This window comes from Neovison vison, chromosome 3, assembly GCF_020171115.1.
Source record: "Neovison vison isolate M4711 chromosome 3, ASM_NN_V1, whole genome shotgun sequence".
Lineage (NCBI taxonomy): Eukaryota > Metazoa > Chordata > Mammalia > Carnivora > Mustelidae > Neogale > Neogale vison.
In genome coordinates, this window is record NC_058093.1 from 104,174,276 (window position 1) to 104,406,699 (window position 232,424).

General features: G+C 36.5%; 2 protein-coding genes and 3 pseudogenes across 4 annotated transcripts; 3 read left to right on the forward strand and 2 right to left on the reverse strand.

The window, feature by feature from the left end:
• Window positions 1-5,378: 5,378 nt before the first annotated feature.
• Window positions 5,379-214,789, forward strand: PTPN4 (protein tyrosine phosphatase non-receptor type 4). 3 transcript variants are annotated; one of them, XM_044242627.1, is made up of 28 exons: window positions 5,379-5,925; window positions 49,058-49,212; window positions 98,345-98,452; window positions 103,278-103,316; window positions 113,396-113,438; window positions 113,537-113,615; window positions 118,195-118,239; window positions 118,499-118,551; window positions 118,921-119,041; window positions 123,811-123,898; window positions 140,484-140,572; window positions 150,596-150,659; window positions 154,238-154,410; window positions 163,158-163,226; window positions 170,974-171,099; window positions 173,960-174,118; window positions 184,601-184,760; window positions 188,200-188,283; window positions 188,375-188,431; window positions 192,428-192,584; window positions 196,280-196,446; window positions 197,492-197,582; window positions 197,666-197,727; window positions 200,494-200,640; window positions 202,677-202,805; window positions 205,140-205,288; window positions 207,635-207,770; window positions 214,696-214,789. In XM_044242627.1, exons 2-28 carry the CDS (start codon window positions 49,075-49,077, stop codon window positions 214,777-214,779), a joined length of 2,817 nt encoding a protein of 938 aa, XP_044098562.1. In that variant the 5' UTR covers window positions 5,379-5,925; window positions 49,058-49,074; the 3' UTR covers window positions 214,780-214,789. The 3 variants fall into 3 exon arrangements, with proteins under 3 accessions (XP_044098562.1, XP_044098561.1, XP_044098563.1); XM_044242626.1 differs by lacking the exon at window positions 5,379-5,925 and adding an exon at window positions 44,938-44,951; XM_044242628.1 differs by lacking the exons at window positions 5,379-5,925; window positions 103,278-103,316 and adding an exon at window positions 44,938-44,951.
• Window positions 63,403-63,858, reverse strand: LOC122902738 (annotated as a pseudogene).
• Window positions 121,527-122,349, reverse strand: LOC122902737 (nascent polypeptide-associated complex subunit alpha). Its single transcript, XM_044242629.1, has one exon. The coding sequence runs from the start codon at window positions 122,299-122,301 to the stop codon at window positions 121,654-121,656; it is 648 nt and encodes a 215-aa protein (XP_044098564.1). The 5' UTR covers window positions 122,302-122,349; the 3' UTR covers window positions 121,527-121,653.
• On the forward strand, window positions 166,353-166,479 carry LOC122903670 (annotated as a pseudogene).
• On the forward strand, window positions 207,450-207,606 carry LOC122903751 (annotated as a pseudogene).
• Window positions 214,790-232,424: the final 17,635 nt, after the last annotated feature.

Sequence of the window (232,424 nt, forward strand, 5' to 3'; positions counted from 1 at the left end):
TGAAATGAGGAGATTATACTGGACTGTCTGGGTGTTCCAATGTCATCACAAGGGTCTTTATCTGAGGGTCGTGGAACATCCAGAAGTGATGAGGCAGAGATGTGAAGACACAGGCTCCTGTGTTTGAAGATGGAGGAAGGGACCACAAACCAAGGAACACCGCGGGCCTGAGGAGCCTGAAAAGCCAAGAGCTTCTCCTCCAGAAAGAACGTAGCCTAGCAGCCCCTTTTGGACTTCATATGTCCTATTCATATGTCCTATTACCTTTCACCAGAATTATTTCCAGATGGTGATCGATTTAAGTATTCAAAAAAGGAAAAACAACTGAAAGTATTAGAAGAAAATGTTTTCATTTTTGATTGAGGAAAATACCAAACCTAGAAACAATAAGAGGTGGATAGTAGTAACTCACACAAAGTTGGTGGGTGCAACTTGGCAACATTTATCAAAATTAAACATGCCTATATACTTCAACCCAGCAATTTCATATCCAGAAATTCATCTTAAAGAAACACTTTGTTAAAGTGTTTTTTAAAGAAACACAAAGTTTTACGGTGAAAAATCTTAAAAAAAAAAAGATTTTATTTATTTATTTGACAGAGAGAGAGATCACAAGTAGACAGAGACGCAGGCAGAGAGAGAGGAGGAAGCAGGCTCCCTGAGGAGCAGAGACCCCAATGCGGGGCTTAATCTCAAGACCCTGAGATCACGACCCGAGCCGAATGCAGAGGTTCAACCCACTGAGCCACCCAGGCACCCTGGTGAAATGTTCTTTACAGCATTGTATCTAATAGCAAAAAACTGGAATGACCTAAGTGCCAATTTATTAGACAAGATTAAATATATTATGGCACAGCCCTTAGAAAGATTGACATGTATCTATCTGTTCTATTAGGGACATTTGTAAGTGAAATATGATATGTATAGTATAATCTTTTTTGCGTAATTACCTACACATCTGTAAGCTACATTTAGCTTACAGATGCAGAGAAAATTCTAGAAGTATACACAAGAAACTGTTAATAGTGTTTATTTCTGGGCTGCCTGGGTGGTTCAGGCATTGAGCAGCTGCCTTCAGCTCAGGTCATAATCCCAGTGTTGTGGGATTGAGCTGGCATCTGGCTCCTTGCTCAGAGGGAGGACTGCTTCTTCCTCTCTCGCTCCCCCTGGTTGTGTTCCCTCTCTCTCTCGCTGTGTCTCTCTCTGTCAAATAAATAAAATTTTTTTTAAAAAATAGTTTTATGGGGCGCCTGGGTGGCTCAGTGGGTTGAGCCGCTGCCTTCGGCTCAGGTCATGATCTCAGGGTCCTGGGATCGAGTCCCGCGTCGGGCTCTCTGCTCGGCAGGGAGCCTGCTTCCCTCTCTCTCTCTCTCTCTGCCTGCCTCTCTGTCTACTTGTGATCTCTGTCAAATAAACAAATAAAATCTTTAAAAAAATAGTTTTATTTCTAGAGAGTGGGACTGGGAGTAGGAAGTCTTTGATTTTTAAAGTTTCACGTTTTTCTATAGAGTTCTTGCTCCCAGGGATTGCTAATTTGGGCCTTCTGCTGCTTTAGAAAGGAAGGAAGAAAAGATGGAAGAATTGCTGGCAAGTGAAGAGGAAAGGGCCATGCTGACAGAGTGACCAAAACTGGGCGAACTGCTTCAGAGATACGTGCTATCTAATTAAAAAAAAAATAAGGAATTATGGGGCGCCTGGGTGGCTCAGTGGGTTAAGCCTCTGCCTTCAGCTCAGGTCATGATCCCAGGGTCCTGGGATTGAGCCCCACATTGGGCTCTCCACTCTGCGGGGAGCCTGCTTCCCTTCCTCTCTCTCTGCCTGCCTCTCTGCCTACTTGTGATCTCTGTCTGTCAAATAAATAAAACCTTTAAAAAATAATTTTAAAAAAAGATATTTAAAGCAGCTCCATGATTAAAAGAAGCCCAAGCCACAGAATTCTGAACTTGGAAAAAAGCGTAAGACTTCCTTGAAGGTTTAAACTCTATAAATTGTTTTGTTTTGCTTAAAGTTATTCCGGAAGATTTCAGATAGGTAAAAAGATGAAATTCTCCCTTTGCCCCTTTGTTGTCAATCTAACACAGATTGATACTCAATTAAGGTCCCATGTCAGAGATCAGGTATTTGAAAACCTGTATGACTTGTATGTTCCACCTCATCAGCTTAGGCGACAAAATCAAGTTACTTTTTTTTTTTTTTAAAGGTTTTATTTGTTTATCAGAGAGAGAGAGAGAGAGAGCATGAGCAGGGGAGGGGCAGAGTGAGAAGCAGGCTCCTCACTGAGTAAGGAGCCTGATGTGAGACTTGATCCCATGACCCTAGCATCACAACCCAAGCCCAAGGCAGAGGCTTAACCGACTGAGCCACCCAGGCACCCCCAAGTCACATGTTTTTTAAAATTAAAAATTCACAGTAGTCTGAGTTCTACCTAGCAAGTTGAGTCCAGATTTCCATTGGGGTTCTCTTCCCTAGGTATCTCCATTGACATAAGCGTCATTTGTTTCTTCCCAAAGGATCCTCCCAAGTTGCTGATGGCAGGGCCACTCAGTCTCAGTGCCTGGTCAAACCTCATTCTCTGTTGCCTTGTGGCTGCCAAAGTTCACTGTCAAGGCCCAAGCAGCGTCCTTGGCTGCACAGGCTAGAACAAATGCCTATTCCTTCTTGGCGGTGGCTACCGAGGGTTAGAAGAGGTCCAAATGTTAACCACACAGTGCAAAAAGACAAGTCCTCTCTTGCCAACAACCTCCAAGCATGGACACAATCTTTGCTCTTAGTTTCCCTAAGTACAGCCAAGGGCAGGATGTAGACAAAGGGAAAAAAAAAATCACAGTCAATAGCAGTGTCTACCAAATCTAGCAATGTTTGGGGCCATTTTTTAATTTTTATTTTTTGGAGGGGCCACTTTTAAATGAAAAATCTTGCTAACCCTCAAATGTAAAATTAAATTATTTAAATTATGTCTCTTAATCATGTGTAAACATAAGACTAGGCATAAAGTCCTTACTCTCCCAGCTTTTCTACACTTATAAATTAGAAAAATGTTGCAAATTAGCAAAATTAAAAATTCAATTAATACTATTTATGTAATATAGTAGATGATGTTGGTTTGCTGAAATTAAAATGTCCCTTGTGATGAGAATATGGAACTCATTTCTACAGTATGGGTTTTTAAGGGCATGCTTATAATCAACTTAATTATCCGACATTCTTCTCTGTTTGAACTTCTGTGAAACTTTGGTTCAGTGTGCCATGGGGATGCTTGATCTTCACTTAGCCAGAATGTTGTTATTGCCACAAAAAGTATTCGATTTTTTTCTCATTTGCCCAAGAAAATTAAAGTTACAGTTCTTGGTGCCAAATGCAAAATCAAGTGGCAGTGTTTCATTACAAGGTGGTCATCAAAATGATCTAGAATAGGCATTTTTAGTTTTGAAAGATATTAATTTAAAGAAGAGCAAAAATTTACACATTTTTATAGTGAATTTGCAGTATATATGATTCCATTTATATGAATCCAGAGAAGGCAAATCTTTAAGGATAGAAAGTAAATTAGTGGTTGTCAGGCTGAGGGAGGAGGGAGTGGAGAGTGACTGCTAATGGTTAAGAGTTTCTTCTGGTAGTGATGTTCTGGAAGCTGCACACCTTCGCAAATATACTAAAAAGCATTGAACGTATGCTTTAAAAGGATGAATTTTATGGTATGTGAATTAGATATCAATTTTTTTGGGTGGTTGGGAGGGTTTATTTCCCCTCCCCCCAGATGAATGATGGCTGTGAGATATTTTTATATCAGTTTTTAAAAAGTGACTTCATAGTTTTCCTAAAGAACTGTAGATGGATATGAGGCTTACATGTATTTAAAGGGCTCATCCTGTGGAGTTTCCCAAAACAAAGTGTGTCCCCTCCAGCCTCTCTAATGTTGAGACTCCAGCTGTATTTATGTTACAAGTCAGATACGAAGATGATTGCCCTCAACCTTTACCAGGTAGTAGTGGTGATAAGACCCACACAGGTCTAAGTATCAGGTATAAAAAAAAAAAGGAAAGAAAGAAAGAAAGAAAGGGAGGTATATAAACCAAGAACTATAAATGTCAAAGGAGGAAGGAGTTCTTACTTCTGGTGAAGTCCCACATGATCTTTGGTTGGAGGATCCTGGGTGTTAATAGGTGGAGATCCTGGATGTTGATAGGTGGAGATGGAGTGAAGAGCATTTTAGCAGGGAAAATAGTATGAACAAAGATATGAGAAATGGAGAGCTAGAGCCAGAAAGCATTTATGGAAGGATGAATGAGCACTCGCTGGAACTAAGTTCTGGGAAGGAAAGTAAATTGAAGAGGTAAAGCAAGAAGAATATGGACTGACAAGTTGTCTTTTTAAGACGGAAAAATTGAGAGGGCATGCGAAGGAGAAGATAGTCAGTAGAAATCTCTGTCTCTCACAGATTTGTATAAATTTGCAAGATTTTATCTTGTAAAAACCAGCCCCGATTAACTAGGCATTTTGTTGACTTGGAGCAAAAGTGGTACTTGAAAGAACGCTTATATGAATTCGGCGCTGGTGGGGTACTAACGCTAAAAGCAAGGAAGAGCAAGAAAGGACCAGGCTACAGGAGTGGGCACTGGCAAAAATGATTGCAAAAAGAGGTGTGCTGGTACCCAAATCCCTCCTCCCATCTTTGCAGCTGGCATCACCCAGCCCGTAGGCATCAGTTTTATCACAATGAGTTTATAGCATCAGCAAAATACGAATGCACCTGACGTGGCAACACCAAATTCATATGCGTTATTCGAATGAATTAATTCAATTTTTAAAGCACACCATTCTTGGCACACAAAAAGCACCTAGACCATTCGTTTTATAAAAGAACATTGTTCTTTGTTTTAGTGTCTATATTTAGGAGAGGAAATGATTCAAAACTGCATCCTAAAACCTGTATCCTCTATTAGCACTGAAGTTGGAACGACCTGGGGCCAAGAGGTCTGGTTTTCCCCTTTAAAACTTGGGTTTCTGCCCCTCCGTCGAGTTCCTTAGGTCAGTAGGTCCAGCAGGGGTCGCAGTTCAAGTAACGAATCGCTGCTGGGCCATGGGGCGGGGCCACAGCGCTCCGCCCCTCCTCCAGCCCTTCCTTCCCAACCTACCCAGGTCCGGCCTCCATCGCACCTGCGTGTCCCCCCGGCGCCCGCTGTGGTGCAACCTCTTCTGCGGGCGCTAGCTGGGAGGATTTCGGCCTCGCCTCTCGCGAGATCGCCTCCAGTTGCGGCCGGCGCCGCTCCTGGCCGCTGAGTGGCGGCGTCTGCGCAGCCGCCATGTTCCGTTGCTATGCTGTGGCCTGGGAGACGGGGTGTGCTTGAGGGAGGAGGAGGAGACGGAGGAGGAGGAGGAGGAAGAGGAGGAGGACAAGGAGTGGATAGACTGAGCTCCTCTTGCACTCTCACACACAAAACGCTGGCCAGGATTGCCCGCCTGCTCACGCTGCGCTGCGCGCTTTTCCGCTCCTCGCGGCCCCCCCACATTGTTCTCTCAGGACTCCTGAGTCCCCAGGGGCTGAATTCGGGGGCCTGAGCCGGGGATAGGAGAGACTTGGCTTTGGTCGGAGGTTTGGGGCCAGCCCCCACCCCTGGCGCCCCGGGGCTCCCCTCCCCCACGGCACTTTGGGGGGTGTGGATTATCTCATCCCCGCAGGGAGGTGGGAGAGCGCGCCGGCAGCCAGCCTCCCGCCCGCCTCCCCAGCGGCGCCGGTCCGCGGCAGCCCCGCAGTATGAGGTGGTGCTGGCCGCTCGGGGCCGTGGCGCGGCCGCTGCGGCGGCGGCTGCTAGGGGGGCGCTGAGGGAGCCCCCGGGAGCGGCGCGGCGGACGCGCTTCTCCCCGGCGCGCCCGGGCCTCGAGGCTTTTCTTCTCCAGCCGAGGGGACGCGGCTGTGCTACGAAGGTAAGAGGCTCTGGGGTCCCGACTGGCCTCTCGGCCCTGCGCTCTGCGCGGAGCTGTTACCTGGCTGTGGGAGGCGAGCCAGGTAGGGATAGCCGGAGGCAACAAGATTGATTTAAGAGAAGGAGAAAAATGATGCTTGTTCCCCCCGCCCCCCTTTCTTTCCGGGACCTCAGCTCTCGCAGCTCCTGGGGGTTATAGTTGGAACATGGGTGAGCTAAGGGAGAGGGGATGGAATCGGTGCGGAGATGGAATGTTCCATAGGACTTAAAGTCTAGGTACGATTTTAGAATCTTGTGAGTTTTCCATTGTGGTAGGATTCCTTTTTTTTTTTTTTTTTTTTTTTTTTTTTTCAAATTGGGTTGTATGAGTGCTTCTTACATATGCTGCCTGGGCAGATTGTCCGTACTATTGAAGTTTTAAGGCTCTTGTGATTCTACCGGTATATACTTGTATTTAGGAATCTGTAGTTGGGCCAAAAAAAGTTGAGATGTAGCTAAGTAGATGTACTGATGCATTTCCCAGGGTTTCCTTAAAATGGAACAGTTTACATCCTCCATATATTGTTGTGATACATATATTGGTGTGTCTGCGAAATTTGGAAGGGGAGGCTTTTATGTCTAGGGTTGCCTCTTACAGTGACACCACTATGGACAAGAACGATTTTGTAGGATTTTTCAAGCGCTTGTTCCAGGGGAACCTGTATATCTCCAATATACCAACTGCTTTTAAATCAGAGTTGGAGTAATATTAGGTTTATGTGACCAAATCTTGGGTCTGGTTGAAAACTACAGCTTAACACATGTTTATGGAGAGGGAGAAAAAAATCACCCAAAAACCAATATATCCGACTTGTAAAAGATGGTTTGAGTAAAAAGACTATGGAACAGTAAAAGCCCGGACATTTTTTTATACTGATTTTGGAACCTTAACTTGCCAGAGAGAACGATTTTTCGTTTTTGTTTTTTTTTTAGGGGAGTAGGAACTGACCTTAAATAAATGATTGTTCAGAGTCCAGAGTGTGCTTATTGAAATAGAGCTAGATATTGAATTTGATGAATATAAATTCAGCGAATTTTTACGAAAGAGATTTTTCATAAGCCTAAGTTTGTATAGAATTTTACTGACTCAAAATAAGAGTGCAATCTTTTGTGGACCCCACCATTTTTTTACAGAATAAGTTTATGCTCCAGTTAACACAGAATTTATTTTTATGTCTCTTTCTGTTTTTTGTTTTGTTTTACTTTAATGACACACGTATCTTTGTTAACTGTTTTTCACTGAAACATGAGCATGGTCCAATATTGTGTTCCTGAGTGGTTTGGTTTAATAAAAACAAACAAACAAACATGGTCTTTCAGGCCATGGAATATTTATGATTTAGCTAATCTGGTTTAAATATTTGGCAAGAGATTAAAAAAAAAAGCCATCACTATTTTGTAGTTTTTATTAATAGTAAGTTAAAGTTTATTAAGCTAGGAAATCACATGTTAACTGAAAAGTAGTAATGAAGAGGATAAGACTTTCTTATTGCATGTTTCCTAATCTGTTTAGCTTTGGGGCTGTGGGTATCGAATTGTTTCAAACTTGTGGTTTTTTCTTATGTTCTGAGTATCTTTTAGGTTTTTAAAATGTCCCTACTAACTTGGTTACTTTAAATTTGTGACACCCAATTTCTAATTTAGGCTAGGCATAAAACCAGCATTGATTGAACACACTTGCTAAAAATACTTTCTGGGTCAGATGTACTTAGAGTGCAGCCTCAGGAAAATTCATTTGACCTATTCTAATGCAACCAATGTACACTTCATTATTACTGAAGGACTTTAAAAAATTATAGACTCTTACAAATTAGATTTCATCAGTCCAGGCATAGAAGCCTGACCTTTTTTAATGTATAAAGTACTTTATGTAGGATAGTGATGAAGACTTTTTTTTTAAACTTCTTTCATTAAAAAAAAAATTATGTGACCCACGCCGTAGAATATTGTTACACTCTATTTGTATATTCAAAATATTTTAGTTTTATCTAATAAAATTAATTAGAGTTGTAAAGTAACAGTGTAATATGCAGTGTTTCTCTTTAGCATTTATGTCAGTTGTTCTGACCTTTTTAAGGGGGATTGTTGGTCATGTTTTGAGTGAATTATCTTTAAGGACCAAGGTAAGAGAATGTCAGACATATTTCAAGGAGACATTGAGGGGTCCTCCTCCCCTGCCCTTTGGGAGTTAATATGGTCAGTTTTAAGGAACAAGAAAGCTTTAAAAATATATGTAGAGGTCTTGTTTGGTGGATGTCTAAACATGAACCTATAAAAGTTCTTTAATTCTTTATTAGTTTTAGGAGTGTAAAATTGATGATCTCATGAGAAATGGCAAGTGTCTAACTTGATGCGGCTGAATATGAGTTGTTGCTCCTACATAAAATTTAGTGTTGGCAGAAAATCACTGGCTACAAACTGAGTTGAATTTTGTTGTTTTTCTGTGTAATAGCATGCATAGTGTGAAGTTTTTTATGTGTTATAGTCTAGATTTGTTAAATTTGTCCAATTACTAGATTAAGCTGTGAAACCTGGAAGGTTGGTTTAACATTCTGGAAATCTTTTTTATTCCTGTTTACTGGGAAAGTATTGTAAGAGGAAAGTGTTATTTCTTCATCTAATATTCAATTAGTAGTACAGGTGGCGAGAAGGAATGTAATGTATAAGTACTGTGGAATCTTTACTGGTGTGGAAGTGCAGTATCTAGACACAGTGTAATTTCTTTCTTTTCCTTTGCATGATCAGTCAGTATAGTCATATTTAAAATAGGATGGGAAATAAGCAAGAAATTTATTACATTCTCTTCTACTTCACTCAAGGCATTTCCCTTTATCTTTGTTCTTCATTTCATTATTCCTGAGTAGCAACCCTGGAATAAATGTGCAAGTATTTGAAAAAGTTGATAGGAACAGATTGAAAATTAGATGCTGTGAATTATCTTGAAGGGAAGATATTAATTGGGGTGTTCTTGTGTTTGTATCTTTTAATAAAGATGTTATTTGGGGATTAGAAAGAAAAAAGTATCCAAAGGGGAAGTGTTAATTGTCTGTTGTGCCTGACAGAGTAAAGGGGCTTTTCATGTTATCACACATAATCATCAAGTACACTTTGTGAGAGAAGTATTAATCCCTTGCTTCCTCCCCCCACCCCAGTGGGGTCAAAGGGAAATTAAATAACTAGTCTAGGATCACACTACTAGTAAGTAGAATTAAAATGAGGTCTGTCTGACTCAAGCTTATTTTGTAGATTATACTGTCCAATTAAACTTTCTACAGTGATGGAAATACTCTTTCTGCACTGTCAGGTATGGTAGCCGTTAATCATGTGTGGCACAGATCACTTGAATGTGACTATCATGCCTGAGGAACTGTAAATTGTATTTAATTTTAACCAGTTTAAATTTAAATAACCAGATATTGCTAGAAGCTATTAATATTGGTTAGCACAGCTTTAGATCTTGCTGCCTAGAAAATCTGAGTTTAAGTAGTGAATCTTCCACTAGTTTGTATATGACATTTAGACACCTTATTTAGTTCTTTTTTTTTTTTTTAAAGATTTTATTTCTTTATTTGACAGAGATCACAAGTAGGTGGAGAGGCAGGCAGAGAAAGAGGAAGGGAAGCAGGCTCCCCACTGAGCAGAGAGCCTGATGTGGGGCTTGATCCCAGGACCCCATGAACATGACCTGAGCTGAAGGCAGAGGCTTTAACCTACTGAGCCACCCAGGTGCCCCTATTTAGTTCTTGAGCCTCAATTTAATCCGTTGTGAAAATTAAGAGGTTGTCACTATAAGATTATGTCCACTGTCCCTTCTTGCTCTAGAGTTCTGGGATTCTTATTAAAATGTACAGTAGTATTAAATATATCTGAAAGGACCCCTCTTCCCAAAATACTCATCCCTTATGTAAACAATTTTGTTTGTTTAGTCAGTTTCCTTTGTAGAAGAGAATGTATAAAGCACAGGTAAAGAATGGTGGAATATTCCCCCCGCCCCCGTTATAAAACATTGTTTAACGAAAGACTGTCCTTCTCCTTGGAACAAAGTTTGAATGCTTAAAGACCATATTTCAGGGGCACCTGGGTGACTCAGTGGGTTAAGCCTCTGCCTTCGGCCCAGGTCATGAACCCAGGGTCCTGGGATGGAGCTCCGCGTTGGGCTCTCTGCTCAGCAGGGAGCCTGCTTCCCTTCCTCTCTCTGCCTGCCTCTCTGCCTACTGTCTGTCAAATAAATAAATAAAATCTTTAAAAAAAAAATTTTTTTTTTAAAGACCATATTTCAGCATGCTGCCTTCCCATTTAAGAATATATCTGTTACAATTCCTTGTTACTTATCAAATTCATTTCAAATTTATTGGCTTGGCCTTGAAGGCTTTCCAGCTTCATCTCACTAATCTTGTTTCTCATTCTTGCTTAAAAAGAAAATATTCTTGTTTTTTCCTCACCCTTGTTTCCTCAGTTTAAACATTCCTGTCTTCAGTCCATGTGTCTCCTTAAGTCTTCCTCAAAATTCACCTTTTTTCCTGGAAAATGCTGCTTAATCCAGTTTATAGTCATCAGTTTTGAATCCTAGTAGTAAGCACCCTGGTGTTAATATCTGATTGTTTACATGTTTGTTGAGTACATCCTTCTCAAGTTTTTACATGTTAACCTATTCTATGTCCTTAATAACATATTAAAAAATTTAAAATGGGAGTTGTTTTTTATCGTCACAGGAGTTCAGATCATTGCTCAGCAATTCTCCTTTAAAGAGTGGCTAATTTAAAGGAATCATAATGTTACAACATTCACCCTTTATCACCAGTCTAATATTTTTGTTTCTTTCCAGGCAGTTGTCCATATTTTTACAAATACAGTTGTACAGTAGAGATACACTTTTGAGTTTAATGTATTGGAGACATTGTATAGTAGAAGCATTGTAGTGTAGGAAAAAGATGATAGATTTTGAAGTCATGTTGATGTAGTTGGAATCTGGTCTCAAAAACTTTGGGCACATTATATAGTCTTAAAGCCTACTTTCTTGTTTATGAAATTAGGATAATAATACTTGACCTTGAATTTACATGAGTATTAGGATAATATGTGAAAAGTATCTGGTACTTTTTAAATAGAAGAGATGATCAGTAAATGGTAGCTGACATTTTTCTCATTTTTCCATTTCTGTCACAATGAATATAAACAACTGCTTAGCAATTCAGGTGATTTATCAATCAGGTGATTGCTTAAGTTTCCATTCTTAAAATCTGCAGTGAATCTCTCTGTGCTTAAAGTTTGTTTCCTCAGTTTAAAATCCCAAACTGTTTGGATAATGGTCCAGTGGTATGAATATTTCTATGCTAGATTTTCTTTTATTTATTTATTTAAGATTTTATTTATTCATTTGACAGAAAGGAAGAGTACAAGTTGGGAGAGTAGCAGGCATAGTGGGAGGGAGAACCAGCTCTCTGCTGAGCCAGGAGTGGTTGTGGGACTTGATCCTAGGACCCCAGGGATCAGGACTTGAGCCGAAGGCAGCCGTTTAATGAACTGAGCCACCCAGGCGTCCCTAGGTTTTCTTTTAAAGAGAAATTTTAAAGAAGAGTGAGCATTTTTGTTTTGGGGGGAAATCTAATTTTAGATTATAAAATTTTAATTTAATTTTACCTAAATGGTTTTAATTAATTTATTTTGGAAAATTTGGCTTATTGGGAAATAATGTAGTAAACACTCATTTACCAACCTATTTCTGGGATGGTAACACATGTCAACAAACGATTACTATTCAGAGTGACAAGTGTAATAAGAACTGGGGGGAAATGAGAAGTGGCATTTGAGTAGTGTCTTGGAGGATGGATTGGAATTGATCTGGGTAGAGAGAACAGCATGTACAAAATGTCAGAAGTATGAAAGGATGCCTAGTGTGTTTGGAGAAATTCAAGTTGTCTTGTATATGTCGACTCTGTCTGTGGAATGAGTCTTTATGTCTGTGTTCCTGCATGTGGATGTTGATTACTTAGGAGATGAGACCTTCTGAGGTCCTTATTTGGGCTATGTGTGGAATTGCAGTAAGAACTTTAGAACTTCCCAACTGGTGTGTCAGGAGTGCCGTGCCTATGCGCCAGAGAGCAAGGTACCTATCAACCTGTTGGACCTGGGCATATTGGAACCCCCAGATGGTTTCCTTTGACATTAATTAAACAGTCTTGGCTTATCCCACTGTGCTAAAAAATATTTTCTTTGGTGCCAAGGTGAGAAAAGGAATGAGAAAAGCACTGTTTTACAGGCTTTAAGTATTGGAAAATTTATAGTACCCACTCAGCCTTGGCATTCCCACATGTGATAAAAATATATATATATATATATATATATATATATATATATAACCAATACCAGACCCTAAAATAAACACAAAGGTGGTCAGATTAAAGTCCCTCTTTTAACCTGCCTTTCTTCTCTTCCCCTTACTCCCAGTAATTACTTTATTGTTTTGTGCATATATGTGAAATACATTTTTGGTGCTTCTGCATTGCTCTTCCCGGACACAAGTGTTTAGTCTGCCTCTAGGGAAATCAGAATTTACATTTGGAAGCAATTGTAGGTATTTAAATAATGGAATAAGATTAGATACGAGTTTTGAAAGGTAACTCTTAACTTCTAGATAATGATTTCATTGGAAGGAGATAAGGACATGCAAAGATGAAGTTAGAAATGGCATAGAGAGACCGGTTAGGATGCTCTTGCAGTGGTCCAGGTGAGAGATTATGGTTGGAAATGGGGAAATCAAAATAAGGATGTGGGGCTAGAAGTGAAAACTAATTAGGCAGTTTCATTAGAATGGTTATAAGAGAAAGAGGAAAAGAGGAAAAGATTTCTTCTTTGGGCAGCTGGAAAGGGAAAGCCAAATAATTTTTATTGAGTACATGTAGTGAGCCAGGTATTTTGCTAGGCACCAAGGGTATCATGAGTTCTTACTGAATTTTAAAAATTAATTTATTTTGAAATAATTTCAAGCCTACAGAAAAGTTGCAAATCCAGCACAAAGAGCTCTGGAATTTCCTTCAACCAATTTTTTTCCCTTGAATTATTTCAATTAAAAATCTTTTCCTTGGGGTCTCCTGGGTGGCTTTGTGGGTTAAAGCCTCTGCCTTCAGCTCAGGTCACGATGATTGGGATCGAGCCCTGCATCAGGCTCTTTGCTCAACAGGGAGCCTGCTTCCCGGTGGAGGGCCCCCCCCCCCGTCCCCCGCCTACTTGTTGATCTCTGTCAAATAAATAAATAAAATCTTAAAAAAAACCTTTTCCTTAAATAATTTTTCTTATATATATATATATATATTGCATATATATATTGTGTGTACACAAGATAAGTGTGCAGCATTCTTGTGTGTGACTCACTGTAGTAGGCTCAGTGAGGACTTTTCTTCCAGATGCCTTAGAAAGAACTTTAACATCATCATTGACCCTTTCTCTCTTTCTGCTACATCTTATTAGATTCTCAAATTTTAGTGAAAGTACCTAGTCATCTCATTTCTGGTCTCTCATTTTTATCCCTACTTCCAGTCATTTCAGAGAAATGTACCATTTTTTTATCTCAATAGGCTGTTTGAGAACCATTTGAGAGCAAGTAGCACACATGATGCCCTTCACTCCTAAGTAATACAGTGTATCTTTACCTGAACACGGATGGTCTTTTACATAATCACCAAATCAGAGAATCAACACTGCTGCAACACTACCTCCAAATCCCCAGATGCCATTCAGTATTCTCCTTTTATCCCAACAGTTTCTCTCTTTTCTTTTTGGTCTAAGGTCCAGTTCAGGATCACACATTACATTTAATTATAATGTCTCTTCAGTCTCCTCAGTTTGAAACAGTTCCTCAGTATTTCTGTCTTTTATGACCTTGACTTTTTTTATTCTGTAAGATATCCCTTAACTTCGGTTCATCCAGTGGTTTGCTCCTGTGCAGACTAACTGCGTTGTTGGCAGGTATACCATAGAAATGATGTGCTGGGGGCGCCTGGGTGGCTCAGTGGGTTAACCCTCTGCCTTCAGCTCCGGATCATGATCTCAGGGTCCTGGGATTGAGCCCTGCGTCAGACTCTGCTTGGCAGGGAGTCTGCTTCCCTCCACCCCCACCCCCGCCACCTGCCTTTCTGCCTACTTGTTATCTCTTTCTGTCAAATAAATTAATTAAAATCTTAAAAAAAAAAAAAAAGAAATGATGTGCTGATCTTAGCGTATCATTAGGATGCATACAGTATTGTCCCATCACTGTGATGTTTACCCTGAACACGTTATGTTCCTCTCTACTAGGTTTCTACACTGTAAAGTCATCCTTTTTACTTTTGTAATTGGTAACTTTTGTGGGAAGAGCTCTAACGCTATAAGAAGGCTTTTCTTCATCAAACCTCCATTCACCAGTCTTTGGGGCCACTGATGATGACTTCTGCCTGAATCAGCCATTACTATAAAGGTTGCCATCTGTATTTACTGGTTAATTTTCAACTGAAAACACATGTCTTCCTTCTTCCCCATGCATTTATTTACCCATTCATTTAATTATATCAGTATGTACTCGTGGATTTCTATTCCTTTTCAGTGTGTTTTATTGTTATTTTTGACTTTTTTTAATGTTTAAATTGTCCTAGATTTGGCTAGTGGGACCCCCTTCAGGAGGGCTCCTGAATCTTTTTGATATGTCCCCATCCTTTGAATCATTTCTTACTTTCTGGCATGGGATGTTCCAAACTCATTTTGTACTTTTTCTGTTCCAGCTCCGGAATCATGCATCTTCCCAAGGAATTCTGATTTCTTCTAGTAGAGGTGGTATCTGGAAACTGAGATTTTTATGCTTAATGTGCTCATTAATGTGTTGGAGTATAATCACTTCTAGAGTGGACATAGTTAGGAAATAGATGCACACACAAACACCTGAATTTGTTTCTATATTTAATTATATATATTTACATTTTACATTTATATTTGTATTGTACATTGATATATCAATTCCAATCTAACACCCCAGGGTTCTTTCTAGTCTTCCCCTTTCTGTATTTGTAAATCCTTTTACACAGTAAGAAATTGGCTACCATTATCCTTAGTATATTTACTTATATGCTCAGTCACCTTGTATCTGCCAGTTTCCCAACCTTAGGCTAGTTATCCCTTGCTTGCCACCTCTGAGGCCCATGGCATGGGGTCTTCTGGGCATGTGAGGAAGGGAAAGGAACTTCTCTCATTTAATCTCTCTCTGTTTTTTTTTTTATCTGAACAAAACTTTGTTAGGTGTTTTCAGTTTTAAAGGAGGACAAAGTGGAAATTCAGAAAAGTGTGTGACTTTAAGCATGTTACCATGTAAATAGCAGAGCAAATATTTTGAATTCAGATTCGTGTGATGCTAAAGCATTCCCCCCCCCCCATACTTTATAACCTCTGGAATTTAAAGTGTCGGGATTTAGGGTTGTATTAGTGATAGTTGAAGATGTGGGTATGACTGTTACTACTTAACCAAGTGTGTATAAAAGTAAGGAATTGGGTCACTGACAGAAGAACCCTGAAGCATTATCATTTTAAGGGTTAGGGGCTTTTAGAAGTAAAGAAACTTAAGTGGTGGTGAGAGAGGAGACTCTGTGTGGTAGAGGGCGATGAAGGAAGGAGTTTTAGGCAGGTTTCCAGTGCTGAGAGATAGGAACAAAAGTTGAATTTGGCTATTGGAAAGTTATTGATGACCTTAGCCGATTGGTTTTCAGATATGTTTAGGCAGGCTACCTATATCAGAATTAAATGAGATACTGATTTAAAATACCATTTCTGGGGCACCTGGGTGACTCAGTCCGTTGAGCATCTGACTCTTGATTTTGGCTCAGGTCATGATCCTGGAGCCCTAAGATCAAGCTCTGCATTGGGCCCTGAGCTCAGTGGGGAGCTCTGCTTGAGATTCTTTCTCTCCCTCTGACACCCCCCCCCCCGCCCCGCTCTCTCTCATAAATACATAAATCTTTAAAAAAAAAAAAATTCCCCATGTTTCATTTCAGACCTTATAGATTGTTACGGGTTTTTGTTTTTTCTTTTTTAAGATTTTATTTGAGGGGAGCAGCAGAGGGAGAGGGAGCCTGATGCAGGGCTGGATCTCAGGACCCAGGATCATGACCTGAGCCGAAAGCAGACACTTAACTAAGCCACCCAGTTTTCCCTCGACCTTATAGATTATTAAAAGGCCAAGTAAGGAATGGGAAAGTGGCTACATAGGAAATCGCTTAAATCCTGCTCTGATTATTCTGAGATATATAAAGTTTGAGATTCATTGTCTTAGCAGAAGAGTTATAATAGAGGGGTTAGTGAAAAACTAAATTGAGGAAGATAGACATAGAATGAGTGTAGACTAGATAACTCCTAGAAATTTGGTCGTAAAGGGAAGAAGGAATATCTCTTGGGTCATGGTGGAATAGGGGACAGAATCAAGAACCCCCCCCCCTTTTTTTTAAAGGTTCACATCCACCTTAACATTTGGGGGATTAAGAGTAAGAAACTGTATAGTGGTTATTGAACTACTGTGCATCAGGCGCTGTGCTCGGCAGTGAGGTTATAGAATGAATAAGACATGATCTTTATATTCAAGGAGATTAAGCTTCTTTCTTCTGGGGAATTTAAAATCTGTTATACTGCTAGGAATGTATACAGGTAAGTCATCATTAACTATGTCAGTATATAGTAAAATATGTACAGATAAGTTCTAATTAATAAGTGTAGCAGAATATATTACAAAACTCAGGCTTCTCAAGTATTTAAAAATTTGTGTAAAAAATTTTTAATTGGTAATACGGTTTCTTGGTTCAAATTTCAAAATAACATAAAAAGGTATATATTGAGAGTCCTTTTTTCCCCATTTAAAAAAAATTAACATATAATATATTAGCCCCAGGGTACAGGTCTGTGAATCACCAGGTTTGCAAACTTCATAGCACTCACCATAGCACATACCTTCTCCAGTGTCTGTGTTGCGAGTCTTATTACTACTCTGTCCCTGCCTTCTCTGCTCTCTATAGGTAACCACTTTTATTATTTGTGTATTTGACCAGTAGTTTTGCAAATAGAAACAAAATATATAGAAACTGTTTCCCCTAGTTTTTATGTAAAAGGCAGCATATTAATGTTTTATATTATAGCCTTTTCATTTGAACTGTATATTGGCGGTCCTTTGACTTCAAAATATAGGGAGTTCTCCCCTTTTCTCTTCTTTTATGTAATGACGTATTCTCTTTTATGGATATGCTATTAGGCTAAGTGATTATAATTACTTACTGGTTTTTTAAGATTTATTTATTTATTTGTCAGAGAGCACAAGCAGGGGGAATGGCAAGCAGAGGGAAAAGCAGGCTCCCCACTAAGCATGGAGCCTGATATGGAACTTCATCCAAGGACCCTGGATCACAACCTGAGCCAAAGACAGACACTTAACCAATTGAGCCACTGGGCATCCCTGATTCTAATTATTTAAACTTTTACTCTACTTCAGTTTTTTAGGCCCCTTTACTTGTGCAACTCATTTTCTTTCACCTTTTCTATATGAATTAGTGCTCCCATGAGGCATCTTGCTTCAGGGATGTTATTTTCTGTACCTGAAGTCCTTTAATGCCTAGTCAGAGAAGCCTTTCTGACTTTGTGGCCACGCAGAAGACTTACTTATTATAGTAGCTTAGATGTAAGGGAAATAAAAAGGATGAAACTAGTATTTGTTGAACTCTACTGGGTGTTTTAAAATATAATACCTCATTTATTTAATTCCCTCACCAACCCTGTAAATAGGTAGTGCTATCCCCTATCTATAGATGAAGTTGAGGCTCAAAAGGCTTAGTTGTTTAGACTTTCACAGCTAGAAAATGGCAGATTTAGGTTTTGAAAGTAGGTTAATTTGAGTCCAGAATCTGTATCTTTTCTGCTGCTGTCCTATTTTCTGTCTCCTATTTTTGAATTCTTGAATTCTAGTCTTATAGCTGGGGCTCTTTGCTATATGCTTTGTGCCTTTCATCAAGAACCTTGAAATTTGGCATGTTGCCTTATTACGTTTTTCCTGATTGCTGGGATAGCACCTCCTTACCAGACCTCTACCACACAGGCTGTGCTTGCCCAGATCGCTGCCTATTGCTTGCTACTATTGCTGTGGATACTATTTTTTAGCTGTCTAGATTGCCTTTTGTTATTGCTGAGTTTCCCTTTCTCTAATTTTTCCTGCTGTATGCCTGTTACCACTTGAGCTTCAGTTGGCAATAAGCTTGGGCAAAACTCCTGAAATTTTGGGCTATGATTTTTTTTTTTTAAAGATTTTATTTATTTATTTGACAGACAGAGATCACAATTAGGCAGAGAGGCAGGTAGAGAGAGAGAGAGAGAAGCAGGCTCCCTGCTGAGCAGAGAGCCCGATGCAGGACTCGATCCCAGGACCCTGAGATCATGACCTGAGCTGAAGGCAGCAGCTTAATCCACTTAGCTACCCAGGCACCTGGGGGATGATTTTTTAAATAGCTCATCGTGTCTGTTTGAACTTTTAAAATAAGTCTCCTTAAAGTGCATTCTGCCATTGGTTTTGCCCTTTTTAATCCTCCTCTGCACTGTAGCCAGAGTGATGACATTCACATCCAATCACATTACATACACCCTGCTCAGAATTTTTTCTTGCCTTTCCATCTGCCTCTAAGATAAAATCTAAACTCATGGTCAGCCCCTGGCTTCCATTCCAAGCCTCACTCCCATACTGCATGGTATTCACAGTGCCTTGCATATAATAAATGCCAATTTAATACAGAGTATTCTTTGAGTAGAATGAATGAGTTTTCCAAAGAGATGAAAATTATTTAGGAAATATTTTTAAAGTAATGTTGATGTTCTTTTTCTTTTTTAGTTATTTTAGTTATTTAGTTATTTCTTAGTGCATGGAAGTAAAATATTTTTACAAACTCCAAGAATTTCCAGATTGTTTTATTTACTTTGGAATTTTAAAAATCTCTGTACTTGGTTTTTTTACATTTCCAGCTTACCTTTTCCAACCTGATACATACTGTGATCAGTTACTGTGCTTACTACAGAAACAACTATTTCTAAGGTTTTGTGATTTGGAAAAATTTTTAGGTGATTGTGATATTGTAACCCACCTTGCATGAAACTATTTTTATGGGTTTTTATCTGTGTTCACATAATTATTTACAAAGCAATTATTTAGGTCAACAGTTATATGCAATTCTGAGATCCCTAAGGCCCTGAAAAATAAAACTTTTTATAACTAATTTGATAGCCAAACTTGACCTAAACCGGTGTGAGGCTACTAAGACTTTATATTCCACTTATATCAAACTAAGGTACTCCTAAGGACACTTTAAATAGTGTTATGGTTAATACACGGTGTTACTCACCTAACCATGAATCTTACTTAATTTGAGGCGTTCATATAGTACCACCTCTCTATAATCCAAGTATTCTGAAATTCAGAACTGTTTTCAAACCAGTGATTTCAGATACAGAGTTAAAGACCTGAACCAGTTTGTGCTACTACCAATGTCCTTTTCTAGCAATGGGTGATAAATGGTCCTTTTTTTTTTTTTGCAAAGATTTTATTTATTTTATTTGACAGACAGAGATCACAAGTAGGCAGAGAGGCAGGCAGAGAGGAAGGGAAGCAGGCTCCCTGCTGAGCAGAGAGCCCAATGCAGAGCTGGATCCCAGGACCCTGAGATCATGACCTGAGCTGAAGGCAGAGGCTTAACCCACTGAGCCACCTAGGCACCCTGTGGTACTTTGTTTTATTTGAATTTCTTTTTAGTGATAATGTAGTTGAATGTTTTTTCATGTGTATTTACTAATTTCATTTCTTGTTGCATACATTCTTCAAGTTTTTTGCTCATTAATCTGGTAGGATCTTAATGTTTTTTTCTTACCAGTTTATAGTATTATAGACACTAACTGGTTCTTTTAGCACAGTAGCCACTTATGACATATTCTAAGATTTTTATATCTAATAATCAGTAGGAAATGCTGTGAGTTGAAAGCTCATCTCTTAATAATGTAAAGGAGATGACCGTTCTCCTATGCCCAAAGTGCATTGATGGTTTCCGGTTTTACTTCAAAGGCTGAAGTCTTTACCATGGCTATTAAGGCCCTACGTGATCTGTGGGTGTTGCTGTCTATGACCTCATCTCTGACCACTCTTGTTCAGTTTTCTAAAGGTGGCGCTGGCCTCTGGTATTTCTGGAACACCCCAGTTGTGCTGACACTTCAGTCTTTTCTGCTTGTTCTTCCCTCTGCCTAGAATACCTTTCCCCCAAGTGTTCCAAGCAGAGTATCCCCATGGCTCACTCTTACTTCCTTTCAAGTCTTCCCCAAAATGAAATTCTCAGTCATGCTTTTCCTGAATACCCTATTTAAAATCGCATCACTATTTCCACATTCCCTGCTTATCACCTTACTATATAATATTCTTCTTTATTTATTAGAATGGAAGCTTCATAAGGACAGGGGCTTTTGTCTTGTTTAAATTGTCCAGATATTTGTGTTTCTTCTCCTTATCTGTTACATTTTGAGACATTTGGTAGATAATGTTGAACAAGTAGAGGGTTAGAGGAAGATAAGGAGAACATTTATCTAATTGTCTGACAACGACGAATTGAGGCTTTTAAAAAGTTTTTCACAGATGTTTATTAGTGAAATAAAAATATAACAGTAATGATAGATTTTTTTTTTGGCATATTGGTTTACTAGTGAGAAGAGTAAAATTCTTTTTTATGGGGTAACATTTCACTTAAGTAGAGTAATCTCTACACTCAACATGGGGCTCGAATTCATGACCCTGAGATCAAGAGTCACATTCTCTACTGACTGAGCCAGCCAGGTGCCTCTGTAAAAACCATTCTTTATTCATGGCCCAAAGGCAAACAGTGAACAGATTTGGCTGTGAGCCATAGTTTGCTGATCTCTGTCTGGTCTATGCCACTATTGCCCAAATTCGTGTAAACTCCTCCATGTTAGAGTCCCAGATATCTTTCCAGGTTTAATTGCTATTGTCATTCTGATGAATTGTCTTCCATCCAACCGCATTACTGTTGTTCCTTGGACATTTTCTGGTTTCCGAGGCTTTTAATAATCAGTACTCTGTTTTAATTCTGGTGTAACTAGAATATTTTGATAAAAGCAAAGAAGTATTTCCAGATTTTTCCTAAAGTCAGTTTTGAATATTTAGAGAGGTAGGACCCAGTGATGATGATTAATGATAATGGCCAACATTATAAGGTGCTTTTAAGTGTCAGGCACTGTGCTGAGGACTTCTCATGTATTATCTCATTTAATGTTCTTAGCAACTCCTATGAGGAAACTGAGGCACAGAGTCGTTGAGTAACTATCCAGGGTCATAAAGGTAATGAGGATTTGAACCTCGAAACAGTCTGATTACTGAGCCTATATTCTTCTATTAGAAGTATTATTTCCATGTATGCTAATAGCTCATATTATTATAGTATTGGCACCTTTGCAGAATCCTCTCTCTCTCTTTTTTTTTTTTTTTAAGATTTTATTTATTTATTTGACAGAGAAATCACAAATAGGTGGAGCAGCAGGCAGAGAGAGATGGGGAAGCAGGCTCCCTGCCGAGCAGAGAGCCCGATTCGGGGTTTGATCCCAGAACCCTGGGATCATGACTTGAGCCGAAGGCAGAGGCTTAACCCACTGAGCCACCCAGGCCCCGAATCCTCTCCCTCTTGCTCTCTCTCTCTCTTTTTTTTTTTTTTAAATATTTTATTTATTTATTTGACAGACAGAGATCACAAGTAGGACAGAGAGGCAGGTAGAGAGAGAGGAGGAAGCAGGCTCCCTGCTGAGCAGAGAGCCCAATGTGGGGCTTGATCCCAGGACCCTGGGATCATGACCTGAGCTGAAGGCAGAGGCTTTAACCCACTGAGCCACCCAGGTGCCCCATTTCTCTTTTTTTTAAAAAAGCTTTTTAAAAGAACTTTTAAAAATAGATTTTATTTATTTTATTTGACACAGAGATCACAAGTAGGCAGAGAGACAGGCAGAGAGGGAGAGGGGGAAAGCAAGCTCCCTGCTGAGCAGAGAGCCTGATGCAGGGCTTGATCCCAGGACCCTGAGATCATGACCTGAGCTGAAGGCAGAGGCTTAACCCACTGAGTCACCCAGGCGCCCCAAATCCTCTCTTTTTTAACCTGACTTTATTTGTGAAAGACTGACCCTCAGTTATTTTCCACAGCCATAAGGACTCATGAGGTAATAAGATAGTATTATGAGCAGATAATAAAGTTAGTGGCTTTCCCACTATTTAGACTTTACCCAACATTAAGAGTTACCTTTATGTCATTCTCTTGATAGCTTCTATTTATTTTTATTTTATTTTTTTGCTTCTATTTATTTTTAAGATTTTATTCATTTGAGAGAGAGAGAGCGAGCACAAGCAGGGGGAACAGGAGGCAGAGGGAGAGGGAGAAGCAGGCTCCCTGCTCAGCAGGGAGCCTGATATGGGGACTGATCCCAGGGCCCTGGGATCATGATCTGAGCCGAAGGCAAACACTTAACTGAATTCCCATTCTGCAGTTGACCCTTGAACAACATGGGGATTAGGAAGTGCTGATCCCCCACTTGTCATAATCCATGTATAGCTTTGACTCCCTAAAAACTTCACTGCTTTTAGCCCATTGACCAGAAACTTTACCGATAAAGTCTCAACACATATTTTGTATGTTCTATGTCTTATATACCATATTCCTACAATAAAGTAAGCTAGAGAAAAGAAGTTATTAACAAAATCGTAAGGAAGAGGAAATACATTTACAGCATTGTACTGTGTTTTTTGAAAAAAATCTGCATGAGATTGAACCTACACAGTCCAACCTGTGTTGTTCAAGAGTCATCTGTATTCTCTTTTGTTGAAAAAAATTATTGCTTTTGACTCACTAAGTCAATTTCATATCCAGTGAGTCTCAACCAACAGTTTGAAGCATTTCATTAAACATTTAGGTGCTATAAGCTCTGTTGTTTGTGTTCAGTTACAGAGAAAACTCTGCTTATATGAAATAGTTGCTTTCTAAAGGAAGGGTGAAAATCCTAGAGGCTAGCATTCTTTTTTGATTTTTCTGCCTAAAAAATGCTCTACACTAAACCCCTAACTAATTTAGTTATTTGTCAAAGAGAGAGAGCGAGCATAAGCAGGGGGAGCAGCAGGCAGAGGGAGAAGAAGGCTCCCCACTGACCAAGCACCCTGATGTGGGGCTTGATCCCAGAACTCTGGGATTATGACCTGAGCTAAAGGCAGACACTCAACTGACTGAACCATCCAGACATCCCAAATAGATAAAATGTTTTTTTTTTTTTTAAAAAAAAGGAAAAAAAAATTGTCAACCCTAGTCAAGGATATTGTGTTTGGTAGTTACTAGGACCCCCGCCTGCCCACCTTGTGTGGTTGTGTTATTGACTTGACTTACAGTTTACTTACTCCATTTTAAAGAGAAAGGCAATTTTTAAAAGTAATTTTTAAAAAATTTTTTATAAACATGCAATGTATTACTAGCCCCAGGGGTACAGGTCTGTGAATCGCCAGGTTTACACACTTCACAGCACTCACCATAGCACATACCCTCCCCAATGTCCATAACCCCACCACCCTTCCCCTACACCCCTCCCCCAGCCACCCTCAGTTTGTTTTGTGACATTAAGAGTCTCTTTTGGTTTGTCTCCCTCCCGATCCCATCTTGTTTCATTTATTCTTTTCCTGCACCCCTAATGCCCCCCCACCTTTACATCTCCACTTCTTCATATCAGGAAGATCATATGATAGTTGTCTTTCTCCGATTGACTTATTTCTCTAAGCATAATACCCTCTAGTTCCATCCACATCTTTGCAAATGGCAAGATTTCATTTCTTTTGATGGCTGCATAGTATTCCATATATATTCCATATGTATATCACATCTTCTTTATCCATTCATCTTTTGATGGACATCTAGGTTCTTTTCATAGTTTGGCTATTGTGGACATTGCTGCTATAAACACTCGGGGCATGTGCCCCTTGGATCACTATGTTTGTATCTTTAGGGTAAATGCCCAGTAGTGCAATTGCTGGTCTTAAGGTAGTTCTGTTTTCAGCATTTTGAGGAACCTCCATGCTGTAGAAAGGCAATTTTTAAAAATGGTTGAATTTTAGAACTAGAAGGGAACTTAAATATCATTTAGTCCTGCCCTGCCCAGTATGTAGGCCACTAGCTAAATGTGTGGCCATTTAAATTTTAACTTAATTTTTTTTAAAGATTTTATTTATTTATTTGACAGATCACAAGTAGGCAGAGAGGCAGGTAGAGAGAGAAGGGGAAGCAGGCTCCCTGCTGAGCAGAGAGCCCAATGTGGGGCTCAATCTCAGGACCCTGAGATCATGACCTGAGCCAAAGGCAGAGGTTTAACCCACTGAGCCACCCAGGCGCCCCTAAATTTTAACTTAATTTTAAAAATTGTTAGATGAGCCACATTTCAAGTGTTTAGTTGATCTATGTAGTGTGGCTGTTTATAGAACTGTGCAGATTATAGATCACACAAGGTTTTTATCTTTTCATAGATGAAGAAATTAGAGCTCAGAAAGAGGTAGTGACTGTTCCAAGGGAAATCAGAGCTAAAAAGTAACAGAATTAGAATAAGTTTAGTGAAACTGTGGTTTATCAGGTTCACTAATGTAACAGTAGTTGTTGAGAAGAATGAGACCTTTGCCTTACTTAGGCTGTGAAGCCTTTCCTTGCAAAATTCCATGAGTGTAGCAGAGTAACAGAAATATTTGCATTTTGAGAGCTTAATAATTGGCTAAATGGGTGTTTGATTTTTGCTGCTTGCCCATTCATTTGCACTCATTTCCATTCATTCATTTTTTGCAGTAGGATCCCATTTGAATATTGATTTATAAACTTAGGAAGCTGTTGGGAGAGGTTAGAAAGAATAGCCTATACTAAACCAAATAAAGCAATAAAATTCTGCTATTGATTTTCAGTCTACTTCTGATTCAAGATATAAAGTCAACATGCAACAATTAGTTGATTTCTCTACACTTAAAATATCCGAAGAAGAAATAAACTTTCCTATTTATAATAGGATCAAAACCAGGAATAAATAAAATATTTACAAATAAATTTAATCAAGGAGGCGAAGGATCTATGCACTGGAAACTTGAAGACATTGATGAAAAAAATCGAAGAGGACACAGATAAATGGAAAAATATTTTGTATTCATGGATCAGAAGAATTAATGTTGGTAAAATGTTCATGTTGTCAAGCCATCTATGGATTTAGTGTAATCCATATCAAAATTCTAATGTGATTTTTCACAGAAATGCAAAAATAATCTTAAAATTTTTATGAAATCACAAAAGGCCTCAAGTAGCCTAAATAGTCTTGAGAAAGAACAAAGTTGGAGACGTTATACTTCCTGACTTCAAACTATACTGCAAAGCTATAGTGATCGAAACAGTATGGTACTGGCATAGAAACAAACACATAGACCAATAGAATAGAATTGAGAGTCCAGAAGTAAACCCATGCATATACAGTTATCTGGTATTTGACAAGCAAGTCAAGAATACTCAGTGGGGAAAGGATAGTTTTTTCAATAAATGGTATTGGGAAAACTGGATATGCAGGTGCAAAAGAATGAATTTGAACCCTGTTTTATACCACCCACAAAAATTAACTTTAAATAGATTAAAGTTTTAATTGTAAGGATTGAAACCATAACTCCTAGAAGAAAACCTTTGATGTTTGTCTTGGTGATAATTCTTTGGTTTTTAACACCAAAAGGTCAAGCAGTTAAAGCAAAAATAAACAAGAGAGACTACATCAAACTAAAAAGCTTCTACACAGTAAAAGAAACAACAGAATGAAGAATTAACCTACAGCATGGGAGAAAATATTTACAAACAACCAGGTAAGGGCTCATATTCAAAATCTCTAAGGAACTCAGTAGGAAAAAAACTTTCTAATTTAAAAATGGACAGAAGACCTGAATAGATATTTTTCCCAAGGAGACATACAAATGAGCATGTATATGAAAAGATGCTTAACACCACCAATCATCAGAGAAATAGAAATGAAAGCCACAATGAGGTATCACCTTACATGTGTTAGAATGGCTGTTTCTGCAAAGAGGAGAGATAACAAGTATTGGCAGGAATCTGGAGAAAAGGGAACCCTAGTACACTATCGGGAATGTGCAGAATAGAGGTTTTTCAAAAAGTTAAAAATAGAGCTATCATATGAGCCCCCAGTCCCACTTCTGGTTATCTATCTAAAGGAGATAAAATTACTATTTCAAAGAGATAACCTGTACTACCGTGTACATTGTAGCATTATTCACAATATGCAAGACATGGAGACAACTTAACTGTCTATGAATGGATAAATGGATCAAGAAGATGTGTATAGGGGCGCCTGGGTGGCTCAGTGGGTTAAGCCGCTGCCTTCGGCTCAGGTCATGATCTCAGGGTCCTGGGATCGAGTCCCGCATCGGGCTCTCTGCTCAGCAGGGAGCCTGCTTCCCTCTCTCTCTCTGCCTGCCTCTCCGTCTACTTGTGATTTCTCTCTGTCAAATAAATAAGTAAAATCTTTAAAAGAAAAAAAAAAAAAAAGAAGATGTGTATATGTGTGTGTCATTTCCGTCCACACACAATGGAATATTATTCAGCCATCAGAAAGAAAGGAATCTTGCTGTTTGTGATAACCTAGATGGACCTTAGGGCGCATGGGTGGTTCAGTTTGTTAAGTGTCTCCCTTTGGTCAGGTCAGGGTCCTGGGATCGAGCCCTACATCGGACTCCCTTCTCTGGGGAGTCTGCTTCTTCCTCCTCTGCCTCTTCCCCTGCTTGTGCTCTCTCTCTTGCTGTCTCTCTCTCTCTTCAATAAATAAATGAATAAAATCTTTTAAAAAGATTTAAAAGATGGCATTTAAGGACATTATACTAAGAGAAATAAGTGAGACAAGATAAACACAATGTTTTATTTTTCTTACGTGCAGAATCTTCAAAAAGCCAAAGTCAAAGAAACAGAAAGTAGGGTTGTGGTTGCCAGGGGCTGGAAGTGGGTGGGGGAAATGGGGAGAGGTTGGTCAAAGGGTATAAACTTCAGTTACAGGGTGAATAAGTTTGGGTGTTCTTTTTTTTTTTTATTATTTTTCTTTTTATTTTTTAAAGATTTTATTTATTTATTTGACAGAGAGAGCGAGAGAGCACGTACAAGTAGTCAGAGAGGCAGGCAGAGAGAGAGGAAGGGAAGCAGGCTCCCTGCTGAGCAGAGAGCCCAACACGGGCCTTGATCCCAGGACCCTGATATCATGACCTGAGCCGAAGGCAGATGCTTAACCCATTGAGCCACCCAGGTGCCCTAAGTTTGGGTGTTCTAATACTCAATATGATGAGTATAGTTAATACTACAGTATTATATACTTGAAAGTTGCTAAGACAGTAGATCTTACATCTTCATATCACATACAAAATATTTTAATTATGTAAAGTAATGCATGTATTAAATAAGTTAACCTTATTATGGTAATCATTTCACAAAATATACATGTATAAAGCCTTAAACTTACAGAGTCTTCTATGTTAATTATATTTCAATAAAGCTGGGGACAAAGTTGTTACAGTTTTGTCATATTTGTTTAGTGTGCACATGTATAAGAAGACAGAGGTATGGGGGAGGAGAGAGAAAATGAGAGATCAGAAGCTTTCATGTGAGTATGATATCAAAGTAAGGGAGGGCTAGATGTAGTATTCTGAAGTATAATGATTCCCATTTTGATAGTGATCCATCTACCTCCCATGGTATTTAATCAGGACACCTTTACTCTTAGGGAAGTTAATGTAGTATAATGGATTGCAAAGCTTTTGAAATAATTAATTGAGCACTTTCTTTCCTTGCTGTATTACCTATTTTACTATCACTCTAGTTAAATTATGCTTCTTTTCTCTTAACATAATTTGGAGTTGTGCTACTTAAGTGACTGTGGATTGGTCCAGGCCTTGGAGGAGATAAGTACAGTAACTTGAGAGTAAGTGTTTAGACACTTCATAATAATTGACAGAGAATTTGATTTCTGTTAAATCTAATAAGAAAACTTTGGAGCTTGTATATTGTGTGTCTTTAAAAATTCTATTTTCTAGTTACTTTTATTGGATTTACAAACGACTGTATTGGTCTACATTCTAGTGGTACCTACTGCTGAGAAACATGCCATCTCAAAACTTAGTATTCTTTTTAAAATATTTTATTTATTTATTTGACAGGTAGAGAGGCAGGCAAAGAGAGAGGGGGAAGCAGGCTCCCTGCTGAGCTGTGGGATTCCAGGACCCTGAGATCATGACCTGAGCCGAAGGCAAAGGCTTTAACCCACTGAGCCACCCAGCTGCCCCTCAAAACTTTGTATTTTAAAACAGTAGTCATTTATTTCGTTCACAAATCTAATTTGGTCAGGTCTTGGCAGGGAAGACTTGTCTGCTCTATGCAGAGGCAACTGCGGTGGCTTGCCTGAGGTTGGTTCACTTGCTTAGCTGGCGAGTTGGGGCTATCCGTTGAGACCTGCACTAGGGCTGAGGTTGGGGGCCTGAGTCCCTTTCCATATGTGGCCTGGGCTTCCTCAGATATTGGTGGCTAGGTTTACAGTGTACATGTCCTTAGACAAAGTCAGGTAAAAGCTCTGTCTCTTCTTATGACCTGGGCTCAGTAGCCAGTGTATCTTTTCAGCGGTACGGTTATTCATTAAGGTAGCCACAGTGATGTTTCCAGACTTGTGTGGTAGGGGGCATAGACTCCACCTCTTGATGGAGTGGTAAAATTCCAGAAGTATTGTTTCTGCTGTTTTTGGAAAATACAATCTGCCACAATCCATGATGGACTGGAAATTGAAAAAAACTGGCTCTTTACCAAGCTGTCTACAAAGATGGCTTTGATTGAGAAGCCTCACTGACCTAGTCCTAGATGATAATTTACTTTTTTTGGCACTTTTATCAGTATACTAGTTTAATGTAAACATATTATAACTTAATGTGTTTGACTTAGTATGGTACATTGGTGGGTTAGTTTGACCTTATCCTCCATAATGACCCCAGCTAGGTGTTGATGCTCATTAAAATATGTCTTTCTCCAAAGTTTAAATCACCCTTTTCATGTTTAAGAGAAAAAAAGCCTGGTAGGAAACTCTTAGTGCATGAGTTTGTGAGTACTTGGTGGTTTTGTTGGCCCGTAGACTCTAGGATTTATGTCTTTTTCCTGACTTGGTAGATGGTTTTCTGAAAGGGATTCCCAGTGTCATGCCTGGGCAAAAAATCTGTCTACTAGTGTTCAAGAATCTAGTGTGAAAACAGCAAGGGAAAGAGGCCCAAGTGACATTGGTGCTTCTATATAATTAACACATACTTTTTGAATACTACAGAGTACAAAGTTAAGTCTTAGGTGCTAAGAGAAATACAAAGTAAACAGGACTTCTGCCTTTAGGAACCTGTAATATTATAAAGGAAAATATACCTTTGGTAGACTTGAATGCTTAAGTAGTAGTGTTGTTAATATTCAAGATCTTTTTATTACTACTAATAGTAATACTACTACTAGAAGTAGTATCATCTGACATTTATATAGCACTTTAAAAATTACAAATTACTTTTCAAGTAATTTCTACTTTCTTAGCTAATATTTGAGCTCTAATCCTCAGTTCTTAGCATGGTGCCTGGAACATAGTGGATGCTTAATATTTGATTAAGTAAACAAATAGATTTTTGAGGTATAATAGAATGATTGTAGTCGCTAGCATCTGGCACAGTAGGTCTTGTACTTTATTGCAGTGTAACACTGAGATTATATAATCTCGATAAGTTTGTTTCTTCATCTGTGGAAGCAAAGTTAATATCTCTTTTTGTACTCTGTAAAAATAGGTTGAGAGCTTTGGGTATGAGCTCCAGGGATAGTGTATGTTTTCTACATGTCGTTTTAAAGTCCAGTGTATGTGATGATAAGTAGGAAAAATTACTGGTGCTGCAAACTATTAGAAGAAATTTTAGATACTAAAATTAAAAAAAAAAAAGCATATCCCTAGAGGCAGTACAATATTAGATTAACCTGTTGAATTTTTTCAGTATTTCTTCATGCAACATAAATTTATATTTGGAATGAATCTGATATAGTAAGCATAATATTGGTTTAGTTCAGGTTGTTTTAATTTTCACTCTTTTGTTATTGTACTTTTATTTACATGAACTCATGAGAAAATTTAGGATCTCCTTTTTTTCCTCCAAATTAACTCATTGGGCCTTACGTTATTTTTCACTTTCCTTTTCAGAGTTTGTCAGGGCTCTTAAAAATATAAGCATATTCCTTTTTTTTTTTTTTTTTAAACGGTGGAGTGAGAATGCTAATTGAATGTATTTATTTAGAATAAGAAAAGAGGGCCACCTGGGTGGCTTAGTTCGTTAAGCAATTGCCTTCAGCTCCGATCACGATTCCAGGGTCCTGGGATCAAGCCTCAAACGGAGCCCTGCATTGAGCCTTGCAGAGCCTCATGTCTTCTCCTCTGGTTTGCAGAGGAGAAGAGAACCTCTCCTTCTCCCTCTTCTTCTGCCGTTCCCCCTGCTTGTGCTCTCGTGCTCTCTCTCGTCAAACAAATGAATAAAATCTTTAAAAAAAAAAAAAGGGTTAGAATAAGAAGACATCATAGATGATGAAAGCTGATGTAAGTTTCCTGAAATTCAAAAATATGACTATTTTCACTAATTAATAGCCTATCACACCTCTAAAATAACATTTGTTAACTACAGAAACAGAACAGATCTCTTCATATAAATGTAAGTTCGTAAAACATTATTTTTAATTGTGTAAAATATGCATCACAAAATTTACCATCTTAACTATCTTTAAGTATATAGTCCAGTGGTGGTAAGTATATTTATATTGTTGTGGAGTCATCATTATGGATATCCCAAAATGCTTTTCAGCTTTAAAAACTGAAAGGCTGTACACATTAAACAACTCCTCATTCCCTCCTGCTATTCCTTGGAAACCGCCGTTCTACTTTCTGTCTATAAATTTGACTACTGTAGATACCTTGTTAAGTGGACTCAACCAGTATTTGCTATTTTGTGACTGGCTTATTTCACTTTGCCTGAAGTCTTCAAGGTTCATCCCCAAGGTAACCTGTGTCAGAATTTCCTTTTTAAGGCTAAATAATATTCTGTTATATGAATATATCATATTTGTTTACCCATTTATCCACTGATGGGCACTAGTCTTGCTTCCTTCCACCTTCTAGCTATTGTGAATAAAGCTGCTGTAAACTTGGGGGTATAAATATCTCAAGACCTGGTTTTCGGTTCTTTTGGTTATATACCCAGAAGTGGAATTATCAGATCATGTGATCATTCTGTTTTTAGTTTTGTGAGGAACCACATACTGTTTTTCATAGCAGCACACCATTTTACTCTCCACCAACAGTACATTGTTTTGATTATTGTAGCTTTTTAGCGAGTTTTGAATTGAGGAAGTGTGACCCTCTGAGTTTGTTTTCTTTTCAAGGCTTCCAGGATCTCCCCATCCTTGTTATTTTCTGTTTTTTGTTTTGTTTTGTTTTGTTTTTGTTTTTGTTTTTGACAGTAGCCATCCTATTGGATGTGACGTGGTATCTCACTGTGAATTTAATAGGCAATTACCTAAACATTGATACTGAGCAACTTTTCCTGTGCTGATTGGCCCAGTTTCCTGTGGATATCCATTTTTCCCCTCCACTGTTTGGGAAGAGACTGTCATTTCCACATTGAAGGTCTTGACACCCTTGTAGAAAATCATGAACATATATGCAAGCATTTATTTTGGGCTCCATTCTATTCCCTTAGTCTTTATGCCAGTAGTTCTACATTGTTTGATTACTATAGCTTTATAAGTTTTGAATTGAGGAAATATGACATCTCTAACTTTGTTCTTCTTTCCAAGATTTGTTTTGGCTATTCAGAATCCTTTGAGATTCCATATGAGTTTTAGGATGAATTTTTCTGTTCCTGTAAAAAATGCCAATGGCGTCTTGATAATTTTACATTAAATCTCTAGATTGCTTTGGGTACTTTCAACATCTTAGTAATATTGTCTTCCAGTCTATGAACAGAGGATTTCCATCTGTATCACCTTTAATTTCTTTGTGTTAGTGTTTTGTCATTTTCAGTATATAAGTCTTTTGCCTCTTTAATCTAAGTATTTTAATTAATTTTGATGTTACTGTACTAAGATTTGTTTTCTTCATTTCCTTTTTGGATCATTCATTGTCAAGGTATAGAAACCCAGTTGATTTTTGCAGGTAGAGTTCATATCCTGCAACTTTGTTAAAATTGGTTTTTAGTTTCAACCAGTCTTACATTAGTAAGACTTATGTGAGCTCTGTTGTGTGTACTGTTTTTTGGCACATCTTGTTTTACATGCTTTTACATTTAGTTTGGTATTTGAATCTGAGCTGTGTCCTTTGTAGAGAGCATATAATTGGAGCAGGGCTTAACAAAATATCTGTTGTGTGAATCTTTGCCTTTTGATTTGAGTGTTTATTTTATTTACATTTAATGCTGTTATTGATAAGGTAGTGCTGTTTTACTAGTTTTCTTAATCTTTTGTCCCTTTCTTCCTCTATTCTTTATTAATAGCCTTCTTTCCAACAGGTATTTTCTAAGCTGTCATTTTAATTTTGTTTTTTGTTTTACTGTAGTATTTTGAGTTTCTTTCTTAGTGGTTTCCCTGGGGATTTACTTATAACGTTTTAGTTGGGGATAATAGTGTTTAATTTAAATAGCATATAGGAATTTTGCTCACCTTTCCTTCTCTTTTTGTAGTATTGTCATTTAGATCACATCTTTAGGATATAATCCTGTCAACACATTTTAAGTATTGCCTTATGCAGTTGTTTATTTACAAATTTACAAATAAAAATTGTATTTACAAATAAAAAATTACAAAGTTTACAAATACAAAATACATTTATTGTGTTGTTTATGATTAGCCATGTAGTTACCCTTATTGCTGGTTTTCATTTCTTCCTGTGGATTTTAGTTACTCTCTAAATGTTCTTTTATTTCATCTTTTAGTTTTTTTGTCTAGGACAGATGTGCTAGTTACAAATTTTTTTAGTTTCTGTTTCTTTGGAATGATCATTAATTCTTTATTTTTGAAGTTTTGTTTTGCTACATATTGAAATCTTGTTGATAAGTCTTTTTCTATTAGTACTTTGAATGTGTCATTTACTGCCCTCTGACCTGCCTGTTTCCTGATTAGATATTGTCTGTTAATGTTACTGAAGATCACTTGTAGGTGATGAATCACTTTTCTCCTATTTTCAAGATTTTCTTTTTCTTTGTGCTGTAATAGTTCAACTGTGAAGTGTCTAGGATCTGGTTGAGTTTATCTATTTTGGAAGTTATTTAGGTTTTTTTTTTTTTTTTTTTGATGTGTAGATTAAATTTTAAACATGAAATTTGGGGATTTATCTGCCACTGTTTCTTTTTTCTTTTCTTTTTTTTTTTTTTTAGTACAAATATCCCAGCAACAGCACATGGCGAGCTGCTGCTGAGGGCATAGGTCTTTATTGGAGGGGTATGGGCAGGGCATGAGGAAGGTTCCCCTATTCTAGGAAGATGGGGATAGTCCTGGCTGGCCCTATAGTGGGATGTGTGTGGGGAGGTCTCTGGCCAGGCCACAGTCCAAATGGGAAGACACCAGTCAGTCACAAAATTATGGGAGCGCCACATAAGCCTGGCTGTAAGTCCAGGAACCACCTAGAAGCCTGGGGCAGGTTCCCTGCACATTCATTGTTAAACTCTACAGGATGAGGCTGTGCATGAGTTAATTACAAAAGAGTCATATTTACAAATATCTGTACACACATTTGAAAAACTCACAAAATTGTCATCTATGTATCATAAGTTGCTAGACCAAAATATTAAAAATGAGATAAAATTATACATTTCTCTTCTCAATTCTTTTCAAAAGGATTATTTTTAAAGCACATATGCTACTTTCCTTAGCAAGACCCATGAAAAGACCGAGCAGCTCAGCCTTCCTTGAGCCCCCAGAGGCCTTGACCCATGAATGGGCCTGGCCAGGGGACACTGCCCAGGGTTGGGGCAAGAGAGCCAGTCCACAGTGCAGAACAGAATGCTGAAACAATAAAAGGAGGAAGATGTCTTTGGCTAAAACTTTGGCATCTGCCATTGTTTCTTAAAATATTTTCTCTGCCCCTTTCTAGTTGACTGTTTCTGAGACTTCCATTATGAGTATGTTGGTATACTTGATGGTGTCTCTCAGGTCTCAGACTATTTTTCTTCATTCTTTATTCCTTCTATTCCTCAAATTGAATATTCTCAACTGACTGACTTTCGAGTTCACTAATTCTTTTCTGTATTAACTCAACTTTCTGTTGGGCTCTTTTATTGAATTTTTTATATCAATTATTTTACCTTCAGCTACAGAATTCTTTTTTTAAAAAGATTTATCCTTTTATTTATTTGTTTGAGAGAGAGAGTGTGAGAGCGGGGAGGGACAGAGGGAGAGAGAGTCTTAACTAGACTCCTTGCTGAGTGCGGAGCAGGTCCCACATGGGGCTCCATCTCACGACCTTAGCCAAAATCAAGAGTTTACCAGTATTCTTTCTGCTTTTATGAAGGAGTGGATTTTCAGAGGTCTTTACTCTGCTGGAAGTGCTTCCTCCATTTTTCCCCCTTTTTTTAAAATTAGAAAGTTACTTTTAATAGATAACTACTTTGAAAACATCAGGTGGGTAGAAATACAGAAATTTGAATACAACCAAAGGTAGTTAAATTTAATTACTTTCAATTAATTGATACCCCCAATTTTTCCATGCTCTGGTTTATACTTAATGTGAGTCTGAACTCAATTCACTGCTTTCTTAATTGGATGAACATTTTATGTAGCAAATAGTGTAACCAGGGCCAATATAAGTAAAGTTTATGAAATATTAACATGAAACATGTTCATCTTTTCTAGAAACTGATACTTTAAGAACCATTGGACTAGTTTCCAAGTTAATTTTTTTTTTTTAAAGATTTTATTTATTTATCAGAGTGAGAGAGAGGGAGAGAGCGAGCACAGGCAGACAGAATGGCAGACAGAGGCAGAGGGAGAAGCAGGCTCCCTGCTGAGCAAGGAGCCCGATGTGGGACTCGATCCCAGGACGCTGAGATCATGACCCGAGCCGAAGGCAGCTGCTCAACCAACTGAGCCACCCAGGCGTCCCTCCAAGTTAATTTTTCTTCCCTATTTGTTTCCTCCTTTTGTTGCTTTGATCATATAAATATATTTTATTTTCAGTGACATTTTGTTCCTGCAAGCATGAATTATGACATTAATAGAAGGTTTGATTTATGATTATGGAAATTATGATCTAGTTTTAAGCTGTGCCCTTTTATTTCACAAAATTTCTAAATTGAAAACAAAAAGTTCTTTCCTTTATATTTGGGTTATTCTGTGTAGGACCATTTAATATAATTCTATAAATTATTCTTTGGGAGTAAATTAACCACTTGAAGATTAATCAGTTTGTATTTCTGCTTCGAGTGTAGTACCTGTGTTATATCATGGTCCCTTAAATAACCCTTTGTGGTGAATGCTATTACTTTGACATTTCTGTAGATGAAGGAAATGAGGCAGAAATGAGTTAAAGAGAATAAACATCTAGTCGTTTTCTTTCTTCCTTTCTCTTTCTTTTTAAGATTTAATTTATTTATTTGACAGAGAGAGACAGCAAGGGAATGCATACAATCAGGAGGAGTGGGAGGAGGAAGAAGCAGGCTTCCTGCCGAGCAGGGAGCCTGACCTGGGGCTCCATCCCAGGACCCTGGGATCGTGACCTGAGCTGAAGGCAGATGCTTAAGACTGAGGCACTTTATTTGAGAGAGAGCGAGCACAAGTTGGGGAGTGGCAGAGGGAGAGGGAGAAGCAGGCTCCCCACTGAGCAGAGAGCCCAGTGCCAGACTTGATCCCACAACCGTGGGATCATGACCTGTGCTAAAGGCAGACATTTAACCAACTGAGCCACACAGGTGCTCCGTCATCTTTTATTTTCTTAATAACAGGTCTTAATGTTGTTATGTATAGAACAATCTCTGTATCCAATCCTGTGACATCTGAAGTTCAAAGTGAATAAAAATTTTAATTTGCATCATCAGCATTTGCCACTGTTAGAAGAAATCAGTCATGTTAACATGATGAAGAACCTGGCCCAAATATGCATTGTTAAATTAAATTTAATTTTGTTATATACCAGATTATGAATCAGAATGTGAAAATTCTCTACATATTTTGTCTCTTAAGTGGTTTGACTGTATGTTTTTAACAGTTTTATTGAAGTATAATAGTGTATAGTAAACTGTGTATATATTTAAAATATAGTGTTTGATATATTTATACATATTTTGACATATTTATACATCCATAAACCATCACCACACTCAGTATAATGAACATATTCATTACTCCCAAAAGTTTCCTTTTGCCCCTAGTGTAATCTCTCTCACCATATTGCTGGACCCTAGGCAACCGCTGTTCTGCTGTCACCAAAGATTACTTTGTGATTTTTAGAATTTTATACGGATGGAATTGTATAGTATGTACTCTCTCTCTTTCTTTTTTTTTTTCCTCCCAAGATTTTTATTTATTTATTTCACAGACAGAGATCACAAGTAGGCAGAGAAAGAGGAGGAAGCAGTCTCCCTGCTGAGCAGAGAGCCCAATGTGGGACTCGATCCCAGGACCACAGGATCATGACCTGAGGCAGAAGCTTTAACCCACTGAGCTACCCAGGCGCCCTATGTACTCTTGTTTTGATCTAGCTTCTTTGAGCAAGTATTTTGAGACCTGTCCATATTGTTGTGAATATCAATACTTCTGTTTTATTGTGTACTAGTATTCTATTTTATTAATATACCACAGGTGAATAAACATGTACCACATGTGAATAAATCCATTTACCTATTAATGGACATTTATTTTGTTTCCAGTGGTTAGCTATAACAAATATAAGTCTTTATACGGACATTTGTATTTGTTACCTGGATAGCTCATAGAGTTGAAGTAGGTTCAAATTTGTAATAAAGTGCCAAACTATTTTCTAGTGTTGTTGTAACACTTTATTTTCCTACCAGCAGTGAATGAGAGACCCACTTTTTCCTTGTCTTTCGCAGCAGTTGGTGTTCTGTTATTTATCTGTCTTGATGAGTATGTAGGAAAATTGTTTTATGGTTTTAATTTGCGCATACCTAATGTCTAATGATGAACATCTTTTTGTGTGGTTATTTGCAATCTGTATATCTTCTTTGATGAAATATCCCTTTAAGTCTTTTGTCTGTCTTTAAATGAGGTTGTTTTGTTTTCTTAATACTGAGTTCCGAGAGTTCTTTATATATTCTGGGTACAACTCCTTTATCTGATAATATGCTTCCACTCTCTGGCTAGTCTTTTCATTCTTTTAGCAGTGTCTTTTGAAAAGCAGATGTTTTAATTTTGATGAATTAGAAAATATCAATTTATTCTTTTAAGTGTCATGCTTATGGTGGTTTTTCTAAGAAATAATTTGCCCAATCTAAGGTCACCAAGGATTTATCCTATTTCTTTAAGAAATTTTATTGTGTTAGATTCTGGAGAGATCTTTGATCCATTTTGTGTTAATTTTTGCATACAGTACAAGGTATGGATTGAAGTACACTTATTTTTTTTTTTTTGCATATTTTCAGCCATCTTTCGACATTATTAGCCTTTTTCTACTGAATTTTTGTAGGCATACCCCAGATACACTGTGGGTTCCATCCCAGACAACCACAATAAAGCAAATATTGCAATAAAGCCAATCAAATGAATTTTTTGGTTTCCTAGTTCATATTAGAATTATGTTTACACTAGGCTGTGGTCTGTTAAGTGTGCAGTAATATTATTTCTAAAAAAAAAAAAAAAGTACATATCTTGGGGTGCCTGGATAACTTAGTTGGTTTAGTTACCAACTTAGTTGGTCTGCCTTCAGCTCAGGTTATGATCCCCGACTCCTGGGGTTGAGCCCCATGTCGGGCTCTCTGTTCATCAGGGAGTCTACTTCTCAGTCTTTCTCTCTGCCCCTCCCTCTGCTTATACTCTCTTTCTCTCTAGTAAATAATAACATTTTAAAAATACATAGTTAAAAAATTCTTCAGTGCTAAAAAATTCTGTGAGTTACAATTACTGAGCTTTCAGTGAGTTGTACTTACTGCTCACAGATCATTACAACAAATATAGTAATAAAGAAAAATGTGAAATATTGAGAGAGTTAATGGAAATGTGATAGAAAGACATGAAGTGAGCAAATGCTGTTAGAAGAGTGGTACTGTAAACTTGCTGGATGCAGGATTACCACAAACCTTCAATTTGTAAAAACTCAGTATCTGCCAAGCACAATAAAATGATGTGTGCCTGTATATCTTTGTCAAAATTGAGTTGTCTGTATATGTGTGGGCCTTATTCTGGACTCTGTTTTGTTTCATTCCTCTGTCTGTTAAGATGATCTTGGTGACAGTGTAGTGTCTTGGTTTCTGTAGTTTATAATGAGTCTTAAAATCAGTAGATTGAGGCTCCCATTTTGTGTTTCTTTTTCAAAGTTGTTTTCAACTTTTTTTTTTTAAAGATTTATTTATTTAGAGAGTATGTGTTTATGCGAGTAGGGGGAGGGGCAGAAGGAGAACGAGAGGGAATCTCAAGCAGGCTCCTCACTGAGTGTGGATCCTGATCCTGGACTTGATCTCATGACCCTGAGATCATGACCCGAGTTGAAACTGAGAGTCAGACACTTATCCGACTAAGGCACCCAGGTGCCCCTCAACTATTTTCAATTCAAATCTTTTCAATTTCTATTCAAGTCTCTCATTTTCTTTTGAATTTTAGAATTGGTTTGTCAGGTTCTACAAGCAAGCCTGCTGTGATTTTTATTGAGATTGCCTTGAATCTATAGATTATCTAAACTGTGAACACAGCATATCTCTTTACATATTTTCTTCAATTTCTCTCAGTAGTGTTTTGAAGTTTTCAGTTTCATTGCTATTGTAAATTATATTGTTTTTAAGTTACAATTTTTGTTGTTGCTAATTTGTAGAAATACAATTCTTTTTTTACATTTTGATGTTACATTTTGCTTTGGTAATCCCACTTATTAGTTCTAGAAGCTTTTTTTTGTAGATATCTTCAGATTCTCTATGTAGTAGGTTATGTCATCTGCAAATATTGGTAGTTTTCCTTCTTCTAACTCGTATTTCCTTTTTTTGCCAAATTGCTCTGGCTCACTTCTCCAGTACAATTCTGAATAGCAGTGATGAGAGCTGATAGATATCCTTGTTTTTGCTTTTAAATTTAAAAAAGTGTTTTATTTATTTGCGTGTGTGTGTGGAGATAATGCAGGAGCAGGGGGAGGGGCAGAGGTAGAGAGAGAAGCAGACTGCCTGCCGAGTAGGTAGCCTGATGTGGGATTCAGTCCCAGGACCCTGAAATGAGGACCTGAGCTGAAGGCAGCCGCTTAACCAACTGAGTCACCCAGGGACCGTGATACTCTTGTTTTGTTCCGATTTTTACTCATAAAGCATTCCATTTTTTAGTGTTCAGTATAATGTTAGCTGTGTTTTCCATGTTGGCCTTTATCAGGTCAAGGAAGATTTATTTGTCCTTGCTTTGATTCTCTACCACCCATTTCATCTCTCTTACTCCTTTCTAGCTACTGTTGAGCCATGTCATTTGTCTCTCTGTGACAGCCAAACCCTTTAATCTATATTTATGATGATTGAAAAATAAACTGTTTGCCACTTTGTCCTTTGAAGTTAAAGTCAGAAAGAATGTGCTTTCGTTGAACAGAAAACATTGTATTAACATTAAATAGAATTCTAAATAGAAAACAATTTTATCTCACAGTTTTAATTCACTAATCATTATGTGAATAGCCCAAGTGCTTTTTCTGTCTCTTAACTATATGTGTCCATATTTTTTTAGTTCGAGTATCACCGTATATGTTCAGCTCTTTTTACTTAATATGTACAGATTTTTAATGCATATAGACATAAAAAGATTTATCATAATTTTAGGTCTTTTAGAATGTTTAAATTTATATTATTACATTGAGTATAAAGGACTGAATATTTTTGTAGACCACAATTCTTAAATGTTTTCTTAAAAAAGATGGTCTCGTTTCCACTGAAAGCAGTTGTGTACCTGTATATCAATTTCACTGAAACACTTTCCAGATGAAAAAAGAAAGCTGTAATGGAGAATTTTATTTGAACTTCTTCTAAAACATCATGGAAGGTTTAGCATATTTTTTTTCACAGATTTAGAATTTTCAAGTAATAAACTTCTTCAGAAATCAAGTAGAATTATTGCTTTATGAAATGAAAGTAAATGGGGCAAGAAGTGTGATAATCTATTGGTAACTAAATCTTGTAAGTGAAGATACCATTTTATGGAGAAGTCTTAAGAACTGATTAGACAGTTCATTTATGCTTCAGATCTGAAGTGTTTAAGTGTAAGTTTCCCAAGAAAGTAACTCAGTACTAAAGAATCTGAGTAGTGGGAACAATGCTGAGATTCTTTCTTAATTTTTTAAATTTATTTTTATTTTTATTTTTAAATTTTTTTCAATGCTGAGATTCTAAGTTAAGTACTTCAGACTGAAGATTCTAATATATACAAGATGAGAATAGCCCAGAATATATACTTAGTTTCTTATAATTTTCATTTGGTCACTTCAAGGAATACTTATTTCCTGCCCAGCATCCTATAAGGTATGGATGGGGTAGGAGGTTATGGAGGGAAATATAATGTTAATTATAAGGACTACAAAAGTGAAATATTTTATGCTAGAATGTTAAGTTCCATAAGAATAGGGATTTGTGTCCTCCCACCCCCAACTGATGTATGCCAAGGGCCTAGATCTGTGCCTGGCGCGATGTAACGAATATTTGCTGAACAAACATATGACTGAATCTACTGGTAGTATACTTAGAAATTATTTCTGGGGTGCCTGGGTGGCACATGCAGTTGGTAGAGCATTCAGCTCTTGATCTTAGGATTGGGAGTTTGAGCCTCACATTGGCAAAGAGATTACTTTTAAAAAATAAAGTAGTTTAAAAAAATTTATTCCTAATTTTTTTTTTTTAAAGATTTCATTTATTTATTTGGCAGACAGAGACCACAAGTAGGCAGAGAGGCAGAGAGAGAGGGGGAAGCAGGTACCCTGCTGAGCACAGAGCCTGATGCAGGGCTTGATCCTAGGACCCTGAGATCATGACCTGAGCCAAAGGCAGAGGCTTAACCCACTGAGCCACCCAGGCGCCCCTATTCCTAATGTTTTTTAATGGGAAGGATGCTTTTTAGGTATGTGAATATAAAACTCAGTCTATTCTTTTAAAGTTTTTTTTTTCTTTAATATTTTTTTTGTGTTTTTATTTTAATTTCACTTAGTTAACATACAGTGTATATTAGTTTCAGGTGTACAATATAGTGATTCAACACTTCCATACTCCATCCAGTGCTCATCACAGCAAGTGCCCTCCTTAATCCCCATCACTTATTTCCCCCATCTCCTACCCTAACTTGGATAATCATCAATTTGTTCTCTATAAGTGAAAGTCTGTTTCTTGGTTTGCTCATTTGTTTTATTGCTCAAGTTCCACATATGAGTGAAATCATACAGCATCTGCCTTTTCTCTGACTTATTTTGCTTAGCATTATACTCTTCCAGCTCCATCCATGTTGTTGCAGATGACAAGATTTCACTCCTTTTTTATGGCTGAATAATATTCCTGTGTGTGTGTGTGTGTGTGTGTGTGTGTGTGTGTGTCCTCCATCCATTTGTCAGTCTATGGACACCTGAGCTACTTCTATAATTTGGCTAGTGTGAATAATGCTCCTGTAAACATAGGGGTGCATGTATTCCTTTGAATTAGTGTTATTTTGTTTTTTTGGGTAAATACCCAATAGTGTGATTGCTAGATTGTAGGCCAGTTCTGTTTTTAACTTTTTGAAGAACCTCCATACTGTTTTCCACAATGGCTACACCAGTTTGCATACCTACTAACGGTGTATGAGTGTTCCTTTTTCTCCACATTCTTACCGATACCTTTTGTTTCTTGTGTTGTTGATTTTAGCCACACTGACAAATGTGCAGTGATATCACATTGTAGCTTTGATTTGCATTTCTTTTATGGTAAGTGATGATGAGCATCTTTTCATGTGTCTGTTGGCCATCTCTATGTCTTCTTTGAAGAAATATCTGTTCTTTTCAAAAAATTTTTTAGAAACTTAAAGATTACTATTAATGAATTTTTTTCTCATCAAATAATCAAAATAAAGTTATTTAAAGCTCTCAGTTAGCAGGGTGTAAACTAGTAAGGTTTTATTATATGTTAATGGGAAGCCAGCATCTTGTGACAATCCACATTTTAGACTATTGAATATTTAGAATAGTCCATTTTTGTAGTTGGCCTTAGCAATGTAAATTTATCCTTTTAAAGTTAGTTAATTTTATCTTAAATACTTTCTGACCATTATTGTTCTCGATTTGAGGTTGAGAAGAATCTTTTGGCATTAATAGCTACTTGAGATTGTATATAAAGCTTTATTGTGTAATTTTAAAAAATATGTAAGTCTGGGGGCACCTGAGTGGCTCAGTCCGTTAAACATCCGACTCTTGATTTCCACTCAGATCATGTTCTCAGCGTTTTGAGATTGAGCCCCAAGTTGGGCTGTGTGCTCTGTGGGGAGTCTTTTTGAGATTCTCTCCCTTTTTCTCTGTCCCTCCCCCTACTTTCCTGCTTGCTTGCTCTCTCTCTAAAATAAATAAAAAATAAATCTTTAAAAATTAAAAGATACAAGTCTGAAAAACATTTTTCTTCATGAACATAATAAGTACAAGAAACATGAGATTTTGAGGAGGGTAGGTACATTTTGTTCTATTATAAGAACATTTATATATGCTAATTGTAATTTTCTACTGTCCTATTATGAGTGCTTTTTGTTTGAATGTTTCCTACTTAGGGTAGCCAAGTTTAGGTTTCTCTGGTCTGTAAAGAACAGTGGCTTTTAACCTTACGTATAATCTACTAAACCTGTTTAAACATGGAACCAATAGATGGGTTACTTTCAGGATATGTTTATGTAAGTATGTTGTCCAAGAGTAGATTTGGGTTGTCTCTAAAAACATGTGACTCAGTTTTCTAAATAACTACATATTTGTAGAAAGGCTACTCAGTGTTCTGTTTGTTTTTGCTAAAAATGGAAGCAATACCCAATAAAGTATTTGCTTAATGTTAATTGGTTTTCAAAATATTGAAAAGTGCTGTTTGCCCTTCACTTTGTAAATAGTATTCACAATAAAATTATAATATTTATTTGTTTTTAAAAAGATTTTATTTATTTATTTGACAGAGAGATCACAAGTAGGCAGAGAGGCAGGTAGAGAGAGAGGAAGGGAAGCAGTCTCCCTGCTGAGCAGAGAGCCGGATGCAGGGCTCAATCCCAGGACCCTGGGATCATGACCTGAGCCAAAGGCAGAGGCTTTAACCCACTGAGCCACCAAGGCACCCCTAAAATTATAATATTTAAAGCATAAAGGGCACCTGGCTGTCTTAGTCAGAAGAGCATGTGACTCTTAATCTTGAAATTGTGAGTGACTCTTAATCTTGAAATTATGAGTTCGAGTCCCATGTTGACTGTAAAGATTACTTACATAAGTAAATAAACTAAAAAAAAAAAAAGCATGATATTAGCATTCCCTCACACAATTAGAAAGTTGTGTGAGATAACATAAACTAGACTATGGTGAGTAGTCATTAAGGAGAAAAGTAATAAAGAGTTTTGAAAAACGGATAGTCTGTGTTTGTTCATATAGTCTCCTTCAGTGACTTTTTGAAAGTTTTTATGTAGCATAGAGGATGATCAGAAGAGCCCACTAGAAACATTTGATATTTTGCTCAACTGGGACTTTAAGGAGTTATGTTCTCTTAGCATCTCTAAAAGAACGTTTTGCTCTCATAAGTGAATAAAAAAAGTTGGAAGTGCTCTAGAAAAGGTGTCTCTTCTGAGAAAGGCAGATACTTACCTGCAAGCCAAATGTCCTATATTAAGGCTCTCGTAACCTTTCGGGAGTGTGTTTTCAAGATGTAATGAAAATTCTGACTAGACTTATTTGGCTTATTGTTATATTTCTTATCACTTATGGGCAGTTAGGTTGTCACTGGCATAATTGTGCCATTTGTAAAGTAGTATGTATCTTAAAGGTAGGTACTTTTCAAGACTGGAAGATTCTCATATGGTATCTGGGGTGAGTTACATAGACATTTCATTGAAACAAACAAAAAAGAAATTTCATTGAAACCATTAATCTAAGTTCTAGTGCAAATGTCAAAAGTAGATGTGCCAGTAAATGGGGAAGACTGGTTTTGGCAGAATACATTGAAATCTTTTGATCTTGTCATTCCTGTACCATTCTTTGACATTGTGATACCTTTGTGACATCAACCAGTGTTCTTTTTTTGGTAGCTCCTCCTACTGTTAAACCTGATTTGCTGATTCTGCTGTTACTTATGAATTTCTAAGGTCTTTGCCCACTTTGTTTGTCTGGACCACTCACCCCAGGTGAAGGGAAGGCAGGATTGGGGAGAAGAGAAATACATATATCCATTACAGGCAAGAGTGGAACATGCACAAAGAGGTGATTGTGTGTGTTGCTTCATATTTTCTTTTTAGCTTTACAATAAGTCTTTGTATGAGAGAAAATCCATTAAATTTTTAATGCTTTTGATCAGTAAGTGTATAGTCTTTTCTATTTGAAGATTCTTTTTGTTTTTTTTAAGTAAGCTCCACGCCCAGTGTGGAATTCAGTGTGGGGCTTGAACTCACCACCCTGAGATCACGACCTGAGCTGAGATCAAGAGTCAGATGCTTAACCCAGGTGCCTCATTGTTTCATATTTTCTATCTTTGGTGAATATTTGTTGATTGAGTAGTACCATCGTGAAACGTGTATTAGTTTTCTATTGATATATAATGAATTACCCAAATTTGACGGTTTAAAACAACACATTGATTTTCCTCCAGTTTCATGGGTCACGAGGATGGGTGCAGCTTGGTTGTATTTCACATAGTTGCAGTCTAGATGTTGACTGAACTTTGGGAGCCTGGGTTCTTTTCCAGGCTCATGTGATTGTTGATGAATACAATGAAATGTAGGGCTGAGGTCTTTAGTTTCTTGCTGTCTGTCTGCTCCTAGAGGCCCTTTCACTGTTGTCTCACAACATGGCATACCATGTCTTTAAAGCCAGCAGTAGAATTTCTTTTACTTCAGGAAGTTCCTGGTTTTTTAAGGGCTTCCATCTAAGTCAGGCCCACCAAGGGTGCTCTTGATTTACTCAGTTGACTTGGGACTTTAATCACATCTGCAGAATCATCACCCTTCTAATTGTGGAAGGAAAAAAATCTCATCAAATTTCTTAAGTCTTTGCCACACTCATGTAGAGGGTATTGTACTGTTATCTGTTTGATTAATTAAGAATAAGAAAAAAGTTTTAAAATAACATTCACGTAACTTTTAAAAAATTTTTTTAAGTTCAGTTAGCCAACATATAGTACATTATTAGTTTTTGATGTAGTGTTCAGTGATTCATTAGTTACATATAACACCCAGTGCTCATCACATCAGGTCTATTCCCTTCTTTGATGCTTTTCTTTATGTAGATCTGAATTTTGACCTCTATTATTTTACTTCCCTCTAAATAACTTCTTTTAAAATATTGTGCAAGGCTGGTCTACTGGCAACAAATCCTCCCCCCTCCTTCTTCTTTTTTTTTTTTTTTTGTCTGAGAAGCTATTTATTTCTCTTTCTTTTTTGAAGGATGATTTTGCAGGATATAGAATTCTACGTCTGTAAGGTTTTTTCCCCTCAATATTTTAAATATTTCACCCTACTTTCTGTTTGCATGCTTAAGCAGTCAGATATATTCTTACATTTTCTCCTCAATAAGTAAGCTGTTTTTTCCCTCTGACTTCTTCGAGGATTTTTAAATTTAAATTTTTAGTTTTGAAACTATTTGCTTAGGTATAGGCAGGGTTGTTTGTTTGTTTGTTTGAACATTTTTCCTTGTTGGTGTTCTCAGAGTTTTTTGTATCTATGGTTTGATGTCTGACATTAATTTGGGGAATTCATTATTGTTCATGTAAGTTCATTATTCTTTCAAATATGTTTTTTTTTCTGCCCCTCTCTTCTCTTCATGTATCCATGTTACACCTGTTTTTGTCCCACAGAGTTCAGGTGTTGGTTTTTTTGTTTTCTGTTTTTTTTTAGTCTTTGTTCCTTTTGCTTTCTGCTTCTTGAGGATTCTCTTGATATATCCTCTAGCTCAGAAATTCTTTCCTCTGTTGTGCCTAATACATGTCTGTCAGTAAGCATTCTTCATATGTGTTAGTATTCTTTACCTGTAACATTTCTTTTTGGTTCTTTCTTAAGATTTCCATTTCTGTGCTCACATTGCCCATCTGTTCTGCATGCTGTCTACAATATCCATTAGAGCCTTTAACGTATTAGTTATAGTTTTAAATTGTCTGTATGATAATTCCAAAATCCCTTTCATGTCTAGTTCTGATGTTTGCTTTGTCCTTTCAAGTAGTGTTTTTTTTTTTTGCCTTTTAGTATGCCTTCTAAATATATATATATTTTTTTAAATAAAGATTTTATTTTTAGTGGTGCCTAGGTGCCTCAGTTGTTAAGTGTCTGCCTTCGGCTGAGGTCATGATCCCAACATCCTGGGATTGAGTATCATATCAGGCTCCCCGTCTCCAGCTCCCCTGTGCTTCTGTTCCCTCTCGTGCTATCATTCTCTGTCATAAATAAAATCTTAAAAAAAAATTTTTTTTTAAAGTAATCTCTACACCCAACATGGGGCTCGAACTTAAAACACTGAGATCAAGAGTCACATGCTCAACTGACAGCCAGCCAGGCACCCCTGTAAATTTTTCTCGATAGACAGGCATGATGTCATGGTAAGAGGAACTAATGTAAATAGGCCTTTAATAGGTAGGGAGGAAAAACACTCTGTAATCCTCTGGTTAAGTCTCAGTATTTTAGTGAGCCTGTGTCTCTGGACTATGAATGTCACTGGGTTTCTCGGGTTTTTTTTTCTCCTTTCAAATGGGACAAAATGGCTAAAGTGGGCTGGAGTTGATTATTTCCATTCTCCCACTGGAAGACTAGAGTGTGTGTGTGTGTGTGTTCATCCCCGGCAGAAAGCTTAAGGCTATTTTTCTCCATATTTACTGTGGCAGTCTAGTTGGATTCCTGGAAGTAAATTTCACCGTATTGTGGGAGTCCTCCTGTGACTGGGCCCCCTGGACTATTTAACTTTCAGAATTGACCACATCAAGCCTCCTACAATTTGCCGGTTACAGTTCAGATTTTCTTACCCATGTACTGGCTCCTTGGTGGTTTCTGCTTGTGAGTCTCTACTTGAGATCCTTTGTATTTGCCTATCTCTTTTGTCTTGGGGGCAGTTGTTTGCCCTGTGTCTTCTCTCTCTTGTGAATCCAAGCAGCCTTGGTGATTTTCCAGTCTGTTCAACTTTTTACTTGTGAAAGTGGAATAGAGAGACTTGCAGACTCTTAACATGTGGAACCAGAAACCACCAATCCCTGTCTTTTAATTGGTGAATCTTACTTGGCTAGCCTTTCTTTGTTAACTGCTAAAGCTGTTTTCCTTATACATATCTCATACTTGTATAACACTGACTTTTTTTTTTTTAGCTTTAATCTTTTTGACATGAACAGTCAGTGATGTCAGCTGCAGTTACTGAATATCACTGATTTGAATTGGTGTTTCTTTGATTATTTTTTGCTTACTCATTGTTCAAATATCTTACTTATTTCTTAGCCATATTTAAAAATTCTGTATACTTGTGTTTCTAATACATCCTATTTCCTTTCTCTAATCGTCTTTAAAAGGGAAGTTTTGTGGATTTTAAACTTTGAATTCTTTTTTTTTTTTTTAAAGATTTTATTTATTTATCAAAGAGAGAGGTGAGAGAGCGAGCACAGGCAGACAGAATGGCAGGCAGAGGCAGAGGGAGAAGCAGGCTCCCCGCCGAGCAAGGAGCCCGATGTGGGACTCGATCCCAGGACGCTGGGATCATGACCTGAGCCGAAGGCAGCTGCCCAACCAACTGAGCCACTCAGGCGTCCCTAAACTTTGAATTCTTGAATGTCTGAAAATATCTTTAGCTTTATTCCCCACATGAATGCTAATGTTTTTGGTATATAATTCTGTGTTTCATATAATTTTCAAAACTTCAAAGCTACATCTTCATTGCCTCCTCCGCATCTTCATTGCCTTTTAACATCAAGTACTGCAGATATCAGTGTGTTATCTGTTCTTTTATAGGCAGTGTCTTTTTTTTCCCCTTTTAGGTTAAAATTTGAGAAGCAAAGATCTGTAGCCTTATGTTTTCTATTTTAGTTTTCTTGAGAATAATAAGAATAATCCTTTTAGAATTAGTTTAAATTTGAGTATAGTTAAAATCAAGAGTTTATTGTATTTTAAAAAATTGAACAAACTCCCATTCTTCCCCCAGATCTTAATTTTACTAAAGGTAAAGGTCCTTTAGAGGTAAACAGTCTTCCCTCCTGCTTCCATTCTACAGTGTTTTTAAATATTTGTATCAGTGAGTAATGTCCAACTTCACAAGGTGGCATATTCTCCTACCCGATTTTTGGCTACTCCCAAATTTATATATTTTGAATTGGATTATGACTTCCTGAATAATTTGTGTATTGTCTTCTCAATGGAACAGTTTAAAATAAAGCTCTTCCAAGCATTTTGAATATGTAGTTCAAATGATGAATTATATACAGTACCTTTTTTTATACATAGGATTTTTATTAGTGTTTCAAAAGTTATAATTGCTTTTTACTTAAGTGTTAGTTGCAAATTTTATATAATAACCTTGGTGTTTTACACTACTTCATATCTTCAGCTATTCTTTTATTTAGTGAATTTTTTTTTTTTCCAACTTAGACCGAGTGTGGACAGTAATGACCTCACGTTTCCGATTGCCTGCTGGCAGAACCTACAATGTACGAGCATCAGAGTTGGCCCGAGACAGACAGCATACTGAGGTGGTTTGCAACGTCCTTCTTCTGGATAACACTGTACAAGCTTTCAAAGTTAATGTAAGTATTTTATGTCTTTTTTTTTCCTAATAATTTCTGGTTATAGATCTGAGTTTAGATGGTATTTTAAAACTAAAACTTTAATTGTAGTACAGTTTGAAAGCCTTATTCAGTGAAGAAAGTCTGTTTAGTATGGCTTTGTAAGCTTCTAGTATAAGTTCTGATTTAAACTGGGTCTTTCAAGAAGTTGACAGACAACAGTGCATTCTGGTTAGTGGAGCAGATCAATAGTATATGGGAGATTTTTTATAAATGTGCTTGCAGGGTGTTCTCCTAAATAATTTATACATCTTGTTTATAATCTTCCTTGTATTTTCTGTGAATAAAACTTGCTAAACAAAGATAAAGGACAGTCCAGATCTTACCTGAGTCTTCTCTGAAATATTTGCTTAACAAATATTTGTTCATCCTATTTGTATCTGTCTTCATTTGCTTAACATTGTGACTTTTGCCCATGTGGCATGCTAACAGTTGTTGGTTCATTTTCATTGCTGTGTAGTACTCGAGTGTATGAGTGTACCACAGTTTATTTACTCATTTTTTTGGTCACCATTTTCTTGTCCAGTTTACTGTTGGTTTATATTCGGATTTTTTTCTGCTTTGGGCCCTTGTGAGTAACATTACTGCCAACATTCTTGTGTCTGTCTCATTATACAAGAGTGTGTTCCTTTTTTTTTATTAAAAAAGTTTTCAACCTGCAAAAGAGTTGGGAGAATAGTACAATAAATACCCACAGGGGCTCCTGGGTGGCTCGGTCTGCTGAGTGTCTGCCTCCACCTCAGGTCATGAGTCAGAAGTTCTGGGATCAAGCCCTGTGCCAGTCTCCCTGCTCAGTGGGGAACCTTCTTCTCCCTCTTCTTCCAATCCCCCTGTGTGTGCTCTCTGTTAAATAAATAAATAAAATCTTAAAAAAAAAATGAATACCAACATCCTTTTAGCTAGACTATTCTGTTGTTAACATTTTGCACATTTGCTTTATTTTCCTTTTTCTGTGTGTTTTCTCTGAACCTTCTGAAAGTTTAGTACTTCAGCAGCTTAGGAATCTTATAAATTACCACAGAACTACTGTCACCCTCAAAAATCAAACATTATGGGACACCTGGGTGGCTCACTTGTTGAGTGTCTGCCTTTGGCTCGGATCGTGGTCCCAGGGTCCTGTGATCGAGCCCCATATTGGGCTCTCTGCTCAGTGGAAGGTCTGCTTCTCCCTCTTTCATACTCCCCTGTTTGTTTCCCCTCTCTCCCTGTGTCTCTCTGTGTCAAATAAATGAATAAAATCTTAAAAAAAAAATCAAATATTATGAAAATAATAGTAGCTGGTATATAGTCCATGTTTAAACTGGATTCCTCATTTCTCATTTTTGTATCTCCAAAATAACACCTTCCATCTGTTTCCTACTGTGTTACCTGGCTAGTGATATAAAATACTAATCTGCTGATATCTTGCCATTTATAGCAGCCTGAATGGATATGGGCTTATACCTAGTGAAATAAGTCAGAGAGAAAGAAATACTGTCTGACTTTACTCCTGAATGGAAGCTAAAAAAGCTGACCTCTTAGAAACAGGGAGTAAAATGTTTCCAGGGGTTGGGATGTAGGGGAAATGGAGATGTTGGTAATAAGTGGTACAAACTTCCAGTTATGAATAAGTTCTGAGGATCTAATATATGGACAGCATGGTGACTGTAGTCAGTAGTACTGTACTGTATACTTGAAAATTGCTAAGGGAATAAATCTTAAATGTTTTCAGAACACACAGTAAAAGGTAGTATGTGAGGTGATGAAGGTATTAACTTTATCATGGTAATTGTTTCACTGTGTGTGTGTATCAGATCATCTTGTCCTATCTTAAACTTACACAATGTCATATCTCAATTATATGTCAGTAAAGTTGGGGAAAATAAAATATTAATCTTATTTTCTTACCAGTTTCTTAAGCTTAAATTTTTCTGTATTACCATATAACATGGTTGCGGATTTATCTTTTTTTACTGAAACTTCAGGCTGTTTCACACTGGAAAAGGGACTGCAGAGCAGTACGTTTAAGGATATTATCTAACTTACCCAACTAATGTGCTTTTCCAAATGTTAAGCTTTAATTTTTTTTTGTATTCTGTCATCTGTTAATAGATAGGTGGTATAGGTTGCCAACAAGGGATAATATTCAATGAAGGAAGTTCTTCATAAAAAGTTTTAATTAATGGAAACTCGTGTTTTAGGAATTGATACAAGAAAAGAAGTCCCAGGGTGCCAGGGTGGCTCAGTGGGTTACAGGGTCCTGGGATTGAGCCTTGCGTGGGGCTCTCTGCTCAGCAGGAGCGTACTTCCTCCTCTCTCTCTGCCTGCCTCTCTGCCTACTTGTGATCTCTGTCAAATAAATAAATAAATAAATCTTAAAAAGAAAAAAAAAAAAAAAGAAAATGAGTCCCTTTTCCTGTTACTGATTCACTAAAATTCTTTTGGGAGGTTTTAAATAATAATTCTTAATATTAATATTTATTTTACATTTTAACTTACAGTTTTATATTTGTTTCAAAATATTGCAGGTGGATTTACTGTGTTTCCCATCTAGCAAAATATTTTCTTTTGGGCACTTTGGTTAATAATGGAATGTTGTATTTTTCAATATAGTAAACAGTGTACTAATTGCTCTTTTAGAGAAACATATATTTAATATATTTATGGGTTTTTATTATATATATTTAAATATCAGCTCTAATATAATTGAGTGCATTACTACTAGAATGATAAATATTATATGGTACTGAAACTTTTTCTACCATTACTTCAGGTCATCAACAGTTTAAGAGGAACAATGTGAGAAATTGACTCTTGGATATGTAGTATATTTATTCCTCTGTGTATTTGGACCCAAGTCATTCAGAATGTCTGAGTTGCTTTGTACTTTTGTGTAGATGCTGCATATTTTAATCTATGTGAATTGCTCTTTAGTTATGCTGTGTACATTAAGAGGGAAGTTCAAATCTCTGGTATTTGATCTCTGTGTCCATCAAGTACCATTAAGTCTCAGAGATAGACACTGTGAGCAGCTGCTAGTTTCACCAGCATCTCTCTATTCACTGGGAAGGAGAACTGCTCAGTTTCCTTTAGAGATTAACCAAGCAATAATTTGTAACATCTTAACTTTTGGAGTCATTCCCTTCCCTGCAAGATTTCTGTACCACAAATGAAATGTTCATTGTTGCCAAAGTGTGTTTTTTTTTCCATCTGGTATTCATCTCATCAAAACCTTTTCTGTATATTCCCCCCCCCCCAAAATGATGTAATGAAGGAGTTGATATAACTTCATTAGTTCCTTTTTTCTTTCTCTTACATATACAGGATTGAGATAAGCCTGTTAGCATTGCTTCAGTTTGAAGTTCCATTTTCACTGTGGTTTTGGCACAATCATTTATTTTACTGTAGCCAGCCTGTGGAGTGTGTTTTCTCTCTCATGTCCTTGAATTCATTGTCAGTCACAAAGTATTTAATGGAAACATATTAAATGCTTTAAAATATGTAGTACTCTCCGTGTATGGGTCCTCAGCTAGAAGCCTGAAAGACTGGAGGCTAGCAACATTTGAAGGTTTATTCACTCATATGACTATTATCTGAGACCTTAGCTGAGGCTTAAACACCTTATGATCTATCTGTGTGCCCTGGGCTTCTTCATAGCACAGTGGCTGTATTCCAAAGGTGAGCATCCATAGAGAGAGTCGGAGCCAGGTTGTAGCCATATTGCCTTTTGTGATCTGGCTTTGGAAGTCACATAATATCACTTCCACCATATTCTATTTGTCAGTGCTATCACAGGGTCACACTCAGGATCAATGGAAGGGAAATTTATTCAGTGTATAGTTCTAAGGTGCTTCATAGATAGCACTGTTCGAAGACAGAGAACAAAGCTTTTGCATTCAGGGATTTTCTTTTCTTTTTCTTTTTCTTTCCTTTCCTTTTTTTTTTTCCCCCCACATTGAATTTTCCCTCAGTTTACTTTTTGACTCTTTAAAAAATTTTTATGTTGGGGCGCCTGGGTGGCTCAGTGAGTTAAGCCGCTGCCTTCGGTTCAGGTCATGATCTCAGGGTCCTGGGATCGTGTCCCGCATCGGGCTGTCTGCTCAGCAGGGAGCCTGCTTCATCCTCTCTCTCTCTGCCTGCCTCTCTGCCTGAGTATGAGTATGAGTAAGGTGGTAGAGTAAGAGAGAGGAGGAGAGAGAATCCCAAGCAGGCTTCATGTCGAGGGCAGAGCCCAGCACAGGCCTGATGTTATGACCCCAAGATGTGTATCTTCTTGTTATGACCCCAAGATGAGCCACCCAGGTTCCTTGAGAGAGTATCTTAAGCAGCCTCCACACCCAGCACAGGATCTGATGACCCTGAGATCATGACCTGAGCTGAAATAAGAATGCCCAACCGACTGAGCCACCCAGGTGCCCTGACTTACTTATAATCACTCTCTAGTCCTATATCTGTAAAAAAGGATAGAATTTTAAGGATATTTTTTCCCGATTATTGTTCCATTGACTTTACATATTGCATATGTGAGAAAATAAGTTTAGAGTCATTAGGTTACTTGCCAAAGCAATTGCAGAGCCAGGAGAATGTGTGTGTGTGTGTGTGTGTGTGTGTGTGTGAGAGAGAGAGAGAGAGAGAGAAGGTCTGTTAGCACCTCTTGTCAACATTTTAACTATTATGTTATTAAGTGTCATTTTCTAGCCCTATTTAAATTTGATGTTAGTTCTTTAAAAATACTGTCATTTATGTGTCACCCAGATTCCCTCAGAAGTGTTTTGTTTTACATATATTCGTTTATTCATGTATACAATTTAAGATTTTTTTCTTTTTTAAAGATTTTATTTATTTATCAGAGAGAAAGCGTGCACACAAGCAGGCAGAGTGGCAGGCAGAGGCGTAGAGAGAAGCAGGCTCCCTGCTGAGCAATCCCAGCACCCTGGGATCATGACCTGAGCCAAAGGCAGCAGCTTAGCCGACTGAGCTACCCAAGCGTCCCTATAATTTAGATTTTTTTAAAGATTTATTTGCTTTTGAGAGAAATAGCACACAAGCAAGGTGGGGCAGAGGGAGAGTGAGAGGATCTCAAATAGACTCCATGCTGAACCTGACTTGGGCTCAATCTCACGACTTGAGATCATGGCCCCAGTTGAAACCAAGAGTTGGAGGCTTAACCAGCTGTACCACTTGGAACCCCAAGATTTTTAAAAAATTTATTTATTTTAGAGGGAAGAGAGAGTGAGTGAGTGGGGAGAGGGGCAGAGGAAGAGAATCTTTCAAGCTGACTCCCTGCTAAGCACAGAGCCCAATGCAGGGCTTGATTCCATGACCCATGAGTTCGTGACCCAAAACCAAGTGTTGGGTACTCAACTGACTGAGCCACTCAGGCGTCCCTCAAACATACAATTTTATTTATTTATTTAAAAAGATATAATTAATTAATTAAATTGACAGCAAGAGAGAGGGAACACGAGCAAGGGGATTGGGAGAGGGAGAAGTAGGCTTCCTGGCAAGCAGGGAGCCCGATGCAGGGCTCTATCCCAAGGCTCTGGGGTCATGACCGTAGCGGAAGGCATATGCTTAACAACTGAGACACCCAGGTGCCCTTCATGTATATAATTTAAAAAACCAAATAGTTCTAAGAATGTTATAGCAAACTTAGCAGATTCCTGCCTTAGAAAAAAATCACTTTCAGCACATTTAGCTTTTCTCTCATATTTATTACTCAGGTTGTAAGAAATGTCCTTATATTATTTCTGTTTTTTCCTGACTCTTTTGTTCATATTCTTTACTGACTTTGAAGGATGAGACTTTAGATCTCTTATACTTCTGGGGCACCTGGGTGACTCAGTGGGTTAAGCTCTGCTTTCAGCTCAGGTCATGGTCTCAGGGTCCTGGGATCTAGCCCTGCATCGGGCTCTCTGCTCAGCAGGGAGCCTGCTTCCCTCTCTCTGCCTGCTTGTGCTCTCTGTCTGTCAAATCAATAAATAAATCTTAAAAAAAAAAAAATCTCTTACACTTCTTTTCCCTGCTCCATACACAGATACTTCCTCCAAACAAAATAATTATGTAATAATATTTGGTTAGTTCAATATTTCTTTTCCCTGGAGAGGAATCCTCTGATCATCTGCCTGGAGTTGTAGCCTTATTTGTCTTCTTAGAACTGAGTGAGAGAAAGGGACTGGAGAGCTCTCAGCTGAGTATGTAGACTTGCACTTACGTAGATTTCCCTGTTTTCAGCTCAGTAAACATGAATCAGCAGCTGTCTCTGAGTCCAGAGCCTTACTGGGTTATTTTCTTTAAAAATCTGGTTCTTACAGTGATGGGTAGTTCTAAGAAGGGTGTGAGAGATGGTCATGGAGGAGACTGTTACTTATACAGACTCACTTTGATTACTGCCTTTTCTGTTACTTTAGTGTGTCTTAAGCAAACATTGTGTCCAGTCTCCCTTGTTTAACCTTGATATGGCTCAGATTGATTTTTGACAGTGTCTACCCTGAAGGAAAATTTACTGTTTACCACGATTTTTTTTTTTTTAAGTAAAATCGCATGTTAAAATGCAGCCGGGCATCTTTAGTGCAAAAATATGTGATAATTTGCCAGTTACCATAGTGTTTGAAAATGCAAACGTTGTAGTATGTCATTGATCTTTAAAGATTTTGTTAAAAATTTTTTTCCCTAAATTATATTATATTAAGCACTAGGAAACTCTTTATTAATCAGGTTTATAATTATGCACAGTTAAGATTATCTTATTTCTTGTTTTTTTTCCCCTTAATCCCACTGTGTTTCATGAGGTGTATATATATGGTTCTTAGGTCTTGTAGCACATTTGTCATACATAAGTTTGTTACTGATAATGACATTTACTTCTGCTGAGAGATTTCCTGGACAGTTATCCAGTAATGAATTTGTAAGTCTTTAGTGTGAAGACTTACTACCTTAGTGATTATACACAAGTTGCTCTACCTTTTTGTGTTTTAGATTCTTCATTTGTTAAGAGAGAATAATATTTGCCTTGCATAGAATGCTTAGAATAAAATGAGAATATTTGTGAAGTACCTATTTATGTGTCTGACTCATACATTTATTTATTTATTTATTTATTTAAGAATTTATTATTTGACAGAGAGAGAGAGAGAGACAATGAGAGCAGGAATGCTAGCAGGGGTAGTGGGAGAGGGAAAGGAAGATGTGTGGCTCCATCCCAGGACCCTGGGATCATGACCTGAGGCACGTGCTTAACAACTGAGCCACTCAGGTGCCCCTGACTCCTACATTTAAAATGGTTGATTCTTCTCTTCTGTTGCTTGTGATTTAATAGACTTAATCTGTTCTGTAGTTCCAGATGTTTTCTTAGAAGAATATTATAATTAAAATTCCATAAAAGAGCAGTATGCTAATTGCTTTATATGTATATTTTCACCTATGTACTGTTTCCAACACCTAGTGTATTTCCTGGCAGTATTGATTAAAAATACATATACACAGAAATTATAAAAATGCCAGTTTATTCTTAAAAAGTAAAGAAGAAAATAATTGTTAAGTTTATAGTTTTGAGAATTAGGTATTTATTATCTTGGCAGATGTACAGTAAATTGTGGGTTGTTCATTTACCCATTTAATGATGGTAATTACTGAGTGCCCAGTATAATGGGAAAAAATAATTGCGAAAGTAGCTATAAACTAGTTTTGGGGATTCTGTGTAGAAAGTAACTGCAGATCAGTCTCCCTATGCCCTGGAAGTTATATACAGATTTTATTTGTTATAATATACATGCTATAGCATAGATCTTCAGTATAAAACTGATATGTATACATCTGTGGAGGTACAATAAGATTCCCTTACCAAAAAAGAAAAAGATTCTCTTGTGCCCTTCTAAGTATTTCCTACTCTATTTTATTTCCTCTCTTAGCTTTTTTGGGATAACCTCTTAATGTCTGACAGTTAGTGTTTACCATAGAAATTACAAAATGTGTCTTTACTTATCAGTCTTCCTTTAATACTTTTAACATGTTCACCCGCCCAATACAAAAAGCTTAAAAACAGTTAAATACGTTTACCTGCCTCCTACTTTTTTGCTATTATTATGTATTTTAACATCCCCCTCATATGTTATAAACCCTGTAAGACATTGTTATTATTGCTTTAAACAATAATCTGTATTGTTTGCCTTTATATCTGTACTCTGCACTTACGCATTTCTTATATATCCATGCTTCCATCTAGAATCATCGTCCTTCATCCTAAAGAACTACTTTTATTACTTTTTAAATAAGGTTTGATAGATTCTTTCAACTTTTTGTCTTTTATTCCTCATGTTCTGGGGGATATTTTTGCGGACAATAGAATTTTGTGTTGATAGGTTTTTCCTTCAGTAGTTTAATGATGCCACTTCATTAGCTTTCATATTTCTCTTAAGAAGTCATCTTTAACTTTTACTGTATTCTCCTGAAGAACAGGACAGAGGTCCTTTCCTTCTTTGTTTTTAAGATTTTTCTCTTTCTTTGATTTTTAGTCAGTTGTCTGTAATATAGGTATATGTGGTTTTTTATGTGTGTGTTGTTCCTGATTGGTATTTACTGACGTTCTTCAATCTGTAGGTTGATGTCTATAACATTTGAAAAGTTCTCATCTTTCACTGATTCAGATATTGCTTCTGACCCATTTTCTCTTCTTTCCTTCTGTACTTCAGTTACATATATATTAGATTGTTTGACTACATATCACATCTAACATATGTTCTACTTATAATTTTTTTCTGTCCTTTGAGTGACTGTTAATCTGTCTTTGCATGTGCTGATTCTGTGGGGTTTTTTCCCTGTGCTTATTCTGCTTTTAAACCTATTCAAGGAGTTCCTCTATTTCACATGTTTTGCAGTTCTAGAATATCTCTGTGATCATTTTCATAGATTCTAATTCTCTAGTGAAATGTATCCTGTTTTAATCTATTTTCTGTTTTTTAATTCTGTTGTCTTTATATTTTGTCATTTATTTTTAAAGTGCTTACATAAGACCAATATATAGATCATTCCTAAGTCTTCTTTTGATTGTTTTGTTTCTTGATTATCAAACAGTTTTCCTGCTTCACATATCTACTAATTTTGCATTGTATGATGGATACTGTGAGTATAATGTGGAGTAGTGGACAGCAGATTGGCCCACGGGCCAAATCCAGCCTGGTGGCTGTTGTGTGGCCCAGGAGCTAAGAATGGTTTTTACTTTTTTAAAGGTCTTGTTCTTGTTTTAAGAGAATGTGCAGTGGAGACTGTGACCCTCAAAACCTAAAAATACTTACTTCCTGGCTGTTTACTCGAAAGGTTTGCTGACCCCTATTATAGAAGCTTTGGGTTGTTATCTTCCTTTAAGGAAAATTGCATTTTATTCGGGCGGGCAGTTAAATTGCCAGTTGATCACTTTGATTCTGTGAAGTTCAGTTTTAGGCTTTGTTAAGGAATGTCTATTTCAATTTTGTTTTTATTCTAAGGCTTGGATTACTAGGGTCTCACCTAAACACCTGTGGCATTCATCAAGGTCTCTCTCCTCTGATTAGTCTATACTTCATTTATTCAGAACTGTGCAAGCTCTGAACTCTTTGTTTAGCTAAAAGCCTCCCATAGGAGGCTTTTAGGCTCCTAGGCTTCTAGGAGTCACCCTGTTTAACAAAGTACTGTTAAGTATTTTAACCCACACTGTTCATCTCTGCCTAGGAGGCAGATGAGAACCCAGAAGGAATTTTTTTTTAAAGATTTATTTATTTATTTGCAAGAGAGGGAGAGAGAATCTAAGCAGACCCCATTTCAGAGCAGAGCCCAACATGGGGCTCCATCTCACAACCCTGAGATCATGTCCTGAGCTGAAACCAGGAGTCTGACACTTGAACTGATTGTACCACTGAGGTCCCGTGTGTCCCCCCACCAGAGGGAAATTTTTATATAGTTTTGTAACCTTTTCTTTTTGGCTCTTTTCTCTCTAATAATCTGCCCCCCAACTCCCCCATTCAGCTACCTTAGCAGCCCCAAACATTAATTGTAGTCTTTGCTTCCAGCAGGACTGCCACACTGCTTGGGCTCTGTTTCTCTACACCATGATTTGGAAAATGCCCTTAAGGAGAAAGCCATTGTGAATATGAGATTTGATTTATCTGATTTTCTTCTATCAAGGATCATAGTGCTGTGTTGGTTATTGTCTAAGGCCTACAAATGGGCTTTTTTTTTTGTTTGTTTTTTGGTATATTTGGTCTAGCTTTTATAGATGTTTATAGCAGAATGGTATCCCAACATTAGGTATTCCATCATGACAAGAACTGAAAATCCTGATTGTTTTAATATGTGAGAATATAGCCCATTATATAATAGTGGATTTTGATTTGAAATATTTAACATGTTGCGGGCTGTGTTTTTTGTCCAATATTCAGTTAAGCCAAATAGAAAAACTCAGGTTTCAGTTAATAATGGTAAATAATAATAGTGAATGTATGCACCCTATAAATCAAGTTAGTCTGAAATCTATTGATTTGGTGACGGGGATAAAATAGCATTTGATTTCCAAAGATGAAGCCCTATGTACATGGACCATTGGGTTTGTTATTTTAGAAGATTTCAGCTCAAGTCATCTGCCACATTTGAGATGCACCTTAATCCTAGTTGGTCTGGGCTCACCTGTTATCAGAGAAACTTTGTTTGGCTCTTAATTGTTTAACTATCTTGTGTTTGTGTTTACATATCCAGCATCTTCAAAATCATTGTTAAATATTTTAGCCCACACTGTTCCTCTCTTAACTACCATACTAACAGTGTATATGAAGTACAGACCTGGTAACACACTATTTTATTACCTTATCTCATATTCCTTGAGGGAATAATCATTTAAATGCTTTTGCTCTCATAATGTTTTTTTTTGTATTGTACTGAATGTAAAGGCTGTTTGTCTAGGCCACAGGTTACCATGACTAATTTGATGAAACTAGGTAGTTAGCTTGGGGTCTACTTTCTTGCTTTTGCTCCGTGTGTCTTTCTTTCTTTCTTTCTTTTTTTTTTTAAAGATTTTATTTATTTATTTGACAGAGAGAGATCACAAGTAGGCAGAGAGGCAGGCAGAAAGAGAGAGGAGGAAGCAGGCTCCCTGCTGGGCAGAGAGCCCGATGCGGGACTCGATCCCAGGACCCTGAGATCATGACCTGAGCCGAAGGCAGCGGCTTAACCCACTGAGCCACCCAGGCGCCCCTCCGTGTGTCTTTCTTGAAGTTGAATATAGCATGCCCTTCTCAGCTACTTGAATCCTGTTCTTTGAGAAAGAATATATGCCACAGCTCTGTTTCTGTGCTAAAACTTGCAAACATGCTTTCAGTATTCGTTGAAATGGTGTTGGTGACCGTAGAGATGTAGTTGTTACCATACAGGTAAGCTACATGACTCCTTTTCTGATGCACCACTGCCTCTCCCATTCTCCCAAGTAATTCTTTGTTCTGAGTCTCCTGTGGAACCAAGAATGCCCTGGAGGAATCCTTGGTGCCCAGTATGACCCTCTGCCCAGGGGCTGGTGTGGTTGGTGTCGGTGGGTGGACTTTGATGATCACAATAGTGTAGAAAAGAACCTGCTTCTCATCTTTGTACCCATTTTGAATGTTACTCCTACTCAAAATTAGATAGTTTGGTATCTATATATTAGAAATTTGGTTATATATTAAAGGTAGCATCCATTTAGTCTTACTTGAGTCTTTGTCCTTATTTAATATTCTTTTCTAAAATAAGACTTAAAATAATTATGCTTCCAAAATAAAACAACCCATATATTCATGCATTGCATGTACAGTATAGCAGATTGCTCACTTTCAGAAATCTTCACTTATCCTGAAACTCTTTTCTCCTCCTCCTTGTGAATTCAGTATGGTAGTATGTCTTCCTCTTAAATATTTTCCCTAGTAACTGTTTTTTTTTTCTTTTTTCATTCACCTTCTGAATTCTACACATAATTTTTAATGTAACTTGTTTGTTTTCCACAAAGAAAAGCAACAGCTGTAATATGTGATGAATCAGTAATACTGTTATGACAAACATTTTTCTGAATGTGCAGACACTTCTTTTTCATGCTTCCTTTGGTTTGTTTATAGTAAACTTCAGTGCTGATAGTGGTTTTCACTGTTTCTTTTGCATTTAATTTTTTTCTGCGTGTTAAATCTGGAAGTGAATAGGCACTTGAGTTTAGTAGTAGGTTAATTTACAGTGATGAATTCACTGCATATTTTTTTGATATCATTTAACTTTGACTTACTGTGAAGTGACTTTCATTTTTCCTCATCAAGAATAACTTGGGGGGGGGGCGCCTGGGTGGCTCAGTGGTTTAAGCCTCTGCCTTCAGCTCGGGTCATGATCTCAGGGTTCTGGGATCAAGCCCCACATTGGGCTCTCTGCCCAGCGGGGAGCCTGCTTCCCCCTCTCTCTCTCTGCCTGCCTCTCTGCCTACTTGTGATCTCTCGCTATCAAATAAATAAATAAAAATCTTTAAAAAAAAAAAAAGAATAACTTGAGGGGCACTTGGGTTGTCCTGTTGGTTGAGCATCCAACTCTTAATTTTGGCTCAGGTCATGATTTCAGGGTCTCGAGATTGAGCCCTGTGTCAGGTTCTGCACTCCTTGTGGAGTCTGCTTGAGATTTTTTTCTCTCTTCCTCTCCTTCCCTGTTTCTGCTTCTCCCCCTGCTCATGCTCCCTCTCTCTCGCTCAAATAATAAAATGTTTTAAAGAAAAAGAATAGCTTGAATGGAACTGTGCTAGTTTTACAAAGAACTACATAGATCTGGTCATGGATTGTAGCTATTAGATTACTCCACACAGATTATTTAAACATATAGTGATGTCAAAATTAAGATTAAGCACCATGAATAATTGATAAACGAAGTTGTGGTGTAGGGATGTGGCATAGTATAATGAGAAGTGCATGGGCCTTGGAATTCAAAAGGCTGGATTTGTATCCTGGACCTATCATATGCTTGCTCTGTGGCATTGTCCCACTTACTTGACCTTCATATATATATAATTTCCTTTTATATAGGTGGAAATAATATCATCTATTAAGGTTATCAGGATTAAATGAATATATATGAAACAGTCAATAAGGATTCTATTAAGTCATTTTAGAAATGTAATATCCCTTCCTGCCCTTTGTCTTTTCTCTCCTTCCTCTTTAGTAACCCAGAGTCAGCCAAACACAGCATCCACCCAGTTGCCCTGACTTCTGACATCAGTTGCACACTTGGGAGATTTCTTTGTTTCTTTCTTTCTTTATTCTTTCCTTTCTTTCTAAAGATTTTATTTACTCGTCAGAGAAAGAGAGAGAGAGAGAGAGAGTGTGTGTGTGTGTGTGTGTGTGTGTGTGCAAGCAGACAGAGTGGCAGGCAGAGTCAGAGAGAGAAGCAGGCTCTCCGCTGAGCAAGGAGCCTGATGTGGGACTCGATCCCAGGTCCCAGGGATCATGGCCTGAGCTGAAGGCAGCCACTTAACTGACTGAGCCACCCAGGTGTCCCCATTTGGGAGATTTCTATAACCACCCTGAGTTTCAGCAATTTGTTAGGATTCACAGAACTCATCGAGAGCTGTTACACTCATGATTATAGGAATACAGATTATGCTGGGAAAGGATACAGATTAAGATCATCCAAGGGAAGAGATGGATTGCGCAGAGTCTAGGAGGAGTCAAAACCAAGGACTTCAAGTCCTCTTCAAGGAGTCATAGAAGATGTTACCTTCTCCTGGCCACCATATGTGGCAATACACACAGACTGTTTCCAAGGGTCTAGAGATCACCTCCCATTAGTGAAGAGCAAAGACCAAGCTTCTCTTTGGAAAAGGTCGTTTCTTCATGTTAGTGCTATAGTTTGTAGTAGCTGATTAAATTATTCAGTAGTTAATATTGCAGTTATTAATTTTTATCTACGTAGTAACATACAATTTTAAGTAGTTTTTCAAAGCCAAACAGGACAAAGCATATAATGAAAGCTTAATGACATGCTCCCACCTTCTTATTTATTTATTTATTTTTCCAGTTGCCAAAGGCTATATTGGTATGTATGTTTTAGAAAATAAAGATTGATTCTGTTACTTTCAAGTCACTGGACTGAAGAGCTATTTCTAGGGACACATCAAATAGTGAAAAAGGGGACTGATGCTTTGGTCACGTTTTATTCATAGATACAGTCAAAAGCACAAGACTTGTAGTCAACCAGTTCTTCAGGTTTAAACCACAGGCTTATTTCTTTCTCTGTACTTTCTATTGAATTGCTGCTATGAATGTTGTTCTTGCCAACTTGAATCCAAAAGTCCCAGTTGGTGCCTGGCTTAGAATCTGCTGAGTTGGTCTCCCTAAGCATCACTTGCTTTGTTTTCTCCACAGTCAGTCCCACCCAGACCATAACCACAACTGGCCTGCAGCTCATGGGCTTCAGCAGCCCTGGGAAGAATGGGTGGTCCTTCAGGTCAATGGAGTGCTGCTTCAGGAGTTCCTCAGAGGCTTGTAGGAGCTTCGTGGCCATGAGATGGAACCCCTGCTGCTCCAAGTGCCTGATGATCTCACCCACCAGGGCACACTATATACTGTCCAGCTTGATAGCAATAACCCTATGCTCCAGATTGGCCATGGCCAGGATGCTGGCTGTGCACTCCTGCTTGATGGGACTGGAATCAACTCTCGCTCTTTTAGTGCTAGTTTCCAAATACCTTTGGAGTTATATTTTAGGCATTTACTCCATTTTTCTGTGCTGGTTTATGGTTTTTTTTTTTAATTTTGGTCATAATTATTATTTTTTACCACTCTTTCCCCAGTCTCTTTTGGACATTATATTGACTTCCTGTTATGCAAGATGAGGATTTAATTTTTAGTCCATTTTACATCTTCACACCCCCCCAAATTCTTTTGTCATAATTTTTATTTAAATCTGTGTATCTATTTATCTATCCCTCTATCTAGTATTTATGTATCTTATATTTGTCAGAATTACATTTCTAATAAAAGAAACTGGAAATAACCATAACTTAAAGAAGCTTAAAGTTCATTTTTCTTTCACATAAAAGAATTCTGGAGATTGACCTTCCAGGAAAGGGATAGCAACTTCATAGTTAGCAAGGCTCCCTCTTTGTCCTTTGCTTCAGGAAAGTTTTTAGAGTTCTACCATGCTTTCAGCTTTTCGGTAGGTGGCAGTGTTACCCAAAACTGGGTTTGCCTGTTGGTGGTTATTGAACCAAAAGACACAACTAAGCCAAAGAACAGGAAAAGAAAGGGTTTTACTTGCAGTAAGTAGAGGAGAACACTGGGGATCTTTCCCAAAGCAGTTTTTCCTGAACAACAAAATTGAGGAAGTTTTAAACTAAGAGTGTGCACATATTCATGTAGGGGCTTGCACAATGGGGAGTATAGTGTGGAAGGGGGGAAGAAGTCATCTGAGGGTGACTGAGTCCAGGTCAAAGTCATGAGGGCCAGCAGTCATCAATTCTTTGGTTCCATTTGGTCCGTGTCTGAGTGCTCAGAGAGGTTAGATCCTACATAGATAACTCAAGGATGTATATATCAGGTCAGTCTTAACTTTTGAGTTGGCACTGGGAGTCTTACCATTGATTTATTATCCCTGATATGCATAGGTTATATCCTGTCCTGATAGTGGCTCTTTGCTCTTCAGTCCTTTCACAAGATGGCTGGGAGCCTAAAATGACTTTTCTTATGTCAAGAAAGTTCTGTCTTTCTTCATTTTTCCAGGAACCTCTAATTCTTTCTGCTTATAAGTAGGGGAAAATGGAGAAGCAGAAAGGGCACATGCCAGTTTTGTTCCCGAGTCTTAAGGAGCATTGCTTATAAATTCTACCCTATAGCTTCTAGTTACGTCTTAATAGCCAAAATTTAGTCACATGCTCTCATTGGGGCTACAAGGGCTGGGTACTTTATTTTATTTTTATATTTTTTTAAAGTAGGCTTGACGCCAACGTGGGGCTTGAACTCACAATGACCTTGAGCTCAAGAGTCACATCCTCTACTGACTGAGCCAGCCTGCCACCCCAGTGCTGAGTATTTTAGATATTATTGCTACCCCAAACAATACTGGAGTTTTATTTTATTTTATTTTATTTTATTTTGAAAGATTTTATTTATTTATTTGACAGAGAGAAATCACAGGTAGGCAGAGACGCAGGCAGAGACAGAGAGGAGGATGCAGGCTCCCTGCTGAGTAGAGAGCCCGATGTGGAGATCATGACCTGAGCCGAAGGCAGAGGCTTTAACTCACTGAGCCACCCAGGCGCCCCTGGATTTTTATTTTAAAGAAGGGAGAGAAAATGGGTATGATGTGGGCAGCTGGCAGTTTTTGCCTTAATTGGTGTCCTTGTTTACTTTTTTTGTGATTATGTAAATTAATTTACTGGAAAGTCAAGAAGTATATTTTGATGATATTTTATTTTTCCTAGAATAATTCATTTCCTCTTTTTAAAAATATGCTTAGTTTTCTCCCCTTAGCCTTTATTTTTTGTGTTTTCAAATTATAGGCATACCTCATTTTATTGCACTTCAATTTGTTGCACTTTGCTGAGACTGTACTTTTTTTTTTTACAAAGAGAAGGTTTGTTGTAACTGTATTGAGCAAGTCTGTTGGCTCCATTTTTCCAACAGCATTTGCTCACTTTGTGTCACATTTTGGTAATTCTTGAAATATTTCAAACCTTTTCATTATTATACTTGTTATGGTGGTCTTTGATGTTACTATTGTAATTGTTTTGCAGTGGCATGAACTACATCTCTACAGTTAATCTATAACTGATAAAATGTGTGTGTTCTAACTGTTCCACTGACTAGTTGCCCCTTACCTTTTCTCTTTCTCCCTCTCCTTGGGCCTCACTATTCCCTGAAACATAAGAATATTGAAATTAGGGGACGCCTGGGTGGCTCAGTTGGTTGGACGACTGCCTTCGGCTCAGGGCGTGATCCTGGAGTCCCGGGATCGAGTCCCACATCAGGCTCCCAGCTCCATGGGGAGTCTGCTTCGCTCTCTGACCTTCTCCTCGCTCATGCTCTCTCTCACTCTCTCTCTCAAATAAATAAATAAAATCTTTAAAAAAAAAGATTTAAAAAAAAAAAAAAGAATATTGAAATTAGGACAGTTAATTACCCTACAGTGGCGTCTTCATGTTCAAGTGAAAGGGAGAGTCGCATGTTTCTCATGTTACTTATTTTTTTAGAGCGAGATTGTACATGCGTATGTGTGGGAGTGGTGTGAGGGGCAGAGGGAGAGGGAGAGACTCTTAATTAGGCTCCACACTACCATAGGGCTCGATCTCATTACCCTGAGATCATGACCTGAGTTGAAATCAAGATTGGATGCTTAAACCAATCCACACACCTCCTTGTTTCTCACTTTCAATCAAAAGTCAGAACTGATTAAGCTTAGTGAGGAAGGCATGTCAGAAGTTGAGAAAGGCTGAGAGCTGGGTCTTCTGCACCAGTTATTCAGGTTGTGAATGCAAAGGAAAATTCTTCTTCTTCTTCTTTTTTAAAGATTTTATTTATTTATTTGACAGACAGAGATCACAAGTAGGCAGAGAGGCAGGCAGAGACAGAGAGAGAGGAGGAAGCAGACTCCCTGCTGAGCAGAGAGCCCGATGTGGGGCTCGATCTCGATGCGGGGCTCGATCCCAGGACTCTGGGACCGTGACCCAAGCCAAAGGCAGGGGCTTTAACCCACTGAGCCGCCCAGGCACCCCAGGAAAATTCTTTAAGAAGATTAAAAATGCTACTCCAGTGAACACACAAATGATAAGAGAATAAAATATCCTTATTGCTGATAAGGAGAAAGTTTGGTCTGAATAGAAGATCAAACTGGGCACAGTATTCCCTTAAACCGAAGCCTAATCAGAGCAAAACCCTAACTCTCTTCAATTCTTTGAAGGCCAAGAGAGGTGAGGAAGCTGTAGGAGAAGAGTTTGAAGCTAGCAGAGGTAGTTTCTTGAGATTTAAGGAAGGAGGCCATTTTGCTAATGTAATGTAAAGGCCATTTGCTACAAGGTAAAGCAGCCAGTTATTCCAGAAGATCTAGCTACTTGAAAGTGTAGCTACACTAAACAACAGATTTTCAAAGTAGACAAAACAGCCTTCTTTTGGAAGAAGATCCCATCTAGGACTTTGACAGCTAGAGAGAAGTCAGTTCTTGGCTTCAAAGCTTCAGTGGACAGGCTGACTCTCTTGCTAGGGGCTAATGCAGCTCATGACTTTAATTTGAAGCCTGTGCTCATTGATTATTCAGAAAATCCTCAGGTCCTTGGGTGGCTTAGTCGTTAAGCATCTGCCTTTGGCTCAGGTCATAATCCTGGGGTCCTGGGATTGAGCCCCATATTGGGCTCCCTGCTCAGTGGGAAGCCTGCTTCTCCGTCTCCTACTCCCCCTGCTTGTAGTCTCTCTCTCCCTGTGTCTCTGTCAAATAAATAAATAAAATCTTTGTAAAAAATCCTCTGGTCCTTAAGAATTATGCTAAATCAACTCTCCCTGTGATCCATAAATAGGAAAACAAAGCCTGGATATGGCACATTTGTTTACAACATGGTTTAGTGAATATTTTAAACCCATTATTGAGACCTGCTCAGAAAAAAAGATTTCTTTCAGAATTACTGCTCACTGACAATGTGCCTGGTCATGTAGAGCTCTGATGGAGATGTAATGCTGGCTTCACAGAGTGAGTTTAGAAGTAATCATTCTGCTTCTACCCTCTGAAAGGAATCGGAGAGAATTGTACACTTTTTTCTAACATGTTTGGTATAATTCACCAGTGAACAGGGCTGATTCTGATGCTCTCTGCTTTGGAAGTTTACTTAATTTGCCTTAACATTTTAAGCAGTAAGTTGCTTATTCTTTCTCCTGAATAAGTAGAACAAAAATGGATGATTGTTTACAATGAAATTTGAAACTACCTCCTTGTATTTGCATTCAAATCAGGTGTTTATTTTTTCAGTTTACCTCCCCTTCCCAATTCTGTATTATGTGTGTTTTGGCAGACTATAACAACAGTCATCTTACTTACTTGGTAAGTAGTAATTTTGTAGTCTAGTTATTCCATAATGTGTACGTATATCAAAGCATCTCATTGTACTTGTTAAATATATACAATTTTATTTGTCAACTGTAGTTTAATAAAGGTTGAAAAATAGATACTACAACCTTGCCTCAGCCCTCATTCTTCTACTTAAATTGCTTACTCAGAGTTTATCATGTAGTTGAGAAATTAGCTTCTCAAAGCTTACTGTGTTTCACTTCTAACAGTTAGAACTGCTACCTTCTTTAAAGGAAAGCTCTTATATTTCTGATCACATTCTGTATCTTAATCAGTTTTGTACATATTGATGTTCCTTTAGGATTTACTATTGTTTTTGTGTCTTTCATTCTTTCATGGTTTATTTACATTTATGTTGGATTACAGATATTTGAGGATTTTTCAATCCCCTTTTTACTAATTTTGATTTTAATTTCATTATGTTTATTTAGTGAGTGTGCTTTGTATAATTTCTGTTCTTTTAAATTTGATAAGGTTTGCTTTAATAAGGATTATTTTAAATTTGATAAGATTTATGGCATATTTTAGTGAATGGTATAGCCCTTGGAAAAAAATGTACATTCTGCTTTTTTTGCATGGAGAGGTCTTAAATGTCAGTTAGGTTATTGACTCATAGTATTTTTATAACCTTGCTGATTTCTCTCTTTGCTTTGCTCTGTCAGTTTTTTGAGGAGGAATGTTAAGTCTTCAACTATAATTGTGTAATTGAACATTTGTGTATCAATTATGTTAGTTTCACCTCTTGTATTTGTATTACCTCTGTTGTATTACCTATTTATGGTTGTTACTTCTTGGTGAGTTAACTCGTTTATCATTATGTAATGTCTGTCTTTATCCCTGGTCATTTTCTTTCTTCTTCTGGTTCTTTCTTTCTTCTGTCAGTACTCTTCATCTTCCATTTGAGTAGTGTTTGCATATTGTGTCTCTTTATTTTATTAATATTATATTAATAATATGTATTGCTGTGTACATATTATTACATACCTACATATACATACATAGATGTACAATATTAATATGTACATTTTTATATTAAAGTGGAAATTTAGTAGGCAGTGTATAATTGGGTCGTCTTTAAAAATACAGTCTGACAGTTAATGTCTTTTAATTTAAATGTAATGAAATTATTGAATTCATTTAATTTAGTCCTTCCATTTTTAAGTTCTTTTGTTTATCCCTTCTGTTTTTTGTTTCTTCTTCTTTTCTTGCCATCATTTGGATTATTTGAATATTTTTAGTATTCAGTTTTGGTGTATCTTTTTTCTTTATTGTTTTTTCGAGGTTGCTATATCGATTATAATATATATACCTACTTCTTACAGTGTACTTATATTTCCCGTTTTACGAGACGCCTGGGTTGCTCAGTCAGTTAAGCTTCTGCTTTCGGCTCAGGTCACGATTCCAGGGTCTTGGGATCAAGTCCCAAATCGGGCTTCTTCCTCAGCTGGGAGCCTACTTCTCCCCCTGCTTGTGTGCTCCATCTCTCTCTTTCTTTCTCTCTTTCTCTGTCTGAGACAAATAAATAAATAAAATATTTTTAAAAAATGAAGAATAAATGGGATGTGTGGGAGGCTCAGTCGGTTAGGATTTCATGTTTTACCACTTCAAATAAAACTATACAGTTCCATCCGTACAGTTCCCTATTCCCTCTCCCTTTTGGGGTATGTTTGTCATATGTTTTAATTTTACATGGAATAAAATCTCCCCAAACATGCATAAGTTTTACTTTCAATAGTAATGCATATTTTATATAATTTATTTTATTTTACTTTTAATTTGAGAGAGAAAGAGGAAGAGCACAAGCAGGGGAAGTGGCAGAGGAGGAGGAAGAAACCAATCTCCTGCTCTGCCGGGAGCCAGATACAGGGCTCATCCCAGGACTTGAGATCATGACCTGAGCTGAAGGCAGACGCTTAACCGACTGAGCCACCCAGGTGCCCCTATAATTTAGTAGGAGAAAATAGTTTTTTATATTTACCCAGATACTTCGTTCCTTTTGCTTGAAGTTTCCAATTTCCCTGTGGTTTCATTTCAATTAAGTGAAGAATTTCTTAAGTTCTTTTAATTTTCCTTTGTGTGGCAGTGTTTTGAGTTGTCTTATAATTGAAGAATATTTTCAATGGATATAGATTTCTAGGTTGATAGCTCTTTTTTCTCTGTACTTTAAATATGTAGTTTGGCTGTTTTGTGACTTCCATAGGTTTTGTTTGTTTGTTTTTGTTTTAAGATTTTATTTACTTGACAGAGAGAGCACAAGCAGGGGGAGTGACAGAGGAAGAGGGAGAAATAGGCTTCCCTCTGAGCAGGGAGACTGATGGGCACTTTGATCCTAGGACCCCAGGATCATGAACTGAGCTGAAGGCAGACACTTAACCATCTGAGCCGCCCAGGTGCTCTACTTCATAGTTTTGATCCAAACTGTGCAGTCATTCATATTAACTGTTTCCCTATGTGAATTGTATATTTTAAAAATATTCCTGGTCTTTAAGTTTTTTAAAAAATTGAGTTTATCTTTCAGCAGGTTGATTTTGATGGATCTGGTCTTGGTTTTATTTAACTGAGATTTTCTTATCATTAAATCCATTCCTTGGAACAAATTAAGATACTCTTCAGTTGTTACTTTTTCAAATATATTTCTTGTCTTCTTCAGGAACTCTAGTAATGTGAATTTTAAATTTAGCCCTGAGTCTCTGTTCATTTTTTATAAAAACTTTGGCTTTCTTTTAGATTAGATACATTGCTCATGACCTTTAAATTGACTTTCCAGGTATATATGTGGGTGTGTATGTATATATTTTTTCTTGAATTTCTGTATATTATTTCATTTTAAGAGTATACACTTTCCTTATTCATGATGGATGGTTATACTATGTAAAAGTCTTTGCCTGATAATTGAAACATCTCAAGGTATCTTTTATCTTGAAAATTGTTTAGGTTTTTCTGATTCTAGTGTACCAAGTAATTTTTTTATTGTATCCTGAACATTTTGGAATCTTATGAGACCCTGTGTCTTTTTAAAATCCATTCTATAATAGTAATTTTGTTGTTATTTGTTATTTGTGATTAACCCAGTACTCAAATGCTTCTCATTTTGGGGGGCATTGGTTCCAACCTGAATTTAGTTCCAAAGCCTGTGATCTTTGGATCTGACTTGGCATGCAGCATTGAAGGGCTAGTTTGAGGCTGATGCTGGAGCAACTTCAGTTCTCAGTCACTGCTGTGGTTCTTTAGGTGTATCCAGCACACGCATAGCTTTGGCAGGAGCCTAGGACTTATGTTGATTTATAGTCTCCTATACTTTGCAGGCTTTTCTCCACATTTTCTGGATTCGGTGGCCACTTTTCATAATTACTTTGCTCAGAGGGTTGAGATTCTTTTCTGTGTAGTGCAGTCTTTCTTTGTGTGGCAGTGCTGTAGGATTGCCTTAGGGTGTAGTGCTGAGAGAAAAGTGAAGTATAAAAAATAAACAAGAAGACATTGCTCCCTACTCTTCAAAAAACCCTTTTTTCCTGTTCCTCTGTACAGAGATGGGTGTTCTCTTGGGTGTTTTAGTTCTACAGTATCATCACCATGACCATGCCATTACATAACTGGGGTTGTCCCTGGGGCAAAGCTGGTAGAGAGGAAAATGTGTCCCCCCCCCCAACACACTCTTCAGTTCACAGGGCTCCTTCTCTTCCTTTCTCTTCTTTTGCTGCCATGCCTACTGTGTAGTTCCCTAATTCGACCCATCTTTGAGTCAAAGATTTAAGTAAAGAAAATTAAAGAAAGGGGAACAAAAGAACACCTGGGAAGTTCACCATATCTCAGATTGCAATTTTGCCTCTCCACTCTGCCTGCTGTAATTTACTTTTTTGTAATTTTACTTTTTTGGATTGCTTATATAATTGCTTTATATATTTTTATCTCAAGTCTTTAGTTGTAATCAGTGAAAAAAGTAGCTTCTACTGTGCTTATTTCATGTTGGTCTGCACCAGAAATTGAATATAAATCTTTTCTTAGCTACGTTATACTAGAACAAGTTTTTCTTTGGTAGTAGTGTAGGATCTTTCCTACTTTGATACTTGTTTCTATAAAGTGACACTTGACTGACTCTTAGCTTCTCATCTGTAGAAATTTTCCTGCTTGTCAGTATGTTCTCTTGCTTAACCTAGATATCACATGACTATGCTTTTATTTTTTATTGTTTGAATAATATTTAGAATATGTTTCTCTAGAAACAGGTTTCTTCTGTATATCCAAATTAGTATTTTGTTGGATAATTTTACTGAGTATGCTCTCTTCTTAGTTGTAGCTTTGTATCTGTCAGATAATAGTAATCATTCAGAATCGTGCTGTTTTTCCTTAGAGCTTTCACATCTGTTTTTGATTCTTTTTGTCAGTAACAATGTGGCATGACAATTACCTCTTTTTCACAGAGAATTGAAACCTAGGGAGTTTGTGCCCTGCTTATAGCTACAGGCCAAGTAAGTGGTAGACGAAGACCAAAATCCTGGCCCTCTGACTCTTCAAACTGATGCTTTTATCTTCCTCACCATCTGCTGTTGGTTGACTGGTGTGTTCCTTCTCTGTATCTTCTTCTGATCAGTGACATAGATTACAGATATGTTAAAAGTTGTGGTCACGAAAGATTGGAGATAAGTACTCCCTGGTGCTGTTTTTCTTATAATTTTGTATGTATAGGAATTTAATCGTGGGCTCTTAAGGAAGGCTTATTAGAAGTTCACATTGCTATCTCCAAATCTCAATTTCATAGGTCTGTTTTGGGGCTCAGAAATCTATATTTTACAAGAGTACACAAGATAATTTGGAATCCAGTTTGTAGTTTTTGTCCTTACAGAAAAACACAGTTGGGAGGGATTGAAGACTGCCTTGGCCTTATTAATATTCTGCAATTAGCCATTACTTATAGAGCACATTTTCCTGTTTATTCATTACATGTACTAAATGGAACATAATGAAAATCCATGTTCACAGCTATATTATATTTAATGTTCTCACTCATAGAGTAGGTTTTCTGTTCAGTATTTTTCTAAAAAATGTGAAACTAATGTATAGTTTTACAGCTGTTGTCTTTAGCAAGAGTTTTGAGCCCGTGTACATCTGTAGTGATAATTCTCAAATGGGACTGATTTTGTACCTGCTCTCCCGGCCCCAAGGGACATTTGGCAATGTCAAAACATTCTGGTTGTCACAGTTGGTAGGAGCTACTGGCATCTGGTGGGTAGAAGAAACCAGGAATGCAGCTAAACATTCTGTAATACACAGGATAGCCTTCTGCTCCCAGAATTATCTGACATGAAATGTCCTAAGTGCCAAAGTTGGTTGAGAAACTGTGCTCCAAAATTAGTGTTAAATGAAGATTTTTTGATTAATACATTTATTTGTTGAAAGAATCTTCTTTTAGTTGCAGTTTCTACCAATTGGGTGTTCTTACTTTTGAAAGTTAGGAGTCAAGAGATTTTGTTTTGCCCCTTAGCACACTCCTATACACAAACATTTCTTCTTCAGTTGATAGTTTACATTGTGCATTTGCGTATTAATAACATTGGGTAAATGAGAATGACTACATTAAGACAGACCAGTGCTCTCATTTCCCTGTGAAAAAATCTATTTTAGTTCACCTTTAAAGGAAGGCAAAGAAGGAAAGTAGGATGTTTTAGGGACTAATTTTGGATTGGGGGGTTTCTACTATTTCCAAGTTTTGTGTGCATCAGCAAGAAATACATTAGATGGGACACCTGGGTAGCTCAGTCAGTTAAATATCTTCCTTCAGCTCAGGTCGTGATCCCAGGGTCCCAGGATCGAGTTCTGCATCAGGCTCTTTGCTCAGCGGGGAGCCGCCTTCTCCCTCTGCCTGCTGTTCTCTCTGCTGGTGCGCGCGCGCTCTTTCTCTCTCTGACAGATAAATAAAACTCTAAAAGAATAAAGAAAATACATTAGAGTCCCCATTGGGCCACTTACTTGCTAATTTTCCTTGGTAAAACAGAAAATTTTCCCAGTCTAAATGATTATGAATCGTGTTTCATTGAGGGTTTTGGTAGTCACGAAGAGCAGAATGAACTTTTTATTTGAAGTATAACATACATAAAATAAAAGTCAAATCTTAGGGGCGCCTACCTGGCTCAATCAGTAGTGCATGCAGCTCTTGATCTTGGGGTCATGAGTTCAAGCCCCATATTGAGCATGGAGTCTACTTAAAAGAAATCCTAAAGGTAAGATTGACAAGAATTATGAAGTTAAATCTTCTGTGAAACCACCATTGAATCGAGATATAGAATATTACCAATATGTTAGAAGCATCCTTTGTACTTCCTTCTTGTTACTTTTCACTACTAGCCCAGAGCAGTCACCATACTGACATAGATTAGTTTTGTCTGTTTTTTACTGTTATTAGAATAAATCATTTGAAATTGCTGTTTTTGTGTGTTGGTGTCCACAATTTCATATATAGTTCTGCCTAAATATTACCCCCCCTTCTGTATAATACTCCATTTCTGGTAGCCAGTTTCCAAAAATGGCCCCTCAATGAACTATACCTCTTAGTATTCACACTGTTGCAGAATTCCTCACTCCTGAATTTTGTTTGGTCTTTGTGATTCGTTTTGTCCATGGCAGTAAAGAAGACTCTGTGACATGAAGCCTTCCACATTCTAGCTGGGTCTCTTAGAACTTACACTCTTGGAACAGTCTCAGAATCCAGCTGTCGTGCTGTGCGAAGTCTGTACGGTATGGAGAGGCCATATATATAGGCTTTCTCGTTAACAGCCCCAGGTGATATTTTAGCCAGCAGTTGGTTACAGTTGCCAACCATGTGAGTGAGCCATCTTGTACATGATGGTACTTTCAAACTTCAGATGAATTTATTAGCTGCCATCTGACTGGAACCACAAGTAAGAACCAAAGCTGGGCCCGTCAACCCACAGAAGCATGAGATATTAATACTATTTAAAAAATATTTTGGTGTGTTTGCCATAAAACAATAGTGAGATATCATTGCACGAGTATACCAGAATTTATCCAATCCATTGTTTGTGGACCCTTGATTTGTTTGCGCTGTGGGGCTACTATGAATACTGCAGCTCTATGCATTTCTTACACATATATGTATATTCATATATATTCATATATATATATTCATATATATATACATACATACTTCTGTTGGGCAGATATCTAAGAGTAGAAAGGCTGGGTCAGATATTGCGAAACGGTTTTGCATGTACACTTCCGCCAGTAGTTTACGAGAGTTACATGTGTTCTGCATCCTCACCAACATTTGATATTTTTATTTTTTACGATTTTTTTACATTTGAATTCAATTAATTAACATGTAGTGTATTATAAGCTTCTCAAAGGTAGAGTTCAGTGATTCATCAGTCTTATAGAACACCCAGTGCTCATTACATCACAACACTTGGTATTTTTACATTTTAGCCATTTTGATGCTTGTGTTGTAGTATTGCAGTTTTACCTTCTACTAATTAATTTTTCAGCATTTAAAAAAATAACACCAATCTCACTCTTCCAGTGAAGAAAAAGTAGCAGTTTACAATTCATTTTGCAAAGCAGCATAACTTCCATATTAACAGCTAGTCAGATCATAAAGGTATATTATAGACTAATCTGAGCAAAGTTTGCAAAGTTTCCACACCAGTTATTAACAAATTAAAACTATATATGCATGTACAAAAATACTGTTACGTGTTTATACCAAGTTAGGTTAATTTTGAGAATATAAAGTATAAAGGAAAAAATCCATATGATCAATTACCCAGCATATTAAAAAACAAAAACGTAGTACACTAGAAAGAGGAAAGAATTTCCATAAACTGCTAAAAGATATTTACAGATACCTAAGGCATACATCATACCTAGAAATGAAATACTGAAAGTTGGTGGTGGTGTTTCCCATTTAATTATTGACCACTTGTGTTTCCAGTTTTTAATCTCACTCTGCGGTTTGCCAGTAGTTTTGTTGACTTTTTTTTTTTTTTAAGATTTTATTTATTTATTTGATGCAGAAAGAGAGAGAGAGAGAGCAGAAGTAGAGAGGCAGGCAGAGGGAGAGGGAGAACCAGGCTTCCTGCTGAGCAGGGACTCGATCCCAGGACCCTGGGGTGATGACCTGAACCGAAGGCAGCAGCTTAACCACCTGAGCTACCCAGGTGCCCCAATTTTGTTGACTTTTGCTAAAATCTCCTGCGTAGGAACTATTTGTCAGTTCCTCTTTGTAGGATCTGTCAACTTTGTTCTTGTATGCTTAAACAGCTTTACTGAGATATACTTCATTTTTTAAGTGTATGGTTCATCCTTGTCATTGTACAATTCAGTGGTTTTTGGTATATTGCAATATTAAATTTTGAATATTGTAATATATATAACATAAAATTTACCACTTTAACCATTTCTGAGGGTACAGTTCATTTGCATTGATTACATCACACTGTTTTGCAGCCATTACCACTGTTTCTAAAACTTTTTCATCACTCCAAACAGAAACTGTGTAACCATTAAATAGTAATGTCCCATTTTCCCCTGACACCAAATCTGTGGATTTGTGTATTCTGGATATCTAAGTGAAATCATACAATATTTGTTCTTTTATATATGGCTTGTATCATTTAGCATAATGTTTTGAGATTCCATGTAGTATGTATCAGAACTTTATTCCTTCTTGTTCTTGAAACCGTTGTATAGATATATCACATTTTGTCTGTCTGTTCAACTGTTGATGGACACTTGGGTTGTTTTTACATTCCACCTCTTGTGAATAATGTTGCAATGAATAGTAACATACAAGTATCTAAATAAGTCCCTGTTTTCAATTCCATGGGGTATATACCCAGGAGTGTAAATGCTGGATCATGCTTTTAGCTTTTAAGGAACTACAAAAATATTTTCCATAATGGCTACACCATTTCACATTCCAACCAGCATTGTTTAAGAGCTCCAATTTCTCCATATATTTGCCAACACTTGTTATTTTCCACTTCTTTTTTTTTTTTAAAGATTTTATTTTTTTATTTGACAGACAGAGATCACAAGTAGTCAGAGAGGCAGGCAGAGAGAGAGAGAGAGAGAGAGAGGGGAAGCAGGCTCCCTGCTGAGCAGAGAACCCGATATAGGGCTCAATCCCAGGACCCTGGGATCATGACCTGAGCCGAAAGCAGAGGCTTTAACCCACTGAGCCACCCAGGCGCCCTATTTTCCACTTTAAAAAAATCGTAGCCATCTTAGTAGGTATGAGGTAATTTTTTAAAATTGTGGCTTACATTGTATTTTTGGAATTACACTGGTGCGTAAAAGTTAAGAATTGGTATATTGTTTTGGCAAATTGCACCTTTCATCATTATGTAGTGTAACGATTTTCTTGATGCTTAGCAGTGTTTTTAAAAATCTGTTTTATTTGATGTAAGAATTTCTACCAGGTTTCTTTGATAGGTATGATTGGTATTTGCTTTCTTAACGATTTCCTGTCTTTTAACTTTTAATCTTTTCATGAGATTACTGGCCTTTTGTATTTCTTCTTTGTAGAAATGTCTATTCAAATTCCATGCTCATTTTATAATTATTTGCCTTTTTATAATGAGTTTTAAGAATTCTTCATATCTTCTGGATTCATGTCACTCATCAGATAAGTAATTAACAAATATTTTCTTGCATGCCATAGGTTGTCTTTTCATTTTCTTAACGGTATCCTTTTTTGAAACACAAAAACTTTTTTTTATCTTTAATGAATTACAGTTTATTTTTTTCTTTTGTCATATGCTTTTGGTGTCCTATCTGAAATACCATTTCCTTGGCCATGGTCACAAAGATTTAGTCCTGTTTTCTTCAAAGGGTTTTATGGTGGTAACTATTAATTTTGTGCTGGTGGTCCATTTGGAGTTCACTTTTTATATGGTGAGTGGTGGGGATCCAGTTTCATTCTTTAGCCTGTAGATATCCAGTTGTCCCAACACCATTTTTAAAATTAAGTTTTTAATTTTAATTTCAGTCTAGTTAATGTACAGTGTTATATTAGTGTCAGGGTTACAGCATCGTGATTCACCAGTTCTGTACATTACCCGATGCTCATCACAGTAAATGTACTCTTAATCTCCATCACCTGTTTCACCTCCCACCTGCCTCCCTTCTGGTAACCATCAGTTTGTTCTCTGTAGTTAAGAGTCTGCTTCTTTTTTTTTTTTTTTAAAGATTTTATTTATTTATTTGAGAGAGAGACAGTGAGAGAGAACATGAGCGAGGAGAAGGTCAGAGAGAGAAGCAGACTCCCCGTGGAGCTGGGAGTCCGATGCGGGACTCGATCCGGGGACTCCGGGATCATGACCCGAGCCGAAGGCAGTCGTCCAACCAACTGAGCCACACCCAGGCGTCTTGATTGGTCTCTCTCTCCTTCTCTTTCTTTCCCCCTTGCTCATTTGTTTTGTTTCTTAAAATCTGCATATGAGTGAAATAATACAATATTTCTGTTTTCCTGACTAACTTATTTCACTTAGTATTATACACTCTGGCTCCACTCATGTTGTTGCACATGACAAGATTTAATTCCTTTTTCTGGCCGAATAATATGTGTGTGTGTTTATCACCTCTTCTTTATCCATTCATTTATCAGTGGACACTTGGACTGCTTCCATAATTTGACTATGTAAATAATGGTGCAATAAATACAGGGTTGTGTATATCCTTTTTTCTTTTTTTGAGAGAGAGCGAGCAAGAGTTTTTTAATTTTAGCCATGATTTGCATTCAAATGGTAATGAGTGATGTTGACAGTCTTTTCATATATTGTTGGCCATCTGTATGCCTTCTTTGAGAAATGCCTATTCACATCTTTTGCTCATATTTTAATTGGATTATTTTGGCTCTTGAGTTGTATCATTTTTTAAAAATACTTTGGATACTAAGCCTTCATCGGATACGTCATTGCAAATACAGCCTCCCATTCAGTAGGTTGCCTTTTAGTTTTGTTGGTTGTTTCCTTTGCTGTGCAGAAGCTTTTTATTTTGATGTAGTCCTAATAGTTTATTTTAACTTTTATTTTCCTTGTCCCAGAAAACATATCTAGAAAAATGTTACTACGGCTGATATCAGAGAAATTACTGCCTATCCTCTCTCTTAGGATTTTTATGGTTTCAGGTCACACATTTAGATCTTTAATCCATTTTTTTAAAAGATTTTATTTCTTTTTATTTGAGACAGAGTAAGCAGGAGCAGGGAGTAGTGGGGCACAGTGAGAGGGAGAAGCAGGCTCCAGGCCCTGGGATCATGATCTGAGTCAAAGGCAGACACACTTAGCCTACTAAGCCACCCAAGCATTCCTCTTTAATCCATTTTGAGTTTATTTTTATGTGCAGTGTAAGAGCATGGTCCCAACACCATTTTTTGAATGGACAAAATCATTCCCATTTGAGTTCTCTTGACACCCTTGTTAACAAACCAATCTGTGGTGAATATAAGAGTTATTTTTCTGGGGACGCCTGGGTGGTTCAGTTGGTTAAGCAGGGCCTTCGGCTCAGGTCATGATCTCAGCGTCCTGGGATTGAGTCCCACATCGGGCTCCTTGCTCGGCAGGGAGCCTGCTTCTCCCTCTGCCTCTGCCTGCCTCTCTGTCTGCCTGTACTCTCTCTCCCTCTCTCTCTGACAAATAAATAAAATCTTTTTAAAAAAAAAAAAGAGTTATTTTTCTGGACTCTCAATTTTATATTCTTTCTTCAGTATCTCCTCTTATATGAACACAACATTGTTTTAATTCCCTAGTTTCATAATAAGTTTTGAAATTGAGAAATATATTTCAACATTTGTTTTTCTCTTTCAAGATTGTTTTAGTTGCAGACACATTTAGGACTTTTGTGTCCTGGTAGTGGATTTACTCTTTTCATTCTAAAATGTCTGCTTTGTCTCTGGTAAGTTTTATTTTCTCATTTCAGTTTATTTTATCTGATAGTAATACATTCACTCATCTTTTCTTTTGATTAATGTTTACATTGAATATCTTTTCCATCATTTACTTTCAACGTACCAAATGTTTATATTTGGAATTTCTTGGAGACAACATACAGTTAGGTCATGTATTTTATGTCTTATCTGCCTGCCAGTCTCTGTTTGAGTCCTGGTTGAAAATTGCTTTTTTCCAGAGAAGACTTTTATGTGCCTTTGCCAGTGAGTTGAGGGCACCATCATCCCAGGATCTCTTGTATTTTTCACTTGGGGTTCTCAGACCACATTGTAGCATGAATTCTGACCAGGTAGGCAAGTTATACTTTTACTTTTAAATTTCTTATATTTTTCTGTGCCATTCTACATGGTATGATTTTTGTTGTTGTTGTTTACTTTTACCAATATAAAGTTTGTGGGTCTCTTGTATTTCCAACCTGAATGGACCCTGGTATATCACTTTTGATTCCCATATGTATCCTTCGGTGAAAGTAGAAGCTAGAAACATAAGGGCTAGAAATTGACTTTAGCATTTTTGAATAGCTAGGCTTCCTGATTTCACTTTGTTTTGGATTGTTGTTTCTACCTTTTTTTTTTTTTTTTTAATATCTCAGTAACAGATTAGAGTAACAGATCAGAGTGGTTATCCTTGTCTTCATCTTAGAGGAGGAGCTTTCAGCTTTTCAGCATCGAGTACGACGTTCATCATGGTACATTTTCATATGTAGTCTTTATTATGTATGTTTCTTCTATGCTCACTTAATGTTGAGACTTTTTATCATAAGTAGATGTTGAATTTTGTCAAGTGCTTTGTCTGCATCTACTAAGATGCCCATATGATTTTCATCCTTTGTTGATGTGGTGTATCACTTAGATTGATTTACAGATGTTGAATTATTCTTGTTTCCCTGTAATAAATCCCACTTTGTCCTGGTTATAATCCTTTCAGTATATTGTTGAATATCTGCTGTTGAGGATTTTTGTATCTGTGTTCATCAAGGATTACCGGCATGTTTGTTTTGTTGTTTTGTCTTTGTCTCATTTTGATATTAGGAAATCTGGCTCCATAAAATGATTTTGGAAGCATTCCTTCCTCTTCATTTATTTATTTATTTTTTTAATAATTTGAGAAGGCTCAGTACTGAGTTTTCAACGTTTGGTAGAATTCACCTGTGAAACCCTCTGGTCCTGGGCGTTAGGGTTTTAGGAGTTTTTAAATTACAGATTTAATTTCAATACTTGCAGTTAGTCTATTCAGATCTTTTATTTCTTTGTGATTCTGTCTTTGTAAGTCATTGTTTTTAGGAATTTATCCATTTCTTCTAGGTTTTACAATTTGTTGGCATATACTTGTTTGTAGTAGTCTGTTACCATCCTTTGTATTTCTGCAGGGTCAATTGTAATGTCATCATTTCTGATTTTATTTGCCCCCCCCCTTTTTTGCATGGTTCCTGTTAGAGATTTATTATTATTTTTTAAAGAACCTATTAGTTTCATTGGTCTTTTCTGTTTTTTTTTTTTTTTTTGAAGTCTGTTTCATTTCTTTCTTTAAGATTTTATTTATTTGAGAAAGAAAGAGCGAGAGAATGTGCACAAGTGGGGGTAGGGGCAGAGGGAGAGGGAGAAGCAGACTTTCCGCTGAGCAGGTAGCCCAATGCCAGACTTGATGCCAGGATGCTGGGATTATGACCTGAGTGGAAGGCAGACTCTGAATGACTGAGCCACCCAGGAGATTTATTTCTGCTCTGATCTTTACTATTTCCTTCCTTCTGCTAACCTTGAGCTTTGTTTGTTCTTCTTTTTCTGGTTCATTTAGGAGTAAGATTAAATTGTGTATCTGGGACTTTTTTTCTTTCTTTAGGTAGGCCTTTATCACTGTCAACTTTCCTCTTAGAAATGGTTTTGCGACATCCCATGGATTTTTGAAGGTTGTGTTTCCATTTTCATTTGTCTCAAGGTATTTTTTTGTTTCTTTGTTCACCCACGGTTTGTTTAGTAGTGTGTTGTTTAGTCTACACGTATTTGTATTTTTTCTTGTTTTCTTCTTGTAATTGATTTCTAGTTTTATACTGTTGTGGCTAGAAAAGATGCTTGATATGATTTTAGTCTTCTTGAATTTATTGAGACTTGTTTTGTGGGCCAACATACTATTTATCGTAGAGAATGTTCCATGTGCACTTGAAAAGAACGTGTGTCAAAGTGCTCTATATATCTACTCAGTTAATCTGGTCTAATGTGTTGTTTAAGGCCACTCTTTCCTTATTGATTTTCTGTCTGGTTGATCAGTCTTTTCCATGTAAGTGGGGATAGTAAAGTTCCTACTATTACTGTGTTATTGTCATTTTCTCCCTTTTTGTCTGTTAGTATTTGCTTTATACATCTAGGTGCTCCTAGGTTGGGTGAGTTAATATTTACTAATGGTGTATTTTCTTTTTGAATTATCCCCTTTTATCAAATGCCCTTCTTTGTGTTTTGTTACAGCAAACTTTGTTTATGTGGTTTCATTTTATTTTCTCCCCCTTTGAGTAAGGAGGTATTTGTATGCTTTTTCTCCTTCATTCTGTTAATGTTACATGATTAATTATGTGTTTAGTTTTTGTGGTACTAAACCCACCCCCGAATCTTTGAATCTTTTTATATTGTGATGCCAAATTCAGTTTGCTAGTATTTTATTTGAGATTTTTGCATCTCTATTCATTAATGTGATTTGCCTTTATATGTTATTTTACTGTTTTATTCCCTTTTGAAGTAGAATCATGAGAGTAATTGGGTAACATTTCCTGTTTTTCTGTTCTTTGGAATGGTTTAGGTAAATGAAGATTGTGTATTCTTTGAAGGTTAGAACTTCACAGATGTCATAATGCTTTATGTGCCCTTTAGGTGTGAGATTTTAAACAGCTTACTGATTTCCTTTCATTGTTTTAGGTCCTTGTGCTCCATGTGGTTCTATTTTGCATTTTTGTTCTTGTTAATTTATTGCTGTTATTATTCAGTCTTGTTAGAGGCCTGTGTCTCCTTAATTTTTTCAAACCATGTATAAGTAATTTGGGAGTATGGTGAAGTGTTGATTTGTGTTAAATTTTATTCTTTCCATATGAAAGTCTGGTTGGTTCACTGGCATCCTATTGAAAAGAACTTCCTTTTCCCAGTGCCCTTTAGTATAGTCTGTTGAAAATAAAGTTTGTGTGGGTCTGTTTTCTGGCCTCTTTCCCCTACACAATGGATCTCTTCATCTGTTTTTGCCAATCAACACTGTCTTAATTATTTTAGCTTTATAATAAGTCTTTGTATTAGAAAGAGAAAATCCTTTTATATTTTTAATGATTTTACTCATTAAGTTTATAGTTTTTATAGTTCTTCTTTTTGAAATTTTAAAAGAAATGTAATTCAGCTTTTCTGACTTCTGCTCTTCATTCCATTAGTGTTTTATAATTTTGGATTCTGACCTTGTCTTCTGATAAGCATTATCTCTGGGAATCGTCTATATTCTGGGTTAAGGATATGTTCCTTAAGGGATGTTTTATTTTCACCCAGGACTAGTATTCTATCATAATTATTCACCTTTGGGAATCCACAAGCAATAAATGATATAAACTCAAACTTTAGACCCATGTGAGGGCAGCCTTGTGTTTGTGAATTTTCAGGGTAGATGTTTCCTCTTCAGGGGGATCCCAGGTAGAGGCAGAAACACTTCTTTAATTTCATCCTGGGCTGGTGGGAGGATTTTTTTCTCCCTTAGTGTGTCTTTCATTAATAATGCCACCGTCCAAGTTTGGAGTTTCAGTGGGAAAGTCTTAGTCCTGTATCTTAACCCTGTTTGAGCCCATGGCCTACTCATTGTTTCACCTGTGTGTGATAAACTTAAATTGCTTATTCTTTTTTTAAAAATACTTACTTTCCAGAAAGAATGTGCACGTGTGTATGAATGGGGAAGGGTAGAGGGAGGGGGAGTGAATCTCCGTCACTGCTGAGCAAGGAGCCCGACATGGGACTCAATCCTACGACCCCAAAATCACAACCCAAGCAGAACTGAAGAGGCAGGTGCTCAACCAGCTGGGCCATCCAGGCGCCATGACTCCTCATTCTTTTTTTTTTTTTTAAGATTTATTTGACATAGAGAGATCACAGGTAGGCAGAGAGGCAGGCACAGAGAGAGGGGGAAGCAGGCTCCCCGCTGAGCAGAGAGCCCGACATGGGGCTCGATCCCAGGACCCTGAGATCATGACCTGAGCCGGAGGCAGAGGCTTAACTCACTGAGCCACCCAGGTGCCCCCTCCTCATTCTTTAACAAGCCTTTCCATGGCAGTCCTAGCACAGCTTTTAAGTGTTCTATTTCCTCCTTTCTTTATGCTGTAGGCTTCTTTTCAGCCCAGCTATACAATTAAAGGAATGTTTATTTCATTTTATCCAGCATCTCTAGGGATTTTGTTGTAAAGAGTTCTTAGATTATCTACTCTGCCATATTGCTGGAAAGGAAAGTTGGTATTTTTAAATGGGTTATACAAAGCAATTGTATATTTTCAGCTTTAAAAATTTTCCTTTCAGAAAGGAAAAGTATAAATAGTCTTCCATTGTTGATAATGGCAAAATAATTCCATAAAACAGTATTTTTATGGTGGCTATAAGCATAGCTCTTGGGCTGGATAATTTGGGTAGAATGTATGTTTTGCTACTACTTGTGTGATCTTTAGAAATCTGTGTTTATTTTCTGTGTCTCAGTTTCTTTATCTTTAAAGAGTCTTAACAGGACCTACCTCATAGAGTTGTCATGATAAATGAATCAGTACATGTTCACTTACAATAGTGTCTGACACATCAAGTGTTCACTATCTCTATTGTTAATTATTACTCACTCTGCTAGCCATAATTCTTACATCTTGAGGTTCTTTCTCTTTATGCAGAACCTTTTCTCTGACTTCTGTATAGGAAAAGAAAGCAGTTTTTTAACTGTAGAAGGTATAGTTTACATTTGGAGTACCGTAATATTTGTTTCCTTCCTCTTGTTTTATAAATTCATTCCAGGCCAAAAAAAGAAGTTCTTGAGATGCCTGGGTGGCTCATTTGATTAAGCGTCTGCCTTCAGCTCAGGTCATAATCCCAGGGTCCCGGGATTGAGTCCCACATTGGGTTCCTTGCTCAGCAGGGAGACTGCTTCTCCCTCTGTCTGCTGCTCCACCTGCTTGTGTGCATGCTCTCTCTCTGTCTCTTTCTCTCTCGAAATAGATAAATAAAATCTTAAAAGAAAAAACAAGAAACCTTAAGGCCCTACTAAATTTTAATTTTAAATTCAGTAAGTTATCTCCATTTCTTGTCAACATTGTTGTATTTGTTATCTCTTAAAGTTGATGTTGTTTGTTAAGAATCTCTCCTCACTTTAGACTCCTAATGAAAATCCTTTCCCATTGTGTATACTTCATCCAGGGATATAACCAAAGTCCATCCTCTAAGAGCAATATGCCTTTAACCTAAACATTATGGAAATAACTTTCCTGCAGCCCTTCAGTGTTCCAACCTGCTAGCCTCGTATGCAGTTGTTTTTCTTATGTGAAAATATTCCTCTTTTTCACCTTCAGGAGAACATCTTTAGAAACAAGGGGCCTCAGAAATCATCAAATTTTGTTGTTTTCAGATATTTTAAAGTGTGGAATCCTTTCTTTTTCTGCCGTGAAGATACACATACACTCGTATGTGGGTGGGTGGGTGGGTGATAGATCAGTTATACTTACTATGGTTGAAGCAGGAAGCCTAAATTTGGCCTTTCCTCCCTCAATACACAGATGAATTAGACTATTCCCATAGGTTAGAGTTGGCCTAGGTAGAAACAGAATTTACCCAAGGCTACATATTAATTGCCCAAATAAGGACGTGACCTATTTATTATTTCCATTTTACTACCTACCCTCCACAGGATTTTTCTCTGCCGTAGGTTTTGTAGTGCTGCAGCTTGGTGTTTTCTTACAAACTTGTCTAACACATTTGTCTTTGTGCGTGGCCTGCCAACAGGAATCTCAGTTTTGCCTGGCAGTTGTTATTGACTTAAAGTTCTAGTGATAAACCTAGATAAATTCTGTTAGGAGCAATTTCTTCATCTTTAAGGGAACTGTTTATAGTAAGTTAGCTTCTGTGCAGATGCACTACTATCCTGTAGAGATTTTCTCAAATGCCTTGTTGTTCAACTGGTCCTCTTATGAAGTCAGAGAAACTGAAGAACCAGGAATGCTTGCAAAGGGACTTAAAAGCTATATAAACTTAATTTTTTTTCTGTAGGCCATTTTGTCATTTATTCAATTACCAAATACATTTTTATTGCCTTCTTTGGCAGTCACTGTCTGCCTACTGGGGATTTTGGTACATGTCAAGGTTCTCCATCAGCTGTTTACTTACTCTTTCTTCTGATCCTGGGCAAAGACATGGCTTCGGTATTTTTTGCTCTCTGTGTTTGAGTATAGTTTCCACTCTACAGGTGAGGGCTGTGTTGAGGCCTCCAACTTTTGGCCACACCACCTTCCATTTTAAAATGTGTAACACAGAGTCGAGATGTATAAAAAATGCTGGTGGCCTGCCACTTCTGTGGAGATTCTGTATCCCTTGACTGGATCTAGAATCTAGTATCTAAACATAGAGGGATTTCCATCTTCTTGGCCACACTGAAATGGAACTTACATAGTATTGGCCTGGAAGGAAGAGAGAGAAAGTGGATCATGGCTCAAGTGCCAAAGACTCCCTATTCTTACCAAGATTTAGTACAGTACATTTTTTTGAATAAATGCTATTTCATTTGTTTTACGCTCTTACCACAATTCCTTTAAGACGTTAAATTGTTGAGGTTTGTGTGTGGGTTTTGTTTGTTTGTTTGGTTGGTTTGTTTTGTGTGTGTGTGTGTTTGTTTTTGTTTTGTTTTGTTTTGTTTTAGTTATTTTCCGTAGCAGTAGTTGTTTTGCTGGGGACTAGGTCAGTGGAACTGCTTTCAGGGCATCTTTACCTAGTTGATTTTGAACACTGAACCAGCCTTGCATCTCTGGAAAACCTCACTTAGTCATTTTGTATAATCCTTTAAGGATTGCTCAATTCTTTCTATTAATATTTTGTTGAGGAATTTTGCATTTATGTTTATGAGAAATATTTGGTTATAGTTTTCTTTTTTTTATAGTTTTCTTTTTTTGTACTTTGGTTTTGATGTCTGCTTATACTGGTTTCATAGAGCAAGTTGATTCTCTGGTGGTAGGTTGAGTAGAATTCTTCCTTTTTTAATATAATTTTTAAAAAACGATTTTACTTATTTATTTGAGAGAGGAGAGTGTGCGCAGGCAGGGGGAGGGAGAAAGACAAGCGGACTCTACACTGAATGTGGAGCCAGATGTGGGGCTCAGTCCCACGACCCTGAGACCATGACCTGAGCTGAAATCAAGAGTGGGACACTCAACCCACTGAGCCACCCAGGCACTCCAAGTGGAATTGTTCTTAATTCTTATTTAAATGTTTCTTAGAATTCTCCAGTGAAATCATTAGGCCCAGGAGACTTCAGTTTTGGGGAGGTGTTTTTGTTTGTTTGTTTGTTTGTTTGTTTTAAGAGTTTTGTTTTGTCTTGTTTTGTTTAGGTATACTTTCATTAAAACATAATTATGCAGGGCACCTGCGTGGCTCAGTCGGTTAAATGTCTGCCTGCGGTTTAGTAGTTTTTGCTTTTTTAAGATTTTCTTTATTTATTTATCAGAGAGGGAGAGAGAGCGAGCACAGGCAGACAGAGAGGCAGGCAGAGGCAGAGGGAGAAGCAGGCTCCCTGCCGAGCAAGGAGCCCGATGTGGGACTCGATCCCAGGACGCTGGGATCATGACCTGAGCCGAAGGCAGCTGCTTAACCAACTGAGCCACCCAGGTGTCCCAGTAGTTTTTGCTTTTTGAGGCTTTAGTTTATTTCATCCGAATTGTCAGATGTATGTGTATAGATATGTTTCTTCTATTTACTTACCTTGTAAATGTTTTTGGAGTGTGTAGTGACATCCTTACTTTTAATTCTGTACTTGGTGATTCTCGTATTCTTATTTTTCCTTTACCACTCTTGCTAGAATTTTCTCAATTTTATTGATCTTTTCAAGAACCAGATTTCCATAGATTTCTCTCTCTCTCTCTTTTTTAAGATTTTATTTATTTATTGGCGGGGGAGAGAGAGCATGCACAAGCGAGGTAGGGGGGTGACAGGGAGGGGGATATGCAGACTCTCCACTGAACAGGGAGACTGACTAGGGGCTCAATCACAGGACCCCTAGGAATTATGACTGAGCCAAAGGCAGACACTTAATTGACTGAACCACCCAGGTGCCCCTCCATAGATTTCTGCTTTTAACTTGTATTTTACTCCCTTTCTTCTTTTATTCTGCTCTTTTTTTAGTTTTCTTTAGGAGGGAGTTAAGGCTATTATTGACTTGAGACCTTTTCTAATGTAAACATTTAGATCATAAATTCTCTTTTCAGCACACTTTAGTCAAATTTTGACACATCATTTTCTTTTTTCCAGGTTATTGTACTTTCCTATTTCCCTGAGTCCTCTTTATCCTCTGGAGTATTAAAAAATGTTTTCTTTAATTTCCAGGAGTTTACTTTTTAATTTTTTCTTAACTTTCTGTTACTGTTTACTGTTTTTATTGATTTCACTGAGATTATAGAGGACTGATTTTAGTTTTCAGTTTGGTAAGGTTTATTTATTGACCCAGGATATGGCCTGTCCTATGAATGTTCCGTAGACAATTGAAAAGAATGAGCATTCTGATTGTTGACCAGATAGTGTCCTATACATGTCAGTTGGATCTTGTTAGTTGATGTATTGTTGAATTCTTCTGTATTCTTGCTAATTTTCTATTTAATAATGCTAGCAACTGCTAAATATTTGACATAGCCAATTTGTGCTTTTTCTATTTCCTAATTTTCTTTCCACTCTTTTTATTTCATTTCCAACTATGTTCTTTTGTGCATAAATATTTTAATGTCTTTTTTTCTAGTAAAATTATTTGCTCTTAAGTGTACTTTTTAAAATTAATGTTTGCATGATGTATCTTTTCCTATCCCTTTGCTTTCTATTTACATATATTCTCTTTGAAGTTTTAATTTTTTTTAAATAGTAGGTAGTTAGATCATGTTTTTTTCCTACATGGTAATCTCTGCCTTTACATTCATCTGTTTAGACCATGTACTTTCATGTAGTTACTTACATGTTAGAGCTTAGGTATGCTATTTTATTACTTTCTGTCTGTCAAATTTTTTAATGTTTTTTTCTTCCCTTTCTAATAGATTATGTGAACATTTTTTAGAATCTCACTTTTACTTGAGTGTTTCTGAGAGTATATTTTTGCATAGCTTTTTTTGGTGGTTGCTCTTATGGTTTTATATATACAAACTACAGTAGTGTAGTTGACATTGAACAACATGGGTTTGAACTGCATGGGTCAATTTTTTTTTTTTTTAAGATTTTATTTATTTATTTGACAGACAAAGATCACAAGTAGGCAGAGAGGCAGGCGGAGAGAGGAGGAAGCAGGCTCCCCGCTGAGCAGAGAGCCTGATGCGGGGCCTGAGTCAAAGGCAGACACTTAACTGGCTGAACCACCCAGGCACCCCTGCATGGGTCAATTTGTATGCAGAATTTTTTAGATAAATACAGTACAGGACCATACATGTATTTTTAAAAAATGATTTTCTTAACAACTTAATATTTTTTTCTCAGCTTACTTTATTGTAAGAATACAGTATATAATCATATAACATATAAAATATGTGTTAATTGACCATTTTTGTTATCAGTAAGGCTAGTCCCCAGGAAGCTATTTAGTTAAGATTTGGGGGAATTAAGAGTTATATGCAGGTTTTCAACTGTGGGGCAGGGTGTAGAAGTTGGCACCCCTAATCTCTGTGTTGTTCAAGAGTCAACTATATGTTGGTAACAATATTTTACTGCCTTAAGTGAAGTAAGAAATTCTTACCTGCCTTTAGGGACCTTTACCTCCCTCCTGCTTTTATAATTGTCTTAATATTTTTCTCTTACCTACATTGGGCAGCATGTGAGATAAAAGTTAAAATGTTTGCTTTTAATCATCAAATATAATTTAATCCTACAGAGAAGCATAGGCCTTTATATTTTTCCTAGTTTTTCCCACTCTTGCTCTTTCTTTTTTGTTTTTCTAAGTTTCTCCATGTTATTGTTTCCTTTCTGGCTTGGAGAACTTTTTTTAGCTATTCCTTTAGTGATGGTCTGTTAGTGATAAATTCTCTTGAATTTCTCTTTTTCTGAGAATGTCATTATTTACCTGTCATTCCTATATCATATTTTCTCTTAATAGAGAATTCTGTGTTGATAGTTCTTTTAGCACCTGGAAAATATTATGTACAACTTCCTTCTATCTATTCTAATTCGAATTGTCAGTCCCTATAGGTAAATGTCTAATTCTTTTTCTAGTTGCTTTCAAGATTTTTTCCTTTTTCTGTTTTTTTTATTTTTTAAGATGTTATATATTTATTTGAGAGAGAGAGCGCGCGCACACACAAGTTGGGGGAGAAGCAAAGGGAGAGGGATAGACAGACTCCACTGAGCACAGAACCCCAGGCAGGGCTCGATCCCATGACCCCAAGTTAATAACCAGAGCAGAAACCAAGAGATGGATGTCCATCTGACTGAGCCACCTAGGCACCTCTTTTTTTTGTTTTGTTTTTAGTAGTTTGTTCATGATGTGTTGCAGTATATTTGTTTGGATTCATTTTCTTTGGGATTCAGTTGGATTCTTGAATTTGCGCTTTTACTTCTTGGCAAATTTGTGACAATTTTATCTAATATTTCCTTAAATATTTTATTATCTAGGAACTCTAGGGACAAGACTGTTATATCTTTTTTTTTTTTTTAAAGGTTTTATTTATTTATTTGACAGAGACCACAAGTAGGCAGAGAGGCAGGCAGAGAGAGGGGAGGAAGCAGGCTCCCTATAGAGGAGCCTGATCCCATGACCGTGGGATCATGACCTGAGCTGAAGGCAGAGGCTTTAACCCACTGAGCCACATAGGCACCCCAAGACTGTTATATCTTTTTTCATTATCTCTTTCAGTGTCTCTGAAGGTCTGGTTATTTTCTTTTTTTTTTTTTCAGTCTAATTTCTTTTTCTTATTTAGATTGGGTAATTTCTATTCATCTGTCTTGAAATTCATTGATTGTTTTCTTCTCATATTCATGCTGTTGAGCACATCAAGTTAGTTTTTATTCCTATACTATATTTTTCAGTTACATAATTTCCTTTTGGTTCTTTTTTCTTTAAGATTTTACATATATATATATATATATATATATATTTTTTTTTTTTAGATAGAGTGAGCACATAAGCAGGGTGGGGGAAAGGGGTGGAGAAGTAGGCTCTCTGCTGAGCAGGGAGCCTAATATGGGGCTCGATCCCAGGACCCTGAGATCATGACGTAAACCAAAGGCAGACATTTAACCGACTGAGCCACCTAGGCGCCCCTCCTTTTGGTTCCTTTATATTTATTCGCAGAAATATTCTGATTAATTTTTTTCTTTTTTTAAAACAGCATTCATTAGTGACTCATTGAAATGTTCTTAGGATGGCTGCTTCAGTGTTAGCATCTTTTGATTGCTTTTTCTCACTCTGGTTGAGATTTCCCGGGTTCTTTGTATATAAATGATCTTAGGTCATATTCTAGACATTTTGGGGCAATGTTTTGTGAGACTCTGGATCATATTCAGTCTTATTTTTGCAGGGAGTCCCCTTTGTAGCATACAACCCCTGGCCTTCTTTTGTTGATTGTGGTTGTAATGATAATTTGGTTTCCAGAACCTTTGTATTATTATTTTGTTCTGCTTTGTGTATATGTTGTCCAGAGACTTGACTGAAGGCCATGCATATAATACACACTGTAATTGAGTCTTAAAATCTTTTGCTCTTTTAATTTTGGTTAGTTTTACATGAAATCCAACATGGGTGTCTATTACTGCAAGATTTAACCATTCCTTTTCATAGTTATCTCCTCTCCCAAGTAGCTCTCTTTTTTTCTGTTTGATAGATGCCATGTGCTCTAGCATAACGGTGGTGTTAGTGGAAGTCTAGGCTTCCCTCTTATGTTCTGATGTCTCCACTAGTGAGGAAAGCCAAACACGGCCTGTTACCATGAAGATGAAGTGAAAGTTCAACAGTATACTCAGTTTCTGCTGATACTACCACTAAGGAGTAACTATGTCTTGTAGCTTGCCTTTTGTTGGCAGAAAGTAAACCAGGCTTCCCACTGTCCCCCAGCTAGTACCAGGAGGCATGTGGAACTCTAGGCTTTCTACTTGATTTCCATGACACTACTGGAGATGGGCTCAGTTTTTCCATTGGGTTTGGCAGGAGTAGGGTCAGTACCTGGGTGGCTCAGTTGGTTAAACATCTGACTCTTGGTTTCAGCTCAGGTCATGGTCTCGGTTGTTGAATTCAGCCTTGCATTGCAGAGTCTGCTTGAGAGTAAATCCCTCTTCCTTTTTCCTCCCTGCCATGTGGGTGTGTGTGATCTCTCTTCTCTCCCTCTCTCTCTCAAATAAATAAATAAAATCTTAAGAAAAGAAAAGAAACCCTTGTTTTCCTGGTCATTTGTCTAGGCAAAACAGGTTTGTTGGTTGGTTTGTTTTATAGGTTCCGTGTCCAGCATGGAGCCCGTTATGGGACTTGAACTCAAAACCCTCAGATTAAGAGTTGGATGCTTAACTGATTGAGCCACCCAAGCAACCCATGAGAGCAGACTCTTTTTTTTTTTTTTTTGGCCTGTTTTTACTAGTTCCTATTGACATTTCTGGGTTGTAGAAATCTCTAGAACCAAATCTATGATGTATGGGAGATGAAAGCGAAACTGATGACTCAGAAAAAAATAATTCATACATTTGGAAATAAATCCATATATTTGTGGCCAGCAGGTTTTTGACAAAGTTACCAAGATGTATTCAGTAAGGAAAGAGTAGTTTCTTCAACAAATGGTGCTTGGATTAGTAGATACCCACATCAAAAGAATGAAGTTGCACCTCTGTCTAGGTATATACCTATCATATATGAAAATGAGCTTTAAAAGGTGAAAGAACTACATGTTAAGAGCAAAAACCGTAACAGTTTCAGAAGCAAATACATAGGTAATTTTTCATGACCTTGGATTTGGAAGTTAATTCATAAATATGACCTCAAAAGAAATAAAATTGGCTTCACAAAAATTTAAAACTTTTGTGTATCCAGGTATATGATCAAGATACCTACAAATGGGAGAAAATATTTGCATCCAGAATATAAAAAGAACTTTTAGAACTGAACAACAAAATGATCATCAACCCAGTTTTTAAAATGAGCAGAAAGGTACCTGGGTGGCTCAGTCAGTTAAGTGTCTGACTCTTGATTTTAGTTCAGGTCATGATCTCAGGGTTGTGAGATGAGACCTCCACATTGGGCTCCATGGTGGGCATGGAGCCTGCTTAACAGTCTCTCTTTCCCTCTGCACCGCCCCCTCCCCCAATAAAATAGGCAAAGAACTTGATTAGATATTTTCCCAGAGATGTACAAATGACCAATAAGCACATGAAAAAAAATCCTCAATATCATTAGTTTTTATGGAAATGGAAATCAAGACCACATTGAGGTATACTACTTCATACCTACTGGGATGGCTTTAATCAAAAGAATAGAAAATAACAAATGTTGGCAAGGATTTAGAGAAACTGGAATTTCACACATTGCTGGTGGGAATATAAATTGCTAAAGCTGCTGCAGTCAGGAGTTTTTAGTACCTCAAAAAGTTAAACATAATTTCCATATGCTCCAGCAGTTCCACTTTGTACCTACCCAAAAGAATTGAAAGCAGTGTTCTTGGTAGCATGATTCAAAGTACCCAAAAGTGGAAACAACCGAGATGCCATCAACTGAAAAATTCTGATATATCCATATACTAGAATATTACTTAACCATTACAAAAAGGAAATTAAGGGTGGATACATGATACAACATGGATAAACCTTGAAAACAGTATGCTAAGTGAAAAAAGCTAGACACAAAAGGTTATATATGTTTGGTTCCATTTATATGAAATGTCCATAATAGATAAATCCATAAAGCCAGGAAGCACATGAGTGGTTGCCAGGAGATGGGGAGGGATACTGTTTAATGTTTACAGTACTTTTTTTGGCATGATGAAAATGTTTTGGAACTAGATAGAAGTGATGATCACACAATATTGTCAGTATATTAAATGCCACTAATTTGTACAAAATGTTTGGTTTTAGATTAATGCGCATTTTACCTCAATGAAAAGAAATGGAAAAGAAAAAAGGAGTTCCCTTGCCCAGCTGCCACTATCTTTTCACCTTACAGAGTTTTCTTATTTTTAATCTGTTTTTTGTTTCTTTGTTCCACTTAGCTGAAGGTATAGGGAGGAATACGTCTACTCCATCTTGTCTGTAAAAGAGTACATTAGACTCCCCTTAGTGGCTTTTCTTTTTTTAAAGACTTTTACTTATTTATTTGACAGACAGAGATCACAAGTAGGCAGAGAGGCAGGCGGGGGGGCAGGGGAGGGGGAGAAGCAGGCTCCCTGCTGAGCAGAGAGCTCCAGGCTGGGCTGATCCCAAGACCCTGAGATCATGACCTGAGCTGAAGGCACAGGCTTAACCCACTGAGCCACCCAGGCGCCCCCTCTTAATAGCTTTTTAAAAGACTAATGCTTGATTTCCATCCTGGATTTTTTCTCTTTTTTTCTTTTTATTAATATAATTTATTATTTGTTTCAGGGGGTATAGGTGTGTGAGTCATCAGTCTTACACAATTTACAGTGCTCACGATAGCATATACCCTGCCCAGTGTCCATCACTCAGCCACCCCTCCCTCCTATATACTCCTCCATGCCAGCATCCCTCAGTTTGTTTCCTGAGATTGAGTGTCTCTCATGGTTTGCCTCACTCTCTGGGTACATCTTGTTTCATTTTTTCCTCTCTTCCCCTATGATCCTCTGCCTTGTTTCTCAGATTCCATGTATCAATAAGATCATATGATAATTGTCCTTCTCTGATTGACTTATTTCACTTAGCATAATACCCTCTAGTTCCATCCACAGTGTTGCAAATAGTGAGGTTTCTTTTTTGATGGCTGCATAATATTCCACTGTGTGTGTGTGTGTGTGTGTGTGTGTGGCCTCTCATTTATCCATGTGTCAGTTGGTGGACATCTAGGCTCTTTCCATGTTTGGCTATTGTGGACATTGCTGCTATAGACATTGGGGTGCATATGGCCCTTCTTCTTCTTCTTCTTTTTTTTTTAATTAAAGATTTTATTTATTTGACAGACAGAAATCACAAGTAGGCAGAGAGGCAGGCAGAGAGAGAGAGGAAGGCAGGCTCCCCGCTGAGCCCAGAGCCCTATGTGAGGCTCTATCCCAGGACCCTTGGATCATGACCTGAGCCAAAAGCAGAGGCTTCAACCCACTGAGCCACCCAGGTGCCCTGCATATGGCCCTTCTTTTCACTATATTTGTATCTGGGGCAAATACCCAGTACTGCAATTGCTGGGTCATAAGGTAGCTCTATTTTCAACTTTTTGAGGAACCTCCATACTGTTTTCCAGAGTGGCTGTACCAGCTTGCATTCCCACTAACAGTGTAGAGGGTTCTCCTTACTCTGCATCCTTGCCAACACCTGTAGTTTCCTGACTTGTTAATTTTAGCCATTCTGACTGGAGTGAGGTGGTATCTCATTGTGGTTTTGATTTGTATTTCCCTGACGCTGAGTGATACTAAGCACTTTTCCATGTGTCTATTGGCCATTTGGACGTCTTCTTTGGAGAAATGTCTGTTCATGTCTTCTGCCCATTTCTTGAATGGACTGTTTGTTCTTTGGGTGTTGTGGAGTTTGATTTCTTTACAGATTTTGGATACTAGTCCTTTATCTGATATGTCATTTGCAAGTATCTCCTCCCATTCTGTCAGTTATCTTTTGGTTTTGTTGACTGTTTCCTTTGCTCTGCAAAAGCTTTTTATCTTGATGAAGTCCCAGTAGTTCATTTTTACCCTTGCTTCCCTTGCCTTTGGCAGTGTTTCTAAGAAGTTGCTGTGTCTGAGATCAAAGAGGTGGCTGCCTCTGTTCTCGAGGACTTTGATGGATTCCTGTCTCACATTGAGGTCTCTCATCCATTTTGAGTCTTTTTTTGTGTGTAGTGTAAGGAAATGATCCAGTTTCATTCTTCTGCATGTGGCTGTCCAAGTTTCCCAACACCATTTGTTGAAGAGACTGTCTTTTTTTACCATGGGACATTCTTTCCTGCTTTGTCAAAGATTATTTGACCATAGAGTTGAGGGTCCATTTTTGGTTTCTCTATTCTGTTCCATTGATCTATGTGTCTGTTTTTGTGCCAATACCATACTATCTTGATGATGACAGCTTTGTAATAAAGCTTGAAGTCCGGAATTGTGATGCCACCAGTTTTGCTTTTCTTTTTCAATATTCCTCTAGCTATTCTGTGTCTTTCTAATTCCATACAAATTTTAGGATTATTTGTTCTGTTTCTGTGAAAAACGTTGATGGTATTTTGATAGGGATTGCATTAAATATATAGATTGCTCTAGGTAGCATAGATGTTTTAACAACATTTGTTCTTCCAATCAATGAGCATGGCATGTTTTTCCATTTTTTTGTGTCTTCTTCAATTTCTTTCATCAGAATTCTATAGGTTTCTGAGTAGAGATTCTTTGCCTCTTTGATTAGATTCAGTCTTAGATATCTTACGGCTTTGGGTGCCTTTGTAAATGGGATCGACTCCTTAATTTCTTTCTTCTGTCTTGTTGGTGTATAGAAATGCAGCTGATTTCTGGGCATTAATTTTCTATCCTGACACTTTACTGAATTTCTGTATGAGTTCTAGCAGTTTTGGGGTGGAGTGTTTTGGGTTTTCCACATAAAGTATCATATCATCTGCAAAGAATGAGAGTTTGACTTCTTCTTTGACAAAGTGGATGCCTTTTCTTTCTTCTTGTTGTCTGATTGCTGAGGCTAGGCCTTCTAGTCCTATGTTTAATAGCAGTGGTGATAGTCATCCTGGACTAAATTAATGAGAATGAGAGAGGGATGGGAGAGGTAAATTGTGTCCATATGAAAAATTCTTACATGTTATTCGAATGACAGTCGCCATTGTGAAGCACTGTTTGAAGCACATGTTTTCTGCCACTAGTGAATTTTGCAAGTAGCTTTTTGACCCAGTCTGGCCAGTAAGACATGAAGGAAAGTTCTTTGTAAGATAACCTTACAAAGAAGGTTGTTTTTTTTTGTATATTTTCATGTATTGTTATGAATTTTGAAATTGCTATGACCATCTTGTTAACAGCCTACAAAGACAGTTAATACCAGGAATGCATCACTTTCCAGTCACAATTTAAATGGAAGAATAAAAACAATAAGACAAATGATGAAGATATATGCGTGAGTTAATGTGGCAATAATATACAATTACAAAAATACCCTGATAATAGCCTGAAAGCAGAAGCCATTTCAATCAAAGGTTTTCCTTAATGGCATCTTATTTTATTTATTTAATTTATTCATCATTATTATTTTAGAGAATAGGGGGAGAGAGAGGAAGAGAGAGGGAGAGAGAGAATCTTAAGCAGACTCCACACCAGCACAGAGCCTGAAGCGGCACTCAGTCTCACGACCCTGCGATCATGACCTGAGTCAAAGTCAAGAGTCAGATGCTTAACTGACTAAGCCAACTAGGCAGGCACCCCAATGTCATTATACTTATTATATTTCTCTTTGAGCCATCTGAACTAAAGTTAGACTTTTTTCTTAAAGTTTGTTTTTTTAGTAATCTCTACACTGAATGTGGGGCTCAGATTTATGGCCCAGGGATCAGAGTTGCATACTCTACGGACTTAGCCAGCCAGGCTCCCCAAATCAGACTGATTTTTAAGTAGTATGTTAACACATAAACTCTTTATCCTGAATCAAGTCATTGTTTTAGAAATAGTTGCCAATTTAATAGAAGAGAACAAAAGTTTAGGAACTCGAAAATCTGAAAGTGTATTGCCTACCAGTATTGATTTCCTTTTATTTTTCTTCTAGAAACATGATCAGGGGCAAGTTCTGTTGGATATAGTCTTCAAGCATCTTGATTTGACTGAGCGTGACTATTTTGGTTTACAGTTGGCTGACGATACCACAGACAACCCAGTAAGTTTAAATTGTTGTGTTTTGTTTCATTTCACTTTTTCTCTCTGTTCATAATATAAAATCCTTTCTGATTTATGATGTTTACTAATCTGATTAGTAAGGTTTTTTTAAAGGATTTAATTAGAATGATTAGAGGTTATTCTTTTTTTTCTTTGTTCCTCATTTTCTTGATGTTTTAATTTGTAAAGTTTTTCCTTAAGGTTTTTGTAATTATGTCAGTTTATAAATCTAGTGTCAGTTTCTTTATTTATGTGTCTCAGACAACTGAAATGTAAAGCTAACTCATGGTACTTGACTGAAAGAGAAAACTGGGCATAAAGGTTAAAATATTAAGGTATCTTATTCTTACATAAATTAGCCTCCATTAAAATACAATCAGTTTTTTGTGGCATTCATATCAATCTGTTTGTAACTAAAATTCTTAATTTGTTAAATGTAAATTTTCCAAGTAGGAAGACTCAAAGGATACCCTCCCAAATGAGACAGAGATTAAATTTCACAGCTCTACATTTCTTAGGCATTAAGTTACTTAGATTGTTACTGATTCTTTAATAGTTCCAATCACGTTTCTTTTTGTTGGAAAAAAATCACATTGTAGAAATAGAAGATAGTGTGTGATGAATAAGAGAAATGTTAAATTCTTTGAAAATGTATATGCTTATACAGATAGGGTCTTTTACAAAAGAATATGGTATTCTTTTGATTAATACAGGAGAGTGACTATTTTGTTTTTTTGTTTTTTTTTTAAATTTTTTTTTTTAAGATTTTATTTATATATTTGACAGAGAAATCACAAGTAGGCAGAGAGGCAGGCAGAGAGAGAGAGAGGGAAGCAGGCTCCCTGCTGAGCAGAGAGCCCGATGCGGGACTCGATCCCAGGACCCTGAGATCATGACCTGAGCCGAAGGCAGCGGCTTAACCCACTGAGCCACCCAGGCGCCCGAGAGTGACTATTTTGAAGGAGACCTTTTGTATATGTAGTTTAGAAGATTGAGATCAGAAATTTAGAAATGACTTTATAAAAGTATATTAATAAAATGGCTATAGAAAATAAAATAACTCTTATGTGAAAAGTAGAGTTTCTCTCTCTTGTTCTGTCTCTCTCATAGTCAAAATCTTAGGTTCCTGAATGGTTAATGGGAAGTAAATATGAGATGTTATATATTACTTTTTCTTGACATCATTTACTGGTATTGTATGAAAAACTGAGGGATGATGTGGATAAAAGAGAGCAAGAGCCAGCTAGTCTCAGTGCAAGGAAGTCCTTTTGTACTGAACTCAAATGAAAACAAACTTTTCCTCTAAGTTGATACCTTCACCAGAGACTGGAACTTCTAGAGGAGCCTAGAGGAGGAGTATTATTTCTAGATAAAAAATACACGTGAAAATGGAAGTGAGTAGAAATGTCAGTAATGCAACCTTTCCCAGAAAGATAAATTGTGAGCTGGGCAAATTCCTTAGAGGTGTCTGCTATCCCTCCCTTTGTGGAATGTTGAGCTAAAAAATAAATAAATAATTCTTAGATTGTCTTGCTGACAGTTCTAGGTCCAACCCTTTAGATGGAAGTCTGTCTGTAGATTGATCAGAGAAGTGATAAGACAACAAAGGAGAAAGAGTGGCTCCTTATCACCATTGTCTGCCGTGAGTGTGAAAAAACCATCACTTGTGACACAATATTCTAGAAGAGCTAATACTGACATCACATATATTGTAAGAGATAAGAAATCCTGTTATGTACATTTGTATACAGTAAGACATTTTTATTCTAAGGCAATTACAGCAGGATGAATATGGGGAAGCATAGGTATTTTTAGCTGGGTTGACCTTTTTCCAGTACCCTGCTTTTACTTATTTTGTCTTACATTTCTATCTTGAGCTTTCTTTCCCAAATGAGATATATTCCTAGGTCCAAGAGTCCAATTGTTAATGATCTAAAATAATTCTTTGCCAAAATTTAGAATTAAAATTTCGAAGACCCAGAAGAATCCTTAGAAATTATCTTGTCTAACACACTAGTTTTCATAAGAAATTATCCCAATCCAGTGGGATAAAGCCCAAGTTACTTGCTGCCATTAATGAAACTAGTTATGGGTCTCACAGCTCCCCATATAGGTCTTTTTCATGGTACTACAGTTTCAGCATTTAAATATTCAGAAGAATCTGTGAAATGCCAAAATGCCATGGAAGGGCCTGTAGATAGCACAGATTTTGTAAGTAATGTCCTGTTTCTGATTGTCAGTATGAAAATACACCATCAAGACTGAGGATAATTAATGGACTGACAGAGGGATGCCATTCTGAAAAAGGAAAGGAAGTGAGGGGCTAACATTTATAAAACATCTATTGTGGACTTGTTTGTAAGCCAAATTCTCAATTTTATAAATTTGTCATTAAAATATTTTTAGGATGAAAAATTGAGGCTTACAAAACCTGTCTAATGACATAGGTAATTAAGTAGCTGAGAAAGGATTTGAACTTGTATCTGGCTCCAAAGCGACTCTCCTTACTACACAAAATATTGCTTTTCAATAGATGACAATATATAGATGCACAGGACTTACAAGAATGAACATGTTGAGGAGAGGAGGTATCTGTGCAATAAAATTGCCAGCATAGGGGTGCCTGGGTGGCCCAGTGGGTTAAAGCTTCTGCCTTTGGCTCAGAACATGATCCCAGGGTCCTGGGATTGAGCCCCGCATCAGGCTCTCTGCTCAGCAGGGAGCCTGCTTTGCCCTGTCTCTCTGCCTGCCTCTCTGCCTACCTGTGATCTATGTCTGTCAAATAAATAAAATTTTTTTTAAAAATTGCTGGCATAGATCTAAAGGAATTTGGTTATGTTCTATAAGAATTAATCCTTGTCAGTCCTTAGTTGAGATTTTTTTCATTTCATGGTTTGTTTAGTTGATATATACCTGTATATATGTATGTAGTTTTAAAAGATTTTATTTATTTGGGAGAGAGGAAGAGAAGGGGAGAGAAAGAGATAGAGGGAGAGTCAGACTTTCCACTGAGCAGAGAGCCTGGTGTGGGGCTTAATTTCAGGACCCTGAGATCATGACCTGAGCGGAAGGCAGACACTTAACTGACTGAGCCACCCAGGTGCCCCTGTAATATATGTGTTAGTTATATATGTAGTATGTTGTGTGTATGTATGTGTGTGTGTGTGTGTGTGTGTGTGTGTATAATGGTTTTATAGATCAGAGCTAATACTCCCTTAGGCACATAAACATTGAAATTAATTTAATTGGACTTAACAATTGGTAAACTAAAAAAGCACCAAATGTTTTATTGTGATCTTGTACCTTAAAATATGGACTCATTGTAGGTTATCCTTTTCCTTACAGTCCTCCTGGATAATGAGTTCCAGTACAACAAAATAAATTACTTAAAAGCTTTGACTTTTCAAAATTTCTTCTGTTTTCATTAAAACCTATTATCACAGCTTTAGCTTTTAGTATAATGTATGGTTTAATAGTAGTATTCAATGAATTTTTATTGAGTGAGCAAGATAATGAGTAATGTGGTTACAATTATACATAATTTCTTTATAAGCACTTAAAGGTGGCTCTTCCCTATTGGCCTTTATCAGTACAGTATTCATTGGAACCCTCCAATTATATTACTTGTGAGCATTTATTTTTTTGTTTTGTGGGGTTTTGTCCCTAAAGTAACTTAGTGTCCATTAGTGTGGGACAAAGAGTAGATTATCAACTGTTGTTGACTTGTTCCTTCTACAGTTTCATCCTTCTGATACTTTGTGTTGTGGTTAGGATCTTTTACTGTTGACTACTATTTCTGTATTCCCTAACCTTGTGGCTTTCAAACCTAACTTATATCAGAACCACCTCATACATCTTAAAATACAGATTTCTGGGCCCTATCGTAGAGTTCTTGATTCAGGAAGTCCTGTGTGAATGAAGCTCAATAATTTTCACTGCAGAAAAATTCCACTTATAATAATGCTGCTAATCCAAGGAACTGTGATTTGAAAATCACTGCTCTAACCCAATAGGTTAACTAAGATTATTGAAGTAAGAAATAATTCGTAACAAACAGCTTGGTCTGTTTTTTGGAGATTCTTTTACACAAAATCCTTGAATTCATTGGGTTGAGAAACTAGGAAAAGTCACATAGAGGATGACTCTTAATTCAACAAGCTGCATTTTAGGACAATATGATTGCTAAAATGCTTGCTTTTATTTCACATATCTCAGTATATCTCATATTTTATATTTCATCTGCTTTACTATCATATTTTTGTTAAGCTTTTACCTTTGGTACTCTGCTGAATGTTGGATTTTTGTTTCTGGTCTCTTTTAACCCTGTTCCATTTTAGGAGCGAATGACAAATTTGGGGTGCAGAAATGGGGTGCAGAAAAGTGTTTCAGAGAGAATCAGCATCATTTATAATGGTCCAGAGTGAGGAATGAGGAATGTTCAATTTGAAGACCAGAAAGAAAAATTTAATAATCAGTGGAATATAGAGCAAGGGGAAAAAGTGGGCCTAAGATGAAGTTTGGGTATGCCAGATCATGGAATATTTTTTAATCTGTAAGATTATATTCACCTAAAGATTTATTTATACAAGTTACATAAGATTTTTATTTTAGACATACCACCCTGGTTACAGTGTGGCCAGTGGCATATAGAATTGCAAACTGAAGATTTTGGGAGATGGGAGCCTCCTGACATCAGAAAGCAAGACAGAGTATCTTTGTTATCCAATTTCAAGTAGATACCCAACTTCTGGTTCCCTTACTCTCTTATTTAATTTAATTTCATTTTTCATTTTCATTTTATTTATTTGTGTGTGTGTCTGTGTGAGAGAGAGAGGGAGAGACATTGTTCAATGGATTGCTTTAAGGTAAGCTTTCACACATTTTGAAATGCTGTGTTTATGTTATTTAAAAATATTTAAGCATCCTATTTTGAAAAGCATAATGTTTCTGTAGCAAGATGGCAAACTGAGTGTACATTACTAGCATGTATTCAACTTACTGTGGGGACGCCTGGGTGGCTCGGTTGGTTAAGCATCTGCCTTTGGCTCAGGTCATGATCCCGGGGTCCTGCATCCCGCTCCTGGCTCAGTGGGGAGCCTGCTTCTCCCTCTCTCTGCCTGCTGCTCCCCCTGCTTGTGCTCTCTGTCAAATAAATAAAATCTTAAAACAAACAAACAAAAAAAAAAAAAACGAAGGTACGGAGAAGTGAAATAACTTTTTCAAGATCATAAAGTTAGTGAATGGGTGGAGTTCCAGGAGTGTTCCTAATTCAGTGGTGAGCAAAGTGTGGTTGGGGAGCAGGGTAGGGAGGCTGTGCAGACTTCAGGGGATTGTTGGGAGGAGGTCTGCTGTAGAAGCAGGGAGGTGGGTCAGCTCATTCCCTACCCATAGGCCATGTGGTAAACAATTAGTAATATTTACCCGCTAAGTTTACCATGTGTGAGTGCTTGAATTAGAGAGGCAAGTCAGTGTCCCAAAGGACTGGTGACACCCAGTGAAATGGGGGGGGAATGCCCTTTGCCCAGGAGACTAGCTAACTATAATATCCTACTGGCAGCACAATCTGTCTGTCTTTCACCAACAACTAGAGTCAAGCTGTATATCTTGCCTCTTCTCCACAGACATGTAAAAATTTCATAAAGGAGCTTGCAGAGAATTTTAGCCTTAAAAATAAACACTCAAGCTGTGAAGTGTGTACCCCTGGGGATAAAAATATATTATATGTTTATAAAAAATAAAAACTTAAAAAAAAAATAAGCACTCAACAAAATAGATACCAACATTTGAGGAAAGCCTACAGAAAGAGAACCACTGAAGTCAGCAAATTTTACACTTATGGAAATGGGAAATATGTAAAATAGAAATAATGGAAATATTTATAAAATATTTATAAAAATGTATAAAAATAAGTAGTGTCATTCTTAGTTAATGTGGAGATGATGTGAATTTTTATATGGAAAGCACTTAGAACATGATTGAAGCATAGTAAATACTTGATAAATATTAATTTATCAGCAAACAAATGAAAAGGATTCTAATTTACATTGGCATGATTAGAGAGGGTCTTGTATCCATGCAAAAGGAACAATGAAGGATTTTGGAAATTAAAATATGATTGTCACAATAAAAAGCTCATTGGTTAGGTTAGGATAAATAGAGTTGCAGAAGACAGTGCTTCAACATTAATAGGAGCAACAAATAACTAAGACAAACAGAATATTTTAATAGTAAAACAGGTTTTATCAGGCAACCTCCTTATTTTTTTAAATACTACATTTTGGAAGATACAGAATTAACTTACAAGTGTGAGACATTTTGAAGATTTAACAATAGACTCTATGAAGGGAAAAGAATGAGCAGTTAATTTTGAGAAGACTAAACAGAACTCCAGGCCTAAATTGAAATTCCTTCAGAATTTGATAGAGTTGATGATAAAGTACTCATCCCTAACAACTATTTCTTCTTTTTATTTAGATATAATTAACATGTAACATTATATTAGTTTTAGGTGTAGAACATAATGATTCAATATTTGTATATATTATGAAGTGATCACCACAATAAGTATAGTTACCATTCACCCATGTAGTTATAATTTTTTTCCTTGCGATGAACTTTAAAGATCTGTTCTCTTAGCAACTTTCAAATGTACAGTATAACTATCATTAATGTAAAATTTGTACTGTATGACTCCCTTTACCATTTCACACACACCTACCCTGTGCACCACCTCTGGCAGCCACTTTTCTCTGTATATAGGAGTTCAGCATTTTGGTAGGGTTTTGGTTTTGGTTTTGGTTTTGGTTTTGGGTTTTTAAGTTCCACTTGTAAGTGAGATCATAATTGTATTTGTTTTTCCCTGTCTAATTTATTTAGCGTAATGCCCTCAAAAGTCCACAGAAGTTGTCACAAATGACAAGATCCCCTTCTTTTTTATGGTTCAGTAATATTCCTGTGTGTGTGCAAACATGTGCGTGCATGTGTAAATACACCCCATCTTTTTTATCCATTCATCAGTGGACATTTAGGTTGCTTCTGTATCTTGGCTATTGTAAAGTAACGCTTTAGTGTTTACAGGGATGCAGATATCTTCTAAATTAGTGTTTTTGCTTCTTTTGGATAAATACCAGAGTGGAATTGCTGGATCATATAGGAGTTGTTTTTAATTTTTTGAGGAACCTCCACAATGGCTGCAACAGTTTATATTCCCACTAACAGTGGAACAGTATTCCTTTTTCTCTACATCCTCACCAACACTTGTTCTTTCTTGTTTAAGGCTGATATTTTCTTACTGATTTTCTGTCTGGATGATTTGCTTATGGATGAAAGTGAGATAGTAAAGTCCTCTACTTTCAGGCGCCTGGGTGGCTCAGTTGGTTAGGTCATCTGTCTTCTGCTCAGGTCATGATCCAGGGTCCTGAGTCAAGTCCCAGATCTGTGCTCCCTGCTCAATGGGGAGCCAGCTTGTTGCTCTCCTCCCTGCTCCTGCTGTCACTATCTTGGTCTCTCTCAAATAAATAAATAAAATCTTAAAAAAAAAAAAAAGTCCACCACTATCATTGTATTGCTATCTATTTCTTCCTTTAAGTTAATACTTGCTTTATATGTTGATGTGCTCTGTTAGGTGCATAAATATTTACAAATTTTATTTCTTACTGAATTCACCCATTTATCTTTATATAATAACTTTGTCTCTTATTGTAGTCTTTGTGTTAAGGTCTGTTTTGTCTTATGTAAGTATAGCTACCAGGATTTCTTTAGGTTTCCATTTGTATGTGATGTGGTTTGAATGTGGGGTTTGGAGATTAAGGCCAAGGAAGAATTCTTAAGACATCACTGGTGCAAAAAGGTGGTTTTAGTAAAGCACAGGGACAGGGTCTGTGGGCAGAAATAACTGCTACCCTGGGATTGTAAGGAACAACTGATTATACAACTGATTATACTTTGGAATTGGGGGACAAAGGGAAGTTTCAAAAAGGAATTTCATAGACTAAAGAAGACTGACAGGATCCTGGAGGCCTAGTCAAGCTAAGATTGTTTTTCCATCTAGCAAAGCATTAACATTAAGACAGTTTGGAGTTTCCTGGAGGAATGTCATACTCTGCCTGCCTCAAGTATTTGTTAGTGAGCTGCAGGTTATAAGAAAATTTTAAAAAAAAAAATTTTTTTTTAAGATTTTATTTATTTATTTGACAGAGATCACAAGTAGGCAGAGAGGCAGGCAGAGAGAGATGAGGAAGCAGGCTCCCTGCTGAGCAGAGAGTGCAATGTGGGGCTTAATCCCAGGACCTTGGGATCATGACCTGAGCTGAAGGCAGAGGCTTTAACCCACTGAGCCACCCAGGCGCCCCAGAAAATTTAATTTTATATGCATTTCCTTCTGCCTTTTTCCCCCCACCTCACATGGAATATTATTTTCCATCTCATCACCTTCTCTCTGTATATCCTTAATATATGAAGTGAGTCTGTTGTGGGTAGCATATGGATAGATGTGTCTTATTTTCTTTGCAATTTGATGATTTTTTTTTTGGTAGTGATACATTTAGATTGCTTTCTCTTTACCATTTGTGTATTTACTGTAGGTTTTTGCTTATATTTTTAAGTCTCTTTTGTGTTGATAACATTTTAAGTTTCAACACATCTTAAACCTCTGCATTTTTACCCTCTCACCATCTTATGTTTTTGATGCCACAGTTTACATCTTTTTACTTTGTGCATCCATTAACAAGTTATTGTGGTTATAGTTATTTTTACTAGTTTTATCTTTTAACCTCCATACTGGCTTAATATGTAATTAATCCACCACCTTTATGACATTAGGTTATTTTGAATTTTACTGTGTATTTACTTTTACCAGTGAGATTTATACTTTTCTGGTTTTTTGTTACTAATTAGTGCCCTTTCATTTCTGTTTAAAGAAGTACTTTTATCATTAACCCATTGGTGATGAACTCCCTTACCTTTTGCTTGTCTGGAAAACTCTTGGTCACTCCTTCAGTTCTGAAGGGCAGTTCTGCCATACAGAGTATTCTTGGTTGTCAGGTTTTTTTGTTTTTGTTTTTGTTTTGTTTTTTTACCCCATTCAGCAATTTAAATATGCCATTGTCTTCTGGCCTGCAAAGTTTCAGCTGAAAAATGTGAGAGTCTACAGGATTTCCCTTTTACGTAGCAAGTTGTTTCCTTCTTGCTGCTTTTAAGATTCTCTCCTTGAAAAAAAAATGTGTCTTACAGTGGGTCTCATTGGGTTCCTCTTATTTGGAAACTTCTCAAAACCTCTCTGAGATTTTTGGATCTGGTTGTCAATTTCCTTGGTTGTCAATTTCCTTCCCCAGGTTAGGATAGCTTTCAGCCATTATTTCTGCAGTTTTTCGCTTATTTCTGTCTCTTTTCTACGCCTGGGAGCCCTATGATGTGAATACTGAACGGATAGATTTTATCGCATGAGTCCTTAAGCTGTCTGTCCTCATTTTCATTGTTTTTTTTTTTTTTCTTTTTGCTCTTCTTATCCTTGAGTTCTACTATCTTATCTTTGAATTCACTGATCTTTCCTCTGCTTCATTTAAGTCCGCTGTTGAACCCCTTTAATGTATGTTTCAGTTTATCTATTTGTGTTCTTCAGTTCTATGACTTCTTTTTGGTACTTTCTTATATTTTCTGTCTCTTTGTTGAAGTTCTCACTGTGTTCATAAATTGAAGTTCTCACTGTGTTCATAAAGCTTGGTGAGCAACTTTATTATTTTGAACTCTTTATCAGGTAAATCACTTATTTTATTTCATTAAGGTGTTTTTTTGATGCTTTCTCTTTTTCTTTTGTTTGAAAATATTCCTCTGATTTTTCATTTTGCTTTACTTTCCATGTTGCTATGCATTAAGTAAATCAGTCACCTCTGCCAGTCTCAAAGAAATGGCCTTGTATTGAACCTTATCATTCACCTCTGCCCTAGCTTGTGCCTGTTTTATTTTTAGTGAATCCCAGTAGTTAAAAGGTGTGCCAAGACCTGTCAGTGTCTCAAAGGGGAGCATCTCAGATTCAGGCTGATTGGGAAGCAGTACCCTTCACAGCAGCTTTTAAAGTAAGCAAATATACCTCTTTTAGGGGAATACTGGGAGGTGGGCTTTTCTGTCTGCTCCCTCCATTCGGAGCCCTGGGGTGATAGGCATTTAAGAACTGTTTTTTGGTTGCTTCTGTCCCCCTTTCACCTGTGAGCCCAAGCCCTTCTGGCCCTCAAAGCCAAACCATTGAAGGGTGTGTTCTCTGGCAGCAGACACAAGCTCCTTTCTTAGCAATGGCAACAACCTGGGTGGGGCAAGAGAGTACAAAGACGGTACCAACCATCTTCCTTCCCTGGAGAATGCTTAAGTAAGTTCTTATGTGTGCCAAACTGGAAGCCTTTCCCTAAGGCCAAATCTTCAACACAAGCAAATAGGCCTCATTTACATAAAACTGTTTCTCAGTTTACTGTAGTTTAGAAGTCTTAGGGTCACAGGCTCTAGTTGGCTATCAAAGCTGGAGGTTTTGGATGCTCATTTTTCAGGTGCAGGTCTTAAAAGTTGGGGTGTCAGATGTGTGGTTCAAACCCTTTGCTCTGCAGGGAGAAACATGGGATTGCGAGTTCCCTCCTGATTGTGGGTTACCATGCTGGGTGTGGGGTTTATGGTGAGATTGTGTCCTGGCCTGTCCTTAACACTTTGACGTGAGTTTTTTCTCTTTCACCCAGTAGGAGGAAGTCATTCATCTAGTTTTGTGGGGTTTTTTTCCCCAGAGGAAATAGTTCCATATTTAGCTTTTAGATTCAGTGTGGCCATGGGAGGAGGTGAATTTCGGATTCTCCTACATTGCTATCTTGAACCAGAATCTCCCTATTAGCTATTAATACTTGATAGTTACTTGATAATACTTGATAAAAAGTTAAATATAAAGTTAACATTTAAGCAAATAATACCAATCCTAGACATACATTGGAGAGAGTTGAGTGACATGTTCAGACAAAAGTTGCTCATGAATGTTCGTAGCAGTGTAATTCATGAGAGCCAAAAGATAGAAAAGCCTAAATGGCAGCTATAAAATGGAATGAGGTACTATTAAATGCCACAACATGGATGGTCCTTGAGAACATTACAATAAATGAAAGAAATGAGACACGAAAGACCACCTGTTATATGATTACCTTCATATGAAACATTCAAAATAATGAAATCCATAGAGACAGTAAGTAGATTAGTGTTGCTAGGGGCTTTGGTGGGTGCGGGGTTACTGAGACTGACTGCTAATAGATATGGGATTTCTTTTTTGGGGTGATGTAAGTATTCTGACATTTTACTGTTGATGGTTATACAACATAGTGAATGTACTCAAGTGCACTGAAGTATACATTTTAAGATGGTAAATTTTATATTATGTGAACTGTATCTAGTATATAATGCTATATAAAATAATGCTGGGTCTGTGGTCATTTACAGTTTATATTTTGATAAATATTGCCCAGTTGTCCTATAGTGAGATGGTATAACTTTTATTCTCATGAGCTTTGTATATATACCTGTTTCCACATTCTTGAAGCCATTGTGGTATGGCATTCAAAGTTGTAATCCTTGCCAGTGTCTTATTGCTGAAAAATGAAAACCTAATGTAGATTACTTCTGTATTTCTCTAATTATGGTCAAGATTGAATATTTTTTCTTAAATGTTACATATATTTCCTGTGAACTTTATATTCTTACCCATTATCTGTATTTCTATTAGTATTGGGTTTTTTCTCACTGATTTGTAGAACTTATGTGTATGTTGTCTGTTTTTCCACTTTCTTTTTTGACTTAATGATGTGTTTTTACTAGGAACGGTATTTTTACTGTCCAGTAGTGCTCTTTGTAGCATTATTCCATCTTCATGGTTTAAGCCAAGAAACTAAATCCTATCTCTTTGACATCATTGATGAGATCTGTTAAATTTCCCAGTACTTATTATTGTACTCCTTCTAAGCTTTCTTAGCTTAATACATCTATTTGTGTATGTAAATGTGTTTGTATCTCTGATACTGTTTTAGAATATTTTACAGGAGTACTAAATGTGGAAGACAGGCTTTGAATAGATAACTCAAGCCCAAATTTTGATTATAGACAAGCATTAAAATGAATATAATATATGAGTTTTTCTAGAAAACATGAAGAATAAAATCACTGTGATATAGATGGGTTGGGTAGATGGGTAGACATGCGGGGGAAACAAATGTGTTAAGTAGTGGTGAAAAACAGCTGATTATTGGGATAGAAGCAGACTCCCCCGTCCAACCCCCACCCCTGTATCAATTGCTGAGTCATTCAGCAGGCTTAGTCAGTCATTCATCAAAAAAAAAAAAAAAAAAATTTTTTTTTAAAGATTTTATTTATTTATTTGACAGAGAGACACAGTGAAAGAGGGGAACACAAGCAGGGGGAATGGGAGAGAGAGAAGCATGTTCCCCACCAAACAAGGAGCCTGACACAAGGCTCCATCCCAGGACCGTGGGATCATGACCCGAGCCGAAGGCAGACGCCCAACAACTGAGCCACCCAGGCACCCCATCAAATTTTTTTAATACAAATTATATGCCAAGACTTGTGCTGATGTGCTGATTGTCTGCTTTGAATGAATCAGATTTTATCCCTTACCTCATGGAGTTGATAATCTAATGAAGGAGATGGGCAATAAAAAGACAAAACAAACATTACGATTAAGAAAATGTTATAAAAGAAATTAATATCCCTTGCCTATTTATAGAAAATAACTAAAGAAGTCAGAGTTTTTTTGTTTTTTGTTTTTTTTTTAAGATTTTATTTATTTATTTGACAAAGAGAGAGACAGCAAGAAAGGAAACACAAGCAGGGGGAGTGGAAGAGGGAGAAGCAGGCTTCCTGCTGAGCAGGGAGCCTGACTCCGTGCTTGATCCCAGGACACTGGGATCATGACCTGAGCTGAAGGCAGACGCTTAACAACTGAGCTACCGAGGCGCCCTGGAAATAGGAGCTTTGTGATGTTCTTCTGGTAGGGAGATCAGTGACAGCCAGTGAAGGTCTATCTGAGGAGATAGCATTTAAGCTGAGACTTAAAGGAAGTCACCTATGAGAAATTTGGAGAAGGACATTCTGTGCATAATGAAGCCTTCATTTGAAGCCCTAGGATGGCATCTGTGAGAAACAGATGAGAAGCCATTACGGCTGGAGCTTTAGTAAGTTGAGGTAAGAAGTGATCATGTAAGCCCCTAGTAGGGACTTTGAACCTTGTCTTGAGAAATTATCAAGAGCTATTAAGCAAAGAAGTGACATGTTCCGAACGATTACTCTAGCTTTGCGATGGAGAATGAAGAAGAACATGGTAAGAAAACATCAGGGAGAGCAGTTAAGAGGCTATGGCCAGGGGCATCTTGGTGGCTCAGACAGTTAAGTTTCTGTTGGTTTTGGCTCAGGTTGTCATCTGGGGTCATGGGATCCAGCCCCTCGTTAGGCACTGCAGTCAGCTCCAAGTCTGCTTGGAGTCTCTCTCTCTCTCTTCCTCTGCTTCTCTCCGTAGTGTGCATGTGCACACACACTCTCTCTAAAATAAATAAATCTTAACAACACAACAACAACAAGAGGCTGTGGCTATCCCAGACATGAAGATAGTGGCAGAGTGGATGGAGAACTGTTAAATTCAAGGTATAGTTGGAAGGAAAAATCAGCTGGATTTGATGTGTTGGTTGTTGTGGATAGTGGAAAGGGAAGATTTATGGATTATTCTCAGCCATTTGTTATTAAAATCTTTGTACTCTGCATGGAATCAAGTATGGGTGATAGGAGTATGTTTTATACATAATAAGACATAAGTTGATACTTTTGTAGTACTTTGAAAATACTGCCACATCTAATACCCATTTTGGGCTCTTTAAAATTTTTTTTTTCTTTTTTTTACAAGTAGGCAGAGAGGCAGGCAGAGAGAGAGAGGAGGAAAGCGGGTTCCCTGCTGAGCAGAGAGCCCGATTCAGGGCTCGATCCCAGGACCCTGAGATTATGACCTGAGCCGAAGGCAGAGGCTTTAACCCACTGAGCCACCCAGGTGCCCCGGGGTTCTTTAATTTTTTTAACTGAAACATGTTCGCAGTTTGAATTTAGTTATACTTTTCCTAAAGTAGAGCTCAACTGGCATTAGAAGTATTGAGGCTACTTAAAATTCTCACACCTAAACAAACAAACACACCTGCAAACTAAACATTATCTCTTAGAAAATCAGTGTGAGTTTGTTGTTGTTGTTGGGCAAGGGGCGATAGTTTTATTTTTGAGGGAATAAGTAGAAGTTAGAAAGTTTTTCTTAAGAGTTGGGGTGCCTTGGTGGTTTAGTTGGTTGAATGTCTGACTCCTGCTTTCAGCTAGGTCTTAATCTCAGGGTTGTGAGTTCAAGCCCTGCACTGGGCTCTGTGCTGGGTGTGGAGTCTACTTTAGAAAAAAAAGAAAAGAAATTCTTTCTCAAGAATTTTCACTTGATCTTAGCCAAAAGGCCGAGAAGCGATCAAGAGTATATTTTCATGATGGGTAGTTAGATTTTGTCTGAAGGATAGTATAAGGTCAACTAGATTTTTATGAAAGATACCAAGAATTCTAAAAACTTGCCACACCATTATATAATACAGTTAAATTAACAGGATTCACTTCAGATTGCTATTATTAAGGATTTTTCTTTTTGGAATAGAGGTTACTATACACTGTATAATTTCATGGGAAATTCAAATAAAAATCTCAGAGCTACCACAAATATATTCAGTACTTTCTAGTGTTATTTTGCTATACTTGATATGAACATCTGTAAATTATTTTCTCCTAGAGTGTTTTCAAGATGCAGTTTTTACCATGGATCTTCAAATATTACAAATTTGCAATAATTGATATATTATTTCCTCAAGGGAAAAGAAATCAGTTTTATTTATTTATTTTTCAGCGGTGGCTGGATCCAAACAAACCAATAAGGAAGCAGCTAAAGAGTGAGCATACATATTTACTTGACATATTAAAAGTATACTTCCTAAAGGTAAAGGATTAATATAATCTGATTAATTAGAACTGCTTTTATTAATTCTAGGAGGATCTCCTTACAATTTGAACTTTAGAGTCAAATTTTTTGTAAGTGACCCCAACAAGTTACAAGAAGAATATACAAGGTGGGTTTATGGAGCATATTTTTCCTGAAAATATTGTCAGAGCTGTTATGAAATTTTGAAATTATTTAGGTAGAAATATTGTCATGGTGTGTAATTCTGATATTCCCAGTGATCACACAGAATGGATTATGGATCTTTCATGTTTCCTCCCCTCTTGGATGGGTGGGAGGGCTTTAGGAGATTGGAGGCCCAAGGCCACCCCATCCAGCCATGAGCAGCCTCCTGAACCATATGAAATTAGGTTTTTCTACTTGTAAAAAAAATGGTTAAGAAGTACTGCTGTAACTACTTGAGGTAATCAGATGATAATATAATTGTATCCAAGTGATGCTGCATAGTGAGAATTGTGTCTGCTTTTTTTTTTTTTCATGTAAAAGCATATTCTATATGTTTTTTATTTCTATTGAGGAGAACGTAGAATTTGGAAAAATATGTAACCATTATGTGCAAGAGTAATGGTCAACAGGTACCCTTTTTTTCCTCTGAAAATTGCATCTGTAGTTACCTTTTGCTAAGATTCAAAGTCTTTTATTTTTTTCCTCCACTCCTACAATTTTTCCTTAAAAGTATAATTAACATACATTGCTGTTAGTTTCAGGTGAGCAGGTACCTTTTTTAAGGGATGTTGGCAGGGATTGCACCAGTACACTTTTAAGTGCCCACTTTATTGTCCACTTTAAGTCTGCTGTTGACTCACAATCTGATTTTTCTTGTCACTTCCGCTTGACAAATTGTACATAAGAATGACTCAGATGAGCATTGTGAAAGTGTATGAATGTTAGGTGAGCTGTTTAAAGTAGAACTGGGAATAATTACAGTGTGGTATCTGTACCTGAATCTTGTGTATTGCTTGAAAGACAGGATTAGTAATTAGGGTTTTTTTTAATGACTAAATGAAACATTAGCATATAAGACCTTCCATAAAAGTCTCATATAAGAATATCGGTCAGTGATTATATTCAGAATTACTCTAAAAGGTAGGTGCTAAATTAGCAATCTGTACTTAAAGCTACCTGTAGATAGGCTGGGAGATGTTACCGTGATGGCCATTGTTTAGAATACTGTGGTGATGTGAAGCAACAGAAGAATAAATTAAAGATATTTAGCTGTATCTGGCAATCCTCAGGTGTTTATAAAATAGGGTTTTTAGTAGACCAGGTAAGAAAAGTTAGATTGACATTCTTGAGAGTCCTTTTCTGTGTGTTTGTTGAGGGCAGGTTGTTAACCTTTTTTATAACAGAATTTAGGAATGTAGGCCTTGGATTAGGCAGTCCTAACATTCAAAACTATTAATATTTCCAAGGTAATTTATCTTTATTATATGAATAATCTTCAGTTTAATATTATAGCTCTTAATCAGTCAAGTTTTGTTAATTAAAATAGCAAAATCTTTTATCTTAATAAATGATTCTTAGTATTATAAAACTTTCCCTAATTTTGACTTAACTTCAGAGAAACTACTCTGAATTAATGAAATTGTAGATTATAAAACATTTTTAATTACATTTTACTATTTCCTGGTAAATGTAATCTGAAATCAAGTAGCAAAGTATTCTATAATCAGTATTTTTGTAATCAGAATTTTAATGTATAAGAAATATTTGTTAATTAAAAGACCAATAATTTAAAATTGGATTTCTAATGTTTTTAATATTTATGAAAATTAAATTACGGTCATTTGCAGCCATATTCATAATTTATTTCACTCAAAATAATGTATTTGAATTTCTATAGAGCTTGAATGTATTGATTCTTTTATAACCTGTGTTTAAAACATAGTCAAGGAATAAATGTATCTCAATGATAATTAAGTCGTCATATCTTCCTGAAGTAGAAGAAGGGAAAGCTAAGTTTGGTAGTAATCAAGCAATTACTTTGTGCTCAGTCTGTTGTCTAGAACATTATCTTTGTTTTCACTCAAAATAATGTATTCTTTCGAAAGTCCTTTATGATAGAATGTCCTAGAGGCTTATAACTGTGGTATTTGGTAAAATGAGTTTTTATTATATTACCATTGAGTATATCAGTAGATCTCTACCCTCACTACAGCTTAGACTCACTTAGGGGAGCTTAAAAACATACCTGGTGCCTTGGTCATACCCCTGAGATATTCTGATTTAATTAGGTCTCAGAAGGAACCTGTGCATAGACATTATTACCAACTTCCCAGGTGATTCTGTTATGCAGGTTTAAGAAATACCCCTTTAAAATTTTAGTGCTTGATAGCCTTAATGCAGTGGTTATGATTAATAATATGACAACTTCAGCCGCATTTGCTAAATTTTAAGGACTAGTTTATTTATTTATTTATTTATTTTTAAAGATTTATTTTATTTATTTATTTGACAGACAGAGATCAGAAGTTGGCGAGAGGCAGGCAGAGAGAGAGGAGGAAGCAGGCTTCCCACAGAGCAGAGAGCCCGATGCGGGGCTCGATCCCAGCACCCTGGGATCATGACCCGAGCCGAAGGCAGCGGCTTAATCCACTGAGCCACCCAGGCGCCCCGTAAGGACTAGTTTAAAACCACAAAATAGGAAACATGCCACACCTCCTTACCTTGAGATCCCATTCTAGATAAGTCGTATGAAAGAGTGGACCTACAGAGCCTACAGGTCATTTGGTATTAGCAGGTGCTGGCATCCTTAGAATTGGAGTTTTCTCAGGAGTCATGACGCTACAGATGACATTTCTTTGGTACCTTTTTCGTGCTTAGGTATACTCAGTACATAAAAAGTGCTTATGGTATTATCTGGATTAGAAAAGTTGTATTATTTTCACAGATTAAACATATCATTTCTATATTTATCTCAGACATTTTTAATCTATCTTAAAAGTCTTGCCATTTGCAGTGACGTGGGTGGAACTAGAGGCTATTATGCTAAGCCAAATAAGTCCATCATAAAAGTTTTAATTGTCTTTAAAAATTGTGTTTTTATCACCTTATTTAGGACCTATCGGATACACATACTAGACAAGTGATATTCGTCGTTTTTTACAAATATAGAAAGAAGGTTCAGCCTTTAATTGATTTTCTAAAGAGCACTGGCTGGTTTAGCCAGGACTTGAATTCTGCTTTCCACTCAGCCCTTACTGGGTGGTATATAAATAAAATTCAGCAGGCATAGGTATTATGTATATAAGATTTACAATATTATGTTAAGAATATAGATGCCTGGGGCACCTGGGCGGCTCAGTGGGTTAAAGCCTCTGCCTTCGGCTCAGGTTGTGATCCCAGGGTCCTGGGATTGAGCCCCGCATCGGGTTCTCTGCTCAGCGGGGAGCCTGCTTCCCTTCCTCCCTCTCTCTCTCTCTCTCTCTCTCTCTGCCTACCTGTGATCTCTGTTTGTCTAATTTAAAAAAAAAAAGTTTATTAAAAAAAAACAGAATATAGATGCCTTTTCAATCTTAACTATAAGATTTGTTTCTACCAGGAACGTTTAACTTTTAATTATGAAACCAAGTAACCTAGGTAGAAATATATTTTCTTAAATTGAATACATAGTTAATATTTACAATATTACATATTAATTCTCACAGGGAATTATGTACTTCATTAATATGTGAAACCAAATATTTGTATCAACTTGTAAAAAAAATTTTAGGGAATATCTGATTCTCTGAAATCCTTAATTACATTTTTTTATAATTTAAATATTGTCATTATTGTCTTTAATAATTTTAATCAGCCAGAAATTGAAATTGTTAAACCTGATTTTTGATTCTTGGAGTATGTATACTTTTTTCAGTGGGATAAAATAAAGTCTTAAATTCCCCGTTTAAGCATTTTTTAAAGGCACAGAATTTGGTCTTATGACAATGTCACATAGCACAGATGACTTCTTGCAAGCATTGACATATCTCTGAGGGAATGACTTACTAGTGGGGACAGGAAGACCATACCATTTTATAAGCAATATCAGCATTCTTTTTAATAGAAATTTATATTTTTGTTGGTTTTACAGGACTTTAGGTACTTGGCAATTCTGATGGTAGGGAAGGGAGCTTAAGTTTTTTGTTTTGTTTTTATTCTGATCATAAAGAGCTTTCTTAAATCAAATGAAAATGGAATGGTGCTTTTCTACATTGAGCAGCTTCCGGCAGCATAATGATAAGATGACCATAGACCTGTCTTTGCACCTGGCATTCTGTCTCTGCAGAAAGGATGACTTTCTCCACTTGATCTCTAGTGCATTGCTACTCTCAGCTCTCCCATGTCTCGGACTCAAGTTTTCGATTGCCCAGTTCTAGTTTCTGCAAACACCAGTCTTCAGAGTATTCTCCCTAATCTTTCTCAGTCACATAACTCTTTAAAGATCTTGAGTTTTTATAATAGAAGCTAGTGGAAACAAGTTATTTGAAGTACAGAATTTCGTTTATCAAAGAATTTTAAAGATTAGGATTCATGAATTTATGAAAACTTATTTTAAAATATCTTTACATGTGCTAATATATAGATTATAAAAGCAAATATTTAAATATTTCAATTTTATTAGTTAATATAAGTATACAATTTTTAAACCCTAATTGTTGTGATTACAGTAAATGCTAAGTGCCATCTCTTGCTCTCTTTTTTTTAAGGTACCAGTATTTTTTGCAAATTAAACAAGACATTCTTACTGGAAGGTGGGCTATTTTTAAATTTTTAATAATGGACTTTGAAAGTACTTTTAATTGTTTATTACTTAAGTAACTCATGATCATTGCAAACAAAGTATTGAAAGATGGTTACATGCAGTATGAATTTTTTTCATCAGATAAGTTCATTAGTTAATAGTTAAAATGTAAGTCCTGGAACTTCATATGTGACAGTATATAAATTACAGTGCTTTTGAAATTATTGTGTTTAACCTTGGGTTATGTATTTTCTGTTTTGTTTTATTAGATTGCCCTGTCCTTATAATACTGCTGCCCTTTTGGCTTCATTTGCTGTTCAGTGTAAGTCTGAATCCTCTCTTGAGTCACGTAGCATGTGATTGCATGGTCTGTGTTGATAATACAGCGCCTTTAATACAAGAGTTCTTTAGACATAAGTTACTATACAAAAAAAAGTGATTGCAAAGGAAATATAATAGAAATTCAGCTAGTTAGCAGTTACTTAGATTTCTGGGAAAAAAGTACTTCTGATGTTGTTTGAAACCTAGAAGAATGTTAAGTGTGCTGTTATAACTTGATTACATGGTAGCTAGCAGTTAAACAAATATTTTACTTTCAGAAATAAAATGGAATTCACGACATTGCCGATTTGGCTATTAGAATTAGAAAATGTGTTTATTAAATTGTGACTACTTTCCTTCCATGTACTAGCTGAACTTGGAGACTACAATCAGTCAGAAAACTTGCCAGGCTACCTCTCAGATTATTCTTTCATTCCTGATCAACCTCAAGATTTTGAAAAAGAAATTGCAAAATTACATCAGCAACATACGTAAGGATTTGTTTATTATTCTGCTTATTTCATAAACTTCCCAAGGGCATCTTTTCTAGAGAAATGTTTCAAATTATTTCTAATGTGATTGTTATATTTAATTAATACAGAACAGTTTACTATTATTTAAAGTAGTAGGATTAATGTAAGGGAATGTGGGTTTTCTATACTAAAAAAAAATCATTGCTAATTTCATAGAATTATATGAGGCTTTCTTTCATTTCTAGTGAGAACCACAAAATTATGTAAACAGAAATTTGCTATTGGGGCGCCTGGGTGACTTGGTTGAACCTCTGACTCTCAATCTCAGCTCAGGTCTTGATCTCAGGGTTGTTAGTTCAGGCCCCATGTTGGGCTCCATGCTGACATGGAGCCTACTGAAAGAAAGAGGGGTGTGGGAAGGAGGGAAGGAAGGAGAGGGAGGGAGGGAAGGAAGGAAGTTAAGAAAAAAATTGCTATTATGTAAAGTTGACAGTTCTTTAAGTAGGAATTTTAGAATATTAGTATTATGTTCACAGATCAGTTGTTACAGATCAGTCTACTTAGTAATTCTTTCTTAGTTTTTAGCTATGTGAAAGGAAACATTTGTTGGGTAATGAGCCAAGAGGAAAAAAGTAACCTTATGTAATATTAAATTAATAATTAAAAGTCCTTTAATAAGTAGCATTTTTTCATTCATAACAATATTCAACTTTGATATTTTGTGATTCTTAATTTTCTGTGACATAATTTGTTTCAAGAAGAGATTTTTTGCATTGAATATAAAATAATATTGTTTATTGGTTTACTCTTGCTTTAACATGCAATTCAGAATGCTCAGTGGTGGGACTAAGGCAGTGTTGCTCATTGGCTAAAAAAAAGTTTGAACTAGAGAGCCAGACTGCCTAGTCTGAAATTCTGGTTAAGACAACTTAATTATCTTACAATCTTGGCCAAATTGGTTTATACCTCTGTTTCTGTATTTCGTTATATGTAAATTGGGGGTAATAAAAGTATCTGTCTCTGGAGTTAATGTAAGGATTAAGTGAGTTTATATATACAAAGTACTCAGAACAGTGCCCAGCACTTAGGTAAGCATTAAAGAAATATTAGTTCTTAATATTAAGGAAACTTAACTTTCATTTGGTAATGGCCCATATATCTAAAACAGGTTGGCAAACTTGCCCACTGCCTATTTTTGTATGGCCCATGAGCTAAGAATGATCTGTACACTGTAAATGTTTGAGAGAAATACAAAAAGAGGAATAACATTCTGTGGCCTGTGAAATTTTGAGAAATTCCAGTTTGGTGTCCATATATGAACACTTATCGGAGCATAGGTTCCCTTATTTGTCCTCCTATCTGTGACTGCTTTCATATAGTGGAGTTGAGTAGTTAAATAGCAAGACCGTGTGACCTGAAAGCCCAGAGTATTTACTGCTCAGCTCTTTTCAATAATAGTTTGCTGACCTTTAATCTAAAATAAGACTAAAAAGATGAGAATTTCGGTAGACTGCCCTAATGTTGGTGAGGGGTCTGTTTTTGGTCTAACAGTAAAAATGCCACTTAAAATAAAAGTTTTACACATAGTATATCCAAATCAAGCATTTAAAGATAAACCAAAATTTTTTTTAAATTTGCCAGTAATGGAAAAATCCCTTCTGTCAGGAAAAAGTTTGACAAAATATTGGTTATATATTATATTTCATTTAAAGAAGTGATTCCTCAGATCATTTAACAAAAAACAGAATCATCCAGTTTAACTGAGGAGTAGAGTGTGGGGTGGGGAGGTAGAGTATTTGTTTAACTTCATTGAATTTTACAGAAAATTGAGGTATATGTGCTTGTTTTAGGAATCCCATTTTTATGATCATGCATTGGCAGGCTGTTGGCTTCCTTTTCTGGTATCATTAGTGAGTAAAAGGTTGATATGTTTATAATTTTGTAATTTGTTGTTTAGGCTCTGCTGTAGTCTAATAATATCAGATAACAAAAATTGTTAGAAGCATATATAATATAGGAGTAAATCTATTTTGAAAGCCTTTGCTAGAGCAGTAGTTCTCAAACTTGTGTTCATAAGAATCACCTGGGACATTTCTTAAATATAAACAATTTGGACATTATCCCTTCTATATCAGATTGTATACAGCAGTACTTCTAAGCCTATCTGTGATGAAAGACTGATTTTTCCCCAATCTGTCATGGAATGAAACTTCTGAAAGATATAATAAAATTGAATTACTAGGAAAGTAGAATAGACAGAGACATAAAAAATTACAAGTCTTTGTTTTTCTTATTAGATTCGATAGACTTGAAATTACTCTGCCAGAATGCTATGAAATATAAAAGACTCTGACTCTCTCTGTTTCTATACTTGTTATGAATCAACACATGACTGGACACCATACTCTAAGAAGCACTGCTTTGGAAGTTATCTCAAAATTTGCATGTTTTAGCAGCAACTGTGATTTAAATGCAGATATAGTATATGGACCAAATTCTGAAATTTTTTTTTTTTTTTTTTCATCCAACAAGAAGCCATAACTTTATTAATGATAGAAACAGTACAAATTTCAAACCAAGCTGCAGTTATTCTTTTGAAACACCAAAAAAAGGTCCTCGTTTTCAGATGGTTACATTGTTAATTCCATAATAGCATTTACAATATCATTACTGTTGTTCTTCAGGGCTCGGACTGCCTTTGCTCTTGACACATTTGCTTGTGACATGACCAATTCTATGTCCTTAACCTCTACACCGGTTTCATCAACCTCTTCCTCTTCACTCTCCTCTTGTACAGTTGGAGTCTGTGTGTTTTCTTGAATGTTTGAGACCGCTTCACCTTGAACTTTGAATTTCTCAGCAGCTGCCAGTTGTGCTTGCTGAGATAAATCCTCGATCTTGGCTTCCCCAAAAACTATGTAGGTATCTGAAGCTGGGCTCTTGTAGACATCTGGTTTTGTGATGACAAAGAGGATATTCTTAGATTTCCTGATAGTGACTCTTGTAACTCCTGTAACCTGTCGAAGACCCAGTTTGGACATAGCCTTCCGTGCCTTCTTTTCACTCCGGCTCTGTTTTGCTTTACTGACTGGTTCTTCGTCAATTTCAGCGGCTGCTGCCAGCTGGGCTTGTTGTGTGGTTGCCTGTGTGGAATCCTGTTCCTCAAGCTCTGGTACTGATTCATCACTGTCAGATTCTGTTCCAGACCCTGTCTCAGCCTGGGGCTGTGGCAACTCCTGCTCTGTAGCAGGGACGGTTTCTGTGGCTTCACCAGGCATTTTGTGCGGGGGACGCGGAACCAAGATGGCGGCAGAAAGAGAGCGAGCGAGAGCCAAATTCTGAAATTTTTGAAAAACACTTCTTTTAAAAAGTCAGAGAGTAAATGACTTTATTAGCCATAAGAACAGCTAGGGATATTTATTTATTGATTTAATTTATTCATTTATTTATTTATCTATTTAAAAATATTTTTTAAAAGATTTTATTTATTTGACAGAGATCACAAGTAGGCAGTGAGGCAACCAGAGAGTGAAAGCAGGCTCCCTGCTGAGCAGAGAGCCTGATGTGGGGCTTGATCCCAGGACCCTGGGATCATGACCTGAGCTGAAGGCAGAGGCTTTAACCCATTCAGCCACCTAGGCGCCCCTATTTTAAAGATTTTATTTATTTATTCACCAGAGAAAAAGGGAGAGAGAGACAGCAAGCATAAGCAGGGGGAGCTTCAGGCAGAAGAGAAGCAGACTGCCCGCATAGCAAGAAGCCTGATGTGGGACTCAATCCCAGGACCCTGGGATGATAACCTGAGCTGAAGGCAGCCACTTAGCCAGCTGAGTCACCCAGGCGTCATCCAAAGTAGGGACTTTTAAAACCTCATCCTTTTTTTTTTTTTTTTTTAATATAGTTGCCAGTTATATTCATTTCAGGTGTATAACATAGTAATTCAGCAAGTCTGTCCCTTATGCTACATTCACAAATGTAACTACCATCTGTTACCATACAACGCTTTTGTAATACCATTGACCATATTCCCTATGCTGTGCCTCGCGCTTCCTCATGATTATTAACTCATTCTGGATCTGGAAGCCCGTATCTCCTGTTCCCTTTCACCCATTTTTGCCTATCCCCTTTGGCAACCATCAGTTTTTCTTAGTATTTCTGGGTCTGTTTCTGCTTTTTGTTTCTTAATTTTTTAGATTTCACATGTAAGTGAAATCATACGGTGTTTGTCTTTCTTAGTCTGACTTATTTCACTTAGTATAATATCCTCTAGGTCCATTTTGTCACAAATGGTAAGATCTAATTCTTTTTTATGGCTGAGTAATATGTATGTAAACCACATCATATCCATTCATCTGTCAGTGGATGCTGACTTGCTTCCATATCTTGGCTAATACCCTTTAGTGGAATTACTAGATCATTTGGTATTTTTAATTTTTTGAGGAACCGCCATACTGTTTTCCACAGTGGCTACACTGGTCTGCATTCCCACCAACAGTGCACAAGGGTACCTTTTGCTCTACATCCCCTGGTGCGTTCTGGAAAATAAAATATTCTACAAAATATAATATTTCTGGAAAATAAAAATTCTACAAAATAATGATTTGTGTCCTGAAAATGTATCCTGCAGGTAAGTTAGATATTACTACACAGAACTAAGAGGAGTAGACATGCATGGTGTATTATAAAAGGTTCAACTAGAATGCTAAAATTTTTCCAAGTAAGTAAGCTTTTTTTCTAATTTGGCCATATTTGTGGTTGGTTTAATTTTAAATATAATGTCTTTACAGAGGTTTGTCTCCTGCAGAAGCAGAATTTAATTACCTGAACACAGCACGTACCTTAGAACTCTATGGAGTTGAATTCCACTATGCAAGGGTAAGTAAAGAGAACTAATTTGATGTTGTTGAGTTAGGCTTCGTTTACTCAGTATGAAAGTTTTTATTTAATGTGCTGTTAGGATTAAGCAAATGGAATAACTAGTGAGTGCCGCCAGCATAGTTGCACTGAATAGAAGTATTTTCACAATCACTTAAGATTTAATACCTGAAGAGAGGAGGAATGGTTGAAGTGGTTTTTTTCATGTTATTTTTCTTCAAGCTAGTGTTCTACGTTATAAAGGTGATTTTTGCAGACCATAAGAGATAATAAAACTATATAGAAAAAGTAGAGTTTTTTGCATTCATTATCATTATAAAAGATGCTTTCACCTCAGTGAGGCTTGTGTTGTTTTCATCATTTGGTGACATCATTATAAATTTTTATTTATAAAGCACAGAATGAAATATATTAACATACTTTGGTTGTGTTTCTCCTTTGCCACAAACCCCTTTATTAAGATGGATTTTACAGTCATTGGCTTCTACACAGCACTCTATAACAACTTCTTTATCGTGTCAAACTTTGCTGCTTCCAGAAACCCTTTTCTGCTGTTGTAGACATATTTCTAAGTGGCAATTCTTCATTTGTGTGTCTCTAACTAGATTGCTGTCATGATCTCTTCATCAAGAGGTTATAGTCCTTTAGAAGTACCTGGAGTACAGCTTTTCTACATGACCAGTGAAAAGTGGAATTATGGGTAATCACTGGTTGAATTGGTAATAGGTTTTATATTCTCTTGGGACAGATTGCTAAGCCTAATAAGAATAACAGCCTAAAAGGGAGTTACGTTTTCCTTAGATAGATATTTTAAATTTATTTTAATGTACACATTCAGTGTTCTGTTCTATGAAGTGGTTTTATTGTTGAGGGCCTCACCTGACCATGTTCTTCAAGAGAGGAGTATTCTTACATTTCACGAAGCTCTGTCAAGCCCTTCTTTAAAAAACCAAATGACTTGCTTTCCTCACCTGACTGTATCTGGTAATTCTGAATGCTTGTAACTTGGTAATCTGTCTGATTCCTATTAAAATGTGTAGGTAAGGCTCTCTTGAACTTTTTGTTTTCTTTAAAATGTGCTCCATCCCCCCTCAACCCTGTTTGGGGGTTGTTATATTTTAACATAGTTCTCCAAAATGTAACATAGTGTTCAATATTTGTATAACTCGACTTTGATTTTTTATCATTATAAAGTTTAAAACTGTGGAGCTTTACATATGTGAAGTAAACTATGGTTAACAATAAAAAGACCACTAGGGGCTCCTTGGTGGCTCAGTGGTTTAAGCCTCTGCCTTAGGCTCAGGTCATGATCTCCAGGTCCTGGAGAGTTGGAGGTCCAACTCTCTCTGCCTGCCTCTCTGTCTACTTGTGATCTCTCTGTCTGTGAAATAGATAAATAAAATCTTTTAAAAAAAATTACTAAATTCAGTCATTTTAGTTCTTAGCCGTTTTGTAAAGGTAGCGTACTTTGGTGTCTGATCTCACTGATTGCTATCAATGAAGTACAAAGAGTGTTAATACTTTTTTTTTTAATTTAAGTGACATGCTGGATCTCATACATAATTAACCATGTTATTTATTGATTTGATTAAGGATTTTTTGTTTGATTTGATTGAGGATTTGATTAGGATTTTTGTTGTTGTTTATATTATTAGAATATAAAACCCTTTCTATGAAGGCCATAAATGTAGAGTAACATTAAATTAATTTAAATTTTAAGTAATCAAAGGTATTTAGAAATGTATTTGTACAGGGACACCTGGGTGGCTCAGTGGGTTAAGCCTCTGCCTTGGGCTCAGGTCATGGTCTCAGGGTCCTGGGATTGAGCCCCGCATCGGGCTCTCTGCTCAGCAGGGAGCCTGCTTCCTCCTCTCTCCCTGCCTGCCTCTCTGACTACTTGTAATCTCTATCAAATAAATAAATAAATGTATTTGTACTGATAAAAAATGCCAGGAAAGGATGTTTTTGTTGTGTGTGGATACCAAGAACTCAAGAAGAAAACATGCAGATGTTCATTGAATGTGAAGGGGAATTTTACAGCACCCTGAACAAAAAGGAAAAGGGAAAAAAAGTGGAAGGGAGAGTAAATATAAAGAGAATACTTCAGTTTTAATTCACTGTCACAACAGAAAGTGTGTTTGAAATAATATTTTATTTGGAAAAATTAGGTAAGATGTTTTCTGACTGCTTCAAAATGTAGATTGAAAATCAGAAAGTAGAACAAGTTATTTATAGCAATCTTCAAAATACAAACAGGATTTAGAGCATTCATTGAGGTGGGTCTGATAGGTCCCTTCCACGGTGTTGGTGCAAAGAGTTGCTTAGTGAGCAAAACATCAATTATTCCTGCCCTCATGGAGCTTGCAGGATGGTGGGAGAGAAAGAAATGGAGCATGTATTGACAATTAAATATGTGAAGACATGAAGGGAAAAGTACAGAATACTATGGGATTATATGACAGAATATCTAATCCAGCCTGGGAACAAAGAGTAGGGAAGGCTTTTTAGAAGAAGTATTTTATTGAAGCCAGAAGAATGAATAAGAATTAGCCAAGAGAGTGGTTTTCACTGTGGACCATCAGTATGAATAAAGACCTGAAATCAATAGAGATCATGGCATATTTGAGAAAATAAGAACATTTTGTATATCTAGAAGATTATGAATAAGGGGAAAGGAAATGTAGAGGAAAAAGAAGAATGAAAACTTCAGGATAAAAAGAAGAAAAAGATTTGGGGGGAGAAAACAGGGTATTTTGTTTTTTAAAATAGTATATTTGGGTTTTGGTTTTGTGTGTGTGTGTATGTGTATGTGTGTGTGTGTTGTGTAAGTTTTAGCACATGTGTCGATTCATGTAACTACCACCACATAGTCCATTACCCCAAAATCTTGCTTGTGCTACTCCTTTGTAATCTAACCTCCTGTCCCCGATCCCTGGCAACCACTGGTCTATTCTCTGACTTTATAGTTTTATCCTTTCCGCCATGTCTCATAAACGGAATCCTTTGTTATGTAAACTTCTGAGACTGGTTTTTTACAGTAATATATTTGAGATTTATCCAAGTTATTATGTATTTCAGTAGTTAATTCCTTTTTGTGTGTAGTCATTCACCCATTGAAGAACATCTGGATTTTTTCTGGTAGTTGTGTTTTGTTTTTGTTTTTTATTAATAGACTACTGCAGAAAATTCATTTACACATTTTTGTGTGGATTTAAGTTCTTATTTCTGTAGGGTAAAAACCCCATAGTAGGGTTGCTGGGTCATATGGTAAGTGTCTATTTTGCTTTATATGAAACTGCCAAATTGTTTTCCAGAGTGTCTGAACCACTTTGTATCCCTATTAGCAATATTTGTAAGTTCCTGTTATTCACATCCTTTTTGATATGTGGTGCTGTCCATTTTGTTTTGTTTCTTTGTAAGCTTTTCTAATAAGTGTGTTTTATCTTATTGTGGATTTACTTTGCATTTCTTTAATGACTAATTATGTTGAGTATTGTATCTTTGATGAATGTCTATTCAGATGTTTTGCCCATTATTTAAGTTCATTGTTTCTTTTCTTGCTCTTGTTTTTTTAAAACTATATATTCTAGATACACTTTTTTTAAAAAAAGATTTTATTTATTATTTATTTGAGAAACAGAGGTAGTGAAAGAGAGCACCAGCAGGGAGGAAAGGGGAAAGCAGGCTCCATGCTCAGTGTGGAGTTCAACATGGAGCTTGATCCCAGGAGCCAGGGGATCATAATCTGAGCCAAAGGCAGATGACTTAAACAACTGAGCCACCCGGGTGCCCCTACATATACTTTTTTGATGGATGTGTGATTTGCAAGTATCTTTTCCCCCACTCTTTGATTTGCCCATTCCCTTAATAGTGTCTTTCACAGAGCAAACGAAAGTGATAGATTCTTATGTTACTTATTCAATCACTGATAGAACAGTCTACCCAAGTTTTAGGCTTCATTGTGAATATCTTATTTCCATAGGTATTTGTAATAATGAGGAAAATAATTCTACTGAAAAATAAATTTTGCCCATTAAAGTTCAAGAAGATGATGCTATTTTGATTATTTATTCATTCTGTGAATATTTATTGAGCACCTTCTATGTTGCAAGTCCTGTTTATAGCTACACCATGGGTACAGCAGTGAGTGAGGCAGATAAAACCAAACCCTTACTGGGGCGCCTGGGTAGCTCAGTGGGTTAAGCCGCTGCCTTCAGCTCAGGTCATGATCTCAGGGTCCTGGGATCGAGCCCCGCATCAGGCTCTCTGCTCAGCAGGGAGCCTGCTTCCCTCTCTCTCTCTCTGCCTGCCTCTCCATCTACTTGTGATTTCTCTCTATAAAATAAATAAATAAAATCTTAAAAAAAAAAAAAACAAAAAAAAAAACAAACCCTTACGATGCTTGCATTCTGTTGGGCAGAACAGATTATAAAGTAATTGAGTACATCAGAATACAATAGCAGGTGTTCTGTGGGAGTAAAGTTCAGTAACGGGCAAAATACCAGTCTGTACTGATAGAAGTAAGAATAGCAGTCACTCCTGGAAGGGTTTTATTAGCTGGGAGGCTCATGAGGGAGCCCTCTTGGATTTTGAAAATGTGTGTATTAGTTTGTCATGGTTACAAAGATGTGTGTGTGTATATGTATATGTATACATGTAAACTTCTGGGTTGCACATTTAAGATATGTACATTTTACTATATATACATTATACTCAATTTTCTTTAGTTAACTGAATAAATAATAGATGGTAATAGCTGCTATGGAGAAAAATTACCTGAGAAAGGGGATTGAGACAACCAGAAGTAGGGTATCAGTGCCACCCTCACTGAGAAGATTAAACAAAAGGTATAATGCATATACCTAGGGGAGAGGAAACATCAGTCATAGATCATGAAATAGGTTGCTTAGCAGTTCAAGGAACAGCAGAGGTGAATATAATCTTTAATCACTTCCTTTTCTTAGATTCCATCCTTTAGAATATTTATATAGATGTTTTAATTAATGTGTTTAAGGATTTTTATTACAATATTGTTTGTAATACTAAAAAATTAGAAACACTCTGAATGAACAAAAATGGTTAAGAAATTATGACAAGGGCACCTGGGTGGCTCAGTGGGTTAAACCGCTGCCTTCGGCTCAGGTCATGATCTCAGGGTCCTGGGATCGAGTCCTGCATCGGGCTCTCTGCTCAGCAGGGAGCCTGCTTCTCTCTCTCTCTCTCTCTCTCTCTGCCTGCCTCTCCGTCTACTTGTGATCTCTCTCTGTCAAATAAATAAATACAGTCTTTAAAAAAATAAAAAGAAATTATGACAAATCCATATTTTGGAATAATATGCAGCAATAAAAATTGATGAGTTAGAGGTATATAGATATGAAAAGATGTCTATGAAATGCTAAGTGCAAAAGAAAAATTGTAGAATTATATATCCTAGTTTTGATTAAATTGTGTAGTTATATATAATATGTATTTTTTTAATAAACATAAAGATCTTAAAGAGTATACATCTCAAAGTATCTCTGGGGGATGAGACAGAGAAGGTGAGGGATGTTCATTGACTTCTTGATATTTCTATATTATTTTTGAAATATTTTGTAATTATAAATGATTAAGGGAATTATTTTAATAGCTGCCCCATAGGACTTAAAATTAATGTTGCCCCCATCCACAGTACATAAAATTTTAGTGGGACTGAGTTACTTTACTCTTAACATGTGACAATACACAGGTTGGAATACTAAGTAGTCCTAGCTGTTTAGATTATGTTTACAACAGGAGTCTCCAAAGGAAAGGAGGGATGGCTCTTAACAGGGGAACATGAAATGAACAATTGAGGATGTGGAAAATACTAGAAGATCTATTCATATTGGAAATCTCATCCTTTCACATTGCTATTTTTTTAATCTTTTCTAAAATAGAACAGAACTACAAGTATGTACTATATTTTAGTGAACATCTGCAAGTCAGGCGGTAGATTTTTTAAAATTTTATTTATTTATTTGAGAGCAAGAGAGAGAGAGAGAGCACGAGCCGGGGAGAGGAGCAGAGGGAGAAGCTGGGAGCCTGATGGTGGGACTTGATCCCAGGACTGAGGAATCATGACCTGAGCCAAAGGCAGAGGCTTAACTTAGCCACCCAGGCGCCATAGGCAGTAGGTTTTAGCCAGCCATTTCAGAAACACTCTTTGAGCCCTCTCCCAGTAACAGCCTCTTCCCTAATTGTATTTTTTTTTTTTTATGGTTTTATCACCCAAGTGTGCCTTCCTAGATAATACAACTTGGTTTTGCATTTTTTTTTTAAACTGGTAGCTTTAAATCTGTTAATCCTTCCTTTCTTAAAATTTTCTTGTGAAAGAATTTGATCATTTCACCTTCAATTTCTTATTGTGTGGACTTTACTAATCATATATTCATGGTATAATTCAACATGTTCTGCTATTCTGTGTAGTTCATTTAGGTTGCAGCTTGATCAAGAGGCATGTTTGGAATTAGACTGATCCGTTTTTTGTATTATTTTGTGAGGAGGTACATAGCGTCCAGTTTTCCCTTTTTTAGTGTTAACAACCATTGATGTTCAGTGCCTGGATCCATTAATTCACTGGAGGCAGCAAAACAGAAAATCTTAATTCTCTTTTTGTTTTTACTTATTCATTGGGATGTTTTATAGGGAGTTCCTTCCCTTCTTTTACTCTTTGATTACCCAGTAGCACAGTTCGTATAAGAAAAGCAGGGAAAAGTGTTACTTGATTCTTTCCTATTTGCTGAGTTTTCAGGCTAGTGAATTGGTTCCCTCCCATCCTTAGATATATACAAATACATTTTAAAAATAGTATCGTTTCTTCATAGATTAAATATTTTTAACAGGTTTCAGTATTTTACCATCTTTTTCCTTATTGAAGCTCAGATTATCCCTTCTTGTCACTTTGTTCTTTTGATCCTTTAGTCCTTTTGACGTGACCTTTGTAGTCAGCTTCCATGCTATCTAGTATTTTAAGATGTTTCAGGCTCATTTTATCTATTTACTGCCATAGACCAGGAATTAGCTATTTCTTCAAGAAGTCCTTGTTTGTTTTAATGCAAAATGATATTTTAAAAATCTCAATCTGACTGATAAGAATGTTCATTCCTATAGTTTGTCATTATTTCTGTGCTGTTTAAGTCTACAGAGTTGGAATCTTTGTTTCTACAAACCTATATTGAGATACACAGAATATTTTAATTCTTAGAGGACCCAAGGGATTCCAGAATTAGAATATTCCACAATTAATTATGTTTTCATCGCACATTACACTTAAAGCTATAATTTTAATATCACCATATCATTTATTACTGAAATGGTTAAAAATTTCCCCCAACTTTTTGTGGTTGCTTTAAATTTACATTGTCAAGTCATATAGCCACTGCATATTGTGATCTCTCCCTTTTAATCATTATTTAACCTAAGTTCCATAGGTAACTATATCTATAAAGCTCATTATAAGTATTTATAATCAGGGATTATATGAAACATTTCCTCTAGTATTGTGCCTAAGTAAGTATAAGGATATTACCATCAGTAATCAATTGAGAAACACTTACTTGAGAACCAGGCTCTGTGAGGAATGTAAAATTATATAATGGTTCGTTGATGCTCAGAGTATGACCACAGACTGGCGATGATCTATGAACTAGTTATTACTAGTCCATGATAAGTACAGAAATTGAGAAACCTTTGTAGTATTCTGACACCAACTGTATGATCACTGAAGTTTTTAGAAGTATTAATACCTGAAAGGTTAGAAATTTATTTATTTTTTTTAAAAGATTTTATTTATTTATTTGACAGAGAGATCACAAGTAGGCAGAGAGGCAGGCAGAGAGAGAGAGGGGAACCAGGCTCCCTGCTGAGCAGAGAGCCCGATGCGGGACTCGATCCCAGGACCCTGGAATCATGACCTGAGCCGAAGGCAGCGGCTTAACCCACTGAGCCACCCAGGCGCCCAAGATTAGAAATTTAAACAAACAAACCTAACTGGCCCTTTCCCACAGGTAGTTTACCGTAGGCAGTCCTTTATATATATATACTATCCCAGCCATTGTCACATAGCTGACTGTATTTATGTGTTTCAGATGAGTGGTTTAAGAAACAGATAAATATCCAGGTGAGAAACTTGTAGATACGGGCTAATGAAATTTTCACAGAGAAGATGGTCTCCATCTGGTTTAGTTTGATGTGTCAGAGAGACATGAAGAAGTCATGGGAACTGTATTAATGAAATATGTAGTTACGTGTACACAGGACATCCTGCAACTGGCCTGTTAGGAAAAGACAGTTTTTAACTGGTTGGAAGGGGGAGATAAAATGGGATGAGATGGTTGTTTAAAGACCTTCAGTGCCAAGCTAAATAGCTAAGACTTCCTACTGATGATAGCAATCATTGTTTTTTCTTTTTCTTTTTTTTTTTTTTAAATAAATTTTATTTATTTGTCAGAGAGCAGGGAGAGTGGCTGGTGGAGGGAGAAGGAGGCTCCCCACCCAGCAAGGAGCCTAATATGAGATTCAGCCCCTGCCCCCCGGGGTCACGACCTGAGCCAAAGGCAGATGCTCAACTGACTAAGCCACCCAGGCATCCAGGATAAGTTAAATAAATCCATTCATTTAACTTATGAGTACAGTTGACCCTTGCACAACACAGAGTTTCCAAGTGTTAGCCCCTTACTTCTTCCACCAGTACAGCCAGAAATCTTCATATAATTTCTGATTCCCCCAGAACTTTCTCTTTTTTTGAAAGATTTTATTTATTTTATTTGACAGATTGAGAGCACAAGTAGGCAGAGTGGCAGGCAGAGGGAGAGGGAGAAGAGGCTCTCTGCTGATCAGGGAGCGCAATACGGGGCTCAGTCCCAGGACCCTGGCATCATACCTGACCTGAAGGCAGCTGCTCAACTGACTGAGCCACCCAGCAGCCCCCAAAAACTTAATTATTATTTTTTTTATAAAGATTTTATTTATTCATCAGAGAGAGAGAGTGAGAGCGAGCAGAGGCAGACAGAATGGCAGGCAGAGTTAGAGGGAGGAGCAGGCTCCCTGCCGAGCAAGGAGCCCGATGTGGGACTCGATCCCAGGACGCTGGGATCATGACCTGAGCCGAAGGCAGCTGCTTAACCAACTGAGCCACCCAGGCGTCCCCAAAAACTTAATTATTAATAGCCAACTGCTGACCCAAAGCCTTACTGATAACATAGTCGATTAACACACATTTTCAATGTTATATGTATGTATTATATACTATGTTCTTAAAATAAACTAGAGAAAAGAAAATGTTACTAAAAAAATCATGAAGAAAAAATACATTTACAGGACCGTATTGATAAGTGTATTCTGTTTATAAGATGATGTGTCAGTACCTACATCAACTTAAAGATATGAAACGCTAAATGTATTACTGACACTAGACATCAAAAATGAAAAGTTAATGTGAAAAAGAAATTCATAAGGTGTAATGATTCAGATATTAATAATGAAGTAGCAGTATGGATGCTATATGGTAGTGTAGCCTATATACTAATGAATGAATCCTTTTAAAATGTTTATGGCATATAGTATTACAGTTATAGTCCTAATACAATATGGGAAACATTGTTAATTTTAAAAAATCTCCTTACCTGTGATGACAGGCTGAAACGCAGTCTCTCCAATTATGAGAGAAAGAGGCATACTGCACAGTAATGTAATTTTTTGAAAGCAAAGTTATAAAACATTGAGAAAGCTGAGGCTCCTGGGTGGCTCAGTTGGTTAAGCGACTGACACTTGATTTTTGGCCTAGGTCATGATCTCAGGGTCCTGGAATCAAGCCCCCCATTCAGTTCTGTGTTCAGCAGGGAGTCTGCTTATGATTCTCTCCCTTACCTCCCTCTGCTCATCCCCCACACATGTGCTCTCTGTCTCTTTCTGATAATTCTTTTAAAAAATTTTAAGAAACCTAACACCTCATTAACTTTATACTAAATACTACTGAGTTTATTCTTATATAAGGATAGACTATCCACTTCCATACGAGTCTTGAGCTTGATGTTCTGCAGGCAGATACTTAGACATTGTTGATGATGATGACACAGAAATATATAGTTCTTGCTGTGCAGTTAGATTTCTGCACAAAGATACCCACACACAGATATAATAGATAAGTTTACTAACTGAATGGCATGATGATTATTTACTATTCATTAATTGGAAGTTAATTGTCATAAGGTCTTTATCCTTGTCATCTTCATGCTGAGGAGGAAGGTGAGGGTTTGGTCTTACTGTCTTAGAGATAGAAGAGGTGTAAGAAGTGGAGGAGGTGGAAGGGAGAGGCAGGAGAAGCAGGCACACTTGGTGTAACGTAATGGAAATGCATTGTAATTTCTGACTTATTCTTTTACTTTTTCATTTCTCTAAAGAAGTTGAGGGTACTAATTCTCCTTTCACTGTTTTCATTTTATTGCTCATATCATAGAAGGGCCCGTGTTGTAAAAGAACTCAAAAGCAGTCTTAAATAATCAGAACTCTTCTACCAGATTTTCAAATATCAGTTCATTTGCTGCACTGTTTCTTCTTCCTCATCATCTGGCACTGGTTTGGAAGCACTCAACCTCTACTCAAGTCATCTACTGGTAATCTTGTGATATGTTGTCTGTTAGCTCTTGAATTTCTTCATAGGTCCATAGCATGAAACCTTTCACTATCCATCATTTTGCCATATCTGCAATCTCTCTCATGATTTTCTTTACTGGCTCTGTTGTAAATTCTATAAAGTCATGCACAGGTGGTATCTGGACAGTTTTCTCCAGGAATTTTTTTACTTCGGGCTTGATGGCTTTCACAACCTTTTTTATAACAATGGCACCCTCAATAGTGTGAGCTTTCCAAAGTTGTATGATATTCTACCAGGATTCTTTCCTGTGGCATGGACAATCCTTTCCATAGAGACCATGTGTAATGAGCCTTACAGGTCCTTATGACCCCCTGACCTAGGGGCTGAATTAGAGATGTTGTGTTTGAGGGCAAGTAGAATACTTTGATATCCTGGGTATTGTCCGATATCAAAAGAACTTCAAAAGGCAGTCCCTTACAGGCAAATTACTTTCTTAATTGAGGAACAAAGCATTGATGGAGCCAATCTAGAAAATGAATTCTCGTTGTCCAGGCCTTCTTGTACAGCCAAAACTGGCAGATGGTATTCATCTTTTCCCTTCAAATGTGGAAGGTTAGCAGCTTTATAGATATAGGCAGTCCTAATCAAAAACCCAACTGGATCTGCACAAAACAGACTTAGTCTGTCTTTTTCTGCTTTAAATCTATAGGCTTGCTTCTCTTCCTTACTAATAAATGCCACAGCTGAGGACCTTAGTGTATGGTACATATCAAGCAGTTCAGCTTTTTCCTTGTAATGTCATGATTTTCTTTGCTTCTTGGGAACACTTCCAGCATCACTAAGTAGCACTTTGTATGGGTCCCATGATGTTACTGGAGGTTTACAGTACTCCACTAAACACATTGAAAAATAAGCAACAACTACGAGAGATCATTTTTACTGCTATGTGCAATTTTTTGACGAGACGGAACTGCTCACGCAGAGATGATTAGTGTCACACAGTTTTAAGCAGGTACTGGCAACACTTGTGCTCACCACAACAGCAACAGGAGGCTATGGAATTATTACAGTAATGCAGTGTGTACTGTAGTAAATAATGTACAGTTCTGATTACATACTGTATCTTTACATTTGTTTACATTTCTCTTCAACTGTAATGGTGCCATGTAAATCTCCAGAAGTTTTGGTAAATTTTTCCAATAGATTCATGTGTGTTTTATGATAAATGATAAAGTAGACTAGTATCTACATATATTTTATGCATCATGACATACCTTTTAAAAAAATTTTTTTGGTATTTCTAGACTATGGTTTGTCTTTAGGTTTTTTGAAATTGTTGAAAATCTCCAAAAATTTTTCAAATATATTTATTGAAAAAAGTCTGCATATAAGTAGACCCACAGAGTTCAAACCTGTGTTGTTCATGGGTTAAGTATACAGGGCACTTTTGTACACCTAAGAATACAATAGTGGAAAAAACAAACACCCTAAACTTTGCTACTTAGGTTCTAGTGAAGAAGAGTTAAAAAAAAAAAAAACAAAACAGATCAAACAAGGCAATTTATAATGTAATATTAGATTGTAGCAAGTGATAAAAAGAAAAGCAAAGATATTTTAAAATAAGGTGGTCATTGTGCATTTTCCAGTCCAATGGAATGAATAGCATTTGTGTCTATTAAGGGCATAAGACTTGTTTTGTTTGATTTTGCCTACTTCTGGCATCACCTTGGGAACTGCCACTTCAAATCTAAATAGCTATAATTAAAGATTTTGAGTTATTAATTTTTAATTATATTATAATGTATAATTTTATAGTATATAAATTATAACTGTAATTTAATTATTATACTAAATTAATAATTTAAGAATTATATATCTGAACATTTGTTTCCTTTTTTTAAAATATTTTTTTTCTCTCTCTTTTTTTTTCTTAATTTCTTTTGCACCACACTCAGTGCTCCGTGCAATACGTGCCTCTTTAATACCCACCACCAGGCTCACCCAACCCCCTACCCGCCTCCCCTCCAAAACCCTCAGTTTGCTTGTCAGAGTCCACAGTCTCTCATAGTTTATCTCCCTCTCCAGTTTCCCCCAGTTCACTTCTTTCCATCTCCCACTGTCCTCCATCCTCCATGTTATTCCTTATGCTCCACAAGTAAGTGAAGCGTATGATAATTGACTCTCTCTGCTTGACTTATTTCACTCAGCATAATCTCCAGTCCCATCCATATTGATACAAAAGTTGGGTATTCATCCTTTCTGATGGAGGCATGATAATCCATAGTATTTATGGACCACATTTTCTTTATCCATTCATCTGTTGAAGGGCATTTTGATTCTTTCCACAGTTTGGTGACTGTGGCCATTGCTGCTATGAACATTGGGGTACAGATGGCCCTTTTCACTACATCTGTATCTTTGGGGTAAATACCTGGTAGTACAATTGCAGGGTCATAGGGTAGCTCTATTTTTAATTTCTTAAGGAATCTCCAAACTGTTTTCCAAAGTGGCTGCACCAACCTGCATTCCCACCAACAGTGTAAGATTGAGATTATTCCCTGCATATTCTCAGACCACAATGCTTTGAAACTGGAACTCAACCACAATAAAAAGTATGGAAGGAATTCAAACACTTGGAAGCTAAAGACCACCCTGCTTAAGAATGTTTGGATCAACCAGGAAATCAAGAACTTAAAACGACTCATGGAAACCAATGAGAATGAAGGCACATCAGTACAAAACCTATGGGATATGGCAGATGAGGTCCTAAGGGGGAAATACATAGCCATCCAAGCCTCCCTCAAAGAAAATTGAAAAATCCAGAATACACCGGTTCTCTTTACACCTTAAAGAACTGGATAATTAACAACAAATTAAGCCAACCCCACGCAAGAAGGGAAATAATCAAGATTAGAGCAGAGATCAATGAGATAGAAAATAGAGATATAGTAGAACACATTGATGAAACTAGAAGCTGTTTTTTTGAAAGAATCAATAAGATTGATAAACTACTGGCCAAACTAATCCAAAAGAAAAGAGAAAGGACCCAAATTAATAAAATTACAAATGAAAAGGGAGAGATCATGACTAACACCAAGGAAATAGAAACAGTCATCAGAAATTATTATTAGCAGTTATATGCCAATAAGTTAAGCAACCTAGATGAAATGGATGCATTCCTGGAAACCTGGAAACTTCCAAAACTGAATCAGGAAGAAATTGACAACCTAAATAGACCAATATCTAGTAACTACATTGAAGAAGTGATCATAAACCTTCCCAAAAACAAGAGCCCAGGACCTGATGGATTCCCTGGAGAATTCTATCAAACATTTAAAGAAGAAATAATACCTATTCTCCTGAAGCTGTTTCAAAAAATAGAAACAGAAAGAAAACTTCCAGACTCTTTATGAAGCCATCATTACTCTGATCCCCAAACCAGGCAAAGACCCTACCACAAAGGAGAATTTCAGAACAATATCCCTGATGAATATGGATGCCAAGATTCTCAACAAGATCCTAGCTAGTAAGATCCAACAGTACATTAAAAAGATTATCTACCATGACCAGGTGGGATTTATCCATGGGATGCAGGGGTGGTTTAGCATTCACAAATCAATCAATGTGATAGAACAAATCAGTAGGAAAAGAGATAAGAGCCCCATGGTCCTCTGAATTGATGCAGAAAAAACATTTGACAAGTTACCGCATCCGTTTGGTCGCCTGGGTGGCTGAGTGGGTTAAGCCTCCGCCTTTGGCTCAGGTCATGATCTCAGGGTCCTGGGATCAAGACCCCCATCGGGCTCTTTGCTCAGCAGGGAGTCGGCTTCCCCCTTTCTCTCTTCCTGCCTCTCTGCCTACTTGTGATCCCTCTTTCTCTCTGTCAAATAAATAAAATCTTAAAAAAAAAAAAAATACCGCATCCATTCCTGATTAAAACCTTTCAAAGTATAGGGATAGAGGGAACATTCCTTAACTTCATAAAATCGGTCTATGAAAAACCTACAGTGAATATCATCCTCAATGGGAAAACCTGACAGCCTTCCCTTTGAGATCAGAAACACAAGGATGTCTGCTCTTGCCACTGTTGTTCAACATAGTACTAGAAGTGCTAGCAACAGCAATCAGACAACAAAAAGAAGTAAAAGATATTCAAATTGGCAAAGAAGAAGTTAAACTCTCTCTTTTTGCAGATGACATGATACTTTATATGGAAAACCCAAAAGACTCCACCCCCAAACTACTAGAACTCATACAGCAATATAGCAATGTGGCAGTATACAAAATCAGTGTACAGAAATCAGTTGCTTTCTTATACACTAACCATGAAAATATAGAAAAAGAAATGAGAGAATCAATTCCATTTGCTATAGCACCAAGAACCATAAGATACCTGGGAATAAACCTAACCAGAAAGGTAGAGGATCTGTACTCGAGCTACTGAACACTCATGAAAGAAATAGAAGAAGACACAAAAAGATGGAAGAGCGTTCCATGCTCATGGATTAGAAGAATAAAAATTGTTAAAATGTCTATACTGCCTAGAGCAATCTATACTTTCAGTGCCATCCTGATCAAAATTCCACTGGTATTTTTCAAAGAGCTGGAACATTTGTATGGAACCAGAGGAGACCCCAAATTGCTAAGGAAATGTTGAAAAAGAAAAACAAAACTGGGGACATCACATTGCCTGATTTCAAGCTTTACTACAAAGCTTTGATCACCAAAACAGCATGGTACTGGCACAAAAACAGACACATAGACTAGTGTAACAGATTGTAGAGCCCACGTGTGGACCCTTAACTCTATGGTCAAATAATCATTGACAGAGCAGGAAAAAATATACAGTGGGGAAAAGTCTCTTCAATAAATGGTGCTGGGAAAATTGGACAGCTATGTATAGAAGAATGAAACTCAACCATGTCTGGTCCATTGATTATATACCTTCAAGTGTTATAGGTTGTTATCATGTATCTTCTCCCATGTCTTATGAGATTGGGAGCAGAAGAAGCAATACGAGCATATATTAAGCCTGCCATTTTGGCTCAAACTTCTAATTGGTGTTCCTTAAAAAATTATTTAAGTAGAAATTATTGAAACTACATTTTAGAGGATTTTTTCCTGAGGGACACAATTATAAAAATGTTAATTATAATGTCATCAAGTAGTTCTCTCTTCTAAGCATATGAATAGATAAGGGGTAAAAGCATTATTGCTGTATTAGCTTACCTATAGAATCTTTTAGCCATTAGCAAAACTATTTCAAAGTTGGTTAGCATCTGAGAAGAGAATTTAATTCTATTCATTTTTTTAGTAGTGCAGGTTAGCTATTCAAGTTGAATCAGTTATCATGAAAACTCTCTTTCCTCAAAGCATAGTTCAAATTTTCTTTTTTGGAATTTGTTTCAAACTCTCCTTTAGTAGTTCCCTACTATATATACTGCCGTGATGTTTTTGTTGTATTATATTAGTTATATGACTTATCATTATATTGGGAATCTTGTTTTATTACAGGTTACACTCTACCAAACTCTGAACTTCTCCATGTTTTTTTCACTTTTGCAGTCCTGGCACTATATTTACATAGTAAATGTCAGAATAGCTTTGGAAATGGAAAAATGTGTATTAGCTCTTCATTCTACAAGATGAAAAGTCTTTCAATTCCTTGTCTTAAAACTCAGTTTCAGTTTTAAGATATGGAAAATCGTAAGATCATTTTTACTTTGGATTAATAAATTTTAATAATGCAACATTTAAGTTTGATGTGAAATAGGTTCTTTGTTTTTATGAGCTAACAATTACCATATGGGTTTATAAATATTATGCAATTATGTGCTGACTTTGAAAATGTTATATTGTGTTAGAAAAACTTACCCTATTTTTAAAATATATATATATGTGTGTATATATATATATATCTTTAACAAGAAAAGCCCAGTATTTTAGATTTGTCATTTTCTTTTTTTGAAGGATCAAAGTAACAATGAAATTATGATTGGAGTGATGTCAGGAGGAATTCTGATTTATAAGAACAGGGTACGAATGAATATCTTTCCATGGTAAGAACTTCCATCAATACTTATGCTTTTACCATTTTATTACCAAGTATAATAATCCATATTAAAGAAGGTGATTGTTGGGGTGCCTGGCTGGCTCAATCAGAGGAGTGTGGCGCTCTTGATCTTGGTCAAAGTCTTGATCTCTATACCCACGTGGGGTATAGAGATTACTTAAATAAAACTTTAAAAATGGAGAAGAAAGAAAGTGGTTGTTAAACTATATTAACGTTGCCATGCAACTTACCCCACCTCAGATGTACTAGAGAATACCAAAATAATTTAATTATTTATTTTAAAGTATGCATAATCCAGACAGTGCGGTATTTGTAGAGAATATTATTTCATGAATTTTTCTCTTAGAGAATCTCTGAATTTGTACTATAGTATAATAGCTAATACTATCATGTTTACTCTGTATCTTATACCATGTTGATTGCTTTAAATCAGTATTCCATCTAAGTGCTTTCAGTGGGGTGCTAGTTTATTAATTGGAACATGGGCATTGTTGCTGCATCTATGATCCACAATCACAGTGTTTTAAATTGGGGCTAGGAAAATATGGTGGCTCCTGGGGTTTAAAACTCATCTCTCTTCAGTTTTACTGCTGTACTATCCTTAGCATGTTGTCCTCATTGTCCAGGATGATTCATCTACTGTTACTTTTGTATCCCAGAGTGAGAAAAAAGGAGAAGTAGCATCTGCCACTTTCCTTTAGGGGATAAATTAAAAATCATAAAAATCACATCAGTCGTATGTCTTATATGAGTAGCTCTGGTTTTTTAAAATAAATGTAATGATTTTCTTTAGCAGGACAAATACAAAAGAAGTACATTATTATTAATGTGTTTCTCTAAGATACTTCCTTTTAAAAGATTTGGTCCTGATTTTTCACTATCAGATTTTTATCTAATAGATTTTTGTAATTAGTCACTTTCATAATACTTTATTAGAAATATGATAAATGACAGAAGCAATTATTGTGGAAAATAGTCACAGCTTTGTTTAAAAAATAAAGATAGATTTCCTAGGTAGGTCACAAAAACATATGAACCGTAAAATACAAAAAATGAAATGGCCATCAGACAGTTAAATACTTTTGCTCTTCAAAAGGTACTTTAAAGACAATGGAAAAACAAGACAGTCTCGTAAAATACGTATTTGATAAAGGACCTATTAAGAATATATAAAGAGCTTTCATAGCTCAGTAATAAGAAGACAGTCTGATTAAAAAGGATAGGCAAAATATTTGAATACACATTTCCACCAAAGGACATATACAGATGGCAAATGAGCACATGAAAAGATGTTCAGTCATCAGTGAAATGCAGATTAAACCACAGTGAACTACTGCTCACCCACAGAATAGCTCCAGTTAAAAAAAAAAATTGACAATACCATATGATGGCAAGAAGCAGAGCACCTGAAATCTCCTACATTCCTGGTGGGAGTGCAAACTAGAGTACCAGCTTTGACTAGCAGTTTCTTTTAAAGTTAAACCTAGATTTACCATGTAATCTAGCTTTCCTATATCTGGATGCTTACCCAGGTGAAATGAAAACCTAAATGGAAGAGATTTTTACAGTGGTGTTCATAGCTACATTATTTATAGCAACACAAAACAAACCTACAAATACTAGTTGGTGAAAGGATAAGCAAACTATGGTGTATTTCCACAGTGGAATACTGTTAAGCAGTAAAAAGAAAGAACTGTTAATACATCAAACTTTACAGATGACCTTGCTCTCAAAACTATGCTAAGTGTAAGAAGCCAGACACAAAAGACCACTTACTCTGTTTCTATATCTATGAAATTCTGGAAAACTCAAATTACAGAGATAGTAGTAGGCCAGTGGTTGCTAGGAACTGAAAATGGGAGGAGACAATTGACTGCAGAGGGACACCAGGGGAACATTTTGAGGTGATCAAATAGTATATGATGATTTTGGTGCTTGGTAGTTACATAACAATACATTTGTCAAAACTCTTTGAATTGTTCATTAAAATTGGTATATTTCGTTGTATATGTAAATAACACCTCTGTAAAGCCCATAAAAGAAAACTAACTATCACTTAATGTTGCATCTCACATCTTTTAAATGCTTAACTATGTAATTCAAACCCTGGTGTGTTCAGAGGATATAAAACAATTCAAGACATAGCCCCTGCCTATTATTGGATATGTAAAAATTAATTATAAAATTAATAATGATACGGGGCCCCTGGTTGGCTCAGTCCATTAAGCCTCAGCCTTCGGCTTAGGTCATGATCCCAGGGTCCTGGGATCGAGCCCTCCATCAGGCTCCCTGCTCACTGGGGAGACTGCTTCTCCCTCTCCCTCTACCTGCTGCTCTGCCTGATTGTGTGCACTCTCTCTCTCTCTATCTGGCAAATAACGAAATGAAATCTTTTTAAAAATTAATAATGATAGGAAAAAAATGTAATTAAAATCTTCAGAGAAGATAATTATCATCAGTTTTTACAACAGTAAAATGATAAATGCACATCTTTGACTTTAATATATTTCTGATTTTACTAAAGACAATTTAAAAAAATAAGTTACATTATATTTTACATTTTATATAAATGTCAAAATCTGAAAAAAAATCTTTTCAGGTCATGTGGATTTATTTATTTATTTATTTATTTATTTATTAATTAAAGATTTTATGTATTTATTTGACAGAGAGAAATCACAAGTAGATGGAGAGGCAGGCAAAGAGAGATAGGGAAGCAGGCTCCCTGCTGAGCAGAGAGCCCTATGAGGGACTTGATCCCAGGACCCTGAGATCATGACCTGAGCCGAAAGCAGCGGCTTAACCCACTGAGCCACCCAGGTGCCCCGGTCTTGTGGATTTAAATGACAGTGATGATCTGAAATTTTCTTTATTTTCAAAACCCTATATATTTTTTTTGTAATAATGTATATATATATATATTCCTTTTTTATTGCTACAAGGATTCTTTTTTTTTTTTTTTAATTTTATTTATTTATCTGACAGAGAGAGATCACAAGTAGATGGAGAGGCAGGCAGAGAGAGAGAGAGAGAGAGAGGGAAGCAGGCCCCCCGCTGAGCAGAGAGCCCGATGCGGGACTCGATCCCAGGACCCCGAGATCATGGCCTGAGCTGAAGGCAGCGGCTTAACCCACTGAGCCACCCAGGCGCCCTGCTACAAGGATTCTAAAAGAGTTTTTGACATACTGTGTTGGAAACACAAGGATTCGATCTCTCTAGTGGGGGTAGCTTTTTAATGGCTCTGTGATATTTGAGATTGTTTTTAAAGGGTGAATGGAAATTTCCTCAGTGAAAAAGAAAGTGTGGAAGAGGTATGTGTGGATTTAGGGAATTAAAGTAGAGGTAACAAGCATTTGCAGAGACCCAGTGGTTAGAAAGGGTATGGCAAATTGAGGAAATGATGAGCTATTTGGTTTCTCCTTTAGTTGTCTTTACTGAAGATAGAAGCAAAGGAATCAATTTAGGAAGATGTTGTGTAGAAGAGAAATTAGATTCAGATTGTGAAGGATCCCACATATTCTGTAAGGATTTGGCATATTGCTTTCTTGGTAAATATGCTTAGAACTAGTTTAATGTTGAGAAATGAAACTCACACTTTCTATGTCTTTATCATACAAGTTAGGTTTTTTTAAAAAAGGATGTGAATGTTTAAGATATTGATTGGAAAGTATATTTTGTTAATTTTAAATTATATTTCCAAGAGTTAAACTGAATAGATGAGATTTAAAGTTGGTAAAGCCACTATATTTGCATCATCATGGAACATAAGGGTTTCTTCTGATCCTGACTACTGGTGGCAGAACATACTACTACACTGCTAGGAATACTTAAAGGGTAATTGAATAACTCCCAGAGACTGAGCAAAGACTGGCTTGAGAGAAAAAAACTCTTAAAGGCCCAGCCTTACAAAGGACCCCACACTTTCATTAGTTTCACTACCACCTGGCACCTCACTGGGTTCCCAAATTGAATACTGTTGAAAAAGCTACTTATTTTCTGGAGGGGAAGGTGGGGTGAGCAGGGAATTAACCATTTTGAAATATGCTCAGAGCTTTCTCTTCTCCTTAGCAAAGGTCTGCCCTCAAGGAAATCTGTTTTACCCGAACTTAACCGGCATGGATTTTACCAGAGAATAACCAACGTGGGTTATTTCCAGCCTACGTTATACCTTTTGTGTCACCTAAGGAGAGGGTGAGCTGTAAAGCACTGAAGGTTATAACCAAGTAGCACAGACCACTAAACCACTGAGTCCTAATCATAAGTTGAAGAACAGTTTTTCCCCAACCTCTCACCTTATTGCCACATTAGCGTGGCTCCTGTATATAACAGGAAAATTCAACTTAAATAACTACAAGGCTCAGATTATTAAAGAAAGAGTCTCTAGAGAAACCTGAAGACAACAGGGGAGACAAAAACATGGAAACTAAAGGAAATAGTATCCTCAAACACATACCGCACAAACTGTTCCTTTGAAGACACAATAATTTAATTGGTTTAGTTTCTAAAGGATTCATGTCCTGGGGCATTGTGGAAAACAGTAGAGCAATGTGTTGGTAATTGTGGGTGTTTTACAGCTGGATATGTTTATTGAAAGAATGGGACGATTGGTACCACTGTCCTTTCAGGACTGCTGTCGTCATGCCTAAAGTTGTGCATTCCTGAAGAGCAGCAGCAGAAGTTTAACACTGGGGCCTGAGGGTGTAGATGGATTTCATGAAAAAATAATGCAGCTAGCAATAACAAGCTAGGGGCACGGTTGCAAATATCTTTTTGAATTAGTGTTTCTGTTTTCTTTGGGTAAATATCCAGTAATGGAATTATTGGATCATATGGTATCTCTATTTTTTAATTCTCTGAGGAACCTACATACTGTTTTCCACAAACTGGCAGCACCAACTTGCATTCCCACCAACAGTGCACAAGGTTTCCCTTTTTTCTATATTCTCACCAACATTTAATTCTTGTATTTCTGGTTTTAGGCTTTTGACTGGTATAAAGGGATGTTGAGTGTAATGTTAGTTATGGGTTTGTTGTATATGTCGTTTAGTATGTTGATCATACAGCCTGTTGAGGTTTTTTAACATGAAAAGGTATACTTTGTCAACTACTTTTTCTTCATCTATTGAGAAGATCATATGATTTTTATCTTTCATTTTGTTAAGGTAGCATGTCACATTTATTGATTTGCATGTGTTGAATTATCCTTGCATCCCAGAGACTAATTTTACTTGGTCATGGTGTATAATTTTTTTAATGAGTTCTTGAATTTAGTTTGGCAGAATTTTGTTGAGAATTTTTGCATCTGTGTTCAACCAGGGGTATTGGTATGTTTGTTGTAGTGTGTCCTTATCTGGCTTAGGTATTAGGTTGTTGCTGGCCTTGTAGAATGAGTTTGGGAGTCTACCTTTTTATTTGTTTGGAAGAGTTTGAGAAGGCTTAGCATTAATTCTTCTTTAAATATTTGGTACAATTTCCTAGTGAAGAAATCTGGCCCTGGAGTTTTCTGTGTTGGGAGGGTTTTTTGTTTTTGTTTTTGTTTTTAAAATTTTATTTATTTATTTGACAGAAATCACAAGTAGTCGGAGAGGCAGGCAGAGAGAGAGAGGGAAGCAGGCTCTCTGCTGAGCAGAGAGCCCGATGAGGGACTCGATCTCAGGACCCTGAGATCATGACCTGAGCCGAAGGCAGTGGCTTAACCCACTGAGCCACCCAGGCGCCCGGGAGGTTTTTGATTACTAATTCAATCTTCTTTCTTTCTTTTTTTTTTTTTTTAAGATCACTTTTTTTTGAAAGATTTTATTTATTTATTTGACAGACAGATCACAAGTAGGCAGAGAGGCAGGCAGAGAGAGGGAGGGGGAAGCAGGTTCCCTGCTGAGCAGAGAGTCCGACTTGGGGCTCGATCCCAGGACCCTGGGATCATGACCTGAGCCGAAGGCAGAGGCTTTAACCCACTGAGCCACGCAGGTGCCCCTCAATCTTCTTTCTTAATATTGGTCTATTCAGACTTGACTTCTTGACTCAGTCTTGGTAGGTTAAATGATTCTAGGAAATTATCCATTTCTTCTAGGTTATCTAATTTATTCACAGTAGTGTCATGATTCTCTTATTTCTGTAGTATCAGTTGTAATTTTTCCTCTGGGATTTCTGATTTTATTTATTTGAGTCTTTTTTTTTTTCTTAGTCTTGTTAAAGGTTTGTCAATATTGTATATCTTATTTTAAAAAAGCAAAGAAACAACTCTTAGTTTTGATCTTTCTATTGTTTTTTCTGATCTCCATTTCATTTATTTCTACTCTGATTGTTTTTATTATTTTCTTTCTTCTGCTAACTTTGAGCTTAACTTGTTCTTCTTTTTCTAGTTCCTTGAGGCGCAAAGTTAGGTTCTTCATTAGTGATCTAATTTCTTCCTAGAGGAAATCCTAGAATAACATGGATTTGAACTGCATAGGTCACTTGTATGTGGATTTTTTTGATAAATATAGATAAATACAGTGCTGTAAACAGTATTTTCTCTTGGGATTCTCTTAACGTTTTTTTTCTCTAGCTTACTTTATTGTAAAAAATAGTATGTCTTCCATAGAACATACAAACAAAATATCTGTTGATTGATTATATATTATTGGTAAGGCTTTTGGTAGATAGTAGGCTACTAGTAATTAACATGGATGGTGCCTCTAACCTCCACATTGTTCAAGGGTTAACGGTATATGCATCTATTGCTGTAAAGGTCCCTCTCAAAACTGCTTTTACAGAATTCATTCCATATGTTTTGTTATTTTATGTTTTGTTTGTTTCAAGATATTCTTGGGGGTTACCTTTTTCATTTCTCCTTTGGCCCATTTGTAGTTCAGGAGTGTGTTGTTTAGTTCCTACTTGTATGTAGTTTTTCTACCTTTCCTCATGTTGTTGATTGTGGTTTTCATAACATTGTGGTTGGGAAAAAAGATAGTTGGTTTGATTTCAGTCTTATTAAATTAGCTAAGACTTGTTTTGTGTCCTACCATATGATCTATCTCCTTGAGAATGTTCTATATGTACTTGAGAAGATGTGTATTCTGCTGCTGTTAGATTGAATGTTCTAGAGATGTCTTTTAGATCTATTTCATGTAATATATGGTTCAAGTCCGTTGTTCTCTTACGGAATTTCTGTCTGGATGATCTTTCCATTTTTGAAAGTGGGTTATTAATGTCTCTTGCTATTACTGTATGTGTCTTATTTCTCCATATCTGTTAGTATTTGTGGAATATGTTCCGGTGCTCTGATGTTGGGTACATATGTATTTACAATTATTATATCTTCTTTTTTTTTTTTTTTTAAAGATTTTATTTATTTGTCAGAGAGAGGGAGAGAGAGCAAGCAGAGGCAGAGGGAGAAGCAGGCTTCCTGCCGAGCAAGGAGCCCGATGTGGGACTCGATCCCAGGACGCTGGGATCATGGCCTGAGCCGAAGGCAGCTGCTTAACCAACTGAGCCACCCAGGCGTTCCTAGCCCATTGACATTTTAAAGGATTTTTGATATATTTGTATTAGTATCTGCCTTATTTGTTACTGTTTTCTATTTGTTGCCCTTGTTCTTTTGTTTCCATTTTTGTGTTTCACTCTTTTTCCTGCCATTCTTGTTTTCATTGAGCATTTTATATGATTTCATTCTCTCTTTTCCTAGCTTATTAGTTTTACTACTTTTATTTGTTTTTAGTGGTTGTTCTAGAGTTTGCAATTATATTTACATTAGTCTAAGTCTATTTTGAAATAATAGTATACTAATACCTTCCTCCTGTCCCTTGTATCATTGCTTTCAATCATTTCACTTATACATAAACATATATAAGTATATAATTGTGTATATATGATATGTACACAAACATACACAATTGTATACCTTTTTGCTTTTATTATTTCGAACAAACTTATATGTTAGATCAGTTAAGAATAAGAAAAATCTAATTTTTATTTTACCATCACTTATTTCTTCTTCAGTGTTTTTGCTTTCTTTATGTAGATTCAAGTTTCTGGCCTATATAATTTTTTTTCTCTTTTAACATTTCTTGCAAGGCAGGTCTCGTTCCAACAAATTCCCCCAATTTTTGAGAATTTTTTTTTCATTCATTCTTGAAGGATAATTTCACAGAATATGAAATTTGGGGGTGATGGTTTTTTTCTCTCAACACTTTACCCACTCTGCTCTCTTCCTGCTTCATGAGTTCTGAGAAGTTGGACTTAACTCTTCTTACCTTTCTTCCTCTGTAGGTAAGATGTTTTTTCCTCTGACTTCTTTCAACATGTTGCTCTTTATCTCTAATTTTCTGTAATGTAAAAATGTGATATACCTAGGTATGGTTTTTAAGGCATTTATCCTGCTCGTGTTCTCTAAGCTTCCTTCATCTGTGGTTTGTCATTTGATGTTAATTTGGGAAAGTTCCTTAGTCATTTTTGTTTCAAACATTTCTTCTGTTACTTTCTCTTCTCCTTCCAGTATTTCTATTACCATATGTTACTGTATGTCACATCTTTTGTAGTTGTCCCACAATTCTTGAATAGTCTGTTCGGTTCTTCTCTAGTCTTTGTTCTCTTTGCTTTTGGGGCTTTTAGGATTTTATTGATATATCTTCTGCCTTAGAGATGATTTCCTCAGCTGTGTCCAGTGTACTAATAAGGTCATGAAAAGTATTGTTTCTGTGATAGTGTTTTTTACCCATAGCATTTGGCGGGGGCTGTCTTTCTAATGAAACCTAATGATTTTCATCTTGTGTTTACATTGTCCATCTGTTCTTACATCCTTTTTACTTTATCCATTAGTGCGCTTAGCGTATTAATCAGGGGTGTTTTAAGTTACCAATCTGATCATGCCAACATCTCTTTCGTGTCTGATTCTGCTCTGTCTCTTCACATCGTGTTTTTACCTTTTGGTATGCCTTGTAATTTTTTGATAGCCAGACATGATTTTCCAGTGAAAGGAAGTGCTATAAATAGGCTCTTAGTAATGTTGTTCTGAGGTGTAGGGGGATGGCAAGTGTTCTGTATCCTGTGATTACCTCTCAGTGTTTCAGAGAGCCGTTGCCTCTAGACTGTGAACTTCACAAGTTTTCTCTGTTTTTTTCTTCCCTGCTAGGTGGGATAGGATGGCATGAGTGAGCTAATTAGGCTTCCCCAAGTTGGTTAAACTCTGGTAGTACCCGAGCAGGTGAGGATTTGGCTAACTAGTTTCCCCTGAAGGCAGACCTTATTAAGAACAGAGTGCTCTAGTATATTTCAAGATGGTTCTTTTTCCCCTTCCCTTGCTGGAAACTCAAGGGTATTTTTCTCTGAATCTGATTGGACTCCTAGAGGTAAATTTCGCAATATTGTAGGAGGTCTCCCCTCCCCTGTAATTGAGTCCCTCTGGAGTTTTTCACTCTTGAATTTGTCCACATGGAGCCTCCAGCAATTCTTAAATTACAGTTCGGGTTCCTCTGGCTCTGGTTCCTCTGGCAGTTTCTGTTCGGTGAGTCTGTGCTCTGGTAAGCTGCAATTCTCTGTCTTCACCTGTTAGACTCTCAAATCTTGGGAGCAGCAAGCAGTTCCTGCGCCCTCCCCTCTCTCATGAATCCAAGAAGAGACGCTGATTTCTGAACCTGTTGAGTTTTTTACTTATTACAGTGGAGTGGTGATTTCTAAGCTCCTTAAAGAACCAGAAAACTGCTTGTAGTTGTGGTATCTCTTATTGGTATAGCTTGAAATTTTAATTCGTTACTTGTATTTTTATGTATTTCTCTAGATGTAGAATTGAGAAAGGCATAGTTCACAGCAATTATTCTGATAAAACTTTCTTTAGTTGAGTATATAAATTCTAATTATTTTTTCATGAAGCACCAAAGTCTTTAGATTTCTTAGGTAATGTATGTATATATGATTGAATGTTTAGGGTTACTGAATATACAGTTAAAAGATTATTTTTTGCATTATTAAGCTAGTGTTTTTATTTTTATTCAGTATTTTAAATAATCCAATTCATTCTCTTTTTATCCAGGTTGAAGATTGTAAAAATTTCGTTTAAGTGCAAACAGTTTTTTATTCAACTTAGAAAAGAAGTGGTGAGTAGTGCTCTAATAATTATTCATATAAATGAATATACTTACAAATATTTGTATAAATATAAATATAAGTATAAGTATAAATATAAATAAACATGAATAATATTTATATAAATGAAGCCTTTTTTTTTTTTAAAGATTTTATTTATTTGTCAGAGAGAGAGAGGGAGAGAGAGCGAGCACAGGCAGACAGAATGGCAGACAGAGGCAGAGGGAGAAGCAGGCTCCCCGCCGAGCAAGGAGCCCGATGTGGGACTCGATCCCAGGACGCTGGGATCATGACCTGAGCCGAAGGCAGCTGCCCAACCAACTGAGCCACTCAGGCGTCCCTTTAATACATATATATATAAATGAAGTCTTAAGAAATGAAGTCATTCATGGCCAAACTTTTAGTATGAGTGAAAGTGTTATTAATATTGTTGAGAACTGTGTACGGAGTTAGTTAATTCACATTTTATGTGAATTATGTTTATTTCCATACTGTCACTGTAGTCCTGATTTAAAGTTCTTCTATATATCCGTTTTGCTCTCTTTTGAACTTTGAAACTGATCTCCATCGTAATGTTCATTGTTAATTGCCCGGGTTTATTCATGAGGGTGATAACCAAGAATTTTATATGTACACACACACACACACACACACACACACACACCCCACATTGAGTTATTGTGAAAATACAGTGTTGGAAAGAACTTGACCTTGTTAATGATTTTACCTATTTAATCAAAATTAAAATAATTTATCCTTAAATTATTTCTTACATATCTTAACAAATTAATGCAAATTACAAGATGGTAGTGTGTGCATGTATGTGTAAAATGTATTTGAAACCTTAAAAATATTTGGGTCAGCTGCATTTTATCAGAATAATTATCTAAAGTGCCTGATTTATTATTTATACTCAAAAATATAAAAGTTTTTTTCTATAGTTTTATTGAATTACACAGAAAAGTATACAAATATTAAGGATGGTGTTTCTGGTAAGTATATAATGAATAAATACTGTTAATATGTAGAACATTACCACCACCTTGGTATTATTGCTACTGGAGCGGTTGCCCCTTTGTGTTATTAACCTTCCTGAGAGGTAAATACTATTCTCATTTGTATGACCATGGATTAGTTTGCTTATTTTTAACTTTAAAAAATGAAATCTAACCTTAACACTGAATTCATCCACATTTTTGCACAAAACAATAGTTTTCCTATTGCTGCTTGATACTATATTGAATGAATATACCATAAGTTATTCATTCTTGTGTTTGTGGACAATTTTGGCATTTTCCTGTTATGGCTATTATGACTAATGCTGCTAATGAAAATTTTTGTACATGTTTCAAAACATCTGGGTACTAGTGAACAAATACTTTAAATTATTATATTGGTATAATGAAATGTAGAAGTGAATTTTTCTAATTTTTTTCCTATTATCACTATTATTATTAGCAATAATAGTTGTGGTATTTAATATTTATTGAGGTCTTAATGTGTGATAATTGCACAGCTGTTTTCATATCATTTAATCCTCACAACTATTCTTCAAGGTTGTATATCATTAAGAATATGTTTAGCCACAGATAACATCAACAAAAGTCATCTAACAACTGATTAAATAAAGAGTGTATATAATCATAGTCTGCAGAATGTTGCCTTGTTAGTGTTTCTTTCTGAAATACCTATTTTTAAATAAGCAAACTTTATACAAATTACTTATCTTTCAATACAATATTTTGTATCTATTGTGTAGAAAATGTGGAGGGTGCTTTTTGTTGCAAATTTGTTACAAATTGTCCAAATACGATTAATAGAAAGTCAGAATCACTCAAAATTTTTGAACTACGTGAAGTGTCAAAAAAACATATATGATTCTTAGATCTACTCTTCTGAGAAGCATTACTGCAAACTGCTCTTTGTAAGATCTCCTCTGTCATTTTGCATTATTTAAGGAGTATGGTACAACATGTAAACTATTAGAGCCTACAAAACCAGTTAAGCATAATTAAGAATTCTTTGGTAATCAAGAAGTAGTATTTTAAGCATATTATCTTCTCACATAGTAGTTTAATGTTTATACATGGGCATCTTACTGTATTTTAGCTACAAAAATATCTTCATATCTTTTGATAGGCAAACATTTAACAGGACATAGAAAGAAAACTAACCTTAAAAGAAAAGATCAATAACTTGGACTGTGTTAAAATTAAAACTGTATTCACCAAAAGACATCATTAAGGGAGTGAAGTAGCACAGAATATGTATATCATATACACACAAGCGTACACACACCGCACCGTTGGTGATATATCCAACCCAATCCCAAAATATGCTACGGATTCGAACATACACTTCAGAAATGAGGTCTTCCACAAGGCTAGTAACCTGAGAAGGTGTTGAACCTCATTAGTCATCAGGGAAGTGTTAATTATAACCAAAATGTGATACTTGTACACATTCACCAGATTAATGAAAATATGATAAGCAAGTGGCTGGTGAATGTGTGGAGGATATACACTGCAGGGAGGGAGTATATATTGATCTAACTATTTTGGAAAACTCTTGGGCATTATCTACTGAAGATGAACACAAATATCTTATAATCCAACAATAGAAATGCACACGCATAACAGTATCTTTATATCCTCAAACTGGAAACATCAAATGTCTGTCAATAACAAATGGATAAATAAACTGGTATACTCATATGGTAGAATGTTATGTAGAATGAAAATGACTTTCACAACCGTATGGATGAATATAGAAGCATAATACTGAACAAAAGAAATCAGACGTAAAGACATGTATGTATGATTCCATGTATATAAAGTTCAACAGCTATAAATAATCTATTGTGATAAAAGTCAGAAGAGTGATTACCTTTGAAAAGATAATCCTGTAGAAAGGAAGCACAAATAGTAGTTCAGAGTTGCTAGTAATAATCTATTTCTTGTTCTGGTTGGGTATTAAACGGTTGCATTCATTGTGTGAAAACCAGAGCTATATACTTAAAACCTGTGTGCCTTACTATATATAATTTACTTCAGTGAATTCAGTTCCATTGAGATAGTAATTTGTGCCAAACTTTTAGAGAAAAATTAAAGAAGTGATTCTGTTATGTTGCCACATACTTTAAAAGTTGAGTTGCATTATAGTGTTCAGAAGTACTGAATGAATATTCCTTTGTACTGACAATCTAGATAGGTTTATGAATTTTAAAATATTTTTAATAGGTGTGATAGTGTATCTTAAAGTTTAGTTCATGGGCCAGGGTTATATTTTGAAATAGAATTATAGCTAGAAAGTTTTGAAAACAGATATATATTGGTCTTTAACTTATTTCTAATTGTGTTCTAAAATAAAAGTCCTAAGAGTCGTAATATTACAGAATGAGGTGAGATCCACATTTTGCAAACCTTTGCGTTTATTTTACTGCTGTTTTATTAGATAAGCAAAAAAAGTATTGTGCTATAAGGATTAGCTGTTTGTAAGGCTAGAATATTTATCTGCAGAAAGTAAACTAAATGGAACATTAGATCCTGATGTCTTCCTGGTATTCTCTGCATTTTGTCATTTATTACAGCATGAATCTAGAGAAACGTTATTGGGATTTAATATGGTGAATTACAGAGCATGCAAAAACTTGTGGAAAGCATGTGTAGAACATCACACATTCTTCCGTTTGGACAGACCACTTCCACCTCAAAAGAATTTTTTTGCACATTATTTTACATTAGGTTCAAAATTTCGGTACTGGTGAGTATTGCTTGTGCATTAATGCTTTGTTACTGGATTTTTCTTCACTTTAAAGCCCTGTTGTAATCAATCATACTATGTGTATAATTCATACACGCCTACTGAGTCAAAATCTCTGGAGCGTGGACCCTGTATATAGATCAGCAAAAAGTTCTAAAGGTTATTGTGATCCTACCAGATGGAGAAACCTCTTCCATTGACCGTATTTCTAACAAGATAACATTATTTTCTAAAGTAAATCAATCATACCTAATTATTTACATTTTAGACATGTTATGAATTCCATAGTGTCTTTATTAAATATTTATTTGAAAATTTTTCTTTGTTCTAAGACATCTTTATTTGTAAAAGCAAAAATATCTTCTGCATGAGCATATAATTGGCAGTTTCCCTCACTATCCAAAAGTAGAATGTTCCTGTTAAACCTTTTGTAAGTCAAATGGCATAAAGTAAAGAAGCCATTACCATTAGTTTATATGGAAAAATTATTTAGCATTTCCAGACCCCAAGAATGACCTCTCATAGTTTTTTTTTTTTTCTTACACCTTAGGACACATCTTACCAACAAATGCACAAAATAAATGGAGATAAAGCACAGATGATCAAAGACACAGTTCAAATATGTGGCTTTGGTGGCTTAATGCTGAGATGCTGAGTGTGCTTCATTGGGAAGATCTTGGTGGGGTCCTCTCACTGCCGTGTGCACAGCCTCTACAGTGGCTTGCTACAAAACAAATGCTGAATGCTTTTTTCTCCCTTTTTTTTGTAAAAGCAAAGTGGCATAACACAAACTTTGAAAAACTGGGGAATAATTATACTTTGCTTTTTATGTGTGAGTTTGTTAAACCCTTTTGTTATAAGGAGTTCAGGCACCTATTATGCAAAACTCACATTTAGTCATTGAATATTAACCCCAGATTCCTTTTCCTAAAACTGTCTTATTTATTCTTGATAGCTTTTATTTTTCCTGAAGGAAACAGTCTTTGAGGGATAATTCTAAATTTGGAGAAGTTCTGATTAATTTTACCTCTGGAGTTCTTAAAAGACCCATGAAAGCTAGTTTTTAAGTGCAACCTGGTAAAAGTCACATAGCAAAGTCATTCATAATCTTTTATTAAAACAAATGTTATCCATTTCTGTTTCTGCTTCAAAAAAGATTTTCCATCTTCAGTAAATAAAACCTTTTATCATTATGTGTTAGATTAATTCATGTTTTATATTCATGTGGAAATATTGAGAGTGCCCCAGAAATCTCAAACATTTATAAATGCCCAATTTGTAATTTCAGAAAAAATAACAGCATAAAACTTTTAAATATACTCTTAAAAATACACGCCCCCTCCCCAAAGCAGCTCCCAAATTCAGTGGCGACATGTAAACAGAATTAGGAAACTTTAATCACAGAAATGGCACAGCAGGTTCTTAAGTGATGTCATATTTAACTCTTCTGTACCTTTCCTAAAAGCAATTTTGAGAAAAGTAAGGTGATGGTACTTGTAAATTTAAAATAAATAGACTGATGGGGCATCTGGGTGGCTCAGTCCATTAAACGTCTGACTCTTAATCCCATTTTAGGTCTTGATCTCAGGGTCATGAGTTCAAGCCTCACACTTCGCTCCATGCTTGGTTTGGAGCCTACTTGGATGGGTGGATAGATGGGTAGATGGATGGACGGACAGATGGATGGACTGAGAAAACAAGTATTGTATCATTGGTGAAAGTGAAGAAAAAAATTTTTAAAGCCTGTCTATATCTCGGGAGGGGCAGAAGAAATCTCCATTGAGAAAATAGTGTAGTAGTCCCTCAATAAACTTAATTATTGATTAAATGACCATCAGGGTTATTATCTAAGGACTACACTTTTCTTTTTTTTTTTTTTTTAAAGATTTTATTTATTTATTTATTTGACAGAGAGAAATCACAAGTAGATGGAGAGGCAGGCAGAGAGAGAGAGAGAGGGAAGCAGGCTACCTGCCGAGCAGAGAGCCTGATGCGGGACTCGATCCCAGGACCCTGAGATCATGACCTGAGCCGAAGGCAGCGGCTTAACCCACTGAGCCACCCAGGTGCCCAGGACTACACTTTTCTTTAGCATAATTCTTCCTTCCCTCTGTCCTTGAAAATACGACATACCATAAAGGTACACACACCATATCTCCTAGGCAACAGAAATGCATAGAATATAGTAACCTGCCTTTGACTGTAATTCAGATTGGTGTCAGATACAATGAGAAAAAAAATAAAAGATTTTACCCAATCTGTACCACAGCAAACAAAATCTAATCACAATGACAAGTACAATAGACAGTTAAAGAAACCAGTTTGGGAGAAAAATCACTGAAAGAGGGCGTAATTTCAACCACAGATGTTAATAAAAACAAACTAAAGAACAATCTAAGAAAAAAAAATATTGGCAGGGTGAGGAGCAATATCTGCCATTCAGGCTGTTACTGCTCTTGGAATATGCGCCTCATAGTGGCAAATTTTATATTTTTAAACAGCTTTATTAAGGTCTAATTGGTATACAGTAAGCTACCATGTTTAGCATCTAAAATTTGATGTTTGGAGATTTATTTACATCCCTGAATCCATCACCATAATCAAGATAACAAGCATATCTTCCCCCATTTTTCCTTTATGTTCCTCTGTAACCTCTTTTTCTACCCTTCTTTGTCCCCGCAGCCACCGATCTGCTTTCTGTCTCTATAAATTGGTTTGCATTTTAAAGGATTTTATAGAAATTGAAACGTATATATTACGTACTCTTTTTAGTCCAGCCTCTTTGACTCATCGTAATTATTCTGATGAAATTCATCTGTGTTCTTGTCTGTATTGGTAGTTCGTTTCTTTTTATTGTGAAGTATTACTCTACTGTATAGCTATATCACAATATGTTAATCCATTCACTTACTTATGGATATGAAGTGACTGTTTCCCCATTTGGGTTGTTTCCAGGTTTGAGCTATTAAAAATAAAGCTGCTGTGGCCATTCATGTAGAAGTATTTATATGGTTTAACTTCCCTTGGTTAAATACCTATGAGTGCAGTGGCTAGATTACAAGAAACTGCCAGTCATTTTTTCAAGGCCGTTTTTACCATTTTATGTACACACAGCTGTGAGAGTTCCATTACATTTTCATCAAGCCTGTTGTTACCTCTTCTGTAGAATACACAACTTTGGTGAAATTTAGTTTACCGTTGTATTCTTTCATGGATTTTTCTTTTGGCATCATATCTAAGAAATCTTTGCCTAACCCAAGGCTGAAAAGATTTATTCCTCTGTTTTCTTTTAAGACTTCTGTAGTTTTAGTTCTTACACTTAGCTCTCTGATCCATTTGGAAATAATTTTTGTATATGTTTTAAAATGTAAACAAAAATATTTAAAGTTCATTTTTTTATATAAAGTTCATTTTTTTGCATATGGATAGACAGTTGTTCCAGCATCATTTTTTGAAGGATTGCCCTTTCTTTTTCCACTGAATTGCCTTTACCCCTTTGTTGAACATCAGTTTTCAATATTTTTGTGGACTTATTTTTGGATTCATTTGTAAATCTTAAAATATAGTAGTATTAGTGCTCCAACTTTTTTCTTTTTAAAAGTTGTTTCAAATGTTTTAGGTCCTTTGCATTTTCATCTGAACTTTAGAACCAGCTGATCAGTTTCTACAAAAAAGACTTCTTGGGGGAGGTGCCTGGGTGGCTCAGTCAGTTAAGTGTCTAACTCTTGATTTCAGGTCAGGTCCTAATCTTCAGGTTGTGGGATGGAGCCCCACATTGGCTTTGCGCAGAGCAATGGAGCCTGCTTGAAATTCTCTTTCCCTTTACCCTCTACCCACCACCTCCACCTCCCGGCTCATGCACACACTCTCTCTCTTTCTTAAAAAAAAAAAAAAAACACCATGTCTTGGATTTTAATTGGGATTGGGCTGAAACTATAGATCAATTTCAGGAGAATTGACATCTTAAAAATATTGAGTTTTCAAACTCATGAAACATGATACATCTTTTATTTATTTAAGTTATCTTTTACTATTCTCAGTTTATCAGTGTACAGGTCTTTCACAAATTTACAAGTTTCACAGGTCCATGCTAAATTTATCCTTAATTTCTTAAGGTCTTTTAAAATTTTAATTTCATATTGTTCACTATTAAGCAGAAATGCAGTTGATCTTTTTTTTTGTTGATCTGATTTCAGTAGTAAGGCATTGCTTACCTCACTTTTTCTAGGAGCTTTTTTGTAGCTTCCAACAGATTTTCTATGTAGAGGATAAAGACAGTTTCAATTCTTCCTCTCCATTCTGATCCTTTTTGTTTCTTTTTCTTTCCTTATTCCCCCAGCTAGAACCTCCAGTACAGTGCTGAATAGAAGTGGTGAGAATAAATATCCTTGTCTTTTCCTTATCTTGGGGCGTGGGGGAGGAAAGATATTCAGTCTTTTGCTACTAAGTATGGTATTAGTTGCAGGCCCTTCATAGATGCTGTATATAATGCTTGTTGAGGAAGTTCCCTCTATATTTCAATTGCTGGAAGCTTTTGTTAGAATACTAGTTTTTGTCAAATGATTTTTCTGCAACTATTACAAAGATGATATGGTTTTTCTTTTTAATTTGTTTGTATAATAAATTACATTGAGTTTCAAGTGCTAACCCTACCCCACATTCCTAGGATAAACCTTACCATTTGGTCATGATTTGTTATCCTTTTTTTATCCTGTTCTATTCAGTTTGCCAAATTTTTGTTTAGAAATTTTACATCTATGTTCATGAAGGATACTGCTCTGTAGTTTTCTTTTCTTGTAGTATCAGTGTCAGGTTTTGGTGTTAAGGTAATTTTAGCCTCAATGAATGAGCCTCAATGAATGAAAATTTTCAATTTTCTAGGAAAGTTTCTGTAGTAGTGGTATTTTTTCCTTTTAAAATGTTTGGCAGGGGGCACCTGGGTGGCTCAGTTGGTTAAGCGTCTGCCTTCAGCTCAGGTCATGATCTCAGGGTCCTGGGTTTGAGCCCCGTGTTGGGCTCCCTGCTTACTGGGGAATCTGCTTCTCCCTCTTCTTCTGCCCCTCCCCATGCTCGTACTCTCTCTCACGCTTACTCTCTCTTTCTGTCTCAAGTAAATAAAATCTTAAGAAAAATATATGTTTGGCACAATTTACCAATTAATCCCTCTAGGGCAGTAGTTTGTTTATAGGAAGCTTTTGAGCAACACATTCAAGTTCTTTCATAGATATAAAGCAGTTCAGGTTTTCTTTTTCTCAGTGAGCTTTGTAGTTCATGTTTTTCAAGGAATTTATCTCTTTCCTCTAAGTTAACGAATTTTTTGGCATAAAGTTTATGGTATTCTTTTTTATTATAATGTGAGCCACTCTTTGTCTGCCACGTCCTAAAGAAAAAAAGCAACTGAAAAATACTAAACTTAACTGCCATTCAAGTCTAAAGCCAATAAACATTATCAAATATACAAAACCTCAGAGAATATAACATCTCTGAGCCCATCTGGGGGAAAAATTTTTTTTTTTTTTTTTTAATGTTTAGGTGATCTCTTTACCCAATGTGGGGCTCTCACTCACAACCCTGAGATCAAGAGTCACATGCTTTACTGACTGAACCAGCCAGGCATCCAGAAAAGAACTTCTTTAAGAAAATTAAGTCATCCAAGAGATAAGTCAGCATGACTCAAAAAGAATCTTGGGGGCACCTGGGTGGCTCAGTGGGTTAAGCTTCTGCCTTTGGCTCAGGTCATGATCTCAGGGTCCTGAGATCAAGCCCCACATCAGGCTCTCTGCCTAGCAGGGAGCCTGCTTCCCCCTTTTTCTCTCTGCCTGCTCTCTCTGCCTATTTGTGATCTCTCTCTCTCTCTCTCTCTCTCTGTCAAATAAATAAAATCTTTAAAAAAAAAAGAATCTTGGAAAAGAACTAAGAATGAAGGTTAGGTCATTTAAACATAGAACTAATCCTTAACAACTATCAGAATTATGACTATAGAAAATTAAAATGCTATAAACTTTGATAAAGTAAAAATAACAATATAATAAAATGAGGAAGCAAGGGACTAGTGGAAGTATGAGAATCCATATTAACAAAAATTAAATATTTATAACACCAACTCCTTAAGGTTTTCCCAATCTTTTTCTTTATGTGTGAATGGCAGTCTTCTTTTAGTTCAAGGGAAATCAGTTTAATACTGTTTTCATTAAAAGTGGGATATTTAGCATAATCATTGTGTTAATAGAATTATGTCCCTATTTTTAGCATTTTTTATGTATATAGATATCATTCTAAATGATTTTTACCTGCTGATAATGGAGATTATTTCTTAGGGATAAGACTCTGACTAAATTTGGCGGGTTTATTATTTTTTAATTTAATTTTCTTTTTTTAATTTGGGATTTAAAAAAATATTTTTGTTTTGCTTCTCTGTATTGCTGAAATTACTTATAATGAACCTGTGTTCTTCTACCAGTTGTCATTTTCTCATTGTCCTAAAAATAAGTATCTTACTATCAGAATTTGTGTTTTTAGATTATGGTACAGTTTTGTGTTTTGTTCTAATAATAGTAATATTAAACCCCTAAAGAACAATATTATGGGTCATATGAAATATAAACCTCTGATGCTCCCCCATATTTCAATTCTGCCTCTATGTTTTTGTTACAAAAGTCAACTTGTTAATGCCTTTTGAGCCTTTTGAGTAAAAGTGTCCCATTTGAATCCTCTTCACTGTAAGTTATCAGTCAGACACATAGGAAGTCCTTTTCATTTTTCAAATAAAAGCAATTTGAGGGACTCAGTTAACAGGTATTAGAGAGGCTAGCAAAACAAAAGGGAGAAGAAGGAGAGTTTTAGAGATGTAAACAGGAAAAATGGATCATGCTTAAGGCTCAGAAGTTTGTGTTACATCTAGGCTGGAATCCGTAAGCCTAGAACTGCTACTTTACTGTTAGAGCCATTGCCACAGTCGGTTCTGGATCTGCCCGAGAGGTGCTGCTTTGATCAGGGATGGTACATACCATCTATGTGCTGTCTCTCCCAGCATCCTGTTCCCACTCTTGTTACAGCAGCCCCCTGTGTCTGCCAGTCTTCTGCTTTTGACTCCCTCTACTTTCTGATCGCCTATCAGAGAAAATGTAAAACCTAATAGAAAACCAACTCACAAAGGAACCTAGAAAATAGTTTGTTGACTAGCAAGCCTACAAAACTTAGCCAAGCACAGGAGGAGGATTGAGGCCTATGACAGCTCAGTTAACATTAAATTAAATTAGTGTATATATAAGTAAACCATGTATGTTTATCGTTGTAAAAGTTAAATTTTATGTTTGTAGTCCTTACATACTTTTAAAACATCCAAAATACCTTTTAGTCGTCAAAATGATTGATAATACTGTAATTGAGGTAGGAATGACAGTATGACAAATGTTTATCTGGACACGGTCTTATCTCTAATGGGTATGCATTAAATAAATATTTTTTCCTTCATAATAAGCAATGGCTAAAAATACTAGAACTTTTTTAAGACTTAAAATGTTGATATGTTATTTAGACTGAGAGATGGAATTTCAGATATCAGAGAATTTATTAATTGCTCCACCAACCTACTGAAATACAAACCTTTATTACCTCTCTTCCAAAACATCCAGTGGATTAAAGTTGTTCTAAAGTGGAAATACAAAACAATAGTGAACCTCAATTTGTTACCTTGCTCACAATTGCAAGTATACTTTATCCTTTTTTAATTTAATTTTTTTTCAGTATTCCAAAATTCATTGTTTATGCATCACAATCAGTGCTCCATGCAATATGTGCCTTCCTTAATACCCAATACTTTATCCTACTTACAGGAAGTATATTTTCTTAAGAAACTTCAGTGTACCTAAGTTTAAAAATCATGGTTAGGTTTCTGACTTTTCCATTAAAACTTGAACAGATAGACCATTCTGTTTACATGTATCTATACTTATCCACAGAAGATGTTATTAAAATTGCTTACTTTGCTTTAGAAACCTATATTTGGGGAGGGGGAGAAAGAAACATATATTTGGCTTTTTTTATATGAACTAGGTATCTACATATGTAAATAGTTATATTTGATATATTAGACATTTATCTATTCACACTTAAATAATGTGATGTGTCAAGTAGCAAATTCTCCGAAAACCAAGTTTTTAGTAACAGATTTGGTCTGAACACATTGGTTTACCACAGAGGAGGCTCAGTTTCCACTCATAAACTATGTGCTTGCTACACGGATTGGCTTCAGTTTGCAACCATATTTCTGTCCTTCCTGTATACAAGAGTCTGGAGTTGCCAATGTCTGGACAAGGAAGAATTTGAGGATATAACCAGTCTTCGTATTTGTTATCATTATCAGTAGATAAGAAAGAAAAGTCCAAGGAAAGAGTAAGAATCTTCAGGATTCCTCCTGTTTCAGGTCCTTCATCAAGGAGTAGTAGAGACACTAGCTAAACCACAGACCCAACATATAGTGTGAGGGTGATAGTCATTCTCAACTAACAGAGTATCTGAAAATGGAGTGTCTATGGAATACATTGTTGTTCACTAATGGTGGAGCTGTAAATAAGCTTCATCCATTCAGGTAGAACTGGAATTTAGTCCAGTCTTTCCTTCTTATCCTCTGCCACCTTTTCTGCTAGAAATTTGTTTCTTATGAAGTTGTAATATAATCATGTATGTGTTGTTATTTTATCTTAGTGTTCTCTTTAAAATTTATTGTGCATGTTTATGTATTTCAGTGGGAGAACTGAAGTCCAGTCAGTTCAGTATGGCAAAGAAAAAGCAAATAAAGACAGGGTATTTGCAAGGTAAGCCACCTCTTCTATTTCAGTGTCTAAATTGCTTGTAAAAGATTAAAAATTACTAAAAACACTTTTTCCAAATGTGATTAAGAATTATCACATGATCCTTTATTTAATTAAGTAATAAGTTATGTTGAGGGAGTAATGATTTGTCTAGTTTATTCATTCCCTTTTTTTTGTTGTTTTTTTACATGAGTAAAATTAACCCTGTGCCAAGCATTATAGTTCTGACCAGCCTAAATCAAGTATTTTATTATTAATGTAACATTTTGTTAGAAAGTCAATTTCGTGCACATTTTTAAACATTTTTAAAAAACATAATGATTAATTTCATATATTATTCAGTCCATTTCCATTTCTTTAAATCACATTGTTAAGAAATAAGTTTATATTTTTGGGTACCACTTAGTTATCTTTGTATTTTTAGGAGCTGTTTATAACCAGTTTGTTTTTTAATGAGTGAAATGACATAGTCAGGTTTGTGTTTTAGAAAACAGGTTTAAGAGCCCTTGATGGAGAATGGGTTAGAAGTAAGGAAGATGTGGTCCATATACACTATGGAGTATTATGCCTCCATCAGAAAGGATGAATACCCAACTTTTATAGCAACATGGACGGGACTGGAAGAGATTATGCTGAGTGAAATAAGTCAAGCAGAGAGAGTCAATTATCATATGGTTTCACTTACTTGTGGAGCATAACAAATAGCATGGAGGACAAGGGGCGTTAGAGAGGAGAAGGGAATTTTGGTAAATTGGAAAGGGAATTTGGGTAAATTGGAAGGGGAGGTGAACCATGAGAGACTATGGACTCTGAAAAACAATCTGAGGGGTTTGAAGTGGCGGGGGGAGGGGTGGGAGGTTGGGGTACCAGGTGGTGGGTATTATAGAGGGCACGGCTTGCATGGAGCACTGGGTGTGGTGAAAAAATAATGAATAATGTTTTTCTAAAAATAAATAAATTGGAAAAAAAATTAAAAAAAAAAAGAAGTAAGGACTCAGCACTATAAAACCAATTAAAGGTTATTGCAGTAATCCAAGTGAAAAAGAAGCGAAAAATTCAAGTGAACTAAAACAGTAGTGATGAAATGGAGACTAAGGAACAAATTTGGGGAACATTTTGTAGATAGAACTAGAAGAAGTTGTTAATCAATTAGAGGGAGGTATGTTGGAGACAGGAGTATATGGAAAGGCCATCAGATTTGAGTGATATAAGGTGGACAAGGGGCTATAGAAAGAGAACAAATTTGTATTGGAAAAACTGGCACAGGTCTAGTTTGAGATGTGTGAGTTACATTCTCATAGGATTATCCAATAAATGAAAGGAGGAAGAATGACCAGATTGGTGGCAGCAAATAATTATCAAAGACGTACTCTACTGAGCATTGTGTCGGGCCCTGGGAATATAGTGAAGAACAAAATACACAGCTTAGTCCTATGGAGCTTAAATTCTAATTGGTACAGCAGATACCCGATGTAAGTCAAGGACTAAGCCAGCACAAGACATGGAGCTGGAGCCCACTTGTCATGTTAGAGGAAGGCCAGCCAGTAATGGACCAGAAAGAGCAAGGCAGGCCTAGAGAAGGTGATTAGAGAGGAAGATAGGCAGCAGCCAGAACTTATATGACCCCATGTAAGATATGGTAAGGACTTTGGGTTTAAGGGCTGAGATCCCCCACTGGAAAGGATATGAACTGACTAGCATTTTTAACAATCTGGCAGAATTGTCGTGTTTTACAGTGACAAACTGAAATATTTACAAATACCATGATTTCTAGGATTTGCTTCAGAATCAATGAAGTGAAAGGGTTTGAGTAAATGGTAGGGAGAAAACAAGATTGACCGTGATGATGATTGTTGCGCCTGGGTCCTGAGTGCAGTGTTTATTTATAGAACTATTTTCTGTATTTCTGTTAATGTTTGAAATGTTCCATAATAAACATATGGGAGTGTGGAGTGACAGTTGGAAACATTCTAGCTGCTGTGATGGAGTCAGCTGTATGGGGATATGAGTGGACAGAAGATAGCCAGTGAACCGAATAGTGGCTAACATGAATTTTGTATTTACCTGTGCCAGGCAGTTTTTGTGTATGATTTCACAATCCCCATAATTCAGTGTGGTAAATTCCATTACAGGTGAGAAAACTGAGCACTGCACATTTGAATAATTTAACTGAGATAGTAAGGGATGTAGCAGGATTCTCCCACAGGCCTCCCAGTTCTTACCCACACTTTTAACCTTTACAGAATATTTCTTGTTGTTCTGCATGAAATAGGTGAATGCTTGGCTGCTTTCCTTTCTCAGAACTGTGAGAGATGACCTCCTTTATCATCTTTCTCTCCCACTAGCATGTAGGCTCCATGAGGGCAGGAGTTTTGTCTGTTTTATTCACTGAACTAGCTCCAGCTCTTGTAGTAATGTGTATAGTATGGTTTTAAATGAAGCAGTGTTTTTTCAATGGAAATGGCTTAGAGGATAAGTCCTTAAATTAAAAAATTCAGGGCGCCTGGGTGGCTGAGTGGGTTAAGCCTCTGCCTTCGGCTCAGGTCATGATCTCAGGGTCCTGGGATCGAGTCCCGCATTGGGCTCTCCCCCCTTCTCTCTCTCTGCCTGCCTCTCTGCCTACTTGTGGTCTCTGTCTGTCAAATAAATAAATAAAATCTTTAAAAAAATTTTAAAAATTCATCTGCTTGGTGTCTACTGCCATTGGAGGCATAAGAATTTTAATTCTTTTGCTTTTTTTTTTAAACTTTTTTTTTTAAGATTTTATTTCTTTATTTGACAGAGAGAGAAATCACAAGTAGGCAGAGAGGCAGGTGGAGGGGGGTGGGGGGAATAGGCTCCCCACCGAGCAGAGAATCCAATGCGGGCCAATCTCAGGACCCTGAGATCATGACCTGAGCCAAAGGCAGAGGCTTAACCCACTGAGCCACCCAGGCGCCCCGAATTTTGCTTTTGATTTTACTTTAATTTTGCTCTTAATCTTCATCAAAAAGACCTTCCTATTTTGTGTTTCTTGAGTAAAAGGAATTTGTTTTTTTCTTTTCTCTCTCCAAAAATATAAATTGCTTTATTGTTTGTTCAACTTATATAAGTGATACTTCCTTATTTTTTTAAAATTCCAGCATACCAATACTTATGTGGCAGGGAAGATAACCATAATCACAAAAAATGTTCTCTCAGGTAGAGACTAGTAAATTGCGCTCAGGCCATTCTGACCCCTGTGATTTCCCCAAACGTGGGAAACTCAACTGGGTTCAAGGTTTCCCCTGTTTAAAAAAAAAAAAGAAAGAAAGAAAAGGAAAAAACTCCAACATGCCAAAAAATATAGAGAAAAATCATGACCCAACATGATTATTTTTAAAAATTATGGGGGTTGGGGGTTGGTGCCTGGGTGACTCAGTTGGCTAAGTGTCTGGCTCTTGATTTTGTCTCAGGTAATGATTTCAGGGACCTGAGATGGACCCCAACTTTGGGCTCTGCTAGATGTGGAGCCTGCTTAAAATTCTTTCTCACCCTCGCCCCTCCCCCCCAATTGGTACTTACTATTCAAGATTTTGCCTTGTATATCCTCACAGAGAGATATGCGTGTATATATATATTTATTTCTTTTAAAAATTATTTCACACTTTTTATTGCTTATTTTTATCACTTAATGTGTCATAGGCACTCTCTTTTATGTTGAAAAAATCTAGTCATTTATGAGGGTAAATCTTTAAACAGATAAATCCTTTTATCCTAAACTGTAGATTTAACTTGATGATTCTTCCTTTTAACCTGTCACTTTCCTGCCTCTGGAGTTGCAGTCATTGCTAAACCTATCTGACTCCTTGCCAGCACTGGAATGGTTGTAAAGATAAATAATAAATGCAATTTTAAGTTTTTTGGAGTAAGGACATTTAAACAAAAGATTATTCAACCATGATTTTTATGTGTTTGAATAATAAAATTTACCTGCATTGTGTTTCTTCATTCCTGGCTTATCTTTATCTTCATTTATCTATGAATAATCTACCCAAGAGGAAGACTGTCAGTGAAAATGCGATAAAGGATTTAGCTGGTCAGGGCTATGTAGCATTTTGCTGTGATAAATTTACTTGAATTTGAATGATGTAAATTGTCTCGACATTTGTTTAAAGATCTGAATTTGATGTATTGTTATGCCTTGTTTTTTAGAATTATGAAATAAATCACTTCTAAATCTAAAATAATCTAAAATCACTTCTCTATTAAATATAAATCTTAGTGTCATATTAATGATTATTTGGATAAATTGGTTATTAGGGAAGGGAGAAAAGAAGAAAGTAAAACCAGAGATGTGTACCGTAATAGACATGGCTACTGAAATTTTCAGAACCTTTCCTCTTACAGTCTTAGATACCCTTGTTTCCAGTTAGAAAGTCCTAAGCACCCTTAGGAAGTTAAAATGTACAGAAAATGTTTTTGAAATTCTTTTTCTTGAAATTTCTCAAGAATGAAGTAATTACTTCCTCTTAACTTTGTTTTAATATAAAAGATATTCAGGTTCTTAGTACTACACTTTATTTGCATTATTTCTTTCAGACTTGTTAAAATCAAAGTCAATACATTTCTGATTATTGTTTTTAAAAATACACCTAATAACATAGATTTTTTCTTCTTTTTCAACAAGCTTAAATTTTTTTCTTGCTTAATATTTATAAAAATAGTAAATGATTTGGTAATTTGTTCCACTATAGAATGACATCCTAATATTAATACCAAATTATAGATGTATTTATTAATGTTAATATCACATGCAAATTACTTTATAGAAGTTTTAGTGTTTTGATATTTTGATCATATGTGACCTTGAGAAATATGCACAATTATACCTGCATCTTAATTCTTCATATGCATAATTATACCTGCATCTTAATTCTTCATTTTGTATATGCATTATTAAAATGAGAAACTGTTCAATAAGTTATTTGCTTTTATTTTTTTTTAAGATTTTGTTTTATTTGTCAGAGAGAGAGAGAGAGAATGAGCACAGGCAGATAGAGTGGCAGAGAGAGAAGCAGGCTCCCTACTGATCAAGGAGCCCGATGTGGGACTCTATCCCAGTATGCTGGGATCATGACCTGACTGGAAGGCAGCTGCTTAACCAACTTAGCCACCCAGGCATCCCACAGTAGGTTATTTTATAAAACAAATATGCATTACTTGATGAATAGTGGGCTAAAATTCCAATATGAGAAGCCTCAAGTAACTCTCCCAGTTCTTTTTTAATTCTTTTTTAATACGGAATTTCGTGAATCTGCCTTTGAATAAGAAGCCATCAGCAGGGGGCCTCCTGGGTGGCTCAGTGGGTTAAGCCTGTGCCTTCTGCCCAGGTCCTGATCTCAGGGTCCTCGGAACCAGCCCCGCATCAGGCTCTCCTCAGCGGGGACCCTGCTTCCTCCTCTCTCTCTGCCTGCCTCTCTGCCTACTTGTGATCTCTCTATCAAGTAAATAAATAAAAACTTTCCCAAAAAAAGTCATCAGCAGGGATAAAGTTGTATTTAATGGTACTGTTTTAATGATCTTGCAGTTTCCAAAAGACTTAAGCTTCTCTAGGGTTGTTTTGATAATACATCACAAGCTTACTGTGATGACCTGATGCATATCTACCAAAATATTCTCATGGTTTTAGCAGTCGTTGAGTTATTCTGTTAAATTATTGGACAATTCTAGAGTTCTTGTCCTTCTTAGAATTTTAATTGGTGGTATGTAGATAGAAAGATTTCTCCTTAAAGTTTCCATGTAAGTTTGTTTTCTCAGCAGTAATAAATAAGTTTCCTTTATTTTTTTCCCCAGTATATCTACTCTTTGAATTGCTTTCACACTTCTTCAGTTGTCATATAAAATCTAAGAAGAAAGCAAAAGAATGTTCACATGCAACAGAAAAATAAAGTGCCATGGTCAGAAAATATACTTACCACATTGCAAACACACTGATGAAATGTGGTATTTTTTTCTCTGAAATTTCCACATTCAACAGGAAACATAGACAGCAAGCTTGAGTGGGTGGGTCTCTGAGGTTAAAGCTGTTAATAAAACATTTGAAATTTAGTTTTAAATGCAGAACATTTCTAACCATGTTTAGTTTATTAACAACAGTAAAGTGTTCTGATGCTCTATACTGGGTGAGTATAACTAGATTTTTTTCTTCCTTCAAATGGTTTTTTCCCTGTCTTTGAAAATGAAAGTAGTTGATATACCTATGATTATGAACTCCTACAGTTTACGTTTAGTAGTCTAATATATGAGAATGAATAGCTTATTATCTTCAATAATTGGCTAACAGAAGAGCAGTAAATGCTAAGGTTTCTTTTAGTAATCTTCAGTTTAAAAATCAAATGCATGAAATTATATACTTTTTTTTTCCATTTTATTATGACTAAAGGAATATGCACAGCAATATTAGGATGTTGGGCTAAATGGTGTCCTGATTGTCTTCAAGTAGGAATTCATGAAAAATGAAATCTGAACCAGTGCCCTGTTTTTTGAATCAATAGCATTACAGCTCTTTTAGGAAACGTATGTTCTTAAATTAAGGAGATGTCATTCAGCCAAACTGTAAAAGATTTTGGCAATGAATACCCAAAATGATGGGGCACTTGTGTGCTTTGGATTCTTAAGTAATTTAAGATACTTGTGGTTTAATAAAATTAATAGACTGAAACATTGCACTGAAAATTTAAATAACTCATAAATAATAAAATGTAGGAGATAGGAAAGGATCTAGGGTCATATGCTATACTGGTAAATTTAGATATTTAGGCATAAATACATGCTTTGTCTCGTGGAAGGTCAAAAACTAGTATGCTCTACTTATTATTTTAATGTTTCCAACTATGTCTACAAATTTTAATCAGTATTCTTAGTAAGTGTTACTGTGCTTTTTTAGTCCAGTCTATTTCTATGTGCTTCAGTGAATTTTATTAATGAAATATAAAACTATCAGCTTACAAGATGATTTATTTCGTGTTTTTATGTAAGCCACACAATTCCTTATATTAACCTTCATATTAACTCTGTGTGTCAAAAAGTAGATGTCATGAATTTTGGCCACTATCAGAATTTGAATTTTTTTTTTAATATTCTGCAAAGGTCCATATCTTTTCTGAAAAGACTACTTAGTTCTCATCTTTATCACTGTGGTAGCTGACAATATATAAATAGGTAATAAAACGTAGTCTTCTACTCCCTACCACAAAACAGAATGTTAACCTTCTAAATGTTTTTTTTAAAAAAAAACAAAACAGTCTACTAGCTTACTACTATATATAATATGTAAAAAATTATAATATACATGATTATCATTTTCATCCTGTCCTCTGTTTTTAAGGTAGAGGATCAGGGTGTAGATTTAAGGATATAGGAGATAATATGCTAGCAGTTGTTTAATACATCACAAGATGACCTAAGTTTCTGAAACTCTGGAGTAGGCAATATTTATAGTATTACTATCTGAGATAACTTGGTAGCCAACTACTCCTTTGCTTTTTTCCTTTATTCTTTTCTCTGTTCTCTCTTTTACCCTTGGCATGTCTTTCCTTCCTTATTCATACAAAGCAGATTTAATTTCTTAGGAAGTTATGGTGTAAACAGCCACTAAATGCATTAAATTTCTTTTAAGTAAACTATGTTTACTCATCTAGAATATGATCTATCAAGACAAATTCTAAGATTTGGTTTATAGTTGGGGGTATAAATATAAAAATTTTTACATATCAAATTATTTCTGCAGATCCCCAAGTAAGCCCTTGGCACGGAAATTAATGGATTGGGAAGTAGTAAGCAGAAATTCAATATCTGATGACAGGTTAGAAACACAGAGCCTTCCATCACGATCTCCACCTGGAACTCCTAATCAGTAAGTACAGACTTAACTGTAGACTTGCCTGAAGATCAAAATATATAAATCTTTACATTCAAATATCTTAGTCAAATATGATTTTTGTTGCTCTAGAGCATTATTTCCTCATAGCCTGCAGCTTACTGCATGAGTGGCATGGAAAAGTCTCATCGAATGAGGGATTAGAACATTTGAACACAGATGTTCACCTTCCTGTAGAGTATGGGTCTCTACCCAATAAATCGAGATCTATTAGTAGAATTAAAATCTGGAAGTGTGTTTGTTACTGATGTAATCCTTTTTCATGTGGCTCTTCAGAATTCCTAGGGAAGTATATGTATTGTTTGAAAATGCAAAGTGATTGTGGATCTTACCTAACCTCCTATCCCAGCTGTTCCTCTACTTTTGTTCTGGAAAATGGGTTTCCAACATAAGTTCCCACAAGCTTAGCCATATTTGCGCTAAGAAACCTGTATTATTCACCAGTTACTGTTTGTATACTTCATTCTAGTATTTCTAACAAAAACTGTATGTGTTGGTATAGATAATAAGATAATCAATTTGTACTGGCTAAGATGTTAATTTTATAATGAATTAATAAATGTATTATGTGTAATATATGTATGTAATTACATAATGATAAATAGATGTCAGTGTATTCATAGAATTTGTTCACCCAAAAGGTTGGAATGCAAAATATTTAAGTTTTGGTATGGAATATAATATTTGAAGTTGTCTAACTTTGGAAATATTTTAAACACATTAATATCCAATAAATGTGTACTATATTCTACTTTTTTAAAAAGATTTTATTTATTTATTTTAGAGAACACAAGCAGGGAGAAGCGGAAGGAGAGGGATAAGTAGACTCAGTGCTAAGCACAGAGCCTGATGTGAGGCTTGATCCCATGACTGACCCTGAGATCACAGCCTAAGCTGAAGTCAAGAGCTGGACACCCAACCAGCTGACCCACCCACCCCTATACTAAATTCTAAAATTTGTGTCACCAGTGGGTGTTTTTCAGCCTAAGAATAAACTTTTACCATAACACAAGTAAGTTTGGTTAGAGAACATTACCTCATACCTTTGTGTTTTCCTAGCTGCTAAGCTGCTAAAAAAGGTAGACTCACAAGTTCTTCTCTTACCAGTTGCAGATTGCTAAATCACCTTTCTTTATAAAATACTGCATATAATAATGAATAATGTTTTTCTGAAAATAAATATATTGGAAAAAAAATACTGCATATATATTCAAAGGCTAATCAACTATTTGAAGAAAATCCAGAACCATCTTTTTTGGTCCATTTTCTAGCCAACCATTTCTCCATTTGTTACTAGTTACCTAAATAATTAGATACTATTAATACTATTAATACTAATACTATTAATACTAAATAATTAGAGCAGATTACAGAACACAGAGGAAAGATGAGTGAGTGAGTTAATTAGCAGTAGCTCTGATTAAACTTCCTAGGTAAAGAAACAATTTTAGATATGATCTGAAAAGGTTTTTTTTCTCAATTCTGAAGAGACAGTATAGTGTGATGGTTAAACGCATGGACCCTGGAATCACTGAAAGTTTGAACTTTGAGTAAGTTAATTAATCTCTTTGTCCCATTTTCCTCATCTACAAATTATAAAAACTGTCTTTCTTCTAGTATTTTTACAAGGATTAAATGAAGTGATATATGTAAAATGCTTAGAACATTGCCTAGCACATAATAAGCATTCAAATGTCATAATTAAGGATAGTAATGAAAATTAAAATTCATGTGACTGTCACTTATGAGGATAGAAATATGTTATTTATTTTTAGGAATCTTAAAAAGTCCCATAAATAAAAAACTTCTGTAAGGATTTTAAAAAGAACACAGACCAGAGATATATCTGAATTATTTATTCTCTCCCTTTATTTTATAAAGGCATACCGTGGAGCTACTGCAGGTTTGGTTCCAGACCACTGCAATGAAGCAAGTCACTGAATCTTTTTGTTTCTTAGTACATACAGAAGTTATATTTACACTCAACTGTATTCCATTAAATGTGCAATGGCAATATGAAAAATCAGTGTGTATACTTTAATTAAAAGCAATTTATGACTAAAAAATGCTAACCATCATCTAAGCTTTCAGTGAGTCATAATCACTGATCACAGATTACTTCAACAAAAACAGTAAAGTCTGAAATAATGGAAGAATTACCAAAATGTGACAGAGACACAAAATGAACAAATGCTGTTGAAGAAATTGCACCCAATAGACTTGCTCCATGAAGTTACTGCAAACCTTCATGAATACTTTTTTTTTTTTTTTTTTAAGAAGAAGAGGTGCACCTGGGTGGTTCAGTCAGTTGGGTGTCTGATTCTTGATTTTGGCCCAGGTCATGATACTGGAGTTGTAAGATCAAGCCCTGCATCAGGCTCTGCACTCTGCAAGGGGTCTGCTTGAGATTCTTTCCCTCTGCCCCTCCCCTGTCAGTGCACTCTTTCTCATTCTCTCTCTCTCTCTCTCTCTAAAAGAAATGAATGTTTAAAAAGAAGAAGAGGCAGTAAAGCAAAGTGCAATGAAATGAGGTGTAAATGCTGATTAAGACACTTAAGTTGTAGTGACTAAAGCCTTTAGACATTAAGGTTGGTAGCCATAATAGATGGAACATGTAAAACCCTTGTGGTCGATCACTGACTTTAGCTGAGATCCTAGACTTCCTATGTGGTATTATTTCTGTTGACATCATACCATCTTTGTCAGAGATTTTGCTTAATCATTGTGGTTAGTGTTAAAACGTATACCCACTTTCTAATGTAATCATATAAGTAAAAAACTGGAAAAAGTCGAATTAAAGCACATTTTCACTCAATTTTTCTTTCTCTTTATGTAGTCGAAATTCTGCATTCACACAAGAGGGAACCCGGTTACGACCATCTTCAGTTGGTCATTTGGTAGACCATGTTGTTCATACTTCCCCAAGTGAAGTATTTGTGAATCACAGATCTCCATCTTCAACCCAAGCTAATAGCATCGTTCTGGAATCATCACCGTAAGATGTTTTTCATTTAGCTTCCTTCTTATAAATAATAATGCCCCAGATTGTTTCATTTGAAATAATCTGGGAAATTAGGGTATTTGTTACAAACATTTCTTTATGCGGTGTTTTAAAATTTTTGTGTATTTGCAGATGTGCATATTTGTTCTTGAGAGTTCTTTGTATTCCCCCCTCCCCCCCAAAAAAACCCTCTTATTATTTTGTTGACTTAGTATGTTCTTAAACCTTTATTTTCTACAGATAATGTAGCACTATGGTCAGGCAGTGAAATATTAAAGGTAGAGTTTTCTTAGTATTTTTCATTCACCATAAGAATGAATAGACAATTTGGGAAAACTTAAGTCGCAAAGGAGAGCTAAGTAAGATGACAGTCATACTGAAATAAGTTGTAGAGAATATGCACAAATCTTATTTAGAATTTATTCCTATTTCATATTACATACTGGTATATAAATTCAACTTCATAATTCAGTATTTATACCCCATCAGTATAATGTATAATATGCTTACCTTCACAATAACATGCAGTATCTTGATTTGATTTATTCATTTATATAATGCAGTTAGTCCATCCATATGTAAGTAAAAACAGTGTGAGAATTAGGGGGAAAAAGTAAAATTCCTTATAAGGCACATAGAGAAGTAAAAAGATTAATTTTTGAGAAGGAAGGGGTGTAGGATATATATCAGGGCTGAAGAAAGAGGGGGTTTGAGAGTGATGGTGGAAGAGTAGATGGACTGATTGATTAGCAAAGCAGGTAGGTATAGCTGCTCCAGAACACATGACAAGATATAGAGGAGGTGTGGTTGTCCTCACTATAGGGCCAGCCAAGGAAGACTGGCTAAGCTATTAAGACAAGTGGAATTTTAGTCATAGTAACATACCTTGGTAAAACATTTTGATTGTGTGTGTATAGTAAAAAGAATGAAGGAATAGGACGGATACACATTACACAGTGACACGTGGGGAATGAGTTGACAGGAGGTAAGGCTGGTAGAAATTTAATTTCTCTTTTAAAGATGTATTTATGGGCGCCTGGGTGGCTCAGTGGTTAAGCCGCTGCCTTCGGCTCAGGTCATGATCTCAGAGTCCTGGGATCAAGTCCTGCATGGGGCTCTCTGCTCAGCAGGGAGCCTGCTTCCCTCTCTCTCTCTCTGTCTACTTGTAATTTCTCTCTGTCAAATAAATAAATAAAATCTTTTTTAAAAAAATAAATAAAATAAAGATGTATTTATTTGTCAGAGCACTTGTGCACTTGCAACCAGGGTGGCAGGTAGAGGGAGGAGCAGGCTTCCCACTGAGCAGGGAGCCGCAAGTGGGACTCTATCCCAGGGCCCTGGGATCATGATCTGAGTCAAAGGCAGACATTTAACTGACTGAGCCACCCAGGCATCCCTAATTTTTGATTACCTTAAAAATTATCATTGTATATTTTGATTTTTAATAATCATGTATTTTCTAATTCTGAAACTTTAAAAAGTATAGTAACTAAGCACATGATTGAGATGTTAATTGATTAAACTTAAAAATGATATACTTTCTGCACATAGAAATAAAGCATATAGAGGAATCTCAAAAGCCCATCTTACTGCAGAATAAAACAGTATAACTCCCAGGACCTAACAGAATTATCTCAGTCCATTTTTTGAAGAGCCCTTTTCATACAGACACACGTACACGTACACATATACATACATATACAATTGAGTATCTCCATGTGTACATTTTATAGGTTCGTCAATCATAAAAACCTTGTTCTGGCTTCCTGACTTTAAATGGAGGTACAAGTTCAGAACAGATAGGCATTATCTTGCTTCCCCATCCTGACCCACAAGAATTTCAGATGCTTGGACCTTTCTCATCAGACATGTATGAGGCTTATGTGTTTGTATTCAGTTTTGAATCTCTTAATGCTGCATTTAAAATTCAGCCAGTTTTCACCGTAAGAATAATGAGAGAGGTCTGAAAAGATAGCTTAATGGTAAACAAATAAATTAGTTGCTTATGATCAGCTTCAGAAATTATCTGTTTAAGACAACTCAATGAAATAGAGAAGACATGTAATCCCCATTTTGTAGATGAGAAAAACCACACTTAATAGCACTTGTCCCAATTTACAGAACTGAAATTCACGTCTTCCCTACCTGAGCCAACCAGCAGAACTCTCTGTCTTAGACAAGGCTTTTTTGGTTGGTTGGTTGGTTGCTTTGCTGGCTGATATTTGTAATCCAGAGAAAATATTTTACAACTTGGAATCCGTAGGTTTTAGTTTTGGCCAAATGTGGAAAGAATCTGGACAATGTGTTCGATGAAGCTCAGAGCATTTCAATATGTATTGAAAGATATCTTGAGATCATCTCACCATTCTCTGTTTTTTGAGTGAGTACAGGGCCTTTGAGGTGAAACCTGGGTCCAGACTTTAGTCACTGGGTAAGGCCACCTGCTTTACAAGGTGAAAACACTATTAACTCAGGGGTACATTTATTATGGAAACAAATAAAAAGTTGTTTATACTGCTTAGTATAAAGTTACCATTTTTAGGCAGGGGTGATTGAGACTACAGTCTACCATTTCCTTCCTTTCTTTAAATGTTTCAAAGAAAATCAGACTGTTTTAGTTTGTGATTTTCTGAAAAGAACAATAACCTTCAATTAATTTGAAAATACTTAACAGGTGTTTATTTTAGTAAATTCACAGCACAAATGTTAATATTCTCCCATTAATATGTAGCAGGGAAGCTTGGACGTTTCTACAAAATCATCACAAAGCATGTCAGTTGAGTGGTTAAGATTTTATTTATTTTCATATGAGTTGTTAAAGACAGCAACAGAGGGCTGCTTTGACTGCAGAATAAGCTGCTTTCACTGCTGCTGTTGAAGCATTCATGAGGAAATTTAACGCTGACTGGACTCAAATAAATCAAAGTTTTTGCCTACCTGGCTTCATTGACAGTTTTAACAAATCTTTTGCTGCTATGTTACAGTATTTTGCTCTGCTGACAACAAGGTGCACTTTAATATTTTCATTGTTTGCTCTTCACGTAACATTTCTTAAAATGTCAAAGTTGGGGGCGCCTGGGTGGCTCAGTGGGTTAAGCCGCTGCCTTCGGCTCGGGTCATGATCTCAGGGTCCTGGGACCGAGTCCCGCGTCAGGCTCTCTGCTCAGCGGGGAGCCTGCTTCCTCCTCTCTCTCTGCCTGCCTCTCTGCCTACTTGTGATCTCTCTCTGTCAAATAAATAAATAAAACCTTTAAAAAAAAAAGTCAAAGTTGAAGGTAAGTTATTTGTATTGAAAAATTGCAATATGAGAGTTGGGCATTGGAACACTTTTAGAATTATAGTCCCATCTCCCCATCTCTTTTCTTAATGTCAAAAAGTTAACATAGATAGTAATTTGCCCACAAAATTTTTCACGTGGGTAAATTGTGAACAACATGTTTCAAACTTCAGTCCCATTCAGACCTCTCCCCCCCATCATTTTAGGCAAATTATTGGTTTTAAGTATATTAAAACCATTGAGTTAGAAATATGTTCTCAATTAAAGTAAAAATGCATGTTATTAGAGCACAGATCTCTTCTGGTCTTGCATTCTCTCCATTTAAATAGAAGTCGTTTTTGTTAGAACTTAAAATACAGAGCAGTGTTAACCACTTAAGACCAAATGGCATGACAGAAGGTCGTCCTGTTCTGGGTGTGCTCTGGTAAGTTCTGTGGAGGCCTCAGATACTGTCAGGAGGGCTGCTTAGCTTTTGTATATCTTATATATGGGCTTCTGAGAAGCATTTTATTTGGAGGAGAGTCTACTGCTACATAAAGTTTGGAAACCTCTGATTTGAAATAACTTTGCTACTGCCTTTTATAGTTGTTTTGTTTAAGGTGTAACTATAGCATCATGTTCAGAGCAAAGCTCTGGATTCAGGCTGGGTTTAAGACTTGGTTCCACCAGTTCTAATTATGTGACCTTGGGTGAGTCATTTTATCTTTGTAAGCCTCAATTTCCTCACCTGTGAAAAAACAGGATGAGAATATCTGTTTACTTTGAACAGTAAATTAGATGTATAATAGTTAAGCAGAGAAAAAGTGCTTAGTAGATGTTAACTATAATATATAATTCTAGTTAGTTTGGGGGGATATACTGGCAGCCTTTAAGAATATTATCAGCCATTTATCTGTCTACATGTTTGAAATGTGGATGTCTGCTTGAATACAGTGAGGAATTCTCCAAATTCTTAGCTTTATCCTTAGACCTAATCACAAGAGACTCTTTACAGATTTCATAATCCTGAAGTATCAAATCCATTTCCCTGAACCATTTTTGCCTGGACCGTCCCTTTCTAGTCTCGTGAGTCACCGCAGCTTTGGCCTCACTTCATCAGTTCCTTTCACTTAGTCTTTAAAGGTTTGCCTTCACTTTGCTCCTCTGAGGTACTACCACTGAAAACTTTATGTCCTCACTCAGCTTAACCTAATTCCCATGCCAACCTTGATCAAGTCTAGCAACATATATTTGACCCTTGAAAAACATGGGAATTAGGGACACCAACCCCTATATAGTTGAAAATTCACATATAACTTTTGACTCCCCAGAAACTTAACTGCTAATAACCTGTTGTTGGCCAGAGCGTTACTGAGAATATACACAGTTGATTGACACATATTTTATATGTTACATGTAATATGATACCATAGTCTTACAATAAAGTAAGCTAGAGAAAAAAATGTTAACAAAATTTACAGTACTGTAGTGTAAAAAATCCATGTGTATGTGAATTGGTGCATCTCAAACCGTGTTGTTCAAGGGTCATCTGTATTATGTATTCTGCAAATACCAGACCATTCGAGGACAAGGAAATAAAAGAACCAAAGGAGGTGTTATGGGAGGAGATGATTGAGCTCTGGGGACTCAGGGGGCAGACTGTATTTAACACTGTACTTGTGGTAACAAGACAATTACATAGGTCACTGGACTGCTGTCGCTGCAGTATACCTAACCTGCTGTCTACCTCTGGCACATGTCTCTAGTACTCACTTTTGTGAGCTAAGTCAGGGACTTGGAGTTTGGTTGAAACCAAGTATCTCAGGTCTGGGACCTTGTTTCTGAAATAGATTCCTACTGATACGGTAATATGTCATTTTCAATTCTATTCTCATATTTATCGTATCCCTGAGAGTTTATATGCACTGTTTAAATTGCCTTGAGCATTAATTAATAACCAGTTTTCAGTGGTGTTTACTTTTAAATACTGTGATTGTCACTATAAATTAGCCAGCATGTCAGGAAGCCTGAATTCTGAATCAGAATTTTATCTGCATCTTTCATGGTATAAGTAAAGTATAGTAGTAGGGTTACTCCCCAGTGAGAACTTGGATAGCACTCGGGACTATAGTTGAATGAGACATGAGTTCCTAGTATGCATCTTCGAACATTAGAATCTTAAAATGAGCCATCAGTCCTGGCAAGTTTGTATTAGCTTATACCAAGAATATGGATTTTGTTTGTTTTCTAGTCTTTTTTAAATTAAACTTTTTATGCTTCTGTGAGTGGTATGTATATACAGTTGAATCTTCAGCATTGTTTCTTTTATTCACAATTTGTAGGGCTTACCTTGCCACTTTTTCTTTTTTATAAGTAACAAAATAATCCATTTATGATTATACTTCTTTCTATACGCTCCTTGTAACAGATCTTTTCTAGCTCCCGTCTTTTTTCTTTTCTCGCTCCCATCTTCAAAGCCAAAGGATTACCTCCACTTGTGTGAGATGTCAGCCAGAGCTCTGATGCACACTTTTTTCTTTGGTTCCCATCTCCCTAGTCCTGTCTGAACTATCTGATAGATGCTGGCTTTCTCTTTAAGTCATAGATCCCTTCTCTCAGAGGAATTATTTCTTTATTTCTTTTTTTTTTCTTTTTCCAGGGGAGTTATTTCTGATGTGGCTGTGTTCCACTATGCTGCCTGGTTATTCTTCCAAAGTATATAATATCTCTGTATTCTTTTATAATTAGCAATTGTGGGGGGTTTTATTTTTTGCCTAGAAACGGTATTTTTTTTTAGAATTGGTCTATTTTATGAAATTATTTTAAATGGATTTTAATTTATAATTCATGGTCTACCTATGAAAGTCATCTTCCTAGGTAATTGAATAAGTAATAAATTAACTATACTCATGATTTCTAAATTAGATATGAAGTAGGAAGTTATTTGTTATGATCAATTGAATTAATACACTTGGACTATGTCTTAAAATGTAATTGATGACCTTTGTTCAAAATAAGAATTTCAGGGGGCACCTGGGTGGCTCAGTGGGTTTAAGCCTCTACCTTCAGCTCGGGTCATGATCTCAGGGTCCTGTGATTGAGCCCCCCGCATCTCTGCTCAGCCGGAAGCCTGCTTCCCTCTCTCTCTCTCTGCCTGTGTCTCTGCCTACTTGTGATCTCTGTCAATTAAGTAAATAAAATCTTTTTTTTTTAAACTAAGAATTTCAGGATTCTGTGCCTACATCCTTGATTACTTTGATAGACTGTTAGAGACACAAGTAGATATATAGCTATATATAGATCGACTTTGGTTATTGGACATGGAGACATAAAAAGGGCAAATAGTTACTGGGATTACTGGGAAAGCACATAATTAGTTTGTAAAAGCTCCCAGACCTATCTGTTCCTCTGCAGCAGTCTGACATCTGGAGAGCCTGACCATCAGGCTCTGAGAAGTTATTCTAACACCAGAGTTACTTAAAACAATGAGAGAAAGCAGATAGCCCTTTTCCTGAAGTCTGAAATTACAGTGTTTTCCTGAGTTCTGTCTTGACTAATCCTTGCTGGGCATGCTGCTTTCGCTCACCTTTTCTTTAGAACTTGGCTTAAATCCCAGCTCAAGCCTGTGTGCTTGGCTCTCTTCCTTTCTCTGTTTTCCTGTGGACTTTGAATTTAAAGGAGAGGTTCAACTCAAATACCTACTGGAATCTCAGAAGTAACCCTGGGTGGGATTTATGTGGACTGGGATGCTCATGGCCCATCTAAAGGCAACAGCTGATTCTTGGCTTTGACCAGTGATAATGCAGTTTCGTTTTTTCCAGAGCTTCCAGATTTTCCATTCTGGAAATCCAGATACATATGTAAGTTTTTAAATGTAGCCAATTAACTCATATTTTATAAAGAAAAAATAATGGGCTTAATTATGTTGGCCAAAATTCGCCCGCCAGCCATGAATATGCAACCAATGTTACAGGACAATGATCTCTAATTAGCAGTGCATAATAAAATCACTTCTGGAGCTTTTTTGACTGTATATGCCTAATCTTTAGTGCCAGTAATAGATTAAACAGTTTTAGCAGAATGTCCCATAATCTCAGTACTTTACCTATCTTATAACTGAGCATTGTCACTGTTATACCCATACCCATCAGATTTGGCTCACTTAAGATGCTGCTTTACAAGTCAAGCTTGAGTTTGTCCCTGTTGTATATTTTAGAATTGTTATATATTGGTCTGTTTACTAGACCAATAATAAAGTAAGTTACTCTAACTCCATTCCCTTCTGATCTCAACCTTATACTATGCCCTGTAGATCTTTAGTTTTGAGGCTGTTTCCTGGGTGTGATAGCTATATGCAAAACTAGAAAAAACTTTTATTCACCTGGTCATTCTTAACCCTAAGCAAGGAATTGAGACCTGTTGATTGATAGATGTGGAGTCCAGTGACTTCTGGTTTTTTTAAAGTCTTAGAGGCTTTTTTGATCAACTGCTTTTTAGAAATGTCACATCTATGAGGTTATGTGAGAGGATATCCATCTTTGTGTCCTGATCCCTTCCGGCAGGCCATGTTTAAGGTCCGTGTCCCTGTTCTCATCTGTGGGAACATTTTCCTGGATTAGCAACACTTGAATGTATTGGATCTTAAAGGCTTGGGCTCTTGGCAGTTGAAACTAATAGAATAAAACTATTGGGCTTGGTACCTGGAATCCCTGACCATCAAGGAAGACTCGAAGAAGGCCTTGCTGGGGGGGGAAAAAATGTATGTTCTTTGATGCAGTCCTTACAGACTTCTCAGAATTTAGAGCATTTTGTTCCCTGAAGACTTCTATGTAGAAAGTTAGACTGAGTGGGCACTATGGCTTACCTACTTTTTTAATGATTAAGTTTTGGGTTGTTTTTTTTTTTAAGATTTTTATTTATTCCTTGACAGAGAGAGACACAGTGAGAGAAGGAACACAAGCAGGGCAAGTGGGAGAGGGAGAAGCAGGCCCCCGCCCAGCAGAGAGCCCAACGCGGAGCCTGACCCCAGGACTCCAGGACCATGACCCAAGCTGAAGGCAGATGCCCAACAACTGAGCCACCCAGGCACCCCTAATGATTAAATTTTATTTTACATTCTGAAAATTTGGAATGACTGTATTTTCTCTTAAGAGGAACATTTCTGGAGGACCATACATTTAAACCATTAAACTTGGCTGACTTCCTTGGCACTAATAAAATTTTTAGCTTCATTACCTGTATCTACCAGATATTTAGCAGTGAGCCTCTAAGTAAGTTTCACAACCTTCTCTACCTAGGGAGAGCATATGTATCAAAGAGCCACTCTGACACTAATTTCTGTATCCATTTTCTTGGGATAAATTATGCTGTGGTGACAAATTACCCCAACTCATAGCAGCTCATAACAACAAACGTTGTTTCTTTCTTACATTATATGTATATCATGGATCATCTGTGTCCCTCCTCCATGCCATGTCCATTCCAAGACCCACACTCTTGTGTGGGGCATGACTAGTTACATGGCCAAGGAAAAAGAAAAGCACAATAAATCATGAGCTGTTTCCTAAAGTGTCCTTTCAGAAGTGACTACTTCTACTCACATTTCATTGGACAGAGCAAGTCATATGGCCAAGCCTAATAATGTCAACCAGAGAGGGTGGAGAATGATTTTTAAACAATAATACAGTCTAATGAAGTTCCACTTCCTCAGGACCTTACAGCTCGTATCTTGGGCAACTATTTTCCCTCAACAAAAAAAGCAGAAACTGAATGAAATCTGTGCCTGAATAGTATAGCAGCAGCCATGGAACTTGACACAGCAGCTGTCATCTCACTGAGACCTTGGGCAATGGGACAGTAATTACTTTCTTTTCCCAAAGACCGCCTGGCATCACAGAGATAAATAATAACCTCAGAAATGGTCAGTACTCTTACGAACTATTTCCCCTTGCCTCACTTTCCTCACTCTCACAACCTCCATGGATGTGTGCTTCCTAGGATGCTAGCTGAGCCACTGGTTCCCCCTTCTGGCCTTTTTGGAAAACTCCTAAGTAATATTTTTACATACACTATGCTGGTTCTTTAAAAAGCTACTGTTTTTACCTTGAAGATTCTCCTGCCTAGCTCTTTCTATCAATTTTTGCCATCACAAATTGAGGCTTGTGCTCCCTAATGTTAATGGAATTTTGTTTCTTTAAATTACATGCTCCAACAATGTTTTGTCCTGTTTTATCTCCTTAGTGAGCTCAGCACTCTTACTCAGATTCTAATCTTTGTTGCAGTTCATTACTTTCATGGTGTTTTTCTTTTTTTCTTAAGATTTTATTATTTATTTGTCAGAGAGAGAGAGAACACAAGCAGGGGGAATGGCAGGCAGAGGGAGAAGCAGACTCCCCCTGCCCCGAACAAGGAGCCCAGTGCAGGACTCAGTCCCAGGACCCTGGGATCATGACCTGAGCGGAAGAAAGACACTTAACTGACCAAGATGCCCAGGCATCCCTTGTGTTTTATTTCTAAGTAAAGTGGATCAATCACAAGTTCTCTAGATTGTACCAGGTGTTTTATCTGTGGGACAGTTCAACTCTCCATTCTGATTTTCCTTTGACTATCTTTTTCCCTGGCTACCCATGTGACTCCACTGATAACCTTATTTTTAAAAAGTGCTTAGGAAAAGTGTGTGTACTGTTATAGTAGATTAATAGATATCTTCATTGTGATATCCTTAAAGTGTATTTGATTATTATATAGAATTGTTTACAGATTTGATAAAGTAGGGAATTCAGTGTACAATTTAAACTTCCAAGTTAAGAAAGGTTTCATTAAACGGTAGCTCTTGTAAACATGGTATTTAAAGCTTATCTCCTACTCTACATTGTAAATATTAGAGTTGCTTGACTCTAGCTTTTATTTTGTTTTGTTTTTGACCCTAGGTTTCTGGTTTTTGTTTGTTTGTTTGTTTGTTTTTTGTTAAAGATATTTATTTATTTATTTGACAGAGAGAGAGTACAAGCAAGAAAAGCAGTGGGGGGGGGCAGAGGGAGAAGCAGGTTCCCATTGAGTAGGGAGCCAGCGTCACATGTGGGGCTCCATCCCAGGACCACAACCGGAGCCCAGGACAGCTGCTTAACCAAATGAGCCACCCAGGCACCCTGACCCTAGCTTTTAAAATAACAGTTCTAGAAGACAGCTTCCAAATACTCATTTTCTCTTTTCCTGTCCAGATCACAGGAGACCCCTGGAGATGGGCAGCCTCCAGCTTTACCACCCAAACAATCAAAGAAAAATAGCTGGAACCAAATTCATTATTCACATTCTCAACAAGATCTAGAAAACCATATTAACGAAACATTTGATGTTCCATCTTCCCCTGAAAAATCTACTGTAAGTACCTTTCAGATAGTCTCACATTTCTTGGAAATTTTTTAATCGGGAGTGAAATTATTTATACTGTGGTATGTTTTGTCTGTAAATTATATTAGGGTGCTTCCTCTTTTTCATCATATGTTGCTCATGAAATTTGCCATGATATAACTCAATTGTGGGATTTCCTTTTATCGTTGTTCTAAAAGTTCATTCTTGACAAATTTATGTTGATTTTAGTCTTGCAAAACACACATTTCAGGGCGCCTGGGTGGCTCAGTGGGTTAAGCCGCTGCCTTCGGCTCAGGTCATGATCTCGGGGTCCTGGGATCGAGTCCCGCATCAGGCTCTCTGCTCTGCTCTCTCTCTGTACCTGCCTCTCTGCCTACTTGTGATCTCTCTCTGTCAAATAAATAAATAAAATCTTTAAAAAAAACAAAACAAAACAAAAATAACACACATTTCAGAACAAATGCTACTAATGCATTAAATACCCCTGACTTTATTATATAATTCACTGAACGCAGAGAATATCATTTTCATCAACTTTTTGAAATTGAGTACAGATCCCTGGAGTATATGATTATTCTCTGTTCTGTAAAATATATTTATGAATTTTGTTGGTATTTTTCCCTTAGAGAATATGCTTTTACCACATGAAAATGGTAACTTTCAGAATCCTCTGATTTATGAATTTTCATTGCTTTCTCAAGTAGATGTAAATAAACCAAAGGTGAGATTTGCCAGTAAATTTTAGGGATACACTGTGTTCATGAAGAAGTATCAAAACAGATAAATATGGGTGTATTTCAGGAAACTTACAGGGACATCAGGGAATAAAATAAAGTGCAGGGATTGGAGGTCCACAGCAGGGATTGGCAGTACTAAAAGATTCAGTGACCATGCTCTCATCGCCCTTTTGTATCAAAGTTTGAAAAGCAAGAGGCAGCTCTATTCTCTGACACTTACTGCTCTACCATCACAAACATCAAAAAAAGATGAGAATCCTTCCCAAAAATGAACAACAGCTATGGTATTATCTTTGTGGTGATTCTCATGTATCATTAATTCGTTCATAGTCATTGGGGTTTTTTCTATATACTGGGTACTTTTGGAGGATAGTGGCATATAAAGACAAATAAGACATGGTCCCTGCTGTTAAATAATCTACAGTCTAATTTGTCCATTCATGCAAAAATTAATTATTGAGTACCTGCTGTGTACCATATATTATTGTAGGCTGTGGGAATATATCTGAATAAAATAGGGAGGAAAAAAACCAAAAAACTCTACCTTCAAGGAACTTAACATTCTGGGGATAAGGGTGAGACAAACTGTAAACAAGGTGAATCATTTAAATATATAGCATATTAGATTAAGGAGAAAAATAAAGCAGGAAGAGGTCAGAGAATTTCAAGAGTAGAGGTCAGAGAATTTCAAGAGTGCCACAACTTAAAATAGTGGAAACCAGGCATGAATTCAGTGATGAGTTATAGAGCTATCTAGTGGAAGAGCAGGTGAGCTGAGGGAACAGAGATACAAAGGAAGGAGTGTGACTGATACAGTCAGGGAACACCAAGGGAGTCAGTGTGGCCAGAGCGAAATAAGCTAATGAAGAGGAGAGGGCCAAATCCCCACAACCTTTAAAGATTTTGGTTTTTATCCCTAAATTAATCTGAGATAGGAAGCAAGAAGGGTTGGACACATTTGAGGAGAAAAGCAGCATGACGTCCCTTAAGTTGTAACAGTATCAGTCTGGCTCTTGTCTTGAAAACAGACTGAAAGCAGAAAGCAGGGCAGAAGTAAAGGTACTGGTTGTGAGGTAGTGCAGTATTCCAGGGGATGTGGGGTGATCTGGATCTGGCTGGCAGCAGTGGAAGGAGGACAACATGGCTGTATTCTGGGTGGTTTGAGAACAGAGCTAACATGATATGCTTGAGGGGCTGTGTGTAGAGTACTGGAGAAAGAGAGGAATCAAAGATAATAGTAAAGTTTTAGGCCCGAACAACTAGTAGGATGAAGTTGCCAATTTCCGAGATGTGGAAGGCTGCTGTATGTAGAGCAGGTATGGGTGGACTATCGGGAGAGTGGTTTGGGGCATGCCAAGTTTGAGATGGCTACTAAAAATCCACTTACAGAGAGGATTCTGGAGGTGAAGGAGTGGTCCAAGCTAGAGTTAAAACATTGAGGTTTGGTGGCTTGTAGACAGTATGTAAAACCACAAGACAGGAAGACAACACCAAGGGAGTGTGGTATGTGCAGATGACTAAATAAAAGAGGTTCTAGAAAGTGAGCCTTTGGTCCTTCAAAATGTCAACATTAGGGAGATGAAGAAACCAGCAAAGGAGACTGAGAAGATGCAGACAGCAAAGTAGGAAGAAAACGAGTCTACTGGCTAACTGACTGACTGGTGAGAAAGTCACAGAGAGAATAACCAGTTTTGTCAAGTGTTACTGGCAAGTCAAGTAGGATGAGGGCTGACAGTTGAACGCTGGATTTAGCAATGTGAAGCTCTTTGGTGACCTTAATTAGAACAGTTTTGATGCTCCATCCACTGGGGATAAAAATGTGACTGTGGGAGGTTGGGATCAGGGGAAATAGAGATAGCAAATGTGGCCAACTCTTTTAAAGAACTTTAACAACAAGAGGAAGGAGACAGATAGGGAAGTAGAATCCAGAGAAGAAGGGTTTTGTTTGTTTGTTTGGGGAGGGGAGAAATAAGAGTATTTCTCTGAAGGGTGGAGGAAATGGATAATGTAGAAGAGAAGAGAATTGCTATAGCAATTTGGAAGAGGGCCTGGGTCTAGAGCAAGGAGAAAGACAGTTTGAAGGTAATATAATTAGAAGTGATTATAAGGAAGAATGTGAATTATTTCCCAATAAAACTGGTTTTATTTTTATTTTTTATTTTTTTAAAGATTTTATTTATTTATTTGAGAGAGAGACAGTGAGAGCATGAGCAAGGAGAAGGTCAGAGGGAGAAGCAGACGCCCCATGGAGCTGGGAGCCCGATGCGGGACTCGATCCCGGGACTCCGGGATCATGACCTGAGCTGAAGGCAGTCGTCCAACCAACTGAGTCACCCAGGCGTCCCTAAAACTGATTTTAAAAAGCAGAGGAAGGAATGTGAATTCATGTAACACTTAGGAACACTTATTGTATGCAGAGCTTTGAGTTAGGTTCCAGAGGTATTGCAGTTAATAACTTAATTCATAATGCCTGTTTCTCCTTAAACTTAGCCTAGCATGCAGGGGCAAGGAGTCTATATCTAGTTGGTGTAACTGCAAGTTATTAGTCAAAATTTACTTTCCAAAGTTAACATTGGAATTTAAATTGTGATTTTTATACACTACAGATAATATCAACATACAAAAAGTATACATCATGTATATCATGTATATCTTTGAGGGGAGATTATAAATGGGCAAAATTACAAGTTACTTATTTTTGTCTTTTTAAGCCTAATGGTGGTATTCCACAAGATAATCTTGTTCTAATCAGAATGAAACCTGATGAAAATGGAAGGTTTGGATTCAATGTAAAGGTAATCTAGAATTTACATTGTACAGGTTTTTAAATTAAGATGTGTTTATTTTGTAATATTTGGCTGATATCTGACTTGTTCTGTTGTTCAGGGAGGGTATGATCAGAAGATGCCTGTGATTGTGTCTCGAGTAGCACCAGGAACACCTGTGAGTTATCTGAATCTTGCAAGTAAATCCTGTTTTCAAGAAAATGTACTCATTTAATTTTTATTAGTTTAAATAAAGGAATAAATTAATCATTTCTTTTAATTCCTCGAGTATCAAATGTTGGCTAAATCTGGGAAGTTCGTTTTTATTTCTAGTCTATAGGAGTTTTTTAAAAACCCTTGTTTTTGTAAAGAAGCTATATATAACTGAAAGTGTTTCTTTTTCTTTTTTTTTTTTTTTAAAGATTTTTTTTTTTAATTTATTTTTTGACAGAGAGAAATCACAAGTAGACCGAGAGGCAGACAGAGAGAGAGAGAAGCAGGCTCCCTGCTGAGCAGAGAGCCCGATGCGGGACTCGATCCCAGGACCCTGAGATCATGATCTGAGCCGAAGGCAGCGGCTTTACCCACTGAGCCACCCAGGCGCCCCTAACTGAAAGTGTTTCTAAAGTTTTAAAAGATTCTATCAAAATAACTCCTTCAAATAGCAAAATGTAGACAGTATAGTATTTGTTTTTCTTTTTTGTTTGCTTTTTTTTTCATTTAAAATTGTTTATCTACAGTCTATGTGCCTATTTTTTGTTTAAAAAAATTTACTTTAAATAGAAATGATACCTGTGTTTTCCCTATAGAACAGTTTTTAAATTTTTCACTGAAACATACTAAACAAAAATATTATATTAAACATTTTAAACAAAAGTATAGGGAAGTCTAGGTACCCATTATGATGAACCCTTCTGTACCCTTCATTCACCTTTAGCACTCAAGAACTTTCTGCTCATCATAAGGATAACTCTTTAATTGTGGATGTGTTATCTTTACTACTTGTATATGTAACAAATACTGCTTTCAAATTCCCATTTATGTTGTTGCCTACTTGACCTAACTGGTCTTCAAGGACTTTGCAATCAGCACCTTTTATCATTTACCTGTCTCTCTGTCCTAGGAAAGGTATAGACCAGCACCCTGAGAGAAAAAGGCCAGTTATGCTTTCTTTGGTGCTTCACGGCAACCTTAAAATTAGTTTGAAGATCACAGTCAAGACTGATCAGGGATATCATGATACACAGTTTTGGTTCTGGTTGTTAAGGACTTTGTTGGTTGCAAATAACAGGGTACTCTACAATATCCCTAGCTTGAGCATAAATACAAAGTCGTTTACCTAATCATATAGCTGTAGAGTTTTCTCACAAAACCCAAGGATAGGATTGCCATCAGATCTTTAGGGAAAACAAAAACAACAACAACAACAAACTTTAAAATGAACATCAGGACTCTAAATATTTCATCTCTAGTTTTTTGCATGTTCCATTTTTCTCTCTCACTGCAAACCAATTTGTATAGGGAATCAACCTCATCTCTCTCGCTCCTCTAAATTCAGTCTAATAAAAAGAGTGCTCTTAGTAACAGATTCAGGTTAGTTAGTTAGTTAGTTAGTTAGTTCACTTGCATCTCTACTGTGACCTGTGACCCCTGCATCTCTACTAAAGAGAAATTGTATAGCTACCATTAGTCTCCTCAGTTGATATGATGGGCTAATAGTAACTTCCAGATTCATATATTACCAGCTCAGCCACCTAGAGGGATTAAACCTCAGTCCGATTTTACAGACTCCTGGGAAGTAAGTCCTTCACAGATCCAGCTCATAGCAAATGTCCACTTTTCAACAAATCACTTGTGGGCAGTGGGGACAGGATAGGGGTATGATGTATAAAATGCCTCCTGAACCTATTCTGCATGTGAAGGATGGGGACATAGATAGAGGAAATAGTCAAAATTATTTATTAGTACATACTTAATGGGAAATATGTATTTGGGACAGACTACAGATGAGAAGATTAAAGATCGCTAATTCTCACCTGTACATAATGTCTAAAATAGAAAATTAAAGGGGCACCTGGGTGGCTTAGATGGTTAAGCATCTGCCTTTGGCTTGGGTCATGATCTCTAGGTCCTGTGATCGAGCCCCGTGTCTGGGCTCCTGGCTGAGCAGGGAGTCATCTTCTCCCTCTCTCTCTCCCCCTGCTTGTGCTCTCTCTGTTTCTCTCTCAAAGGGATAAATAAAATCTTTAAAAAATAAGAATAAAATTTAAAAACTGAAGAAAACACAAAATGAGGATGTTATTTAGAGATACCGAACTAGATACAAAAGATGTAGGTAAAATGTTGAAAGAAGTTGCCTGGCGTGTGAAAATGGTACAGAGGAGTACAAAAAATTGTTTCTTGTCTTAGTAGTCTTTTAGACCTAGTCAGTTTTCCGAGCTGTGTGATGTATAACTTTACTAAAAACAAATTTAAACTCTGTTTATTTAAATCAAATACATATTTTTTGACCCACTTATTCCACTTTTAGCAATTGCCTCTAATGGAGAAGTTGGACTAGGAAACAAAGGATACGCAAGGATGTTCATTGTAATATTGTTTATAATAAAGATGGGATGACCAAAATGTACCTCATTAGAGTTGGTGAAATAAGTTGTATGCTACTTTACAGCTGTTGAAATGATGAATGATGTAGCTCCATATAAGTATGGAAATATATTCATAAGATACCATTATAGAAAATGCAACAAGAGGAAATCAGAGAGGGAAACAAACCATAAGAAACTTAATCATATGAAACAAACTGAGGGTTGCTGGAGGGAAGGGGAAAGGGGATAGGGCAACTGGGTAATGGACATTAAGGAGGGCTCATAATATACTGAGCACTGGGTATTATATAAAACTGATGCATCAGTGACTTCTACCTCTGAAACTAATACATTGTATGTTAATTAATTACATTTGCATTTGAAATGAGTAAATAATGGGAAAATGCATATTGCTCCATATGTATATTTGATCCGGTTTTTAATTTTTTTTAATTTTTAATTTAATTTTTTTTAGAGGTGGGGGTAGAGAGAGGTGGAGGGAAGGAGAGGGAGAGAAAGAATCTTAAGCAGGCTCTACACTAGAAACACTGAGAAATAAAGTGTTCTCTATCCTTGTGGAAACTTAGGACAAGTACTTTGAACAGTGGAATGTTGCCCTTTTTGTCGTATAACTTAAAATACAGTGGAGGCGTTTTTCTTATGTTGGCAAATTGTCCAGATCGTTTTTAAATTTGAATTCACTTCCAGCATTTTATCAGTGCATTTTCAATGTTGTGAAATGTGACCACCAAATTCCTCTCAGTGCCTGCCTGGAGGCTCTCTAACAGTAGTCATGTCAGTTTCTCCACTGTCAGTGGTTTATGTTCAGCTCGAATTTTATTTCCATCACTATCACTCTTTTGTTTCTTTGCTGTGTTTTTTAACTTTTCTGGCCAGTTGCCTCTTCAGATTTACATGGGTTTGTCACTGGGAGACAAGGAGGTGATGCAGATACCTGCTTTGCTGGCCAGTTGCCTCCTTAGATTTACATGGGTTTGTCACTGGGAGACAAGGAGGTGATACAGATACCTGCTTTGCTGTCTCTGCATGAGCTGAGTAACAGAGACACAACAACAGATCACCTGCAGATTTTGAAAGAAGTGATGTGATTGGTCGCTGATCGTGATGTGTATCTGTTGTCTATGTAGTGATTTGTGGACTCGTGAGCTAGTAGCAAAGCTCGTACTTTACACAGGTTTTCACAATTAATGTGTTGTGGTAACTGTAATTTGAACTTTGTTGGGAGACTGGTATTATTTAACTGAACTGTAGTAACTGCAATTTGTACATACCTGGACAGTTGGAGAGTAAGGGCTGTCACCGTCTATGCGCCATTAGTCTTATCTGTATATCTAGGCATTTAATAAGGCATCAGGGGTAAAGCTGTTGAAAGAAAAAGGAAGAAAAGTAGTAGCTTCATGGGAAAGCTCAATTTCTGCTTTTTACAAAGAGATGAATAAATGGATTCATGCTTTTCTTTATGTACTTTTTGTTCTCCTGCTGTAGAGTCTATAAAAATTAATTCCTGTCCTTTATTTTCAGAAAGCTATGTGCACATCTGAAACCTTATTTATGTTACATTACAGGCTGACCTCTGTGTCCCTCGATTGAATGAAGGGGACCAAGTTGTGCTGATCAATGGTCGGGACATTGCAGAACATACCCATGATCAAGTTGTCCTGTTTATCAAAGCTAGCTGTGAGAGACATTCTGGGGAACTTGTACTCCTGGTTCGACCTAATGGTAAGTACTCTATGCAGCACTGAGTATTTTTATAATCTGTTAGTATTTGTTACTAGACAGAACAACCAGGGTGGGCTTTTTAAAACATAAGTCATGTCATGCAGTGTCCTGCTCAAAGCACATTGGCTTCTATTCACACTTGGATTAAAATGGAAATCTTGGCCACTTACCTACCACAGTCTTGCTCACTCTATTATTTGCTGGCTTTTTTTGTTTGTTTGTTTTTCCTTCTCCCTAAATCTCCTTGATTTTGATATGACTTTTACCCTCACTTCCATCAGGTCTCTGCTCATTTGCCATCCCTAGAAAGTCCTCTTCTGAATACCATAACTAAAATGGCCTCCCACTTCCCTCAGTTGCTTTAGTAGTGGTAGGTATGCAGCAAACACATGTTACATAGATGAGTATATTTTGAACCACTTTTAGAACACTCTGTAACAAGCTGTAGTTAAAGCATTTTTAAAAATCCTGTCTTTGGGGGCGCCTGGATGGCTCAGTCATTAAGTGTCTGCCTTCAGCTCAGGTCATGATCCCAGGCTCCTGGGATCGAGCCCAGCATCGGGCTCCCTGGTCTGCAGGAGGCCTGCTTCTCCCTCTCCCATTCCACTTGCTTGTGTTCACTCTCTGGCTGTCTCTTTCTCTGTCAAATAAATAAAATCTTAGATAGATAGATAAACTGATAATAACTTAATTTAAAAGAAAAATAAATTTGGGGGCTCCGGGTGGCTTACTGGGTTAAAGCCTCTGCCTTCGGCTCGGGTCATGATCCCAGGGTCCTAGGATCCGAGCCCCACATCGGGCTCTCTGCTCAGCAGGAAGCCTGCTTCCTCCTCTCTCTCTGCCTACCTCTCTGCCTGCTTGTGATCTCTATCTGTCAAATAAATAAAATCTTTTAAAAATAAGTAAATAAATTTGGAAAACTCAATCAATCAATAAAATAAAGTAAAAATCCTGTCTTTGTTGGCAGGAGACAATGCCAGTAGCCTAATCATGTCATTTCTTATCTGGACAGCCAATTTAATTCAGAGCCAGAGTCCCAGGTTTGTAGAAGCTTTAATACCATGCACTCTAGCTGTTTTGCTGATTGCCTGAGTTTCCTCTAGATCATCCTGGCAGCGGACAGCGCTCAGTGACTCCTGAAGCAGGTCACTTTCCCTGGGTAGTCTGAACATTTAATTGAACTAAAAAGTCACCTTCTTTCAGTCTCTGTTCCTAATTCTGTCCCTTTGTACAATCAGAATAAGTTAAATTCCCCTTTCTCCAGTTTAACAATCCCACATCCTTCAGTGTTCACAGGGCATTGTTTCAAGTTTCCATAACACTTTATCAGTCCCCTCAGAGAAGAGTTCTTACATGCCTATATCCCAGCACTAGACACATTCTTCTAGTTTTGTTCTGAACAGTTTGCCAGTAATCATAGTTTCATCCATAAGAGTAATTATTGGTTAATACCTTGCTACCAGTTGTTGAGTATATACCATAAGGATGTAAAATATAGTTAAAGTCGACCCATTCCCTACCCCACCACACCCAACCCTGCAAAATTTTCCAGGAGAGTTCATTTTAAAAAGAAAAATACAGTACTCATTTTGTCTCTTGGGCACAAACAGGCATTTTCATTTTATGTTCTCTACTTTGTGTTTTTCTGCATTCATGGTCTGGAATTGGCTTTCTGAGAAAATTCAAAGGACTTCAACAGAACATTCTATTTTGACTCCTTTATTTAGACCTGATGTTTAGGTGATTCATTATTAGGCATTTTCTGTCACATAATGCAACTTAAATTTTATACTAAGAATAATATTCTCTAAATTTTGTTCCATTTTCTTTTGATAACAGATCCTAAGGAACTTAATGCTAAGTTTTACACCTGGACTATTTTGTATATTCTCATTTAATCTATATAGCCATCTAATGAGATAGATATATTATCCCCATTTTATAGTTGAAGTCACTTTAGCACCAGGACATTCAGTTATCAACTCACAAATTAATGATTTACACAGAACCAGAATATGAACAAAATTCCATATAATGGAAAAGGCATGTCTTTTTGCAGTTCCAAATCACTTTATTTATACTTTAAATTACGAGCGGAAACCTCCTAGGGCTTTTCTTGCAAAAGATCTTTCTGTTGTTTGTTGTCAGAATCTGAACTGGGGGGTGCCTGGGTGGCACAGTTGGTTAAGTATCTAACTCTTGATTTCCGCTCAGGTCATGATCCCAGGGCTGTGAGATGGATATAGCTCTGCGTGGGGTTCAGTGCTGGGGGTGGAGCGTGCTTAAGGTTCTTACCCACGCACTCTCTCTGACCCTTCCCACTTCCATGTGTGCGTGCTTTCTCTAAAAAAGAAAATATCTGGACTAGGACCTGTATTTTCTTTCAGTTTGAGTCTGTCATGTCCCTTTTTATTTAAAACAATGTATAATCAGACTTTAAAACTGTATTTACAAAAAGTATCAAAAAATCAGACAGCTTATTTTTCTGGGTTTTTTTTTTCCTTTAAATCTCCTTCTTAGGGGGCGCCTGGGTGGCTCAGTGGGTTAAGCCGCTGCCTTCGGCTCAGGTCATGATCTCAGGGTCCTGGGATCGAGTCCCGCATCGGGCTCTCTGCTCAGCAGGGAGCCTGCTTCCTCCTCTCTCTCTCTGCCTGCCTCTCTGCCTACTTGTGATCTCTGTCTGTCAAATAAATAAATAAAATCTTAAAAAAAAAAAAAATCTCCTTCTTAGACAAAATGCAGTCATACTTTTTTTTTCTTTTCAGAAGTTTATTCTTCTCAAAAGTGCACACATCTGAACAGGAACCAGATATCTTAAGCATGGGCAAAAGAGCCCCATAGCTTGGTTCTACTCTGGCTGTCTTTCAGCTTTTGCCCTTAAATCTGTGGGGATCAGGATTTTGTGGGACCAAGGGGGTATGCCAAGCCATCACTTGTGACCACTCCTACTTTTCTAGACCACCTCATTTCGACTGTCAGTTCTCTGTCCAGATAGCTCTGATCCCACTTCTTGGGCCTATGTGGCTGTTTCCTCTAGGTCCATTCTCCCAGGGGTGGATCACACGGTGTGTATACCCCAAGGCAGCAGGGTAGCTAAGAGGCAGCAGTTTTCAGAGAAGTGGAGAACAAGCTTACATAGGGCTGGTAAGTTCGCACATATTTTCATATGCTCCTGTGTTAAAGAATGGAGTTCAGGGTGGGGAAAAAAGTAAGGCAGAGTACAGGCCAAGAGTTTGGCATCTGGCTCTCTTTATACTACCATGATCATGGATTCTGGCCTCCCAGGTTTTGTAGATGTGTCGAAGAAAGATGATAGAACAGGTTTTGTTTAGCACTCTATTCAAGTTATTTGTGTCTTCATATCTGGATGTATGGTATATAGGTCCCTGTTGCTACTTTTAATCTAGGTCCAAAATTTAAGGGCAGGTCTGGCTTCTTGGCAGCTCCTCTTTTTCTAATTGTCTTGTCAAGTTACAGACATTTTCAGCAATATGGCCAATGACATTTCTTTTCCCTAAAGGTGTACAGCAAAGTTTAACTTCACAGCCACTTTGTCCCTTACACAGTGACACCAGACTCTGATCTGATGAATTCTTTTTCCTGACACAGATGAAAGAACACATCTAGTAAATTCTTTTTGCCAGTTGATTAAGATTCCCATGTGGCTTTTTTGTTTCTGTTTTTGTTTTTTTTAGCTGTATATGATGTAGTGGAAGAAAAGCTAGAAAATGAGCCAGACTTCCAGTACATTCCTGAGAAAGCCCCACTAGATAGTGTCCATCAGGATGACCATTCCCTGCGGGAGTCAATGATACAGCTAGCTGAGGGGCTCATCACTGGAACAGTCCTGACACAATTTGATGTAAGTAATATTGTATGGAAGGGATATTGGGCCGTATTTTCTAATTAATTTCATGGTCTCTTAACTGCCTAATCTATCGTTTATAATTTATAAACTAAAATGGTATTCTGTGATATATTTGACATAAAAACATGTTCTGAAATACATAGTCTTAAACATTGCTCCCAAAATACTAGTTGTAGTTACATAAATATCTATTTAAAAGAGAGGAATAGGAGATTTTATGCATGTCATCAAATTAAAATTTTTTCTGTGATTCAGTAGCTATTTTTATGAAAGGTGGCAGATGAAGATAGGCTATGGTACAGCTAAAAATCCTGAGTTAAAATAACTTTCGTACCTCATCATATTTCATCCTTCTCTAATTTTTGTGTCTAGTTGGTCATCATTAGTATTTGTTGCTCTAAAGTATGTGCTATTGGTAAGTGACTGTAAAACATTTGTGACTTGAAATCATTTGGGACCTGTCAGTTTTTCTTTTAAGAATTTCTTCATTCCAGGCACCAGGCTGCTCAGTTAGTTAAGCATCTGCCTTCTGCTCAGGTCGTGAATCCCCAGTCTGAGATCGAGCCCAAGTCCACTTGGGCTCTGCTCAGCGGGGAGCCTGTTTCTCCCTCTGCTGCTCCCCCGCTTGTGCCCTCTCTCTCTAATAAATAAATAAAATCTTTAAAAAAGAAAAAAAAAAAAGAAGTTCTTGGTTCATATACTATGTAAACCTCTCCAAATTAAATGAGACCTAAATGTTCTCTGCAGATTTGCTATTCATAACTTCAGGTACTTTTCTGTAAGCAAAATTGTTTTCAACTGTTTTATCATTTAAAAAAATACAATATATAATTCATGTCAGAAATTGTGCAGAATTCAGCTTCGCAGATTTGGTTCAGTTCCCTACTAGCCTAAGGTACATCATTTTATGGATGAGGTATCCTAAGGAAAAAACAGTGCTTGTTGTTAGCATAGAAATAATCCTGAAAAACAAAACAGAATCTCTTAATGGCTTGCTGGACTCACCTTATGTGCCCCCTCCCTTTTTTTCCCCCCCCAGCAACTATATCGGAAAAAACCTGGAATGACAATGTCTTGTGCCAAATTACCTCAAAATATTTCCAAAAATAGATACAGAGATATTTCGCCTTGTAAGTACCTACTATCTCTATTTGTTAAGGTTAATCTTTTAGCATAACTTTATCAAAACATTCTTTCTTTCAATTTTTTTCAGATGATGCTACACGGGTCATTTTAAAGGGTAATGAAGACTATATCAATGCAAATTATATAAATGTAAGTTTATTTTTATTATACCTTTGTCATTGGGAGTTGGAGGGACTACTGTAAACTTTGACGTTCCTTTTAACCTTGAGAGAATACTAACACTTTCAGATACTTAAAAATAGTATAAAATTAATGTTAAAAAAATAGTTTTGTACTGGCATATTAGCATATGCTTCGAGCCATGGAATACAATAGTCCAGAAATAGGCTGAAATAATTACTAAACTTTTGTTTATGGTCGAGATGGTCTTTTAAATCACTGAAGATAAAAATAGATTATCTAGTGAATGGATTGAGTAATATATCTAGATGTAATCTAGACTATATCATTGTTAGGAGGTTTTCCTTCCCTTCTAGTGGGATAAAAGGATTACTAACTTCTTAACTCTGCAATGTAGAAAATTTCAAACATACAAAAGTAGGAGAAAAGTACAATGAACCTTCATATATATATATCACTCAGTTCAACAGTTGTCAACTGCTCATGCCCCTACACATCCAGGTTGTTTTGAAACAGATCCATGATTCATATCATTTATCTAGAAAGACTTCATCTACTCACTCTTGATGTAACAGATTTTAGATATATCAAAATATAAATGTTAAAAAATGGAATCATGTAAGTACTTGGAGGAAATCTATGAGAATGGCTTAAAATCCCAGAAAGGGAAAGACTTTCAACTCTTGTCTAAACTCACAAAAAGAAAAATGCAAATCAAAATTGAAAGGAATTGCTATTTTTCACCTCTTAGACTTGAAATATCAAAGAGTGTAACAATATCATTTACAAGAAGGAAACAGTTCCTTTATCTGAAATCTTGGGGTCAAATATACTTTAGGATTCAGAATCTTTTTTTTTTTTTTTTAAAGATTATTCAGCAGCTATACCATATCCTGTAATAAGTAACATCCCTAGCAGACTATGAGACATTAACCTGTAATCCGTGTATTGAAACTCAATAGCAAACTGTTGATACTCCATAAAGATTATAAGTAGCCTTAGATTAGTCAGATACTGCTGTTACATGGTCCAGATTAGGTCAGGTGTACCCAAAACAGTCCAAACTTACACTTCAGAGTACAAGGAGTGTGGATGAGGGAATATCAGTATATTAAGGAGACTATCAGGGAATAAGCATTCCTCATACATTGTTGGTGTAAGTATAAATAGGTACAGCCTCTTCAGAGAGGTAACTAACGAAAATGTTAAGTTTACAGAATTATTCAGTGCAGCTTTGTTTATGGTAGCAAATAGATTACCAGCAACTTAAGCATTCATTAGATAAATTATGGAATACACAGAGCCATTAAAAAATAAAATTTTAGGGGCACCTGGGTGGCACAGTGGGTTAAGCCTCTGCCTTCAGCTCAGGTCATGATCTTAGGGTCCTGGAATCGAGCCCCACATCGGGCTCTCTGCTCAGCAGGGAGCCTGCTTCCCCCCTCTCTCTCTGCCTGCCTCTCTACCTACTTGTGATCTCTGTCAAATAAATAGATAAATAATAAAAATAAAATAAAAATAAAATTTACATACTTTAAAATAAAATTTAAAATAAAATTTTTAAAAATAAAATTTTATGTACTAATGTGATATCTCAAAGATAAGGCATAAAAAGAGAAACAAGGTGCAGAACAACATTATAAGCTACTTTTTATGTTTTACAGAAAACAGTTTTGCATTTACATTTGTGTGCTATATATAGAGTATCTCTGAAAGGAAACACTAGAAATTAGAAAAAAAGGATTGCTTTCCTGGGTGTGAACTGGAGGCTGGGAATAGGAAGGAAGACCTTTTTCCCTGTTCACTCTTTAGTATTCTTCTAGTGCCATGGTGCATGTGTCATCTTTCCTCTTTATTCATTAAATCTCAAAATGTAGTAGGATGATGACTCATCTCTTCCTGAAAATAGTGAATTTAAAATATTTTTATGATCTTTTAATGTGTATTATATATATGTAAAATCTGAACTAAAACAAATGGCAGAAATTTTGCTCCTTGCAAATTTTACCAATAAGGTGTTTAGAAACAAGTATTTTTATTTCTGTACCAAGTCTCTGCCTTTAAAAGAGGGTTTTCTTTTTTCTCAAGATTTTATTTATTTATTTGACAGAGAAATCACAAGTAGGCAGAGAGGCAGACAGAGAGAGGAGAAGGGGGAAGCAGGCTCTTCGACAAGCAGAGAGCCCGATGCAGGGCTCGATCCTGGGACCCTGGGATCATGACTTGAGCCATACATAGGCAGAGCCTTTAACCCACTGAGCCACCCAGACACCCTAAAAGAGGGTTTTCTATAAAACTGCTCTTAAACCTCTGTGCTTTGGAAAGAAATAAAAGATAAATATATATAATACTGAGAAATTTCTTACACAGATAAATTATTAATAAAGATAGTGGGGGTTTTGTTCTTTTTCAAATTTAATTTAAATTCTAGTTAACATATAGTATAATATTGGCTTCAGCAGTAGAATTTAGTGATTCATCACTTACGTGCAGCACAACAGTGCTCATTGTAACAAGGGCCCTCCTTAATACCCATCACTCATTTACCCTCTCCCCCCCACCTCCCTCCATCAACCCTCAGTTCTCTATCATTAAGAGTCTCTTATGGTTTGTTTCCCTCTTTTGTCTTTTTAGGTAAAGGCTTATTTTACTGACTTTGCAGTTTATTGAGATTAGTTATACTCAGTTATTATTTGGTGGATGACTTTCATATACTTGATCAAGGCAAAAAGTAATAATGAAAACACTTGAGTTCTGTGTCCTTTGCTTTTTTAGATGGAAATCCCTTCTTCTAGCATTATAAATCAGTATATTGCTTGTCAAGGGCCATTACCACACACCTGTACAGATTTTTGGCAGATGACTTGGGAACAAGGCTCCTCTATGGTTGTAATGTTGACCACACAAGTTGAACGTGGCAGAGTAAGTCATACTTAAATCTTACACATTGCTTGGGCTTTTTTTCTTTTCTTTCCTTCTTTTTTTTTTTTTTTTTTTGCTTGCTTGGGCTTTTTTTCAATTTACATTGCATATATGGTCAAATTATTCACATTGATTTAGTCTTTTTTGTAACCTTTAAACTTTCTTGTGGTATTATTAAAATCATAGTGACTAACACATAATGATTATGATATATAAGTGTTAGCCACTATTACTCTCAGTTATCTAAATGAATTAGTATGTATTTGATAAGGGATTTGTATGTAAATATATAAAGAACTCCTACAGCTTAGCAATGAAATGATAAAGACCCAATTTAATTACTGGCCAAACATTCTGAGTAGATGTCTCTAAAAAGAAGATATGTATTTATTCATTTATTCATTTACTCATTCATTTATTTAAGAAGATATTTAAATGTCCAGTAACGTCATGAAAGATGCTCAGCATCATTAGTCACCAGGGAAATACAAAATCAAAACCACAAAGAGAGGGACGCTTGGGTGGCTCAGCATCTGTCTGCCTTTGGCTCAGGTCATGATCCCCAGATTCTGGGATCTAGTCCTGCGTCTGGCTCCTTGCTCAGCAGGGAGCCTGCTTCTCCCTCTCCCTCTGCCTGCTGCTCCTCCTGCTTGTGCTGGGTCTCTTTCTGTTTCTGTGACAAATAAATAAAATCTTAAACACACACACAAAGAGGTCACACTTCCTATCTAGTAGGATGGCTAAAATAAAAATGATAGATATGGACATTGGGGAGCGTATGTGCTGTGGTGAGTGCTATGAAGTGTATAAGCCTGATGATTCACAGACCTGCACCCCTGGGGCTAATAATACATTATATGTTAATTTAAAAAAAAAAAGGAGCACTCACCTTACCAAAAAAAAATGTTTTAGAGGTGGTTTAAAAATAAATAACAATTTAAGTAAAAAAAAAAAAGATAGGTAATACTAAGTATTACTAAGTGTTTTCAGTGATGTGGAGAAAATGGAACCTCCTATACTGCTGGTAGATTTGTAAAATGATGCAGCCACTTTGGAAAATAGTGTCATTTCCTCAAAAGGTTAAACTATGGAGTTAATAACTTAGTAGTTTTCACTCCTTGATATACCCAGGAGAAATGAAAACATCTGTCTACACAAAAACTTGTATATAGACGTTCATAGCAGCATTATTCATAATCGCCAAAGGTAGAAACAACCCAAATATAACAAATAAAATGTGAGGTAATCACATAGTTGTATATCATTTGACAGTAAAAGAAATGAAGAAATGGTACATGCTACAACATGGGTGAATCTTAGAGAACATTTTTGCTAAGTGAACAAAGGCAGTCATCAAAGACCACACACTATGGGATTCCATATCTGAAATGTCCAGATTAGACAAATTCATAGAGGACAGAAAACAGATTAATACTTGCCTAGGTTCAGAGTAAAAGAAGGGGTTGGGATAGAGGAACACACAGTGATTGTTAATGGGTATGGGACTTCTTTGGGGAGTGAAAAGTGTTCTAAAAGTGCCTGTGTTGAAGGTTGCACAGTTCTAAAAACAGTTGAATTGTGTGCTTTAAGTGAGAAAATTATATGGTATTTGAACTGTATGACAGTAAAACTGTTTTTTTTTAATATCCTAATTATGGAAATAAATAGATAGGCATTTTAATTAGAAATTCTTTCTCATTTTTACTTAAATCTAAAAATAATCAGATTTAGTTCATTATTTTGCCACTCACATAGTAGTATATGTTCAGGCAGGCATTAATCAAGAATGATAAAACATTGGGTGAAAATTTGTCATTAACAGGCTATATGCAGTCTCAAAATATATCCAAGCAGATTATTAGTAAAAGAGAAAAAATGAGAAATTTTAATAGTTGGCAGATCTAGGTGCAGGATATATGAGGATTCATCAAATTATTCTTACAACTTTTCTGTAGGCTTGAAAGTTTTTAAAAACTAAGGCATTTTAAAATTGGAGAGCCTAAATTACATATTTTTCTTAAATCTATTGATGTCAGGTAAAGTGTCACCAGTATTGGCCAGAACCCACAGAAAGTTCATCCTATGGATGCTATCAAGTTACCTGCCACTCAGAAGAAGGAAACACAGCATACATCTTCAGGAAGATGACACTATTTAACCAAGAGGTAGGAAGGCAGGATATCCACTCAGTGGAACGGTTATGTTCAAGGTAAAAACTTTGAAAGCTGAAAATGTTTTGAGTCCTGGTTACTAGGAAATAATATTTAAAATTATTGAATTTGCTTCATTGGAACGCTTTGGAATCTTATGAGGTATATTCTACTATATTAAATGTATTTTCAATTTCTCCAGGTAAATATGGTCAGTAAAAAAAAAGTCTAGTAAATAATACTTACAACTCTTCTTATTTTGGCTATTCATAAAAACTATGCCAGTGTTTTGTTTGATTTCGTCCTGCTAGTAATATCAATAAAGTATTTGAGTACGTCTGTGGAAATACAAAGAATAATTGAGCATTATCAAATTATTGTCCTTTTTGTAAAAGGGTAAAGGAGTGCAGTCTCACAGTCTACCCAGTATTAAGAAGGAAATGATTGTAGGCACAATCCTCTGACAGCAGATTATAGCTTCGTAATTGCTAGTTTCTGCTGCCACCTGAGTCACTCCTCTTTGGCTTCCAAATCCAGAGCCAGAAATGGAAACTGATTAGTAAATGATGACTTAGTAACTCAGTTGGAAGATGAGTGAAGAGCATGGCATGTTGCCAGTCTTGTCAGGCTGTTAAAGATAGTACATTCCACTTTCACTGCTTGCAGCTACATGTTTCCCTGTAGCCACCTTTGGTTTTGAAGGGGTTAGAGGAAGAAAAAGTAATTGCTAAAGAAGAGCAAATAGCACACACTTGGAATACCCATGCCTGTCCCATCAGTGGTTAGCCTTTGAAAATGAAAGCTTCATATTCCCCTCCCCATCCCACTCCACTTCCCTGAGTATGAGTAAAGGAGCCCAGCAAGACAGAGCTTTACTGACCCAAAGGAGGGAGTCAGAAGTTGTGGAGATTTATAATAAAGGAATCTGGCATTGAATAAAGCAAAGTTACAAAAAATAAAAAATTAAATTTCCAAAATCTTAAGAACTAGAGATTCCATCAGAATGGATTTAGGGCTTGTGTAGGTAGCTCATGGTCCAGTGTAACAAGATAAGTCAATAAGACATTTCTTCATTTTCCCAAATGGGTATCAAAGGCTGTATATTAGCCCTACAGAATAATACTTATATCTTCAGTATAATTTCTTTATGCTCCCCCAATAGGTTACCCATGGCAGTTTATAAACTTACAGCGGCTTTTCTTTGCAAACGCTAAGTACTTTGCAAACTATGCCAAGACACAAATTAATTTTTAAAGTTTGAGACAAATACAGTTGGGAATATACATTTCTTTACATACCAAATACATATATACATGGATGGATGGACAGACAGACATACCCCAGAACATAATAAATATCCATTTAACATTACCCAGTCTTACAATTATTGATACCATTAATTTCTTTTGTTAACAGTAATAATCAAAGGCAGTCTGTATTAGATACCTTCAATTCATTACACAGGATTCTGAAAAATTAGTCATCAAGTTATACTGAGTCTCTTTAGGAATTCATTCATTAGTCCTTTTCTTAATTACCTTGTACTTTAATGGTCTTTTCTGGAAACCTCCTTCTATGTAAATGACAGTAACCAGATTTCATAGCGTTGAATGACCATAGCTACCAGTTTTTGAGAATATGGTTCCAAACACTCTGAATTGGGTGATTCAGAGATCCTTTCATAGAATCCTTTCAGCATAACACTATTCCTGTGATGGATAGATGTTATTTTGTTTTTCAGTTGAAGAAAATAAGGCTCTGAAATATTAAGGCCTTAACCAGCCGAGTCAATATTTAAACCAAAATGTATGCATTCAGTAATACCTTACTCTATTTTACTGATTCTTGACTCCCCAAAAGTAATTAAGCCTTGATTTGACTTTGTGTTTTTGTGATCTCCAGTTTTTAATCTATATTTATTTTGAGATTTTATTTTCTTAATCTTCATTATTTCAGGTACTTTTTAGAATTAGCCCAACTTCGCTTGTAAAAAAAATTTTCCCTACAATTTTGCTCACCTAACACTTTTTTAGTTTATTCTTTAAACATTTCTCTGTATCTTAACTTGTTTTTGCCTGTTTATTTCCTTCTCATCTGAAAAATACAAATGCAGAAATTGAGTTGTAAGAAGAGTAGTGATACGAGTAGCTGACAATTAATAGACACAACTGTTTCTGTAAAATAGTTTCTTTTTCATTGAAATTTTGGGTTTTATTAAAGTTATATATTACTTTTGGGGGGGTACTGGGAATAGTTTCTTTTGCTTTTCTTCTAAAGTTAAAGACATGAATATTTTTATTTTAAAGATAATTCATAAGTTAGGCTGCATAATTTTTCATTTACACTTAGAAAAATGAGAGTCGTCAACTCACTCAGATTCAATACATAGCCTGGCCTGACCATGGAGTTCCTGATGATTCAAGTGACTTTCTGGATTTTGTTTGTCATGTACGAAATAAGAGGGCTGGCAAGGAAGAACCTATTGTTGTTCATTGCAGGTATGCTATTTTCTCTTTTGTGGTTGAATAGTTGACCTGATAAGTCACTTTTAAAGGGGAATGGGTATTTTATTTTGCCCTTAACTTGTGATCCTCACTGTGGTAGTTAGAGGGAACCCAAAGCTATGATCTGAAGCTAGAAGGCTAAAGGTACGTTCCAACCAGTGATTGTCAGAATCTTTATCATAAAAAGTAAAAATAATACTTCATTGGCTGATTCTTAGCTTTTCTTTTTCATAGTTTAATGTCTCAGACACTGGGTGTCTTAAAATGGATGGTAGCTTAGATTTGATGAAGTCCAATATTTAGGCATTCAGTTGCAGCCCAAGGTTTAGATTTCCTCCTCACAATGTACTACTCCAACCCACGCTGTAGCCCATCCCAGGACATTTGTTAAGTCCTCTCCTCTCTCGGACTGGCCACTCCCAAGAGCTCCAGGTGAACAGTGGTAGGCCGTCCTTTCTTCCTTTCATACTCTACCTTCTAAACAGCTGGGTACAGTGACTCCAGCCTTCACTCCTATAACCCAGATTGGAAAACTGAAATTATCCTTAATTCTAGCTGCCTGTGTAATTAGAGTGATTTATTCAGAAGCTGTATTGATGCCACTGAATAAATAAAGGTATCTCCTCATCCTTAAACTTCCCAGCACTTTTTTAACAGCAGACTTTTAGATCATCAAAACAGATTGTAGACCAAATATCTGAGAGGTAGGGACACCTGGGTGGTTCAGTGGGTTAAGCCTCTGCCTTTGGCTCTGGTCATGATCTCAGGGTCCTGGGATTGATCCCCACATCAGGCTCTCTGCTCGGTAGGGAGCCTGCTTCCCCCTCCCCCTCTGCCTGCCTCTCTGCCTATTTGTGATCTTTCTCTCTGTCTCTCTGTCTCTCTCTCTCTCTCTCTCTCTTAAATAAATAAATAAATAAATAAAATCTTTAAAAAAGAAAAATGTCTGAGAGGCAACAAGCGGGATTAATTAACACATTTGGCTATTTATTATTCTAAGTTCCCAACAGCTGCTATAGCTATTTTGTTCACAGAGAATACTTCAAAAAGTTGTTCTTGCCTATCCCATTATAAAATTTAATAAAAATTAGATTTGCTTTTAAAAACTGATTTTAGTGTGGAAAATACTGTCTTTTGTACATTTGTTTTATTGTAATTTTATTATTTTGCTTTTTTTTTTTAATTTTGCATATTTGTCAAGGGGAGAGAGAAAGCACAAGCAAGGGGAGCAGCAGGCAGAGGGAGAAGTGGGCTCTCTTCTGAGCAAGGACCCTGGGATCATGAACTGAGCCAGAGGCAGACGCTTAACCAACTGTGCCACCCAAGCGTCCTGAATTTTTTTTTTTTTTTTTTTAAGATTTTCTTTATTTCAGAGAGAGAGTGCAAGCAGGGGAAGGGGCAGAGGGACAAGCAGAATCCCCAACAGAGTGGGGAGCCCGATGTGGTGCTCCATCCAAGGACCCTGAGATCATAACCAGAGCCAAAGGCAGCCACTTATGGCTGAGCCACCCAGGTGTCCTGTTATTTTGCATTTTAAAGGGAGGCTGCTCCAGTAAGCATATATACCTTGTTCAGATTTTAAAAACTGAAACGTAATTTTACAGTAACATTTTTACAACTAAAGTGGGGAAGGGGTAGATACAAACCATTTAATCTGTATTAAGTATGAAATGTATTTCAATTTCACAAAGTATTTTTTAGTTGGCTTTCTACTTTATAATATAAAACTTTTTTTTAATGATTTTTTTATAGATTTTTTATTTATTTATTTGATAGAGAGAGATCACAAGTAGGCAGAGAGGCAAACAGAGAGAGAGAAGAGGGAAGCAGGCTCCCTGCTGAGCAGAGAGCCCGACGTGGGGCTTGATCCCAGGACCCTGAGATCATGACCTGAGCTGAAGGCGAGGCTTAAACCACTGAGCCACCCAGGCGCCCCTATAATATAAAACTTTTAATTAAAATCATATTATTAGGGTACCTGGGTGGCTCAGTGGGTTAAGCCTCTGCCTTCAGCTCAGGTCATGATCTCAGGGTCCTGGGATCGAGCCCTGCATTGGGCTCTCTGCTCAGTGGGGAGCCTGCTTCCCCACCTCTCTGCCTAATTATGATCTCTGTCAAATAAATAAATGGAGTCTTTAAAAAAAATAAAATAATAAGCTTTGCGCCATGGCAGTATCGTAGCCAATGAGGTTTATCCAAGGCACAATTATTGCTAATTGAAAAAAATAAAATAAAGTAATTCTTTTGTTGTATCTCAGTACTTTAATGTACAGCACAAAAGCCACAAGAAGTTTTAACAGAATAGTATCAATGAGACTGCCCCTTACTTGTCTTTTTTAGTGCTGGAATTGGAAGAACTGGGGTTCTTATTACTATGGAAACAGCCATGTGTCTCATTGAATGCAATCAACCAGTTTATCCACTAGACATTGTAAGAACAATGAGAGATCAACGAGCCATGATGATCCAGACACCTGTAAGTATTGCACTTCATGTACATATATGTATTCTCAACATGATGATTTTTGTTATCAATGGTTTGTTATATAGCAAACCATATTTTTTTCTTTTTAATTCCCTGGCAGGAGCCAATAATCCCTAGCACAGGAGTTGGCGAATATTGCCTGTAAGCCAAATCTGGCTTGCTACTCGTATTTGTAAATAAAGTTTTATTGTAATACAGCCATGCCCATTTGTTTACATATTGTCTATGAATGCTCTCACACTAAAATACCAGAGTTGAGAAGTTGTAACAGGCACCATATGATTTGCAAAGCCCAAAATATTTACTAACTGGTCTTTTACAGAAACTGTTTGCCAGTACCACCTTATCATATTAATTCTTGAGTGCTTATCAGGTACAGGGGAGCTTTCCATCTGTTGTTAGTCAGGTGGGGTGGGATGCCAAGAACAATAGCATCTCTGAACTGGAGAATCCTGGTAGACCTGTTCTTGATGAAAACAGCTGTGGTGAAATCACCTTCTTTTTTAATGTAAGAACTTGAGCTGCAACAACAACAACAACAAAAGTCATGAAAGTTAAGCTATTAGCTTATTGTATTCTACATAGACTCCGAATTACATTCCAGGAATCAAAAGGAGAATCATGAAATTTTAACCTTAAGATTATTTTTTATATTAAACCATCGTGAAATGTTAGCATTGTTGGTGGCACTAAGGTTACTGAAGTGAATTAACCTATATGATCTAAGAAATGCCTTTCATTTGGTTTGGGTTTTTTTGACTTTTAACTATAGAAAATTTCAAACATACACAAGAGTAGATAATAAATAAAATAGAACACTATGTTGAATACTGAGACCCAACAACATGTGCCATATTGTTTCACCTACTCTCCTGGTATTTGAAACAAATCCTAGACATCAGATCATTCTGTCTATAAATATTTCAGAGTCTATCTTCTAAACAAAATCGTAATACCATTATCACATATAAGTATAATTAACAATAATTTCTTAATGTTATCAAATAACCTGTAGTCAGATTTCCATTTGTCTCTTATTAATTAGGTCTTTTTTTATTTTAGAACAGCTTTATTGAAATATAAGTCCCATACCACAAAATTCACCCTTTTAAAGTGTACAATTCATTGGTTTTTAGTATATCACAGAGTTTTGCAGTCATCACTGCTTATATTAGAGCATTTCATCACCTCAAAAAGAAACCCCATACCTGTTTTCCCTGATACAGTCTCTACCCTCCCCTCCACCCAGCCCTAAGGCAACCACTAATCTATTTTCTGTCTCTATAGGTTTACCTGTGCTCGACCTTTCATATGCATGAAATCATACAGCTTGGTCTTCTGTGTAATTGGCTTCTTTAATTAACATAATATTTAAAGATCCATTCTGTAGCATGTATCAGTATTTCATTTCTCTCTCTTTTTTTGGGTGGGTTGCTACATTATACTCCATTGTATGAATATATTGTATTTTATTTATCCATTCATCTATTCATGGACATTTCAATCATTTCAACTCCTTTGTTATTATGAATAATGGTACCATAAACATTTGTATATATGTTTCTATGTGAATATGTTTTCATTTTTCTTGGGTGTCAACACATGTTACTATCTTTTTTTTTTTTACTTAATTAATCTCTACACCAACATGGGTCTTAAACTCATAACCCAGAGATAAGAGTCACATGTTCCACTGACTGAGCCAGCCAGGCACCCTGTCTTTTTTCTACTTTAGCCGTCCTACTAAACGTAAAGTTGTATCTTATTATGGTTTTGATTTGCTTTTCCCTAGTAGCTAATGATCTCAAGCATTTTTTTCATGTGTTTTTGGCCATTCATCTGTATATCTTTTGAGAATTGTCTAAATATTGTGCCCTTCCATTTTATTTTTTTTTAAAGATTTTATTTTTACATAATCTCTGTACCCATCGTGGGGCTCAGACTTACAAACTCTAAGATCAGCAGCAGTCATACGCTCTACCAGCTAAGCCAGCCAGCTGCCCCTTGCCTTTTATTCAGTTCAGTTTTTTTGTCATTTTATTGACCTGTAAGACTTCTTTATATTGTCTTCTTTATATTCTCTGAATGCAAGTGTTTTGTAGATCTTTATTTTGCAAATATTTTCTTCCATGCTCTTTCACTTTCTTGATTATATCATTTGTAGCACAGAAGTTTTTTTAACTTTGATGAAGTCTAGTTTATATATTTTTTTAATCACATATGTTTTTGGTGTCCTATCTAAGAAGTCATTGCCTAAACTGAAGGTCTCAAAGGTTTATTCCTCTGTTTTCTTCCAAGAGTTCTATAGTCTCACTGTCACATACATATGTCTGATTTATTTTGAGTTAATTTTTACATATAGTTTGAGGTAGGGTTCCAAGTTTATTCTTCTCCATGTGGATATCCAGTTGTCTCGGCTCTATTTGTTGAAAAATGCCATTCTGTCTTGTCTCTCTGTCCCTTGTCAAAAATCTGTTGACCACAGATGTAAGGCTTTATTTCTATACTTTCAGCTCTTCCATTGATTTGTATTTGTATGCCTTTTCTAATGCTAGTATTATACAGTCTTGATTACTATAGTTTTGTAATAAAATTTGAAGTCAAGAAATGTGATTATCCCAACTCTGTTCCTCTTTTTTAAGACTGTTTTGGCTATTCAGAGTCCCTTGCATTTCCATATAAATTTTAGAATTAGTTTGTTTTCTCTGCAAGAAAAGCAAGATATGGATTGCATTAAATCTACCTCTCTTTTTTGGAGAGTGTTTCCATCTTAATGATATTTCATCTTCCAATCCAAGAACACAAAATTTCTTTTCATATATTTATGTCTTCTTTAATTTTTTTGAGTGATGTATTATAGTTTTCAGTGTGCAAGTCTTGCACTTCTTTTGACAAATTTATTCTTAAGTTTTATAGTTTTTTTGGTGCTGTTTTAAGGGAAAATGTTTTTGTTCATTTTTGGAGTATACATTGCTTGGGTATAGAAATAAAATTGATTTTGTGTGTTGATCATGTGTCCTGAAGCCTTGCTGAAATCATTTATTAACTCTAAAAGTTTTTTATGTGTGGAAGTGGACTTCATAGGATTTTCTATATACAATAGGTTATCTGCAAATAGAGGTAGTTTACTTTTTCCTTTCCAATTTAGATGCCTTTCTTTTCTTTTCTTTTTCTTTTTTTTTTTTTTTTTTTTTTTTTTTTTTTTGCTCAAGTGCCTGGCTAAAACCTCCAGTACAGTGGTAAATAAAGTGATAAAACCAGACATCCTTGTCTTATTCTTGGTCTTAGGGAGATAGCTTTCAGTTTTTCACTTACTAAGTGTCTTGTTAGGTATGCCTTTTATCAGGTTGAGGAAGTTCCTTAGTTACAAGTTTGTTGACTGTTTTCGTTGTGAAAATGTGTTCAGTTTTGTCAAATGCTTTTTCTTTATTTATTGAAATGATCGTGTGGTTTTCATCTTCTATCAGTGTTATATATTATATTGATTTCAGTGTTAAACTAACCTGTGTTCCGGGGATAAATCTTACTTGTTCATGGTGTACAATTTTTTTTATATGATGCTTGATTTGATTTGCTAGTATTTCCTTGAGGTTTTTATATCTATATTCACACATAATGCGTTTTTAATTATAGTAAAATACACACTGTAAACCATTTTTAAGTGTATAGTTCAGTAGTGTTAAGTATATTCACGCTGTTGGGTAACCTATCTCTAGCACTTTTTCATCTTACAAAACTAAAACTCTATGCCCATTAAACAACAACTCTCCATATCCCTCTCCTCCTAGTCCCTGGCAGCCAGCATTCTACTTTCTGTTTCTGTGAATTTGACTACTCTGAGTGCTTCATATAATGAAGCACTCAGTGAAATGAATCACATTTCATACAGTTTTTGCTTTTTTGTGGCTGGCTTATCTCAGCATAATATTCTCAAGGTTCATCCATGTTGTAGCGTCTGTAAGAATTTCCTTTCTTCTAAGGCTGAAAAATACTTTATTGTGTATAGACTACATTTTGTTTATCCTTTCATCTGCCAACAGACATTTGGGTTGTTTCTACCCTTTAGTTATTGTAAATAATGCTGCTATGATCCTGGATATATGAGTGTCTCTCTGAGATCTTGTTATATGTGTGTGTGTGTGTGTGTGTGTGGATAATGTATATATAGAAATTAAATTGTTGGATTATATCGTACATAACAAGTTTTTGGTTTTGTTTTTACCGTTTGTATAGTCAAAATTCAGATACAATTCACAAAATTTTGATTGGTTTTTATGTCTTCTAAATCTTTTTTAAGCTATCACTTCTTCCTTCATCTCTTTCTTTTTTCTTGCAGTTTATTTGATTAACAAACTGAGTATTCTCTGTATTTCCTAAAAGTGGTAAATGGATCTGTAGACTTGAACAAATTAGGGGATATTCTGTTCTTTCAAGAGACACTTAAGGGCACCTGGGTGGCTCAGTCAGTGAGCCTCTGCCTTTGGATCCGGTCACGATCCCAGGGTCCCTGCTCAGCAGAGAGCCTGCTTCTCCCTATCCCTCTTCCTGCAGCTCTGCCTACTTGTGCTCTCTTCATCCCTCTGTCAAATAAATAAATAAAAATCTTCAAAAAAAAAAAGAGAGACACTTAATGTCTGGTTGTCTTTCTTTTTATGATGTTAGTAGCCTTGGGCGATAAGTGCCTGCATCATTAACTTATGGGGCTTGAAAAGTGGTGATAGTCTATTATTCCCTCTGTCTTTATTAACCTTAATACTGCTTTCTTTAAAGAGAAACTTTTCATAGGCTGTTGGTTAACAAGTGGTACATACAGGCAGTACAAGAAAAGCAAGATAAACAATTAATGCTTTCCCTTTTTAAGTTTTTAATATAATGAGTTGGTCCACTTGCCTCTTCCAGTGGTGACCTGATAATTAGTTTGTTTTGATATTATTCTGAAATCATGGATTTAAACATACGTGATATATTTCAATCCATTGTAGTTTGTTGTTTTTTTTTTTTTTAAATGATGCCTAAACTGTCCCATTTTGGGGCAGCAGGAACCTATTCAGCCTGGCTCCTAAGCTTTTTTGCCAAGATCCTAGCTTCTTTGCTATTACTGAAGATATCCAGGCCCCAGCTTGTACTTTATCCCCCGGTTGTAGAATCCATAATTTCCCCCCAAAAGTACTGGGGATTTTTTTTTTTTTTTTTGAGAAATTGACCACCTTCTGAGCAGTAGGTGTTTTTATGCTGTTTGGTTGGTGTTAGAATCTGTCTGTAGAAATCTTTCATTGCCAGAGTTAAGAAAACAAACTCAGGAGTTAATACTGATGCTTCCAGTACAAATTTAGGATGACAGCATTTTTAATGGTCTACTTTACATCTTATGCCCATTCATCTTTAACAAGAATCATGGTTCTCTACAATATCAGCAATGAAAGATTTAGACTGTCACAAATACTCATTTGTTTTATTACACATGATGTAATAGCAGTCTCAGAATAATGAAATTAACACTACTGCTACCGACAAAATAGTTACTAAAAAGAATTTTCATTTCTTTCCACTTTTTGAATATAGTCTATGAGGTGCTCGTAGTACTGTTACAAAGTGCCTTGAAATAGCTCCTTTCTGTGTGGTTATGTTGTCAACTAGATAGACACATTGATTTGTTCCATGTTATTTTCAATTTACAGAGATTTTTTAAATTAATATTCTAATTATGGAGTGTATTTATGTGGTTCCAAAATAAAATCTATATTGTGCTCGCTTCGGCAGCACATATACTAAACTTGGAACAAAATAAAATCTATAAAATAAGGAAGTATATTCAATGAAAATTGTCCCTACCCCTCTGTGCTCTATTCTGTCTGTCCCTTTATAGGAAACCAAGTTTTAATGATTTGTCCTTCCTTTTTTTTTATAACATATATATTGAGACAGACATTTGTATGCCCCCTTTTCTTTTATAGAGAGAATATATCATGTGCACTTTTCTCTGCCGTGCTATTTTGACTGAACAAGATATTCTGGGGGTTGGGGGGAGCATCTGGGTGTCTCAGTCATTTAAGTGTCTACCTTCAGCCTGGATCATGGTCTCAGGGTCCTGGGATCAAGTCCTGGATCAGGCTCCTTGCTCAGTGGGAAATCTGCTTCTCCCTCTGCCTCCCCCCAACTTGTGCTCTCTCTCAAATAAATAAATAAAATCTTTATGGGATGCCTGGGTGACTCAGTGGGTTAAAGCCTCTGCCTTTGGCTCGGGTCATGATTCCAGAGTCCTGAGATCGAGCCCCACATCGGCTCTCTGCTCAGCAGGGAACCTGCTTCCCCCCCCTTCTCTTTCTGCCTGCCTCTCTGCCTATTTGTGATCTCTGTCTGTCAAATAAATAAATAAATAAATAAATAGATCTTTAAGAAAGAAAAACAAGTATTCTGGAATTATTTTATAGTGATCCCCAGTAGACTTTCATTCCTTCCCCTCCCAGCCTTCCACCACATATTCCTCTGTGAGAATGTGGTACTCATTATTCACCCAGGCCCTTCCTGATAGCCATTTGGATTGTCCCTATCCTTCATTACTATAAATAATCTAGCAGCAGATAGGCTTATTTATGAATGTATGTTTTCAATTTCTTTTTCTTGTTTATCTTTGGATAGATTGCTAGAAGTGGGATTGCTGGGTGAAAGGTAAATTAACGTTATTTTATTAGATGCTGCCAAACTGTAGTATTGTACATTCCTACTAGCAATGTCTGAGTGTGTTGCCAACAAAATATGTTGTCAGACTTTTTTATTTTTTACCATTCTGTTGGTGAAAAATGGTATCTCTGTGCAGTTTTATTTGCCTTTCTTTTATAAGCAAACAAGTGAGATGTTTTTCCTTTTTTATTGTTTTCTCCTTTTTCTGATCAATTCTGTTCTTTCTGTTTTTCAGAGTCAATACAGATTTGTATGTGAAGCTATTTTGAAAGTTTATGAAGAAGGATTTGTTAAACCCTTAACGACATCAAATAAATAAGAAAACAAAAGTCTGGGACATGTGTCAGAAAACCGCTTTCTGTTATATTCACTGTGCCATAATTCTGCTTGCAGGAAATGGCATTGAGACAAAACAAATGAAGAACTAACAAAAACTGAAAACTTCAGCACTGTTGCACTTTATGTTTAAGAAAATGTCACTCTCTCAAAATCTATAATTCCCATGTTTGAAGACTATTTCATGCTTTGCTCCGAACAAATAGTGAATAACTGAGTATGTTCAGGGTAATTTATGAAAATTGTGGTGGTGCCATGCAGTCCCCTTCTGGTAGAATTGCCACAAACAAGGCTCAGAATTTTCATCATCTCTGTTATACACCTGAATCTTGAAAGCAAAAAGAAGCAAACATCAGAAGTCAGCTCTGGTGTTTCCCAGTGATTCATGTACTTATTACTGTACTGGTTACCAGATTTTTATTCTTTAAATTTTAGCAATATCATTCTCAGTATTGGCCAATACACTGCCTCTGGATGCAGCACATCTCTCCCTGTACTTCCCCTATACTCCCCCTGCAGAGACCTGCTGTCCATGAGAAGAAGGATGGAGTTCGCTTTTCCCAGGAAATGCTGCACATTGTCCATTTACCAGCATCTTATAGAAAATATAAATATGAATCTACACATTTTCTTGAATTTAATAATGTAACTTATATTTATCATAAGGTTGGCTTACTCCAAATCATGTGATTTCACATACTTGTTGTAAAGGAATGCATGCATTGTGTCTTAACCCCTTAAGTGCCTTGAGACGTCTTTGTATGTCTAATGAAAAGGCACTCATTTGACCCCACTAGGAGGTATGTATGTATATTGTACATTTACATTTTTATGCATTTTGAATCAGTTCACATTTTAAAACATAGCTTCTTGTATGACAAGTTACACAGTCAAAAAAGGGTATGGAAATTCTATTTCTTACTCAGTTTTCCTGTATTTTACAACAAGAAGCAAAAGGTAATTTGTGTTCTACTGAGTGAGCACTCTGCTGCTCTTTTCCTGAGGACAAGGGTTACAGTTTAGCAGCTTAAGTCAAAAGATGCTTTATTACTTAAATTTTCTATTTATTTTATCCCTACCTTTAGAAATGACACCTAATATGCACATTAAAGTTAAGCATATTCATATTTTCAGCTAAGATTAGAGCAGTTCATTATTTTTATCACTGTCTAAATTATTACTCTAAAACATTCAGTTTATTTCAGGCTTTTTCACACTGGTCTGTTGGTTAGGATACTACAAACAAGGAATGAAATATCATTGACTTATTTCTAAATGTAATCCCTCGATAATTGAAATGAGGATTTTGTTGTCATTTTTTGCATACAATTATATTACTCCAGTTTATATATACTTGTTAAGTTATAAGCATGTTAATATGGAGAGTTTTGATTGTTCAGCCTGATGGGGAGGATCTGATTCCCTTTAAGGATTTGTGTATTTTCCTCTTCAGGATTTTTTTTTTAAGTCTATAGAGAGAACTTCAAAATTGCCCAACTTTAATACAATTGGAAATTTGTTCACCTATTGAAATGTCACGTTGTGTAATTATATGGATTATGGTTAAAACTGATTAATTTCTTAGTGGTTTCCAAATACTTCTATATAATCTTGATAAAACTTAGAGTTGTATAGTTTTAGAATGCCATTTAGTATGAGGGAGGGAATGCACATTTAAAAATCTTCAGGGTAATCAAATGATATTTCAAATATTCCAAATACATAATAATAAATTTTAGGAAGTTAAGTCCTGACATTAATTAAAATATTAATTAAAATATTTGTAAAAAAATTAAAATATTTGTAATAATTTATTTGATATCTTGGCTAAGATATCAAATAAATTATTACAAATATTTTATTGTAAAAAATTTAAAATTATTACAAATATTTTAATTTTTTAAGAGAAAAGTAACATAACATAACATAAAAAATTTAAAATATTTGTAATAATTTATTTGATATCTTGGCTAAGATATCAAATAAATTATTACAAATATTTTATTGTAAAAAATTTAAAATTATTACAAATATTTTAATTTTTTAAGAGAAAAGTAACATAACCTTTATGTCAGAAATTCTCCTATCTCTGGATTTCAACAGCCAAGAAAGTATAAATTAGTAAATAATCATCTTATTTGAACATTCCATTCTCTACCAACAGATAAATATAATTTAGGCTGCTATATGACATCATGATAAGTTGGAAAGTGAACAAGTAATATCATGTTGGGGGTCTACATAATCAAAAACTTTTGACAGTTTTTACCTGAATTAAAATTTGTTCTAACTGTATGGACAGAATACAACAACCATTGAGTAAAAAGATAAAAAGATACAGTTGTATAGATATAAACTGATAAATGTCCTGGTTGGTGTGATCTTTAACTTAGAGTTTTGTTTACACTTCTGAGATAAACTCTAATAATTTGTTGGCAATGAGCACTGTTGCCTTTTTAAATCATTATTTCCGGTCTTTAAATGATAAATATTAGAAGTTTAGAATTACATTTAAATTTCTCATAGATTTTTCATCTGGGAGCCACCCTCTGTCAATATTTTTATGTACAGAGGAAAGATCCATTTTTAAAGACATTTATTAGGATCTTAAATTTAAATTATACTTCACAGCTTCTTAAAATGGATATGCTAATAATACTTCTCTGTTCACCCATCAAATAAGACTTCATCCATTACACCTAGGAATTTTTTAACCTGTTTATCAATATAAATAGGGTTCTGGGAATAATCCTAGGTTTAATATGCCGAGTAGTTCTAGATTCCATTCATATCACTGTAATAATTGTATAATAAAGTGTCAGATTTCTTGTATCTACTCTCCCCCTTCTCCCATAACTCCCGTTTTCGCTCACCCCCACACACACACTCTAGAAGTCAATGCTCACAAGTGGAAATACGTATTGGTGAATCAAGGGATTTTGTAAATGCTAAGAAATGTTTGTGAAAACCTTTCCTCTCTGATTTAAGATGGTTTTACCATGGTCAATTTAAAAATATTTTATTGAGCATCAGATTTGTGTCAACACTGTACAAGCATGAGGAATATTTTGGAATAGACTTTACATTCACAAGAAGAATTTGTAGTATTTGTTAAACAAGTGTATCCATTCAAAATAGAGGCTGAGTAAACAGTGTAAGAAATAACTTCCTTCGTGTGGCCTGCTAGCACAAGTAGGAGGGGAAAAGGGGTTGGTTATTTTGATTAAGAGTAAAGAGAAAATGTATATATAAAAACTGAGGTCAAACTTAAAAAGGTATGGTAAGCCATTAAAACACACACTTTTGTGTGTTTATATATTTACATGTTTCATAAAGGCTGATGCTAACAGGAGTAAAGGATTATTTTAAATACAGAGTCGTTTATAATCTGTTAGCACATCTGATCAGGTCTAATCAGGTATTTGAGCGAGTCTCCTGTCTCTGCTAAAAATATTCTAACTTGAAAGCTGAAAGGAACTTGAATGGTTTTATCTAATCTCACCTTCTCCTATTATTTTAGGCAATATACATGATATCACAAATTCTTGTGAATTTTTAGTCTGTTTAAGCTCAAGAATTATACTCAGGCAGTGTTTTCATTTAATAACTATGATGACCTTAGAAAATGTCACTTAATTTAGAAAATAAGTAGGCTTTAAAAGGTGATCCTAATCAGGACCCTGACTCAGTTTGCTAGTCGTGCTTCCCTGATAGAACATAAGCTTTTGTAAAGTATTTAGGCTGATACACATGCAGTATGAAAACATTACAAAATGTAAATTAGAAGGCTAATTTTTAAAAGCACTTAAAACATAGAATTAGAGTTTAGAATATATGTTCACTTATCAAATAATTTATGTTCATAATGTGAACATGTAGTAGAATTAAAGCATTACCTATTTTATAATCTTATCAGGAAGAAAGAAAGAAACAAGAATTTTTAACAATGTTCTATTTAATACCTGTGTTTTGAATATTTAAGATACTCTGATAGTAAGGTTGCCAAAGTAGTTTTGAATTCATAAAAATTATTTATACCACAGTAAGGTGGGATATGTTTACATCTTTTTTATTTTGTAGTTTAGGTGAATTTACATTTAAGTCACTTAGAGTAAATACATTATGGTAAATATTTGTTGGAATAAACATCTCTTAATAATATGACATGAAAAAGATGAATTACGTCACAGCTGGCTTTTATGCCACATCAACAGAGTAACTATATTATCATTGCTTAATTCCCACATTTGCTTTAACTATCCAACCACAATTTCTGCAGTCATTTTTGTGTGTGTGTTCCTTCCTCCAAGTAAAACAGCTATGTTATTAAAACCCACTGGATTTTTCTCAAATATCAGAATTATTGATCTGTTAGCAAAGGTTTATTGGTATCTCAGTGTGATCACAACAAAGTTACAGCAACTGTTTTATAAAGTTCTTAGTGAATAAAACATCTTGAAAGCTAACTGCTTATGGATAAATTCAGCAATTTTATAAAGAGCCCATGAAATTAATCCTAAAATTGGAGGGGGGGGTTCAGCTTACTTTACAATGTCTACAGCTTTTAACAATTTTTTATTATATACCAATTTCATTTATTCTTATTTTCTGACTTAATTTATTTGTAGTAGCAATTAGTACAGTAAGCCTTTCAGCATTATCAAAAACAAGTCCTGTATCAGCCAATAATTAGACATTTTAAATTCATAATCTTGTGAAATTGTCCTGGGTAACCAAATAGTTACTTCTGTTTCCATTTCTAAATTTGCTGCTATTTGTTTGTATGTTTTTCTGCTGCGGTTTACTGTTGATTTCTAAAGTTTTATAGTCACTGTTATTTTTATTTTAGCAATCCATGCTAAATGGGCAGCCATAAGTAGTATCTACTGGGGTGTAATCCATTGTCTAGATATGGTTCAATGCATAAAGGAGAAAAACAATTTTTTTTAATTTACAAAGGGAGAGGTATTAATAATATTGCAAGTTAAAGACTACAATTTTAGCTGGAAGTCCTAATGTTTAACTTCCTGGAACCTTTTAAATTTTCAAATAAAAGAATGAAAGTGTTTAAAAGCCTTGTGCTCATAGAAGTTTCAGTTAAGCACTGTAGAATTTTCCTACTTATTGTTGTGTAAATGATAGAGAAAATATTTTTCTATGGACAAGAGATTGAAACTGTTAACCTCTTTTACTTTATTGTGTAAAAAGAAAAAATATTTGTATGTCTTTCATGCTGTAAAAAAATGAATGTATCTTTGAAATGTTATTTGAATTATGACTTGATTCTAAGGATAGTCTTTGTTTAAAAAAGTCAGCAAGGGATTGAAAAAAAGTAAAGGAGTGTATTCTACTTCATTATAAAAAATGCAATTTTAGAAGAAAAATGTAATTTTCATTATAAACAAGAGCAATCATTACTGAAGCATATTTCAAATATAATGTACATTCTTTTTCACTTTGTTTTGTTTTAGCTCTAGAAGAGAAAAATTTGTGCTTACTATTTTTAAGTGTAAAATAATTGCAGACTTCTGGAGTGTGGAAGGGTGTTTGTGTGTGAGGGTAAACATTCTGCTGCATGTGTTTACCGTGAGGGAATGTTCTCAGGCATTGTCAACTGTGGCAGCCACAAATGAGGACATTGTTTTAAGTGTGACTTTGGTGAAACCAGAAATCTGTGCCTCCGATTTACTACAGTAAATATGTATAGAGGCCACTGACAAATAGTTTTGCCTTTTTATATCTGTATCTTGGACAGATAAGACCACTGAGCCCAGTTCTGACTTGTAACAGTGGTGTCTTAGATGCTTAAGGATTTATTAATTCAGCTGAACAACAAAAACCCTACATTTTTAACCATCTTTTAGGCATGATTAATTTGTTCAACAATCTCTTTATAGGGCAGTATTTATTAATTATCACTTGTTAAACGACTCACTGAGGCCTTTATTTGACTCCTGCTTCCATCTCTCCCACTTTTTAATTAATTTCATTTTATGGTAGCCTTTTTGAAGTAAATACCCTGAACAACTATAAGGTGGTAGCTTTCTTCACTAGCTATTTTTTAACTGTTGTTAAAAGATTACTATTGGGTCCCCCTCAACCCTCAGAGGTTCCAAAATTTAGTAAATATTACTTGTGATAAACTTGCTAAATGAAATTGTCACCATAAAGTCATCAAGGAGGGTCAGCCCTGTTTACAACCTTAAACCCAAATAGGTGCTGACATTTGATTTCCCCAGATCTATAGCCATGACTGAGCCCATTTTGCCTTTTATTTAAAAGAAGCTTTTTGGCTTTTGCTCCTGAGTTGTGTTGCAGTTTTTTGCCTTCCAATACCAATCCAGTTCTGAAATTCTCTGGCACCCATCTTTTCCAACCCTTTGGTGAGTTCACAAGATCATCCAGTCTTTCTTGTATCCTGAGAGTGTCAAATTTCAAAGCTGAAATGATTTCTTGAATTTTAAATAGTAGCACTTTATTTCATGCCTACTACTGACTTAATTTATACATTAAAAATAAAATCTAGGAGTTCTGTAAATACGGAAAAAACTCATGGTTTAGTTTGTAGAGCTCATTGGATTGGACCCAAGTAAAATGCTTTACAGTGATGTCTTGATCTTTTGATATTTAAAAGTTAACTTGTGTGATGTTAGCTTTACCACTTCTGTAATTTATTTAGTACAGTTAAGACTACCCAGTTGACCGTCATGCTGGACTCTGAGTTTTCAGCTAGTTTCAACCAGGTTTGGTTTACAGTGATCAGTTCTGCTTTGCATTTTTTGTACATTACATGTATACTTGGATATCCATTTATTTGTTTGGTTTTAAGTCGTAGGTAGGGGTCAAGTCAATACTGCACCACAAGTAAGTTGAAGAGGGCAAAGTCCTGACACTTCATATACATGTCAAGGGGCAGGATTTAAGACACTAGAAACAGTTTACATTAAGCTGTTTTCATTTTCTATCATTAGAATATATGTGCTTAAAAAAATAAAAACTGTCCACCCAGTGTTCTCACAGCATCAGGACATTGTAGGTACAATCCATATTGTACTCTTTTCAAATGAGAAAAGCTAGTCTTTATTTTCTACAGTGTAGGCTTAATTTTAGGACAGATAATTTACTATATACTCATCAGTGATATTTTTAAGTAGTAGTTTTACAAATAATTATTTCTCTGTAGAGGGAGTATTAATTTGGGGTTTTTTTTTTCTTGTAACAGGTGCTATATGTAAATATGAAGGGCAAAAAGTCACTTAAAGTTTAGTTTATTTCATAATTAAAATAAAATTTTGCATTTCTGCTGTCATTTCACGTTTGATTGTACTGAACTAGTAGCAAAATGGAATTAGCCCCTTAATCTTTTAAATTATCTTCCCCCGTTTCACAAAAATAGCTCTTTCTATATGATTTGTTTCCATAAATAAAAGAGGCAAAGAAGCTTAGGGTTCTTTAAAACGTGTAAGCTTGAATTTGGTCAGCACTGGATAATTTGGAATTCTACTCTGCATCTGTCACTACAGCTTACTGTATGCTTGAAAGGCCTTGTGTATTTGTCTTAGTTTCAGTGAAAAATTAGAATTCCTGCAGTTTATTCATGTAAAAAAAAATCTATGAACACTAACAGCAGACGGATAGAAATGCCAGTTTGCATTAAAACTCTTCTTGTCCTTAGAGCAATTTACGTTGTGTGAAATGCTATTACACATATTTTGTTCGCCATATTTCATTTTGATTGAAAAATAGTTGTTCAGGTACAAACGTGAAAAAACTAGCTGTGACTTTTAATTGTTCAATTGCAAAATAAAGATGTGCTTTAGTAATTTAAAGTATAGGAGCCTTGAAGATCATTTTTTGTTGTTGGGCTTGTCTAACAATGGTTATATTCATTAATGGGTGATCAGAAGGAACTGGATATACTAAGTACAAAATTTATTTCTAGAATTCCTGGTTCACTGGTGGCTGTATGTGGGATGGGGGCAGGAATGGGGGATAATTAAGTAAGGAACTAAAAGGGATTTAGAGGATTAAAGGATGTCTGAGGAAATACTCCTCCTTCACTGTGACCACAGCTTGACTCCTCTCTTCTCCCAGTACTAGCTCTTCTTGTATTCCTAACATAAGGTCTTGTCAAAGTAAGGGACCTTTCTAAGTTCCATTTTGATATCTTTTGCTTATTTTTATATCAGGTTGTTTAATGTTTTATTCATATGAGATGTTGGAAATTAGTCACTTGACAGTCATAAATGTCTGACTGAGCCACCCAGGTGCCCTGTTCATAGCACTTTTATTGATAAAATCCCACAAAATCAAAGTCAAGCTACCCATTAAAAGGAGGCTGATAAGCAAACTGTATTATATTAATAAAATGGACTATTGCTTACTAATAAGTAAAAAAATAATTTTTATAATTTTATTGCTTTATAAATTGAAGTATAGTTGACATACAATAGTTTCAGGTATACAAAATAAAGATTTGACATTTGTGTACATTGCGAAATGATCACCTCGATAAAGTCTACTTACCATCTGAGACCATACAGAGTTAAAAATACTTTTTCCCTATGGTAAGAACTTTTAACATTTTCTTTCTCACCAACTTTCAAATTTGCAATACAATATTATTGACTATAGTCACCTTGCCATATATCCCCGTCACTTACTCATTTTATAACTGTTAAATTTGTATCTGTTGATCTCATAGGGGTTTGAGTTACATAAATATATTTGTTAAAACTTACTGAATGGTGGGGCACCTGCGTGGCTCATTCAGTTAAGCACCTGCCTTCACTTCAGGTCATGATCCCAGGGTCCTGAGACTGAGCTGCATGTTGGGCTCCATGCTCAGTGAAGAGCCTGCTTCTCCCTCTCCCCTCTGCTCACACATGTAAATAAAATCTTTAAAAAAATGCTATGAACATTCCTTTACAAATCTGCTTGTGAACACATGCTTTCATTTCTGAGTAAATACCTAGAAGTGCTATTGCTGGATTCATTAAGTATATCTTAACTTTTTATTGATACTGTCAAAATTGGCTTCCAAATATATACATATATATATAAAGTGATATATATGTATCACTTTATAATCTCAACAATAATGCATCTGTGTCTTCACCCTTAGTGGATATTATGAGTCTTAAAAATGTTCTCATGTAATAACATATTAAATATGATTTGCAAAATTGAATACATTTTTATATGTTTATTGGCCATGCATTTTTCTTTTCTGGTGAATTGCTTACTCAGATCCTTTGTGCAACTTGGTCTGTTTAAATAACAAAAAGCGATTTGGGCCATGAGGGAGTAATAGAGTCCAGAGTCATCCTCCTGGTGTAAACAACTGGAAAATAAGACAAAATATAGGAAACAATTTTGCAATATTGGACAAAAGTTGAAGAAGACTATAATTCCTGAGAAAGGACGAACAAGTGAGGTGAACCATACAATAAGATAGGTTTTCTTTGCTGAGGCCCTTTATAAACTGATGCAGGAATATGGAGCCCAAACAAGACTGATAATCTATTTACCTGGGAGACAGGTGTCAAAATCTTGGGAAGTTGGGGCTGTTAGAAGATATGGAGCAAAATTTTAGAGAGGAGTAAACCACTTAAAGATTTCAATAAATTTACATAGAAGTCACTTTGTGTCCTAGAATGAATAATATTTTGGAATACAGTGAAATCCCATTAGGTCAGACAAACTTCTAAGGAAAGATAATTACCAAGTTGTAAGATGAATATTTCTAGCACTGGCCACAAAGGATGAAAATAATTCAAGTTTTTTTCAGATGGAGTGGAGGAGGAGAAGCCTATTTGAAAATACAAAGTAGTCAACCAAAACCCAAGAAAGGCTAAACTTTAGAAATGAGGCTAACCAAGCTGTAGGGTAGAAACTACTCTAGACTCATTTAGAAGATTTTAAAACAAGCTTCAAAATTATTAATCCACAAGTTACTTAACTGCCTAACATACTAAGTCCATGTCTTTATTTATTTATTTATTTATAGATTTTATTTATTTTAGAGAGAGTGGCTGTGAGTTGTGGGGAGGAGTAGAGGAGGAGGAGGAAGGGGTGGGGGAATCTCTAGCAGACTCCTCTTCTGTGCTGAGCACAGAGCTCCTCCCAGACTTGGTACCACAACTCCTAGATCCCTACCCAGGCCAAAACCAAGTGTCAGAAGCTTAACTGAGATGCAGGCACCCCCAGATATTTCTATTTAAAACATACCATTCAAGGGACGACTGGTGGCTCAGTCAGTTAAGTACCTGGCTCTTGGTTTCGGTTCCAGTCGTCATCTCAGGGTCATGAGATGGAGCCCTGCATTCAGCTCTGTGCTGGGTGTGGAGCCTACTTAAGATTCTCTCTCTCCCTCTCCCTCTCCCTCTGCTCCTATGCTGCTGTCCCTCTCTTTAAAAAAAAAAAAAAAAAGATAATTATCAGTCAAGAAAATAAAAGTTGTCATGACCAGCAGCCAAAGAAAAACTATGGTTAGGAAGAAGCAAGGAAATATGACCCGGGGGGGAAATCATTTAAGAGAAACAGACTCGGAAATGGCAAAGAAGATGAGATGAGAAGAAAAAGATAATGAAACATGTAGTAAGTAGGATTAATATGCCATGGATGTAGAGGACAACAGAGATAAAATATTTTTTAAAAGAATTGAGTGGGAGTAATGTCCTAGAAGATGGTGGAGTAGAAAGTTCCAAGAATCTGTCCTTCCACTTACACAACTGACTAGCTTGCAGAGAGTCTCTGGAGTAAATATTTTTGGAGTTCTGGATCTAGTTGAGGTATTTGCAGCATCAACGAAATTGCTGATGACAAGACTGGTAAGTTTGGGAAAGTTTCAGCCTTTCACACTGTAGCAACTACCATCCTCCATCCCTGCTGCAGGCAGTAGTAGGGATGGGTACCTGTGGTTCTCGTGTGGTTTTCAGAGTTCTCACAACATAATACTCAAAATGTCCACTTCTCAACAAAAAAATTATATTACAAAGTTGCAAAGAAATAGGAAACTGTGGCCCATTCACAGGGGGAAAATAATAAGAATTTGACAAAAATCCTCTTCAGGGAAGCCCACACAGAATTACTACTCAAAGATGGGAAGTCAACTATCTTAGATACATTCGATGAGCTAAAGGAAACCATGGACAGGAACTGAAGGAAACCAGGAGAACAATATTTGGACAAAATGAGAATTGAAAGGAAGCAAACAGGGGCATCTGATTAGCTCAGTCAGTAGAGCATGTGACTTTTGATCTTGGAGTCCTGAGTTTGAGCCCCTCAATGGGTATAGAGATTCCTTAAATAAATATTTTTAAAAACCCCAAAATTCTGGAATGCAAAGTAAGATAACTGAAATGAAAACCCACTGGAGAGGTTCAATAGCAGATACAGCCAGAAAAAAGGAGCAGTGACTTGAAAATAAGATGATTGAAATCATTTCATGTCATGAGGAGAAAGAAAAAAAAATGAGGGGAGGGGTGTCTGGGTGGCTCAGTTGGTTAAGCATCTGCCTTCAGCTCAGGTCATGATCCCAGGGGCTTGGAATTGAGCCCTGCCTCAGGCTCCCTGTTCAGCAAAGAGTCTGCTTCTCCCTCTCCCTCTGTCACTCCTCCTAGTTGTACTCTCTCGATTTCTCTCTCTCTCTCTCTGTCAAATAAAGAAACAAAATCTTTTTCTTAAGAAACCCAAAGATGAAGAATTTTGAAAGCAGCAAGAGCTCATGAGGTAGAGGAATCTTAGAGAAGATCAACAGCTGGTGAGAAATAAAGGAAGTCATCAGACTATGGGATAACATTTAAGATTCTGGGGGGAAAAATGTATCAACCAAGAATTTCATATCTGGAAAAAATTCTTTAAGAATAAAAGAGAGGGGCACCTGACTGGCTCAGTCAGTAGAGCATGTGACTCTTGATCTCAGGGTTATGAGTTCAAGCCCCATGTTGGGTGTAGAGATTACTTAAAAAAAAAGAGAGAGAGAGGGAAGTATTTAAGAATAATGGAGAAAGTAGGACATTTACAGGTTAAATAAAAATACTGAGAGAGTTCATTACCCATAAATCTATCCAAAAATAAGTGCTGGAGACAGTAGTACTTCAGGCTGAAATGAAAAGAAACTAGATAGAAACTTAAAGTCATAAGAAAAACTAAATAATACTGATAATGGTAAATAACATTGACATAGATAAATAAAACCAATATTATTGTACTTTTAGCATGGTTGGTTACATTTCTCTTTTTCCTATATGATATAATAGACATATGCATAAAGTAATAATGAATCTTTATTAATGAGCATACAATATATACAGATATAGTCTGTGACAATAATGTGGTCAATATCATTCATTAATCATTAAGGAAATGCAAATCCAAACCACAATGAGATACCACTTCACACTGAGTAGGATGGCCATGATAAAAAAAAAAAATCAGAGAATAACAAGTGTTGGTGAGGATGTGTGCACATTTGGTGGAAATGTAAAATGGTACAGCCACTATGGAAAACAGGATAGTTGTACCTTGAAAATTGAAAATTTTAAAATAGAATTACCATATAATCCAGCAATTCCATTTCTGGGTATATGACCAAATGCTGTGAAAACTAGATCACAAAGATACACACACACACACACACACACACACACACACACGTGTTCATAGCAGCATTATTTACAATAGCCAAAAGGTTGAAGCAGCCCAAGTGTCCATCAGTGGATCAATGGCTAAATATGTGAGATCATACAGTATTTGTCTTTCTCTGTCTGACGTACTTCACGTACCATATAACTTCAAGTTCCATGAATGTTGTTGCAAATGGTAGAATTTCCTCATGTTTTTATGGCTGAATGATATTGCATTGCATATATACCATAGGTTTTCTTTTTAAGATTTATTTATTTATTTGAGAGAGAAAGAGAATGCAAGTGTGCTCATGGGAGTTGGGGAAAGAGTGGAGGGAAAGAATCTTCAAGCAGGCTCCCTGCTGAGTGCAGAGCCTGACACTGGGCTCCATCACACAACCCACCAAGAGTTAGATGCTTAACTGACTAAGTCACCCAGGCGCCCCTGTAATAGCACACCTTCTTTATTCATTCATCCTCTGATGGCTGCTTAGATCATTTCCATGTCTTGGGTTTAATTATTATAAATAATGTTGCTATAAATATGGAGGTAGGGGGCAAATTCCTTTTTCTTATATGGACGCCAGCCATATTGGCTTAGGATCTGCTCAAGTGGTCTCATCTTAACTTGATTTCATATGCAAAGACCAATCAAGGTCACATTCATAGGTATGAGGCATTGGAATTACAACCTATCATCTGTTCTAATTACCTCATTTTATAGATGAGAAAACTAATGCCAGAAAAAATGAATCCTTGTTCAAGTGACCTACTGGCACTGATCCTTCTACTATTTCTTCTATTTCCTTCACAGACTCCACAGATCCTTCTACTATTTCTTCTATTGCCTTCACAGACCCTGATGTCAGGCCAGTAGTCACAGGTGTGGGGTGTGTAGTCCCGGTGACAGTAGTCACAGTCAGTTGAAAGACCTCATTACGAAAAGTGTACCCACGATTGAGCAGTATCAACAGACTGCAAGCTTGTGGGTAATGCAGACTTGGGCTCCATCCTAGACTTAAACCTTCTAAAAAGATATGCCAGAGACATATGTACATTAACTTTTAGAAAAATCACTGAGACTTGGCTCCTTCCTTTTTCTTCTCTTGACTCTCTTGGTCTCATCATCATTTCACCATTAGGCAAATCAAATGGCAAGAAGTTATTATTTCTCCCTATTACCCAATATTATGAACTTGCATAAAGCTATCCAAGGCCTTCTGAAGTTTTCTCCTTATCAGTATAAATAAGAAGCATAGGCCACCAAATCAGTAGACTCTTTTCCAAATAATGCTGAACAAAGTGATGCCCGAAATATGGATTCACGGAACATGAATACTTAGGTCTTTTGCCCTGAATCTCCAGATGTAGGGAAAAAGCCTGAGTACTTCGGAGAAAGAAGTAACTTGTCTTCAATTCACCCTTCTGTGTCCCTTCTCCCGAGTCATCCCCCATTCTTTTAAGGTGTCCTTCAATTAGCCTGTATGGCTAATACTTTAGTGGGAGCTTCTTTAAGATCTTACTTCCTCCAGGGATACTTGCAAAGAGAGAAAAGGTAGACTTTCAAACGTGAGGTTCTAGCTCAGGAAAGATTTAACCAGGTAAAGGGAACGACCCAATCACATGAAATTAGGCACAAGAGATGGTTCCATTCCGTAGACCATCATCTTCTATTTGCATTCCCAGGTACTTTTGTTCCTTCATCTGTGGCATTTACATAGTCTTATATAGTCTTACATAGTCTATATATAGTTGTGTTGTGCACTTATGAAAACATTTTCAGATAACTTGTTTTCTGACAGTAACGCTCATTATTCCCCTGTGAGGAAGGTAGCATCATCTTTATCGTAACAGACTTGAAAGTTGTTTTAGATGTTTTAGCTTCTGAAGTTGAGAGTCTCTGCAGTCTGCTTACAGCATTCTTGCTCTTAGTGGTGTTTCCTGATGACAGGGTTTGTTTTCTAATTTATTTAATTTGTGTGCATTTTTTGAATAGGAAATGCTCTCTTTGATCTAGTGTTTGATAAAACAGTTTTTTATGATACCCACTCCCCTGAGAGTATTTTCTTCTCAATGGAGAATTTTTGGAACGCAGGGGTCCTTCAGTCTCTGAAGAGAACAGAGTCTTATGTTGGACTTCCCTCTGCTCCACTCTGCTCAGAATACGTTGGCATGAGTGACCCCACCAGTGTGGACCAATTCAGGGAAAAAAAAAAAAAAGTTAAGAAGTTCTTTACTTTGTTGGAAATCACAAGAGAAGCAGATTTTGCAGGTTTGGAACAAATGTCCTTGATTATTTAAAGAGTTCTGGGGCGCCTGGGTGGCTCAGTGGGTTAAGCCGCTGCCTTCGGCTCAGGTCATGATCTCAGGGTCCTGGGATCGAGTCCCGCATCAGGCTCTCTGCTCAGCAGGGAGCCTGCTTCCTCCTCTCTCTCTCTCTGCCTGCCTCTCTGCCTACTTGTGATCTCTCTGTCAAATAAATAAATTAAAAAAAAAAATCTTTAAAGAGTTCTGATGTGAAAGAGGAATTATACTTCTTTTTGTGGGCAGAGGCAGATGTACAATGAAGATAATTAGATTTAAGCTTTAGGTTTCATGACTTGTGTGGGTCGCTTCCAAGCCCCTATATCTAATACTGAATCCTTAAAATTGTGTTATTTCACTTAAAGAGTCCTCTCTTGGGTTGTATGATTTTTAGAACCCACAGAATTGGATCTTCCTCTTTTTGTGTGACTCCAGAGAGGAAACCAGGACCTGATATAGAAATGGAATCTAGAATGAGGATGTTCCCTGAAAACTGCCAATTACTTCACTGCAAAAATTCGGGAATAGCAGAGAATTGCAGTTCAGGACAAGGAAGTTATGGCAAAACCATAGGCAAGTCCAGAAAACCAAAGAGAGGATGGCTCTTATACAGGAGAGTGGGAAGTTGAAGACAAAAGATCCAATGAAGTAACCGGGGAGTTCCAAGGAGAGGCGCTTTTCATTGGTTGCGTTGTGACGGTCTCTCATTGGCTGGGGAGGAGAAAAACCTTTCAGCATGCTGCTGGGATTGTCGAGTAGTACCCAAACCAGCATTCCCTTTCAAGATACATCTTTTCCTGTTGGGTCTGAGTGGAGCAGTGTGCGAGCGCCCCCTGCTGGCCCCTCCACTCCATTCTAAACAGTTTTCCTTTTGTTTTTGTTTTTTTGTGTGTGTTTTTTGTTGTTGTTTTTTAGATTTTATTTATTTATTTGACAAACAGAGATCACAGGTAGGCAGAGAGGCAAGAAGGAGAGAGGAGGAAGCAGGCTCCCTGCTGAGCAGAGAGCCCGATGTGGGGCTTGATTCCAGCACCCTGGGATCATGACCCGAGCTGAAGGCAGAGGCTTTAACCCACTGAGCCACCCAGGTGCCCCTAGTTTTCCTTTTGTTAACCTCTTGGCTCAGTACAGGAAAACCTTTCCACGGGTTAGGACTAGTCCACCAAAAAATGGGTTACTGTGGTAAGCACCCATAGTCATTCTTCCTTGCAACACCCCTTTTTCCTCTAATAAAACTTGGATTTGTTCAAAGACTTAATGGAGATCCCAGATGGGAGAGCAGCCCTTTCCCCAAATGCCAAGAGTGAATTAGGATTGGTGTAAAGATATCATGGTGGTCCCTTACCCCATGGTCAGTAAGTAGTCTAAGTCTGGGCAGACAATCTAGTTCTGACTGATGACACAGGGGGTTGTGAGACTTCATTCCCTGATTTAAAAGACAAGTCTTCATGAAGTTCTTTCCCCTTTCCCTTTCATTCATGAAACTCAGAAAGGGTTGGATATACTGCAGCCCTTCTGTGGCCAGTAGGCTGGAAGCATGAAAACCAGACTCAACATGTGAAGGATGGCAGAACAGGAAGAGCAAAAGTGTTTAGGGTCCTTATAACATTGTTGAGGACCTGAACCAATATTAAGCAGCCAGAGGCAGCCATATCTCTCATTACTTATGTGAAAAACATTAAACTCCTTATTTAAATCCAGTTAATTGTATTGTGTGTTACTTGCAGCCAAATGCATTTTTACTGAATTCAGTTGTGTTCAAGGAGTGGAACTTCTCTGTCTCTGATGGGAACCAATTAGGGGACCAATTTGCCACAAAATAGGGATATTGCTGAGGGTATTTATGTCTTGAAGGGAGGATTTGGGGAGGGGACAAATTGTTATTCAGAATAATCTTACTTGATTAAAGCACAAACAACTTCCCATCACTTAAGTTCTTAGGTTCCATTCTTCTTTCCCAAGTTCATATTTCCTTCAGCCTCTAACCATCTTTCTTTACCCTCATCCACAGCCTTACTCAACCCCCCAGCCTTGACAGGAGGTAGAGATAAGTATTCAAAAGAAGGGGACAAGAGGATACTTTCTCCAGACTGGTGGGACATACAACAGTTTAGGACAATGAGATAGGTTTATAGGTCTTGAAAGAAAATGCTATTGATCAGTAAACAGATAAATTACAATACAGCTTTCAAATGTGTAGATTCTGGGTAATAAATACTTGGAGGGAGACAGCCCCCATAGGCTGAGGGGATGGCTCTTGAGACTGTAGTTTTCAGGGGCACCTGGGTGGCTCAGTCATTGGGCATTTGCCTTCGGCTCAGGTCATGATTTCAGGGTCCTGGAATTGAGCCCCGCATAGGGCTCCCTGCTCCACAGGAAGCTTGCTTCTCCCTCTCCCACTCCCCCTGCTTATGTTTCCTCTCTCATTGTGTTTCTCTCTTTCTGTCAAATAAATAAATAAAAATCTTTTTAAAAAATTTAAAAAATTAAAAACTTTTTATTACACAAAAAATTTAAACCTATACATAAACTGGAATAGTTCAATGTACGTAGGTACCAAGCTTCAAACTATGGCGCTTTCTTGTTTCGTCTATACATCCCCGCTTCCCTCCCTCCTATATCACAATCATCACCACTGATTTTTTTGTTGAGATAAAGATGCAAAGATGACCCTCAACAATTCCTCGCATCCCTG

Coding starts and splice junctions, on each gene's coding strand:
- PTPN4 (XM_044242626.1), top strand. Junction 140,573..150,595: donor CGAATGAATATCTTTCCATG/GTAAGAACTTCC, acceptor CTTTTTATCCAG/GTTGAAGATTGTAAAAATTT. Junction 188,284..188,374: donor GGTTTGGATTCAATGTAAAG/GTAATCTAGAAT, acceptor TCTGTTGTTCAG/GGAGGGTATGATCAGAAGAT.
- LOC122902737 (XM_044242629.1), bottom strand. CDS start 122,301: ATGCCTGGTGAAGCCACAGAAACCGTCCCTGCTACAGAGCAGGAGTTG.